Genomic DNA, 286,335 nt, shown 5'->3' on the forward strand with positions numbered 1-286,335 from the left:
AGTTATTACAAAGTACTGGCTATATTCCCCACGTTGTACAAAACATCCTTGAGCCTATCTTATACCCAATAATTTGTACTTTCCACTTTCCCCCCTCAATATTGCCTCTCCCATTCTCTCTCCTCTGGTAACCACTAATTTGTTCTATCTGTGAGCCTGTTTCCGTTTTGTTATATTCACTATTTGTTGCATTTTTTTAGATTACATATATAAATGATAATTTTTGTCTTTCTCTGTCCAACTTATTTCATGTAGCATAATGCCCTCCAAGTCTATTCATGTTCCTGAGAATGGCGAAATTTCATTCTTTTTATGGTTGAATAGTATTCTATTGTGTATAGTATTCTATTGTGTATATACCAGACCTCTTTTGCACATTTATCTATTGATGGTCACTTAGGCTGCTTCCACATCTTGGCAATTGTAAATAATGCTGCTATGAACACTGGGGCACATGTATCTTTTCAAATTGGTGTTTGGGGGTTTTTTCACATATATACCCAGGAGTGGAATTGTTGAATCATATAGTAGCTGTAGTTTTAATTTTCTGAGCAACCTCCATACTGTTTTCCACAGTGACTGCACAAATTTACACCCCCACCAATAGAGTACAAGGATTCCCTTTAATCTACATCCTCGCCAACATTTGTTCTATGTGTTCTTTTTGATGACAGCAGTTCAAACAGATGTGAAGTGATACTTCATTGTGGTTTTGATTTGCATCTCCCTGAAGATTAGTGATGTTGAGTATCTTTTCATATGCCTCCTGGCCGCTTGCATTTCCTCTTTGGAAAAATGTCTATACAGTTCTTCTGACCATTTTTAATCAGATTTTGGGGGGATTTTTGTGATGCTGATTGTATGAGCTATTTATATACATTGGATATTGATCTCTTATCAGTCATATCATTCCAAATATTTTCTCTCATTCAGCAAGATATCTTTTCATTTTGTTGATAGTTTCATTTGTTATACAAAAGGTTTTAAGATTAATTAGATCCCATTAATCTATTTTTTCTTTTATTTTCTTTACTTTAGGAGAGAGATCCAAAAATATATTGATGCAATGTTTGTCAAAGAATATTCTCCCTAAGTTTTCCTTTAGGAGTTTTATCGTAGTTGATCTTACATTTAGGTCTTTGATCCATCTTGAGTTTATTTTTGTATATGTTAGGGGTTGTTCTGATTTCATTCCTTTACTTGTAGCTGTCCAGTTTTCACAGCACCAGCACCACTTATTAGAAAAACTCCATTGTATATTCTTGCCTCTTTTAACATAGATTAATTGATCATAATTGTGTGTTTATTTCTGGGTTTTCTATCCTGCTGCATTTGTCTCTGTGTCTGTGCCAGTACCATACTATTTTAATTATCATAGCTTTGTAGTATAGTCTGAAGTCAAAGAGTATGTTTCCTCCAGTTCTGTTCTTTCTCAAGAATGTTTTTGCTATATGCAGTTTTGTGTTTCCATGCAAATTTTAAAATTATTTGTTCTACTTCTGTGAAAAGTACCATTATTGGTAACTTGATACAGATTACATTTAATATGTAGACTGCCTTGGGTAATATGGTCATTTTAGCAATATTGCTTCTTTCAATCCAAGAACACTGTATCTTTCCATCTGTTTGTGTCATCTTCAATTTCTTCAATGTTTTAAAGTTTTTAGAGTACAGGTCTTTGCTGCCTTAAGTAAGTTTATTCCTAGGTAGTTTAATATTTTTAATGCAATGGTAAATGGGATTGTTTCCTTAATTTTTCTTTCTGATGATTCATTGTTAGTGTATAGAAATGCAGGAAATTTATGTATGTTAATTTTGTATCCTGCAATTCTACCAAATTCAGTGATGAGCTTAATAGTTTTCTATTTATAGATTCATGTTGCCTACAAAACAGTAACAGTTTGACTTCTTTCTTTCCAATGTGAATCCCTTTTATTTCATTTTCTTCTCTGATTGTAGTGGCAAGGACTTCCAAACTGCGTTGAATAAAAATGGTAAGAATGGACATTTTTGTCTTGTTCCTGATCTAAGAGAAAATACTTTCATATTTTCACCATTGAGTATAATGTTAGCTGTAGTTCAGTCATATATGACCTTTATTATGTTGAGGTAGGTTTCTAGGTTTCCCTGGTGGTTCAGATGGTAAAGCATCTGCCTGCAGTGCAGGAGACCTGGATTCAATCCCTGGGTTGGGAACATCCCCTAGAGAAGGAAACGGCAACCCACTCCAGTACCCTTGCCAAAAAAATCCCATGGACAGAGGGACACTCAAAGAGTCAGACACAACTGAACGACTTCACTTTTTTTCTTTCTTAGGGTTCCTCTACACACAGTTTCTGGAGAGTTTTTTTCATAAATGGATGTTGAATTTTATCAAAAGCTTTTTCTGTATCTATTGAGATGATCATCTCTCTCTCTCTCTCTCTGTATATACATATATATGATTTTTTAAGTTGCTGATCTCATAACTACAAATGCATTTTTGAAATCCCGCATTTATACTCTTCTCTTATTATTGGTTTTAAGAACATATTTTATGTTTATTTGTATTTTGTATCTCTTAACTGCTTATTGTGGATATAGATGATTTTATTACTTTTGTCTTTTAACCACTATACTAAATTTGTGTGTAGATGATTTCCTACTCTTACTGGACGTTTGCCTTTACTTATGAGCTTTTTCATTTTGTAATACTCTTGTTTCTGTTTGTGACCTTTTCTTTTTAGCCTAGAGGAGTTCCTTTAACATTTGTTGCAAAGCTGGTTTGGTCATGCCAAACTCTTTTAGCTTTTTCTGGTACTTAAAATCTTTGATCTTACCTTCAAATTTAAATAAAAGTCTTTCAGGTAGGGCATTCTTACTTGTAGGTTTTTCGTTTTCTTCACTTTAAATATATGTGCCACTTCCTTCTGACCTACAAAGTTTCTGCTGAAAAGTTGGCTGATACCCCTCTAGGTGTTCCCTTGGATGTTATTTGTTGGTGTTCCTTCTCTGTTTTTAATGTTCTCTCGTTATAATTTTGTCATTTTAATTACAGTGTGTCTTGGTGTGTTCCTTTTGAGGTTCGTTCTGTATAGGAATCTCTACGTTTCCTGGACTTGGGTAACTGTTTCGGATGTTAGTGAATTTTTCAGCTATTATATCTTAAAATGTTTTCTCAGGCCCTTTCTCTGTCTCTTAACTTTATGGGACCCCTATAGTGAAGATCTTAGGGCATTTGATGTCTCAAGGGTCTCTTAAACTGCCTTTGTTTCTTTTTATTCTTTCTTTCTATTTCAGTTCAGTTCAGTTGCTCAGTCATGTCCGACTCTTTGCGACCCCATGAGTCACAGCACTCCAGGCCTCCTGGTTCATGACCAACTCCTAGAGTTTACCCAAACTCATGTCCATCGAGTTGGTGATGCCGTCCAGCCATCTCATCCTCTGTTGTCCTCTTCTCCTCCTGCCCCCAATCCCTCCCAGCATCAGAGTCTTTTCCAATGAGTCAGCTCTTCATATCAGGTGGCCAAAGTATTGGAGTTTCAGCTTCAACATCAGTCCTTCCAATGAACCCCCAGGACTGATCTCCTTTAGAATGGACTGGTTGGATTTCCTTGTAGTCCAGGGGACTCTCAAGAGTCTGGTCCAACACCACAGTTCAAAAGCATCAACTCTTCAATGCTCACCTTTCTTCACAGTCCAACTCTCACATCCATACATGACCACTGGAAAAACCATAGCCTTGACTAGGTGGACCTTTGTTGGCAAAGTAATGTCTCTGCTTTTTAATACACTATCTAGGTTGGTCATAACTTTCCTTCCAAGGAGTAAGCATCTTTTAATTTCATGGCTGCAATCACCATCTGCAGTGATTTTGGAGCCCAAAAAAATAAAGTCTGACACTGTTTCCACTGTTTCCCCATCTATTTGCCATGGAGTGATGGGACCAGATGGCATGATCTTCGTTTTCTGAATGTTGAGCTTTAAGCCAACTTTTTCACTCTCCTCTTTCAGTTTCATCAAGAGGCTTTTGAGTTCCTCTTCACTTTCTGCCATCTTTCTGTTCAGTGGTAGTGATTTTCACTACTCTACCGTCTAGCTCACTGATCCATTTTCCTGTATCATTTAGTCTACTATTGGTTCCATCTAGCATATTTTTATTTCTGATTTTGCTTTCTTCATCTCTGTTTAGTTGTTCTTATATTTTTTAACTCTTTGTTAAAAACCTCTAACTTCTCCCCCTGTGTATCTATTCTTCTTCCAAGTTCTTTGATCATCTTTACAATTATTACTCTGAATTGCTTCTTGAATAGATTGCCTATTTCTCTTTACTTAATTCTTCTTTGGGGGTTTAATTTTGTTCTTTCATCTGAAACATGTTCATCTGCTGCCTCATTTTGCCTACATTCCTGTTTATATTTTTATGTATGTGGTAAGTTAGTTACACTTCCCAACCCTGGAGAAGTGGCGTTCTGTAGGAGACATCCTATGCATCCCAGCAGTGCCCTCCCCGTTCATCAACCAAGCTATATGCTCTAGAGGTTTCCCCTAAGGAGGGTTGTGTGGGTCCTTCTGTTGTAGCTGGCAATATTGGCAATCTGGTAGACTTGGTTGGCTCCTAGCCTGATTGGTTAACAAGCTCTGCCTTGTGTGGATGCTGCTCTTTAATGGGGCCTGGTCACAAGGTGGCTGGCTGAAGAACCCTAGCAGGCCCTAGGGTTACTGTTAGCTCACTGCTGGGCAAAGTCAGGGTCCTGAAGACTTCAGAGCTGTTGTCTGCCCAATGGAGTTCAACGCCAGGTCATGAGGTTAGTCCTGGACTACTGGCAGATAGAGCTGTTTCCTGGAGTCTGGGTGGAGGCTCTAGGGATCCCAAAGATTGTTGATAGGGATTGGCCGATTTCTGATACAGTTGGATATATGGTCCAGGGTGTCCCAAAATTTGCCTTGACCTACTACTCAAGGACAAGGCCAGGGCTCAGCTTGTTCAAGGGTAGGTTGTGACCTGCTGTGAATGTGCTGAGTCTGCAAGCTGCAGGATTGTATTTTTGTTTTGTTTTGTAACTGGTGTCTTCCACCTGATGAGTGAGGTTGGTCTAGAAGCTAGTTCAGGCTTCCTGGAGGGAAGGGTCAGTGTTTGCCCACTGGAGGGTAGAACTGTGGTTTGGCCCTCTGGTGGGCAGGGCCATGTCTAGGGACATGTGTGGGCTCAGGAGGCCTGTTTGCTGGTGGGTGGGGCTGTGTCACTGCCCAATTAGCTGTTCAGCCTGAGACATCTCAGCACTGACACCTAGAGGTTGTTGGGTGGGGCCATGTCTTGGCACTAATGAACTAAGATGGCAGCCACCAGCACAAGTGCTCACATGTAAAATGTTGCCTAATATAACTGACATCAGCGTCTATGTCCCCAGAGTAAGATGCAGCTGCATCTCTGACTCTCCAAGAGTCTTTCTAAGAACAGCAAATAGGTCTGACCCAGGCTCCTATCAAATTGCTGCTCTTGTCATGGATACCAATGTGTATGAAATTTTAGGGGCACCCTTTAAGGTTGAAGTCTCTATTTCCCCCAATCCTGTGGGGTTCTCAAAATTAGTTCCATTGGCTTTCAAATCCAAATGCTCAGGGTCTTATTTTCCCAGTACAGGAGCCCAATGTGGGGCTCAGAACTCTCTTATAGGAGAACCTCTGCAAATAATTATCCTCCAGTTTGTGGGTTGCCTACCCAGGGATAGGGGATTTGATTATATCTCAAGTCCACTCCTCCTACCTGTCTCATTGTGGTTCCTTTTTTGTGTCTTTAGTTGTAGAAGATCTTTTCTAGTAGGTTCCAATCTTTTTCAAAGATGGTTGTCTGCAGATAGTAGTGATTTTGGTGTGCTCACAAAAGGAGCTAAGTTCAAGGTCTTTCTACTCTGTCATCTTAGCCACTCTTTCATATCTGTGTCTATTCCTCCTGCTAATTCAGCTCCACCTCCCAAGAAGTTCAGGAAGGCCTAATGGTCCACTTAGAGGCAGCTCCCAGTTAGCCCACTATGGACCATTCACACCAGGACTGAATTATCTGTTCAGTCTTCTTAGGGTTATCCCTCACTGATCAAATCATGGCCTGAAAGCCAGCAGCCTAGGCTTCCCCAGACACACCAAGTCATAATCTGCATTCTTTCAAGGTCTCCAGGCCAGTCTTACACACATTACAATTTGAGATGCATCAGTTTAGACTTCTCTTCACAATCTGTCTTAACCTTAAGTCTGATTGTTTATGTCCCTTTCAATTTCCAATTTAAATTTCTGAAAGAAAGGCAATTTTTCATTCACCTTGCCTACAGCATATTTGCCTCTGGATTATAGTACCAACCATATTTAGCTCAGGGTAGGCAATTCTTCAGTTCATTTTCAGGTTCATCTTCTGCTGTTACAACCCTTTCAACTCAAATTTCTTTATTCAAGCCATAGTCATGCAGCTCCACCCGAAAGCAAGCTGTGCTGTCATACTATCATGACTTTTATCATGTTATTCTTTTGATCCCTCCCTAATCCTTTTCCTTTTGTTGAACTACTAATTACCATAAAAGTTTATTGTCACCTATCCTATAAAGCCTTGTGTGCTCAATCACCCAGTCATGTTCAACTCTCTGCAGCCTACCAGGCTCCTCTGTCCATGGAATTTTTCAGGCAACAATATTGGAGCAGGTTGCCATTTACCTACTCTAGCAGATCTTCCCAACCCAGGGATCAAACCTGCGTCTCTTGCATCTTCTGCATTGGCAGGCAGATTCTTTACCACTGAGCCACAAGGGAAGCCCCCATACCACACTGGATCTTAGCCAAAAGGCCGAGAAGTGAAAGCAATATAACTGTGTCCAAAAACCTATCATGCAGGACTGCTCTTTTCTCTACCATTATTTCTCTTTGTTACACGTCTATTATGTCAGATATAAACACTATATTATATATTTCTTTATCTATTTCATGAGGGCAGAACTATATTTTATTCATCTTATATCTCTGGCACAATTTCTAGCACCTTGCCAACACCCAGTTATAATGAATATGTAGATAAACATATGACACGGACATAGATATCGACATAGTTTACTTTTACATTATATTTAGTTAATTTATATATATTAGAGTTTATATATACAATTTCATATATGTATATGTAGTTTTTTTTAGTTTATATGTTTAGTATATATATATTTAATTTGTATACAAAGGATGAGATGGTTGGATGACATCATTGACACAATGGCCATAAGATTGAGCAAACTCCAGGAGATAGTGAAGGACAGGGAAGACTGATACACTTCAGTCCATGGGGTTGCAAAGAGTTGGACATGACTTAGCAACTCTACAACAACAAATTTTATATATATGTGTAAAGTCTAGTTTATATACATATAATTAATAAATATATTTTGTCTATATTAGTCTGTTTGTGTATGTATGTCTTCAGGATATGTAAATTATTTGAGTTTCTCAGTAGAAAATGCCAAAAAATTATGAGACTTACTAAACATAAGGGAGTTGGGGGGAAAAAAACTTCGTTCTCACAGCCCCCAAAATAACTGACATAACCACGTAAATCCCATGAGTTTATGCAGTTTCCTTTCAGCCAAAGCCTGAGACACTTTTGTTGTTGTTTAGTCGCTCAGTTTTGTCAGACTCTTTGCGACTCCATGGACTGCATCATGCCAGGCTTGCCTGTCCATCACCATCTCCCAGAGCTTCCTCAAACTCATGTCCCTTGAGTCAGTGATGCCATCCAACTATTTCATACTCTGTCGTCCCCTTTTTCTTCTGCCTTCAATCTTCCCAAGCATCAGGGTCTTTTCCAATGAGTCAGTTCTTCTCATGAGGTGGCCAAAGTATTAGAGCTTTAGCATCAGTCCTTCCAAAGAGCATTCAGGGTTGATTTCTTTTAAGGTTGACTGGTTTGATCTCCTTGCAGTCCAAGGGTGTCTCAAGAGTCTTCTCCAAAACTATAGTTTAAAAGCATCAATTCTTCGGCTTTGAGCCTTCTTTATATTCCAATTCACATCCATACATGACTACTGGAAAAACCATAGCTTTGACTAGATGGACCTTTATTGGCAAAGAAATGTCTTAGCTTGTTAGTATGCTGTCTAGGTTGGTCATAGCTTTTCTTCCAAGGAGCAAGCGTCTTTTAATTTCATGGCCACAGTCACCATCTGCAGTGATTTTGGAGCCCAAGAAAATAAAGTCTGTCACTGTTTCCATTGCTTTCACATCTATTTGTTATGAAGTGATGGGACTTGATGCCAGAATCTTCGTTTTTTGAATGCTGCTTTTTAAACCAGCTTTTTCATTCTCCTCTTTCATCCTTATTGAGAGGTTCTTTAGTTCCTCTTAGCTTTCTGGCATAAGGGTGTTGTTATCTGCATATCTGAGGTTACTTATATTTCTCCTAGTAATCTTGATTCCAGCTTGTGCTTCATCATGCATGATGCATACATGTAAGTTAAATAAAAGGGTGACAACATACAGCCTTGACATAGTCCTTTCCCTATTTGGAACCAGTCCATTGTTCCATGTCCAGTTCTTTTTTTTTTTTTTTTTTCTTTTATCTTTATTTTCAAAATTTTCTAAAATGTACATGCAATATTTTTAAAATAAAATTATCTTTGAGAGGTTTCAATACATGATTATCAAAATCATTGACACTACTTTTTTCAGTAAGATGCAAAATTGACAAAATAGGTAGACAAACATGATTTATTACTTTGCTAGAAGAGGATTCCAAGCAGTGTGGTGCAGGCCACACCAGGCTCCCCCAGGTCAGGGCCCTGCCTGTCAGTCTTCGGCACGAGCCCAGGACCACAGCCCCAGACTGAGGCCCTTGTGGGTCTCAGCCATCTGCACAATTCACAACCCACTGCTGAGCATCCAGGAGACAGGCACATACTTCCCTGGATCCTTCTGTATCTGAGAAGACTCGTGCAGACACAACCAAAACTGTTAATATACATCTTAAGAAAAATAAATATTCTGTACAATGTCATTACAAGGATCCGTGATCTACCCTCACCCCAATCACTACAAAATCGGGAAACCATCATTTGAGTTAAGAGGCAGTCTTCTTGGCTGTTAGTGTCAGTTCAGCACAGGATGTGGTGCTGAAAACACACTCTTTTTGAACCATATTTACAAATACACAAAGTTCCAAATTTTAATGTGCTTAGAAGAATTTTTTAAAGAGAGAAGCAGAAATGATTTTGCTGGGGTTCCTTGACCCTATTTCAAAGGTGGATTTTGCTGGGGTTCCCTGACCCGGTTTCAGAGGTGGAAGCCACAGGCACCCTGCCCACAGGCCCTTTTCACGTTGCCTCCAACGCAGACTCCAGGTCATGGTGGGCCTGGCTAGGCCCTCAATACTTGAAAAGGTCGATGAAGTTTTTTGAAGCAGCTGTCCGGGTCGGCGGCAGTGCAGGGGTGGCCCGAGTCCTCGAGTAATAAAGCAAGGCGGCAGTCCTTCCAGAAGAGGATGCTGCAGTGCCGGCAGAAGTGCAGGGTGTCTCCATACTGCTCCTTGGTGGGGTAGTGCTTCTGAAGTGCAAAATACATCAGCTTTTAAAGGATCAAGTGTCTCAAAACTGCTTCTCCCCAAAGTGGTACTTGAGCTTCTTCCACAGCTCATCGCTTGTCGGGTCACCTGACCCAGGGTGACGATGTCCCACCCATCCGAGAACCTGTACAGGATGTTGCTGAGCATGTGCACAGGAAGGTCGCTGAGCGTCAGGCCACTGTCCACCTGCTTTCTGAAGATTCTGCAGCTGCTGCTGCCAGCGGAGAACGGTCTCTAATCGGCAAATCCAGATGTTGATGTTTCCCACCAGCACAGACTTCCCTACCCTCGGATCAGAATGCACAGGGTGGAGCTGAGGTCTTGAGAAGATCCTTGATCAGGCGAGGGTTTTGGTGGTCACCGAGAACCTTCTGAACGATCTTATCTTAGTTCTCAGCGAGGTCAGCTGGGACTTCGCAATCAGCTGCAACAGCCTGACCACATAATTGAACCTTCGGATGTCCTGGATCGCATCGAGAAGTCTAAGCGATTAAAAGCTTCTCCCAAAGTACAGTAGCCATGTCTTTCTCTTGTGCTTTCTTTATGGACATAGATCCAGTTTTGATAAAAACACTGAGTATTTGTGTCATTTCTAAAATGGTCCTTTTTCCTTTTTTTGGATGCAAATTTGCTCTTCATTACTGAATATTTCTTCATCTTCACTATTTAAGATAATGCCATGGCCTATGTCACACTGGCTGTTCTCCCCCTCAAGCTCCTGGCTCCATGCATCACATCTTTTCCAGCCGTCTTCTGTTTTCATCCAACTCCATCCAGGAGATCTCAGTCCTGGCCCAAAAATGGCATGGTTCACCGCAAGAGAAGGATGCAAAATGCAGAGGCGTCAGCTCAAGAAAAACAAGGAACAGTGAGGGGAGACGACTGACGCGGGAGGACAGCTCTGGCCTGGGGAGGGCGGAGCCGGGGCGGACTCACAAGACGCCAGGCCGAGGGACGGGATCCCGGAGACGGCGGGCGGGGGCGGTGGGTGAGGGGCCAACCTGGCGGGGCGGGAGGCGGTTAAGGACCCGGCGGGTCGTGAAGGAAGCTGGGCGGCGGTCGCGGAAGGTTGAAGGCTCCATGTCCAGTTCTAACTGTTGCTTCCAGATCTGCATACAGACTTCTCAGGAGACAGGTAAGGTGGTCTGGTATTCCCATTTCTTGAAGAATTTTCCACAGGTTGTTATGATCCACATAGTCAAAGACTTTAGTGTAGTCAATGAGGCAAAAGTAGATGTTTTTCTGGAAACCTCTTGCTTTTTCTATGATCCAATGGATGTTGGCAATTTGATATCTGGTTCCTCTGCCTTTTCCAAATCCAATTTGAATATCTGGAAGTTCTTGGTTCACATGCTGTTGAAGCCTAGCTTGGAGGATTTTGAACAATACCTTGATAGCATGAGAAATGAGTGCAATTGTGTGGGAGTTTGAACATTCTTTGGCATTGCCTTTCTTTGGGATTGGAATAAAAACTGACATTTTCCAGTCCTGTGGCCACTACTGAGTTTTCCAAATTTGCTAGCATATTGAGTGCAGCACTTTCACAGAATCATTTTTTCGTATTTGAAATAACTCAGCCAGAATTCCATCACCTCCACTAGCTTTGTTCAAGGTGATGCTTCCTAAGGCCCACTTGCGAAGGCATTCCAAGATGTCTGGCTCTAGGTGAGTGATCATACCATCATGATTATCTGGCTCATGAAGATCTTTTTTGAACAGTTCTTTTGTGTAATCTTGACACCTCTTAATATCTTCTGCTTCTGTTAGGCCCTTACTATTTCTGTCCTTTATTATGCCCATCTTTGTATGATATGTTCCCTTGGTATCTCTAATATTTTTGGAGAGATCTCTAGTCTCTCCTATTCTATTGTTTTCCTCTATTTCTTTGCATTGTTCACTTAGAAAGGCTTTCTTATCTCCCCTTGCTATTCTTTGGAACTCTGCATTCAGATGGGTATATATTTCCTTTTTTCCTTTACCTTTCACGTCCCTTCTTTTCTCAGCTATTTGTAAGGCCTCCTCAGATAACGATTTTGCCTTCTTGCATTCTTTTTCTTGGGGATTATTTTGATCACCACCTCCTGTAAAATGTTATGAACCTCCATCCATAATTCTTCAGGCACTCTGTCTATCAGATCTAATCCCTTGAATCTATTGTCTATCTGATCTAATCCCTTGAAACTAGATGTTTAATAGTTACCAAGTGTCTAGGTAAGTTACCCAAACTAGACCTGTGATCATTTTTCTCAGTCATGCGCTGCATGACTTCCAGCTCTTCCAATTCCTTTCTGAGCCACTTACAATGCAAAACTCCTTTTTAATAGCCACAACTGTCAGTAAATAAGCAAGAATTCATAGAAAGTCCAAAATGTACAAGAACAGAGTTGAAGAAGGAGTTCTTGTCCCTAGAAATGTGAGAAGGAAAGATTTTATTATATTTCAGGCATTATTCTGGACATTTCACCTGTATTTTCACTGCTATCTTCATGACAACTTAAAATGTAACCATATTATGATTATCCTCCAAGGATATTTTTAAGTTTTTATTCATAAATCATTGTTTAACAGAAAGGGTTGCACCTTGAAATCACTGAGAACAAAAATTCTCATTTTGACACTCATCTTTCAGAAGAAAAATCAATGCCCATCTTCTTTTTTAAACATTTGTGAGTTTTAATACATCCTATGAGGTGACTTCCCAAACTACCAATAAATATTGATTTTAAGAGCTAAATAAGGTGAAAAACTTATTGGGAAAATTTTTTCTGCTAATGTATATTGGTTTCTTTTCCCTTCACTCCTTGTCAGAAAAATCCTAATAGATAATTTCCGAAATCAATCCTAGAGTTTTATATAACTATTACAAGTTGTTGTTTGGATAGAATAATTAAAAGAATCAAGCTCTATCTGCATTGAAATATATAAAAATGAGCAGTTCTTCAGCAAACAAAGATTCTTCAGTAAACAGGAAATTTCTAATTTTACATCACCCAGTCAGTTCCAGTTTCAGTGTATCAAGATCTATTTTGAATATTGTCATTAATGTGCCTTCAGAAATATAATTTTCTCTTAAAATTCTTTTCAAATATGATTTTCTATTCTCTTAAGTATAATAATTTGTTCTTTTTGTCATGTAGATTTCAGTAGATTGTGTCAATCATTTCCCACAATGCAGATTGTGCTTAAAATGAAATTCAATGATGGCTACAAAAAAAGTGTTATTATATATACCTGCTGGTCTCCCTTTCTTCTAGTAATCATGGCTCCTCCTGCCCTCAGTTCACAAATGTAGCGAGAAGAAGGTCTGACCACACCCCAGAGAGCTGAAGGTGTGTGGGCATTTTGTCAGAACCGTCTTAAGACCTAGTGTTCAAGCAATAAGTCTTCACCCCTCCCTTGCCTCATTTAACTGGCTTTCCTTCTTCTACTGCTCAAAACCTATGCCTTCCCAAAGTTTCGTCTGCGGTCCTTAGGAAAGTTCTGATTAGGAAAATTGACTGATAAAAAGAGGTCCTTATTCTCACTGGATAGTTGATTTTTCCTGGGACCCTTTCACCTGATTCAAAAGTACAGCATAGCACCAACATATCTTATGCCACACATACCTTAGCAGTTTTGTCTTAACAATCGAGGGAGCTATATGCTACATAGCTCCCTGTAAATATTAGCAGCAACCTCATTTTTCCATGGAGACATTAACCTTGTTTCTTAACCCAACCAAAGATTCCTTGACAGATCAAACAATCATCCTATTGTCCTAACTGGATAAAGCTTCTAAGGAAATGCTAATGAGGTTAGCTTCCCTCAGGGTATTTTATGATTTTGCAAGTGAAAGCAATTGAATGAATGATGATGTCAAACCTTTTGCTCATAATAACCAGAAATCTGGTGGGGAGGGTACAGCTAACCACGCCCCCTCCCCTCCGCCCCCAGGAAAACAAGAACTAATGAGAAACATTCTTTGAGCTGTGCTCAGCTAAATGAGGAGTATAACATCAAAATGTTCCTAAGAAACACAACTTTTCAGCCCCAGTAATTTTAGATGTAACAATTTTCCTATTATCTTCCAGTGAGAAGTGGTTTATCTTACATATATTTTATTATCTTTGAAGCTTTGTTTGCCACAACTAATTCGAATACCTGGAGAGAGAGGTCTTTCTTACTAATAAATGTCAATTTTTCCAAAATTATCTTGACTAACAAAGACTCCTGGACACCTGAATATTGTCTTAAATCTGTGATTCTTCAACCAGTTTGCATCAGAATCCTATAGGGCTTGTTAAAACAGAGCTGGGGCCCTATACCCAAAGTTTCTGATTCAGTAGGAGTGGAATAGGGTCTGAGAATTTATATTCCTGACAAGTACCCAGGTGAGCCTGATGCTGCCGATCCCGTACCAAATTTTGAGAATTATAAGAGGTAATAAATAATAGGCTACTGTATTTATGACTGCTACTGCTAAGTCACTTCAGTCGTGTCCGACTCTGTGCGACCCTCCCCCCGTCCCTGGGATTCTCCAGGCAAGAACATTGGAGTGGGTTGCCATTTCCTTCTCCAACGCACGAAAGTGAAAAGTGAAAGTGAAGTCGCTCAGTCGTGTCTGACCCTCAGCGACCCCATGGACTGCAGCCCTCCAGGCTCCTCTGTCTGTGGGATTTTCCAGGCAAGAGTACTGAAGTGGGTTGCCATTGCCTTCTCCGGTATTTATGACAGCACTCTCTAAAACTGATAATTTTGTGTAAGAAGTTAGCAGTTAAATAGTGAAGAGAAATAGCTCCTATTACGTCCTGGAATGGTAATAAAGATTTATATTAATGGATTTTAAAAATTAGCTCTTTTAAAATACAAGGTGATGTCAGGATTCCCATAACTGATCAGCTGACGGGTCAGTGGTGAAATGGATGTTACTATCCCAAGGTACCAATGTCCCTGGCCTGTGACCTGAAGTAACTCATGAGCTTCACATTGGAAAGACCTTCCAGGGATTACTAGCCAAATGTCAATGGTGCCATTTATGGAGGAAAGACTATCTAAATAAGAGAGGCAAATTAAAGAAAAGTAGGGGAAAGAAGAATGAGGTTCTGAAAAGGCAAAGCAAAATCTCACCTATAGTCTATTATAATTTGCCTCGTCTGCTGCTGCTGGTAAGTCGCTTTAGTCGTGTCCAACTCTGTGCAACCCCATAGCTGGCAGCCCACTAGGCTCCTCTGTCCCTGGGATTCTCCAGGCAAGAATACTGGAGTGGGTTGCCATTTCCTTCTCCAATGCATGAAAGTGAAAAGTGAAAGTGAAGTCGCTCAGTCGTGCCCGACTCTTAGCGACCCAATGGACTGCAGCCTACCAGGCTCGCCGTCCATGGGATTTTCAAGGCAAGAATACTGGAGTGCGGTGCCATTGCCTTCTCCAGCTTCCTCTGCTAAGAAAGTCTATTCCAAACTTTAAGAGTAGGTCTGGACCTGATATTGAAAGAAATCTTTCCAATGTTTGCTCTATGACCATTGTCTTTTTCCTTCCCTTTTTTCCAACAGTGGAAACTTCTTGTTGGTGTTTTTAATTAAACAAGACCACCATCAGCGCCACATAAAAATGACATATTTCATATGGTTTTACTTAGAGATAATTCATGTTATAACATTTCTGGAGGGCAACTGGCTGTATAAACCAAAAAAAAATTTTTTAAGTAGGTATTTTTTGAACCAGCAAATCCCTTTCTTGGAATTTATGCTGATTGAAATCAGCATGAATATATCTTCAAATGTAGCAGTCTTTATTTTTAAAACAATAAAAAACCTAAATGAAAATAAAAATGACAAAACCTAATAACAATCTTTTAAAACTTGTTGTACGTTAATATAAGCCACTTAAATATTATAAGAGAATTTTTAATTGATACAGAAAGATATTCAAGATATAGTATTACATTTTTTAAAAGCCCAAAACATGTTCTAAATCACTATTTTGGAAAAATGAGTATGTGAATATGTGAAAGACAGTGAGTAAACACCAATATACTAACCTATAATCTCACTATCTAGAGACAAATGATCACTGAATTCTTTACTTGACCAGATTTTTTAAATGATAATTTGTTTCATGGTGAGAAAAACAAAATTTAAATAATTTAATATTTTAAATAATTATGAATATAATTTTTATTTCTTAAAAATAAAGAAGCTATTTGAGAATTGTATAAAAGTTAATTTTATTTTCACATATAAATAAATTGTTTGGACCAGATAAAAAATGTTGAGTCTACAAAATATAAGGAAAAATTATCTGAGTTCATCAGTGAAAATTTTTCACAATCAAATATTTGTTTTCCCAGTTTCTAGGGTAGATCAAAACTGATCAGTCTTTTTAAAGAGAATCACATTATTTCATTGAAAGAAACACTTCCACTACTAGGGCGCTACTAGATACAATGCTCTTTTTACTAAAAATATATGAACAAAAGACACGTGGGATTTTGTTTCTTTTTATTTGGTGTCCAGTAGCTAGTGCTTCTATTCATGAAAAAGTCAATATTCTAATACTCACTCATTAAAGGGAATAAATTTAATTTCCTTTAGTTCCTCTGTCCTAAAACGGTCAGCATCAAGGTATGGCTAGCACAGTTGTTTACAGTGTGGACACTACAACCTGCTCAGGAACACAGAGGGATTTCTAAACAGTGGATTTTTTTTCTTCACATTAAAGCATCAATGGCTAGCCTGCTACACTAAGTTGTACACATGCCAACTTCCAACGAAGCTCAAAATCCTCATGGTAGTTTCTTCTTCATTTACATACTGCTCAGATCTAGGTCCTACCACCTGAGTTATAACTCCATATTATACCTGCCATGTCCTTGTAATTTAATTACTTAAATAATCCTAGTTTCTTGAATACTTTGGCTATAACTGCTTGGAAAAGATACTTCAAAAAGAAATCTGAAAGAGATAATATCTAAACCGTAAGATTGTTTCTGGCTCCAACTTTTTAATCTTTGCACTTCTTGCTCAGTAGAGATTCTTCTCTTTACACAAGGCCCAAAGACATGAAGCAACTATACAAATAATTCACATTATTCTGGTGGGCCATTTTTTCCCTCTAAGGTGAATGTGTTTATTTTTTAAATGTTTAGTGAGCATAGTTGATTTACCACATTGCATTAGTTTCAGGTACACATCCAAGTGACTTACTTATACATATACAGATATCTACTTCTTTTTTAGATTCTTTTCCTATATAGGCCATTACAGAGTATGGAGTAGAGTTCCCAGTGCTACAGAATCGGTTCTTATTAGTTATCTATTTTATATATAGTAGCGTACGTATGTCAATTCCAATCTCACAATTTCTCTTTTGCCCCCTCTTACCCTTTGGTAGCCATGTTTGCTTTCTTGACTCTTGTTTTATAAATAAATTCACTTGTATCTCCTTTTCTTAGATTCCACGTGTAAGTGATATCATATGATACTTGTCTTTCTGTGTCTTATTTCACTCAGCATGACCATCTCTAGGTCCATCCATGTTGCTGTAAATGGTGTTCATTTTATCCTTTCCATGGCTGAGCAATATTCCATTGTATACATATATATACACCACATCTTCTTTATCCATTCCTCTGTTGATGGATATTCAAATTGCTTCCATTTCTTACCTATTGTAAATAATGCTGCAGTGAACGTTGGGGCGAATGTATCTTCTGGAGTTATGTTTTTTCTAGGAATATACCCAGGAGTAGGATAGCTGGGTCACATGGTAGTTCTAAGTTTAGTTTTTTAAAGAACCTCCATAGTGGCTGTACCAATGTACATTCCCACCAACAGTGTAGGAGGGTTCCCTTTTCCCCACACCCTCTCCAGCATTTATTGTTTGTAGATATTTTTTTGATGATGGTCATTCTGATTGGTGTGAGGTGATACTTCATTGTAGTCTTGATTTTCATTTCTCAAAATAATTAGTGATTTTGAGCATTTTTTCATGTATTTTTCAGCTATCTGTATGTCTTCTTTGGAGAAATGTCTATTTAACTCTTCCCCTTACTTTTTGATTGGATTATTTGTTCTTTTGGTATTGAGTTGCATGAGCTCTTTGTGTATTTTGGATATTAACACCTTGTTGGTTGCTTCATTTGCAAATATTTTCTCACAGTTTGAGGGTTGTCTTTTCATTTGATTTATAGTTTCCTTGGCTGTGCAGAAGCTTTTAAGTGTAATTAGGTCCCATTTGTTTATTTTTTTTTTCTTATTTTCACTACTCTAGTAAATGGATGGATCAGAAAAGATCTTGCTGCAATTTATGTCAAAAAAAGTATTCTGCCTATGTTTTTCTCTAAGAGTTTTATGGTATCTGGCCATGCATTTAGATCTTTAATCCATTTTGAGCTTATTTTTGTGTATGGTGTTAGGGAGTGTTCTAATTTTGCTCTTTTACATATAGCTGTCCAGTTTTCCCAGCACAACTTATTGAAGAGGTTTTCTTTTCTCCATTTATATTCTTGCTTGTATTGTCACAGGTTAGGTGACCACAAGTATGAAGGTTTTACTTTGGGCTGTCTATCCTTTTCCATTGGTCTATATTTCTATTTTTGTGCCAGTACCATTCTGTCTGATTTCTGTAGCTTTATACTATTGTCTGACGGCAAGGAACCTGATACCTCTAACTCCATTTTTCTTTCTCAAGATCGCTTTGGCTTTTTCAGGGTCTTTTGTGTTTCCATACAAATTGTAAAAATTTTCTTCTAATTCTGTGGGAAACGCCATTGATAATTTGAGAGAGACTGCGCTGAATCTATGGACTGCTTTGGATAGTATAATCATTTTCACAATATTAAATTCTTCCAATCCAGGAACATGGTATATCTATCTGTTTTGTTGTTGTTCAGTCATCCAGCCATGTCCAGCTCTCTTTGCAACCCCATGGGCTGCAGCATGCCAGGCATCGCTCTCCCTCACCATCTCCTGAAGTTTGACCAAGTTTATGTCCTTGGCATCAGTGATGCCATCCAACCATCTCATCCTCTGATGCCCTCTTCTCCTTCTGCCCACTTTCATTTCTTTCATCAGTGTCATATAGTTTTCTATGTACAGGTCTTTTGCCTCCTTAGGTTGCTTTATTCCTAGGTATTTTATTCTTTTTATTGCAATGGTAACTGGGATTTTTTCCTTAATTTCTATGTTTGATCTTTTGTTGTTGTTGTTGTTGTATAGGAATCCAAGAGATTTCCATGTGTTAAGTTACTATCCTACAACTTTACAAAACTCATTGATGAGGTTTAGTAGTTTTCACACAGCACCTTTAGGATTTTCTACGTATAGTATCACGTCAACTGCAAACTGACTGTTTTACTTCTTCTTTTCCAATTCGGATTGATTTTATTTCTTTTTCTTCTTTGATTATCATGGCTAGGACTTCCAAAACTATGTTGAATAACAGTGGTGAGAGTGGACATCCTTGTCCTGTTCTTGATCTTATGGGAAATTATTTCATATATTTCACCATTTGACAATGTCTGTTGTAGGTTTGTCGTATATGTCATATATAGCCTTTATTATGTTGAGGTAGGTTCCCTGGTAGTTCAGATGGTGTAGAATCTGCCTGCAATGCAGGAGACCCTGGTTTTATTCCTGAGTTGGGAAGATCCCCTGGAGGAGGCATGGCAACCCACTCCAGTGTTCTTGCATGGAGAATCCCCATGGACAGAGGAGCACAGTGGGTTGCAGTCCATGGGGTCACAAACAGTCAGACATGACTGAGTGACTAATTACAGCACAGCACAGGTTCCCTCTGTTCACTTTTTTGGAGAATTTTTATCATAAATAAGTATTAAATTTTGTCAAAAGCTTTTTCTGCATTGATTAACATGCTCATATGGTTTTAATTCTTCAGTTTGTTAATATGATATATTACATTGATTGATTTGTGTATGTTGAAGAATCCTTGCATCCCTGGGATAAATCCCACCTCTCTATGGTATATGATCCTTTTAATGTTTTGTTGGATTCTATTTGCTAGTGTTTTGTTGAGGATATTTGTGTCTATGTCCATCAGTGATATTGGCCTTTAATTTTCTTTTTTGCATATCTTTGTTTGGTCTTAGTATCAGGGTAATGATAGCCTCACAGAATGAGCTTTGGAGTGTTTCTTCTCTGAAATTTTTGGAAGAGTTTGAGAAAAATAGATGTTAACTCTTCTCTAAGTATTTGATAGAATTCACCTGTGAAGCCATCTGGTCCTGGACTTTTGTTTGTTGGAAGATTTTTGACCACAGTTTTGATTTCAGTACTTGTGATTGGTATGTTTATATTTTCTATTTCTTCCTGGTTCAGTCTCGGAAGGTTGTACCTTTCTAAGAATTTGTCTCTTTCTTCCAGGTTATCCATTTTATTAGCAAATATTAATAGTGGCTTGGAGTAGTCTTTTATGGTCTTTTGTGTTTCTGTGGTGTCAGTTGTAACTTTTCCTTTTTCATTTCTAATTTTGTTGATTTGAGTCCTCTCCCTTTTTTCTTGATGAGTCTAGCTAAAGGTTGATCAGTTTTGTTTATCTTCTCAAGAAAACCAGCATTTTGTTTCATTGATGTTTTGTATTGTTTCCTTTGTTTCTATTTCAGTTATTTCTGCTGCTATGATTTTTGTGATTTCTTTTCCCTCTGCTAACTTTGAGTTTTGTTTTTTCTTCTTCCTCTAATTACTTTAGGTTTAAGGTTAGGTTATATACTTGAGATACTTTTTGTTTCTTGAAGTAAGATTGTACTGCTATCAACATCCCTCTTAGAACTGCTTTAGCTGCATGCCATGCATTGTCCTGTATATATTGTCATCTGTTTCTAGGTTTTTTTAATTTCCTCTTTTATTTCTTCAGTGATTCATCAGTTGTTTAGTAACATTATTTAGCCTCCATGTGTTTGAGTTTTTAACAGATGTTTTTCTGTAATTGATTTCTAAACTCATAGTATTGTGGTTGAAAAAGATGCTTGATATTATTTCAATTTTCCTAAATTTACCAAGGCTTGATTTGTGACCCCAGATGTGGTCCATCCTGCAGAATGTTCTTTGTACACTTGAAGTTGTATTCTGCTGCTTTCAGATGGAATGTCCTATAAATAGCAATCAATTGTATTTGGTCTACTGTGTTATTTACAGCTTATGTTTCCTTACTGATTTTCTGTCTGGATGATCTTTCCCTTGGTGTAAGTGGGGTGTTAAAGTCTCCCAAAATTATTCTGTTACTGTTTCCCCTTTTACAACTTTTTGCAGTTGTCTTATATACTGAGGTGCTCCTCTGTTGGTGCATAAATATTTACAGTTGTTATATCTTATTCTTGGACTGATCCCTTGATCATTATGTAGTGTCCTTCTTTGTCTCTGTAACAGTCTTTATTTTAAAATATCTTGTGTGTGATAAGAGTATTGCTGATTCAGGTTTCTTTTGATTTCCAATTGCATGGAATATCTTTTCCCATCCCCTCACTTTCAGCCTGTGTGTGTCCTTAGGTGTGATATGGGTCTCTTGTCAACAGGTTATAAATAGGTCTTATTTTTGCATACATTCAGTCAGTCTATTTTTTGGTTGGAAAGCATTTCATTCATTGACATTTAAGGTAATTATTGATATATATATGCTTCTATTGCCATTTTCTTAATTGCTTTCAGTTTGTTTTTATAGGTCTCTTTTCTTCTCTTCCTCTTTCTTTCTCTTCTCTTGGGTTTCTTGCTTTTAGCAATTCTTGTAAAACTGGCATAGTGGTGCTGAATTCTCTTAGCTTTTTCTTGTCTGTAAAGCTTTTGATTTCTCTCAAATCTGAATGAAAGCCTTGCTGCATAGCATAGTCTTAGGTGTAGGTTTTTCCCCTTTCATCACTTATAATATGCCCCTCCCTTCTGGCCTGCAGAGTTTCAGCTGAAAAATCAGCTGATAACCTTTATGGGGATTACCTTGTATTGGGTTGGCCAAAAGATTCATTCAGGTTTTCTCATAGAGGATATTTGTTGCTTTTAATATTTCTTCTTCATATTTAATTTTTAATAGTTTGATTAATATGTATCTCAGCATATTCCTCCTTAGGTTTATCCTGTGTGGAACTCTCTGTGCTTCCTGGGCTTAAGTATCTATTTCCTTTCCCATGATAGGGAAATTTTTGACTATGGTTTATTCAAATATTTTTTCAGGCCCTTTTTCTTCTTCTTCTGGGACCTCTATAATTTGAATGTTTGTGCTTTTAATGTTGCCCCAGAGGTCACTGAGACTGTCCTTATTTCTTTTTTTCTTTTTTCTTTATTCTCTCCCAGAGCAGTGATTTCCATCATTTTGTATTCCAGCTCATTTATCTGTTCTTCTGTCTCAGTTAATCTACTATTGAGTCATTCTAGTGTATTATTCATTTCAGTTACTCTTTTGTTCATCTCTTTTTGTTTGTTCTTTAGTTCTTCTAGGTCTTTGTTAAGCTTTTCTTATATCTTCTTAATCTGTACTTCCTTTCTGTTTTTAAGATGATCTAAGGATCATCTTTTCTATTATTACCCTGAATTCTTTTCCAAGTAGATTGCTATCTCCTCTTCAGTCATTCTCCTAGATTTTTATCTTGCTCTTTCATCTGCAACATATTTTTTGTCATCTCATTTTGTCCAACTTACTGTGGTTGTGATCTCCTTTCCAAAGGCTGTGGGATCAGTTTCTCTTGCTTCTAGTGTCTACCCTCTGGTAGATGAAGTTTTTCAGAGGCTTATGCTGTTATTGCCTTGGTACATGCTAAGTTGCTTTAGTCATGTCTGACTCTGTGCAACCCTATGTACTGTAGCCTGCCAGGCTCTTCTGTCCATGGGATTCTCCAGGAAAGAATACTGGTTGCCATGCCCTCCTTCAGGGCATCTTCCCAATCCAGGGATCAAATCCATGTCTCTTATATCTCTGGCATTGCAGGCAGGTTCTTTACCACTAGTGCCACCTGGGAAGCCCCTTGATGGGAATCCCCTTGTTAGGGGATTTTAATTGATGGTGTGGTGATTAGAGCCTGCCCTAGATATTGAGCAGGGCTTCCCCTTTGCTCTGTGGTTTTCACTTCCATCAGGCATAAGTGTGCTCCCTAGTTGTTGGAGTAGAAGCCCCCGATCTATTTCTTAGCTGTGATTCCGGTCTGCATTCAAGGTAAGCAGGATTAGAGCACTCCCACTGGGAGAGAAGTCACTGAGTTTTCCTCCTTTGAAGCTGTTCACCTGTGAATGTGCTCTGCTGTGTCCCCTTTCTCCTGATGTACAGATTCACAAAGTATACAGTTTTGGCACTGCTCTCAGACCCACTTTAACTGTGGATGTGCCAGAAATTGGCCCTGGTGACTCTCAAGCATTGCTTTCACTGGGCCACCGGTGCAGGTACACTGAGGTTAGGTCCCAGTATGGCAGGAGGTATGCACCTACACCACTGCAGGAGCTATAGAGGCAACTCAAGCCCTGATCTGCCCTACTCCCATGTGCACGTGCCCACAGGACCCACAGCTAGCTGCTAATGCCAGACTTAGCTATAACAGCACTTGATGTCCTTTTGGATGTTTTGCAGGTGTTGAATTTAGGTATAAGCACAGGGGTAACTCCACAGTTTGTGCAGCCACAAGGAGAGATTTCAGCTCTTCTTCCTTGGCCACAAAGCCCCTGGGGCTCATCTATGGTTTCAGCTCTTCCTGTGGATAAATTTCCTAGTTGGGGGAGCTATCTGCACCCTCTTGGGACAGTGGCACATATTCTGGCACCCAATGGCAGATTTCCTAGTAGCAAGAGTTTTCTGTGTACTCCCAGGACAGCAAGGCAGATTCTGGCACCTGCTGATGGATTGTCAAGTAGCGAGAACAATCTACACCCTCCAGGAACAGCAGGTTTCCAGCACTCAGGGCCGGATTTCTCAGTCATGAAAGATTTCTAAAGCTTCCCAGGACAGCAGGACAGGTTTTGGCACTCACTGGTAAGTTTCCCAGCAGCAAGAGCAGGGCAGATCCCAGCCCCCACTGGAAGATTTCCCTGTAGGGAGTTATCTACGCCCTTCCGGAACAGAGGGACAGTTTCCAGCACCCACTGACAGCTTTCCCAGTCTTGGAAGCTTTCTTCACCTCCCAAGACAGCAGGGTGGGTTCCCGCACCCATCAACTGACCTCCTGGTCATGGAAGCTATTCATACCCTCCTGAGACAGCTTGGTCAGATACTGAGGACCGCTGGGGAATTCTCAGTGACAACTAGATCTGTCCTCACCCCTTTGGGTCTGCGGGGGCTGGTACTGCACCCCTGCTGTTATATGTTTTTAAATAGAAACTGGAAACAATTATAAAGCTATTCATAATGACACACTATTGGAAATGGAATTTTCTGCTTGATCTGAAGTAAGCAATGAAAGACAACTTCCTATTGAGAAATCAAAAACCCAGTGAACTGTTACAGAAATTCCTAAAAACATAAATGACAATTTTTCACCTATTTTTAAATTAAAGTTCATTTGTGATTTGTTTTAAATATTTGACTATAAATTGTATTTTATTTTGGTTTGCATGTAATCTTTACTTTTGAGCACTTAAATGAATCTGATTTGATTTTTAAAAAGAAAAAAAAAAAAGGACACTATCGAAAGTTTCTGGGTCCTTGTTTAGCTACTACCTTGAGTGTTTGGTATCAGTAATTAGTACCAAGCAAATATTTATGAAACTCTTAAGTTTTCACAATCCATTCACATAATTTATTATTTTGAACATCAAATCAGATGTGACACAGTCAAAATATAATTATCCTTGTTTTTTTAAGTAGAGAAATGGAGAAACTAACATTATAGTTTAGACCAATAATATCCAGTCACTGAACTTTAATTTTTTTTTTAATAAAAGCTCTTATTTAAACTTCACAATGAGTAGAATATATAATTATTCTCTAGATGAGAAAACAACAACTCAAGAATTTTTAAAGTTATTCCAGACAAAATGATGAATAATAGTGGCTTTGGGGAAGTAATCAGTTAAATATGTAAAACTACAGTTTATGACTCCATTAATTGAGGCAATCTTAAATTTCAAGTTAATACATATTATAACTTTACCCTTTAGAAATTTGAAAATTTCCACTTACTTTTCTAAAAAATAAGCCTTCCCTGGTGGTTCAGATGGTAAAGAATCTGCCTGTGATGCAAGAGACCCATATTCAATTCCTAGGTTGGGAAGGTCCCCTGGAGAAGGGAATGGCAACCAACTCCAGTATTCTTGCCTGGAGAATTCCGTGAACAGAGGAGCCTGGTGGGCTACAGTTCATGGGATCACAAAGAGTCAGACACAACTAGGCAACTAACACACACAAACCCTAAAAATAAACATTCTTATCTTTAAGGTAATTCAAGTATATCCTTGCACCTTACAAACTAAGGCATCTTAAATTATTTATTGAAATAATATTTTAGTCAATGTGAAAAATTATTGTATGTACAGCATGTTTGGATGAATATTAATAAAATAAGATTCTTTAAACATAAATTTTGCTAAGCAGAATTTTCCCCCTCACCCTTCATGTCCTTTACTCATTTGCTCATCTATCTATATATCCATCCATCCATTCATCTACCATCCCCTTCTTCCCTCTCCCCCTCCCTATTATAGGCAGTAACTATTTCAAGGGCTGAGATAACAAAGAACTCACTGCCTCCTGGAGGCTCACACTCCAGAGGAAGAGCCTCAGAGAAAAGTAACATAATTTAAAAAAAAAATGATATTATAGATGTGAACAAAGAGCTTAGGGCCTGAGAAGAAAAAAAAAACTACAAAATTTATTAATATTTCTGACATACATTTGCCAGTCATTTGTCACTTTTGAACTTGACATTTGAGGTGATGTCTAAAATTCCTCACAAAAGTACCAATATTCATTGTGAATTTTAGTAAGACAAAGCAGTGAGTTTTTGTGTTTTCCATAAGTGGACTTTACATAACACAAAAAAATGTTTTATGTGCAACCAGAAAAAGAAATATAATTGATATTTTTAAATAACATACACAAAATTTACCCAAAGAGGAAACCTCTAGAGGTACACTTTTTCACTGTGATAGGAGAAGGAAAGAAAAGGAAACTGTTTGCTGCAAAGAATTTGAAAATTGCACCGTCATTAATTTTTTGGATAAGGAACACCACACACACTCAAAAAGACATGCTGTGGCCATTGCTATTTCCAATCTTCTATTCTTGTAATGTTTTAGAGATGAAGAGAGCCTTATTGACACCATCTTCTTCCACTAGTTCTCTTAAAAATGTTGGGAACTACATGGAGCAGAAAGAGCACAGAGTTCCATCTGAGACATGTTAAGCTGCAGTGTTAGAGGGGGAAGAGTATCAGCCCATTGTTGGAAAGAAATTTTAGAGAGAGCACAGGTCTGGGTAATGTTCTATGATTAGAAGTAATATGATTTCTATGAGAGAAAACTGAATGCCAAGACTCTATATCTATTATTACACTGCCTACATTAATGTAAACAGTGTTAAGCTCCTTGTGAAATCTGTCCATGCTCTTCAAATTACCTGAAAGTCTACTTTCCCCACTAGATCTTCCTCTTTAATAGGCAGCTCAATTATCAGCACATGCAAAAAGCTTCTCCAGCCACCTCTGTTGACAATGACTTTGCCTTTAATAGTCAAGTTTGTGTTATAGTGAAGACACAGCTGTTTATATTCACAAACAGATCTGCCACCAAATAGTCACATGAACTTAGGCAAGTAGACTTCCTCTGCCTTTACAAGGGAACTCATATATGTATTGATACTAATCAGTACCTTCTGCATTGTTTTGTATGTTAGCTTTGTCTTTTTAGCTAAATGATAGACTTTGTGTCTGACAAAACTCTGGAAATGACGAAAATTATTAAATGCTATTAAAAAATCCATATGTAAAGGAAGATTTGAGGTTTGGAAGGTGTTCCTATGTATTAACATCTCTATTTTTAGGCACTTGAATTTGATTTCCAAATTTCTTCTGGCTCCACAAGTTTTTTAGTTTAGTGACAAGAAAGTAAAGTCCAGATGAGTTAAGTGATAACATCAAGAACAAATAGCTAGCTATTTACAGGATCGGTTGATTTTGACTTTTACTCTTTTATTCTTTGTTTTGTATTATATTAGTAAAGAAAGATAAGAATTATTTGAATGATTGAAGTAAAGGTCTGCCTGTATGTTAACCAACTGCTTCTTAAAAGTCTTTCGGGTGCTATTTTCCAAAGTCAAAACTGATCAGATGTTTTTATGAATAAAGTTTGGCTATCTTTAAGGTGGCTAAAACTTAACATATATGTACACTATAAATATGTGATTTTATATATATATATATATATGCATATATATCTAACAGAATATTGTGCAATATCTTGATCTACAGAGTGACCCACAATCTTAAAAAGAAGTAAGAACCGCTGGTATAAATGATGTATTAAGTCTCTTTCACTCTAAAATTCTATGACTACATCATTAGGTCTGCTAATTATAAATAGCTAGATTTTTGTGGTCAAATTCTTCATAATTAGCTGGATTGAAATGTCATACATACTATTTTAAACTTCAGAAAAATAACAATATTTACTTCTATTTTTAAGACAATGCTAAAATAAAAAATTTTTAATCATTTCTGGCTTTGGGTTACTGCATTTAGGAACTCCGAGAATGAATGAACTTTATATTACAACAGGGCAATGCAACATGAATCACAAAAGTGCTTGACTCAAGCAAGGCCACATCAACTCTTCATCAGAGAAATACACTGCTTTCCAACCATGGACATCTCAAGCTGTGCATAATTATTTATAGAAATGTTCTTCCTCTAGCTTATACTAGATCATTCTCATTTTAAAAATCAAAGACATAATCAATTAGAACCTAAATTGAATAAATTCAATATAGTAATAAGACATAAAATAAGAGATACCTCTGTCTTCTTTGGGCAAATTGCTTAACCTTGTCCAGGTCTCCATTTCCTCTGTTATAAAAATAAAGAAATGAGGAATCAAATCTCCTCCATTTTCTTCATCTACAAAACCTTACCCATCCCTTAGACATGGCTTACCTCAAATTGTTTGTACCTAGTTATTTGTATCCTCATTTATTTGTAAAGCCTCAGCTGTTTGTAAAGCCCCCTCAGCCAATTTAAGTTCAATTCAGTTGAGTCATTCAGTCGTGTTTGACTCTCTGCAACCCCATGGACTGCACCACACCAGGCTTCCCTGTTCTTCACTATCCCCCAGAGCTTGCTCAAACTCATGTTCACTGAGTCAGTGATGCCAACCTACCATCTTATCCTCTGTTGCCCTTTCTCTCCAGCCCCCAACCTTTCACAGCATCAGGCTCTTTTCCAGTGAGTCAGCCCTTCACATCAGGTGGCCAAAGTATTGAAGCTAAACCATCAGCCCTTCCAATGAATATTCAGGGTTGATTTCCTTTAGGATTGACTGGTCTGATCTCCTTGCTATCCAAGGGACTCTCAAGAGTCTTCTCCAGCACCATTTCAAAAGAATCAATTCTTTGGTGTTCAGCCTTCTTTATGGTCCAACTCTCACATCTATACATGACTACTGGAAAACCCATAGCTTTGACTATACAGATCTTTGTCTGCAAAGTGATGTCTCTGCTTTTTAATATGCACTCTAGGCTCATCATAGCTTTCCTTCCAAAGAGTAAGTGTGTTTTAATTTCATGGCTGCAGTCACAATCTCAGTGATTTTGGAGCCCAAGAAAAGAAAGTTTGTCACTGTTTCCATTTTTTTCCCCATCTCTCTGACATGAAGTGATAGGATTGAATGCCATGGTCTGAATTAAATCCACCCATTCTCATCCATTTTAATTCACTGATTCTTAAGATATCAGTGTTTAATCTTGCCATCTCCTGCTTGACCATGTAAATTTGCTTTGATTCACAGACCTAACCTTCCAGGTTCCAATGCACTATTGTTCTTTACAACATCAGACTTTACTTTCACCAGCAGACACACCCACAACTGAGTGTCATTACTGCTTTTGCCCAGCCACTTCATTCTTTCTCAAGCTATTAGTAATTGACCTTGCTCTTCTCCAGTAACATATTGGACACTTCCAACCTGGAGGATATGATTGTCTACTGTCTTTTTTTTTTTTTTTCCTTTTCATACTGTCCATGGGGTTCTCCAGGCAAGAATACTAAAGTCAGTCACCATTTCCTTTTCCAGTGGACCACGTTGCAACAGAACTCTTCACTATTATCCATCCATCATGGGTGGACCTACACAGCATGGCTCATAGCTTCATTGAGCTATGCAAGCCCCTTCACCACAACAAGGCTGTAATCCAAGAAGGGGATACACAGTGCTACAAATTCTCAAATCACAAAAATCTATCATGCCTGTGTTCAATAAAGGGAAGTTTAAAAATACCTTCCAAAAACAAAGGATTTCAAGATTCACAGCTATTTAGGGGGGAAAATAGCAAAAAGAGACTTTTAAGTAAAGATACAGTAAAATTGTTCTTTTGGAAGAATGGCCAAAAGATAAGCCTACCATATATAATAAGCCTGGCCATATATGATAAGTCTACAGCAAACATTATTCTCAGTAGTGAAAAACTGAAAGCATTCACCCTAAGATCAGGAATAAGACAAGGGTATCCACTTTCACCACTATTATTCAATATAGTTCTGGAAGTCCTAACTACAGCAATCAGAGAAGAAAAAGAAATCAAAGGAATACAGATTGGAAAAGGAGGAGTAAAACTCTCACTGTTTGCAGATGACATGAAACTGTACATAGAAAACCCTAAAATAGTAACAGAAAATTACTAGAGCTAATCAGTGAATTTAGCAGTTTCAGGATACAAAATCAATACACAGAAATCACTTGCATTTCTCTATGCTAAAAATGAAAAATCAAAAAGAGAAATTAAGAAATCAATCCCATTCACCATTGCAACAAAAACAATTAAATATCTAGGAATAAACTTACCTAAGGAGACAAACAGAGAAGGCAATGGCACCCCACTCCAGTACTCTTGCCTAGAAAATCCCATTGACGGAGGAGCCTGGTAGGCTGCAGTCCATGGGGTCACTAAGAGTCGGACACGACTGAGCGACTTCACTTTCACTTTCATGCATTGGAGAAGGAAATGGCAACCCACTCCAGTGTTCTTGCCTAGAGACTCCCAGGGACGGTGGGGCCTGGTGGGATGCTGTCTATGGGGTCGCACAGAGTCGGACACGACTGAATCGACTTAGCAGCAAGGAGACAAAAGAACTGTGCACAGAAAATTATGAGACACTAATGAAAGAAATCAAAGACAACATAAACAGATGGAGAGATACTCAATGTTTCTGGGTAGGAAGAATCAATATTGTGAAAATGACTATACTACCAAATGCAATCTACAGATTCAATGTGATCCATATCAAATTACCAGTGGCATTTTTCACAGAACTAGAACAAAAAAATTCATAATTCATATGGAAGCACAAAAGACCCCAAATAGCCAAAGCAGTCTTGAGAAAGAAGAATGGAGATGGAGGAAACAACCTTCCTGACTTCAGATTATACTATAAAGCTACAGTCATCAAGACAGTACAGTACTGGCACAAAGACAGAAATATAGACCAATAGGTCAAAATAGAAAGCCCAGAAATAAACCCATTCACCTATGGGTACCTTATTTTTGACAAAGGAGGCAAAAATGTACAATGGGGCAAAGACAGCCTCTTCAATAAATGGTGCTGGGAAAACTGGACAGCTGTGTGTAAAAGAATGAAATTAGAACACTTCCTAACACCATACACAAAGATAAACTAAAAATGGATTAAAGACCTAAATGTAAGACCAGAAACTGTAAAACTCTTAGAGGAAAACAGGCCAAATACTCGATGACATATATCAAAGCAAAATCCTCTATGACTCACCTCATAGAGTAACGGAAATGAAAACAAAAGTAAATAAGTGGGACCTAATTAAACTTAAAAGCTTCTGCACAGCAAAGGAAACTATAAGCAAGGTGAAAAGACAGCCCTCAGAATGGGAAAAAATAATAGGAAATGAAACAACTAAAAAATGGTTAATTTCCAAAATATACAAACTCATACAACTGAATACCAGAAAAACAAGCTAGTCAAAAAGTGGGGAAAAGACCTAAACAGAGATTTCTCCAACGAAGACATACAGATGGCTAATAAACACATGAAAACATGCTCAACATCACTCATTATTAGATAAGTGAAAATCAAAACTACAATGAGATATCACCTCATACCAGTCAGAATGGCCATCATTTAGAAGTCTACAAACAATAAATGCTGGAGAGGGTGTGGAGAAAAGATAATGCTCTTGCACTATTGGTGGGAGTGCAAATTAATACAGCCACTATGGAAGACAGTATGGAGATTCCTTAAAAATCTAGGAATGAAACAACCATATGACCCATCAATCCCATTCTTAGGCATATACCCTGAGGAAACCAAAATTGAAAGGCACATGTATCCCATTGTTCATTGCAGCACTATTTACAATAGCTAGAACATGGAAGCAACCTAGATATCCATCGACAAATGAATGGATAAAAAAGCTGTGGTGCACATACACAGTGGAATATTACTGAGCCATAGAAAGGAATGCATTTGAGTCAGTTCTAATGAGGTGGATGAAACTGGAGCCTATTATATAGAGTGAAGTGAATCAGAAAGAGAAAGATAAATATTGTATTCTAATGCATATATACAGAATCTGGAAAAATGGCACTGAAAATTTATTTACAGGGAAGCAATGGAGAAACAGACATAGAGAATAGACTTATGAACATGGGGAAAGGGGAGGAGAGAGTAAGATGTATGGAAAGAGTAACACAGAAACTTACATTACCATATGTAAAATAGATAGCCAACGGGAATTTGGTGTATGGCTCAGAAAACTCAAACAGGGGCTCTGTATCAACCTAGAGGGCTGGATGAAGAGGGAGGTTCAAAAGGGAGGGAATATATGTATACGTATGGCTAATTCATGTTGAGGTTTGACAGAAAGCAACAAAATTCTGTAAAGCAATCATCCTTCAACAAAAACAAAAATAATTTTAAAAAATCATTCTTTTGGATTCTATCACATCAGAATTTGGAGCAATTTTTATATTCAGTACAGGAGTAAACGGATGAAGTACACTGCTTCCCAGTGATCAAGTAAATGAAGAACTGAGAGGAAAGAAAACTTCCTGTATGTGAATGTTTACATATTTTTCTCTTTTGCGTATCATTTAAAACCTATGTTATCTATAGCAGGGATCAGCAAACTGTAGTTTATGGGCCAGCAACTGTTTTTGTAAATAAAATTTTTTGGAGAATATGGTGAGTGATATCAGCCACATGGCAACATAAGATGCCACTCCTATTTGTGCCCCCTCTTCAAAAGCTAAACTTTGGCATCCATCTATGAACAAAAGTACCTCTGTGGAAGTTGTGAGATCCAGCACCTTATGCCAAGGGACCAAGAAGAGTTCCACATATGAATTGGCAGATAGGTATCCCTACAGATTGTGAAACCAGCAAGATCTGGCAAATGGGCTCCAGTCCCTTTCAGCCCTGGTTGTAGAAAACCTAGACAGTGCTGCTTTAGGCATACAAAATGGATGAGAGGGCCTTTTTCAAAAAAAAAAAAATAAGTCAATCCTTCCCAAATACAGATTTTAGCACTCCATTGTAGCAAAAATAACAGCAACAACAACAACAACAAAAATGGGGTCGGGGTGGGGGGGGAGGGACCCAAGTTTGGATACACTGGAAAAGATAAGTGGAAATTTGAAAGTACCATCCCGCCCCCAAGGCAGCATGGGAAACTTCCTTGCAAAGGGGAGGGAAAGCAGTGAGTGAGTACCCAGCAGTGGAACACTGCTAGAAAAACACATTTCTCTCCTGCAGCACCCAGATTAGCAAGTTGACCTCCACTATAGGGAGGAAGGTGAGAAAAGAGGCAGATAATATCAAAGGGCAGTAAAATGACACTGTTCCTGCTGACTTTTTCAGGACTCCAGCAAGAAACCTACCCAAGGGCTACTGGGAGAACTTCACTTTAGGATTCCTTCACCTTGTACCCCAAGTATTGAGTGATATGAGAACATTTCCTCCAACTCTGGGGCTAGATCCTGTGCACACACCTGGGTTTGGTGGCCAAGATCTGCTAGAGTAACTTCAGAAACAGAAAGCTAAGCCAAGCTATCAGGTAGGGAGAAACCACAAACACAAACAATAGCACCAATTCTGAAACACAACAGAGCAATTTCCTGAAGCTGGTCTGGTGACTTCTAAGAACCAAGAAGACATAAGACATCTACCCAAGAATGAGCAAGAAGTGTGGAATAAGTGCATCCATTCATTGTTGGAGAAATTCCCAGATATAAGCAGGGCCAATAAAAAGAATCTACCACATTAAACTAGTAAACATTTGAGGAAGTGATTGATATAGCTAATACAAAAACAGGAATGCAAAGCTCCAGAGAATAAGACTAATGAAGAAAGCATGTTATCTTCAGAAGTAATAATAATCCTCTAGTTCAGTTCCATTCCATTCAGTTGCTCAGTCATGTCTGTCTCTTTGTGACCCCATGGACTGCAGCATGACAGGCTTCCCTGTCCAGTCCATCGCCAACTCCTGGAGCTAGCCCAAACTCATGTGATGCCATCCAACCATCTCATCCTCTGTCATCCCCTTCTCCTCCTGCCTTCAATCTTTTGCAGCATCAGGGTCTTTTCCAATGAGTCAGTTCTTCCCATCAGGTGGCCAAAATATTGGAGCTTCATACTTTCATAATCTTCTAGTAACTGAATTCAAAGGCAAAATTTTGCAGTGTAATCAATAAAAAGTCAAAATAGCTATTTAGAGGATGGCTTAGATAGTAAAGCGTCTGCCTACAATGTGGGAAACCCGGGTTCGATCCCTGTGTCAGGAAGTTCCCCTGGAAAAGGAAATGGCAACCCCCTCCAGTACTCTTGCCTGGAAAATCCCATGGGTGGAGGAGCTCAGTAGGCTACAGTCCATGGGGTCGAAGAGTCAGACACGACTGAGTGACTTCACTTTACTTCAACAAACTTCAAGAAAACAGAAAGGCATGCAACAAAACTAGGAAAACAGTAAGTGAGCAAAGTGAGTAATTAACAGAGATAAGAATCATAAAAAGGAACTAAATTGGAATTCTGGAGCTAAAGAATTCAATGAATGAAATGAAGACTGTAAAAGAAAATATCTACGGCAGAATAGACCAAACAGAAGATAGAATCAATGATACACAGGATGGAAACTTTGAAACTCAAAGTCAGAGGAAAACAAAAAAGAAAGATATTCCACACAAATAGAAACTAAAAGAAAGTAGGAGCAGTGATACTTACATTTGACAAAATAAACATTAAGCAAAAACAATAAAAGAGACAAAATTGGTCATTATATAATAATAAAGGGGATCAATTAAATAAGAACACATAACAATTGTAAATATACCCATATTCTACATCAGCCAAAGCAGAACAACATCCAGTTGGGGATGCATATGGTGGTGAAAGTAAAGTCCCATTCTGTAGAGAACAATATTTTATAGGAACCTGAAATGTAAGGTGCATAAATCAAGGTAAGCTGGAGGTAGTCAAGCAGGAGATGGCAAGACTGAGAATCAACATTTTAGGAATCAGTGAACTAAAATTAGAGAAACCAAAGGAAAATTAATGCAAAGATGGGCACAAAAAAGGACAGAAACTCTATGGACCTAACAGAAGCAGAAGAGATTAAGAACAGGTGGCAAGAATACACAGAAGAACTATACAAAAACGATCTTCATGACCCAGATAACCATGATGGTGTGATCACTTCCTAGAGCCAGATATACTGGGGTCCAAAGTCAGGTGGGCCTTAGAAGGCATCACTATGGACAAAGCTAATGGAGGTGATGGAATTCCACTTGAGCTATTTCAAATCCTAAAAGATGATGCTGTTAAAGTGTGGCACTTAATATACCAGCAAATTTGGAAAAATCAGCAGTAGCCACAGAATTGGAAAAGGTCAGTTTTCATTCCAGTCCCAAAGAAAGACAATGCCAAAGAATGCTCAAACCATTGCACAATTACACTCATCTAACATGAGAGCAAATTAATCCTCAGAATTCTCCAAGCTAGGCTTCAACAGAACATGAACCATGAACTTCCATATGTTCAAGCTAGATTTAGAAAAGGCAAAGGAACCAGAGATCAAATTTCCAACATCTGTTGGATCATTGAAAAAGCAAAAGAGTTCCAGAAAAACATCTACTTCTGCTTTATTGACTATGCCATGGCCTTTGACTGTGTGGGTCACAACAAACTGTGGAAAATTCTGAAATAGATGGGAATACCAGACCACCTTACCTGCTTCCTGAGAAATTTGTATACAGGTCAAGAAGCAACAGTTAGAACCAGACATGGAAAAACAGACTGATCCCAAATTGGGAAAGGAGTAAATCAAGGCTACATAGTCACCATGCCTATTTAACCTATATGCAGAGTACATCACATAAAATGCCAGGCTGGAGGAAGCACCAGCGGAATCAAGATTGCTAGGAGAAATATCAATAACCTCAGATATGTGACTGACTCCACCCTTATGGCAGAAAGCAAAGAAGAACTAAGGAACCTCTTGATGAAAGTGAAAGAGGAGAGTGAAAAAGTTGGCTTAAAACTCAGCATTCAGCAAATGAAGATCATGGCATCTGGTCCCAGCAGTTCATGGCAAATAGATGGAGAAACAATGGAAACAGTGAGAGACTTTATTTGGTGGGGGTGAGGAGGGGGGGGGTTCCAAAATCACAGCAGATAGTGACTGCAGCCATGAAACTAAAAGACACTTGCTCCTTAGAAGAAAAGCTATGACCAACCTAGACAGCATATTAAAAAACAGAGGCATTACTTTGCCAACAAAATTCCGTATAGTCAAAGCTATGGTTTTTCCAGTAGTCATGTATGGATGTGAGAGTTGGACCATAAAGAAAGCTAAGCACCGAAGAATTGATGCTTTTGAACTGTGGTGTTGGAGAAGACTCTTGAGAGTCCCTTGGATAGCAAGGAGAGCAAATGAGTCAATCCTGAGGGAAATCAGTCCTGAATATTCATTGGAAGGACTGATGTTGATGCTGAAACTCCAATACTTTGGCCATCTGATGCAAAGAACTGACTCATTTGAAAAGACCCTGATGCTGGGAAAGATTGAAAGCAGGAGGAGAAGAGGGTGTTAGAGGATCAGATGATTGGATGGCATCACTGACTCGATGGACATGAATTTGAGGAAGCTCCAGGAGTTGACAATGACAGAGAAGCCCGGTGTGCTGCTGGGGTCATAAAGAGTTGAGCGACTGAACTGAACTGAACTAGAATGGACCAGAATGAGCGAATTTAATTCAGATGACTATTATATTTACCATGTGGGCACGAATCTCTTAGAAGAAATGGAGTAGCCATTTCTGAGTCAACAGATGAGTCTGAAATGCAGTACTTGGATGTAATCTCAAAAACGACAGAATGATCTTTGTTCATTTCCAAGGCAAATCATTCTCGGAGTAATCCAACTTTATGACAGTCCACGAATGTTGAAGAAGCTGAAATTGAATAGTTCTATGATGACATCTGAGACCTTCTAGAACTAACACCAAAAAAAAAAAAAAAGATGTCCTTTTCATCATAGGGGACTGGAATGCAAAAGTGGGAATTCAAGAGATGCCTGGAGTGACAGGCAAGATTGGTTTTGAAGTACAAAATGAAGCACAGCAAAGGCTAACACAGTTTTGCCAAGAGAACACACTGGTCATAGCAAACACCCTCATCCAAAAACACAAGAGTCACTACACATGGACATCACCAGATGATCAATACCAAAATCAGATTGATTATATTCTTTGCAGTCGAAAATGGAGAAGCTCTATACAATCAGCAAAAACAAGCCCAGGAGTTGACTGTGGCTCAGATCATGAATTTGTTATTGCCAAATTCAGACTTAAATTGAGGAAAGTAGGGAAAAACCACTAGGCCTTTCAGGTATGACCTGAATCAAATCCCTTATGATTATACAGTGGAAGTGACAAACAGATTCAAAGGATTAGATCTAACAGAGTGCCAAGGAAGTACAGATGGAGGTTCATGACAACTGTACAGGAGGCAGCGGTAGAGACCATCCTCAAGAAAAAGAAATGCAAAAAGACAAAATGGTTGTCTGACAGGCTTACAAATATCTGAGAAAAGAAGTGAAAGGCAAAGGAGAAAAGGAAAGATATGCCCATATGAATGCAGTGTTCCAAAGACTAGCAAGGAGAGATAAGAACGTCATCCTAAGTGAACAATGCAAAGAAATAGAGGAAAACAATAGCATGGGAATGACTAGAGATCTCTTCAAGAAAATTAGAGATACCAAGGGAACATTTCATGCAAAGATGGGCACAAAAAAGGACAGAAACTCTATGGACCTAACAGAAGTAGAAGAGATTAAGAAGAGGTGGCAAGAATACACAGAACTATACAAAAAATATCTTCATGACCCAGATAACCACGATGGTGTGATCACTCACCTAGAGCCAGACATTCTGGAGTCCAACGTCAATTGGGTCTTAGGAAGCATCACTATGAACAAAACCAGTGGAGGTGATAGAATTCCAGCTGAGCTATTTCAATCCTAAAAAATGTTGCTGTAAAAGTGCTGCATTCAATATGCTAGCAAATTTGGACAATTCAGCAGTGGCCACAGGATTGGAAAAGGTCAGTTTTCATTCCAGTTCCAAAGAAAGACAATGCCAAAGAATGTTCAAACTACCACACATTGAACTAATTTCACACGCTTGCAAAGTAATGCTCAAAATCCTCCAAGCTAGGCTTCAACAGAACATGAACCATGAACATCCAGATGTTCAAGCTGGATTTAGAAACAGCAGAGGAACCAGAGATCAAATTGCCAACAGCCGCTAGATCATAGCAAAAGCAAGAGAGTTCTAGAAAAATATCTACTTATGCTTCTCCTGGAGAAGGAAATAGAAACCCACTCCAGTAGTCTTGCCTGGAAAATCCCATGGATGGAGGAGCCTGATAGGCTATAGTCCATGGGGTCGCAAACAGCCGGACACGACTGAGTGACTTCACTTCACTTCACTTATGCTTCATTGACTATGCTAAAACTCTTGACTGTGGATCACAGCAAACTGTGGAAAATTCTTAAAGAGATGGGAATACCAGACCACCTTACTTGCCTCTTGAGAAACCTGTATGCTGGTCAAGAAGCAACAGTCAGAACCAGACATGGAACAGCAGACTGCCAAATTGGGAAAAGAGTATGTCAAGGCTGAATATTGTCACCCTGCTTATTTAACTTATTTGAAGGGTACATCACGTGAAATCCTGGGCTGGATGAAGCACAAGCTATAATCAAAATTATGGGAAAAATATCAATAGCCTCAGATATGCAGGTAACACTGCCCTTATGACAGAAAGCAATGAGGAACTAAATAGCCTTTTGATGAAAGTTAAATAGGAGAGTGAAGAAGCTGGCTTACACCTCAACATTCAAAAAACAAAGATCATGGCATCTGGTCCTATCACTTTATTGCAAACAGATGGGGAAACAATGGAAACAGTGACCGACTTTCTTTTCTTATGCTCCAAAATCACTGCAAATAGTGACTGCAACCATGAAAATAAAAGATGCTTGTTCCTTGGAAGAAAAGCTATGACCAACCTAGACAGCATATTAAAAAGCAGAGACATTACTTTTCCAACAAAGGTTTTTATAGTCAAAAACTATGATTTTTCCAGTAGTCATGTATGGTTGTGAGAGTTGGACCATAAAGAAGGCTGAGCACCAAAGAATTGATGCTTTTGAACTGCGGTGTTGGAGAAGACTCTTGAGAGTCCCTTGGACTTCAAGGAGATCAAGCCAGTCTATCCTAAAGGAATACAATCTTGAATATTCCTTGGAAGGACTTATGCTGAAGCTGTAGCTCCAATACTTGGCCACTTGATGTGAAAAGCTGACTCATTAGTAAAGACCCTGATGCTGTGAAAGATTGAAGGCAGAATGAGAAGGAGACTACAGAGGAAGAGATGGATGGATGGCATCACCAGCACAATGGATTGAGTTTGAGCAAACTCTGGTGTAGTGAAGGACAGGGAAGCCTGGAGTGCTGTAGAACATGTGCATGTAGTACATGTAGAACACATCTCAATGTGTCAGACACGACTAAGTGACTGTACAACAATAACAGCATAACTACATCAGTGCTCCCAAATACAGACAATGATACATTAATACTGCATGGATACATGCTAAGTCACTTTAATTGTGTCCGACTCTTTGCAAACCTATGGACTGCAGCTTGCCAGGCTCCTCTATCCGTGGGATTCTACAGGCAAGAATACTGGAGTGGGTTGCCTTGCCCTCCTCCACAGGCATTTTCCCAAGCCAGGATTGAACCCACACCTCCTGCAGCTCCTGCATTGTAGGCATATCATTTGCTGCTGAGCCACTAGTGAAGCCCACGATAACAGTAGAGGACTTCAGTACCTCACATTTAACAATGGTTAGATCATCCAGAAAGTAAATCAAGGATAAATTGGACTTAAATCATGTATTTGACCAAGTCAAACAGGTAGACTTATATAGAAATTCCATCCAACAACAGGAGAATACACCATAGTCTTCTCAAGTACCCAAGGGACACTCTGCAGGATAGACCATATGATGGTCAAAAGCAAGTCTCAAGAGACCTTCTAAAGATTTAAAGTATACCAAATATCATAAACTTAGAAATTAACAAGAGGAGAGCTGGAAAGTTTGCAAACACATGGAAACAAAAGAGCACATTCCTGAACCAGTTGGTCAGGGAAGTAATCAAAAGGTAAATTTAAAAAAAAGAAAAAGAAAAACTCGAAATAAATGGGAAGTTTCAACATCAACACACCAAAACCTGTGGGAAGTTGCAAAAACAGTCTGTGAGGAAAGTTTATAGTGAAAAAAATGCATATATTAAAAAAACAGAAAGATCATAAATAAATAATTTTATAACTCAAGGAACTAAAAATATAATAAAAAACTAAGTAATAAGAAAGAGAGAAATGGTAAAGATCAAAGAAGAAATGAAATAAAGACCAGAAAAAAACAATAGAAAAGACTGACAAAATTAACAGCTATTTTTTTGAAAAGATAAAATTGACAAACCTTAGCTAGGCAAATGAAGTGGGAAAAAAGACTCAAGGAAATAAAAATTTTAAGTGCAGAAGAGTCATCACAATTGACACTACAGAAATACAGAGGATCGAGAGAAAACTACAATCAATTATATGCCAACAAATTTAATAACCTAGAAGAAATTTTAAATTTCCTAGAAACAACAACCTACCAAGGCTGAATCACAAAGAAATAGAAAATCTGAATTGACCAATTTTCAGTAAGGAGATTGAATCAGTAATAAAGAACATCCCAACAAACAAAAGTCCAGGACCAGATGATATTATGTTGAATTCCACCAAACATTTAAAGAAGAATTAATAACTGCTAAATTGCTTCAGTCGTGTTGGACTCTGTGCAACCCCATAGACGGCAGCCCAACAGGATGCCCCGTCCCTGGGATTCTCTAGGCAAGAACACTGGAGTGGGTTGCCATTTCCTTCTCCAATGCATGAAAGTGAAAAATGAAAGTGAAGTCGCTCAGTCGTGTCCGACCCTCAGCGACCCCATGGACTGCAGCCTTCCAGGCTCCTCCATCCATGGGATTTTCCAGGCAAGAGTACTGGAGTGGGGTGCCATTGCCTTCTCCGGAATTAATAACAAACCTTCTCAAACACTTCCAAAAATAGAAGAGGAGGAGTTTTTCCAGACTCATTATATGAGGCCTGCACTACCCTGATATGAGAACCAGAGAAGAACACTACAAAAAAAAAAAAAAATCAAAAATTACAGACTGATTCCCTGGTGGCTCAGATTCTTTACGAATCTGCCTGCAGTACAGGAGACCCATGTTCAAGCTCTAGGTCAAGAAGATCCCCTGGAGAAGGGAATGGCTACCCACTCCAGCATTCTTACCTAGAGAATTCCATGAAGAGAGGAGCCTGGTGGGCTACCGTTCATGGGTTCATAAAGAGTTGAACACAACTGAGTAACTAACACTTTCACATCTATGAATGTACATGAAAAATCTTCGAGTATTAGTTTTCATATTTGATGAATATTATAAACTCTCAGATCTAAAAAGTTCAACAAATCTCAAGAAAAGAAAATGAAGAAACCTAAACCAAGTCCCTAAGAGGGAAATCTATGTCTTTAATCACTTATATTAGACAGAAGAAAGTATAATATCAATGACAAAAGCTTCTACCTTACAAAGTTAAGACAGTCAAACCCAAAATGAAGAGGAGCAAAGGAATAAGGTAGAAATAAATAAAATACAAAACAGACATGCAACAAAGAAAAATAATAAAGATAAATGCTAGTCCTTGTAAAGGATAAATAAAATGATATACCTATTTAAGACTGAAAAAGGAAAAGAGAAAGAAAACAAAAATTTCCAATATTAGGAATAAAAGAAGTAAAACTATAGATTCTAAAGATACTAAAAAGAAAGTAATGAATAACTTTATGCTGATAATTTAATAATTTAGAGTTAAAAGCAAATTCTTGAAAAATAAATACTTAGCAAGACTATATGAACATTCTATCAATGAAAATTGAATTTGTTAATAAAACCTTATCACAAGGAAAACCCCAGTCACAGATGACTTCACTAATAAATTCTATCTGACATATAGGGAATAAATATATCAATCTTATACAAACTCTATGAAAATTGAAAAGGAAGGAACACTTTCCAACTGGTTTTCTGACATCAGCAGAATCCCAATACAGAAACCTCGAGGAAAAAATTTACCAGAAAGAATATTACAAAATAATACCTCTCATTAAGATAAAAGCAAAATTCCTTAACAAAATACTGCTAAGCAAGTTCAACAATACATATAAAGGATAATACATCAAGATAAAATTCACAAAGGTGAATATCAGAAATGCAAGGCTGATTTAATATTTAAAAACCAATAAATGTAATTTACCATATTAATAGAATGAAGGAGAAAAACATATTAAAAATGAGATCATTTCAAATGACTCAGACAAAAGCCTTTGTGATAAAAATTCAGACCTACCTGATAAATGGCCTCAATGAAAACCTGCAGCTAACATCATGCTTAAAGGTAATATTGGGTGTGGTTTCCCTAAAACCAGGAACAAAGCAATGATGTCTGCTATAACAATTTCTACTCAGTACTGTATAGTGTTCTGCTGGTATGGCAAGAGAAAGAAATAAAAGGAATAAAGACTGGAAAGAAAATTATTTACAAAAGATATTATTGCTTATATAGAAAATCCTAGACAATCAACAGAAAAGTGTCTAGAATTCATGGATGAATTTAACAGTGTTTTAGAATATAGGGTCAATAGGCAAAAATTCAATTGCATTTATATTTGGTAGCATCAAATATTTGGAAAATAAATGTAAAACAAAACAATTTGAAAAACATCAAAAAATAAAATATGTAGGAATAAACTTAATTTTTAAAAAATGCAAAATCTGTATTTTAAAAACTAGAAGACCTTGTAGAGAGAAATTTAGAAGAATGTTAATAAATGATAGATACACCATGTTCATGAATTGAAAACTCAGGAACTGATATTAATTCTCCCAAAATTGATCTGTAGATGCTCAAGCCAAATCAAATCCAAGCACAAATTTTTTCTGTAGAAATAAGAAGGTTGATTACAAAAATAATATAGAGAAATGCAAAGATCTGAGTAGCCAATATACTCTTTTAAAGGAACAAAACTGAAAGATACTACATGATTTTAGGACATGTTATAAAATTACAATAACCTAGATAGTGTGGTATTGGTTGCAAAATGGGCATATAAATCCATATGTATGATAGAGAATTTAGAAATATATCTAAGTATACTAAACCATATGTACACACATAATATATGCTGCTGCTGCTGCTGCTGCTAAGTTGCTTCAGTCGTGTCTGACTCTGTGCGACCCCATAGACAGAAACCCACCAGACTCCCCCATCCCTGGGATTCTCCAGGCAAGAACACTGGAGTGGGGTGCCATTGCCTTACTTACCCATATATAGTTAATTGGCTTTTGAACATTTTTTTAACAAATGGTGCTAAAGCAATTTGTTACTCACATGAAAAACAAATCAACCTCAATCACTATCTCACACCATGTAAAATTAATATGAGATAAATCATAAATCCGTATTAAAAAGATAGACTCATAAACTTTACAAAAGAACACAAAGGTGAATATCTTTGCAATTTTGAGAAGCAAGTATTTTATAGGACACAAAAATCACTAACTGTAAAAGAAAAAAATAGTGATTAATTAAGGTCTAACAGTTTTTTCAAACGCTTCTGCTTTTTAAAGAAATCATTAAGAAAATAAAAGCCAAATTATACATATGCATAAATGTATATATATATATGTGGCAAAGTACTTTTATCAACTTTTTATCCTACAAAACAATTTTTTCTTAATGGAAAACATGGGCATCAGACACTTTGAAAAAGAAGATGTGTGAATAATCAACAGATATATGAAAAGATGAAAGATAATTAACATCAATAAATACAAGTTTAAAACAACCAGTAAATGCAACTTCAAATTCATGGATAAAATTAAAAAGACTAATAGTGTTGGTAAGAATTTAAGCAACTGGAACTCTCATACATAGCTGGTGAAAGTGTAAACTGATACAATCACTTGAAAACAGTTTAGCAGTTTCTTTATGAGTTAAATTTGCATTTACCACATGATACGCTAATTCTGCTCTCAGATATTTACCCAAGAGAAACGAAAACATATGTCCACAGAACACTTACCCATTACAATATTATTGATAAGAGAAAAAAAAAAAAAGGATAAACAACGCACATATTCTACCACTTGTAGAATGGACAAATTTTGGCACATTCATTAAATGCAAAACTACTTGACAGAAAAAATGAACAAACTACTAAAACACAGAAGTGTATAAATCTCAAAAAATCTCATCCTATTGAGAGGGATGATCCCAAGATGGTGGAGGAACAGGATGAGGAGACCACTTTCTACCCCACAAATTCATCAAAAGATCATTTGAATGTTGAGCAACTTCCACAGAACAACTTCTGAAGGCTGGCAGAGGACACCAGGCACCCAGAAAGGGAGCCCATTCTCTTTGAAAGGAGGTAGAATAAAATAAAAAAAGACAAAAATAGAGACAAAAGAGTTAGAGACAGTGACCCAACCTGGGGAGGGAGTCTAGAAGGAGAAGTTTCCACACAGTAGGAAACCCTCTCACAGGCAGGTCTGTGGGGAGTTTTGCAATCTCAGATGGCAACATAACCAGGAGAAAAAAAAAAAAGCCCACGGAATGGTACCTAACAGAAATGGCCAGTAGAGAGTTAGCCCAGACACTCCCGTTCACCACCAGTGAGCTCCAAACTGTGAGCAGGCTCCCAGTTGCTAACCACGTCTTCCTGGGATCCTGGACAGTTGACATCTACCAGGAGTATTGCAACCTGATATCAGCTCCCCAGAGGAGACACACGGCACACCTGAGATGGTGCTCTCTGGCACACCTGGGAAGCCAAGCGGCCAGGACCAGGGAGCTGATTAAGACACACAACCCACCTTACAAAAAAAAAAAAAAAAGACCTTATTTTTAAAGCAAATTTCATATATGTATTTTTTTAATTTTCTGATTAATTTTATTTTTTATTTTTATACTGTATTTTGAGAATCCAACCTCTATTCTGGATTTTCAATCTTTGCTTTTTGGTATTTGTTTTCAATTTTGTACCTTTAAGAACCTAATTTTCAGTGTCCGTTTTCACTTAGGGATTTCATTATTGTCTTGATTGCTCTCTCCTCTTTTGACTCCAGCTTTTCTCCACCAGATCACCTCTATCTCCCTCCTCCCCCTTCTCTTTTCTATTAACTCTGTGAATCTCTCTGGGTGTTCCAGGCTATGGAGAGCACTTAGGGAATTGATTGCTGGCTAGACTGTTCTATCCCCTTTTGACTCCCCCTCTTCTCCTCCTGGTCACCTATATCTCCCTCTTCTCTTCTCCATGTAGTTCTGTGAATCTCTCTGGGTGTCCCTCACTGTGGAGAATTGTTTCACCATTAACCTAGATGTTTTATCATCTGTGATGTATCAATGGAGAAGTCTTGAGGATACTGTGAGAGGGACTGAAAGCCAGAGGCAGGAGGCTTAATTCCAAAATTTGAGAACATCAGAGAACTCCTGATTCCAGGGAACATTAATAGACAAGAGCTCACCCAAAGGTCTCCATATCAACACTGAAACCAAGCTCCATCCAAGAGCCAAAAAGTTTCAGTGCAAGACATACCATGCAAAGTAAGAACACAACACTGAGCATTAAAAGACAGGCTTCCCAAAGCCATGTCAAACCCATAGACACCCAAACTCACTACTGGACACTTCATTGCACTCCAGAGAGAAGAGATCCAGCTTCACCCACCAGAACACAGACATAAGGTACCCCAACCAGGAAACCTTGACAAGCCACTAGTCCAACACCACCCACAGGGAGCAGGCTCCACAGTAAAGAGGAACCACAAACTTCCAACGTATAGAAAGGGCACCCCAAACACAGCAATCTAAAAGAAATGAAAAGGCAAAGAAATATGCAGCAAGTAAAGGAATCTGATAAATACCCACCAAACGAAACAGAAGAGGTGGGGATAAGGAGTCTACCTGAAAAAGAATTCAGAATGATGATAGTACAGATGATCCACAACCTTGAAAACAAAATGAAGTTACTGATAAATAGATTAGAGACAAGGATTGAGAAGATGCAAGAAATATTTTAAAAGAACCTAGAAGAAATGAAGAAGAATCAATCAGTAATGAATAGTGCAATAATTGAGACCAAAAGCACTCAGAAGGGAACCAACAGGAGAATAACTTGAGCAGTGCAGAGGATAAGTGAGTTGGAAGATAGAATGGTGGAAATAAACGGAGCAGAGAGGAAAAAAGAACTAAAAGAAGTGAGGGCAACCTCAGAGAACTCTGGGACAATGTTAAATGCCCCAACATTCGAATCATAGGTGTCCCAGAAGAAGAAGACAAAAAGAAAATGGCATGAGAAAATACTTGAGGAAATAATAGTTGAAAACTTCCTTAAAATAGGCAAGGAAATAACCACCCAAGTCCAAGAAAATCAGACTCCCAAACAGGACAAACCAAAGGCACAACACCCCAAGACACATATTAATCAAACTAATGAAAATCAAATACAAAGAGCAAATATTCAAAGCAGCAAAGGAAAAGCAACAAGTAACACACAAGGGGATCTCCATAAGGATAATAGCTCATCTTTCAATAGAAGCTCTTCAGGCCAGTGGCTTTGTAACTGTGGCCATATGTGCATGGATTTATCTCTGGGCTTTCTATTTTGTTCCATTGATCAATATTTCTGTCTTTGGGAGAAAATAATAGCAAATGAAGCAACGGACAAACAACTAATCTCAAAAATATACAAGCAACTCCTACAGCTCAACTCCAGAAAAATAATGACCCAATCAAAAAATGGGCCAAAGAACTAAATAGACATTTCTCCAAAGAAGACATACAGATGGCTAACAAACACATGAAAAGATGCTCAACATCACTTATTATCAGAGAAATGCAAATCAAAACCACTATGAGGTACCATTTCACTCCAGTCAGAATGGCTGCGATCCATAAGTCTACAAGCAATAAATGCTGGAGAGGGTGTGGAGAAAAGGGAACCCTCTTACACTGTTGGTGGGAATGCAAACTAGTACAGCCACTATGGAGAACAGTGTGGAGATTCCTTACAAAACTGGAAATAGAACTGCCTTATGATCCAGCAATCCCACTGCTGGGCATACACACTGAGGAAACCAGAAGGGAAAGAGACACGTGTACCCCAATGTTCATCGCAGCACTGTTTATAATAGCCAGGACATGGAAGCAACCTAGATGCCCATCAGCAGATGAATGGATAAGAAAGCTGTGGTACATATACACAATGGAGTATTACTCAGCCATTAAAAAGAATACATTTGAATCAGTTCTAATGAGATGGATGAAACTGGAACCTATTATACAGAGTGAAGTAAGCCAGAAAGAAAAACACCAATACAGTATACTAACGCATATATATGGAATTTAGAAAGATGGTAACAATAACCCTGTGTACGAGACAACAAAAGAGACACTGATGTATAGATCAGTCTTATGGACTCTGTGGGAGAGGGAGAGGGTGGGGAGATTTGGGAGAATAGCAGTGAAACATGTATAATATCATGTATGAAACGAGTCGCCAGTCCAGGTTCGATGCACGATACTGGATGCTTGGGGCTGGTGCACTGGGACGACCCAGAGGGAGAGTATGGGGAGGGAGGAGGGAGGAGGGTTCAGAATGGGGGACACAGGTATACCTGTGGCGGATTCATTTCGATATTTGGCAAAACTAATACAATATTGTAAAATTTAAAAATAAAATAAAATTTAAAAAAAAAAGAAGAAGAAGCTCTTCAGGCCAGAAGGGAATGACAGGACATACCTAAAGTGAAGAAAGAGAAAAAACTACAACCAATATTACTATACCCAGCAAGGATCTCATTCAGATATGAAGGAGAAATCAAAAACTTTACAGAGAAACAAGACCTTAGAGAATTCAGCACCACCAAACCAGCTCTTCAACAAATGCTAAAGGATCTTCTCTAAACAGGAAACACAGAAAAGGTTTATAAACTCGAACCCAAAACAACAAAATAAACGGAAATGGCATCATACTTGTCAATAATTACCTTAAATGTAAATGCGTTGAATGCCCCAACCAAAAGACAAAGACTGGCTGAATGGATACAAAAACAAGACCCCTATATATGATATTTATAAGAGACCCACCTCAAACCAAGGGACACATACAGACTGAAAGTGAAGGACTGGAAAAGATATTTCATGCAAATGGAGGCCAAAAGAAAGCAGGAATAGCAATACTCATCAGATAAAATAGACTTTGAAATAAAGACCATGCAATGAGACAAAGAAGGACACTACATAATGATCAAAGGATCAATCCAAGAAGAAGATATATATAACAATTATAAATATATATGCACCCAACATAAGAGCCCCTCAATACACAAGGCAAATGCTAACAAGTATGAAAGGGGAAATTAACAGCAGCACAGTAATAGTGAGAGACTTTAATACCACACTCATACCTATGGATAGATCAACCAAATAGAAAATTAGCAAGAAAACACAAGGTTTTTTTAATGATGTAATGGACCAATGAAAGGTAATTGATATCTACAGGGCATTTCACCCCAAAACAATGAATTTCACCTTTTTCTCAGGTGCACACAGAACATTCTCCAGGACAGATCACATCCAGGGCCATAAATCTAGCCTTGGTAAATTCAAAAACATTGAAATCATTTCAAGCATCTTTTCTGATCATAATGTAAGATTACATGTTAACTATAGGGAAAAAAAAAAACTATTAAAAATACAAACATATGGAGGCTAAACTAAACTCTTCTGAATAACCAACAAATCACAGAAGAAATAAAAAAGGAAATCATAATATACATACAAACAAATGAAAATAAAACACGACAACCCAAAACATATGGAATTCAGTAAAAGCAGTGTTAAGAGGAAGGTTCATAGCAATACAAGCTTACCTAAAGAAACAAGAGAAACATCAAATAAATAATCTAACTTCCCACCTAAAGCAACTAGAAAAAGAAGAAATGAAGAACCTCAAAGTTAGCAGAAGGAAAGAAATCATAAAAATCAAGAGCAGAAATAATGAAAAAGAAAAGACACTAAAGCAAAAATCAACTAAACCAAAAGCTGGTTCTTTGAGAAGATAAATAAAATAGACAAACCATTAGCCAGACTCATCAAGAAAAAATGGGAGAAGAATCAAATCAATAAAATTAGAAATGAAAATGGAGAAATCACAACAGACAACACAGAAATACAAAGGATGTTAAGAAACTACTATCTGCAATTAAATACCAATAAAACGGACAACTTGGAAGAAATGGACGAATTCATAGAAAAGTAATACCTACCAAAACTGAACCAGGAAAAAGTGGAAAATCTTAACCGACCCATCACAAGCACTGTAATCGAAACTGTAATCAAAAATCTTTCAACAAACAAAAGCCCAGGACCAGATGACTTCAGTTGAAGTCTACCAAAAAGAAGAGATAACACCTACCTTACTCAAACTCTTCCAGAGAATTGCAGAGGAAGGTCAATTCCCAAGCTCATTCTATGAGAGCATCATCACCTTAACACCAAAACCAGACAAAGATACCACCAAAAAAAGAAAACTACAGGCCAATGTCACTGAGAACACAGATGCAAAAATCCTCAACAAAATTCTAGTAAACAGAATCCAACAATATGTTTAAAAGAGCATACATCATGACCAAGTGGGCTTTATCCCAGGGATGCAAGGATTCTTCAATATTCGCAAGTCAATCACCATATTAACACATCACATTAACAAATTGAAAGATAAAAACCACATGATCATCTCAATAGATAAAGAGAAAGCCTTTGACAGAATTCAACACCCATTTATGATTAAAAAAAAAAAAAACTCTCCAGAAAGCAGGCCTAGAAGGAATATACCTAAACATAATAGAAGCCATATATGACAAACCCACAGAAAACATTATTCTCAATGGCGAAAAATTGAAAGCGTTTCCTCTGAAGTCAGGAAGAAGACAAGGGTGCCCACTCTCACCACTACTATTTAAGATAGTTTCAGAAGTCTTAGCCATAGCAATCAGAAAAGAAAAAAATAAAAGAATCCAGATTGGAAAAGAAGAAGCAAAACTCTATTTTCAGATGACATGATCCTCTACATAAAAAACCCTAAAGACACCACCAGAAAATTACTAGAGCTAATCAATGAATATAGTAAAGTAGCAGGATATAAAATTAATACACAGAAATCCCTTGCATTCCCATACACTAACAATGAGAAAACAGAAAGATAAAGTAAGGAAACAATCCCATTTACCATTGCAATGAAAAGAATAAAATACTTAGGGATAAATTCACTTAAAGAAACAAAAGACCTATATACAGAAAACTATATAATGCTGATGTAAGAAATCAAAGATGATACAAATAGATGGAGAAATATACCATGTTCGTGGATTGGCAGAATCAGTATAGTGAAAATGAGTATACTATCCAAAGCAATCTATAAATTCATTGCAATCCCTATAAAGCTACCAACAGTATTTTTCACAGAACTAGAGTAAATAATTTCATAATTTTTATGGAAACATAAAAGCCTCAAATAGCCAAAGCAACCCTGAGAAAGAAGGATGGAAGTGGAAGAATCAACCTTCCTGACTTCAGACTATACTACAAAGCTACAGTCATAAAGACAGTATGCTGCTGGCACAAAGAAAGAAGTATAAATCAATGGAACAAAATAGAAAGCCCAGAGATAAATCCACACACTTATGGACACCCTATCTTTGACAAAGGAGGCAAGAATATACAATGGAGAAACGACAATCTCTTCAACAAGTGGTGCTGGGAAAACTGGTCAACCACCTGTAAAAGAATGAAACTAGAACACTTTCTAATACCATACACAAGAATAAATTCCAAATGGATTAAAGATCTAAATGTAAGACCAGAAACTATAAAACTCCTAGAGGAAAAAATAGGCAGAACACTCAACGACATAAATCAAAGCAAGATCCTCTATAACCCACGACCCAGAGTAATGGAAATAAAATCAAAAATTAACAAATGGGACCTAATTAAACTTAAAAGCTTTGGCACAGAGAAGAAATCTATAAGCAAGGTGAAAAGACAACCTTCAAAATGGGAGAAAATAATACCAAATGAAACAACTGACAAAGAATTAATCTCCAAAATATACAAGCAGCTCCTGCAGCTCAATACCAGAAAAATAAATGATTGAATCAAAAATGGGCCAAAGAACTACACAGACATTTCTCCAAAGAAGACATACAGATGGCTAACAAACACATGAAAAGATTCTAAACATCACTCATTATCAGAGAGATCCAAACCAAAACCACAACAAAGTACCATTTCATGCCAGTCAGAATGGCTGCTATCCAAACATCACAAACAATAAATGCTGGAGAGGGTGTGGAGAAAAGGGAAACCTCTTACACTGTTGGTGGGAATGCAAACTACTACAGCCACTATGGAGAACAGTGTAGCGATTACTTAAAATAGAACTGCCATATGACCCAGCAATCCCACTGGTGGGCATACACCCTGATGAAACCATTATGAAAGAGACACGAGTACCTCAGTGTCCATTGCAGCACAGTTTACAATAGCTAGGACTTGGAAGCAACTTAGATGTTCATCAGCAGATGAATGGATAAGAAAGCTGTGGTACATATACACAATGGAATATTACTCAGCTATTAAAAAGAATGCACTTGAATGAGGTGGATGAAACTGGAGCCTATTATACTGAGTGAAGTAAGTCAGAAAGAAAAACACCAATACAGTATATTAATGCATATATATGGAATTTAGAAAGATGGTAATGATGACCCTTTATGCAAGACAGCAAACGAGACACAGATGTAAAGAACAGACTTTTGAACTCTGTTAGAGAAGGCAAGGGTGGGTTGATTCAGGAGAATAGCACTGAAACATGTATATTACCATATATGAAACAGATCACCAGTCCAGGTTTGATGCATGAAACAGGGCACTCAAAACAGGTGCACTGGGACAACCAGAGAGATGAGATGGAGAGGGAGGTGGGAGGGTGGGAGAGGGTTTCAAGACGGGGGGACACATGTACACCTATGGCTGATTCGTGTCAATATATGGCAAAAACCACTATACTGTGTAAAGTAATTAGACTTCATTTAAAATAAATAAAAATTTTAAAAAACAATTTTTAAAAATCCTATTGAAATAAAAAATAATATATAAAAGAGAGGACTGACTAGGCATAAGAGAGAGGAAATTGTATAGTAGTGAAAAGTATTTGTTATGTTAACTGGGATAGTTTTGTTGCTTGGGTACTTACAATTATTAGAACATATTGAACTGTACACTTCAAATTTATTTGCCATCAAATGAACAAATTTTATCTCAAAAAAAAAAAAAACTGGCAGCTGTAAGACTACTGTTAGTAGCCTTATACACGTTTTGTACACAAAATGATAAGTCACACAGATTCCCTTCAAGAAAGAGCTTGTTACCCAGCTGTGGAGAGTACATCTCTCAGCCCTTGGCAACCAAGCCGATGTATGAAGGATGTGACTTGACCAACATCCTAGCCTTTCTGAGGCAGCCGGCATTCGCTGACTGAACGCAATGGAAGAATAAAGATCCAACCATTTTGGCCTGACCTAGGCCTCATCTCACTCCCTTATTTCCCCCTACAACACACACACTGCTACACCTCTTCCCCCAACGGTGTTGGCCACCACCCTGATAACTGTGATGCTTCCTCCACCCAATTCCTCCTCCTTCCTTTTGCAGGTGATGATCTCTGACACATATCTTTCACACTGAACTCCATCTCCTTATCTACTTCCAGAGAGATCAACTTGTGATAATTCACTTTGGCAACACTGTGAGTGGCACTTTGGCATCGCATACCTGTGGAGTTTCTCTAGGAAGTATCTTAGCCACATGCCTCAAAATCCTTGCCTTGGGTATGTTTCACCTAGCTTTACTCAGCAGAATGTGAACAGTCCTTCCAGAGGGTCTTCCTAAAAACTGAAGCATAACTTTTTATCTCTTCTGAATGTATGTTGGAATCTTTTCAAGCTGTTCTGCCTCTATTCAGTCAGGATAGCAGGAAACAGATGGCACACTCAAGTTGGTGAACTGGGAAAAAGAAACAGAAAAGATTATTTATATAGGTTGGGTAGGCCATATGGAAATCAGTGAAAGATAATTCAGTATCTAGAGTCTAACACCAACAGGATGTCCTAAGAAACTCCCACTGGGCCTGAAAGTGTGGAAAAGAGTCATGGTAATTGGAATCAGAGAGATTGTGTGCAAAGAGCTCCTAAGAGAATTTTCCTGCGAATTACCACATTTTGTTAATAATTTATAATTATTACATAGTTTCAGAAAAATGAGTAAAATATTTCTAATTCTACTTTAAAACTCCTAAATAATTATTTGGTCAGTATTGTATGCCAGTTATTTCATTCATTCATTCAACAAATATATATTGAATATATACTATGCCAGGAATACATTTAGCCATAAATTTATAATTATAAATTTATTTAGCCATAAATTTATAATCATATTCAAATTACATTTAGGTGGCAGTCTAAGGTTTCTGTAATTACTGAATACTTTTACCACTTGACACATCCATACTACCCATGTATATCCTTGAATGAAGGCACATTTACCCAGCAGGATTTTATATTATAATTAACTTCTGGTGGAATTATTTTGTGTGCTCAGTTGCTTCAGTAGTGTCTGACTCTGTGCGGCCCTATGGACTGTAGGCCTCCAGGCTCCTCTGTCCATGGGATTCTCCAGGCAAGAATATTGCAGTGGGTGCCATTCCCTTCTCCAGGGGATCTTCCTGACCCAGGGATCAAACATGTATCTCTTGTAGCTTCTGCACTGCTGGCAGATTTTTCACCCCAGAAGCCCACTGTGGAATTGTTATACTAAGTTATTATTGTTGACACACTCAAATATATCTTTATGAATGATTTGTGTGAGTAATTAAGTACATTTCTGGTTTAGGGTGAAAAAGTACTATATAATAAAATAGTCAATGCATAGAGGCAAACAACAGGGAACAGAATTATTCAAACATGTACTTTGAAAATTAAAGTCACATTCACTATTAAAATAGTGAAAACCTAAAAAGTCTGTGCATCTTTTGGGTCCTCCAGGAAACAGATGCCCAGGAGAAGGTAGACGAACAAGAGGCTTTCAGTTAACTCACTTCAATTGCGTCCAACTCTTTGTGACCCCGTGGACTGTAGCCACTAGGCTCCTCTGTCCATAGAATTCTCCAGGCCTAGAGAATACTGGAGTGAGTTGTCATTTCCTTCTCTAGGGGATCTTCCCAACCCAGGGATCAAACCAGCATCTCTTATGTCTCCTGAGGAGAGTTCTTTACTACTAGAACCACCTGGGAAGCCCTTACTGAAAGTTCAGTTCAGTTCAGTCACTTAGTCGTGTCCAACTCTTTGTGACCCCATAGACTGCAACATGCCAGGCTTCCCTGTCCATCACCAACTCACAGAACTTACTCAAACTCATGTCCATCGAGTCAGTGATGCCATCCAATAAACTCATATTCTGTCATCCCCTTCTCCTCCTGCTTTCAATCTTTCCCAGCATCAGGGTCTTCTACAGTGAGTCAGTTTTTCACATCAGGTGACCAAAGTATTGGAGTTTCAGCTTCAGCATCAGTCGTTCCAATGAATGCCCAGGACTGATTTCTTTTAGGATAGACTGGTTGGATCTCCCTGCAGTCCAAGGGACTCTCAAGAGTCTTCTCCAACACCACAGTTCAAAAGCATCAATTCTTTGGTGCTCAGCTTTCTCTATAGTCAAACTCTCACATTCATACATGACTACTGGAAATACCATGGCTTTGACTAGAAGGACCTTTGTTGGCAAAGTAATGTCCTTGCTTTTTAATATGCTGTCTAGGTTGGTCATAGCTTTTCTTTCAAGAAGCAAGCGTCTTTTAATTTCATGACTGCAGTCACTATCTGCAGTGATTTACTACAAGTAGTATCTATGAAAATTAAGGGGAAAGGAAATAGGAGTAGATAAGGAAATTCTTCAGACTGTAATACAGTTCTGAAATCTCTGCCATTAAAGCAATATTATCTGCTTAACTGAGGTTGTTGCTGTTTCTCCCAGCAATCTTGATTCCAGCTTGTGATTCATCCAGCCCAGCATTTCATATGATAGACTCTGCATGTAGAGCTTCCCTTGTGGCTCAGCTGGTAAAAAATCCACCTGCAATGTGGGAGACCTGGGTTTGATCCCTGGGTTGGGAAGATCCCCTGGAGAAGGTAAAGGCTATCCACTCCACTATTCTGGCCTGAAGAATTCAAGAGTTGGACACAACTGAGCAATTTTCACACATAATCATTAACATAGAGCCTAAGAAAAGCATACCAATGAGTAAGATGTATTATTGTGCTGTGTAATCATTAGCTCCAGACCTAAAGAAAGGCCAGGTCTTGAGTGAGATATATTGTTGCTATATCAACACAGGGAGTAAAAGAAACATGTCCTACCTGACTAAGGCAAACAAATGTCTAAAAGAATGTTTGCCTCTTCCTCCCTTAAGGGCCTTGGACTTCTGATCAACCTGCCTAAGCTTTAACTCTCTCAGTATCATGGGTCAGACAAATAATATGGCCTAGGCAGCAGAGCTAATCACACCAGAGCCTGGTCTTAATGTGGAAACAATTCCTGCCTGGGTCCTACTCAAATCTGGCAGCCTTCTGGGTCACTCAGCAAATGGTCTAGAATACAACTACTGAGTGTGGAATGTGCTGCCCTCAAAACCCAAAGAGAAATGGACCCTATGTTTCTTTGTAGTAGAGGATGCAAGATGCTGCAAATTATCTTTCATATTGGAGTAGGTGTTCCAGCATGACCCTGAGCACTGGATCTCTAAGATTTTCTTGAATGGCACATTATGGAATCTTTGAATATTTTGTTTCCCATTCAACGTAACTTTTTTACTGTGATCTCCAGCATGCTAGCCACATCTAGTTTATCTGGCTTAATCAACATGATGTCACCAATTTAATGGATTGATGTGATATTCTTAGGATGTTCAGAGGGCCCAGATCTCTTTTGACCATATTGTGACAGAAAGCCCTATGGCAAAACTCATGTAAATTTTTGCTCATTCCCAGTGAATGCAGTTTCTGATACTTTTTTTCTGACTGGGAGAGAAAAGAACATATTTACCAAATCAGTGTCTGCATACCATGTGCCCAAGACCTTATTAACATACTGTTGCTATGATTCCACAGGCAGCATAGCAGCCAGAGTGGGTACCAATACTTAGTTGAGCTTGTAGTAATCTATAATCTCTTCTGAGAATCCATCCAACTGCTGCAGGAAAGAAACAGGTAAATTAAAGAGATAGATGAAGGGCACCACCACCCTTGCATCTTTATGATCCTTAGCGGCGGAAATAATCTCTGCCATATTGCCTGAAATATGCAATGATTATTTTATCTTAGCAGAAGGTAGAGGTTGGAGAGGAATGCATACAGTTTTAAAGGTTCCCACTTTGGCTTCCCCGCTATAGGATAAGGCCTAGAGAATAGCAGTTACATCAGCTGCTATGTATATCAATGCCATTAATACATTCCTAAACCAAGGAAATGGTCATGAGACTCCCAGTCTTGGACTCAGTAGACCTGATGGAAACTGAAACTTGGCCACTACTCCATTTACTGCCCAGAATGGAGCCACAGTGATGCTCCTGGTCTCCAGATATCAACATCAACCCAAATTCTGTGTCCAAGATTCCTCAGAACATCTAGTGCACTGTCATCCAAGTAAATAGCCATACGTCCCTTCAGGAAAAGATCAGAAGAATCAACATAGTATATGTTTTGTTTTAGAATTTCTAGGGGTATGCTGGCCAGATTTAACAACAACAAAAAAAAGGATACAATTAAATTTGAATTTCAGATAAGAAATGAATAATATTTAGCCAAAATACTTTCCAAGTATTGTATAGAGCATGCTTATACTAAAACGCTGTTGTTTATCTGAAATTCAAATTTAACTAGGCATCCAGTATTTTAGTTAACAACTCTATCCTGACCACCTCTTCAGTCAACAGATTCCAGATCTGAGAAATGGATTGAGTCCAGGTCTTGAGCAAGATACTCTTTTGGAGCAGGGAGTAACTGACTTCAGTCTCCTGCTTATGTATTTTTGTCTTCTGCCTTTAGCATGTACGGTTAAACCTGTTTTTCCCTTGGTGACATCATGTACTTTAATCATCTTTGCAATTCCTTCAAGGTCAAGCCATTTTGATGACTCCCCTTCAACCTTACTGGGCTTCCCTAATGGTTTAGATGGTAAAGAATTTGCCTGCAATGTAGGAGACCTGCGTTTGATCCCTGGGTCAAGACGATTCCCTAGAGAAGAGAATGAAAACCACTTCAGTATTCTTGCCTGGAGAATTCCATGGACAGAGGAGTCTGGCAGGTTACAGTCCATGGGGTCACAAAGAATTGGACATGACTGAATGACTAACACACAAACACACTTCAACCTTACTGACTCATGATAATTGTGACTGCTCAGCTTCTGGAAGCTAACCAACAACAACCTCTTTTGCTTTGTGGCCCTGTCATTTCCACTGCAGTTAATAAGTCCAGCTCTATGACCAATTTTTCTACTGTCAACCTTGGCCTGCAGAGAAATCACCACAGCACTTTCACTTGATACTGATTTCTCTCGATACATTCCTGATTGTAAATGCATCCCTTGGGCCCTTCAGTGAAATAAAATAATTCCTTGTTGGATCTTTTGGTATCACAAAACATCCATTTCCACATGCCTCTTTTTCTGCATCTTTTAATATGTTCCTACAGAGTGTCAATTACAATATTGAATACTATTTACTCTATTACAAAATCAGGTGAAGGGGTGGATATATTTTCACTCCAAAGTTACTTAGAGTATGCTACCAGTGGTTGGCAATGAGATTATAGGAATTTTTTTTTCCTTCACGCCTTTATATATTTTATAAAATATTTTTTCAGAATTAGAAAAATAATTTTTAACACTTAAGTTTACCAGTTTATTATAAAGGATATTATAAAAGATACAAATGTTCAGCTAGATGAAAAGGCACAGAGGGTGAGGATTAGAGGATTAAAGGCATTTAGGGTGAACCAACATCAATAACCTCAGATATGCAGATGACACCACCCTTATGGCAGAAAGTAAAGAGGAACTAAAAAGCCTCTTGATGAAAGTGAAAGAGAAGAGTGAAAAAGTTGGCTTAAAGCTCAACATTCAGAAAACAAAGATCACGGCATCTGGTCCCATCACTTCATGGCAAATAGATGGGGAAACAGTGGAAACAGTGTCAGACTTTGTTTTTTTGGGCTCCAAAATCACTGCAGATGGTGATTGCAGCCATGAAATTAAAAGACGCTTACTCCTTGGAAGGAAAGTTACGACCAACCTAGATAGCATATTCAAAAGCAGAGACCTTGCTTTGCCAACAAAGGTCCGTATAGTCAAGGCTATGGTTTTTCCAGTGGTCATGTATGGAGGTGAGAGTTGGACTGTGAAGAAAGCTGAGTGCCAAAGAATTGATGCTTTTGAACTGTGGTGTTGGAGAAGACTTAAGAGTCCCTTGGACTACTAGGAGATCTAACCAGTCCATCCTAAAGGAGATCAGTCCTGGGTGTTCTTTGGAAGGAATGATGCTAAAGCTGAAACTCCAATACTTTGGCCACCTGATGCGAAGAGTTGACTCATTGGAAAAGACCCTGATGCTGGGAGGGATTGGGGGCAGGAGGAGAAGGGGACGACGGAGGATGAGATGGCTGAATGACATCACCAACTCGATGGACATGAGTTTGAGTGAACTCCAGGAGCTGGTGATGGACAGGGAGGCCTGGAGTGCTGCAATTCATGGGGTCGCAAAGAGTCAGACATGACTGAGCAACTGAACTGAACTGAACTGAACTGAACCTCCCTGATGGAGAAGGCAATGGCAACCCACTCCAGTACTCTTGCCTGGAAAATCCCATGGAAGGAGCAGCCTGGTAGGCTGTGGTCCATGCAGTCGCTCAAGAGTCGGACACAACTGAGCGACTTCACTTTCACTTTTCACTTTCATGCATTGGAGAAGGAAATGGCAACCCACTCCAGTGTTCTTGCCTGGAGAATCCCAGGGACGGGGGAGCCTGGTGGGCTGCCGTCTATGGGGTCGCACAGAGTCGAACACGACTGAAGCAACTTAGCAGTAGCAGCAACCCTCCCCCCCTAACACGGGTGTGTTCACCAACCCAGAAACTCTCTTAACTCTATAGCTTAAATATTTTTATGAAAGCTTTGTCACGTGTAAGCATGATAGTTTACTAGCTCATTCTCCAGCCCCTCTCCCTTCCCCTGAGGTCAAGCGTAATGCTGAAAGTTCACACCTTGTTCTTGCCAGTGACAAGATCTTGTGCTGACACTAACTAGGGAGCCCCAGTCACCAGTCATCTCATTAGCTTACAAAAAGCATTCTTTTGAAAATGGTGATAAGGAAAATAATTTTTAATATTTTATTTAAAAATTATTTTTAATTATTTTTTAAAAATTTTAAAAATTAAGAACATTGGAAAAGATACAGAACACCTTTGAGCAGCATTGACGCATTTTTTTACATTGTCAGTTACTATGATAATGCCGAGTTTCAGGTACTTTATAGACTGAAGCAGTTTGATGGGCATAAGTACAAGAGATGTGCAAAAAAAAAAAAAAACCCAAGAGATCATTTGTGACACTGCTGTATAGAAGCTAAAAACTTAAATGCCCACCAAACTGAAGTAGAATTTTTTAAATTAGAGCCAGACTACAATTCCCAGAAAATTGAATCAGTTTTATTCTTATCTGGAATTACATCACAACTTCTCCCATTTTAACAGGACTAAATTAATCTGGACTCTGAAAGTAAAAGATAGGCAGAGCTTTTTAAATTTTATGCCATATGAACAAATTCCCTATTGATGATTTTTTTTTCACATTATAGCTCTAAATTCATGATTTGAAAACATACTGTTTGGCACAGTATTGACTATATTTTTCCTTAAAATACTGTATTTAATAGGTTCAGAAAAATGGAAGATGCTCTCTGCCTTACCTCCTACACCAGATACCAGTAGAAACTCTTTTTTTCAGACACTCATCTTTATAATGTAATGTGTCCAAGTTACCATACAAATACACTAAGAGAATCAGAAAACAAACGAGGGGGCCTGTGCCAGAATCATGTAGCCACTGCCTTTCTCCTGGGCCATTCTTCTTAGGAGTCTGTAACAGCCAGACCCTATTGCCTCAGTCTCCAACACATAATGGCATTCATTACAGCCGATATCAAAGCACAAGCAATCACAGACATGCTGCACAATACCCCTCTCTTGCTTTTCATAAGCCTGAATCAGTCACCCCAGTGTGTTAGTTCTCCTCAAAATAAAAATGTCTCCAGGGACTTTCCTGGTGGCCCAGTGGCTGGGACTCCATACTCCCAGTGCAGGGGCCATGGGTTCAATCCCTGGTCAGGGAACTAGATCCCACATATTGAAACTAAAATGTTCACATGCAGCAGCTGAAAGATCAGCATGCTGCAATAAAGATGAAAGATTCCATGTGACCCAACCAAGACCAGGCGCAGCCAAATAAATTATTTTTTAAATTACCTGAGGACTGATATTTTTTTAAGAAAATGCCTCCAGAACCTGCCCTCTTTATTCCATCCCTATCATTACTGTTACTGCAGTGTAAGGTTTTGGAGTTAGACATTTTGGGGTTCCAGTTTTAGTTCTCACGTACGAGTCTTGAATAAGTTACTTAACCTCTTTGAGAAGTTACGTAGCCTGGATTTCATTATCTATAAAATGAGAATGTCTCTTATATGGCATATTTATAAAAATAAAAGATTATGTGCAGTAAGTACTTAGCATTATGCTGCTGCTGATAAGTTGCTTCAGTCATGTCCAACTCTGTGCGACCCCATAGATGGCAGCCCACCAGGCTCCGCCATCCCTGGGATTCTCCAGGCAAGAATACTGGAGTGGGTTGCCATTAAGTAGTATAAAGTAGCTGCTTGATAAAAGTGGTGGTTTACTTTGTTCCATCCCTTAATGTCTAATCTAACCTTTACTATATGATATCCTTCTAATGGGACTCTTTGCCTCCTTTTTCCTCTTCATTCTAATCCTCTCTATTTTTGCCAAAACTTCTATATTTAAAAAAAAATTAATCACACCATATCCCCATTGAAAAATTATGTCACATTATTTATAAGATCAACTCTCAAATTCCTAGCTCACCATAAAATGTCTTTATGGTTTGGCTCCCATTTTTCCACTCCTCTCATTATTTGAGCCAAAGACAACCTTTAAATATCCATTATATGTCAGGTATAGTGGATATGGTGGGTAGCAAGACTCACATGACCCATAGTCATAGAGCTTATTTAACAGTCTCCATTATGTTAACTCTTTCCTGAACAGAGTATTTATTCACCATACAGTTTAAAATGAGGAAAGGGATCAAATCTGATTGAAGGAGAACTCAGAGGAAAGGCAGGGAAAATTGAAATGTTAATTCAACCTCTGGTTTTAGTTTAACACTAGCAGGAGAGAAAAGTTGCCAATGGAGCCAATGAAGCCAATGGAACTATGCACAGCTGGAGGAGAGTTCAAGTCCCTTAGAAGTGATTATCAGACAGACCTTCTAGACCAACTGTCATTAGGGCAGGGTCTTAAAGGTAGGTAGAATTTCTACAACTAGAGGAGGTGGAATGTATTTCCAACTGAGAAGAGCATCCAGCCAGGCCAGTCATCTTGTCAGTCAAGTTTGAAGTTACTATCAAAGAAACAGAGTGTTCAAATGATAATGTCTAGGTTTATTTACCCATAGGAAATCTAGTTATCTTAAAACAATCATCCTCAAACTTTTTGTGAGTCAGCATCACTTGGGTTCATTGAAGTATACTAAGTTCTGAGCCTGTTTTTACCAGTTTTTCCAGGTAATTCTGATATGCACAAAATATTGAGAACCAGTGTCCTTAAAGAGCTAAGCCAATGCTTTCCAAAGCATGGTAAATGCAGCAGCATCACCTAGAAGCTGGTTACAAAAGCAGGAAATGAAAACCCACCATATCTACTGAATGTTTATGTATTAATAAGATCCTCAGGTGATTTATATGAACCTTTAAGTCTAACCTTTCAGTCTAAACCCTAGCTTCACCCTAGGAACTTAAAAATTACTGATACGTGGATCTCATCCTCAGATTCTTACTTAATTTGTATGGAAGTGACCTGGATGTGAGTTTTAAATGCTTCCTAGATAATTCTAAAAGGCAATAAAGTTTACAAATCATGGATCTAAGCAATTTTCAGGCTTTCCTGATTCTTTATAAGTATACTAAACTAATATGGGCTCCTTGATAGTTTTTAATAGTCCCATAAAGACAAAAGAAATCTGAAGAAATTTCAGTTAATTATAAAATATTAGAACAGATTAATCTTTCACTAACTTCATATTACAAACCCATACACATGCTTAGTTTATATGTTATAGAAGGAAGCAATAAGAATAAAACTATGTATCATATGTGTAAGCTCTTCTAGTTATCAAAGTGCTCAGATATTAAACTTAGCAGCTCACTGCAAAAGTTTCTGTTGCTTAATTCATAGGGAAATTGATTGGGAAAAAAATAGGAGGGTTCCCTTAACCAGTAGGGTTATGATATTTAAAAGAGGGTATTTTGAACCTTAGAAATCAATAATACTTGCATATAGACCATGTTCATATTGTCGAAATATATAATTTAGTTTGATTTTGCAATTAAAGACCCACTACTACAACAACAACAAAAAAAAAGCTTATTCTAATTGTTCTTTACCAGCTGAGCCACAAGGGAAGCCCAAGAATACTGGAGTGAGTAGCCTATCCCTTCTCCAATGGATTTTCCTGACGAGGAATTGAACCAGGGTCTCCTGCATTGCAGGCTGATTCTTTACCATCTGAGCTATCAGGAAAGCCCTATTCTAATGATACTATACATTTTAAAATTCATAAAATTCACCATCACAATATTGAGTCTATCGTTGATTAACATAGCTTCTCTGTAATAGTTTAGGGGTTTTTTCATGTTTTAAATAAAATTTTATAAATTTATCTTTAAAAATAAAATCAAGATCATAAAATCAATGACTTTTTATAGCTTTTAAATGGATATAAAAAGACCAAAAAAGTCTTGGTGCAAGAAAATTCTGTGGGGTGAAATTGAATTTTATTTCTTTGGAAACATGGAGATATGCTATTTCCATATTTTACAAACTATCTAATTGCCTATGATCAGTAGCATTTATGATTATATTGCCATCTGCTGGTGAATAATTTAAGACTCATATAATGATGTAATGCTTATTTTCTTTTAAAATAAACTTGATTTTTTGCTATTGTTTTCAGTGAATGTATATCTCACATTAAAATTTAAAACTTCATAAGAAAAAATCTTTGACTCATCATATAAACCAGAACATAGTTAAGGCCTATTACAAAATATGCTTTGAGAAAATACGCGAACTGAGGATTTGTGAGTATTGATTTATATGCAGGATTTGGTCCACTGTCATCCTCAGTTCTAAGACTGCAGGGTAGAGTGTGCCTGGGCCAGGGGCCCGGGGTCACCCTGAGCTGTTTCCTGAGCCCACTGCTGCCAGCTGGCCAGAAGCTGGGTTCCCTTCATGGCATGTGGGACCCCGGGACAGCATGGGGCTGGTGTGGTCACCAACTGGTGACTGACTCTGGCCAGGGTGTTCTACCTCAATCACAAGTGTAACAAGGATGAGTTAAATCAGTCTCCCTGAAGCCCTTCTGGTATCTGTTGGTGCTGCCTCTTTCCATCTGCCTCTGGAACAGCCCAAGCTCTCGGGCTGGACCTTGAGGAAACCTACAGCACGATTTAGACTTTATGTTTTTGAAAACAGCTTTGGTGTGTGAATGCACACAACATTAAACCTCGCTCTGAAACTTGAAAGGAAAAGTAGACTGAAGAATACTTCAGCATGTCCCTGGCCACGGTTAGGTTATCAACAACAGGGAGTAGAGATGGGTTCTCTGCTAAGGCATTAAAGACAAGTCCAGGATTCTAGGGAATTCTCAAAGTGCAGTACTCACATAATTACACCTGGTGCCAAAGCAGAAAGAAAGGCAGAGAGAAAAGGCATGTGATTACACAAACGATATATGTACATTATGAGGAAAGTTAGGACTCATATAGAAAAATATAGGTCATTCTACACCTCTGAATGTAGTTGGACTTTTGGTCCTAAAGAAATAGGTATGTGGAATCCCTTCCAGTCCATGGTGGCTCTGGTGAAGAGCGATATAATGCTTGAAAGAGGAACAGCTTTGGGAGTGTGCTGTGACTTTCCCCTCTGCAGAGACCTGGGGTGTTTTTCCCACTCCCTCCTTGACACGCAGGGAGAAGAACATTAGCCAAGATTTCAGGCTCAAAGTAAAGATGTGAGGCTCCAGCTGGGTGATGGCCTTTCTGCTCCAGAAGGAGGCTGCCTCCAGGAGGGACACTGCTGTCTCTCCCTCTCCATATTGCTTCGAGAAAGTCCTGTACCTCTATGCCTTCTCCTTTACCTGCCTCTTCCTCCCTGACCAAAAAAAAAAAAAAAAAAAAAACACTTTGTGGAACCCAAAGAAGGGGTGCACATGTGTTTTAGCTTTCTAAATGTAGGATCACTCTTTCAGACCCCCACTTAGCTCTTAGACAATGCACTTCCAGCCATTGCTAGAGGTACGGAGACACCTACACAGACTTTGCTGCGTTGTGCTTAGTCACTCATTCATGTTCAACTCTTTGCTACCCCATGGACTGTAGCTTGCCAGGCTCCTCTGTCCATGGAATTCTCCAGGCAAGAATACTAGAGTGGGTTGCCATGGCCTCCTCCAGGGGATCTTCCCAACCCAGGGATCGAACCCAGGTATCACAAATTGCAGGTGGATTCTTTACTGTCTGAGCCACCAGGGAAGCCTAACGCCACCAGTGTAATTTTATGAATAATTTATTATGATTAGAAATAAAGCATGGCAGCTGTAAGTGTTCAGAGCCAGTTTCTATACCAATATTTCGCAGTGTAGCCTGATGCAAGTCAGTTCACCTTTGTTTTCTCTCTATTAATTAAGCAGTTGACCAGACTAACAAAGACAACTAGGCCTTTCATGGTGTGATCCTTAATTTTATGTGTCAGTATGGCTAGGTCACCAGGAGGGCATGTCAGCCCACTCCACAACACGCGTGGCTCAGTCACAGTATCCAGATGATTGGTCAAATGTTATTCTAGGTATTTGTGTGAAGGTTATTTTTAGATGATATTGGCATTTAAATCATTAAAACATTTTTAGGAAGGCAGGTAAACCTCCATAATGTGGCTGGGCTTCATTCAATCACTTGAAGACTTTAATAGAAAGAGAAGGAGGTCTCCTAATGGCTCTCTTTCTCTGGAGACCCCATGACTAATACACATGGTAATGGATTTATGTCAGCGAAAGTTATAAAGAATGTTCATTTATAAGTTAAAATGAGACATATTATTCCATAATACTTTTTCCCCATCAAAGTAACTGAAAAAGCCAAATTTGTCATCAGAAAGGGAAATCGATGGCTTCAAAGAATAAGATATTCTTGGCACTTCATATGCTGAAGTTATTTTGCTATGGAATATGCATTTGCCCTTTGTTTTTGGTTAGCTGATCAGCAGCTGGGAGGTTGTAGCTAGTACACTTTGAGTCACCCTAAAAGTCATATCTTTGTAGCCCTGCTATAGTCTTCTTCCCCTGAATATAGGTGGGGTATATGACTCACTTTTATACCAATAGAAAATGGCAAAGGATTTAGCAAGTCACTGTCTTGTTAGCTGACATTATATAAGACTCACAGTCTTAGGGAACTGGAGAGATTCTCCAGTCAGCCTTAAAGAAGCAAACAACCATTTGGGGCCTACAGAGAAGGCTACATGAGGGCCTGAGGACTTCAGTCCTATAACAACGAGGACACGAATTCTGCCAACAACCAGAATGAGCTTGGACGAGGATTCTTTGCTTAACAAGCCTCCAAATGAGAACTCAGTGTGGCTGGCACCTCAATGGAAGCCTATAAGATTCTAAGCATAAGACCCACCTAAGCCATGCCCAGACTCCTGCCCACAGAAATCATGAGATAATAAATTTTTTCTGTTGTAATTTACTAAGCTGTAGTAATTTGTTAAACAACAATTATAAACTAACACAGAGATAGTCCTCATTGTTTTAATCTTTCTCAGAAGCAGTACCCAGCATATCACTGTTGATGGCAATGGGAGTCAGACATTTCTTCTGTTTCCCCAACATCAAATTTGGGATTGTGACATTACGCCCATTCAAATAGATGCTCTCAAGATTCAAAGTCTTGGATAAAAGACATGAATATTCACAGAAAACAGTAATAGTAATATTAAGAATTACACACAATCTTTTACTATTACCTGTCACTTTTGCCAGCTGCGTGAACCTGGAGCAGCAGCTGCGTGGTGCTGGAGCAACTTTGAGGAGATACCCCCATGTCCAAGGGCAGAGAAGCCCCAGCAAGATGGTAAGAGGGGCAAATTTGCTTTTAGAATCAAACCCCATTCCCACCAGAGACATTCAGAGTGCTCAAACAAACTTTATGCACACCAGGACTCAGAGACCTCATAGAGACTGAGACAGAACTGTCTCTGAGCATCTCCTGTGGAGGTGTGGGTCAGCAGTGGGCTGCTGCAGAGACAGGCACAGCAGACCTGGGCATGGCATAAGCCCTCTTGGAGGAGATCGCCATTAACCCCACCACAGAGCAGCCAGAAGTTACACAGGACTGGGAAATAGACTCTTGCAGGGCACAAACAGAACCGTGTGCACCAGTACCCAGGAGAAAGGAGCAGCGACCCCACAAGAGACTGACCCAGACTTGTCTGTGAGTGTCCAGGAGTCTCCAGCAGAGACATGAGTCGGCAGTGGCCTGCTGGAGGGTTGGGGGCACTGAGTATAGCAGTGCCTGCATGGGACCTTCTGAAGGAGGTTGCCATTATCTTCATTACCTGCACCATTGTTTGAAAGTGAAAGTGAAGTCGCTCAGTCGTGTCCAACTCTTTGCGACTCCATGGACTGTAGCCCACCAGACTTCTCCATCCATGGGGTTTTCCCATGGCAAGAATGGGAAAGAATGGCAAGAATACTGGAGGGGGTTGCCATTTCCTTCTTCAGGGGAATCTTCCCCATCCAGGGGTCAAACCCAGGTCTCCAGCATTGCAGGCAGATGCTTTACCCTCTGAGCCACCAGGGAAGCCACCGTTGTTTCAGTTCAGTTCAGTTCAGTCACTCAGTCGTGTCCGACTCTTTGCAATCCCATGAATCGCAGCACGCCAGGCCTCCCTGTCCATCACCATCTCCCGGAGTTCACTCAAACTCATGTCCATCGAGTTGGTGATGTCATTCAGCCATCTCATCCTCTGTCGTCCCCTTCTCCTCCTGCCCCCAATCCCCCCCAGCATCAGAGTCTTTTCCAATGAGTCAACTCTTCTCATGAGGTGGCCAAAGTACTGGAGTTTCAGCTTTAGCATCATTCCTTCCAAAGAACACCCAGGGCTGATCTCCTTCAGAATGGACTGGCTGGATCTCCTTGCAGTCCAAGGGATTCTTGGACTCTTGCACTCCAAGACTCTCAAGAGTCTTATCCAACACCACAGTTCAAAAGCATGAATTCTTCGGAGCTCAGCTTTCTTCACAGTCCAACTCTCACATCCATACATGACCACTGCCCCAGGTAAATAGTAGGGAGGGAACACAGCTCCACCAATCAAGAGAAAATTGGATTAAAGATTTACTGAGCATGGCCTTGCCCATCAGAACAAAATCCACTTTTCCCCTCAGTCAGTCTCTCCCATCAGGAAGCTTCCATAAGCCTCTTATCCTTCTCCATCAGAGGGCAGACAGACTGAAAATCACAATCACAGAAAACTAACCAATCTGATTACAGGGAACAAAACCTTGACTAACTCAATAAAACTATGAGCTAGGTAGGGCCACCCAAGATGGACAGGTCATGGTGGAGAGTTCTGACAAAACATTGTCCATTGGAGAGGAGAATGGCAAGCCACTTCAGTATTCTTGCCTTGAGAATCCCATGAACAGTATGAAAAGGCAAAAAGATAGGACATTGAAAGGTGAACTCCCCACGTCAGTAGGTGCCCAATATGCTACTGCAGATCAGTGGAGAAATAACTCCAGAAAGAATGAAGAGATAGAGCCAAAGCAAAAACAACACCCAGTTGTGGATATGACTGGTGATAGAAGCACGGTCGTATGCTGTAATGAGCAATATTGCATAGGAACCTGGAATGTCAGGTCCATGAATCAAAGCAAATTGGAAGTGGTCAAACATGAGATGGCAAGAGTAAACATTGACATTTTAGGAATCAGTGAACTAAAATGGACTGGAATGGGTGAATTTAACTCAGATGACCATTATATCTACTACTGTGGGCAGGAATCCCTTAGAAGAAATGGAGTAGCCATCATAGTCAACAAAAGAGTCCAAAATGCAGTACTTGGATACAATCTCAAAAACGACAGAATGATCTCTGTTCATTTCCAAGGCAAACCATTCATTATCACAGTAATCAAAGTTTATGCCCCAACCAGTAATGCTGAAGAAGCTGAAGTTGAACGATTCTATGAAGACCTATGAGAGCTTCTAGAACTAGCACCCAAAAAAGATGTCCTTTTCGTCATAGGGGATTGGAAAGCAAAAGTAGGAAGTCAAGAAACTCCTGGAGTAACAGGCAAATTTGGCCTTGGAGTACAGAATTAAGTAGGGCAAAGGCTAATAGAGTTTTGCCAATAAAATGCACTGGTCACAGCAAACACCTTCTACCAACAACACAAGAGAAGATTCTACACATGGACATCACCAGATGCTCAACACTGAAATCAGATTGATTACATTTTTTGCAGCCAAAGATGGAGAAACTCTATACGGTCAGCAAAAACAAGACTGGGAGCTGACTGTGGCTCAGATCACGAACTGCTTATTGCCACATTCAGACTTAAATTGAAGAAAGTAGGGAAAACCATTAGACCATTCAGGTATGACCTAAATCAAATCCTGTTACGATTATACAGTGAAACTGACAAATAGATTCAAAGGATTAGATCTGATAGACAGAACGCCTAAAGAACAATGGATGGAAGTTCGTGACATTGTACAGGATACAGGGATCAAGACCATCCCCAAGAAAAAGAAATGCAAAAAAAGCCAAATTGTTGCCTGAGGAGGCCTTACAAACAGCTGAGAAAAGAAGGGAAGCAAAAGGCAAAGGAGAAAAGGAAAGATATACCCATTTGAATGCAAAGTTTCAAAGATAGCAAGGAGAGATAAGAAAGCCTTCACAGTGATCAGTGCAAAGAAATAGAGGAAAATAATAGAATGGGAAAGACTAGAGATCTCTTCAAAAAATTAGAGATACAAAGGGAACATTTCATGCAAAGATGGGCACAATAAAAGACAGAAATTATGTGGACCTAACAGAAGCAGAAGATATTAAGAAGAGAAGGCAAGAATACACAGAAGAACTATACAAAAAAGATCTTCATAACCCATATAACCACGATGGTATGATTATTTATCTAGAGCCATACATCCTGAAATGTGAAGTCAAGTGGGCCTTAGGAAGCATCACTATGAACAAAGCTAGTAGAGGTGATGGAATCCAGTTGAGCTATTTCAAATCCTGAAAGATAATGCTGTGAAAGTTCTACACTCAATATGCCGGCAAATTTGGAAAACTCAGCAGTGGCCACAGGCCTGCAAAAGGTCACTTTTCATTCCAATCCCACATAAAGGCAATGCCAAAGAATGCTGAAACTACCATATGGTTTCAGTCATCTCACACACTAGCAAAGTAATGCTCAAAATTCTTCAAGCCAGGTTTCAATAGTTCATGAACCATGAACTTCCAGATGTTCAAATTGGATTTAGAAAAGGCAGAGGAACCAGTGATCAAATTGCCAACATTCATTGGATCATTGAAAAGGCAAGAGAGTTCCAGAAAATCACCTACTTCTGTTTTATTGACTATGCCAGAGCCTTTGACTGTGTGGATCACAACAAACTGTGGAAAATTCTTCAAGAGATGGGAATACCAGACCACCTGACCTGCCTCTTGAGAAATCTGTATGCAGGTCAGGAAGCAACAGTTAGAACTACACATGGAACAACAGACTGGTTCCAAATAGGGAAAGAAGTATATCAAGGTTGTATATTGTCACCATGCTTATTTAACTTCTATGCAGAGTACATCATGAGAAATGCTAGGCTGGATGAAGCACAAGCTGAAATCAAGGTTACCAGGAGAAATATCAATAACCTCAGATATACAGATGCCACCACTCTTATGGCAGAAAGCAAAGAACTAAAGAACCTCTGGATGAAGGTGAAAGAAGAGAGTGGAAAAGTTGGCTTAAAAATCAACATTCAGAAAACGAAGATTATGGCATTTGGTCCCATCACTTCATGGCAAATAGATAGGAAAACAGTGGAAACAGGGACAGACTTTATTTGTTTGGGCTCCAAAATCACTGCAGCCATGTAATTAAAAGACATTTATTCCTTGAAGAAAAGCTATGACCAACCTAGACAGCATATTAAAAAGCAGAGACATTATTTTGCCAACAAAAGGTCCATCTACTCAAGGCTATAGTTTTTCCAGTAGTCATATATGGATGTGAGAGTTGGACTATAAAGAAAGCTGAGCGCCGAAGAACTGATGCTTTTGAAATGTGGTGTTGGAGAAGACTCTTGAGAGTCCCTTGGACTGCAAGGAGATCCAACCAGTCCATCCTAAAGGAAATCAGTCCTGAATATTCATTGGAAGGACTGATGTTGAAGCTTAAACTCCAGTTCTTTGGCCACATGATGCAAAGAACTGACTTATTTCAAAAGACCCTGATGCTGGGCAAGATTGAAGGTGGGAGGAGAAGGGGATGACAGAGGATGAAATGGTTGGATGGCATCACCGACTCAATGGACATGAGTTTGAATAAACTCTGGGAGTTGGGAATGGACAGGGAGGCCTGGTGTGCTGCAGTCCATGGGGTTGCAAAGAGTTGGATACAACTGAGCAACTGAACTGAACTGAATCGATTACTTTTTCCGTATTCTATTTGTTAAAAATATGTCATTAAGTCAAACCAACTAATAGTGAGGGAATACACAAAGCATCATTATCAGGAAGCAGAATACCAGGATACATGGGGCCATCATAAACCATCATTTGTGGTTGCCTACCACAAATGGTGCCATAGCAGGAACTTTGCATTGGGTCTGTGGCTGGCAGGCTGGACATTCAGAGGCAACAGTAGGTAGATCATCCTTGGTAAATGAAGTCCACATTATTGGTGCATACATAGCTCATATAACGACCCTATGGGATTTCCTTGGTTGCTCAGACAGTAAAGAAACTGCCTGCAATGCAGGAGACCTAGGTTCAATCCCTGGGTCAGGAAGATCCCCTGAAAAAGGGAATGGCTACCCACTCCAGTATTCTTGCCTGGAGAATTGCATGGAGAGAAGAGCCTGGTGGGCTAATTGCCATTTCATTCATGTGCCCACCATCCGAACACAGGGCTGATCAGTACAGAGGCTGCCTACTGTCAGGTGACTGAGTCATTCTGTAGTTTGGGTTGTTCAGTCTTTCTTCCGTGGTGAACACTTCTTGGTGAACACTACCGCTGGACACAAAATTCTTCACGTGTTGTGCCCACTTTAGCATATTCATCCAAATGACTACACTAGAAATTCTTGTCTCTGATTTTCCAGTCTTTTTCCTTTCAGACACATAACCAATTGATGTGACTTCTTGCAAATTGCCCATACGTTTACATAGAACATAATCATCCTGAGTATTGCAGATGCAGCTAGTATATTAATTATACCATGCTTACTTCCCTGAATCTTCCAATTCAGCCCTCTAGTGTCTTCATAATAATCATAGCATTTTGACTTCATAGCCATTATGGTTTTATAATAGAATGGGAAAGACTAGAGATCTCTTCAAAAAATTAGAGATACCTAGGGAACATTTCATGCAAAGATGGGCTCTATAAAGGATAGAAATGGTAGGGACCTAACAGAAGCAGAAGAGATTAAGAAGAGGTAGCAAGAATACACAGAAGAACACTACAAAAAAGATGTTAATGATCCAGATGACCATGATGGTGTGATCACTCACCTAGAGCCAGACATCCAGGAATGTGAAGTCAAGTGGGCCTTAGGAAGCATCACTATGAACAAAGCTAGTGGAGGTGATGGAATTCCAGTTGAGCTATTGAAAATCCTGAAAGATGATGCTGTGAAAGTGCTGCACTCAATATGCCAGCAAATTTGGAAAACTCAGCAGTGGCCACAGGACTGGAAAAAGTCAATTTTCATTTCAATCCCAAAGAAAGGCAACATCAAAGAATGCTCAAACTACCGTACAATTGCACTCATCTCACATGCCAGTAAAGTAATGCTCAAAATTCTCCAAGCCAGGCTTCAGTAGTATGTGAACCGTGAACTTCCAGACGTTCAAGCTGTATTTAGAAAAGGCAGAGGAACAAGAGATCAAATTGCCAACATCCTCTGGATGATAGAAAAAGCAAGAGAGTTCCAGAAAAACATCCATTTCTGCTTTATTGACTATGCCAAACCCTTTGACTGTGTGGATCACAACAAACTGTGGAAAATTCTGAAAGAAATGGGAATACCAGACCACCTGACCTGCCTCTTGAGAAACCTGTATGCAGGTCAGGAAGCAACAGTAAAACCTGGACATGGAACAACAGACTGGTTCCAAATAGGAAAAGGAGTATGTCAAGGCTGTATGTTTTCACCTTGCTTATTGAACTTCTAGGCAGAGTACATCATGAGAAACATTGGGCTGGAGGAAGCACAAGTTGGAATCAAGATTGTTGGGAGAAATATCAGTAACCTCAGATATGCAGATGACACCACCCTTATGGCAGAAAGTGAAGAAGAACTAAAGAGCCTCTTGATGAAAGTGAAAGAGGAGAGTGAAAAAGTTGGCTTAAAGCTCAACATTCAGAAAACGAAGATCATGGCATCTGGTCCCATCACTTCATGGGAAATAGATGGAGAAACAGTGGAAACAGTGTCAGACTTTATTTTGGGGGGCTCCAAAATCACTGCAGATGGTGACTGCAGCCATGAAATTAAAAGACACTTACTCCTTGGAAGGAAAGTTATGACCAACCTAGACAGCATATTGAAAAGCAGAGACATTACTTTGTCCACAAAGGTCCGTCTAGTCAAGGCTATGGTTTTTCCAGTGGTCATGTATGGATGTGAGAGTTGGACTATAAAGAAAGCTAAGTGCCGAAGAATTGATGCGTTTGAACTGTGGTGTTGGAGATGACTCTAGAGAGTCCCTTGGACTGCAAGGAAATCCAACCAGTCCGTCCTAAAGGAGATCAGTCCTGGGTGTTCATTGGTAGGACTGATTTTGAAGCTGCAACTCCAGTACTTTGGCCCCCTGATACCAAGAGCTGACTCATTTGAAAAGACCCTGGTGCTGGGAAAGATTGAGGGCAGGAGGAGAAGGGGATGACAGAGGATGAGATGGCTGGATGGCATCACTGACTCAGTGGACATGGGTTTGGGTGGGCTCCAGGAGTGATGGACAGGGAGGCCTGGCATGCTGCGGTTCATGGGGTGGCAAAGAGTTGGACATGACTGAGTGACTGAACTGAACTGAACGGTAAGTTTGTGTCACATCCTGCTGTCTTTGCAAGGCTTAAATTTTTTACTGCAGGAGAGTACTACCAAGTCAATAAATTCTTTCATATTTTGTTATTGATATCAGTCCCAAAGTTAAGGACCCTCACAATCTAGTCTCAGGCTTACACCATAACTCCTACAAATTCTACAACTCCTTTGGGATATACTCCTGTCCCTTCCCAATCCAACCCTGCACTTCTCAAACTAGATTATTCTATAACTGAATCATGAATATACCTACTGGCCAAGACAAGGGTTGGGAAGATTTGTAGCAGAAATTTTTACGGACTGTCTTTCAACCCAAAAAGAGCAACTCTTAATTAAGAAGACATGAGCCATTTCTGCACTTTCAGAAATTTGGGGGGCATCAAAATTTATCTACCCAAATAGTGCCATCTCAGGTGTTAGAAGTCCAGAGTCTCTCAGCCAGTCCTAAACTTGCTCTAACACATCTGCTTAGATTGGGCTTTTTAACCATCTTTCACATTCTATCACTCAGACCACTGGGTCCTGAATTTGGTCATCTTTTTCTGCCTTCCTGATGCAGGAAATGGATATTTCTTTATATATAATCAAATAAGTCCTCTGGCTCTCACATCTATTTCAACTGCTTGTTCATTTTCTTTTTGAAAGAAAGCTTCTCATAGCTTCTATTTCCTCCATGTCTCAAATACCTGACACATCGCACCCACTAATGCAACCAACCCTGCCATGTGGTAGACCACCACCATATGCCACCAGTGAAAGTTTACATAACGTCCTCATTACCAGAGGGGCAGTGAATAACCCAGCTCCAAACCACAACTTATCACTTATTTTTCAGTCCATACCACTTCTAGTACCAACTGTTGCAGGTTGGATTTTCTAGAACCAATCTGAGATGGAATTTGGGAGGCAAGCCCAACAAATCTTCTAACCAAACAGGCGAGGAACTCAAGAGGCAATACTGCTTACCAGAGTTGTCCTGTTTCGGGCTGCAATGCCCAGCCTTTTTCACCCTCTCCTATTCAGTCACTGGATATGAAATTTCCCAGCAAGGGGTGATTGTGGGTGAGGAAAGTGACCACAGAGGCAGATCCTGAAGGATCTCACAGCTAGAAGCTGCTGTGTCCTGAACTCCCCACAATGAGGCTAGAAACCCTAACGGCAAGAGACCTGAGTGCCACATCTCTGTGTTTGCCACATGGTGGCAGTAGAGGAAGAATGGTCTGCAATTATAAATGGAAAATTTACCAGCCAAAATAACTGCAGAATATTGCTACCTGAATTTGCAAAATATGGGAACATGTATGAGATTAAGTAGAAAATGTGAAGCTGCTAGACCAAGCAAGTTCTAACCTTTACCTTAGGCTTTATTTAGCGATGTGGGTGGAATTACCAGATTATGGATTTGACTATAAAAGCTGAAGTAGCCAGTTTACCGCTGAACAAACTCAGAAATTTGAACTCAAAGGTGGTCCTAGCTAGGTTCTGGCTTGTATAAACAAAGAATTTCTGTCGATTCAGGACTTCACAATATAGAAATCCTGAGTGGATTTATAATATATGAATTAGGAAATCACTATCTAAATAATTGGGCTTTCCCAGTGGCTCAGGGGTAAAGAATCCGCCTGCAATGCAGGAGCTGCCGGAGACTCAGGTTCAATCCCTGGGTCAGGAAGATCCCTGGAGGAGGGCATGGAAACCCAGTCCAGTATTCTTGCCTGGAGAATCCCATGGACAGAAGAGCCTGGCGAGCTATAGTATATAGGGTTGCAAAGAATGGGACACCACGGAAGCGACTTAGCATGCACACACATCTATTCAATTACATCCTATTAAAGGATGCAGAAGGCATACTCTTTCCATCAAGACTTAAGAAAGGAGACATCTTTAAAGTCCTAGAGTGGTGGTTAAATATAATGAGCAATAATTCCCAGGATGGAATGCAGGGCTACTATGAATTGGCTGATCCTTGTGCCAAGCAAGACCAGGCTTTTAACTGTAGCTGATACTTCAGTTGTCCCCACTTTGCTGTTGTCTTTGCTGGTAACTGAGTGTGACTTTTAAATATATGCCATGGACCCTGGCATCTCACATTTCTCATTTTTCCTAATCATGAATTCTGAAGGTGTGGTCACTAGGATGGAAACACTCACTAGATAGTTGTTAGTGAGGTTTGGTGAATTTCCTCCCTTCCCAGGTTAACGGTTGCTACAGCCATAATTAGTTGTCAGAGTCCCTTTTGAAGATTCCCCAGCATAAGGTGATTTTCTGCCCATGCCCATGAGTTTCACTCAGTCTGGATCACCAGAGGCTCACCCACAGCTTCTCCCTGACTTCTAGAAGAAGGAGGTCATTTGAAAGCCCAAGATTTCTCTCCCCCAGTGATCTATGCTCCTAAAGCAGTAAAACTTGGATATTCAAAGGAGAATCTTCCATCAATGCACCAAGCAAATAAAGGATGTAGTAAAGTCTACAGCCCTTCTCCCACATTTGAGGCTCTTCCTTCATAAGAAATGAGAGTAGTTTCTTCTAGTTCAAATAGAAACATCTTTGCTACTCATATCAAATAATCATTTCTAAAGTTGGGCAGATAAAATCCCTGTTTAGGAGAAAACCTACCTCTAAGCCCTCCTTGAATAGGGGCCTGCACTGTTACTACATCCTGTAGATCCATTTGAACATCATCCACCCAAACCAGGAATCATAGTGACTGTGAGACCCTGCCCCATTTCCCACCATCCCTCCCTACCATGATGCCTTTTCTGGTACAATGAACCAGACAAGGAAAGAGTAAGACCACAGAGGCCCCACTGTGTAAGTCCCACTCAAGGCAGATCTCTACTTCCTCAGCTGGGAACTCTCTAGCTCAGGCAGAAACCTCAAGTCTCACAAAGTATTCGGCATAAAGGATGGATAAGGCCATGTGTAAAAGGGTTCTCCTGATCCCATGTTGGAGTAGGAGGAAACACACAGGCCTCTACCCCTGTCCACAGCTGGAGAAGCTGCTTCTCTCTGGAGCCTCAGGCCTGGAGATAGTAAGGATCTGGCAGCTCAGGAAAGCCACAGCTGACCACAGACCCATCACCCAGGATAATTCATTCCCTTAGAACTGCTGCTACTGCTGCTAAGTCACTTCAGTCGTGTCCGACTCTCTGAGACCCCATAGACAGCAGCCCACCAGGCTCCCCCATCCCTGGGATTCTCCAGGCAAGAACACTGGAGTGGGTTGCCATTTCCTTCTCCAATGCATGAAACTGAAAAGTGAAAGTGAAGTCACTCAGTCGTGTCCAACTCTTGCGACCCCATGGACTGCAGCCCACCAGGCTCTTCTGTCCATGGGATTTTCCAGACAAGAGTACTGGAGTGGGGTGCCATTGCCTTCTCCATCCCTTAGAACAAGAGGCAGATATAACATAAGGTCAGGCCTGAAGGTAGCTGAGGCCAGGGTATCTTGGGGATCCAGGAGAAGAGTGCTTCCATTGAAACATCATAATGAAAACTCAGAATAATAAAGAACAGAAAAGAAGAGGCCTAGCAGTAACTAGGGATCAGAGCTCTTTCCCTCACCCCGCATTGAGTAGCAGAAGATCGCTTCAATACAATGAGGCATGGGTTCCAGAGCTCATAACTAGCTGTTTGATGTCTTGTTCTCTAAGAAGATTTGATTGAGGAAATGAGACATGTGCCATTCATCAGGGCAGATCAGGGATTCTGTCTTCAAGTAAACAAGGGTTAGAAGTCCCAGGAATGATTTTGAAATCAAACATCAATGGCTCAGAATGACCATCATCAAAAAGTCTACAAACAATAAATGCTGATGAGGATGTAGAGAAAAAGGAACACTTTTACACTGTGAGAAAGTAAACTGGTACAGCCACTACTGAAAACAGTATGGAGGTTACTCAAGAAATTAAAAATAGAACTGCCATATATTCCAGCAATCCCACTTCTGGATATATATCAAAAAGAAATGAAATCACTATTTGAAAGAAATATCTGCACCCCATGTTCACCATCAGTTCAGTTCAGTTCAGTCACTCAGTCGTGTCCAACTCTTTGCGACCCCATGAATCACAGCACGCCAGGCCTCCCTGTCCATCACCAACTCCCAGAGTTCACTCAGACTCACATCCATCGAGTCAGTTTTGCCATTCAGCCATCTCATCCTCTGTCGTCCCCTTCTTCTCCTGCCCCCAATCCCTCCCAGCATCAGAGTCTTTTCCAATGAGTCAACTCTTCGCATGAGGTGGCCAAAGTACTGGAGTTTCAGCTTTAGCATCATTCCTTCCAAAGAAATCCCAGGGCTGATCTCCTTCAGAATGGACTGGTTGGATCTCCTTGCAGTCCAAGGGACTCTCAAGAGTCTTCTCCAACACCACAGTTCAAAAGCATCAATTCTTTGGTGCTCAGCCTTCTTCACAGTCCAACTCTCACATCCATACATGACCACAGGAAAAACCATAGCCTTGACTATAGCAACCTAAATATCCCTTGACAAATTAATGGATTATAAAAAGATGTGTGCATGCATATAATGGAACAACATTCAGCCATAAAAGAAGAGAAGCAAAAGCTGCCATTTGCAATAACATGGATGAATCTTGAGGGCATTTGCTCCCTTGCTTCAGTCATGTCTGACTCTTTGCAACCCTGTGGACTATAGCCCACCAGGATCCACTGTCCAGGGGATTCTCCAGGCAAGAATGCTGGAGTCAGTTGCCATTTCCTCCTCCAGAGGATCTTCCCAACCCAGGGATCGAACCCACCCCTCTTACATCTCCAGTGCTCCTGGGAAGCCCCTTGAGGGCATTATGCTAAGTGAAATAAGTCAAAGAAAGACAAATACTATATGATCTCACTGTGGAATTAAAAAAAAAACAAAACAAAACACCAAACTCATAGAAACAGAGAGTATAATGGTGGCTGCCAGGGGATGCGTGATGAGGGAAATGGGGACGTGTTGGTCAAAGGTACGAACTTTCAGTTACAATATGAGTAAGTTCTAGGAATCTAATGCATAGTATAATGACTATAGTTAGCAATAATGTATTGTATACTTGAAAGTTGCTAAAAGATTAGATCTTAAGTTTCTTATAACAACCAGGGAAAAAAAGACAATTTGTGAGGAGAAGAATGTGCTAACTTCATGGTTGTAGTCATTTTGCATTACATGCATGTATCAGTTGGCTCAGACAGTAAAGAGTCTGCTCTATCCTGGGAATGGATACCAGTATTCTTGCCTGGAGAATTCCATGGACAGAGGAGCCTGGCGGGCTCCATTACAGTCCATGGAGTTGCAAAGAATCATACACAATGGAGCAGCCAATGGAGCATGTTCACTTTCACTTTTCTCATGTATCAGATCATTATATTGCACACCTTAAATTTATACATTATATTTTAAATTTTTTCTCAAAAATTAGAGAAAAAAAGAACCAATGGCTAGAGTACATCAGCAAAGTGATGGAGTAATGAGCCAAAAAAATGAGATAAAACTGAATTATTAAAAAAAAGATTTAATTAATACAAAACTGGAGAGGTAGAGAAAACAAATACATGAGAAAAATACAAAGAGCAAGAAAACTTTAACTAATCATATCAATAAATACATTAAATACATATGGTTGAAAGTCCTCAATTTAAAGGCACAGATTTTAAGGTTGGATAAGAAAGCAAAACTGAACTACACACACTGTAAATATAAAGATAAAGCATGGTATATCTTTTTCCATCTGAACACTAATCAGACTAAAGCTGGAATGGCTACCTTAATAACCAACAAAGTATCCTTCAGAGAAAAGAGTATTTTCAGAAATAAAGAGGGTCCTTTTATTATAATAAAGCAATTAATTGATCAAAGGACATAAACCTAAAAGTTGGCTTAAAGCTCAGCATTCAGAAAACGAAGATCATGGCATCTGGTCCCATCACTTCATGGGAAATAGATGGAGAAACAGTGGAAACTGTGTCAGACTTTATTTTGGGGGGCTCCAAAATCACTGCAGATGGTGACAGCAGCCATGAAATTAAAAGACGCTTACTCCTTGGAAGGAAAGTTATGACCAACCTAGATAGCATATTGAAAAGCAGAGACATTACTTTGCCGACAAAGGTTCGTCTAGTCAAGGTTATGGTTTTTCCTGTGGTCACGTATGGATGTGAGAGTTGGTCTGTGAAGAAAGCTGAGGGCCGAAGAATTGATGCTTTTGAACTGTGGTGTTGGAGAAGACTCTTGAGAGTCCCTTGGACTGCAAGGAGATCCAACCAGTCCATTCTGAAGGAGATCAGCCCTGGGATTTCTTTGGAAGGAATGATGCTAAAGCTGAAACTCCAGTACTTTGGCCACCTCATGCGAAGAGTTGACTCATTGGAAAAGACTCTGATGCTGGGAAGGATTGGGGGCAAGAGGAGAAGGGGACGATGGAAGATGAGATGGCTGGATGGCATCACTGACTCGATGGACGTGAGTCTGAGTGAACTCTGGGAGTTGGTGATGGACAGGGAGGCCTGGCATGCTGCGATTCATGGGGTCACAAAGAGTCAGGCATGACTGAGCAACTGAACTGAACTGAACCTAGTAATATAATTCATAAATTATCTCAGCAAAATAGGACCAGAAGGGAATTTTTTCAACCTTATAAAGGGCATCTACAAAAACTTTATTCATAAACAATGTGATTATCAATGTAGAAAATCTAATCAAACATGTTTAAAAGTTACTAGAACTGATAAGCAAGTTTATCAAAGTTACAAGATATAAAATCAATACATAAAAATCAATTTTACAATAGTAAAAGAAACGGTGGTGGATCCAACCATGAAATGCCTCTCAGCAAGAACGAGTATGAAACTATTGATACACACAATTTACATGAAACTCAAGGAAATTGTGAGTGAAAAAACAAAGCTCAAAATCTCAAAAGAATACACTATATGACTTCATTTACACAACATTTTTTAGATAACGTAATTAAGATATGGAGAGCAGACATGGTTGAGGAGAGAAAGAGGGAAAGCCTTCTGCACAGAGCACAGTTAGGAAACCAACAGCCTCCACTGTCCATGCTTTCAGAATCTCTCAATCTTTGACTTGAGGCCACACTCTTCCTGAGCAGCTCCAGGAAGTGATTGATCATGGGGGGAATCATAAGGCCTGGCTATTTCTGCACAGTATTGGAAACTCTAAAGGAGAATATTTGCTCTTTAGCTCCCTGATAGCTAGCCAAGTCTTTCTCAAACCTGGGGAATCTGAGCCACAATCTGAGGTTCTTCTTATCCAATCTTTCTTCTTTTTCTTTTATGGGTGTCAGACCTATATCACATTCCTATTCCATTTCTATTCCAGCCCCCCTCCCATTTCCTTTATCTTTCACATATATTGCCTCCAGTTAATTTGTTACAAAAGATGCTTTCAGAGATGACAAGTGGGAACTATTGCTCCTCAAATGCCAAAGAAAAATTTTGTTCAGTAGCAGAGTCACAGATCACTGTGTAAGTATTAACTTATTTGCTGAATTATACAGAAAAGTGTCCAAATATGATGGTTTGGCTACACGCCCAACTCGTCACTGCATCATGTACCCTAATGCCTGTAGATCACGTTTTTGTAAATAAAGAGCAATCATCAAGGTAAAGAATGCTAGGCAAACAAACCAATGTCAGTTGACATGACTTGGTCGGCTTATATACATACTACTAATAGCCCATTGTCTGCTTAAAGCGTCTATGGGAAGCTCTTGGCATAATCAGACTATATTTTGACCCACCGCTACCCTTGTGGCATTATCCTGTAGAACTCAACATTTTGAAGTCCAAACGATATATTCAAAAATCCCCAAGTGCTCTATGTCAATGACACAGTAGGTGAATAATCCAACATTGGCCAAAATACTGTATAAGAGCCCTGGGTGAAAATGTCTAGGAGTCTTAGATCAAGCCAGATTTATCTTTAAAGAAGAGAAACATCCTGAGGGAAAACTTATCAGCCCATGTTTTAGGAGGAAGGGGAAGAGTGAAAGGAGACTGGACAGATAATATAACTTTTCAGACACTAGAGGAGACTTAATGAGCTAGTTAGATAGAACCCTAGGGATCACACTAACTCAAGATAGACCCATAAGCATATTCATTCAAATGGAAGAAAAAAATAGGGCCACTTGTTGAAAACAATTAGAGACAATTTTTTAACATGCAGTTGTCTAAAGCAACAGATAAGAATTGGGAAAAACAACAGATTAATCAAAAAGCTTAAAAGGAAAAACTGGCAAGTAAAAGTCCATAAAGTCTTTAAAAAGCTGTATATACTTTAGTATAAAACATGGAAATCTTCTTGGGATTTTTCTAGATTTCTGAGAATCTAGAAGGCCATTTGAATGTGTAGAGCTGTGTGTACTCACAAGGCTATGTGCATACTCAGGAAAGATATAAGAAGGCCCTAAATTCTTGCCTTTGACTGACCTTGAGTTTCTGCACAAGGAAAAGGTAAACATTAAGGTTTCATTGTCAAATGCCTGGCTGAGTGTTTAAGGCAGGCCCCCAACACATATACAGAGGCACTTAGTAGAGACTGGGATCCTTACTGATTCCAGACACTTAGGACAATTTGTGTCCAATCATTGTATGACCACCAAGCTAATCAAGTAGACACTTCAGTGACCACATATGAAAAAGAATAAGAACTTTACAAAACTGATTCTGAAAACTCACTAAACAAAATTACAAATAACAATAAAAGCTCAAAAAGAATCTGAATTCCAGAGTTAGCACACTATATTATTTTAAATGTCCAGTTTTCAACAAAATATTATAAGACATGAAACTGAAGAAAAATGTATGATCAAAACACAGGACAAAAACAAACAAAACCAACAAATGGAAAGCACCATTCAATAAAAACTGCTTTTGAGGAAGCCCAGATATTGGAATTAGTAGACAAAAACTTTAAATTCAGTGTTTAAATAAAGGGAAAAAACCATATGTAAAGATTCACAGGAAAGCATAAAAATGATACCTCATCAGAGATTGTAAGTTAAAAATAGAAATTATTTTTAAAAAATCACTAAAGTCTAGAGCCAAAGAATATAATAACTGGACTAAAAAACTCACATTAGGAGCCCAACAGAAGATTTGAACAGGCAGGAAAAAAGAACTAGAAAACTTGAATAGAAGTCAACTGAGGTTACCTAGTCTGAGGAGAGAAAGACAAAAGAATAAAGGAAAATGAATAGAGTGACTTCCCTGGTGGTCCAGTGGTTAAGAATCTGCTTCCAATGCAGAGAACATGGGTTCAATCCCTGGTTGAGGAACTAAGATCCCACATGCCACAGGGCAACTAAGCCACAGCTTGCCATGCCGCAGCTAGAGCGCCCATGCATGGCTACGAAGAGCGGCAAAAGTTTCGCATGCCACAGCTAAGACCTGACAATGCCAAATAAATAAATAATTTTTAAAAAGATGAATCGAGTCTCAGAATCCTGTACGACACTATCAACTGTACCAACATATAGCACACTGTGGAGAAGGCAATGGCACCCCACTCCAGGACTCTTGCCTGGAAAATCCCATGGACAGAGGAGCCTGGTGGGCTGCAGTCCATGGGGTCTCGAAGAGTTGGACACGACTGAGCAACTTCCTTTTCACTTTTCACTTTCATGCATTGGAGAAGGAAATGGCAACCCACTCCAGTGTTCTTGCCTGGAGAATCCCAGGGACGGGGAGCCTGGTGGGCTGCTGTCTATGGGGTCACACGACTGTAGTGACTTAGCAGCAGCAGCAGCAGCATAGCACACTGAGAATCTAAGAAGGAGACAAGAAAGAGAAAGAAGCATTAAAAAAATCCCAAATTTGATGAAAATCATTCATCTACATGTTCAAAAATCTTTGTTGCTGTTGTTTAGTCACTAAGTCATGACTGACTTTCTGTGACCCAATGGACTACAGCATTCCAGGCTCCCCTGTCCTTCACTGTCTCCTGGAGTTTGCCCAGATTCATGTCCATTGAGTCGGTGGTGCTATCTAACCATCTCATCTGCTGCCCACCCCCCAGCCACCCCTCTTTTTTTGTCTTCAGTCTTTCCCAAGATCAGGGTCTTTTCCAATGAATCGGCCCTTCTCATCAGATGGCCAAAGTATTGGAGCTTCAGCATCAGCATCAGTCCTTCCAATGAATATTCAGGACTGATTTCCTTTAGGATGGACTGGTTTGATCTCTGTTCAGTCCAAGGGACTCCCAAGAGTCTTCTCCAGCATCACAATTTGAAAGAAACTCTAAATAAGATACGCTCAAAGATCAGATAAAAATGTCCTAACATTGATTGTGCTGATGGTTGTACAACTCTGAACATACTGCTGCTGCTGCTGCTGCCAAGTCACTTCAGTCGTGTCCGACTCTGTGCGACCCCACAGACAGCAGCCCACGAGGCTCCCCTGTCCCTGGGATTCTCCAGGCAAGAACACTGGAGTGGGTTGCCATTTCCTTCTCCGATGAACATACTAAATGCCACTGAACTAACTTTCTAAATTGTGAATTTGAGTAGTATGTAAATTATAGTCTCAATAAAACTTTTTTTTTTAAGAAAATGAAGTACTGTTACTTTTTACAACATAGGTGAAACTTGAAAGCATTATGCTAAGTGAAAGAAGTCAGTTACAAAAAAATCATGCATTGTTACACTTATATGAAGTGTTCATAATAGGCAGTGTCCTATGCCCTAAAATGGGTATAGGATTTCTTTTGGGAATGATGAAAATTTTCAATTACATAGTAGAAATTCTTACACAATCTTGTGAATATACTAAAAATCACTGAACTGTATACTTTTAAAGGATGACCTTTATGGCTTGTAAATTATGTCTCAATTCTTAAAAAAACAACTCTGCCTTCCTCAAATTTTTTATTGATGGAAAGAGATAAAATTATTATTAAGTTTGTACATGATTATGCTAGAAATTTACTAAACTTGGTTTAAAAACATGTTTAAAACACCACCTATTTAAAACAATGCTTGCTGGGAAACAGGTATTATTTCGGAAAATGTCTTTTCTTAGTTTTCTGTTCCCTGCCCAAGTTTCAGGGAAAAGAATAATATGCAACATATAATTAAAAAACTATGACCATTAGTCAAAGCATAGATTATATAGGATAGTTATGTTACTGCTGGACCAGGACAGCTCTATGCTTATCTCTGGGAATGCCTGGGATTCTAACTCTGACTTTTAGCCAAGCTAAGGGCAGTAAGCTAATGATTTATGATGTGCTGTTTAGAGTTTGAACTATCCTGGTGTCAGCCAGGACCAGTGTTTTTTTTCATTGATTGTTTATACCAGTGTAACCAGTCAGACAGCCTGGCTTGGCTATGTGACCAGGAGAGTCATAAAAGATGAAGATGGAAATTCAAATTCCTATCTCAAAAATCTATCATCACACAATTCTTGGTAACTCAGTCTGGAGACAAAATACATCCTTGCGCAAATAAGAACGGGGAGCCGCATTGGGAAGTTTCTTGGGCTCCAGATACTTGCTTGCACTCTCTTTCTCCTGCTGTACTAAATAATGTGCCTCTGTAGGTCATGATCTGTGATGCCTTGCAAGTCTTTCAATTATCCAATCTAATGTACTTATTGTACTAGTAATGCATTCCTTACTGCACATCTTTTTTTTATAAAAGTAAAGGAGGACACGGAGAAGGCAATGGCAACCCACTCCAGTACTCTTGCCTGGAAAATCCCATGGACAGAGGAGCCTGGTAGGCTGCAGTCCATGGGGTCTCGAAGAGTCGGACACGACTGAGCGACTTCCCTTTCACTCTTCACTTTCATGCATTGGAGAAGGAAATGGCAACCCACTCCAGTGTTCTTGCCTGGAGAATCCCAGGGACGGGGGAGCCTCGTGGGCTGCCGTCTATGGGGTCGCACAGAGTCAGACACGACTGAAGTGACTTAGCAGCAGCAAAGGAGGACAAGCCTCAGAAATTCTATTCGATAGGCTGATTCATGTCGATGCATGGCAAAAACCATCACAATATTATAAAGTAATTTTCCTCCAATTAAAATAAATTAATTAATTTAATTAAGAAAAGAAAAAGAAATTCTATTCCAGTGAGGCTCTCACACTGTGAATACAAGCAGAGAGTAGTCCCATTCCTGGGGCAGTGCCAACATATCCAGGAGTTGTTCGTGAAAAGAGATTTCAAAGAGAATGCATCTCTTCCCAAACGTGGAAAGTCAAACCTGGGTACCCAATTCAAACCACCACAAGTGATGCATTTGATAGACATGGGTATAAGAGCTATATCTATGAAAGAGAAGCTTATGCTGCTGAAGAACTTTCTCAGTAAGTCCAAGAACTAAGGGTCAGACAACCAACCCCTGAAGCTAAGGATCTACTTTTAAAGTACCAACCCACCTCACATCATCTAGCATCTAGACCATAAAGTGAAAGTGTTAGTCACTCAGTTGTTTATGATTCTTTGTGACCCCATGGACTGTATCCTGCCCACCAGAATCCTTGCCATGGGATTCTCCAGGCAAGATTACTGCAATAGGTTGCCATTCTCTTCTCCAGGGGATCTTCCTGACTCAGGGATCTAACCTGGGTGTCCCACATGGAGGCAGATTCTTTACTGTCTGAGACACCAGGGAAGCCCATCTAGAACACAGGTCTCAGAGAAAGACTCTTCCAAGGCACTTCAGCAAACATCACAGTTATCTCTGGTCATGCCTGGGCTGGAAAAGGTTTACGGTTAAAATTTACCAGAATAATCCTGGAGCCCAAACATTCAATTCAGGAGGATAAGATCCCCCCATCCTCCACACAATTCACAATCAGGTCCTCTAGACCAGGGGTCCCCAACCTCTGGGATCTAATGCCTGGTGACCTGAGGTAGAGCTGATGTAATGATAATAGAAATAAGGTGTACAATAAATGTAATGCTCTTGAATCATTCTAAAACCATCCCCCCAACCTGGTCCATGGAAAAATTGTCTTCCACAAAACTGGTTCATGCTGCCAAAAATGTTGGGCGCTGCTGCACCCACCAGAGTCTTCCTCACATGTTATCTTAGCTCTCTGACACAGGTGTCCAAATTTCTCCAAATTCCGCCACTGAAAAAGTATCAGGGCACACGGTGCCATATCCTCACAGATTCGAAGTAAACTTTAGATGCTTCCCTCTGCTTTTCCTCAGTTCACCCTGTCAAGAAAGTATGCAGGGAAAGGCCTGACTCTAATTACCTTCCCACTGAATCTAACCACCAGACCCAGCCACTTCAGTTGCTATTTAACCACCCTCATTCGTTCTATCATGATGACCTGTTGTCTTTTTCACCCAAAATGTAACCAGCCAGACATCCTGGCTTGCTGCCACTCTAGAGAATTTCGACAATAGGCTGGTTCTCAAGACACTGGCTTGTATTTGTCATTTACTGTCACGGCTATAGGGCTTCCCAAGTGGGTCAGTGGTTAAAGAATCCACTGGCCAATGCAGGAGATGCAGGATAGATCCCTGGATCAGAAAGATCCCCTGGAGAAGGAAATGGTAACCCACTCTAGTAGTCTTGACTGAGAAATCCCACGGACAGAGGAGCCTTGAGGACTATAGTCTTTGGGGTCGCAAAAGAGTCGGACACGACTTAGCGACTAAATAACAACACAGGACTATATTCTAGATCTCACCATTTGGAACCATATGGCTCTAAGATCCCTGTATTCACACAGAACTCTGGTCTCAGCAACCTGTTCTTCCCACTTGCTTAGGTGACAGAAGGGATTCCCGTGGCCTGCAAGAGCCCTAACGCAGGGAATAATCAATCCCAATGTAAATCCCTCTGGAGCACGAATTCATTTTTACTCTTTGAGCTATTTTTGAATATTTCTTTAAAAGCTGACAACAGAGAGAAGGAAATATGTTGTTTTCATTGGTTAATTTTTGGATGTGAAATAATCCAGTTAACCTTTCCTTCAGTTCAGTTCAGTTCAGTCACTCAGTCACGTCCGACTCTTTGCAACCCGATGGACTGCAGCACAACACACTTCCCTGTCCATCACTGACTTCCAGAGTTTACTCAAACTCATGTCCATTGAGTTGGTGAAGCCATCCAACCATTTCATCCTCTGTTGTTCCCTTCTTCTCCTGCCTTCAATCTTTCACAACATTGGGTCTTTTCCAATGACACAGTTCTTCACATCAGGTGACCAAAGTATTAGAGCTTCAGCATCAGTCCTTCCAATGAATATTCAGGACTGATTTCCTTTAGGATGGACTGGTTAGATCTCCTTGCAGTCCAAGGGACTCTCAAGAGTCTTCTCCAACACCACAGTTCAAAAGCATCAATTCTTCAGGGCTCAGCTCTCTTTATAGTCCAACTCTCACATCCATACATGACTACTGGAAAACCATAGCTTGGAAGTGACAAATAGATTCAAGAGATTATATCTGATAGACAGAGTGCCTGAAGAACTATGAACGGAGGTTTGTGACATTGTACAGGAGGCAGGGACCAAGACCATCCCCAAGAAAAAGAAGTGCAAAAAGGCAAAATGGTTGTCTGAGGAGGCCTTACAAATAGTTGAGAAAAGAGAAGTGAAAGGCAAGGGAGAAAAGGAAAGACATACCCATCAGAATGCAGAGTTCCAAAGAATAGCAAGGAAAGATAAGAAAGCCTTTCTCAGTGATCAATGGAAAAAAATACAGGAAAACAATAGAATGGGAAAGACTAGAGAGCTCTTCAAGAAAACTTTCCTTGAGGACTACCTGTTTCCTAGGGGAGAGAGTGAACACTGAGGAAAAATTCTCCAAAGACTCTGCTAGGAGAAGGCCCTAATCTTAGTCCCAGTTCCAAGGAAAATGACTCTATCTATGAAGGCAAATAAGAAAAGAGTGGATCATCAGCTGAGCACCTAAGAGGAGCAATGTGTAGCCTAAGCCATGAGGTGTCATCTGGCTGCTCATGTAAGCATCTGCTCTCAGGGCTCAGAACACTTAAGAACACCGGTGGGATACAAACACCTAGCAGGGAACTGACTGAGTTGGAAGCATTTAACAAGACAAGACAGTGGTTGACATATACAACAGTTGCACTATAAAGAAATATATATCTGTTTATATTCAGACTTATTTAGAATTAATAGTTAAATTTAAGTACTGCTGCCCAGATGACAGAACTTGTCAGATAATTAGCTGTTTTGAAATTTTTTATTTATGATACTAAGTCTGTTTACTTCTTGCATATCTGGTAGGTTTTAGGTTTCTATTTGAGTTATTTATGGAGTTTCACCACCCCCAAAATGTATTTTTGTAACAAAACACTCGAAGTGAAAAATTATAGTATTGTTAAAATGTAAATTAATTGTGTTTTCATACGTGTTTCCAAGAAATCTGTATAACTTATACTTCAGTTCAGTTCAGTCACTCAGTCATGTCCGACTCTTTGCGACCCCATGAATCACAGCATGCCAGGCCTCCCTGTCCATCACCAACTCCCGGAGTTCACTCAGACTCACGTCCATCGAGTCAGTAACGCCATGAGCCATCTCATCCTCTCTCGTCCTCTTCTCCTCCTGCCCCCAATCCCTCCCAGCATCAGAGTCTTTTCCAATGAGTCAACTCTTCGCATGAGGTGGCCAAAGTACTGGAGTTTCAGCTTTAGCATCAGTCCTTCCAATGAACACCCAGGACTGATCTCCTTTAGGATGGACTGGTTGGATCTCCTTGTAGCCCAAGGGACTCTCAAGAGTCTTCTCATAGTTCAAAAGCATCAATTCTTTGGCTCTCAGCCTTCTTCACAGTCCAACTCTCATATCCATACATGACCACAGGAAAAACCATAGCCTTGACTAGACGGACGTTTGTTGGCAAAGTAATGTCTCTGCTTTTGAATATGCTATCTAGGTTGGTCATAACTTTCCTTCCAAGGAGTAAGTGTCTTTTAATTTCATGGCTGCAGTCACCATCTGCAGTGATTTTGGAGCCCCAAAAAATAAAGTCTGACACTGTTTCCCCATCTATTTCCCATGAAGTGATGGGACCGGATGCCATGATCTTCGTTTTCTGAATGTTGAGCTTTAAGCCAACTTTTTCACTCTCCACTTTCACTTTCATCAAGAGGCTTTTGAGTTCCTCTTCACTTTCTGCCATAAGGGTGGTGTCATCTGCATATCTGAGGTTATTGATATTTCTCCCAGCAATCTTGATTCCAGCTTGTGTTTCTTCCAGCCCAGCGTTTCTCATGATGAACTCTGCATAGAAGTTAAATAAGCAGGGTGTCAATATACAGCCTTCACATACTCCTTTTCCTATTTGGAACCAGTCTGTTGTTCCATGTCCAGTTCTATCTGTTGCTTCCTGACCTACGTACACATTTCTCAAGAGGCAGTCAGGTGGTCTGGTATTCCCATCTCTTTCAGAATTTTCCACAGTTTGTTGTGATCCACACAATCAAAGGCTTTGGCATAGTCAATAAAGCAGAAATAGATGTTTTTCTGGAACTCTTTTGATTTTTCCATGATCCAGTGGATGATGGCAATTTGATCTCTGGTTCCTCTGCCTTTTCTAAAACCAGCTTGAACATCAGGAAGTTCACCGTTCACATATTGCTGAAGCCTGGCTTGGAGAATTTTGAGCATTACTTTACTAGCGTGTGAGATGAGTGCAATTGTGCGGTAGTTTGAGCATTCTTTGGCATTGCCTTTCTTTGGGATTGGAATGAAAACTGACTTTTTCCAGTCCTGTGGCCACTGCTGAGTTTTCCAAATTTGCTGGCTTATTGAGTGCAGCACTTTGACAGCACCATCTTTCAGGATTTTCAATAGCTCAACTGGAATTCCATCACCTCCACTAGCTTTGTTCATAGTGATGCTTTCTAAGGCCCACTTGACTTCACATTCCAGGATGTCTGGCTCTAGGTCAGTGATCACATCATCGTGATTATCTTGGTCATGAAGATCTTTTTTGTACAGTTCTTCTGTGTATTCTTGCCACCTCTTCTTAATCTCTTCTGCTTCTGTTAGGTCCATACCATTTCTGTCCTTTATTGAGCCCATCTTTGCATGAAATATTCACTTGGTATCTCTAATTTTCTTGAAGCAACCTCTACTCTTTCCCATTCTGTTGTTTTCCTTTATTTCTTTGCATTGATCGCTGAGGAAGGCTTTCTTATCTCTTCTTGCTATTCTTTGGAACTCTGCATTCAGATGCTTATATCTTTCCTTTTCTCCTTTGCTTTTCACTTCTCTTCTTTCACAGCTATTTGTAAGGCCTCCTCAGACAGCCATTTTCTTTTTGCATTTCTTTTCCATGGGGATGGTCTTGATCCCTGTCTCCTGTATAATGTCACGACCCTCATTCCATAGTTCATCAGGTACTCTATCTATCAGATCTAGGCCCTTAAATCTATTTCTCACTTCTACTGTATAATCATAAGGGATTTGATTTAGGTCATACCTCAATGGTCTAGTGGTTTTCCCTACTTTCTTCATTTAAGTCTGAATTTGGCAATAAGGAGTTCATGATCTGAGCCACAGTCAGCTCTTGGTCTTGTTTTTGTTGACTGTATAGAGCTTCTCCATCTTTGGCTGCAAAGAACATAATCAGTCTGATTTCGGTGTTGACCATCTGGTGATGTCCATGTGTAGAGTCTTCTCTTGTGTTGTTGGAAGAGGGTGTTTGCTATGACCAGTGCATTTTCTTGGCAAAACTCTATTAGTCTTTGCCCTGCTTCATTCCGTATTCCAAGGCCAAATTTGCCTGTTACTCCAGGTGTTTCTTGACTTCCTACTTCTGCATTCCAATCCCCTATAATGAAAAGGACATCTTGTTTTGGGTGTTAGTTCTAAAAGGTCTTGTAGGTCTTCATAGAACCGTTCAACTTCAGCTTCTTCAGCGTTACTGGTTGGGGCATAGGCTTGGATTACTGTGATATTGAATGGTTTGCATTGGAAACGAACAGAGATCATTCTGTCATTTTTGAGATTGCATCCAAGTACTGCATTTTGGACTCTTTTGTTGACTATAAGAGGATCACAATTCTCCTTAAACCATTTGTTTCAGTTTCAAAAGACTAGCCTTACTGAAACACAAAATGCTTCAGGCATTAGTGGAAAATGAAATACCTCATCTTATTCCCAGCTGTTTAATGCATTAAATTTTTAAATGCCACATAACAAGTATTTGATTTCTTAAACTCTTTTATAGAAAACAAAAAGTATGACTACATTAAATGTATAATACTAGGAACCACGAAATGAAAATAGCCTTCTATAAGCTTCAGTATTGCCAATTTTTCTCATCTCTATTTCTCAACATTTGTAGTTATACTTGTTTATTTTAATTGAAAGCACAAGTCCTGTGACACTCTTACATAATTTCTTGGATTGTAAGCAACCACTGCAAGCCTGACGGCAAGCCTGGTTGGGGCAAATTTCAATAGAAAATATAGTTTTGCTTTTGCTTTTTTTTTTTATCTCCTGTGTCTTTCCTGTTAGCTCAGTTGGTAAAGAATCTGCCCGCAGTGCAGGAGACCTGGGTTCGATCCCTGGGTTGGGAAGATCCCCTGGAGAAGGGAAAGGCTACCCACTCCAGTATTCTGGCCTGGAGAATTCCATGGACTGTATAGTCCATGGGGTCAAAAAGAGTTGGACACAACTGAGTGACTTCACTTTCATATCTTCTATTACATCAACCAATGGCTTTCCAAGTCTTTCTATATAAAGCACTGAAAATCTGTTTCAGACTAGCATAAGGAAAATCCCATGGATAGGGGGCCTGGTGGGCTGCAGTCCATGGGGTCTCGAAGAGTCAGACACGACTGAACTACTTCACTTTCACTTTTCACTTTCATGCATTGGAGAAGGAAATGGCAACCCACTCCAGTGTTCTTGCCTGGAGAATCCCAGAGACGGGGGAGCCTCGTGGGCTGCTGCCTATGGGGTCGCACAGAGTCAGACGTGACTGAAGTGACTTAGCAGCAGCAGCATGAGAAATATTCACTGCACAGTAGTACAATGTAGACAACAGATATTTAGGGGCAGGGCCAGATTTATGTAAGCCTCCGTATGTCACTCCATCCAGCTGTTTGTCATGTGGAAGGGGTTCAGAAGACCTGTGCTCAGTGGGGAGTGGCCACGATGATGGAGTAGAAAGACCCCTAGCTCACCTCTTCCTACAGACACATCAAAATTACAACTATTTAAAAGTAAATATTGATGAGAAAGACTGGATGGCTAGAAGAAAAAAATCTATACACAAAGATATAAAGAAGGAAAAATCAGATGTGTAAGAGGGGTAAAGATACAGAATAGTCAAGCCTATACCTCTGGAAGGGCAACCTACAAGCTGGAAGATAATTACAGAGGTTGCCCTCAAAGAATGAAGGGTCTGAGCCCCGCATTGGGCTCCCTAACCTGAGGCTCTTGCACTGGGAAGACAAACCCTCTGAACATCTGGACTTGAAGGCCAGCAGGGCTTACTTTAGGGATACCCTGTGTGCTATGAGAAAAAGAGACTCCACTTTTAAAGAATGCACACAAAATCTCACATGCTCTGGGATTCAGAGCAGAAGCAGAAATTTGAAAGGAGTCGGTCAAACCCATCTGCTGATCTTGGAGTCTCATTGGGAAAGGTAAGAAAAAACTGGAACTCACTCTGGGGATATAAATCCTGGGGGCACCTATTTGGGGGAGCTTGTTCTACCACAAGGATGCTGGTACTGACAAGTGCCATTTTGGAATCCTCCCTTTAGTTTGTTAGCACCAAGACCTAGCCCCACCAATGAGCCTATCAGCATCAGTACTGGGACCCTCAGGCCAAGCCACTAACCACATGAGGACCCCATCCACCAGCAGACCAGCTGCCTTAAGATCCCCTTAGCCCACAGCAGCCTCAGGATCCAACCCTGCCTTCCAGGGGCCCAAGATCCAGCCCTGCATACCAGGGCACCAGTACTAGGCCCAGGGTCTCCAGGGCCCTACAGCCAGAGACTCTGGGGCCCAGACACACTCACTAGCCCTGAGACCAGCTATATTCATTAGGGGGCACGCACTAGCCTCAAGACACACCGGGCCCCAGCCCCACCCTTCAGAAGACTGACAGACCAACTGCAGGACCCCAGGATACCACAACCAGAGAACTTAGAATTTTGCAAAGAGTTAGAATATATAAAGAAAAAACAAACAGAGATAAAGAATACAATCACTGAAATAAAAAATACAGTAGAGATCAGATCAGATCAGTCACTCAGTCGTGTCCGACTCTTTGTGACCCCATGAATCACAGCACACCAGGCCTCCCTGTCTATCGCCAACTCCCTGAGTTCACTGAGACTCACGTCCATCGAGTCAGTGGTGCCATCCAGCCATCTCATCCTCTGTCGTCCCCTTCGCCTCTTGCCCCCAATCCCTCCCAGCATCAGAGTCTTTTCCAATGAAGTCAACTCTTTGCATGAGGTGGCCAAAGTACTGGAGTTTCAGCTTTAGCATTATTCCTTCCAAAGAAATCCCAGGGCTGATCTCCTTCAGAATGGACTGGTTGGATCTCCTTGCAGTCCAAGGGACTCTCAAGAGTCTTCTCCAACACCACAGTTCAAAAGCATCAATTCTTCAGCTCTCAGCCTTCTTCACAGTCCAACTCTCACATCCATACATGACCACTGGAAAAACCATAGCCTAGACTAGACGAACCTTTGTTGGCAAAGCAATGTCTCTGCTTTTGAATATGCTGTCTAGGTTGGTCATAACTTTCCTTCCAAGAAGTAAGCGTCTTTTAATTTCATGGCTGCAGTCACCATCTGCAGTGATTTTGGAGCCCAGAAAAATAAAGTCTGACACTGTTTCCACTGTTTCCCCATCTATTTCCCATGAAGTGATGGGACCGGATGCCATGATCTTCGTTTTCTGAATGTTGAGCTTTAAGCCAACTTTTTCACTCTCCACTTTCACTTTCATCAAGAGGCTTTTGAGTTCCTCTTCACTTTCTGCCATAAGGGTGGTGTCATCTGCCTATCTGAGGTTATTGATATTTCTCCTGGCATATCAACAGTAAATTAGATGATACAGAGGAACAGATCAACATGCTGGAAGACAGAAAGGTAGAAATCATTAAAGCTGAATAGAAAAAAAAAAAAGAATGAAAAGAAGTAAGGACAGTTAAAGAGACTTCTGGGACAACATCAACATTCAGATTTAAAGAAGACCTCAAAAGCATAATAATAACCACTTTGTAGAGGTCCAAGAAGGAGGAGAGAGAGAAAACTGGGAAGAGAACATATTTGAGGATATAATAGCTGAAAACTTCCTTAACCTGGAAAAAGAAACAAGCATCTAGGTTCAGGAAGCACAGAGAATACAAAACAGGATCAGTCCAAAGAAGATTACACCCAGATATGCTATAAACAAAATGGCAAAAAAAATTAAAGATAAAGAAGTGAAGTGAAAGTCATTCAGTCATGTCCGACTCTTTGTGACCCATGGTCTATACAGTCCATGGAATTCTGCTGGCCAGAATACTGGAGCGGATAGCCTTTCCTTTCTCCAGAGGATCTTCCCAACCCAGGGAAATAAAACAAAAAAAACTCCCAACCAACACAAGTTCAGGACCAAATGGCTTCAATCTGCATTCTACCAAACATTTAGAGAAGAGTTAACATTATCATTTTTAAACAATTCCAAAAAAATTGCAGTTGTAGGGACACTTACACATTCATTCTACCAAGCCAACATCACCCTGATACCAAAAAAAGAGAGAAAGATCACACACAAAAAGAAAATTACATGCCAATATATCTGATGAACATGAATACAAAAATCCATAACAAAATATTTGCAAATGAAATTCAACAACACAGTAAAAGAATTATACACCATGATCAAGTGAGATTCATCTCAGGGATGCAAGGATGGTTCAATATCCACATATCAAACAAACTAAGAAAATAATCCCATTTAAAATCACATCAAAAAGAATAAAATACCTAAAAATAAATCTTGCTGAAGAAAAAGACCTGTACTAGTAACTTTAAGACATTGATGAAATAAATTGAAGACACAAATGGATGGTAAAATACACTTTGTTCACTGACTAGAAGAATAAATACTGTTAAAATGATCATACTACCCAAAGCAATCTATAGATTCAATGCAATCCTTATCAAAATACCAAGTGCATTTTCATGGAACTGGAACAAATAATTCTAACATTTATGTAGAAATACAAAAGACTCCAAATAACCAAAGCAATATTGATAAAAAAAAGAATACAGCTGGAGGTATCATACTCCTTGATTTCAAGCTATACTACAAAGCTATAAGAATCAAAATGTATGGTACTGGTACAAAATTAGACACACAGATCAATAGAGCAGACTAGACAGCTAAGACATGAACCCACACTTATATAGGCAATTAATCTATGACAAAGGAGACAAGGTATACAATGGGGAAAACAGAGCCTCCTCAATAAATGGTGTTGAAAAACTGGATAACTGCATGCAAAAGAATCTAACTGGCCTACTGTCTCACACCATGCACAAAAACAAATTCAAAATGGTTTAAAGATTTAAATCCAAGACCTGAAAACATAGGCAATAACTTTTTGAAATTGTTCTTGGTAATACTTTTTGGATATTGCTCCAGAGGCAAGAGAAGCAAAAACAAAAATAAATGGGACTACATCAAACCTAAAAGCAATTGCACAGCAAGGGAAACTATCATCAAGAAAGGCCACCTAATGAATGGGAGAATATATTTGCAAATTATATGTCTGATGAGTTAGTATTCAAAAATTCACAAAGAACTCATACAACTTAACATCAAAACACAAGCAATCTAATTTTAAAATGGGCAGAGGATTTAAATAGACATACAGGATCTGAATAGGAGACATGCTGATGGCTAACAAGCACATGAAAACATGCTCAACATCACTAATCAACAGAGAAATGCAAATCAAAACCACAATAAGATATCACCTCACACCCACCAGAAAGCTATTAGCAAAAATACAGCAAATAAGAAGTATTGGCAAGGATATGGAGAAAAGGGAGCCCTCAGCACTGTTGGTGTGAATGAAAGCTGGTGCAGCTGCTATGGAAAATAGCATGAGGATTTCTCAAAAAATTAAAAATAAAACTATCATATGACCGAGTCACAGATGTGAAAGGTACAGTGTGGGGACTATAGTCAATAACCATGCAGTATCTTTGTATGGTGACTGATCATAACTAGACAATAACAATATGGAAATACTGAATCACTATGTTGTATAACAGGTGCTAAATAGTGTTGCAGGTCAATTACACTTCAAAAGCAAATGAAAATTATACTTCAGAAACAAACTAATAGAAAAAGAGATCAGATTTGTGGTCATCCGAGGAAGAGGTTGCAGTGAGGGGGAATTGAATGAAGGCAGTCAAAAGGTACAAACTCCCATTTACAGGACAAATAAGTAGTAATGATACAATATATTGGGTTGGCCAAAAAGTTCATTCAGTTTTTCCATATTATGGAAAATCCAAAGAAACTTTTTGGCCAACCTAATACATGATAAAGGTAATTAGTACTGCTATATATATATTATATATAAATGTTGATAAGAGTAAGTCCTATGAGTTCTTATCACAGTGATAATTTTTTCTCTGTTTTTTACAATTTTGCATCTATTAATATATGCGTGAGTATCTATGGTTTTTCCTGTGGTCTTGTATGGATGTGAGAGTTGGACTGTGAAGAAGGCTGAGCACCAAAGAATTGATGCTTTTGAACTGTGGTGTTGGAGAAGACTCTTGAGAGTCCCTTGGACTGCAAGGAGATCCAACCAGTTCATTCTGAAGGAGATCAGCCCTGGGATTTCTTTGGAAGGAATGATGCTAAAGCTGAAACTCCAGTACTTTGGCCACCTCATGCGAAGAGTTGACTCATTGGAAAAGACTCTGATGCTGGGAGGGATTGGGGGCAGGAGGAGAAGGGGACAACTGCTGAGGTCCAGCCCCGGTGGATCCAGGGAATTCCAAGCAGGGATGGCGTCGGCGAGGATCAGGAAACAATTACTTAATTAAACGTTAATTAAGGATAGAAAGAGTGGTTAAATAAGGATAGCTCAGTGAGAAAATTTAGTGGAGAAAAGAGGCTGAATAACTTGGTTTACATGGAAAGCTAATAAAATTCCAAAATAAGGAATTTGTGTCACCTACGTAGGCCACAGGCATCCTCCCATTCTCCCGAAGGAGAGGAGATACTAAGGCCTCCCCAGTCAGATCTTAGAAGCTCAGGCAAAATTAGTAGGCTTGACGAGCCTCCCCGCCCCAGATGGGAATTCAGCCAGAAGGTGAGAGAAAGAACGACATGGGGAGACCAAGTTGCAGTGAACAAGGCCCGCGTTTTATTTTTCAAAGCAGTTTTTATGCCTTAAGTTATGCATAGAGGATAATGGGGGAAGGGGTAGAGTCAGTAGTAAGCCAGGCTTTCTTCCTGCAAACCTATCATATGCAAAAGTTTAGGTGATTTACATCATCTTCTGGCCCGGAGACCTGTTAACATTTTAAGATCCTTTCTTCAGAAAACTTATTTTTCTCTAAAGGTGATTATTCTAAAGTCAGGCACCACCCTCTGAAAGCATTAGATAAATTTGCATTCCTACAGGGCAAAGGTGTGGTGGGCTATAACAAGAAAAAGAATTAACTCAAGGGTCCAAGGTTACAAACATTAAAGCTACTACTTACATTCCTATGCACCAATTATATTAATCAATACACTGCCAGGGATAAAGTAGGTAAGGGATATGGAAACTTAGCAGCAAACATTGGCCCAACAAGTGAAAAACCCTTCACCAATACAATTTCTAATCAGTCTTTTAACTGCTCAAAGGAATCTGTATTTAGACAGTTTAGAACATCTCATGCCTCTCACAGTTGGGAGGCTCTGAACAATCACATGTGGCTGGAAGAACCTATTCAGGCAGGCTAGAGGACTTCCAAAGGAGTTTGTAGTTTGAAACACCCTTGGCACGCCCAGGAACTTTATTAACTGGAGCTGTAAGTTAACTCTTTTTCAGAGAGAGGTGGTGGGGGGCAGCCCCCCGTGAAGTCAGAGGTGTAGGTGAGAGCACAAAGCAGTAAAGTAGGCAGATTCTGGTTTTGGGGGAAGATGCTTGAGAATTTCCAGGGGGACTCCTGAGGCTCGATCCCGCCTTTGCGTATGCCAAGCCTCCTTAGTCATGACCTTTGCCACAGGCAGAGTTCCTCACGCTGGCTCCCAGCAGATGACAGAGGATGAGATGGCTGGATGGCATCGTTGACTCGATGGACGTGAGTCTGAGTGAACTCCGGGAGTTGGTGATGGACAGGGAGGCCTGGCGTGCTGTGATTCATGGGGTCGCAAAGAGTCAGACACGACTGAGCAACTGAACTGAACTGAATTGATTGCTGCTGCTGCTAAGTCGATTCAGTCGTGTCCGACTCTGTGCAACCCCATAGACGGCAGCCCACCAGGCTCCCCCATCCCTGGGATTCTCCAGGCAAGAACACTGGAGTGGGTTGCCATTTCCTTCTCCAATACAGGAAAGTGAAAAGTGAAAGTGAAGTCGCTCAGTCCTGTCCCACTCTTCGCAACCCCATGGACTGCAGCCCACCAGGCTCCTCCGTCCATGGGATTTTCCAGGCTAGAGTACTGGAGTGGGGTGCCATTGCCTTCTCCGACTCAACTGATTAAGTTGCTTCAATTGAGTCCAACTCTGCTACTCCATGGACTGTAGTCCACCAAGCTTCTCTATCCATGGGATTCTCTAGGCAAGAATACTGGAATGGGTTGCCATGCCCTCCTTCAAGGGATCTTTCCCACCCAGAGATCGAACTTGCATCTCTTAAGTGAAAAGTGAAAGTGAAGTCGCTCAGTCATGTTCGACTCTTTGCGGCCCCATGGACTGTAGCCTACTAGGCTCCTCTGTCCATGGGGTTTTCCAGGCAATAGTACTGGAGTGGATTGCCATTTCCTTCTCCAGGGGATCTTCCCAACCCAGGGATCGAACCCATGTCTCCCGCATTGCAGGCTGATTCTTTACCAGCTGAGCCACAAAGGAAGCCCTTGTGGCATCTCTTAAGTCTCCTGTATTAGCAGGCAGGTTCTTTACCACTAGCACCACTTGGAAAGCCTGGAGCCATTTGCACCAAATCTCCTCTACAAAGAACATGACTATGCTGCCATTTAGAGTCATTTATGTTTCTCAGTTTTAAAATAGATTAGTAACCTACTTCTAAGCACTTTAGTTCTCAAAGCTATTATGAATGTTAACTTTTTTATTTATAACTAATCTATGCTGGGCTTCCCTGGTGGCTCAACTGGTAAAGAATTCACCTGCAGTGTGGGAGACCTGGATTCTATCTCTGGGTTGGGAAGATCCCCTGAAGAAGGGAATGGCTACCGACTCCAGTATTCTGGCCTGGAGAATTCCATGGACTGTATAGTCCATGGGGTTGCAAAGAGTTATGGACACAACTGAGTGACTTTCACATGCTGGTGTAGAGCAAAGTTTTTTGATCTGTATATTTTTCTTTTGATTTTTAAACTGGACACAGTTTTAATGTTTACTGATAATTAAGTTGACAAAATAACAAAGCATTTGTATTTTTAAGTGGAACCATTTATCCATGGACAGAAGGCCATGGGAAACCATACTTACCCACTTGCAACTATATCCTGTTCATGTTCTGTACATGATTTATTCACTGCTTGGAGAGGAGATCAAAGTGAAAGCACTCTTGAGAGGTGAACATGTCATTTTTGCTCATCCCTGAGCTTAAATCAGTGTTTGTGTTCTAATCAAGTTAAGCCTTTTGCTGGACTTAGATAATGCACTGTGATCTCTATACCTTCATGCATGGTAAAGAATTGAACTGCAAAGCAGGAGATGTGGGCTTGATCACTGGGCTGGGCTCAGATGGGAAGGAAGTGCAAAATCACTCCAGTATTCTTGCCTGGGAAACCCCATAGACAGAGCCTGGCAGGTTACAATACATGTGGTCTTAAAGAGTGGGACATGACTTAGCAGGTAAACAACAAAACAACATAGCTGATTTACAATATTGTGTTATTTTCTGCTGTACAGCAAAGTTAATCATTTACACATTACATGTATCCACTTTTTTAGATTCTTTTCTCATATAAGCTATTACAGAGTACTGAGTAGAGTTCCCTGCGCTATAAGGTAGTGTAGTGTTAGTCACTTAGTTGTGTCCAACTCTGCGACCCCATGGACTGTGGCCCACCAGGCTTCTCTGTCCATGGGATTCTCCAGGCCAGAATACTGGAAAGGGTTGCCATTCCCTTCTCCAGAGGATCTTCCCAACCCAGGGATCGAACCCAGGTCTCTTGCATTGCAGGCAGATTCTTCACCATCTAAGCTACAGGGAAGATCCTGTATATAGAATAGTGTTATACAGTAGTTCTCAATAGTTATCTATTTTATGTATAGTAGTATGTATAAGTCATTCCCAGTCTCCTAATGTATCCCCACTCTTTCCCCCATGGTAACCATAAGCTTGTTTCCTACATCTGTGTCTCTATTTCTGTTTTGGAAATAAGTTCATTTGTACCATTTTTTTTTAATATTCCCCATATAAGTGATATCACAAGATATTTGTCTTTGCCTGTAATTCAGACCTCCTCTCACTTCATTTTTTCAGATACTTCTACCCTCCTTTGTACATTGTATAATCCTAACTCTGGACAAAGTACTTTTCCGTTCAACCCTAATTTTCTTAATTAATTGAAATTTGGTCCAGCACATTCCTTGCTATGTTTTCCTATAGAAGCCTAACCATTCCAACTCCTTCAAACTTCATGAAAAGTAGAAGGGATAAGTTTGCTCCTAGAGCCACCTCTAACCCACTGATTCATTGCTCTTTCTTCTTCACTTAAAGTTCACACCATTCCTATTGGCTTAAAAAGAGTTAAGATACAAATATGTTTTAAAATGCAACTGGTAGTTTAGTTGTGTCCAACTCTTGTGACTCCATGGACTGTAGCCTGTCAGGCTTCTCTATCCTATGAGGAAGAAAGGATATATCCTATAGGATATGGGAAAATCTATGGGATTTTTCCAGGCAAGAATACTGAGTGGGTTGCCATTTCCTTCTCCAGGGAATCTTCCCAACCCAGGGATCAAACCCTGGTCTCCTGCATTGCAGTCAGATTCTTTATCTACTGAGCTACCAGAGAAGCCACCATCAGAATTCATCTGCTCAGGATACAAATGTATAGTCAGTTTATTACAAATAAAAGTAAATTTATTAGCCACAATAAAATAAGAAAACAAGGAAGACTTTATTTTTGCAGCAAACTCTTATTAATTGTAAAGTATTATGGAGTCACTCAGAAATAGGTTTTTAAACCATGTGAAGTTTATATATTAATCTGCACAAAATTATTCTATATAATTGTCTTCTATAGAAATTATCTGTGGATTATATGGGTAACTATTTCAAATAAATATAGCAATAAATAGAATGCCTTTTTAATTTTCCTAACACTCTACTATGGTTATATATGCTTTAAAGAAAAGGGAAAATCCTTTAAAAGGACAATAGATTTCAGGTAGACAAGTTGCAATTCACTCAAAACAGATTTTATTATATATTACTAATATAGGTAGTAGTAAAAGCATACATTGAGCCATGTTTTCCTTTATTAAAACCCTACAAAATTAAAGATTTCTAATTAGATTCATAATACCTAGATGTCATCTATGGTTAAATTTTGGCAAATGTGCTTAAAACAGTAAAAAGAGAACTATGTAGAATCTTTTATATATTATCAAAAATAGCATTAAATTTTTAAATGAGATTATTTAAAATATGGATTGTAAGTTCTTCTAATTTTCATCGAAGCAGATTTAATCTTGATGGGTGAGTTGTTTTTAGTCCACGTGTCCCATCGAATTCCAGTTGTAATCAACTTTCCAGAGAAGTGATGAATGCCATTCAGATTTGCGAGACCACACTGGCTGAACCACCAGCCGGTATTGTTACTGAGGTGGCTGCAGCTCTTCACAGACTGATCACTGATGAAGCATGCAGGACGACACCCATCATTATCAACATCTGGTGTGCTGAAAGGCATTGCATTTTGATTATCTTCTTTTCTGAAGCCCCGGAATGCATCACCTAGGTAAAATAGATTTTTTTGATGACTAAATTTAAAGGCACTTTTTGTAATTTTAATCAACCTTTACCAACCAATCATGAAAAAGCATTGCATCTAAAACTAAGGCTTAAATTACTTTTTACTAGATATCAGATTAAAATCTCTCCTCCAGGAGCAATAGGCCAAAATCTGGTAATGAATTCCTCAACATAACAAACATCTTCAAGTGGACATTGCATGCGTGCTAAGTTGCCTCAGTCGTGTCCAACTCGTGTCCAACTCTCTACAACACTATGGACTGTAGCCCACTGGTTTCCTCTGTCCATAGGATTCTCCAGGCAAGAGTCCTGGAGTGGGTTGCCATGCCCTTCTTCACAAGTGGACATTTAATGGCACAAATTACAGAGGTCTGTGATGGCCTAGGTAAAACTCTGCATATTATCAGTTAAATTGAAAAGTATTACATCTTTGCTAACTGTGTAAAAGGACCAAACAGTAGCAGTATGAACTGAATGATGGCTTCTTTTGTATTTTTTTTTAAAACAAATGAAACATGAAAATACATCTCATTTTAGGAAAGAAATGCCAAATAGAGTTCCCTAAATATGTCTTTATCAATTAGCCCATTTTGTGTTCTCTTTTCCTTTTTGTCCAAAAAAATCCTATATATAGCATGATATGGCACTTTTCAAACATTGGAATTTTTTCTGAATCTTTGAATCATGAAAGGGTAATGTAAACTTTGTTGTACATTCTCTTATCACAAGGGTCTGTGCTGCTCCTTTGCCACACACCATCCGGCCCCACCTCTGCCCTATCCCCTTTATCTGGCATTCACTAATGTGTTCTCCATTTCTGTGCCTTGTCTCAAACTGTTCTCTTTGCCAACATTCATTTGCCCAAATGCCATCCATTCCTCCAAGTACAAATCACTGATTCTCAACTATAAGGATGCTAAATATCCATCTAGTTGATACAAATACCTGGGCCCAAACTTACTGCATCAGATTCTGCATAAGTATGTACTTTCAAAAAGCATCCCAGGTTGAATCTAACATTAATTTTTTGTTGAAAATCACCCTTCCATGAAGATTTCCTGGATGCAATCAGTCGGAATCATTCTCTCCCTCTTAACCTCAGTCCCTTGGACTGCAAGGAGATCCAACCAGTCCATTCTAAAGGAGATCAGCCCTGGGTGTTCTTTGGAAGGAATGATCCTAAAGCTGAAACTCCAGTACTTTGGCCACCTCATGAGAAGAGTTGACTCATTGGAAAAGACTCTGATGCTGGGAGGGATTGGGGGCAGGAGGAGAAGGGGATGACAGAGGATGAGATGGCTGGATGGCATCACCTACTCGATGGAGATGGACGTGAGTTTGAGTGAACTCTGGGAGTTGGTGATGGACAGGGAGGCCTGGCGTGCTGCAATTCATGGGGTCGCAAAGAGTCGGACACGACTGAGCGACTGAACTGAACTGAACTAACCTCCAAAGATGTATCAGTATTCTGTTCTATTCTGTTTCCAGTTCTATTTACTCTTCCCCTCTATATTGTGATCAGTTAAAGAGCTGGAAGCGCAACTCATTCATTTTTGGATTTCTAACACTAATCATACCTACTGAACAAGAACCATCATGAGCAATCAACAGAAGAGCTAAATTTAATATTAACTCAAGTTTAAAATATCAACATCAAAATATAAATTTAACATCAAGTATTTTAAAGTGCTAACAAATATAATTTTGGGGGGCGGAAAGTAGATGCACTGAAATATAGACCCTTAAAAACCCATTAAACTAGTTGTTCTATCAGCCTGGGTCCTTGCCACGGCTCAGATGTCATGAGCTGGCATCCCGGGAAGTCACTTAATCTTTCTTCACCTGTGAAGCGAGAAGAGTGAAGATCAGCTCTAACATTCTAAGACTTTTAAATGCTGGACTTTCAGAACATGAAAATGGAAATAATGCCTTCCCAGCCTGTCCCACAGAATCGCTATCTAAAGAATCAATTGAGATTACATATGGCAAGTTGTTTTAAAGTGTATAAAGCAGCTCAAAACCATGAGATGATGCAACCATCATAGCAGAGTTTCAAAACTCAAGACTTAAACAGTTTTCTCATTCTTAATCTAATCTGTCAACAGTTATATAAATATATATATATGCCAAAATAAATATATTACTTTTTATCTTCATCTAATATTGAATCAGCTAGATTTAAATCTTTTGGATAATTTTAGGAATAAAAAACTTACCAGCATTTCCTGAATATCGTCCTAAGTGCACTTTAAAAAATTTTGTTTCATCCTCTATCCAAAAATCATCATATGATGCATAAGCTAATGTGTCATCTTCAGATTCCAGTGCCACATGCAGCATAAAACTGGTATTCTTCTGATTCACTATATAAAAAGTCTTTTTCAGTCCTAGCCAAAACTCACCTGTTAAAAAAAATGCTTTTTTAAATATGTTATAGCATATTTAAAATAACTCGTTTTATTAGCATAACCCTGTGTTATTAAGTGCTTGATGTTGTTTGGTGTTTCAATAACTCTGAGATGGTCCACATAAATTATTTGAGGGAATAGATGGCCCTAGCTCAAATTATCACTGTGTGCCTAATTTGCCAATATATATATATATGTGTGTGTGTATATCTTCCCATTTCTGCTTTACTAGACCAAGGATAACTAGATTGTTTCATTTTTTAACTGCCTAAATTAAATTCAAAAAGTCATTTAAAGATTAAGTAAAAAGTCAAGTTCTACCTTAAGGCATATCAACAAAAACTACCAGTTCAAATATTATGGCAAGTAACAAAATGTTTGGGAAGGAAATGGCAACCCACTCCAGTGTTCTTGCCTGGAGAATCCCAGGAGCCTGGTGGGCAGCCGTCTATGGAGTCGCACAGAGTCAGACACGACTGAAGCGACTTAGCAGCAACAACAAAATGATGTATACCAGTAAATGTAAGAGGTTTAACCTCCATATCAGCAACTCCTAAAGAAATATGTCCTGAAAGTGCTCAATAGAAATTATTCTTTCTCTGTCTTTGAGAATAATGTTTTGTGAACTAATATTTCTTTGTTATAATGCAGCTTGTCAGTTACCTCTGAATGAATGAAAATGTAAGGTAGAAACACCAGAGTAATCTCAGGTTAGGGTCAGTATTTCCAAGATGATTGTAGATCCAGGATGAATTCCTAAACTCCGTAATACAAACTGCGTATTTGCATGTTCTAGCCATTGGCATTCTACCTCCCTCTACTCACTGACACGGCCTAAATGTGAACACTCCTGCTCTGAAGCACATCCCTCTGCCTGAATCATGAAATTACCAAAGGAAGTAAGGTCTAGTAAAATTAACTTCAAAGAGTTGGGGATGATGTGACAGCATTCAGACTCTTAAAACCATAGCTAAGACATTAAGTCACTCTCAAGGGCTTGCAGGAACATTTTAGCGGCATACCCACCTAGAACTTAAGATATTCTGAAGAAGTACAGGAAGAAAGGAAGTAAGAAAGACGGACAAGTAAGACAGGACTGCTTGGTTTCTCCTAGTCTGACACCAATTAAATGTCCTTGCCACACTTCCCCTATACCCCAAATCCCAAGTGTAACTTAAGATACTTTCCTAAATACTGTTTATTTCTTTAATAGGCCAAATACAAAGCAGTCTGTTTACCAAAGTATATCTGCCTGAAGACATTTTTCATTAAAACTAAAATGATCTCCCTACAGAAATAAGGATTATGTAAGGAAAATAACAATTTAGAGTATGCAGATCTATGACTGCTTGATTCAGATGGCCGGGCTTGTTGGAAAATTGGAGGTAATGCTGAGAAAACACAAGTATATCAACTGCACTCCATAGTATGGCAGCTATTTGGCCTTCTTTGTGACATTTTATTAAATTTCACACATTTTCTAACCTCTCTGACATGCAGTAGGGTTTTTAGCAGTAGGACTAACACCACCACTTACTAAATCCTTGAATGACATTATTATGGGATGTTAAATATTTTAAGTTATAACAACAGCAACTTAAAATAATAGCATAAAAATGATCAAAGTCACCTGCAAATGTTCCAATTAATGTAAAATTCTGCAGTGTTCAGAAATACTAATGTTTCTGTTCAACAGCCAAAGTGATGTTGCCATGGAATATTGGGAACAGATTTTACAGTTCACCTGGGGTTTCCATTTGCCAAATTTTGAGCATAGTGATTTTTACTGATGCTTTTATAAAGCACTACTTTCAGTTCACATTATTTGAGCTCATACACAATGTACCCCAAATTTCCATTTCATTTGTTTATACAGACACAGCACAAATCTCAAGAATTTCAAGGTCCCTGTTCATTCAGTTTTTAATTCTACAAATAACTATTGACCATCTGCCAGAACGCTGCTGGGTGTATAATCAATACTTAATAAATACCCAACTTACAATTTTCAGTCAAATCACATTTCAACAGGCATCTAAAAATAAAGATATCTAGATCCCAACTGAAGACCTCCTTATTTTAAATAATTTGGCTAATGATCAGAGAGTAGCTTAAGTCATGTTTTTATACACACAGGATTTACTATTTTTACTAATAATTTGACCAATACAGACAGTCTATAGGCATAATACCAAAAAGAAGAAAAAAGAGGAGAAATGAATAAAATTTGACCTAAGAGGTCACCAAATCCATCCAGATAATCACACCACAACTTTTGGAAATCAATTATCCCATCGATCCTTTTCTGTATCACAGTCCATCCACCTCCTCTGTAATCCATGTCACACATAACCTAAAATAAACCCAGAAAAGACAAAAACAACATGCTATTATTTTCATTCTTTGATATAAAACTCATACTTCAAGCTTGTGCAAGTCACTCAGTCATGTCCGACTCTTTGCGACCCCGTGGACTTTATAGTCCTTGGAATTCTCTAGGCCAGATTACTGGAGTGAGTAGCCTTTCTCTTCTCCAGGGGATTTTCCCAACCCAGGGGTTGAACCCAGGTCTCCTGAATTGAAGGCAGATTCTTTACCAGCTGAACCACAAGGGAAGCCCAAGAATCCTGGACTGGGTAGCCTATCCCTTCTTCAGTGGATCTTCCTGACCGAGGAATCAAACTGGGGTCTCCTGCATTGCAGGTGGATTCTTTACCAACTGAGCTATTAGGGAATCCCATACTTCACCCTGAGCCTAGAGAAAGAGACGATACTGCCACTGAAAGTTTCAATGCAGCTGTATATCATTAAAATATTCAGATTTTTTTTTTAAATCTCAAGAAATAATACTGTTTGTTATAAAACAAACATAACTGCAGTCCCTGCTTCAGTCAATATATGTGTTTGTAGCATTTTAAGGCTCTTATTCCTCAACTTTATAAATATTTTTCAGTTGAGTAATAATAGTGACTGATTTTACAGTAATAAAAGTGACAGATTTTATTTTCTTGGGCTCCAAAATCACTGTGGACAGTGAGTGCAGCCATGAAATTAAAACATGCTTGCTCCTTGGGAGGAAAACTTTGATAAACCTAACCTAGACAGTGTATTAAAAAGCAGAGACATCACTTTGCCAACAAAAGTGCATATAGTCAATGTTATGGTTTTTCCAGTAGTCATGTACAGGTGAGAGTTAGACCATAAAGAAGGCTGAGTGCTGAAGAACTGATGCTTTTGAATTGTGGTACTGGAGAAGACTCTTGAGAGTCCTTGGACCACAAGGAGATGAAACCAGTCAGTTCTAAAGGAAATCAACCCTGAATATTCATTGGAAGGACTGATGCTGAAGCTAAAGCTAAAGCTTCACATCATGGCCACATGATGTGAAGAGCTGACTCACTGGAAAAGACCCTGATGCTGGGAAAGATTGAAGGCAAAGGAGACAGAGGCAGGAGCATCATCGATTCAGTGGATACGAATCTGAGCAAACTCTGGGAGACAGTGGAGAACAGAGGGGCCTGGCGTGCTGCAGTCCATAGGGTCTCAGAATCAGACATGATCAAACCTGCATCTGTTATGTCTCCTGCAATGGCAGGCGGGTTCTTTACCACTAGCGCCACCTGGGAAGCCCCATAGATGGGGTTTAGACCATGCTTTTCTGTCTGAAAATCTCAATCTGAACACGGGTCATCCAGGCTATGGAGAAAAAAAGCAATCAAAGACAGACACACAGGCATATTTGACATTGTTTTAAAAATCAGTGTTTTGATTAAAAGGAAAAGTTATTTATAAAGAAATGTATCACTCTGCCACATCAGATGGATGTCATTTGTTTTTGTTGTTGACTTAGCAACTGAAAAACAGCAAAAACAAATGACATCCATCTGATGTGGCAGAGTGATACATTTCTTTATAAATAACTTTTCCTTTTAATCAAAACACTGATTTTTAAAACAGTGTCAAATATGCCTGTGTGTCTGTCTTTGATTGCTTTTTTTCTCCATAGCCTGGATGACCCGTGTTCAGATTGAGATTTTCAGACAGAAAAGCATGGTCTAAGCCCCATCTATGGGGCTTCCCAGGTGGCGCTAGTGGTAAAGAACCCACCTGCCATTGCAGGAGACATAACAGATGCAGGTTCGATCCCTGGGTCAGGAAGATCCCCTGGAGGAGGGCAATGCAATGCACTTCACTATCCTTGCCTGCAGAATCTCATGGACAGAGAAGCCTGGTAGGCTACAGACCACGGGGTCGCAAAGAGTCAGACGTGACTGAAGCAACTTAGCACATGCCCCATCTCAACAGGACTCATAGATGCATCTGTGGTGCTCTGCTAAATGCCCTTAAGAGGATCACCATGGAGGACTCACTGAAGTGACAAAGCAAGAAAATCAGAGCAATCCTCCCCATCAGAAACTTCCCACACACAGACAGAAAAAGGCAGTGTGGAGGAAGGTAGGGAACCAACACTTTCCCACAAAAGAGGTAATTATGCGTCCCACTCTTCACAAAATTAGAAACCTTCCCTTTCCACATCTGTTCAGGCCCATTTCTGAATCTGTAGGTGAGATAATTTAGGTAATTTAAAATTATTTCCCACTTAATTCCCAATTTTTGACATTCTGTTAATAGATGTCAGAAAATGTTAGCAACTGAGATGAGAAACTGATAGTATCTACTTAGAAAAATTATTTTATTGTGTAATAAAGACCATTAATAAGGTATGATATTCATATTACAACCTTTCTAATGCACAAAAACGTAACCAGAAAATTATATATATAATATTAATATGCAATATACAATAACATATAGTTTTAATAATACATAGAGTTGAAATGGTAGAGGTAGAAAGGATAGATATGAGTAATTTATTTTATGCAGTTTAAGAAATGGATCAGCTTCTCAATCTTTCTCACAATTTAGTGAAAGGTTTTTTTAAATTATTAATTTTTTATACAATCACAAAAAGCCATTTACCATCCAAAGTATATCCATGTGTAGGAAGAGAAACTAAAGTATTTTTATCAAGCTCCAAGACAAAGTACACCATTATTTTTTAATATCCATAAGCTAATTAAAGCAAATAAGTATTTATTTTACATAATTCCATCTGCTGTAAGGATAAGATCTAGCACCAAAGGGACTCACTTTAAAGAATGTAACCAGAAACACTCAAATAGAAAAGTGAAAGACTCTCTAATTCTTTTACTGGTTTGTGGTTTGGGCAAAGAATCCCAGAAAATAAAACTTTTGAAACTGGAACCTATACTAATTTATCTGAAAATTTTTAAGAAGAAATAAAATAGTAAAACAATTAAAACTAATGTTATTTAAATAGATTAGATGCCTATCCTATTCCATATATAATAAGGGAAAACTTTACCTCAAACGGATGACTTGCGCCTTCTGGATGGATTATATACAAACCACTTGGTGTTTTGGTGACAGAACCAATGGTATCTTTAATATCTGTACAATCTAGACCTATAAAAGTAAAATTAGTTATTTAGGATATTTCCACATATACATTTAAGACTTCATCATTTTATTATAAAGAATTGACAGTGTTATGTGAAATTATTATTAAAATGTACATTAATGATATGCTCATTTAACTTGTATGCAGAGTACATCATGAGAAACACTGGGCTGGATAAAGCACAAGCTGGAAGCAAGATTGCTGAGGGAAATATCAATAACCTCAAATATGCAGGTGACACCATCCTTATGGCAGAAAGCGAAGAGGAACTAAAGAGCCTCTTAATGAAAGTGAAAGAGGAGAGTGAAAAAGTTGGCTTAAAACTCAACATTCAGAAAACTAAGATCATGGCATCCAGTCTCATCGCTTAATGTAATATAGATGGGGAACCAATGGAAATAGTGACAGGCTTTATTTTCTTGGGCTCCAAAATCACTGCAGATGGTGACTGAAGCCATGAAACTAAAAGACACTTGCTCCTTGGAAGAAAAGCTATGACAAACCTATACAGCATATTAAAAAGCAGAGACATTACTTTACCAACAAAGATCTGTAATAGTCAAGGCTATGGTTTTTCCAGTAGTCATGTAGGGATGTGAGAGTTGGACTATAAAGAAAGCTGAGTGTTGAAGAATTGATGCTTTTGAACTGTGGTGTTGGAAAAGACTCTTGAGAGTCCCTTGGACTCCAAGGAGATCAAACCAGTCAATCCTAAAGGAAATCAGCCCTGAATATTCATTGGAAGGACTGACACTGAAGCTGAAGCACCAATACTTTGTCCGCCTGATGCGAAGAGCTGACTCATTGGAATAGACCCTGATGCTGGGAAAGATAGAAGGCAGGAGGAGAAGGGGACGACAGAGGATGAAATGGTTGGATGGCATCACCAACTCAATGGAGATGAGTTTGAGCAAGCTCTGGGAGATGGCGATGGACAGGGAAGCCTGGAGTGCTGCAGTCCATGAGGTTCTTGAATCATGCAGTCCATGACTGAGCAACTAAACAACAGCAACAATGATATGATGATTTTAACTTCTTAAAAAGAAAAATCATCTCATCATTAAACATAAGAATCTAGATGAACAGAGGAACTGGGACTAAATAATTTACACTGCAATAAACCTTCACTGATAGCTCACTGTTATTGATTATTTGCCCAGTTGGTATCAACATTTATTTAACATGTTTTACAATTATGCACTCTCTTGTCCAATAAATAATGTATTTTCAGAAATCTAGACTTATCTTGGAAACATAATATGTGACAGAAATCTGTAATGATGACACAGAGAAAATCCAGAAGAATAAGTAGGCTAGCTACTATTGACACATCCTTTCTCCACTGTTTGAAACTTCAGATATTCTGGTGTATTGGGGCCCCCTTTAAAAACAAGCAAAGGGAGAGGAAGAAGGAATCATGTTCTTCACCAGAGGAATTGATGCTGAGGCTAAAGCCTGCTCTGTTGACAATAGCTAGAACTGTAGCAGTCTATAATCACCCCCTCTAAAGCATTCCACTTTCCAGGTTGTAAACATAACTATTATGCAGATATGATGCTACATTTTACTCTAGATGCTTTATTTTGCATTATCTCCTATAAACACAATAAAATAAATTTAATCTTACAATATCAATTACCCAGAGAACAAACACATCAAAGCCTGAGACTTCAGAGCCAGAAGCTTGGGTTAGAGTCTAGTTCTACTCTTTACTAGTCAGAACTATTAGCTAAGTTTCTTAACTACTTTTCTTCATGTGCAATATTGTTATAATAATAATACTATCTACTTCATAGTGTTATTCTGACAATATACATATAAGACATTATGTAAAGCACTTAGCATAGTGCCTGCTGCTGCTAAGTCACTTCAGTCGTGTCCGACTCTGTGCGACCCCATAGACGGCAGCCCACCAGACTCCATCGTCCCTGGGATTCTCCAGGCAAGAACACTGGAGTGGGTTGCTATCTCCTTCTCCAATGCATGAAAGTGAAAAGTGAAAGTGAAGTTGCTCAGTCGTGTCCGACCCTCAGAGACCCCATGGACTGCAGCCTTCCAGTCTCCTCCGTCCATAGGATTTTCCAGGCAAGAGTACTGGAGTGGCGCGCCATTGCCTTCTCCGAGCATAGTGCCTAGTACACAGTAAATATACAGAAAATATCATCTACAAAAAGTTAGCTGTAAAAAATTGTTTGCTTTCCCCTTTACTTCCAGAAGATATAGATTTGTTGCCTTTCTTCTGAGTTGCTAAGAGATATTTTTACGATAAGCTTATGCTTAGAGATATGATAGAAGCTTACTGCAAAGGACTAATCTGTGATAGAGTATCTGCTTTGCCATCACCATACAAATAAATGTGAACAGATTGTTTAGATTTTTCTGGACTCCATATTCCTTAGCTGATGATAATCATCATCATAGCAAACTCTTATACTGTCTTATTATGCTCAGGCAATACTTTAGGAGATTTTGATGTATTTACTCATATAAGTCTCACAAGAAACATACAAGGTAGGTACTATAAGTTTGGGCTTCCCTGGTGGCTCAGATGATAAAGAATCTGCCTGCAATGCAGGAGACCTGGGTTTAATCGCTGAGTTGGGAAGATTCCCCTTAGGAGGAAATGACAACCCAGTCCAGTATTCTTGACTGGTGAATTCCATGGACAGAGGAGACTATTATTTTCCTGATGAGGAAACTGATATCAGGAAACAGTGGATCAGGGATTTGAAGACAAATGATCTGACACCAAAGTCCATGCTCATGACCACCTTGTTACACTATTTTCACTACTCACAAATGAGGTAAAATAATATAATAAAAAATAACACAATAACATGTGAAAGTGCCTGTCATAGTCCCTGACACATAAGTGCTCTCAGTAACAGTTTATTTCCTTCTCTTTGCAAGGAAAAAAAGAAAGATCGCTTACTAGGCCGTCAATAAACATTTATTTGCTTTGAAACTTTGGTATTAATTCACAACTGTAAGATATATAGGGCATTTTTATTAGAAACCTATTCCTTTAGGAATTACTGTACTGTTATACTGTATTTTAGCATCAAAAGAGCTAAATTCTAGTTTCTTTCTGAATCAAGCTTCTTCTTCAAATTTTATATTCTAATTTGAAACATCTCAAGCATGTCAAAAGTACTTCTTACAGGTGGGAGGAATTCTGAGACTTTTTCTTCTAAGCAAAGACTGATTATTACTAAAATGTAAAAGGAGAGCCTACATTCGGTTACATATTAATAAAACTATGCTATTTTCAACAAATTCTGAGTATCTGTCTATAGCCATGGCTTTCAAATGGTCAGAAAAGTTTGCCAATTCAGAAAAGTATGCATTGTCTATGCCGAAATTTGCTTAATGGCAGGTGTTACTCCTCCAGCCTGTTAGATGATAACAAGCTATAATTTTTAAACAAAAGTTCTAGATGTACCAACCTGTCCATGAAATGTTTAAGTAACAAAAGACAAATATGAAAAGGCTGAAATACAAAAAGTTCTCACCATGTGACTGAACTGGTCTGTGAGGAAAAGTATCCAGCTGTTTTCTAAAAACTTCTGTTGTCAAAAGGAGAACTCGATTCATGAGCTCATTAACCTAAACACACAGGCATGCATTTAAGCAAATATGTATTGGAACAAAACTTTTTTAGCTGAATTCTGTAACTGATATCCCTAAGCCTCTTATAAATCCAGCTTTGAAACATATATAATGCTCATCTTTCTTTTGAATTTCTCACTGCTATAATAAAGCAGTAGATTGCTAAATAGCATTCATTAAATTCAGTACCATTTTCCCCTGAACACTGCCTTCATCTGCCCATTTCTATATTTGACTACTCTTGCAGATCTGTTCTTTGTATCTTGTCTGCTCCTTTGCTGTAGTTTGTTATCTGCTCTTCCTCTTGCCATCCTCCACACCAGCTGCCAATCTAGTCATTGCATTTCCCTGCTCAGACACTTCGATGACTTCTTGGTGTGGCATGATTTAGTTCCTATTTCTTTGAGTCAGTTTTCCTTATACACCCTCTACCTCACCAGTCAGTCCACCCCTGCACCACTTCAAGCAGTTCCCCAAGGATGGAACGTCCTGCTCTTAGTCTTCTTACCCAAACTTTGTGACCTCTGAAGTATTTATCCATCTTTCATGACTCATTTCATAATTTCTATAATCTGGGAAATTTTTCCACAGCTCAGATTTTGAATTGCTTTTGTGCAACTTTCTTCAAGTTTCTTTTGTGCAACTTTCTAACAGCATTCACAACATTTTCAATACATTTTTCTGCCCCACCCCCCAACCCCCCCTGCTCAGACTGAATAAGCTTTAAGTGAAGATCCTTTTTTTGGTTATTGCTTTCTGTTTGCCTGTACTTTACTATGGTGTCTCTGCCATAGTAGGCACTAAATAGATTTCTGGATATTAAAAAAATCAAACAATTATACTTCTAGCTAACTATATCAATGTATATATACAATAAGAGCACAGTTCTAAAAAAAAAAAAAGCCATACCTGATTAATTAAATAATCCAAGGAAGCTTGCTGCTCATCCATCATGTTTCTTAGTAGTTTTTTGGTACTTCGTGTATAAGAAACAATAGAATTTTGCAAATTCCCTTAAATCATAATAAAACGGGTTTGCTAAACATTATATTGTTATAGAAAATAACTACAGTAAAACATAAAGAATTTTTTAATGATTTTGGATAAATATGTAAATGCAATAACATCTCAATCTAACTAAATACATAGAGTTGCATATTCTGCTTAGGACTTTTTTGTTTAACTAAAGATTAACGAAGAAAACAATTGTTTCAGTACGTCCCAATGAAAATATGCTTCCTAATAATCTATTTTAACCCCCTAATTTAATCTGATATAAATGAGAGACAACATTCTGAATATCAATTCTCACTTTATGAGAGAGAAAGAAGCAGGAGGTCAAAAATTCATCAATTCTTATTAATAAGAAAGTAAAAGGCAATAATTCCATATCATGAAAGTTAATTTCTAAGTTAAATCTCTTTTAATTTTTTTCTATTAATGCTATATTTTTGTATAAAGAAAATGCAAACACACAAGCATATACACCCATAATAAACCTCAGTCAAAAGTTTTGACTGGTTGATTTCTGGTTAAACTTTTTTACCATGTATTTTTTCTTTTTAAAAATGTTTTTATTTTAAAACAATCTTACTCATAGAATAGTTGTAAGAACAGTGTGAAGAATTTTTTCTTCTTTTGAGAGCATGCCACCACGATGCCTCTGGATATTTCAGGGTATTTTACACCAAAGACATTCTCTCCAACACAACCATCAAAATCAAGAATTATGCAGTGATTCTCAGACTTAATCCAAGTTTATTCAATTATACTGATGATATCCTTTATAACAAAAGAAGTCCCCTATTGTTGCATAATTATTCTTTTAAAAATTCGTCATTTCTATTTTCCTAAATTTCACTCTAGCAGTAGAATCCCATTAATAACTCTTGATAGTTTAAAATCTGCCTCGTTCAGTTTCACCTGTCATTTTTACTTTCGGTCTCTCACTTTCTATTAGATATTTGCTGGATTTAGACATTTATCTTAATGGATCTAAACCTACACTCATTGGTTTGAGAAGCCTGAGATATTTGTGTTACACGCAGAATTAAACACAATAAAGTGAGCTTTTTATATTTCTGACCTAGGAGTTAAAGTCCTATAAGAACTGGCTCAGAACTCCCTCTCCTTCTGATCCCCCTTCTCAACCCATCCCCTAGGTACATATGAGAATTACTCATATGAGAGAATTACTCATGAGAATTACTGTGCTGCTACTAAATAGTTTTAAACAAAAGCGAAAATTTTTAAATTCTTTATTTTTCATGCTTTGCTACATAAATTGGCTATGAATTTGCATTATATCTATTGTAGCAGTTATTCAATATTAATTAATTCCCCCCTCAAAATTTAGGTGAAATTTTCTATTGATTCAGACGAAACTAAGAAAATAGTCCTAGGCAAATTGATAGTATCAGGGCCTTCTGTGGTCACTTGATGTTACTGGGCTATATAATATAGAAGAAGGAATTGTTCATTTACAAATTAGGTAAATTAGGTGTGAAGCACCTACTATGTGCCCAAGACATATACCTCTAACCTAGGATGATCGGGATATATGGTAAATGACTCAACAAATGTTAAAGTATATTTTTCCATCTCGACCATAGAAATAATAAATCATATACTTTTATAATTCTGGTTATTTTTAATACTTACTACACATGAAATATTTTTCTTCTCGTGTAATTTTAGTTTTAATATCACATGACTCCTCACAATCTTCTTTGTAAACAGTAGCATTAGTTTTACTTTCACCTTTTGTATTAGATTCATCTTCTACAATGTTAACTCCTGGAGAATCCTTTATATTAAAAAAAAATAAGAAGAAGAAAAAATATATGAAGTATGTTATATTACCTAATATATCATAAATAAGACTCTAGAAAAAAAATGAGATTTTAGGACATACACGAAGAAAGACTATATAGTTAATTGGTTAATTCAAACTTCCACAAACAAATCTTTTGCTCTCTTTTTTCCTCTCCAATTCCAAGAGGATTCATTTAGGGCCTACTTTCCATTACAGTGGTTTTATGGCCTTGACTGTTACACATTTCCCTGTGTGATACAGTGCTGAGCCATTCCTCTTTCAGGAATCATGCCATTTGAAATTCCTTCTATGGATACTAAGAAGGTTCCCTGAGAGGCCTACATTTCTATGCCAGCAGGACATTCTGCCACCAATTTGTAGGAATTGTGATGTGGGGCTGAGGGGAAAATGTGTAGGAGATTTGTTGCTTTTGTATAAGCTAAAGTATTTACAGATTTGAAAGGTAAAGTATTCATAGACTTAAAAGGCAACAATAATAATAACAGAAACAAAGAATGGAATTTTTCTTTGCAAAATCAACAACAGATGTCATTTTAAAAAGCCAGCAATGTTGTATCTAGAATGGATAAACAATGAGGTCTTACTCTGTAGCACAGGGAACTATATTCAATATCCTAGGATAAACCACAATGGAAAGGAATATTAAAAAGGATACATATTTTATATATGTATGATATAAATATATATAACTGAATCACTTTGCTGTATAGCAGAAATTAACACAACATTATAAATCAACTACACTTCAATAAAATACATTTTTAAAAATTAAATTGAAATCAAAAGCTAACAACCAACTATAAACTTTTGAATACCAGTGGGGAGAAGGAAGGAGAGAGGGACAAGGTAGGGGGTAGGAGAGTATAAAGTACAGACTACTATGTTCAAAAAAAAAGAAAAAATGCCGATTACAGCTGTCATTCCAAATGTATCAGTTCTTATTGGTACATTGTTGGGTTTTTTAATGTTAAAGCATACATTACCAGTTTTTTATTATTAAAACATTCTTTGGTAGAAGTTATAAGATTTAAATAACTATAATTAAAAGAAAATAATAACAAGATCTGTCATCTTTGACATGGATATTGAGAGAAAAGTGAAGAGCTAATCACATAATTTAAAAGATATTTGCCCAAAATACATTTTGCTACAAAGATCTACTTTTAACTTTTGCTCTTTCCCCATCCTCCTATAACAATTGACATATTAGCTGTTTTCAAAAACAGCTATAGTTTACAACTATAGTTTTTTAGATGTAAATAAGATTCTAAAATTTTTAGCACAGAGAATTCTTACTAATACTTCTGTAGCTTTCTTAGAATTTATTCTTGCTTCAACTTTGGAATTTGATATTGATACAGTGGTAAATACATTTTATAACATTTAAATATTATAAACCAATATTTAAATTATAGAGATTCAAATTACCATCTACTCATAGTATTGCATACAGTCTTAGCTACCACTCTGACATTGCTCAGAATACAATTTTTTAATATTAAATTTTAAAATTTCCTGAGTAACCAGGTACAAGATCATATTTGAAGTATGAAAGTTTATAGAACAGTTTTTGTTTTTTAGTAAAATTAACTTTTTATTTCCTATCAGATATTTCATTTTTAAAGTTAAGTGGAAAGTTGTTGTCTAGTTTTTAACCTAGGTCTGCAATTTCTTTAATGTTTTACAAGAAATGTGTTAAGAGTCAATCTTCAGTTTATAGTTTCCTACGTTTAAAAAGAATATTATTTAAGCATGTCTCAGCATTTCTAAATAAACACTTTAATTTTTCCATAAATTATATTGAGTGCTGTAATTAATCTTGTCAAACACCTAGTATATATCTTAAAAACTATATAATCATGCTTTCTTAGCTAAAATAACATTGCTGAAATTCTTACCGTAGAATGATGCTCACAGTTATCTTGTATAGCTTCTCCACAAGTAAAAATACATAGATTTAAGAACAAGAGTGAGGCTTGGAAAAGATAAATCATATTTTTCTTGGTTGGAGAAATGAAAATTTTCTTCAAATATCAGTTAGCTCTCTGTGGAAAGAGCTCCAGTACATTGAGTCTTCAGTCGAAAATTTCTGGAAGGTGTACAACAAAAACAGAAGCCAGTACTTACTGGTTTCCATGCCCTCGTTTGAAACAACACCCTTCATATAAGGAATAAGGTAGCCTCCAGAGATCCCATCATTCTATGTTATACAAACCCTTTTTATCACTATATGTCTGCATTGTAAATTCATGCTTTTGGAATATAAGCAATAGCTGGCCAACTAGCTAACTAAATCAAGAAAGCAACCAAGAATTTATAGTTATCCAAGTTTTATGAGCCAGGAATTTTTTTCCTCAGAAACAAATGCTTTTGATAATGTGTAACTCTCTTACTGTGAACCAGTTTGCATAAAAATAGTACGAAAGTAGAAATTAAGTTTCTACTTAAATGATGGAGTGGAAGACTAATACATTAAAACTATTTCTACAAAATACTAAATAGAAATTTAATCAGTGTGGACACCCAGAGCAGATAATTCAGACTTAAAACATTTTTACAACTGAATGTAGCTATCGATGATGGTCATATTCACCACCTAAACCAAATTCCTAGGACTGTAACTGATTTGTATGTTTACATCAATAGTGTTAAAATTTCAACAATTGTGAATATAAGGGCACTGTTGTTAATGAAAATCACTACTCTCTGAAAGCTGATTGATCTCTCTGACAGATCAATGTCTTTGATGGATTTTCAAATTCTCCATGATAGAGGCTCCTTCTTTTCCCTATAGAAACATGCCTAAGTCTTCATTACCCTAAAATTAAGACTTTCCTGAGTTTTATTTCCAATTCAAGGTATTATTGTCTCCATTTCCATTCCTAGCCCAAGAACCACAGGGTAGAGATGACAGTTTTGATGGCACTCCCATAGTGAGTGGTATGGTCTAGGTATTAAGATAGTAATTAAGGAAGTAATATCTTAGATTATTTTCTTACTTTACATCCTCACTACCCACTGCTTAAATGCAAGCACTGTCATCTCTTATTCTGCTGAAATTTTCTCAGTTTCTCCCAAGAGGCAATATGTGGTAGTTGAGAGTGCTGGCTCTCGTACCAGAATTCTTGGATGAATCTTGATTCACCACTCCATTGCTCTGGAAACTTGGGCATAGTTACCTAATATCATGATAGCTTACTTTCTCTGTAGAATGGGGATTGTCGTGTGGATTCAATTATTTGACGTATGTGAGCACTGGGCACAGTGCAAGAGAAATGACAAGTATTCAAGTGTTAGGTGGTATCATTATTATTTTTATTTTCATCATTATTTTCGAGTATTAATCTTTAATCTTAAATTTCTAGTTGAAGTCTTACAAAATTGAAAAGAAGATGGCAGATTTTTAGTAATTTTAAAGCAGCCAGACGTTAAAATACTTTGTTCTTTCACAGCTTGCCCACAGACAAATTCAGGAAATTCTTACTTGAGCAAGAAAATAATTCAGCAGAAAAAGTAATAGCCTCAGCAAGAAAATACTTTGGTAGAAGGAAAAAATAGCCTCAGCCAAGAAGAAACTGAAAGCTCAAGAAATTGTCCATCACACACTGCCTCACATAATTCTCAAGGTTATGACAGTATCCAAATTAGATTACTATGTGAAAATGTTTTATAACCATAAAGTGGTTACTATATTTTCTTCTGTAAACAGAACATCATTAACAATTTCTGAAACCATGTTAACGAAATCAGATGTCTAATAGGCACCTCACACTTAACATACTTGAAACTTAAATCTTATTCCTTCTCCCACACTCAACCTATTTTAGTAAATGGCAATATTCCTTATGTAGTTGGTTCCAGTCCCATATCTGAGAGTCACATTTGACTCTTCTTTTAAAAAAAAAAACTCCACTCACTTGCCACAACCATGCATCAACACATCTTAATGACTCAGGTTAAAATTTTGAAAACTTCTCGCTACCTCTTTGACTACCTAGTAAAAGCCTCCATAATCTCTCAACCAACCTACCATAACATCCAATCTGGTCTCATTGTTTCTAGTGTTATCAACTGTAGACTAGTTTCCCCATAGCCACTAGAGCGATCCTTTTGAAAGATTAAATTAGGTCTTACTCTCCTACTCAAAATTTTCCAATGGCTTTCCCTCCATTGGAAGTTTGATTTTATATTAATTCCTTATGTATTACGTAAGTCACCACCATATTGGAAGGACATCCCCCATACACTGCTTTAATTTCATGTCCTAGGACACTTCCCCTACCTCACTCTGTTCTGGATACAGTGGTCTCCTTGTTGTTCCTTGAATATATCAACTAAAATTCTGCCCTCAGAGCCTATTGTACTTAAAGCCCCCACTGCTTCTGAATAACAACCTTCATCCATATAGTTGAGTGGCAACGTTCTTTCTTCATTCAGACCTCTTCCCAAATTTCCCATTTTGGGAGGCTTTTCCTGAGCACACTATCTAAAATAGAGCTGACATCAGTTCTCTATCCCTCTACACTACTCCATTTTTCCTCATAGTACTTTTCATTACCTAACATATTCTAGTAAGAAAGAAAAATAAATACAAGCTTAAAGAGCACAGGGACTTTGAAGTTTCGCTCACTGCTGTATCCCACCACTAGAGAGTACTTGGCACATAGTAACTGGTCAATATTTATTTTCTTAATAAAAGAATGGATTACTTTATGGCTTTTAATGTGAAAAACTAATCATTATATTTAATTCATTTATCTCTTTTAACAAAATATAGAGATTTTTCCTTTCCATTCAGTTCAGTAGCTCAGTTGTGTCAGACTCTTTGCAACTTCATGGGCTGCAACACGCCAGGCCTCCCTGTCCATCACCAACTCCCAGAGTTTACTCAAACTCATGTCCATCGAGTCAGTTTTGCCGTTCAACCATTTCGTTCTCTGTCATACCCGTCTCCTCCCGCCTTCAATCTTTCCAGCATCAGGGTCGTTTCTGGTAAGTCAGTTCTTCGGATCAGGTGGCCAAAGGATTGGAGTTTCAGCTTCAACATCATTCCTTCCAATGAACATTCATGATTGATTTTCCTTAGGATGGACTAGTTGGATCTCCTTGCAGTCCAAGGGACTCTCAAGAGTCTTCTCCAACACCACAGTTCAAAGCCATCAATTCTTCCGTGCTCAGCTTCATATCTATAAAGGTCCAACATACACATGGACATCACCAGATGGTCAACACCGAAATCAGACTGATTATATTCTTTACAGCCAAAGATGGAGAGGCTCTATAAAATCAGCAAAAACAAGACCGGGAGCCGACTGTGGCTCATCATGAACTCCTTATTGCCAAATTCAGACTTAAATTGAAGAAAGTGGGGAAAACCACTAGGCCATTCAGGTATGACCTAAATCAAATCCCTTATGATTATACAGTGGAAGTAAGAAATAGATTTAAGGGACTAGATCTGATAGACAGAATGCCTGATGAACTATGGTCAGAGATTCGTGACATTGTACAGGAGACAGGGATCAAGACCATCCCCATGGAAAAGAAATGCAAAAAAGCAAAATGGCTGTCTGGGGAGGCCTTACAAATAGCTGTGAAAAGAAGAGAAGCGAAAAGCAAAGGAGAAGAGGAAAGATATAAGCATCTGAATGCAGAGTTCCAAAGAATAGCAAGGAGAGATAAGAAAGCCTTCCTCAGTGATCAATGCAAAGAAATAGAGGAAAACACAGAATGGGAAAGACTAGAGATCTCTTCAAGAAAATTAGAGATACCAAGGGAACATTTCATGCAAAGACTGGCTCCATAAAGGACAGAAATGGTAGGAACCTAACAGAAGCAGAAGATATTAAGAAGAGGTGGCAAGACTACAGAGAAGAACTGTACAAAAAAGAGCTTCATGACCCAAATAATCAGGATGGTCTGATCACCCAGAGCCAGACATCCTGGAGTGTGAAGTCAAGTGGGCCTTAGAAAGCATCACTACAAACAAAGCTAGTGGAGGTGATGGAATTCCAGTTGAGCTATTTCAAATCCTGAAAGATGATGCTATGAAAGTGCTGCATTCAATATGCCAGCAAATTTGGAAAACTCAGCAGTGGCCACAGAACTGGAAAAGGTCAGTTTTCATTCCAATCCCAAAGAAAGGCAATGCCAAAGAATGCTCAAACTACTGCACAATTGCACTCATCTCACACGCTAGTAAAGTAATGCTCAAAATTCTCCAAGCCAGGCTTCAACAGTACGTGAACCATAAACTTCCATTGTTCAAGCTGGTTTTAGAAAAGGCAGAGGAACCAGAGATCAAATTGCCAACATCTGCTGGATCATGGAAAAGCAAGAGAGTTCCAGAAAAACATCTACTTCTGCTTTATTGACTATGCCAAAGCCTTTGATTGTGTGGATCACAACAAACTGGAAAATTCTGAAAGAGATGGGAATACCAGACCACCTGACCTGCCTCGTGAGAAATCTATATGCAGGTCAGGAAGCAACAGTGAGAACTTGCCATGGAACAACAGACTGGTTCCAAATAGGAAAAGGAGTATGTGAAGGCTGTATATTGACACCCTGCTTATTTAACTTATATGCAGAGTACATCATGAGAAATGCTGGGCTGGGTGAAGCACAAGCTAGAATCAAGACTGCCGGGAGAAATATCAATAACCTCAGATATGCAGAAGACACCACCCTTATGGCAGAAAGTGAAGAAGAACTGAGAAGCCTCTTGTTGAAAGTGAAAGAGGAGAATGAAAAAGCTGGCTTAAAGCTCAACATTCAGAAAACTAAGATCATGGCATCTGGTCCCATCACTTCATGGGAAATAGATGGGGAAACAGTGGAAACAGTGTCAGACTTTATTTATTTGGGCTCCAAAATCACTGCAGACAGTGATTGCAGCCATAAAATTAAAAGACGCTTACTCCTGGAAAGGAAAGTTATGACCAACCTAGATAGCATATTCAAAAGCAGAGACATTACTTTGCCAACAGAGGTCCGTCTAGTCAAGGCTATGGTTTTCCCAGTGGTCATGTACAGATGTGAGAGTTGGACTGTGAAGAAAGCTGAGCGCCGAAGAATTGACGCTTTTGAACTGTGGTGTTGGAGAAGAGTCTTGGAAGTCCCTTGGACTGCAAGGAGATCCAACCAGTCCATCCTAAAGGAGATCAGTCCTGGGTGTTCATTGGAAGGACTGATGCTAAAGCTGAAACTCCAGTACTTTGGCCACCTCATGCGAAGAGTTGACTCATTGGAAAAGACTCTGATGCTGGGAGGGATTGGGGGCAGGAGGAGAAGGGGACGACAGAGGATGAGATGGCTGGATGGCATCACTGACTCGATGGACATGAGTTTGAGTGAACTCCGGGAGATGATGATGGACATGGAGGCCTGGCATGCTGTGATTCATGGGTCTCGCAAAGAGTCTGACACAACTGAGCAACTGAACTGAACTGAACTGAACTCACATCCATACATGACTACTGGAAAAACCATAGCCCTGACTAGATGGACCTTCATTAGCAAAGTAACATCTCTGCTTTTCAATATGCTGTCTAGGTTGGTCATAACTTTTCTTCCAAGGAGCAAGTGTCTTTTTATTTCTTGGCTGCAGTCACCATCTGCAGTGATTTTGGAGCCCAAAAAGATAAAGTCTGACACTATTTCCACTGTTTCTCCATCTATTTGCCATAAAGTGATGGGACCGGATGCAATGATCTAAGTTTTCTGAATGTTGAGTTTTAAGCCAGCTTTTTCATTCTCCTCTTTCACTTTTATCAAGAGGCTCTTTAGTTCTTCACTTTCTGCCATAAGGTATCATCTGCATATCTGAAGTTATTGATATTTCTCCCAGTAATCTTGATCCCAGCTTGTGCTTCACCCAGCCCAGCATTTCTCATGATGTACTCTGCATATAAGTTAAATAAGCAGGGTGTCAATATACAGCCTTCACATACTCCTTTTCCTATTTGGAACCAGTCTGTTGTTCCATGGCCAGTTCTCACTGTTGCTTTCTGACCTGCATACAGATTTCTCACGAGGCAGGTCAGGTGGTCTGGTATTCCCATCTCTTACAGAATTTTCCACAGTTTGTTGTGATCCACACAATCAAAGGCTTTGGCATAGTCAATAAAGCAGAAGTAGATTATTATTGCTTAAATCATACTTACCCTTCCTGCCAAAAGATAAAGCTTATAAATGCTTCAAATTATCTACTATCCAAATATTTAATCTTAAAGGTTTTTCTAGAATCTATGCAACTTAATAAAGGACTGTACTACTTAAAACATGAAAAGCCTGCTTAACATTTTGAAGAAGGGAATAATTTAAAGATCAAAAAATCCTGTAATTTTTTTAAAAATTGGTAACATTGTGTTTAAAATTTCTTTCCTTCTTTATCATTGTAAAGCAACATTTGAATGAAGAATGATTATATGGGCAAGCATTTGTAGGAAACTAAGAAACCAAATTATGCTTCTTAATGCTAATACACCATGTGACAAAACAATAAGGTGCCTAGAAGTCATGACATACAAAACTAATAATATAGCAAAAACTAGACTTTCAGGAAGGCTGCTGCTGCTACTGCTGCTAAGTCGCTTCAGTCGTGTCCGACTCTGTACAGCCTCATAGACGGCAGCCCACCAGGCTCCCCCGTCCTTGGGATTCTCCAAGCAAGAACACTGGAGTGGGTTGCCATTTCCTTCTCCAATGCGTGAAAGTGAAAAGTGAAAGTGAAGTTGCTCAGTCGTGTCTGACTCTTAGACGCCCCATGGACTGCAGCCTACTAGGCTCCTCTGTCCATGGGATTTTCCAGGCAAGAGTACTGGATCAGGAAGGCTAACCATGCCCAAATACTTCAAACAGCAAGCATTCACTTTTATTTGCACTTTACTGACCTACATTACTTGCATGCTAAGTCACTCCAGTTGTGTCTGACTCTTTGCAACCCTATGGGCTGTAGCTCACCAGGCTCCTCTGTCCATGAGATTTCCCAGGCAAGAATACTGGAGTGGGTTGCATGCCCTCCTCCAGGGGATCTTCCCTACCCAGGGATTGAACCCACATCTCCTAAGGCTCCCGCATTCCAGGTGGATTCTTTACCACTGAACCACAGGGGAAGACTCCCCTACATTGCTTACTCTCTCTCAAATTGGCTCTAGAGAACAGACTTGTGATGATAGCCAGTGGGAATAGAATCAATGTAAATTCCTGTGACTAAGTCAGTTAAAAATTTGCAAAGATAGCTAATCCTCCTAGTGTACACAGTTAGGCTTTCTTTGCCACGATTACATATTGTATCCTCTTGGCATGGTCCTGAAGGGGGCTTACGTGCTTTGTGTTTTAAGTCAAAACTCGATTTGTTGTGGCAGTTTTAATCAGAACACATTCCAGTTTGAATCATTGCATCCAACTTTGCAAAAACTCTGTTTCAAATAGCTTCAACTGGAAAAGTTTATTATTTTGAACTCTAAAAATGAACAAATTGATTCACAAAGACATAGGCATTTGAATGCTCGGTGAGTAATTTTCATTTGGTTTGTACATTCTGCTTCCAATATGGGAGGTTTTTCCACACACAAAAAAAAAAAAAAACACACTGAAATATACTCAGAACTCACATGTGTTTTTACAATGAACTCCAACAAAAAGTTTCAGCCTTTTTTCAAATGTTTTACTTGCAAAACTTCTGAACTGATGGCTCAAAAATCCATTCAATTTTCCATACCTCCTGAAACAGTTTCAATATGATGATCTCTTTTGGCATGTCTTCCCAGGAGATTACTAAATTAAATCTGCACTACTTTCCTGGCCGCCGATGCTTGATGGTCTATTTCCAGAATCTGGCAACAAGGCTGGCACCATTAAAAGTCTTTGAAATGCAGACCTTATAAGTAGGGAAATGGCAAGGAAGACGACTTGCAGACGGAATGGCAGAAGCATCAGGGAGGGAGTGATGGAATGCAGAGAGAGGAAATTTCCACTCCCAAAGCTTTTTAAAAGAGATGGTGATTGGGAACAGTGATGCTCCAGAAAGACAGAACTTCAATCACACAACAGCACTCGGTAGTTAAACAACAAATCCTACCCTGAATTACCTCCGAGGAAATCATTTCAAATCCCCACAGTGGCTTTTGCCAATATCTGGGGATTTTTGCATCTCACTGTCTTTCATCACTCTTAGTACCCCCACTAAAACAGCCTCATAAAAGCGAGGTGGAACGGAGTCAGGTTCCGAGGCACAAGTCAGCACGCCCTCCTGAGAGGACTCGAGTCCCCGAGGATGCAAGCTTCCTGACCGCCGCCCACGGGCAACTCGGGGGTTGGAGCGGGGGGCGGGAGGCGGGGCACGGGGAGGGGTCCGCGCCTCCTATTGGCTGTCTCCAGGGCCCCGCCCCCACACCCTGGTCGCCGTCGCGAAGGACGCGGCGTCGGTTGCTTGTCAACATGGCGGCGGCGTCGCCACCTCTGCCGTTTCCAGGCAAGGTCGCCGCTGCGGCAGCTGCCGTCGACACCAGAGCCCAGAGCGCCGCTGTGCGGGAACCGGAGCTGCGGCGGCCAACTTTCCCGCCTCAGTGACGCGAGGCTTGAGAGACGGAGTGCTGGGAGGGCCGGAGGAGGCAGCGGGTGCTGCCATGAGGGCGGCTCTGGGGGCTAGCCGGGAGGCGGCGCTGAGGTGAAGGATGCTGACCAGGAGGCCTGGAGCCCGGAGCGCGGTCGCAGGACTGGGCGCTGAATCCCCGGACACCCAAGTCAAAGCCCCCCTCAGCCCTCGCTTGAGCGGCGGGCGTCACCGACCTGGCGCCTACTTGTATCCTTCCAGTCGTGGTTGCCTGGGTGGCGGTGTTGGAAGTGGGGAGCCCCATCTTTTTTCTGTTCTGTTCCCATTATCACAGATGCTAGATGAGAGAAACCAGCCAGTCATCTTAATGCGGGTATTTGCTTCGGCAACTGTCGCTGCTCCCCTTAAACCTGAAATAACATCTTCTATTCTAGGACCACTTTCGCGGCCGCCTTGTTATCTCCCCCGTTTTCAACTTTGCGGTAATTTTTTTTTTTTTTTAATGAGTTTTGAAATAGGTAAACGTATTCTCTGGGGATTGTTTTCTTGTAGAGTTAGGCCATTATGTTCTTTACTTCATATTATCCATCTCCTGATAATTCATGCTGCTTGGAGAAAAGAATGCCGCAAGTAAATAAAATGTTTTGGTCTCCTGAAATAGTCCGTCTTAAGAGTTAACCTAACACTTCCTTTATTTTACAGAGCTGCTAAAGCCTAACATAGTTGGTTAATTTGTTTTGTTTTCCATCCTCTGTCCAGTCTGTTGTCAGAGAGACAACAGACAAAATGAGAAGCAAAGGACCTGGAGCCTTCACACTGGTTTATCACTGACTTGTCCCTACCTAAGAATTGGTCTAGCCCACCTTTGACATTATTATTGGTTGCATTGTAGAAAATTGAAAGTGTTCAACAGTTCTGTTTTCAGAATATGTAAACCATGTTTATTCCTTCAGAGAATGTTATGATAATTAGAGTGTAACCTTTGTATTCTCAAAGGACTTGGTTGGTAGTGATGATGCTATGTAATCATCTTCATTCTTGTCAGAGAGTCTCTGCTTTTCAAATTAATTCCCATTCTTATTGTCTCCAGGTTCTGGGAGTTGCACTTTTAAAAGCAAGTAAACAAGCAATTTTCATTTAGTGCTTCCTTTTTTGGCTAGGTGCTGAGGAAGACAGGTACATACAAAGCTATTTAAATAATGGTAAATATCCCTCTTCTGATCATGCTTCCTCAAGTTTTATCCCATCTTTTCTTGCTTTAGTCGACTTTTCAGAATGCTAACCTGCAATGACAGCTTCTGATTCTTTTCATCTATTCATTATTAACTCCATTCACTTTGGCTTTTGCCCTTGCTGCTCCTCAAAACTATCCTGACTCAAGGTGCAATCTGAAATAAACCGGATTGCTTTCAGTATGTATTTGATTCTGCCCCCTTGACACTGTGTTTCATTGAACCCTGAACTCCTATTACACTGACCCTGATTTATCTGTAAATCAGAAAATAGGGAAGCACTGTAAGTGGCTCATTGACAAGGTGTATCTTTCCATCATTTTCATTAGTGAAATGATCATAGACTTAATATTTTTAAATTTTTAAGGTATGAATGTTGATACAACAAAGGAAATAGTTGTAAAATAAATTTGGCAGTACCTCAAGTGAACAAAACCAAATAGATATAATTCCAGAATTATAATGTTGGTTTCCTATAAAGAAATGTATTACTAAAAATATACTTAAATACTAAATATATAGTTAAAATTAAGAAAGTTGTAAATAATCATTTCAATAGATACCCTGAGCCTTTGCTAAAATCCAACAACTTTTGCTAGTGTGTGTGTGTGTATATGCATCTATATGTATTATATATAATATACATTTTTTCCTAGTTTATACATATATATTTGCTAGTAAATCAAGAATATCATTGTTACTAGGTGGAGAAACACTTAAGCACTTGTGTCATATTGTACATTCTCAGTGTCTGTAATGTTTCATATTGGATACCTGGTACAGAGTAGGTGTGCAAATTTATTAATAACTAAATTTTAAAAAATGAACTGTAGACTTAAAATAAGAAGTGGCTTGGTAAAATTTCTACATGTGACTTCTAAATATGAATTCAGTACTCAGAGGCTATATTTCTCTACTTAAGTTGGAATTTCCTAACTCTAAAGGCTATGGAAGAACAAAACTTCATGAAGTTTATCTAATTAAAATTAGATGAAGTTCTATAATTTCAATTTCTTAAAACAATTCAAAAGGAAATAGAATAAAATTTGTTTTCAAAAAAAGGAGGGAAGGTCTCTCATGTCCCCTTCACACTATGCCTCTTTTTTCTCACAAGTATCTCCAGTCTTTTCCCCTTCCGTTTTATCCTAGCACCCACCTTGCCTCTCTTTATTCCCTACCCAGTTTAACCCTTTTTAATTATCTACACATATTCTCTCAACAACATCCTTGGTTCTTTGTACTCCTGTTCTTCTTTCTCAACCATCCAGTAACTATTACCACCCTATATTTCTGCTCCTTCACTCAATAATAAAAAATCTGTCAGAGAAAAGTCACAAGATGGCTGTGCTTTGATTGTTCTCAGCTTCACCAGAACAAGAACGGAATTCTGTCTTGTTCCTTTTAAATTAACTTCTGTGCCAGCTCTTGATCACCTTCCCTCATTCTTAATACCCTGTCTTACTATTTCATAAGAGAATGGATGCGTAAACTCCCTCAAGTCCCTCCCAACAAACAACACAAACCATCCTACTCCCATCACCAACCTCAGTCCCCTACCCTATCTTTTTATCCAGGCTCACTGATAGGATATATATCACTTTTACTGTAGAAGGTGAATCCATTCACTTATGTCCTTTTTTTCATCACCTCTCTTTTCAGTAACCCTGGATTGTAAATTATCCTAACTCTCTATTACAATTTACTTCCAACTCTTCTCTAATAGCCTTCTTTCCCTAAAGCCTATAAACACCCTCTAGTCTTGGCTATCCTTAAAACTAAAAATCAAACCTTTTGATCATAAGAACTGTTTTAGTATCTCCTGTCTCATTATTCAAACCACTAAAAAAGAGTAGTCTAAATTCACTGTCTCCACCTTGAGTTACACTTTATACTTCATTCCAAAATATACTTGAACTGATTTAAAAAAAAAAAAAAAAAAAGGCATGGACTGTAGTCTGTCAGGCTTCTCAGTCCATGGAATTCTCCAGGCAAGAATACTGGAGTGGGTTGCCATGCCTTTCTCCAGGGGATCTTGCCTACCCAGGGATCGAACCCAGGTCTCCTGCATTGCAGGAAGATTCTTTATCATCTGAGCTACTGGGAGGTTCATAAAAAATAAATACAAAATTGTAAAGAAAAACTGACAGAAAATAGATTTTCACATTTTTCATAACTTGAAGGTATAATAACTTTACCTTTTGAAAAGCAAGAACCAATTTCAAATGAAAAATATTTCAAAGATAACTTGTTAATTTAAAACTTTAGGGTAAGGGGAAATTGTATAATTAAATAAAATGAATTATCTGGAGGAAATACTTGTAATTATGATAGAAGGTTAATATTTATACTATTCTATATAGAATTTACTGAAATTGATTTTTTAAATGAAGTTCTCAATAGGTAAATGACCAGTGACTCTGAACTAACAATCCACCAAAGAGGAAAATAAAATTAGTATCAAATAAGACAATTTTTCTGTTTTGCTAATGCATACATACTATAACCTGACTTTCCACATGGTCTTTCTTTTTTTAAAAGTACTACCTTATACTCATGAGGTTTTAACTCATATTCATATATATCTAATGACATGTAAATTTATATAACCCTTTTGGAAATCAATTTGTCTGTGAGACACTGAAAGCTATAAAGATATGTATACCTTTTGTCTTAGTTTATCTGCTGAGAATTTTCTCCAAGGAAATCGTTCAGCAAGCTTTTATTATGCCATTACCATATTCTAAGCACCATGCCAGGCATATTATATTTTATAGAAATGTAGAGGAGATACACATGATGTACCCATGAGAGTGTCATATCATCCAGTGAGGGTTAGAAAAAGCTTCATAGGGTAAGAACTGTTTGAGGTGTCCCTGAAAGGATGGGTAGAGTTAGCCAGCATGTACCAAAATATAATGGCATACTATGTCATAGCTTGTTCTGTTAATAAGTATCTTGGTATGATAGTGTGACTGAGCTAGGAGTCATGTAGGGAAGTGTTGAAAAATGAAGATGAAAAAACAGACCAGATTATAGGATGCCTTATATTCTAATGTTATCATGAAAGTAACAGGGAGATTTTAGAGAACAGCAAAGAATGAGAGACATAGTGAGATTTGTGTTTAGCTGATTTTGTGGACGTTCAAATGGAGGATGACAAGTTTAGGAGTAGTATGATGAGTTAGAAGACTACTGAATTGGTCTGGGCAAGGGATTTAGAGCATCACAGTCAAGGCTGTAGAAGAAGGTACAGAAAAGAAAAAGAATCAGGATAGCTCTAATAATTTGACAAGAGTATTGGTTATATGATTCATAGTTATTAGTGGTGGTACAATATTTGAAAAAACCTAAATGAGCTACAATTAGAAAAAGACTATATTGGGAGAGGATGAGGTGGGGTATATTAGGCTATGCTTTTAAGTTACAATCATTATGTATTACTTAGCCAATACTACAACCTATAATTTTCTTGGTTTTGTTGTTGGGTTTTTTTTTTATATAAATATATAACCTTTCTTTGAACAAGTATTTAATTATGGTTTTTATGGAAGTATCTTACCTTTACAGTACAGCTTGTATGAAAATAAAAGTTTAACCAGCCATCTAATATTTTTTAAATTTGAATACCATACTTTGAAGAGATGCAAAGGCAAAGCATTTTTTATAACTCAGCAGGCAATATTATATATATATATTAGCCATATATATATATATAGAGAGAGATTTAATTAAATCTAACATATAGTTGTCAGAACATTATTACAAACATTACATTTGTGATTTTCTTTATGTTACTGTGCTGAGACTGCAAGCATGTTAAAACCTTGAACACAACTGTTTCCACGTGCATCACACTCCTTCATATTTCTCACCTGAACCGAAGCAACTTCTCCCTTTGCTCCCACCCAACAGTGTTGATCTTGGGTACCCTGAAAGGAAGTTGCACTTTCCTCCACTGAGATGTTGTGACTTAGCAGTTAGCCATCTTGTTGAAGTCTGACTCCTTCTAATAAATTACTCTATTGGAAGAAGAAGCTAAATCTTTAGCTTTTTCCATGCTAACAATGAACCAGATTCCTTCCTTTTTTTTTTTTGTTTCAATTTTATAAATCCTTCAAAAGAAACATTAAATAAAAATATCATGTATGCAAGTGCATGTATTTGTTTATGGTGAGGTACAAAATTTTATAATAAATTATTAATGGCCAATGGCATAAAAATAGATAAATAGCAACATAATTGAAAGTGCCCATTTGCAAAGTTTCAAATGACTAAAACATTCAAATAAATGTGATTGGTTTGAAATATATAGTATTGGATAGTTTTTTTTTTTTACTATGTTGATACTGAAACACTGTAGGATCCTAAAATTAAGACATTTTGAATTAACAAATTATGTACTGCTTAACTTATTATTTAATATGTTGTTTTATCACTAATATTTATATCTTATAAAAATTTTGATTAAATAGACCTCTTAAAGAGAATTTCAAATCTTTATTTGGGGGGAGGAGTGGTTTAAACATAGTTCATTCTAAAAAGACAACTAGGCATGCTCTCAATATATAACCTCAATACAATCTTATATACATCTGGAGGCCTGGCATGCTGCGATTCATGGGGTCGCAAAGAGTCGGACACAACTGAGCAACTGAACTAAACTGAATGATGAGGTACTGGAAATGGTAATTCAATGACCACTTCTTAAAACTTCAGAATCATTAAAAACAGAAAAATACTATGATAAACTTGATAAAGGCATTCAGTAATGCCAGTTGAAATGTAGCTGAGTAAATGCAGACATTAGTTAACCACAGCAATTCAACATTTAAAGAAATAAATTTCAAATGAATGGATGATTTAGATAACTAAAATACTCTTTATCTGGCAAACTTCTTGTAAACACTGCTATGTATGGTTTTCCTGATGGTTTGTTTTATAACCTATGAGTAAATCACCAAATTTTCCCAGTTATATTGCTAACTGATTTTTAATATTTTAATATGACTTTCATAATGTGAATTGGAGAAGGCAGTGGCACCTGGAAAATCCCATGAAAATGTTGACCAAAACGTTTAACTCATCTACTTTATATTAGTGAAATATAACCTCCTTTCATTTTTCTACATGCATTCCTAAGATGTACATGTGTGTTAAGTCACTTCAGTTGTGTCTGACTCTGTGCAGCCCTATGGACTGCAACCTGCCAGGCTCTGTCCATGGGATTCTCCAGGCAAGAATGTTGGAAGTGGGTTGCCATTTCCTTCTCCAGGGGATCTTCCTGACCCAGGGATCAAACCCAGGTCTCTTAACATCTACCTGTATTGGCAGGCAGATTCTTTACCACCAGCACCACATGGGAAGCCCAACATTCCTAAGATAGCAACTTGTTAATAAATCCCAGGGACGGAGGAGCCTGGTAGGCTGCCGTCTATGGGGTCGCACAGAGTCGGACATGACTGAAGTGACTTAGCAGCAATAAGTACCCAAATATCTGTATAATGAAAGAAAAGATAGACATTCTCCTTATCTAGGCTCATGATGTATAAAAGTAATTAATTTTTCCTCAAAGAAAATGAGATGTATCTTCAGATCTATTATCAAGTCAGGAAAAAATAAAACATCTGCCAGTCATACACTGACACTAATGTGTACACATACTAGTTATTCCACAAAAAATCATTACATCATTATATGAGGCCGTAATTATATTTATCAGGTAGCACTGACATTCATCCAACTAAAGACGTAAACCACTGTCCTTAACTTTATGCTGTTATTAGAGATATGAAAATTCATTTTGAGAAAAATTTAGAAGAAGAGCGCCAAATATTACTGCAGCAACAAAAAATATGTCGAAATCGAGCACGTAAATATTTTGTGGAGTCAAACCGGAGAAAAAAGTAAGTAACTGTATTTTATTCAAAAGCATAGAAACTCAGTCTTTATAAATTAATAATTTCTCTACTTTGTAGCATTTTATGAACCTAAGTCATGACAGTGATTTCTGTATAAAATTGATCAAAATTTTTGTGACTTTTAAATTTTATTGTTTTTCTGCCACACCACAGAATGATGTATCATCTAGTTTAGTAAATGTAACTGAGGCAGTCTTTTCTTGGTATAGAATTTATTAGTGTCATATCTACTTCTTAAAATGACTATAAAATATATTCTTCATTTTTGTGTCATTTTATGATAAAAGGTGACCAATTAGCATTTATGCTCTAATAGAATATATTTTATTTTAATTATTATTCACTTATATATAATTTTTATGTATGTACTTCCCTCATTCATCCAGTCAGAAAAATAGGGGAAATATGAATAATGGTGGAAATATTATAAAAAGAATTTTATAAATGATTGCCACTTTAAAAAAAGAGCTTTCTAGTATAAACTGGCAACTAAATAAAGTAAAAACACAAATGCAAACAAGCCTATCTCTGCTTGACATTTCTCAAAATTCATTTGAATTGCTGGTTTATTTTTTAATGCAGAGTGGTTATGCCATTTTTATTGTTGTTTCTTTCTCCCTTGTTTATATTTCTGCAATAGCTGAATAGCAGAAAATCCCTAGAGTTTATTAACTACATCATTGGGCATATGTTGCAAATCCCATTTGGGGAATATAAAATTGTTTACCTGTAATTTTTTTCTGGCACTGTATTTCTCTTTAGAGTAGCTCTGTACCGCCTGGTGTAGTTGATAATATTTAATGAAGCTTCATTTTGTTTCTGTTTTTTATTTGTGTATTTCTGTTTTTCCCCTACCTTTCAGCTCCTGAAGCTTATAAAAGGCACTGATAGATGTTCCATAAAGATGAATAATCTTATGTTGAAAGAGTCATTGGCTTTGGAGTCAGAGATCTAGGTTAAAATCCTAGCTCCATCAGTTAGAGCAAGTTATTTAAGCTCTTTGAGCTTTAGTTTCTCATTTATGATTGGAATTAATACTATGTATTTCAAGGAATTATTATGTAGAGCAAAAAAGTTTAATAATAGAAATGGTTGAGAACACATATACAAAATATTTGTCATGTAGTGCTTCAACATTAAAGCTTATTTTATTAACAAATTAGTATCTGTCAATTGTACATTTTTAATAGTCTTGCTGTATGAAATGGCAGGCTTTATATGTGGAATTTGATTCGTAAAGTTCCAACCTATCTTGTCTCATCAAATACCATAAGAATTCTGATGTAGAAAATATAGAAGAAAATTTGGGGTTTAAAATTCTAAGAGGCAGTACATTTTCCAGTATAATTTCATTATGTTTTCCTTTTCTGTTGCCCTACAGATGGGTAAAGAAAACCTGTTTTTATGTAAAACCACATAAAAGTGTTTTTTTAAACACTAATCATTTATTTCTATATTCACCTTTTATAAAGGGAACAAAATTCTAGATACACTTCTGAACTTCAGAATATATCTATCATTGTGACTTTTTTGGCCTTGCCATTATCTATCCATTTATGCTTTACATCATCTGAGTTTATGGTGTCTATTCATATTATGGTCAGAGTTTAGAAAAACTATTTTTCCTACAGGGTAGAGATGGTCTCCTAACACTTAGGTGTTTTCCTACAAAATAAGATAAATTTGTACTTTGACATTGTCAATACTGTCTCCCCAGTAGTACTCAAAAGATCTTCATAGCCCCAAGTGCTCTTTTTTACTTTTATTAATTGCCTAAAAATCACACACATTTTATTTTCTTGTTACCATTTTTTGCGTTTCTGTTGCCAGTATTTTTCTTGTATGTGTTTATCGCATTCTTAAGTTTTCTATTCTGTCACTCAGTATTCATACAGTGAAGTCCCCTTTGTTTCTCTCCAAGACCTTCCTCCACCAGTAGTTACTGCTGTAATAGATACACCCATAGACCTAATCACAATAGGCATCCTGAGACTTCCCTTAATTGCTCTTAGCAATTAGAGCCACAGTTTCTTGTCTTCCATAGCATCCCTTTTTTTGTTTTGTTTTATAATATTAATTTGTGGGAACACAACCTTAAATAACTTTCTAGTTAGGCTGCTTTGTGGACCAAGTAATTTTAATATATACACATACTTAAAGAATATTAACTTATTTCCTACATTGTTTTTAATTTTCAACTTAGAACTATCTTTTGATAAATTAGTGAAGAGGCATTTATTCATCAACAGCATAGCTAATTCAGTACCAATTATTAAATACTATATTAGGAGAAAAAATAATTTTGGTTAATCTGTTTCATCATTATAAGTTAGAAATGTCAATAATCAGATCCAATATGGCTTCATGAGGAAACTAAATAGAAATAAATTTTAAGAAGTAAAGAACTCGAAAGAAACATTCAAATAGTTTTAAAACAATATAATGTAAGTATGTAGGCTTAAAAGTTCAGATGATCAGACAAAACTCCTATGTAACTATATAACCAACTGGCATAATAAGAAAGAAAAGGATTGAATGGGGAAAACTGCCCAAATAAAGCAAAGAGGAAACACTAGCAAGTGGTGAGGGTCAGGCACTTTGGAAGAATCTTTAAAACCTGTAATAAAGAAGCTTCCTTAAATATCCTATAGGCAGAAAAAAAATTACCTAGAGAATCACAGGGTGAATTATTTGGTGAACATGAAGTATGAGGTAGCTACATTATCTATTTGTGAGAATGGTGGAGTATGGAGTTCCCCATGAAGCAGGAAAACTGTACCTTGGAATAAATAAGGACTTATACTTTAAGGAATTTAAGTCATATTAATCAAGCCTACATATATAGATGTATGGAATAAGCTAAAAAATATAAACAGATTCAAATAAATCCAATTATCAGTAGATTTAAATATCCCTGGATATATTATCCATGCATGCGTGCTCAGTGGCTTCAGTTGTGTCCAACTCTTTGGTACCCTATGGACTGTAGCCCATAGGCTCCTCTGTCCATGGGATTCTCCAGGCAAGAGTACTGGAGTGGGTTGCCATGCCCTCCTCCAGGGGATCTTCCCAACCCAGGGATCAGACCCACGTCTCCTGCATTGCAGGTGGGTTCTTTTCCACCGAGCCACCAGTGAAGCCCATGTTATCCATAATATGTTCATAATATATTAAAGAGAAATGAAAGGAATTCAGGATATTTAGAAGTTATTTTCAGCTATTGAACGTGTTATAAAGGATAACATTTATTCATTCAATTAACATTTGAAAGTGTAGTGAAAGTGTTAGTCTCTCAGTCTGAGTCATGTCCTACTGTTTGCAACCCCATGGACCATAGCCCACGAGGCTCCTCGGTGCATGGAATTCTCCAGGCAAGAATACTGGAGTGGGTTGCCATTTCCTTCTCCAGGGCATCTTCCCAACCCAGAGATCAAACGTGGGTCTCCCACAGTGAAGGCAGAGTCTTTACCATCTGAGCCACCTTTCATATACCAGAGGATAAAAAATAAAATGCATCATTCTTGCTTTCTATTTACTAATAATGAAGTAGTAAAAAAAAAAAAAAAAGGATGGTAGTGCTGTACAGTAAATACTACAATTGAGTCACCAACAAGGTGCTGTGGAAGTACATCTCACACAGTACATGACAAAGAATTCCTGGAAGGGTAAATTCTTATTAGATAATGAGGAGTTAGCTCACTTGAGCGGCAAAGGAGAACAATATGTGAAAAAACTTAAATGTTATGAAATAAAAGACATTAAAAAATAGTTTTATGTGATTTAGGCACTGGAAAATGTGGAAGGGTATCAGGAGAGGAAACTATAGAGCTGACAGGAGACATTACTAAAATAACTTTTGTGCCAGTCTAAAGAAATTAAACTCTATCCTGAGATGCTGTTGAAAGAGTAAAAGAGAGATGGATGCTCATGTTCATATTTTATCTCATTATAACAAAGGGTAGAGAATGAATTGAAAGCATAGGCTGGAGGCAAAGAGGAGGGGTAGAAAGCTGTTATGGGAATCTAAGCAAGAGAAGGTATGAAGCTGGCCTATGAAGGCAGAGTCGGGATTGAGTAGTAGGGTCAGTAGGAGTCAAGGGTCAGTTATGGGTGGCTCATGAAGAGCATTGTCAGAAGAGGAATACTCATCAATTATGCAAACCTTATTCTGACATTTTTAATACAAATCTAAATTACAATGCATATTTCTGTCATCTTTTATATAGATTATGATAAATGTGTTTGATCTTTTCTTCATGCCTTTGAATCATTATTATGGGCATCAAAATATTTTACTCTGTTATGTTACTGTGTTGCCCTTGAGCTATTAAGTTTAATTAGTTTACAATACTAGCCTCTACTGGTTAGCTTGGTGAATTCTTTGTTAAAAGATTTTTTCCCTTACTGCGTAGCTGTAATTTCTTTTTTAAAGTTAAATTTAACTTTGTTATTGTTACTGTTTAGTCGCTAAGTCATTTCTGACTCTTTGAGACCCCATAGACTGTACCCCACCAGGCTCCTCTATCCTTGGGACTTCCCAGGCAAGAATACTGGAGTGGGTTGCCAGTCCCTTCTCCAGGGGATCTTCTACACCCAGGGATTAAACCCAGGTCTCCTGCATTGTCAGGCAGATTCTTTACCACTGAGCCTCCATTTTGAGGTAATTGTAGATTCACTTGCAATTGTGAAAAAAAATACAGAAAGATCCCATGCATGCATGCTGACTTGCTTCAGTCATTTCTGACTCTTTGTGACCCTTTGGACTGTAGCCTGCCAGGCTCTTCTTGTCCATAGGATTCTCCAGGCAAGAATACTGGAGTGGGTTGCCATGCCCTTCTCTAGGGGATCATCCCAACCCAGAGATGAACCTGCGTCTCCTGCAGCTCCTGCCTTGCAGGTGTATTCTTTACCGGTGAGCCACTGGGGAAGCCCAAGATCACATTATACTCTCTATTCAGTTTTCCCCGGTGGTAACATCTAGAAAAACTATAGTGCAGTCTCACAACCAGGATAATGACATATATATAGTCAAGACACAGAGCATTTCTGTTATTTCACATTGCCCTTTTATACCCATACCCACTTCCCTCCCACACCCATCCCCTGGAAATCACTAATCTGTTCTCATTTTTGTAATTTTTTTCATTTCTAGAGTATTATATAAATACTATCATATATATGTATAGTGTATATATTATATATATGATGATTTATGTATGATTCAGAATTGCCTTTTTTCACTCAACCCATTTCTCTGGGATTCATCCAGATCGCTGGATTATTATCGATTAATATCGAATGGATTATTACCATTCACCCATTAAGGATATCTGGGTAGTTCCCAGTTTGGAGTTACTATGAATAAAGCTGCTATGAATATTCATGTATAGGTTTTTGTGTAAGCATTGAAGGCAGGAGGAGAAGGGGATGACAGAGGATGAGATGGTTGGATGGCATCACCGAATCAATGGACATGAGTTTGAGTAAACTCCGGGAGTTGGTGATGAACAGCGAGGTCTGGAGTGCTTTGGTCTATGGGGTCACAAAGAGTTGGACACAACTGAGTGAACTGAACTGAACTGAACATTTTTATTTCTCTGGAATAAATGAAGGAGTACAATTGCTGGATCATATGGTGGTTTAGTCTTTTAAAAAACTGCTAAATTGGTCTTCAGAGTGACTATCCACCAGCAGTGTAAGAGTGATCCAGTTTTCCACATCCTCATTAGCATTGATATTGTAACTATTTTGTATTTTAGCCATTCTTAAAGGTATAGTATCGAGAAGGAAATGGCAACCCACTCCAGTATTCTTTCCTGGGAAATTCCATGGACAGAAGGAGCCTAGTGGGCTACAGTTCCATTGGGTTGCAAAGAATTGGGCACAACTTAGCAACTAAACAGCAACAACAACAAAGGTGTAATATCTTGGTGTGGTTTTAACTGATATTTTCTTAATGCCTATTGATGCAGAATATCTTTTAATGTGCTTATTTGCCATCTGCCTATCTATGAAATTTCTCATAATGTCTTTTATCCATTTTCAATTTTTTTGAAGTATAGATAATTTACAATGTTATGTTAGTTTCAGGTGCACAGCCAAGTGATTCAGTTATACGTATATGCACGTTCTTAGATTCTTTTCTGTTACAGGTTATTACAGGATATCGAGTGCAGTTCCCTGTACTCAATATCCTGTAATATTGAGTATTACAAACTTGTTTGTTTTTTACCTAGTCTATGTATAGTAGTGAGTATATTTTAATCCCAAACCCCTAATTTATCTTCCTGCCCCTCCCACTATCCCCTTTTGTAACCATAAATTTGTTTTCTATGTCTGAGACTATTTCTGTTTTGTAAATATGTTAATTTGTATCATTTTTTAGAGTCCACATATAAGTGGTATCATATATTTATCTTTCTCTAACTTCACTTAATATGGTAATCTCTAAGTCCATAAGCAAATGGTTTTATTTCTTTCTTTTTATGGCCAAGTAATATTCCTTTGTATATGTATACTACTAATTTATCCATTCATCTGTTAGTGGACATTTTGGTTGCTTCTGTCAGGTTGGTTTATTTCTCTCCTTTCATTTTTGTCTCATCCATAACAAAGATTTGGAATGATGGACTAATTACAGCTAAAGCAGGCAGGATATCTTGACTGTTGTCTCATAATAGCAAGGATTCAAAACAACAGACTAGTTACAGATCAACTACAGCTCAAGCAGACAGAACTTTTATTAAACCAAAGAGTGGATAGTACACTCTGGAGACTTGGCAGCAGCTGTGGCTACGGTCCTCTTGGCTTCCATTTTTATACTTCCCATCTCCTCCTCTTGGTTCTGCCCTGTGTACCTACCACCAATCAGGAAAGGGAATGCAAATGGATGTATGCTCAAGGTCAATCAGGGAAGGGGGCATGTCTGGGCACATGCAAAAATAGCATTTTTACATATTCATCTAGGTGGGGGTGGGCTGGGAGCTTTGTTAATAGTTGCAAGTTACATAACAGGCTCTATTGGTCCTGCTTTCCCATATTTCAGTCTGTTATAATCATACATATGTATAGAATATTTATGAACCTTTAATGGGCTCCTGGCTGCCTAAGGATACTTGAGGACACAGCTGTGTACAAGAGAGAATGTGCCAGAGTTGGAGAAGCCCTGTGGCGAGTCTGTATCCACTGTGGGCCTAGGGCACATGGGCAAGAATTGGAAAAGTCTCTGTGGCTGTTTTTGTAGCATATCTGTGAGCTCTCCTGTGAGTGTCTGAGGTGGGGTTTAGAGATCAGCTTGCATCCCTTTCCCTTAAGCCACCCCTCATTGCTCATGCCTAACTTCCTACCTAACATTCCATGTCTTGACTATTGTAAATAGTGCTGCTGTGAACATTGGGGTGCATGTATCTTTTCAAATCAGAGTTTTCTCCAGATATATGCCCAGGAGTGTGATTACAGAATCATATGGTGACTATTTTTAGCTTTGTAAGGAACCTCCATGCTGTTCTCCACAGTGGGTGCACCAGTTTAAATTTCCATCAACAATTTAGGAGAGTTCCTTTTTCTCCAGACTCTCTCCAGTATTTATTATTTGTAGGCTTTTTAATAATGGCCATTCTGACTGGTATGAGATGATACCTAACTGTAGTTGTGATTTTCTAATAATTAGTGATATTAAGCATCTTTTCATGTGTCTATTGGCCATCTGTACGTTTTCTTTGGAGGAATGTCTCTTTAAGTCTTCTGCCCATTTTTTTTATTGGGTTGTTTGTTTTTCTGATATTGAAGCTATGTGAGCTGTTTTTATATTTTGGAAACTAATTCCTTGTCAATAGCATCATTTGCAAATATTTTATCCCAGACTATAGATTGTCTTTTCATTTTGTTTATGTGCAAAAGCTGTGTAAAAGCTTTTAAGTTTAATTAGGTCCTATTTGTTTTTGTTTTTATTTCCATTAGTCCAAGAGATGGCTCCAAAAATATTGCTATGATTTGTGTCAGTGTTCTGCCTATATTTTCCTCTAGGAATTTTACAGTATCTAGCCTTACATTTAGATATTTAATCTGTTTTAAGATTATTTTTATATGGTGTTAAAGAATATTATAATTTCATTGTTTTACAGATAGCCGTCTAATTTTCCCAGAACCACTTCTTGAAAAGACTGTCTTTTCTCCATGTATAGCCTTGCCTCCTTTGTCTTCAGTTCAGTTCAGTCACTCAGTTGTGTCCGACTCTTTGCGACCCCTTGGACTGCAGCACACCAGGCCTCCCTGTCCATCGCCAACTCCCAGAGCTTACTCAAACTCATGTCCATTGATTCAGTGATGTCATCCAGCCATCTCATCCTCTGTTGTCCCCTTCTCCTCCTTCCTTCAATCTTTCCCAGCATCAGAGTCTTTTCCTTTGTCTTGGATTGACTTTTCATCCATTTTCTAATTAGATTATTTTCTTTTTTACTGTCGAGTTTTGAGAGCCCTCTATATATTCTAGGTACAAATCCTATGTCAAATGTGTGGTTTGCAAATATTTTATTCTGCACTGGAGTTTATATTTTCACCTTCTTAATAATAGAGTCTTTCCTAGAGCAAGTTTCTCATTTTTATGAAGTCCAGTTTATAACTTTTTCTTCTTATAGATTGCATTTTTGGAGAAGTCTTTGCTTAGTTCTAGGTCCTGAATATTTTCTCCTAAAAGTTTATACACTTACAAACTGTAAAAAGTTTGTGTTTTTACAGTCTAGGTGTGTGATCTATTTTAAGTTAATTTTTTTATAGTGTGTGAGACATAGGTCATGGTTTTTTGGTTTTGTTTTGTTTAACCTATGGATATCCAATTAGTCCAGCATTCTTTGTTCAAAAACTATCTTTCCTCCATGAATTTTTTGCATCCTTGTCAGAAATCGTTTGTGCATATTTATGTGGGTCTATTTCTTGGTTCTTTAAATGGCAATCCACTCCAACACTCTTGCCTGGAAAATCCCATGGACGGAGGAGCCTGATAGGCTACAGTCCATGGGATCGCAAAGAGTCAGACATGACTGAGTGACTTCACTTTCACTTTCATTTTCATCCCTCCACCAAGGCTATTACCCAGTTTTGGTTACTGTGGCTTTAAGTCCTCAAATCACTTCCTTCCATTTTACTCTTTTTTTTTTTTCAAAATTCTTTTATTCTAATTATTTTGCCTTTACATATAAAATTAAAATAATCTAGTTTGTATCTGTAAAAAATTCCACTAGGATTTTTATAGGAATTGCTTTATACTTGTATATCTAAAGGGTATGGGAAGAATTGACATACTTTCTATGTTGAATCTCCTAATAAATCCACTGAGTATTTTTCTTTCAATAGTGTTTTTTAGTTCTAAAATTTCCATTTGGGTTTTCTTTGTATCTTCTGTTTAGTTTTTGAGACTTTATGTTTTCATTTGCAAACCTGTCAACTTGGTGTTGGCCTATGGACTATCTTTTTTCATTTAGTTTGTGATCTTCCTGGTTCTTAGAATGACAAGTGATTTTTCTACTGGAAATCAGACATTTTCATATCTTGTTATGAGACTCTGAAACTTACTTAAACCTTCAGCCTTAGCTGGCTTTCTCTGGCACTGTGCCAGCAGAGGAAAGGAGTAGGAGGGGGAGACACTGCTTCATTGCTGACTGTTGGAGGTGGAAGTCTAGGTTTACCCCTCTGTTGACAGGGTTGGGAAAGAGACTTCTTATCACTTCTGGGCAGTTGGAGTTACAGCTCCTCACGTGGTCCCCACTGGCACCACATTGGGAGTGGCCTCATTACTGTTAGTGAAAGTTGGTAAAAGTTTTGTCTTTCCACAGGCCTCTTGAACAGAATCCAACCAGGGGAAGTAGGGGATATCTCATCACTGCAAGGCAGGTGATAGTGCAGACTCGCCAGGTAATTACTGCTAATACTGGGACTAGGAAGGACCTCATTATCACTGGATGGGGATGAAAGCCTAGCACTCTACTGAGCTGCTCTGACAGCCAGTTCCGGCTACATTCTGGCGAGGATGGAAATGAAATCTAGGCTCCCTACTCAATCTTGGCTTAGATGGGAAAAGAACCACAGGTCTTTTTTTCTGTGATGTTTGGATGGAGTAATAAGATTATTGTCAAAAAGTTTTCTGTCTTGCTATACTGGCCTTTTCCTCCTCATGGAGCTACAGATAGCAGACTTTTTTTTTTTTTTTTTTGGTGGTGGTGGTGGTGAACTGAGAGATGGTGCTTTTTTGTCCTGTTGACATTTCTATGTTGCCTATTTCTCCCACTCCAGGTATGGGATATAAGAAGCCAAAAGAAAACTCAGGGAGCTTACGATCATGTTTTCCCTTGGATCCTGAGGTCCCTAGCCAGTTTACCTCCTTTTCTCCATCTTTCAGACTCTTCTAAATTTTTTTTATAAAAATGTAATGTCCAAGATTCTTATTTGTACTTAGTGAAAGACATAGCAGAAAGTCTGTTTACCTCCTCTTCTCAGAAGCAAAATTTCTTTTTTTTTTATCTTTTTTTTAAATTTTATTTTATTTTTAAACTTTACAAAATTGTATTAGTTTTGCCAAATATCAAAATGAATCCACCACAGGTATACATGTGTTCCCCATCCTGAACCCTCCTCCCTCCTCCCTCCCCATCCCATCCCTCTGGGTCGTCCCAGTGCACTAGCCCCAAGCATCCAGTATCGTGCATCGAACCTGGACTGGCAACTCGTTTCTTACATGATATTATACATGTTTCAATGCCCTTCTTCCAAATCTTCCCACCCTCTCCCTCTCCCACAGAGTCCATAAGACTGTTCTATACATCAGTGTCTCTTTTGCTGTCTCGTACACAGGGTTATTGTTACCATCTTTCTAAATTCCATATATATGCGTTAGTATACTGTATTGGTGTTTTTCTTTCTGGCTTACTTCACTCTGTATAATAGGCTCCAGTTTCATCCACCTCATTAGCACTGATTCAAATGTTTTCTTTTTAATGGCTGAGTAATACTCCATTGTGTATATGTACCACAGCTTTTTTATCCATTCATCTGCTGATGGGCATCTAGGTTGCTTCCATGTCCTGGCTATTATAAACAGTGCTGCGATGAACATTGGGGTACATGTGTCTCTTTCCCTTCTGGTTTCCTCAGTGTGTATGCCCAGCAGTGGGATTGCTGGATCATAAGGCAGTTCTATTTCCAGTTTTTTAAGGAATCTCCACACTGTTCTCCATAGTGGCTGTACTAGTTTGCATTCCCACCAACAGTGTAAGAGGGTTCCCTTTGCTCCACACCCTCTCTAGCATTTATTGCTTGTAGACTTTTGGATCACAGCCATTCTGACTGGTGTGAAGTGGTACCTCATAGTGGTTTTGATTTGCATTTCTCTGATAATGAGTGATGTTGAGCATCTTTTCATGTGTTTGTTAGCCATCTGTATGTCTTCTTTGGAGAAATGTCTATTTAGTTCTTTGGTCCATTTTTTGATTGGGTCATTTATTTTTCTGGAGTTGAGCTGTAGGAGTTGCTTGTATATTTTTGAAATTAGTTGTTTGTCAGTTGCTTCATTTGCTATTATTTTCTCCCATTCTGAAGGCTGTCTTTTCACCTTGCTAATAGTTTCCTTTGTTGTGCAGAAGCTTTTAAGGTTAATTAGGTCCCATTTGTTTATTTTTGCTTTTATTTCCAATATTCTGGGAGGTGGGTCATAGAGGATCCTGCTGTGATTTATGTTGGAGAGTGTTTTGCCTATGTTCTCCTCTAGGAGTTTTATAGTTTCTGGTCTTACATTTAGATCTTTAATCCATTTTGAGTTTATTTTTGTGTATGGTGTTAGGAAGTGTTCTAGTTTCATTCTTTTACAAGTGGTTGACCAGATTTCCCAGCACCACTTGTTAAAGAGATTGTCTTTAATCCATTGTATATTCTTGCCTCCTTTGTCAAAGATAAGGTGTCCATATGTGCGTGGATTTATCTCTGGGCTTTCTATTTTGTTCCATTGATCTATATTTCTGTCTTTGTGCCAGTACCATACTGTCTTGATGACTGTGGCTTTGTAGTAGAGCCTGAAGTCAGGTAGGCTAATTCCTCCAGTTCCATTCTTCTTTCTCAAGATAGCTTTGGCTATTCGAGGTTTTTTGTATTTCCATACAAATTGTGAAATTATTTGTTCTAGCTCTGTGAAGAATACCGTTGGTAGCTTGATAGGGATTGCATTGAATCTATAAATTGCTTTGGGTAGTATACTCATTTTCACTATATTGATTCTTCCAATCCATGAACATGGTATATTCCTCCATCTATTAGTGTCCTCTTTGATTTCTTTCACCAGTGTTTTATAGTTTTCTATATATAGGTCTTTAGTTTCTTTAGGTAGATATATTCCTAAGTATTTTATTCTTTCCATTGCAATGGTGAATGGAATTGTTTCCTTAATTTCTCTTTCTGTTTTCTCATTATTAGTGTATAGGAATGCAAGGGATTTCTGTGTGTTTATTTTATATCCTGCAACTTTACTATAGTCATTGATTAGTTCTAGTAATTTTCTGGTGGAGTCTTTAGGGTTTTCTACGTAGAGGATCATGTCATCTGCAAATAGTGAGAGTTTTACTTCTTCTTTTCCAATTTGGATTCCTTTTATTTCTTTTTCTGCTCTGATTGCTGTGGCCAAAACTTCCAAAACTATGTTGAATAGGAATGGTGAAAGTGGGCACCCTTGTCTTGTTCCTGACTTTAGAGGAAATGCTTTCAATTTTTCCCCATTGAGGATAATGTTTGCTGTGGGTTTGTCATATATAGCTTTTATTATGTTGAGGTATGTTCCTTCTATTCCTGCTTTCTGGAGAGTTTTTATCATAAATGGATGTTGAATTTTGTCAAAGGCTTTCTCTGCATCTATTGAGATAATCATATGGTTTTTATTTTTCAATTTGTTAATGTGGTGTATTACATTGATTGATTTGCGGATATTGAAGAATCCTGGCATCCCTGGGATAAAGCCCACTTGGTCATGGTGTATGATCTTTTTAATGTGTTGTTGGATTCTGATTGCTAGAATTTTGTTAAGGATATTTGCATCTATGTTCATCACTGATATTGGCCTGTAGTTTTCTTTTTTTGTGGCATCTTTGTCAGGTTTTGGTATTAGGGTGATGGTGGCCTCATAGAATGAGTTTGGAAGTTTACCTTCCTCTGCAATTTTCTGGAAGAGTTTGAGCAGGATAGGTGTTAGGTCTTCTCTAAATTTTTGGTAGAATTCAGCTGTGAAGCCGTCTGGACCTGGGCTTTTGTTTGCTGGAAGATTTTTGATTACAGTTTCAATTTCCGTGCTTGTGATGGGTCTGTTAAGATTTTCTATTTCTTCTTGGTCCAGTTTTGGAAAGTTGTACTTTTCTAAGAATTTGTCCATATCTTCCACATTGTCCATTTTATTGGCATATAATTGTTGTTAGTAGTCTCTTATGATCCTTTGTATTTCTGTGTTGTCTGTTGTGATCTCTCCATTTTCATTTCTAATTTTATTGATTTGATTTTTCTCCCTTTGTTTCTTGATGAGTCTGGCTAATGGTTTGTCAATTTTATTTATCCTTTCAAAGAACCAGCTTTTGGCTTTGTTGATTTTTGCTATGGTCTCTTTTGTTTCTTTTGCATTTATTTCTGCCCTAATTTTTAAGATTTCTTTCCTTCTACTAACCCTGGGATTCTTCATTTCTTCCTTTTCTAGTTGCTTTAGGTGTAGAGTTAGGTTATTTATTTGACTTTTTTCTTGTTTCTTGAGGTATGCCTGTATTGCTATGAACTTTCCCCTTAGGACTGCTTTTACAGTGTCCCACAGGTTTTGGGTTGTTGTGTTTTCATTTTCATTCTATGCAAATTTTGATTTCTTTTTTGATTTCTTCTGTGATTTGTTGGTTATTCAGCAGCGTGTTGTTCAGCCTCCATATGTTGGAATTTTTAATAGTTTTTCTCCTGTAATTGAGATCTTATCTTACTGCATTGTGGTCAGAAAAGATGCTTGGAATGATTTCTATTTTTTTGAATTTACCAAGGCTAGCTTTATGGCCCAGGATGTGATCTATCCTGGAGAAGGTTCCATGTGCGCTTAAGAAAAAGGTGAAATTCATTGTTTTGGGATGAAATATCCTATAGATATCAATTAGGTCTAACTGGTCTATTGTATCATTTAAAGTTTGTGTTTCCTTGTTAATTTTCTGTTTAGTTGATCTATCCATAGGTGTGAGTGGGGTATTAAAGTCTCCCACTATTATTGTGTTATTGTTAATTTCTCCTTTCATACTTGTTAGCATTTGTCTTACATACTGCAGTGCTCCCGTGTTGGGTGCATATATATTTATAATTGTTATATCTTCTTCTTGGATTGATCCTTTGATCATTATGTAGTGACCATCTTTGTCTCTTTTCACAGCCTTTGTTTTAAAGTCTATTTTATCTGATACGAGTATTGCTACTCCTGCTTTCTTTTGGTCCCTATTTGCATGGAAAATCTTTTTCCAGCCCTTCACTTTCAGTCTGTATGTGTCCCGTGTTTTGAGGTGGGTCTCTTTGTAGACACCATATGTAGGGGTCTTGTTTTTGTATCCATTCAGCCAGTCTTTGTCTTTTGGTTGGGGCATTCAACTCATTTACGTTTAAGGTAATTACTGATAAGTATGATCCCGTTGCCATTTACTTTATTGTTTTGGGTTCGAATTTATACACTGTTTTTGTGTTTCCTGTCTAGAGAATATCCTTTAGTATTTGTTGGAGAGCTGGTTTGGTGGTGCAGAATTCTCTCAGCTTTTGCTTGTCTGAAAAGCTTTTGGTTTCTCCTTCATACTTGAATGAGATCCTTGCTGGGCACAATAATCTGGGCTGTAGGTTATTTTCTTTCATCATTTTAAGTATGTCTTGCCATTCCCTCCTGGCTTGAAGAGTTTCTATTGAAAGATCAGCTGTTATCCTTATGGGAATTCCCTTGTGTGTTATTTGTTGTTTTTCCCTTGCTGCTTTTAATATTTGTTCTTTGTGTTTGATCTTTGTTAATTTGATTAATATGTGTCTTGGGGTGTTTTGCCTTGGGTTTATCCTGTTTGGGATTCTCTGGGTTTCTTGGACTTGGGTGATTATTTCCTTCCCCATTTTAGGGAAGTTTTCAACTATTATCTCAAGTATTTTCTCATGGTCTTTCTTTTTGTCTTCTTCTTCTGGGACCCCTATGATTCGAATGTTGTAGCGTTTAATATTGTCCTGGAGGTCTCTGAGATTGTCCTCATTTCTTTTAATTTGTTTTTCTTTTATCCTCTCTGATTCATTTATTTCTACCATTTTATCTTCTAATTCACTAATCCTATCTTCTGCCTCTGTTATTCTATTTGTTGCCTCCAAAGTGTTTTTAATTTCATTTATTGCATTATTCATTATATATTGACTCTTTTTTATTTCTTCTAGGTCCTTGTTAAACCTTTCTTGCATCTTCTCAATCTTTATCTCCAGGCTATTTATCTGTGATTCCATTTTGATTTCAGATCAATTTCACTATCATTATTCGGAATTCTTTATCAGGTAGATTCCCTATCTCTTCCTCTTTTATTTGGTTTGGTGGGCATTTATCCTGTTCCTTTATCTGCTGGGTATTCCTCTGTCTCTTCATCTTGTTTCAATTGCTGAGTTTGGGATGTCCTTTCTGTATTCTGACAGTTTGTGGAGTTCTCTTTATTGTGGCGTTTCCTCACTGTGTGTGGGTTTGTACAGGTGGCTTGTCAAGGTTTCCTGGTTAGGGAAGCTTGTGTCGGTGTTCTGTTGGGTGGAGCTGTATTTCTTCTCTCTGGAGTGCAATGAAGTGTCCAGTAATGAATTATGAAATGTCTATGGTTTTGGGGTGACTTTGGGCAGCCTATATCTTGAAGCTCAGGGCTGTGTTCCTTTGTTGCTGGAGAATTTGCTTGGTATGTCTTGCCCTGGAACTTGTTGGCCCTTGTGTGGTGCTTGGTTTCAGTGTCGGTATGGAGGTGTTTGATGAGCTCCTGTCAATTAATGTTCCTTGGAGTCAGGAGTTCCCTGGAGTCAGGGTTTGGACTTAAGCCTCCTGCTTCCAGTTATTGGTCTTATTTTTACAGTAGTTTCAAAACTTCTCCTTCTACACAGCACCATTGATAAAACATCTACGTTAAAGATGAAAAGTTTCTCTACCGTGAGGGTCACCCAGAGAGGTTCACAGCATTACATGGAGAAGAGAAGAGGGAGGAGGGAGTTAGAGGTGACCCAAATGAGATGAGGTGCAATCAATAGTGGAGAGGGTGGGCTAGCCAGTAATCACTTCCTTATGTGCGCTCCACAACTGGACCGCTCAGAGATGTTCACGGAGTTATACAGAGAAGAGAAGAAGGAGGAAGGAGACAGAGGTGGCCAGAAGGATAAAAGGGGGGAATGAAAAGGAGGGAGACAGATCCAGCCAGTAATCAGTTCCCTAAGTGTTCTCCACCGTCTGGAACACACAGAAATTCACAGAGTTGGGCAGAGTAGAGAGGGGTTAGGAGGAGACACATGTGACCTGGTGGAGAAAAAAGTGAGTCCAAAGGGAGAGAGAGCAGTCAAGCCAGTAATCTCGCTCCCTAGTGAAAAATGGGTACTTAAGATTGGGTTCTTAAAGATACAAAATTGGTAACAAATACATAAAAGCAAAAATTAAAAATCTAGAGTAGAGTTTGGAATTTCAAAAATACAATGTTAAAGAAAGAAGAAGGAAAAGAAAGAGAGAAAAAATGAACAAACAAAAACAAACAAGGTCACGAAAATTATAAAGAAAATATAGGTACAAAATTCATGACTAATACCAAAAAGCAAAAGTTAAAAATCTAGAGTAGAGTTTGGAATTTCAAAAATACAATGTTAAAAAAAAAGAAGAAGAAAAAAAGAGAGAAAAAAAACAAACAAACAAAAGCAAACAATGTCGCAAAAATTATAAAGAAAATACAGGTACAAAATTGATATCAAATACCAAAAAGCATAAATTAAAAATCTAGAGTAGAATTTGGAATTTCATATATACAATGTTATGTAAAAGAAGAAGAGAAAGAAACAGAGAAAAAAAAAGTCACAGAAATTATAAAAAAACTATAGGTACAAAATTGATAACAAATACCAAAAAGCTAAAATTAAAAATCTAGAGTAGAGTTTGGAATTTCAAAAATGCAATGTTAAAGAAAAAAGAAAAAAAAAAACAAGGTCAAAAAATTATTAAAAATATGTATATGGAGTTTGCTGAAGAAAAAAAATAGGGTCTTTTTTTTTGCAAAGTAATAGGTTATAAAAGTGAAAATTAAAGGAATAATAGAGGACTTAAATTTTTTTTTTAATTTAAAAAATGAAAGAAAGAATGATCGTAAAAATAGTAAAAATATATCTAGGACTTTCTCTGGTTTTGTTGTGAGTATTGTGGGTTCAGTTCATTTTTGGCTAGTTCCTTGGTCCGACTTATATTTCTCAAGATCTATAGGCCCCTTCCTATGTAGTCGGTAGTAACCACAGGGTTTTAATCTATTACCTGTAGCTTCCAAGGCAGTTCCCTCTGTTATAGCTTCTTCTGTTTGCTGGTCTCTTCAGTGTCTGGTTTCCGCCCTGACACAAAGGGGATGGTGGAGGACACTTTTTCTTTTTAGGCTCACTTGTTCAGTCGCGCTGTGGGGAGGGAGGGAGGGATCCTGCAGACAAATAACACTGGCATGTGCTCGCAGTGCCTCAGCCACACTGGGTCTGCCCCCGCTCACGGCGCGTGTAGCCTCCCTGCCCACACTGCTCAGGCTCTAGGTTGTTCCACCAGGAACCATCCGTGGCTGGCCCTGGGCTGCCTGCACCTCCCAGGTCCAAGCCGCTCAAGTTCAGGCACTCGGGTAGTCCTCAGAGGCGCAGACTTGGTTGGGCCTGCGTTTTGTGCCCTTCCCAGGTCTGAGCAGCTCAGGTGATGAGGTGTTTGGCGAGCGCGATTGCTGCAACTTATCGCCTCCCTGCCGCTCGGTTATCTAGGTGTACAACTGGCGCACCTTCTCAGGCAGATGTTGACCGTCCAGACCCCCAAGAAGTTTTAGTTAGCAAAGAAGCCTGCTTACAGTTTTATAGATAATGTCTCTCTGGGGCTGCGATTGCCCCCTTCCGGCTCTGGCTGCCTGTCACCGGAGGGGGAAGGTCTGGAACTGGCTATCTCTGTTCAGTCCTTTGTTCCATGCGCGGGCCTGGCGGTGTTTTAGGTTAGGGCTGGCTTTTCGCGTGGTAGATATCCCACAGTCTGGTTTGCTAGCCCAAATTTTTTCACTCAGATAGCGCTCAGGGTATTCAGGCCAGGTCCTTACTCTCAGCGATGCAGCCCGCGCCGCACCTCCCTGCCCAGCACCCGCTTGCTAATGGCATGTGCAGGCGTCTGCGCTGCTTCTCCGCTGGGGGAGTTACCGTAGGGCTCGCAATCTGTGAGTTTTAATTGTTTATTTTTTCTCCCTGTTATGTTGCCCTCTGTGCTTCCAAAGCTTGGCACAGATTCGGCAGTGAGAAGGTTTCCTGGTGTTTGGAAACCTCTTTTTAAGACTCCCTTCCCGGGACTGAACTCCGTCCCTTCCTTTTTTGTCCCTTTTTTGTCTTTTATATTTTTTCCTACCTCCTTTCGAAGACGTGGGTTGCTTTTCTGGGTGCCTGATGTCCTCTGCCGGCATTCAGAAGTTGTTTTGTGGAATTTTACTCGGCGTTTAAATGCTCTTTTGATGAATTTGTGGGGGAGAAAGTGTTCTCCCCGTCCTAGTCCTCCGCCATCTTCCAAAATTTCTTTTTGATGTTAGTATTTCTTCTTGTGGACTTCCCTATTGGCTCAGTGGTAAAGAATATCTCTGCTAATAGAGGAGCCACAGAAGTGGGTTCAGTCCCTGGGTTGGGAATATCCTCTGGAGGAGGCAATGGCAACCCACTCCAATATTCTTGCCTAGAGAATCCTATGGTCAGAGTATCCTGAAGAGCTACATCCATGGGGTCAAAAAGAGTCAGACACTGAACACTTACATAAACATACACATTTCTCCCTCTAGACTCTTGTTCACCTTTCTTCTTTTATTTCTAATGCAGTATTACCTAAGTAAACAAAGGATTTTGTCGGAACTGAATCTAATAAGAATTTATGTGAATAAGGACTTGAGACTCTTATGATTGAAATTTATGTGCTTTAGTTGATATTGATATTTATTTTAGCCAATACCTCAGCCTATAGAGAAATGAGGTGCTATTATATTTTCCCTTTGTAGTATGTACATTACTAATTCTATGTGTTAAGTTAGAATATGAATCTTTGTTGTTTGGGTATTTTCCCCTCCAATAAGGGTAATTTTTCATTTTTTGTTGTTTTCTTTTCCAGTTAAATGACAGATAATAAGTTGAAAATATGATATTCAACATAGATTTGGGGCATTCCAAATAAGTTTCACTCTTTTCAAGTACAAGATGTGTTTCTTTGCCATGCAGTGAAAATTGACAGTATGTTCTTGAGCTGTCTTATTTCTTATAGGATATTGGCATTGTTGTTTGTTTAAAATGTTATACTTTATTCTTAAAAACTATTTTTCCAATTGCATTAATTTAAAATATGTTTTATTCTATTTTTAAATATCTTTAATTATCTCAAAATATAGTTGAATTTTAAACTTATATGTGATCATATCTCTAAAAAGTTATAATTACCTAAATCTGAATTATAGTTCCAAATAGAAAAAACTGCATCACAGAAGGCCAGCTCTCCTGTGTTGCAGGAGAGCTGTGTTCTGCCTGTGTTATTCTGATTGAAGTTACTCTTAGTCACTATTGTTTTGGTTCTGTTGTTAAAGGAAGTTATTGTCATGGTGGTTATTTATATACTTTTTAAGGAAGTATATAAAGAAAAAAATTATATTCCATAATTGTAGATTCCCAAACTGTTTGTTTGTGGAAACCAAACAAACAGTTTAGGAAATAGCCATCATTTTATGAAGTGTATCGCTTTGAGTCAAGGTGGTCTGAATCTTTCATGGTCTACATCAAGGTGGTCTACATCTTTCATGGTCTACATCAAGATGGTCTACATCTTTCAGAATTATACATTTTAAATAGACTCTTCAAAAGTTGCTAAGGCACATTATTCATAATACCCGATCCAAAAGTCTATTAACAGATGAATGGATAAAGAAAAAGTAGAATATAAATACCATGGATCCATGTCTTGGCTATTGTAAACAGCAGTGAATATTGGGGTGCATGTATCCTTTCAAACCATGTTTTTTTCTGTATATATGCCCAGGAATGGGATTGCAGGGTCACTCTATGCAATGGTAGCTCTGTTTTTGGTTTTTTAAGGAATTTGTTCTCCATAGTAACTATACCAACTTACATTCCCACCCCTAGTATAGAAGGGTTCCTGTCTCTCCACATCCTCTCCAGCATTTATTGTTTGTGGGTTTTTTGGATTCTTTTTTTGATGATAGTCATTCTGACTGGTGTAAGATGGTATCTCATTGCATTATAGATTTGTATTTCTCTGATCATTAGTGATGTTGAGCATCTTTTCACATGCCTTTTGGCCATCTGTACATCTTCTTTGGAGAAATGTCTGTTGAGGTCTTCTGCCCATTTTTTTGATTGGGTTGTTTGTTTTGATGAAGTTAAACCTCATGAGCTATTTGTAGATTTTGGAGACTAATCCCTTGTCTGTCACATCACTTGCAAATATTTTCTCCTAATCTCTGGGTTGCCTTTTCATTTTGTTTATTGTTTCCTTTGCTGAACAGAAACCTTTGAATTTAAGTAGGTCCCACTTCTTTATTTTTGTTTTTACTTGTTGTATTTTGGGTGAGAAATTGAAAAAGATATTGCTGAGATTTATGTCAGAGAGTTGCAGCACTGTTTACAATAGCCAAGACATGGAAGCAACCTCAGTGTTCACCGACAGAAGAATGGATAAAGAAGATGTGGTATGGAATATTACTCAGCGATTAAAAAGAATGAAATAGTGCCATTTGCAGCAACATGGATGGACCTAGAGATTGTCATACTGAGTGAAGTCAAATAGAGGAGAAATATATAACATCCCTTATATGCATGATCTAAAAAGAAATGATAAAAATGAACTTATTTACAAAACAAACAGAATCATCAGTTCAGTTCAGTCATGCAGTTATGTCTGACTCTTTGCGACCCCTTGGATGGCAGCATGCCAGGCCTCCCTGTCCATCACCAACTCCCGTTTACGCAAACTCATGTCCATTGAGTCGGTGATGCCATCCAACCATCTCATCATCTGTCATCCCCTTCTCCTACCACCTTCAGTCTTTCCCAGCATCAGGGTCTTTTCCAATGAGTCAGTTCTTCGTATCAGGTGGCCAAAGTATTGGACTTTAAGCTTCAGCTTCAGTCCTACCAATGAATATTCAGGACTGATTTCCTTAGGATGGACTAGTTGGATCTCCTTTCAGTTCAGGGGAATCTCAAGGGTCTTCTCCAATACCACAATTCAAAAGCATCAATTCTTCAACACTCAGCTTTCTTTATACTCCAACTCTCACATCCATACATGACTACTGGAAAAAACTATAGCTTTGACTAAACGGACCTTTGTTGGCAAAGGAATGTCTCTGTTTTTTAATATGCTGTCTACGTTGGTCATAACTTTTCTTCCAAGGACCAAGCATCTTTTAATTCATGGCTGCTGTCACCATCTGCAGTGATTTTGGAGCCCCAAAAAATAAAGCCTGTCATTGTTTTCATTGTTTCCCCATCTATTTGCCGTGAAGTAATGGGACTAGATGCCATGATCTTAGTTTTCTGAATGTTGAGTTTTAAGCCAACTTTTTCACTCTACTCTTTCACTTTCATTAAGAGGCTCATTAATTCTTCTTCACTTTCTGCCATAAGCATGGTGTTATCTGCATATCTGAGGTTATTGATATTTCTCCTGGCAGTCTTCATTCCAGCTTGTACTTCATCCAGCCCAGTGTTTCTCATGATGTTCTCTGCATAGAAGTTAAATAAGCAGGGTGACAATATACAGCTTTGATGTACTACTTTCCCAATTTGGAACCAGTCTGTTCTTCCATGTCCAGTTCTAACTGTTGCTTCTTGACCTGCATACAGATTTATCAAGAGGCAGGTCAAGTGGTCTGGTATTCCCATCTCTTTCAGAATTTTCCACAGTTTGTTGTGATCCACATAGTCAAAGGCTTTGGCATAGTCAGTAAAGCAGAAGTAGATGTTTTTCTGGAACTCTCTTGCTTTTTTGATGATCCAGCAATGTTGGCAATTTGATCTCTGGTTCCTCTGCCTTTTCTAAATCCAGCTTGAACATCTGGAAGTTCATGGTTCACATACTGTTGAAGCCTGGCTTAGAGAATTTTGAGCATTGCTTTGCTAGCGTGTGAGATGAGTAATGCTAGTATTACTTTGTGCGGTAGTTTGAGCATTCTTTGGCATTTCCTTTCTTTGGGATTGGAATGAAAACTGACCTTTTCCAGCCCTGTGGCCACTGCTGAGTTTTCAAAATTTGCTGGCATATTGAGGGCAGCACTTTCACAGCATCATCTTTTAGGATTTGAAAGAGCTCAACTGGAATTCCATCACCTCCACTTACGTTGTTCATAGTGATGCTTCCTAAGGCCCACTTGACTTTGCATTCCAGGATGTCTGGAATAATCACCATTGTGATTATCTTGGTCTTGAAGATCTTTTCTGTATAGTTCCTCTGTGTATTCTTGCCACCTCATCTTAATATCTTCTGCTTCTGTTAGTCCGTACCATTTCTGTCCTTAATTGTGCCCATCTTTGCATGAAATGTACCCTTGGTGTCTGTGATTTTCTTGAAGAGATCTCTATAGTCTTTCCCATTATTTTGTTTTCCTCTATTTCTTTATATTGATCACTGAGGAAGCCTTTCTTATCTCTCCTTGCTATTCTTTGGAACTCTGCATTCAAATGGGTGTATCTTTATACACTTAGAGAATAAACTTATGGTTTCCAGGGAGAAGGATGGCAGGAAGGAATAGTTAGGGAGTTTGGTATCAACATGTACACAGTACTATATTTAAAATGGATAACCAACAAGGTCCTACTGTGTAGCACAAAGAACTCTGCTCATTGTCATGTGGCAGACTGGATGGAAGGGGAATTTGGGGGAGAATGAATACATGTATATGTATGGCTGAATCCCATTGCTGTCCACTTGAAAATATCACAGCGCTGTTAATCAGCTATACTCAAATACAAAATAAAAAAATTTTAAGTAAAAAATAAGTAAATAAATAAACACCATGGAATGCTGCTCAGCCTTAAAAAAAGAAGGAAATTCTATCATTTCTGACAACATGAATGAACCTGGAGGACATTACACTAAGTGAATAAGCTAGACACAGAAAGACAAATATTGCATGATCTTTCACTTAGACTTATATGTAGACTCTAAAAACAAAATTGAACTCATGGTAACAAAGTGGAATTATGGTTTCCAGAGGCTGGTAGGGAGGATTGGGGATAAAAGGAGAGAGATTGATCAAAGAATACAAACTTTGGATACAAGAATACAGCTTTCAGCTATAAGGTGAATAAGTTTGCAAACCAAATGTACAGCCTGGTGACTGTAGTTAATATTAATAATAATATATTATAAAAAATAATAATGTATTATATGCCAGAAATTTGCTAAGAGAATAGAGCCCAAGTTATCACACAAAGTAATCAGAGGTGATGGGTGTGTTATTAGTTTGATTGTTGTAATTATTTCAGTGTGTACATGTATATCAAAACATCATGTTATAAATCTTTAATACATACAGTTTTTATTTATCCAAAAATATTATTTTTACATTGCCAAAGAAGAACATGTTTCTTCTGTGAAAAAGTGTAATTCCATGGTAAATGGGAGGCAGCAACATACCCTTCCAGTGCTGAATTCTGCAATGGCAGAGAAGCTGTCTCTCGTTTGCATCCCCAGATCCTTTTATTCCCACAGTCCTTACCACAGTGCCTGACATATATTAACATAAAAGAAAATCAGTAACTACTCATTAAGTGAATAAGGACGGAACTACATTAATCATCACTTTTTTAATAAGCAAAGTTTTTTAGTAAGACTTTGTTTTATTGAGCCTGTCATTAAGTTTGGGAGTAGAAATGTCTGCTTTTTGATCACATTCCATCCCTTGTTTAATTTGATTCGGTCTATCACAGCCTATATTTCCTATGATACAAGAAAGTGCTGTGTGAAATTATTTTTTACTATCTTTATGCATTTTATCCCAGAGAACAGGGCCACTGTGGAACATTATAAAATTATAGTGATAGTAGTTTGCTATCAAAATGACCTTCTGATTATAGCGTGGAAAATAATCACTTCTTAGCTTTGGAAATCCATCATTCCTCATTGCCAAATTGTTGAACTGGTGTTATTTTCTCAATATTTTCTCAATCTGAAAAACTGCTAATTTTTTTCTTTTTCTCAGCTCAGAACTTTTGCATGCTATTTATTCAACCTAAAGCATATCCTTCCCCCTCATTCTTTTCATGACTGGCCTCCTTATTCTGAAAATTGTAGCTTAAATGTCATGTCTCCAGAGACATGTTCCCTGTTTACTTTATTTAAAGTGAGTTTCCTTGGTTCCCTATTATGGACTAAAGTTTATTTACTTCAGAGCACTATGACAATTAGGAATTCTTTGTTTACTTGAGTAGATTGCCTCAATAAATTATAAATAACTACATAGACCATATCTGTTTTACTTATCCCCAGCAGATAAATTATTAAGTTAAAATAATAAATAACTGCTTTTAAATGTGCGCTGATCTATTGATGTTAACATGTGGTCAGACATTTGTTCAACAACTATTTATTGAGCATCCACCAAGTGCAAGGCTTTGGTATTCCAGAAATACAAAATTCCAAGAATTCTAGAAATTAAGTTTTCAGTCCCTGTACCCAGAGAACTGAATATGATGGGGGAGAGGCTATGAGATTAATTCTTTGATTCAACAATGAATATTCCAAGCAGGATGCTGTGTGCTCACCCAACTGTCCTTCTTAAGATACTGAGAGTCTAACAAGTAATACAGAAAACTGAAGAGATGATTACAGGTTAGTGGACAAATACTATAAGAAAATCAAGCTTAGTGTTCTTTGGGAAGCCAGTTTTGTTACAAGTGATGTCAGAGACAGAAATGCTTTAGAAAAAGAAAAATTACCCCAAAAAGGCTGTTACATAGTATATCGTATAATGATTAAAAACCAGCCAAAACCAGACTGCCTAGTTTAGACTACCAGTTCTTCCACTTAGTAATTAATGTGACCTTAGAAAAAAGTACTTAACCTTTCAAAGACTGAGTTTTTTCATCTATAAAATACTTAACTCAGAGAACTGTTGTGAGATAAAACAAGATAATACACATAAAATACCTATCATATACAATGCCTTAGTATTACCTGGAATAATAGTAATAATAATAGTAATAATACTATTATAGTAGTAATAATAATAGTAGCACCTGGAATAAATTATTATTATTATTATTATGTCATTTTCACAGGTTGCCTTATGTGTAGTAATGAACTTTTCTTTCCCAGCAGTCTTCACCCAAACTTCCTTTTTAAATCAGTCCCTAGAATCCTGATTGTATCCCCTGTCCAGAATACAAAGGTCAGCTATATAAACTCTTACCCATGTGCAGAGTGCCTTTCAGAACACAATAAACGTGGAAAATGTTCATCCCCTCCAAAGCAAAATGAAGGCTTAAAACAGGTGAAGATGTGATTGTTTAGAAACTATTCCTAGAACCTCAAATTTAGATTAATATGGATAAAAGTAAATTTTTAGGTGTATAACAAATTCTCTGCTTAACAGCTTCAGTTTTTCTCTATGATAAAGTATGTGAGAGGAAAATAGAAGGTGATATTGTAGAAAGTAAAAAGAAACTAGTAGATATTTGATTGGAGAAGGCAATGGCACCCCACTCCAGTTCTCTTGCCTGGAAAATCCTATAGACTGAGGAGCCTAGTAAGCTGCAGTCCATGGGGTCGCTAGGAGTCGGACATGACTGAGCGACTTCACTTTCACTTTCCACTTTCACACGTTGGAGAAGGAAATGGCAACCCACTCCAGTGTTCTTGCCTGGAGAATCCTGGGGACAGGGAAGCCTGGTGGGCTGCCATCTATGGGGTCGCACAGAGTCGGACACGACTGAAGCGACTTAGCAGCAGCAAAGGATGGAGTACGAGGAATCATTGTTACCCCTCCTTATCACTCCTAACCTGTCTGTTTTCTTTAAAATCCTCCAGCTCTTTTGAAGCACATCCAGTCAAATTATGTTGCTTACCACTCTCTGATTGTGGTTATCTATAGATCCTCTATGTCATCCCTTGAAAATTTTAGCACCTGGCTCTTTTTGTCTCCCTACCACTATTCTAGTGATTGTACTTTGTAATTTCAGTATTTGCCTAAACCACCCATCCAACCTGATGGCCTGTTATTTTCTTGAACTTCACCCTGTCATTGACCTCAGCTATTACCAATTGCTTCTCTACCTCCTAAACCTAAATTTCAAGCATTTCAATCTCTATACCTCCTATCTTTCCATATCACTTCCTCCTAGTACTCTGAATTCAGCAACTAAGAACCCACCCCAGTCCACTTGTCTTATCACCGTTTTTCTGTTCATTGTGTGCTCAGTCATGTCCGACTCTTCGTGACCCCATAGACTATAGCCCACAGGCTCCTCTCTCCATGGAATTTCCCAGGCAATAAACCCGGAGTGGGTTTCCAGTTTCTTCTCCAGGGGATCTTCCCCACCCAGGGATCGAACCCACTTCTTTGTGTCTCCTGCATTCATGCGTGTTAAGTTGCTTCAGCCATGTCCAACTCTGTGACCCTATGGACTGTAGCCTGCCAGGCTGTTGTGTCCATGGGATTCTCCAGGCAAGAATACTGAAATGGGTTGCCTTGCCCTCCTCTAGGGGATCTTCCCATCCCAGGGATTGAACCTTGTCTCTCATATTTCCTGAATTGGCAGGCGGGTTCTTTACCACTAGCACTACCTGGGAAGCAGACAGTTTCTTTACCACTGAGCCGCGTGAGAAGCCCCTGTTCATTCCATCCCTTATATCCTCACTTTTATTCAAACTGAATAAAGTGATCTATCATTATCATTCCCTTGCATGTATTAATACCTCCAAATCCCTTGTAGTTAATTTCTACCCTTATAACAACCATTGTTCTGATTTCTATAATCAGAATTCATTTTGCCTGTTTTTGTACTTTTGTTTCTGGCTTCTTTTTCTTAATGTTGAAAGTCATCCTCATCATTATATATATATCTATATATATATATATCAGTAGGTCATTCTTTTTTATTGTTGAGTGGCATTACATTGTAAGAATATATCATAATTTGTGTATCCATTTTCCCATTGATGGACATGAAGTTGTTCTAATTTAGGACTATTAATAAAGCTACTGGCTGTGATAATTCAAGCTGAAGTGGTAAAACATGCAAGAATTGATAAGAAATTTTTTTTGTAGATGTGTGTTTCATTTCTCCCAAGTAAATACCTAAAAGTAGAATTGCTGCATCTTAGGGTATATGTGTGTTTATTGGTGTATGAAGCTGTCAAACAATTTTCCAAAAGGGCTAACCATTTTACATACCCATTAACAATGTACATGAGCCCCAGTAGCTTTTTAACCTTCTGACTCAACCTTTTCACATTTAGCCATATAATAGACTTTAAATAGTTTTATTTTGCAATTCCCTGATTAGTCATTCCTGTATAGTTTTTGTGAAGCCCCTGTCCTAATACTTTGTTCATTTTTTAATTGGATTTTCATCTTCTTGTCATTGTAAGATTTTTTTAATGTATTCTGGATACAGTTTCTTTGTCAGATATGTATTGTAAGTATTTTCTTCCAGTTGATGGCTTGCCTTTTCATTTACTTAATGAAATCTTTCAAAAAGCAGTTTTAATAAAGAACAGTTTATCAATTTTTTGTTCTATAGATAGTTCTTTTTGTGTCCTCTGTAAGACATTTTTGTCTACTCCAGGGTTATGAACATAGCCTTCTTGTTTTTTTCCAAAACAGTTATAGTTTTAGCTTTTTAGTTTAGGTTATCATTCATCTCAATTTGTGTGTGGTGTGATACAAAGGCTGAGGTAGTTTTTTCCTGTAAGTGTATCTAGTTGCTCTGGCACCATTTGTTGGAATTGTTTTCTTTTTTCATTTAGTGGCCCTGGCTTCTTTTTTCAAAAATCAATGAACCATGTATGGGAAGGTCTACTTCTGTGTTGCATATTCTGTTCTACTGGTCTATATATTCCATACCAATACCACACTGCCTTGATTATTGTAGCATTATAGGAGGAAAATATTTCATGTTTTGTTTTTCTTCTATAGCAGTTTTACTAACTTATTTCTTTTAAGAAGTTAGTCCATTTTATCTAAGTTGTCCAATTTACTAGCATAAAGTTGTTCATAATATTTTCCTATTTTTTAAATGCCTGGGGTATTTGTAATGATCTTTCATTCATGATATTGATCATTTTTGTTTGCTTTTTTTTTTTCTTCATCACTTTTGATAAGAGTTTATCAATTGTATTTAGATTTTCATAAGCAAATTTAGTCTCTGTGGTCTCTATTTTTTGTTTAGTATTTCATTGGTTTCTTTTCCAATTTTTGTTTATTCCTTTCTTTAGAATAAATTTGTTCTACTTCTAACACCTTAAAATAGAAATTAAATTATTGATTTTAAACCATTCTGTTTTTCTAATATATGCTTTTAAAGTTATTTCCCTCTTAACAATCTTATAACTACATTTAACAGGTTTGATATGCTGTATTTGCATTTTCAGTTAGTTAAAAAGTTTTCTTTACTTTTGATTTCTTCTTTGACCTGTGGCTTATCCAGGAGTATATTGCTGTGGTGGTTTTTAATTTCCAGTTATTTGGAGCTTTCTTAGATATCATAATTGATTTCTAATTTTTTGGTCAGAAAACATGTTCTGTAGGATTTGAATTTTATGAGATTCATTGGCATGTATGTTATGGCCCTACCTAAGATTTCTTATGGTGTACTTGAAAAGAATGTATATGTTGTTTCTAAAATAGTTGTTGGTTATAAATAAATAACAAGGTCAAAGTAGTTGATAGTGTTCTTCAAATCTTCTATATTCTTACTGATATTATTTATCTGGTTGTTCTATCAGTTATTAAGAGTGGGATGTTACAATATGCAACTATGATTGTGGATTTATCACTTCCTCTCTTTAGTTCTGTTTGTGTGATGTATCTTGATGATCAGTGCATACATATTTATGATTGTTATGTTTTCTTGATAAACTGACCCTTCTCTCGTTATGAAATGTTGTTTTTCATCTTGTAATACTCCTGTCTTAAGGCCTACTTCATCTGGTATTAATATATATATATATATATATATATATATTTTTTTTTTTCTGCTTTTTCATCCTTTGGCTTTCATCCTATCTGTATTTGCAGTGGTCCTCTTGGGTTTTGCTTTATAACCAATTGAGCAAGTATTTCAGTTATAAACTGTGAATAACTATGAAAGGTCTGAGATTTTTTAACTGGCTTGCAAGCTAATGATTTCGCTTACACAATTTCATATATGTTGTGGTAGGCTAAAAGAAAAACATAACCCCCCTAATTCAAAGATAGACTTTCCATAGGAAAAGCAATAGCCAAAGAATATCATGTGTCAATTCCCAAACTTCAGGCTCCAAAGGGCAATGCAGTGAAGGCCACAGCAGTTATATATGCAGTAGGGTTCATTACAGAGTAGGAAGCAGAGAATTGGGCAAGTCTAATCTTATACATTGCTGCTGCCCATCCTCCCCTCCAGAGAGAGAGACATCTATCTTATCTTTACTCTGGAATGTAAACAAGTAGAGATCTCTATCTTTACTACCCCAGATTGTCTCCAGGAAGAAAGACCTTTCTAAGTTTTACTAACCTGGAATGTCTCCTTATACAAACATTTTTAACTAGGCTGTAAATGCCTTCAAAGAGGACCTGAACTGTGTAGAAACATGAAATATTCATAGAGAATTATCTCCCAAAACCAAGACTCTGCTTTTTAAATGGAGTGTTTAGTTCATTTACATTTAATAATTATTGAAATGGTTTGATTTAGGTCTATAATTTAACTTTGTTTTCTATTAATTCTTTATTTTTTCTATTGTTTGTGTGTTCCTCCTTCCTGTCTTCCTTTGACTTAGTAAAAACAAAAAGTTTTTTTTTTAAGTTCTCCTTTTTTCAGTGGTTCCTATAGTTAATATTAGATCATTTCAACATTTTACTTATGTTTACCCACCTCCCTGGCATCCTTTGTGCTGTTTTGTCATTTCTTTTATACCTATAATGTTATAAACCCACAATACAATATTGTATTTTTTGTATTAAACCTCCAGTTGTCTTTTTAACAGTTGAGGAAGAGAGAATTAATATACCCTTTTCCATTTACCTGCATATTTATTGTTTTCAGTGTTCTTCATTCCTTTGTGTAGATCCATGTTTCCATCTGGTGTAATTTCCCTTTAGCCTGAAGAACTTCCTTTGGCATTTCTTGTAGTACAGGACATCTGGCAATACTCTCAGCTTTTGTTTATCTGAAGATAACTTTATTTTACTTTTGGTTTTAAAAGACAGTTGCACTGAATCCACAGTTCTGAGTTAACAGCTATTTTCTTTAGCACTATAAAAAGGTCACTCTCTTGTCTTCTGACCTCCATGTTCCTCATAGAGAAGTTAGCTGTCATTCTCATGAAACGTTAGCTGTCATTCCTGTTTTATTCCTGTATATGTAGTATACCTTTTTTTCTGTAACTACTTTTAATATTTTATGTTTGGTTTTCATTAGTTTGACTTAAATTACCTAGGTCTGTGGTTTGGTATTTATCTTTATAGGAGTTCACTGAGCTGCTCTTATCTGTAATTTAATGTTCTTCACCGAATTTGGAAAATTTCAGGCCATAGTTCTTCAGACATTTTCTGCCTTATTCTCTTTCCCTTCTATTTCTGGGACTCCTGTTATACATATATTGTACTACAGACACATAATAATGACCACTTATCATTTGGTGACCCACAGGTAACTAAAGTTGTTACTCATTCTTTTGCCCTCTCATCTGTGCTGTTGTCCAGACTAAATGATTTCTAATTAGTCCTCAAGTTTACTGACTCTTGTGCTATCAGTAATCTGCTACTAAGCCTACTAGTGGAAATTTTTATTTCAGATATTGTACTTTTTCAGCCCCCAAATTTCCACTTATTTCTTTTTAAAAATAACTTTCATTTCTCTCCTCAGTACATTTTTATTTCCCTTTAAGTATTCAAGCTATGAAAAGTTCTCATACATTTGCTAGTCTGTATCTCCTAATACAAGGGCTTCCTTGGTGACTCAGTAGTAAAGAACCCTCTTGCCAATGCAGGAGACATAGGTTCAATCCCTGGGTCAGGAAGATCCTCAGAAAAGGAAATGGCAACCCAGTCCGGTATTCTTGCTTTGGAAATCCCATGGACAGAGGAGCCTGGGTGGGAGTCAGACATAACTTAGTGACTAAACAATAACAATCTGCTAATATAAAGCCAATGTAAACATCAATTATATTTTCACGCTCTTACAAGAGTAATAATGGATCAGTTCAGTTCAGTCGCTCAGTCATGTCTGACTCTTTGTGACCCCATGGACTGCCCCACACCAGGCTTCCCTGTTCATCACCAACTCCCAGAGCTTGCTCAAACTCATGTCCATCAAGTTGGTGATGCCATCCAATCGTCTTATCCTCTGTCATCCTTTTCTCCTCCTGCCTTCAATCTTCCCCAGCATCAGGGTCTTTTCTAATGAGTCAGTTCTTCCCATCAGGTGGCCAGAGAATTGGAGTTTCAGCTTCAGCATCAGTCCTTCCAAGGAATATTCAGGACTGATTTCCTTTCAGAAGGACAGGTTTGATCTTCCTGCAGTCCAAGGGCCTCTCAAGAGTCTTCTCCAACACCAAAGTTCATAAGCATCAATTCTTCAGCGCTCAGCTTTCTTTATGGTCCAACTCTCACATCTGTACTTGACTACTAGAAAAATCATAGCTTTGACTAGGCAGACCTTTTTTAGTAAAGTAATGTCTCTGCTTTTTAGTGTGCTATCTAGGTTGGTCATAGCTTTTCTTCCAAGGAGCAAGTGTCTTAATTTCATGGCTGCAGTCACCATCTGCAGTGATTTTGAAGCCCAAGAAAATAAAGTCTGTCACTGTTTCCATTGTTTCCCCATTTATTTGCCATGAAATAGTATATAACAAATTTGCAATTATTATTTCTTGCTTACTAGAATCTTTTCAGAATCTTCTATCTTTTCAGTAACAGTAAAGTGGTTATAATTCATTTTTCCTGTTTTAAGATTCTAAACAACAAATAACTTGTTTCCCTATTTTTGTGTCTGCTATGCCAAGTAAATGTTTAGTGTCTTATCTGATGACTCAAATATAAGCTATTAATGAACCACTTTACACATTTGAATTACAGAAAAAAAAATTTTTATTTGACAAATTCCCTTAAGCATCTGGACAGCCATGGATTTCTCAAGCCACCTCTCAGATATATAGTTTTGTCTAGAGTAAGCTTCACAATGGCCAAATTAAAAAGGACAGATAGTGCATTCGCCCACCCTAATTTTTGTGACAATCAAAACTCCTTCACAAATTTGTAAGCACCCAGGGAAGGGGAAATATCCCAGGGTTGAGAACCACTGTATTAGAATAATTAAAGGAAACTCTGTTTTAAAACAAAATTTTTATAAAATTAAATGACAGCTATGTGTTTTCCTATGAATTAAAAGAAAATTATTTAAGAAGTTGTATTAATCCTTTTATAGGCCTTCTTAATTTCTAACCTAGCTTCCTTATTATTAAGTCTTTGTCTGCTGTGAAAGCTCTTCCTTCTTCTGAAAACCAAACCGCCTACCAGAAAAGTTTATTAAAATATCTGCTAGTCTGATATGTCCATTGAGCACTTAAGATGTAACTAGTCCAAATTTAAATATAAAGCAACACTTAGTACAAAAAAGGATATAAAATATTTCAATAATTTTTACATTGATGCATGTGTTGAAATGAAAATATTTGAGACATACTGAGTTAAATAAATACTGAAATTCTCCTGGTTTCCAATGTGGCTACTAGAAAATGTAAAATTATATATACAGCTTACATTTTATTTCTAATCGACAGTGCTGATAAATTATATCTCAGTATGGAGACGCTTAAGTGTTCATCTGATTGCACAGTTGCACAAAGGACCTTATAGCTACACTTGCTTTGTACATTACATAAGGTTGAGAAAACATCCTTCATATCAAATACCTGAGGGGATTCTTATTTTTTATTGTGATAAAATATGTATAACATAGAATTTACCAGTTTCACCATTTTTAAGTGTATAGTGAAAGTGAAAGTCGCTCAGTCATGTCTGACTCTTTGCAACCCCATGGACTATACAGTCCATGGAATTCTCCAGGCCAGACTCCTGTAGTGGGTAGCCTTTCCCTTCTCCAGGGATCTTCCCAACCCAGGTCTCCTGCATTGAAGGTGGTTCTTTACCAGCTGAGCCACAAGGGAAGCCCTTTAAGTGTATAGTTGTGACATTAGGTACATTCACAGTGTTGTGTAACCACCACCATCATCCATCTCCAGACCTTTTTCACCTTCTCAACTGAAACTCTGTGCCTATTAATTACTAACTTCTCATACCCTCACTCCCTCCAGCCCCTGGCCACCAGTATTGCACTTTCTGTCTCTATGAATTTGACTACTCTAGGTACCTCATATGTATGCATGCATGCTGTTGCTTCAGTTGTGTCCGACTCTGCAACCCCATGGACTGTAGCCCACTAGGCTCCTCTGTCCATGAGATTCTCCAGGCAAGAATACTCAAGTGGGTTACCATGCCCTCCTGCAGGGGATCTTCCTAACCCAGGAATCAAACCCACATCTCTTATATCTGCCTGCATTAGGCAGGCAGGTTCTTTAGCACTAGCACCACCTGGGAAGCCCAGGTACTTCATATAAGCGAAATTATATAAGATTTTTCCTTTTGTGATTGACTTATTTAACTTAGCAAAATATCTTCAAGGTTCATCCATGTTATAGTATGTGTCAGAATTCCTTATTTTTAATACTGCATAATATTCCATCGTACGTGAATGTTACATTTTGATTATCCCTTCATCTGTCAGTGGATGCTTGAGTTACTTCCACCTTTTGGCTATTGTGAATAATGCAACTATTAACATAAGTATATAAACATATATTTGAGTCGCTGATTTCACTTCTTTAGGGTATATTCCCAGAAGTGTAATCATATGGTAATTAAAAGTAATTTTCTGAGGGCTCACTATACCGTTTTCTACGGCAGCTGCTTGTTTTACAGTCCCACCAGCAATGCATAAAGGTTTCAATTTCTCCATATCCTTGATAACAGTTGTAATTTTCTGGGTCTTTTTATAAATATAATAGTCATTCAGATAGTTCCAGCCAATGGAGATCTTTGGAAGGTTGGTTAATAGTGACCTATGGCATTAAAAAATTTAAAGAGTTCTTGCCAACCACCTCCCAACCCCATGTACTCCCAAGAGATACTTGACAGTTTCTCTACCAGTGAGACATACCAGTGTGCCTTCACTTTTTTCATTACCTATGAGATATTATTGACACACTCAAACACACACATTTTTATGAACAAAATTAATTTTTTATATTAGTTCTTTGAATATAAAATCAAGTGCCTAGGGACAGTCAGAAATAAATGAAATAGGAAAGATAAAAATAGAGAATGGGAGGCTTCCAGTTCAAGATGGTAGAATAGAAAGACATTCATTCATTTCCTCCTTCAAGAGCACCAAACTCACAACTAGCTCTTGAACAACCTTTGACAGGAGGACACTGGAACCAAAAAAAAAAAAAAGATGTCCCATATCCAGAGACAAAGAAGAAGTGCCAGCAAGATGGTAGAAGGGGCACAAACATGATAAAATCAAATTCCATGTCTGTTGTGTGGGTGACCCACAATCTGGAGAATAATACCAAAGAAATTCTCTCACTACTGTGAAGGTTTGGAGCCTCATGTCAGGCTTCCCAGCCTGGGGATTCAGCAAAGGGACCGGGAATCCACAAGGAATCTAAAGACCAGTGGGATTTGATTATAGAACTTCCACACAATTGGGGAAAACAGAGACTCCACTCTTGGAGGGCAAAACAAAATCTTGCATGCATCAAGACCCACCAAGACTGCTTCCCCCCTCTGTGGGGAAATAAGAAGTGATCCCAAAGGAGACTGACCAGTCCTACCCGCTAGTGCTAGAGAGTCTTCTGTGGAGGCATGGGTCTGCAGTGGCTCACCACGGGGACAGGAGCAGTGGTAGCAGCAGTAGCAGTCCTGGAAGATGCTTCTCGGTGTAAGTCCTCTTGGAGGTTGCCAGTAGAGCCGATAGACCCCAGGACTGGATCACCTCAGGCCAAACAACTAATAGTGAGGGAGCATAACCCCACCCATCAGCAAATAATTGGGTTAAAGTTTTACTGAACATGGGCCTGTCCACTAGAGCAAGACCCAGTTTTCATGCACCCCAAGTCTCTCCCATCAGATGCTTACACAAGCTTCTTAGTCTCATCCACCAGGGGGCAGACAGAAGAAGCAAGAAGAACCACAATCCCACAGCAGCTAGAACAAAAGCCACATTACAGAAAGTTAATCAGAATGAAAAAGTAGAGGTTTATGTCCCGGATGAAGAGACAAGATAAAATCCCAGAAAAACAATCAAATAAAGTAGATACAGGCAACCTTCCAGAAAAAGACTTCAGAATAATGAATAGTAAAGATGATCTAGGATCTTGGGAAAACAATGGAGAAGATGCAAGAAATGTTTACCAAAGACCTAGAAAAACTAAAGAACAAATAGATACACTAGAAGAAATCAATAGCAGAAAAACGGATAAGTGACCTGGAGGACAGAATGGTGGAAATCACTACAGCACAACTGAATATAGAAAAAAGAATGAAGAAAAGTGAAGATAGCCCAAGAGACATCTGGGACAACATGAAACACAACATGAATAGGGGGTCCTATTTAAACAGCATTCACATTATAGGGGGTCCTAGAAGGAGAAGAGAGAGAGAAAAGACCTGAGAAAATATTTGAAGAGATAATAACTTAAAGCTTACCTGACATGGAAAGAGTCAGTCAGGTCCAGGAAGTACGGAGTCCCAGGTAGGATAAACCCAAGGAGGAACACACGAAGACATATAGTAATCAAAATGATGAAAATCAAAGACAAAGATAAAACATTAAAAGAAACAAAGGAAAGATGATAAAGGTTATCAGCTGGTTGCTCAATGGAAAATCTACAAGCCAGAAGGGAATGGCATGATGTATTTAAACCGATGAAAGGGAAGAACCTACAACCAAGAATACTCTACCCAGCAAAGACTTTCATTTAGATTTGACAGAGAAATCAAAAACTTTCCAGAAATCAAAAGCAAAAATTAGTAGAATTCAGCACCACCAAACAAGTTTTACAACAAATGCTAAAGGAACTTCTCGAGGCAGGAAACAAAAAAGTAGGAAAAGACCTATAAGAAATAAACCCAAAGCAATTAAGAAAATAGTAATAAGATTGATCATACATATCGATAATTACCTTAAATGTAATTGGATTAAATCCACCAACCAAAAGACATAAACTGGATGGGCAAATGAAAACATGTGCATGTATGAACTTTCACTTACCACATCAGTCTACTTAACCCACCAACTTATATGTAACTATTTATATTGTTAGGTTAATCATGTTTCCATTATGACTTGCCATTGTAGTTATCTTTTATTTTTTGTCTGGCTATTGATTGTGAAAACTGATAAACATCTTTTACTATTGTGATTATGTAAGTGTTATTCGCCTAATACCATTGGATCATGGTCAGTACCATTGGTCAGTAGAAAGTAATAGAATTCTATATCACTAAAACTACCATTTAATACAAAAACTTGGAATTACTTTTTAAAATCCAGATGCATATCAGAATTCTCTTGGAAATTTTGAAAAATAAAAATGTCCAGGTATTGCTTTTTTCTCCAAAGCTCCAATTGTGCTTCTAATGAGAAGGCATGTTTAAAAACAACTGGACTATATGATGACCTTTTACTTTTATCTAGTTTGTTTTACTTTTTCTGTTTCATATTTAGTGCGCCCATTTCATTTAGTTTTTGTTTTCCAATTTCTCCATCTCTTTTTTTGTTGTTGTTATTGTTCTTTCTCAAACCTTTATCAAAGGTAGTAGAAAAGCTTTTGTATACATATATATAGTGTATGATATATATGTTTTTAGAAAATTTATGAATTTTTGCTGAGCTAAAAGATTTATGATATTTTGATTCCACTTGTTTGACTTAGTATGAATAGAATACTAGATTTCTAATTTATATTCCCTCAAAACTTTGAATATAGTTCCATGTATTTTGGCATTTAGTATTACTGCTAATAGTCTAGAAAATTTATTATCTTAGTAATTTAAAAAAAAATTGAATGAGGCTTGAAACTTCTAATTCAGTTCTGAGGATATAAAGAATACTATGTTGTTAGTATTCTTACTACTTACAAAGTTACTATGTTGTTGTTAGTTCAACAACAACAAAAGAAAAAAAACAAGAAATTAACATGTGATACAGTATTATTAACTAAAGTACAGATTTTGTTCAGATTTCACAAAATTTTATGGAAGTGTCCATTATTTGTTTTCATTACTTATTCAAGACTCCACATTGTATTTAGTTGCATTGAGCAGCTTCAGCTGCATGCAACAAATTCTAGTAAATTCTCTTTTCATTTTTATTATATTACAAATATTTTCTAGTTTTCCTTGTTATGGCTTCTTAGATACACCCATCATTTAAAAGTGGACATTTAATTTCCAAACCCATGGGATTTTTAAAAAATGTGTTTGATATTAATTTTTCATTTTGATACAGGAAATGGCAACCCACCCCAGTATTCTTGCCTGGAAAATCCCATGAACTGAGGATCCTGGTAGGCTACATTCCATGGGGTCGCAAAGAGTCAGACATGACTGAGCGACTTCACTTTCACTTTGTAATTTCAATATGTCTTCTATGCAATCACCCTCTGTATTTTTTCAGTCTTCTAACTTTATTGAGGTTTTCAGTGGCTAAGTCAAAGATCTCTCTTGGTAAATGTCACATTGCACTTGAAAATATGTTGGTTATTTTCAAATACAATTTCTAATATAATTCTACAATGATAAGGGAACAAACTGTATGATTTCAATACCTTTAGACCATGAAATTTTTGCACCTTGTTTTATGTCTCTGTATATGTTCCAGTGTCTCCTAGTTTATAGTTTATGAGAACTTGAATAGAATTTGTATGAAAATTGTATAAATCTTGATTATACTGAATTGATTCATAGTGCTTTGCAGATCTATGTATCCTTCTACCTCTTTGTATAATCATTCTAGTAATTTTTGAGAGTTTGATATTGAAACTCCAACTAAAAATCTTAATTTATCTACTTAAGAATACAGTTGTGGTATATAGAGGAATTATATGTAACCTTGTTCTGTACTTCCTAACTCTCCTGTAAATCTGTTATACCTCCATTGTTTAAAAAATTAAAAAACTATTAAAAAAAAGAAAAATAGAGGATGGTAAGAATTATGGGAAGATGTTTCTAACCATAAGTGAATAAAGAGTCCAGGGTTGTCAAGTCTTTCTTGTTTTCAAAACAAGTTGAGAATCACTATTTTTATGTAAATTGTCTGAATTTTTAGCACAACTCAGACTTAACATGACTGCCAATTTTAAACTTTTGGCTAAAAGAGAAATACATATTATCTTCCTGGCTACTACATAATTTGCAAGGCTTATTATTTTACCAATCAGTTTTTTTCTTCACAGTACAGAAAATAATGTAGCTTTTTAGAAGAGATTTTTTCCACAGCAGGGTTTGGAAAATGAAAATGGGAAGTGTGTGCAGGCCTGTCCCAAGTTAGAAAGCAGTTCATTACATGCCTTCTTTTAGTTGCAAAAGACCCAGGTAAGATTCTGAAATTACTACTTGCAAAGATATTTAAACTGTTAACAAATGGCCTTTTTTTTTTACTTAAAAGTTGTTTTTTGTAAGTAATTAAACCTTTTTTTTATTTTCAATGTTTGAAACATGAAAGCACTATTATATAATAAATGCATTGTTTTAGAACTATTTCTGTGTTGAGATTTTTTTTTAATATACTACCTAATTCTGTTCTCTGCATTGTTTTAAATATAGAGCATTTGAAGAAAAACGAAAAGAACAAGAAGAAAGAGAACACCAAATCAGAGAACAGATACTTCAACAACGAAAACAGAAGGTTGAAGAAGTTACTGAAAAATTCCAGCGTGCCCATATTCCTTTTTCACAGCGGAGGAGAACAGGTGCCTTAATTTCTAGAGCAATATAAAAATAAAAACGAAAGTTGTAATCACATTCAACTTGAGTAGACAGTAAAATAAATTAAGAAACAAAGTGGAAATTCAGCCTATATGTTTTGAATAATAAGACTTTTTCCAAATGGAAAATTGCAATTTGATATAGGTTTAATTTGAAGAATTAATATTTTGTTGGATCTGTTGGTAAATTTGAAAAGCATACAAGTTTGATTATACTTCATACTGGCTTACAATGTGTTGTCTTTTTAAAACTGATTTAGTAAATAGCTTAACATTAAAATACAATTTAACATTTAGATTTAATAAGTTAATATCAGATTCATTTTGGCATTTTGTCCACATTTTTGTTCAAATTCACATTTGAGAGACCAGCAAAATAAAGAGATCCATAAAGAGGGTACATAATCCAACAATCTAAAACTGGAGCCAATTAAAAATTTTAAAATGATTATGTTTGATTCTTCAGTATCACATCTACATTTTTATGCCTTAAATAGTAACACAGAATTAGCAACAAAATGTCAAAGCTTCAGAAAGAAAAAGGACAAGCAGAACCTTTGAGTATTTAGCAAACACATGTTGTGCTGCTATATTGTACACCAGTCTGGGGTAAGCAAAGATGCCAAGATACAGAAAAATCTAATTGTACTCTGCTGTTAAAGACCTCACAGTTTATTTTGGAGATGAGAGTAATATAAACAAGTAATGTCAATAAATCTAATTGCTGTAGTAGCAGAATGTGTAAAGTACTATGGAGCACAAAGAACACTGGACATATATAGGAACTTGCAGGCTATCATCCCTGAAAAAATGACTTAATTTGAATCTTAAAGAATAAGCATTTTGCCAAGCAAAGAGGCAGTTTTTAAAATCCCAGACATAAGGAACAACTTTTGCAAGTAAATTATGAATTGCAAATCCAAAGTGTATCCAAAGCATAGGATGGGAAAAAAAAAAAAGAAAAGAAAAATGGATACAAGACTAGAAAAATGAATTGGGACAATTCTCTAAGAAATTTGGATGCCATGCTAGGAATTTCATCTCTATCCAATATGCAGTCCACTTAAAGTTTTTTAACTGGAAAGCAAGCCTTTACTATGTCAATAAGAGAGCTTACTGAACGAAAGAGCACCTGGTAACACTGCTAAAATTAATATAGCTTAAACGTGATAGAGGTTGCTTTTTCTCTTGTATAATGTGAAATACTCAGGTAGGCAGTCAGGAGCTGGTCTGAAGATCATGCAATGCCACAGGGAACCCAGACTCCTGTCTCAGTTCAGCTACCCTTAATATATGATTTATAGCTTCACCTTCATTGGTCACATGGTAACAGCTAGAGCTCCAGCATCATGTCACTGTTGTCAGCATTGTAGACAGGAAGGAAGAAATATATAAAGGAGAGAAGGGTGTACCTCTGAACTCCTGTTAAATTGTTTTCCTAAAAGCCCCCATCTATCTGCTTATATTAATATGTAATTGGCAACTCCATCTGCAAGGGAGACTGGAAAATATAGGGGTACTTAATTGAAGTATTGATTTACTTTTTTACAATATTCTAGAACTTTATTTTCAACAGTAAATAATTTCTTTAAACACATACATAACATACACAGAATATGAAAATTAAACTTAACGTTCAGAGTAGCAAAATCCTTGTTTACCATTTTAGTGTCTTTATTGTGGCTATATTGCCACCCCTAACAATATAGAGTGTGCTACCCAGGAATAAGGGCTTCCTAGGTAGCACAGTGGTAAAGAATCTATCTGCAAATGCAGAAGATACAGGAGACCTGAGTTCAATCCCTGGGTCAGGAAGATCCCCTTGAGTAGGAAATGCAACCCACTCAGGTATTCTTGCCTAGAAAATTCCATGGACAGAGGAGCCTAGCAGGCTATAGTCTGTGGGGTCACAAAAGAGTCAGACACAACTGAGCTTGCACGCACATCATCATTACGTACCAAAGAACAAAGGGAAAAATGGATATTAGGTAGGAAACGAGGGGTCTTTACTAAAAATTAGATTTGTTTGTTAGATAATTCTCAGTACAACATGGAAGCTGAATTGAAGTAGAGATATATTAAAGTAGACTAATAGTAGACTATTTCAGTATTTGTGGCAAGAAGTGTTAAGTTGCTAAATTAAAGCACTGCTCTTTATATAGAGATAGGAGGTAATATATTCAGGATATATAATCAATAGATTGAGTTACTGATTTATCAAGGGTGCTGGAACAAAGACTAGGAGAACAGTGCCCCTAGGACTTAGCAGAAAACCTCACAAATATTTAGCACTCGATAACTACTTTGTTAATGAATTAATTATTTTCCTGGATGATATTAATCAAGACTACAAATAAAGGAAAAGAATTAGGTTAGAGGTATGAAAGATCATTAAGTTTTAAATGCATTGACTTTGAGTCTTCCTTGATTCATGCAAATGAGGAAATCAAGTCAACAACTAGAAAAGTCTAACTGAAAATTAAGAAAAAAATATAGAACAGAAATTGTATTTGAGTCACCGATGAAAAGATACATAGTTGGTAAAGGAAGCTATGTGCAAAGATAAGGTGAATATTAGATATAGAGTACAGATTGAAGATAGAGCCTAAAAATAAGACCTAAATGCACACTAGCATTTATTATAGGTAGAAAAAAACTGAAAATGGATTTTGAGAAGTAGTTATCAGGAAAACAGGATGGGAAATAAAAGGAAATAAAGAAAATTGTATAAGAGGCAAAAGAAAAGGTAGTTTTTCTTAAGAAAGAGGATGTACTTAGTTGTGATAAATGCCTCAGAATACTCACCCCTCCTGGGTATCCTTTACCCAGAAAGAGTGCTGACTACCCAAGGGCATAGGTACAGAGTCAGAAGTGTTAGTAAAAACAAATGGCATGTACATTCACTCAGTGGAATATTATGCAGCTATTGAAAGAAGAGGAAACAGTTTGCAGACTGATATGGAATGATGTCCAACAGACATAGATTTACCGTGAAGTCAATAAGGTTCAAGTTTCAGGAACTCTCTCTGTCATGGTCCCTACATCTAATTTTGTATTAGTAATTTTGTATTATTTTTTTCTTAATTGGGCCCTCAAATTGTGTAAGCCTTATACTTTCATAAAACCCGGATCTACCCCTGATTTCCAGGATTTGTTGTTGTTCAGTCATTGTGTCCAACTCTTTGCAACCCCATGGACTGAGCATGCCATGCTTCCCTGTCCTCCACTATCTCCCTGAGTTTGCTCAAACTCAGGTCCGTTGAGTCAGTGATGCCATCCAACCATCTCATCCTCTGTTTCCCCCTTCTTCTCTTGCCCTCAATCTTTCCCAGCATCAGGGTCTTTTTCAATGAGTCGGCTCTTCACATCAGGTGGCCACACTATTGGGGCTTCAGCATCAGTCCTTCCAATGAATATTCAGGGTTGATTTCCTTTAGGATTGACTGGTTTGATCTCCTTGCAGTCCAAGGGACTCTCAAGAATCTTCTCCAACACCACAGTTCAAAAGCATCAGTTCTTATACCCAGCCTTCTTTATGGTCCAGCTCTCACATCTATACGTGACCATTGAAAAACCATGGCTTTGACTAGATGGACCTTTGTTGGCAAAATATGTCTCTGCTTTTTAATACAATTTCCGGGATATATTTTTTATTAAGTATAAAAATAAGGTTCAGATGAGTATACTTAGTATTCTGACTTCTTTGTAAGAAAAGGAAGAAATTAGAATGTATGTTAAGAGAGGAGATCAAGATGGTGGCATAGGAGGATATGGAACTCACCTCCCCCAACAAACACATCAAAAATATATCTACATATGGAAAAATTCTTGCTGAAAACTAACTGGAAACTGACAGAAAGACTCCTATACAACTAAGGCTGAAAAAAAAGATCCTCATAGAATAAGATAGGAAGGAAAGAGAAGCAGTCAGTTGGGGACCTGTGTCCGGAGGCATACCCAAAGGAAAAGGGAGATTACACAGGCAGAAATCCTCTTGAGGGAGTGAACGGTTCAAGCCACATATTAGACCCCCCATCCTGGTATCCAGCACAAGGGAGATGAGCCCCTAGGCTGATTGGAGGGCTGGTGGGACTAACAGGAGGACTGCAGGAAGCCTGGACTCCACTTGGGAGGAGTGCACAAGGAGTGCACTTATTCCCAAAAGAGGGCAGAAAAGACAGATTGAAACTGCGCAGTTGACTGGCTGGTCTCCTGAAACTGCTCTGGAGTATGCAGAGCTCCATACTGGAGTGAGGGTTGCCCTAGCCAAGGAAGAACTCAGCCAGGAGACACAGAGGTAGCTCAGAACCAAAGTGGCATCTTTTGGGCAAGGACAGCCATTATGGGCACTTGCACAGGCAGCACATCAGAAGCAGCCTAAACTTTATGTGGCCAAACTGTTGCCACCTGCACCTGGTCACACACTAGGAGCTCATACTGGCCCCTCTTGCTCCAGCACTGCTCACCTCCGGGGCCAGAGTGCTGATGTTGGGAGAGAGAAAAGCTCATACCTGACTAGCTCAGACCTGCTCCTTGGGGCTTCTATTCCAGGAATTTGGGACCCAACCCTGGACCTGATAGGGTGGTGATAGTCCCTGACAACAGAGGAAGCCCTAGCTCTGGCCCTAGCCCCTCCTCCCCAGCCTCAATCCTTCCAAAGTGATATGGAAGCATGCCCTGTGTAATATGGAAGCACAGTGTGAGAAAAGATGTGACCTGTGTTCATGTCAAATCCAGCTCTCCCACCAAAACCACTGGACACACAGGCGGTATAGGGTTGCTCCCACAAAAGAACACCCCTTCAAGACAGCAATTGGCAACTGTTTCACCTAATTTCATAGAGATGGAGACTGTTAAGCAAATTGAGAAAACAGAGGAATTGATCTTAATGGAAAGAGCAAGAGAAAAAAAAATGAAACAGAAAGTTTACCAGAGGATTCAAAGCAATAGTGATAAGAATACTAACTGAATTAAGGAAAATATATATAATGGAATATTCAGTTCAGTTCAGTCACTCAGTCCTGTCCAAATTCTTTGTGACCCCATGGACTGCAGCACGCCAGGCCTCCCTGTCCATCACCAAATCCCAGAGCTTACTCAAACTCTGTCCATTGAGTCGGTGATGCCATCCAACCATCTCATCCTCTGTTGTCCCCTTCTCCCGCCTTCAGTCTTTCCCAGGATCAGGGTCTTTTCAAATTAGTAATTTCTTCACATCAGGTAGCCAAAGTATTGGAGTTTCAGCTTCAACATCAGTCCTTCCAATGAACTCCTAGAACACCCAGGATCTCCTTTAGGATGGACTGGTTGGATCTCCTTACAGTCAAAGGGACTCTCAAGAGTCTTCCCCAACACCACAGTTCAAAAGCATCAGTTCTTCAGCGCTCAGCCTTCGTTGTGGTCCACTGTCACATCCATACCTGAATACTGGAAAAGCTATAGTTTGACTAGATGGACCTTTGTTGGCAAAGTAATGTCTCTGCTTTTTAATATGCTGTCTAGGTTGGTCATAACTTTTCTTCCAAGGACCAAGCGTCTTTTAATTTCACAGCTGCAGTCACCATCTGCAGTGATTTTGGAGTCAAAAATAAATAAAGTCTCTCACTGTTTCCATTGTTTCCCCATCTATTTGCCATGAAGTGATGGGATGAGATGCCATGATCTTAGTTTCCTTAATGTTGAGTTTTAAGCCAACTTTTTCACTCTCCTCTTTAACTCTCATCAAGAGGCTCTTTAGTTCTTTGCTTTCTGCCATAAGGGTGGTGTCATCTGCATATCTGAGGTTATTGATATTTCTCCCAACAATCTTGATTCCAGCTTGTGTTTCATTCAGCCCAGTGTTTCTCATGATGTACTCTGCATATAAAATAAATAAGCAGGGTGACAATATACAGCCTTGACGTACTCCTTTTCCTATTTGGAACCAGTCGTTGTTCCACGTCCAGTTCTAACTGTTGCTTCCTGACCTGCATACAGATTTCTCAAGAGGCAGATCAGGTGGTCTGGTATTCTGATCTCTTGAAAAATTTTCCACAGTTTGTTGTGATCCATACAGTCAAAGGCTTTGCCATAGTCAATAAGTCAGAAGTAGATGTTTTTCTGGAACTCTCTTGCTTTTTCCATGATCCAACAGATGTTGGCAATTTGATCTCTGGTTCCTCTGCCTTTTCTAGATCCAGCTTGAACATCTGGAAGTTCACGATTCACATACTGTTAAAGCCTGGCTTGGAGAATTTTGAGCATTACTTTAGTAGCGTGTGAGATGAATGCAATTGTGCAGTAGTTTGAACATTCTTTGGCATTGTCTTTCTTTGGGATTGGAATAAAAACTGACCTTTTCCAGTCCTGTGGCCACTGCTGAGTTTTCCAAATTTGCTGGGATATTGAGTGCAGCACTTTCACAGCGTCATCTTTTAGGATTTGAAATAGCTCAACTGGAATTCCATCACCTCCACTAGCTTTGTTCATAGCGATGCTTCCTAAGGCCTACTGGACTTTGCATTCCAGGATATCTGGCTCTAGATGAGTCATCACACCACCGTGATTATCTGGGTCGCGAAGATCTTATTTGAACAGTTCTGTGTATTTTTGCCACCTCTTCTTAGTATCTTCTGCTTCTGTAAGGTCCATACCATTTCTGTCCTTTATTGAGCCCATCTTTGCATGAAATGTTCCCTTGGTATCTCTAATTTTCTTGAAGAGATCTCTAGTCTTTCCCATTCTATTGTTTTCTTCTATTTCTTTGCACTGATCACCGAGGAAGGGTTTCTTATCTCTCCTTGCTATTCTTTGGGACTCTGCATTCAAATGCAGTATTCAAATGGGTATATCTTCCCTTTTCTCCTTTGCCTTTCACATTTCTTCTTTTCTTAGCTATTTGTAAGGCCTCCTCAGACAACCATTTTGCCTTTTTGCATTTCTTTTTCTTGGGGATGGTCTTGATCCCCTGCCTCCTCTACAATGTCATGAACCTCTGTCCATAGTTCTTCAGGAACTCTGTTTATCAGACCTAATCTCTTGAATCTATTTGTCACTTCCACTGTATAATTGTGTTTGCTATGACCAGTGCATTCTCTTGGCAAAACTGTGTTAGCCTTTGCCCTGTTTCATTGGGTACTCCAAGGCCAGATTTGCCTGTTCCTCCAGGTATTTCTTGACTTCCTACTTTTGCATTCCAGTCCCCTATAATAAAAAGGGCATCTTTTTTGGGTATTAGTTCTAGAAGGTCTTGTAGGTCTTCATAGACCCATTCAACTTCAGCTTCTTCACCATTACTGTTTGGGGCGTAGACTTGGATTACTGTAATATTGAAAGGCTTGCCTTGGAAATGAACAGAGATCATTTTGTCATTTTTGAGATTGCATTCAAGTACTGCATTTCGGACTCTTTTGTTGCCTATGATGGCTACTCTGTTTCTTCTAAGGAATTCCTGCCCACAGTAGTAGATATAATGGTCATCTGAGTTAAATTCACCCATTCCAGTCCATTTTAGTTTGCTGATTCCTAAAATGTCAGTGTTCACTGTTCCAATTTGCCTTGATTCATGGACCTAACATTCCAGGTTCCTATGCAATATTGCTTTTTACAGCATCAGACTTTTACTTCCATCACCAGTCACATCCACAACTGGGTGGTGTTTTTGCTTTGGCTCCATCTCTTCATTCTTTCTGTAATTATTTCTCCACTGATCTCTAGTAGCATGTTCGGCACCCTCCAACCTGGGAAGTTCATCTTTCAGTGTCCTATCTTTTTGCCTTTTCATACCATTCATGGGATATTGAACAGTAATGGAGTATTACTTGGCCGTAAAAAGAATGAAATTCCACTGTTTACAACAATGTGGATGGACTTAGTGTTATGCCTATTAAAATGTCATAGACAAACTTACATTTAAAAATAAATATGTTATCACTTTATGAAAATCTTTAAAAAATAAATGAATCTATGTTTAAAAAAGCAAACAAGACTTCCCTGGTGGTGCAGCATTTAGCAATCTGCCTGTCAGTGCAGGGGACATGGGTTCAGTCTCTAGTCCGGGAAAATTCCACATGCCGCATAGCAACTAGGCCCACATGCCACAACTACTGAGGCCGCCCTCTGGAGCCTGTGCTCTGCAACAGGAGAAGCCACTGCCGTAAGCCTGCACACTGCAGCCAAGAGTAGCTTCCGCTCACCACCACTAGAGAAAGCCTGCACAAAGCAACGAAGACCCAGCAGCAGCCCAAATAAATAAATAAAAGTTAAAAAAAAAACTTAGAGATATAGAGAACTAGTGATTACCAGTGGAGAGAGTGAAAAAGGAGGGACAAATAGGGATATGGGTTAAAAGACACAAGCTACTATTAATATGAATAAAATAGTTAAGCAACAGGGATATCTTATACCTCACAGAGAAACATAACCATTATTTTTAACAACTTTAAATATAATCTATAAAAATATAAAATATCTGATTGCATACCTGAAACTAAGATAGTATTATAAATTAACTATACTTCAACTTTTAAAAAATATATATTTATGTATGTTTATATCTGCATAAACAGTGAAAGAATACACAAATACCAGTTAGAGCAAAACTTCCAAATTTGTATTATATTTTTTAGTTTCTAAATATGTTACCTGTACAAAATATTAAATTAAAATTTTAAGAAAGTTTACAGTCATGAATGAAGAACAACAAAGCTGTGATAAACAACTGTTTACTTAATTGTCTATTCATTTAGTTTATTCTCAAATATTAGAGTTACACCAAAGGTTCACCCAAAATGCATGATAGCTAATGCTTCCCCTTGCTATGAAAAAGGGATGGATTGGGGGTTTTAATGAGGTCAGAAAATTGTCGGATTCAGAGAATTGTTGGAGTTAGACTATCAGGGCAAAAGAACTAGAAAGAGGAGCCTAGTAGTTTAAATGGAATAATAAAGCCCTGGTAAGTTGCTTCAGTCATGTCTGACTCTATGCGACCCCATAGACAGCAGCCCACTAAGCTCCTCTGTCCCTGGGATTCTCCAGGCAAGTATACTGGAGTGGGTTGCCATTTCCTTCTCCAAATAAAGCCCTAATACACAATAAATATTCAAAAAATGTAGACTTGAATATTCCTCAGTGAGTAGGAGGTACTGACTAGGAGATCATTAGATAATAGCAACAATAAATAGCAGTGAGTGTTTGTAAATGACCCAAGTTAGTTTTAAAAGTAGTTTTTAAATTCTCTTTGATAGTAAGTGGTGAGTGTTAATTAAAGCAAATCTCAAACTATAATCTAGCTCAACTAAACATTTTTTTTTTAACAAATCACACACAAAACAATCAGTGTAATTGTTCACTAAGTTCAATAAAGTCCCATCTCTATGTTATCTTAGGTGCTCTGACTACACTTTATGTGAAAGATCCATTTAGACTTACACAGTCACATTCTAGAGATAAAATTATGTGCCTTCTGGCACTGTACAATCAAGAATGTTCCTATTTAACAGCTGGAGCCAAGACTAATTAGAGGTCAAACCTCAATGCCATCTGTAAAGGTAAAGGGTATAGACTCCCTAGATTCTTATTCTCTGTTCATGCAAGGGTAGGGAGTGATTAAAATACTTTAGGGAAGTCCATCTGTAATTTCAACAAAGAAAGTTCATTTTTAATATCCATCAGGCTATGCACCTAGCCATTAATTTTACCAATAAACAATCATTTGGGATATTGCTTATGCTCATTAGAAAAACAATCAAAATCTAAAGCTTGATAGTTTCTGCCTCAAGAGGATTGGTCCTTAATGGTTAGAATATCCAGCAAACCATATCATAACTGGCAATTTTCACTAGTATTTTATGCAATCACCACTTGACTCTAGAGTTCAAGTTCAAACTAACCCATTCGTAATAATATACTGATTTTGCTTAAAAATTTTAAGGTGAATAACAAACATCAGAATCATGATGATATGGGTTTTTTTAAGGAAAAAGGAGAAAAAAATAATTTGGTAGCATCATTGAAGAGCTAGAAAGTCAGATATCCTATCTCCAGGCCTTCAGTTATTTGTAGTTACTTGTATCTCCACCTAAGAGGGCTGCAGGAAAGCAATACCCTTTAAATAGAAGGTACGTTTCAACTTGAACAAGAAGGTGTGTACCAAAGGGCACAGTGGGAATTCTTGGGAAAGTGGATACTTATGGGAGCTAGGGTTGGATTAGAGGTTGTGCAGAATGATATATGGATGAGTGCCCATATAATGTGTGACCCTGAACAAGTTACTTAGCTATGTTTCAGTTTCCTCAGTTGCAAATGGAGATTGGGGCTTCTCTGGTGGCTCAAACTATAAAGAATCTGCCTGAAGTACAGGAGACCCAGGTTCGATCTCTGAGTTGGGCAGATCTGTTAGAGAAGAGTATGTCAACCCACTCCAGTATTCTTTTTTTTTTTTTTATTTTATTTTTAAACTTTACATAATTGTATTAGTTTTGCCAAATATCAAAATGAATCCACCACAGGTATACATGTGTTCCCCATCCTAAACCCTCCTCCCTCCTCCCTCCCCATACCATCCCTCTGGGTCGTCCCAGTGCACTAGCCCCAAGCATCCAGTATCGTGCATCGAACCTGGACTGGCAACTCATTTATTACATGATATTTTACATATTTCAATGTCATTCTCCCAAATCTTCCCACCCTCTCCCTCTCCCACAGAGTCCATAAGACTGTTCTATACATCAGTGTCTCTTTTGCTGTCTCGTACACAGGGTTATTGTTACCATCTTTCTAAATTCCATATATATGCGTTAGTATACTGTATTTATGTTTTTCCTTCTGGCTTACTTCACTCTGTATAATAGGCTCCAGTTTCATCCACCTCATTAGAACTGATTCAAATGTATTCTTTTTAATGGCTGAGTAATACTCCATTGTGTATATGTACCACAGCTTTCTTATCCATTCATCTGCTGATGGACATCTAGGTTGCTTCCATGTCCTGGCTATTATAAACAGTGCTGCAATGAACATTGGGGTACACGTGTCTCTTTCCCTTCTGGTTTCCTCAGTGTGTATGCCCAGCAGTGGGGTTGCTGGATCATAAGGCAGTTCTATTTCCAGTTTTTTAAGGAATCTCCACACTGTTCTCCATAGTGGCTGTACTAGTTTGCATTCCCACCAACAGTGTAAGAGGGTTCCCTTTTCTCCACACCCTCTCCAGCATTTATTATTTGTAGACTTTTGGATCGCAGCCATTCTGACTGGTGTGAAGTGGTACCTCATAGTGGTTTTGATTTGCATTTCTCTGATAATGCCACTCCAGTATTCTTGCCTGGAGATTCCCATGGACAGAGGAGCGTGGCATGCTTCAGTCCATGGTGTTCCGAAGAGCTGAACACAACTTAGTGATTAACGCTTTTTTTTCTTTCAAAGGCCTTAGTGAGAATAAAGTAGTTAATACTTATACAGTGCTCAGAAATAATGTCTTTAACAATAAATGCTCAATAAATGTTAACTGCTATTTTTATATCTTCCCCTTTTCTTAATAAGGATATTTGTAAAATTTGTCAGAAATTTATGGAATTATGAGGCTAGATATAATGGGGTTTGCATACCAGATCAAAGAGCCTGGACATTTCTCAGATTTCATTTTTCCAAATAAGTATTCTTAAAATTGGTGATGAGAATTTTGAGATAACTATTTCTTATTGGGAAGTGTATGTTTAAATTTAAAATATACTGTTCAAAATAAATTTGTCACAAGAGTTTTAAGATAGTATTTTATCATTGACCAATTAAATTATGTATAAAGAGATTGTTGAAGTGATTCTGTACTATTTGATCTTTATTATTTCCTTAGTTCTTCAAAGACCAGTTCTTCCATTAGAAGATGCCCTCAAACAAATTCAGGAATCCAACTTAAAATCAGAAGTAAACCTTTCCTCTTCCCACAGACCAATAATAAACTGGAGGTAAGTAACTTATGATTATCATGTATAGTTACTAATATACAATAATTAAATAGCTCTCTAGTTGCTGAGTTTACAGGCCTTTTCATCAGTTACTCCTCACCTCTATTTTATAGTATACTGTTTTATTTTCACACATTGAATTGGAGTGTAATATTAATTTCTTCGAGAGTAAGTACAAATTTTAGTTTCTTGTCTTTAGTTTTAGTGTTGCCTATGTTGAGTAATTTTCTATGGGAGCTATAATAAAAACCATTTAAAAATAGTGATACTGGTTTTACTGAGAGGAAAAAAAGTTGAATAACAGTGATATAAATTTAGATAAAAAGAGTAACTTTATGATAGAAATAGGGTTTTCCTCACTGAAAATCTTTCCTGGATGGATATATTTTAAAAAGCTACTACAGTGCCCCCTGGTTCCTCTCTAGGTTAGTGTAAATGAATCATCTTGATTCAGTAGAATGGACCAACCAACTAGAGAGTACCCTCTGACATCCTGTATTTTCCATTTATTTACTATAAATGTTTCTTGAACCTACTATGTACACAGCAGTAGATCAGCCATTGTGAAGGGGATATGGAGAAATATGATATTCAAAAATATAATCCCAAGAGTATAATCTAGGAGAAAGTGAAATAATGCTTTAAAAATTATAGAACAGTACCAAATGGGTAATAATAATACTATTTAATGTTTACATATATAAAGATATATATACATAATTCATATGTAAAGTGTGTTAATATTTTAACTGTTTATAATGTATGTACTAAAGTATTTCCATTTTTAGAATACCTGTGGCAAACTGTTCCCTTAATCAGGTATAAGAACAATTAAATTCATTCTCTCAAGTCTTTATTATAGTTCAAGAAAGACCTCATGGAATAGAAGAATCTTCAGCAAAGCTTTGAAGAAAATAGGAGTTAATCGTGAAACAAGTGGGTAGATGGTATTCCAGACAGAGGGATGAGACTGTGGAAAGGCCAAGAGTAGTAGAAGGAATGATATGTTCCCGGAATAAGAGTATGGCTGAATAACAGAATGCAAAGTAGCAATAGCTTCACTAGATACGAGATTAGAAAAGTAAATACACCTGTATGCTAAGGAATAGAAGCTTTATCCTGAGAGTTTTCAGAGGAGTCAGTTAAGGATGGGTAATAAGATCAGCTTTTCCTGTTTAGACTTCCCTGGTGGCTCAGACGGTAAAGCGTCTGCCTACAATACAGGAGACCAGGTTCAATCCCTGGGTCAGGAAGATCCACTGGAGAAGGCAATGGCAACGCACTCCAGTACTCTTGCCTGGAAAATCCCATGGACGGAGGAGCCTGGTAGGCTACAGTCCATGGAGTCGCAAAGAGTCGGACACGACTGAGCGACTTCCCTTTCCCTTTTCTTTCCTGTTTGACATATCATTCTAATCTATTGTGAACAAGTGTGGATAACTGATTGAAAGAGGACAAAACAGACTATTTCAGTATCTGTAACTGAAAATACATAGGTCTGAAGCTCAAGAGAAAGATTTAGACTTAAGATATTAGAAGCCAAAACAATGGATGAAGTCAGCAGTGGAGAGTATGTACTATGACAGCAGAACTAGGATAGAGCACTATAGAAGAGCAATATATAAGGAAGTGAAAAAAGAGAAGCCTGCAGATAGGAACAGAATAGTTGGTAGAGACTGTATATAGGGAGAAGATGGAACTAAGCAAATATAGACTTTCACGGGGAATAAAAGCTTATGGAAATCAAATGGCTTCTAGGTAATCATTAATATAAAAAGTTTTACCAGTTGGGATACTGGCAGAAAACATGTAGCATTTAAAAGGGGTAACTGAAAAGAGGTTAGTAAAGAGACTGGGATGCCAACAAAGGATGATGAAGCAACCCCAAAACTGACAGCAAACTCAGTATTATCATAACAAACTTTAAACTGAAAAGAGCTGTAGCTGTACAAGAGGGCTACTAGGCAGAGGAGCATTGCCACTGCTAAACCAAGCCAAGCGGAGAGGAAGCCAGAGGAGCGGTTGTCAAAAACCACTTTGTTCTGTCACATTCCCATTTCTTGCTAGTACCTTTCATTGGTCAAAACAGCCATAAATCAAAAGGCAGGTATCATTCAGTCTCTGCCTAGCAGAGATAAGTGTGGAAAATGAATATGGAGTGGCAAAGAGAAAATATCCAGCTTAGAGGGAATATGTCCCATATATTTCAAAATAGAAAAGTCACTCTGGCAGTTTTTGTCAAATTTCAGTGGAGGGATGGAGACAGAAAAAAGATTGCAATGAGTTGAAAGGAAACTGCAGAGTGAGAAAGAAAAAATACCAACTGTAGCTTGGCTGTGAAAGGAAAAGAGTGGTAGAACAGTAGCCAAAGGGGATGTAGGGCCAAAATATGGCTTTTTCTCTTATGATGGAAGAAATATTATCCTGTTAAATATGGATGTTAAACTAATGAGTAACAGAAATGCAGTCTAGAAAGGTAGAGAATAAAAATGTGAAGTCTTAAGTACCTATTATATGCTGTACATTGATTAGCAAGAGTTATAATATGAATGAAATATGGTCCTCTGCCCAATAAGTGTTTGCAGTTACATTATAATACCATGTAATGGTAATTACACCGTAAGACTCGAACAAAACTGTGTAATGTGTACGGTTACAGAAATACTAGCAAAGTGATAAAGGTGGCTCAGTCAGTAAAGACTCCACCTTCAATGCAGGACCCGAGTTTGATTTTTGGGTCAAAAGATCCCCAGGAGAAGGGAATGGCAACCCACTCTAGTATTCTTTCCTGGAGGATCCCATGGACAGAGGAACCTGGCAGGCTACAGTCCATGGGATCACAAAGAGTTGGACACAACTGAGTGACTAAGCATACACACACACGTGATAAAGTACAAAATTTAAAGTTGGAGAGGAGACTTAAAGGATGAGTACATATTGTCTACTAATTAAGCACAGGTTGATTTCTGGCATGTTCAGGCCTACAGTGTTGTAAAAGGCAAAGACGCCTGAGGACATAGAATTTGTTCAGAGTAACAAGACTGTAGTATATGTTGCTGGTAGGACGAGAGATTATCTAGAAATGTAGATTGAGGTCAGATGTGAATGCTTGTATTTCTAGCTAGGAAGTTTTTATTTCGCCCTATAACTAGTAGAGAGCCAATGGAGGTTTTTAAACAGAGTGACATAGTCCTCTTTATATTGGAAGATAATTGGTATGAATGTTGGAGAATGAAAAGAATGGAAAGAAACTGGAAACAAGGAGACTAGAAAAACTTAATGGGCTAATCCAAGTGACAGATCATTACTACCTAAACTAAAATAGTACTATTTTGTATAGTGAGAAAAGGAGGGCCCTCCCTGGTCATCCATTGGTTAAGACTTTGCCTTCCAGAGGGTGCAGGTTTGATCCCTGGTTGGGGAGCTAAGATTCCACATGCCTCATGGCCAAAAAAAGCAAAACAGAGGCAATATTGTAACAAATTCAATAACACTTCTAAAAAAGGAAAAGACAGATCTAATAAAGAATAAAATTATTTTGAGAGATTAGAAGGAAAAGATGAGAGAATAAGAAAAAATGAAAATGCCCTTTATGGCAGAGAAGAGACATAAACGTTTAAGAATGTTGATCAATCAGAAGTATAAGAAGTAGAGTATAAAAAATGGGAGCTGAAGAGGACCTGAGCTTACCTCCCATAATAAACAATGCAAAAATACATCCACATGTGGAACAATTCATGGAAAGCTAACTGGAAACTTGCAGAAGGACCCTTATATAACCAAGGTTGTAAGATACATGTGTAATCAGGCAGGATAGGAAGAAAGCATCAGGTAAGGGGTCTATGCCTCTAGGAGAGGACTGAAAGGAAAAGGGAGATCATGCCGGCAGACACTCACCCTAAGAAGTGAGTGAATCCAACCATAGCCTGGGCATCCCCATCCTGGAGTCCTGCACATAGGAGACAAGCCCCTTTGGCTGCTTGGAGAACCACTGAGAAGGCTAGAGAAGCCTAGACTCCACTCGAGGAGAGTGCAAGTGTTAGCTTGCCACCAGACAGGGCAGAGAGAGGTGTACCCTAGTAGCTGCCGCCATGCCACACCCCCCAGTCTGAGCCAAGTGAAGGTTACCCTGCTTACTCCAAGCCACAGCTTGGCCCTGGATCTCAGGCATTCAGGACCTGGGAAAGAGTCAATCTAAAGATCCAAAGGTGTCCTGGGGGCCAGGGATGTATTCTAGATAGAGCAGTGTTCATTGCTGGTGCTTACTCAAATAGCACCCAAGAAATAGCCCAGACTTGAATTCCCACAACCACTAGGCCAAGTTCAAGCCTAGTGCTGCTGCTGCTAAGTCACATCAGTCGTGTCCAACTCTGTGTGACCCCATAGACAGCAGCCCAACAGGCTCCCCCGTCCCTGAGATTCTCCAGGCAAGAATACTGGAGTGGGTTGCCATTTCCTTCTCCAATGCATGAAAGTGAAAAGTGAAAGTGAAGTCACTTAGTCGTGTCCGACTCTTAGCGACCCCATGGACTGTAGCCTACCAGGCTCCTCCATCCATGGGATTCTCCAGGCAAGAGTACTGGAGTGGGGTGCCATTGCCTTCTCCATAGAAGGCATTTGAAAGTGAAAGTGAAGTCATGTCCGACTCTTTGCGACCCCATGAACTGTAGCCTATCAGGCTCCTCCGTCCATGGGATTTTCCAGGCAAGAGTGCTGGAGTGGATTGCCTAGTGCAGGGAGAAGGAAAAATACACACTTAAAGGAAGCAGAACCAGCTTGAACCCAAATTTGAGGGCTTTTGCTCCCACCACTTAGGAGCAGATCTCACCCCTGACAGGACAGTGATGGCCACTGAGCATAGACGTACTGTCCCACACCCTGCACAGACTCTGAACTCCTCCATTACCAGCCATACCCTCTTTCCAATGTGGTAGAGGCCAGCATACCGTGAGGAAAGACATGACTTGCATCCACATCTAATCCAGCCCTCCCCCCAAATACATTGGGCACACACAGTCTGCATAGGGACACACCCACATAAGAACACCCCTTCAAGACTGTAATAGGTAACTGTTTCACCTAAAGTCAGAGACACAGAAAGTTAAGTAAAATAAAAGGGCAGAGGAACCTGCAACCTAAGATAGTCTACCCAGTGAGATTATCATTTAGAATAGATGAGATAAAGAACTCCTCAGACAAGCAAAAACTAAAAGAATTCAGCAATAATAAACCTACCCTAAAAGAAATGTTGAAGGGTCTTCTCAAAATGAAAAAGAAGAATCTATAGGAAAGAGAAAACCCCAATAGGAAAGACATATATAGTGGGGATTGAAGACCACTTAAATAAGCTAGCTGCTGCTGCTGCTAAGTCGCTTCAGTCGTGTCCAACTCTGTGCTACCCCAGAGAAGGCAACCCATGAGGCTCCCCTGTCCCTGGGATTCTCCAGGCAAGAACACTGGAGTGGGTTGCCATTTCCTTCTCCAATGCAGGAAAGTGAAAAGTCAAAGTGAAGTCGCTCAGTCGTGTCCGACTCTTAGTGACCCCATGGACTGTAGCCCACCAGGCTCCTCCATCCATGGGATATTCCAGGCAAGAGTACTGGAGTGGGGTGCCATTGCCTTCTCCGAAATAAGCTAGCACATAGATTAAAAGACAAAAGTTGTAAAGCAACTGTAACTACAATAAATAAATAATTACATCAGAAATACAAAATGTGGGGTAGAGTAGTAAAAAATGTAGATCTCTTAGAATGTGTTTGAATTTAAATGACTATGAGTTTAAAGCAAGTAGACATAATTAAGGTTTAACGTATATGAACACCATGGTAACCACAAATAGATACACAACAATCAAAAAGCATGGAACTCAAGCATACTACAAAAGAAAATCATCAAGCCAGGAAAAGAGAGAGACAAAAAGAGAGAAAAATGACAAAACAACTGGAAAACAAGTAATAAATTGGTAATAAGTATATACCTATTAATAAATTACTTTACATATCACTGGATTAATGCTTCAATCAAAAGACACAGCTAGCTAATTGGATTTTAAAAAAGACCCTTCTATATGCTGCCTACAAGAGATTCATTTAAGGCAAAAGATACAAACTGAAAGTGAGGAGACAGAAAAGTATATTTTATGCAAATGGAGATGACAAAACAAAGGCTTAATGAAAGACAAAAAGAGTACTATGTAATGATAAAAAGAGATCAGTACAAGAAGAGGATATGTACTGTTTAACATATACATACCCAATACAGTAGCACCTAACTGTATAAACACTAACAAACATAAAAGGAGAAATTGACAGTAGTGCAGTAATTACAGGAGACTTTAACACCCCACAGATATCAATGAACAGATCATCCAGAAAGAAAATCAATAAGGCAGTTGTGGTAAAGTAATTCTTTGCCACCCCATGAACTGCAGCATGCCAGGCTTTCCTGTCCTTCACTATCTCCTGGAGTTTGCTCAAATTCATGTCTATTGAGACAGTGATACTATCTAACCATCTCATCCTTTGCCACCCTCTTCTTCTTTTGCCTTCTTCTTTCCCAGCATCAGGGTCTTTTCCAATGAGTCAGCTCTTTGCATCAGGTGGTCAAAGTATTGGAGCTTCAGCATCAGTCCTTCAAATGAATATTCCAGGTTGATTTCCTTTAGGATTGACTGGTTTGGTCTCTTTGCAGTCCAAGGGGCTTCTCTGATGGCTTAGACTGTACAGAATCCACCTGCAATGCAGGAGATCCGGGTTTGATCCCTGGGCAAGGAAGATCTCCTGGTTAAGGGAATGACTACCTACTCCACTATTCTTGCCTGGTGAATTCCATGGACAGGGTAGCCTGGTGGGTAACAGTCCATCCAGTCTCAAAGAGTCAGACATGACTGAACAACTAACATATATCACATACTAGGTCTCAAAACAAGACTCAACAAATTTAAGAGGATAGAAATTATATCAAGCTTTTTCTTTTATAACCTCAAGGGTATGAAACTAGAAATCAACTACAGAAAGAAAAACAGAAAAGAATAAACATGTGGAGACTATACAACATGCTACTGAAAAAAAAAAAAGAGAGGGTAACGAATAAATCAAAGAGTAAATCAGAAAATATCTCAAAACAAATGAAATGGGAAGCAAAACTTTCCAATTTATGTGATACAGAAAAAGCAGTTCTAAGAGGGAAGGTCATAGCAATACAATCCTTCCTCAAGAAATAAGAAAAAATCTCAAAACAACCTAACCTATCACCTAAAAGAATTAGAAAAAGAAAAAAGTCCAAAGTTAGCAGAAGAAAGGAAATAATGATATCACATACATGTGGAATCTGAAAAATAATAGGAATGAATCTATTGATGTATACAAAACAGAAACCAACTCACAGGCATTGAAAACAAACTTATGGTTGTCAAAGGGGAAAGGAGGGATAAATTATGGGATTAACAGATGCAAACCACTTATATATAAAATAAACAAGCAAAAAGGATTTATTGCATAGCATAAGGAACTATAGTTAATATCTGTAATAATCTATAATAAAAATAATCTGAAAAATATATATATATATAACTGAATCACTTTACTGTACACCTAATACCATACTTTAAATCAACTGTGCTTCAATTTTTTAAAAAGTCATTTCCTAGGAGAGAAAAAAACAGTAGAAAAAAATGAACGAAACCAAGAGCTAGTTTTTTGAAAAATAAACAGGCTCACCAAGAAGAAAAGAGAGAGGATCCAAGTAAAATAAGAAAATAAAGAGGATAAATTACAACCAATACCACAGAGATACAAAAAAAATCATAAGAGTACTATGAACAGTTTATATGCCAATAGATTGGACAGCCTACAAGAAGTGGACAAATTTCTTGAAACATACAGCTGCCAAGACAGTCAAGAAGAAATAGACAGTTTGAACAGAAGACCATTCACTAGACGTGAAGTTGAATTTTTTAAAAAAGAAAAATGCCCAGCAAACAAAATTCAGAACAGGACAGCTTTGCAGGGCAATTCTACTGAATGTATAAAGAAGAATTAATACCTGTCCTAATCAAACTATTTCATAAACTTGAAGAGTTTATTAGAATACTCCCAAATTCATCCTACAAGATGATCCTTACCCTGATACCAAAATGAGGCAAAGACACTACAAAAAAAGAAAAAATTATAGGCCAATATTTTTGATGAATATAGATGCAGAAATCTTCAACAAAATGTTAGCAAACTAAGTCCAACAATACGTAAAAATAATTATACATCATGATCAAGTTGAATTTATTCCAGGGTCACAAGGATGGTTTGAGATACATAAATCAATCGATTTGATAAACCATATTAACAAAAAGAAAGAAAAATTATGTGATTGTCTCAATAGATAACAGAGAAAAACAGAAAAAATTCAGTGTCTATTTATGATAAAAAGCCCTCATCAAAGTGTGTATAGAGGGAACATATCTCAGCATAATGAAGGCCATTTTATGACAAATCCAATAGCCCACATCATATTCAATTGTGAAAATTTTTTAAATTTTCCTTTAAAATCAAGGACAAGACAAGAATGTCCACTTTCACTGCTTCTATTTAACATAGTGTTGGAATTCCTAACCACAGAAACAGCAATAAAAGGAATCCAAATTTGAAGATGAAGAGGTAAAACTCGCTCTGCAGATGACATAACACTCTATATAGAGAACTTCTATAGTCTCCACCCAAGAACTATTAATATTAGAAACTAATGAATTTAGCAAGGTTGTGGGATATAAGAATAATATGCAGAAATCTATTGTCTTTTATACACTAATAATGAAATATCAGAAATATAAAGTAAACAATCCTGTTTAAAATCACATCAAAAAATAAAATACCTAGGAGTAAACTTAGCCAAGAGAATAAAAGGCCTGTACTCTGAAAACTGTAAAACCTGATGAAGGAAATTGAAGATGATTCAAAGAAATGTAAAGATATTCCATGCTATTGAATTGGAGGGAGTAATATCATTAAAACGGACATACTACCCAAAGCAATCTACAGAGTTAATGCAATCTCTATCAAAATACCTATAACATTTTTTCACAGATCTAAAACAAATAATACTACAATTTATATGGAATCACAAAACATCCAGAAATGACAAATCCTGAGAATAAAGAACAAAGCTGGAGATATAACCCTCTCAGACTTGTGACTATACTACAAAGCTCCAGTAATCAAAACAGTAGCGTTATTGGCACAACAGACACATTGACTAATGAAACTGAATAGAGAACCCAGTAATAAACCCACACACTTACAGTCAGTTAACCTATGACAAAGGTGACAAGAATACACAATAGAGAAAAGACAAGCTGTCCAGAAAACTGGACAGCTACATGTAACAGAACGAAGTTAGAACATTCTCTAACACAGTGTACAAAAGTAAAAACTCAAATGGATTAAAGACATAAATGTAGTATGAGAAACTATAAAACTCCTAGAAGAAAACATAAGCATAACACGCTTTGACATAAATCATAGCAATTTTTTTTGAATCTGTCTCTTAAGTCAGTGGAAATAAGAGCAAAAATAAACCAATATGATCTAATTAAATGCAAAAGCTTTTGCACAACAAAGGAAACCATCAACAAAATGATAACTTTTTAAAAATTGGAGAAAATATTTGTAAATGATATAACTGAAAAGGGGCTAATAGCCAAAATACATAAACAGTTCAGTTTAATACTTAGAATCGCATCCCAGTTTTCCAGATGATTGGATTAAGATGTGTTATGTATATGGTGGAATATTATTCAGCCATAAAGAAGAATAAAATTCTACCATTTGCAGCAGCAGGGATGGACCTAGAGAATACAGTGCTTAGTGAAATAAGTCAAACAAAAGCAGGTATTATATATCACTTACATGTGGAATCTAAAAATACATATAAAGGTACATGCAAAACAGACATACATATATAGAAACAAACTTGTGGTTGCCAGAGAGAGGGGGAAGGACAAATTAGAGATATGGGATTAACAGATACAAACTACTATATATAAAATAGATAAATGGGACTTCCCTGGTATTCAGTGGTTAAGACTCCCTTAAACTGCAGGGAGCCCAGGTTCCATCCCTGGTGAGGGAACTAAGAACCTGCATGCTGTGTAAATCAAAAAAATAATAACAAAATAAAATAGATAAGCAACAAGAATATACTGTATAGTATAGAAAACTATGCCCTTTATCTTACAGTAACCTATAATTGAGTATAACCTGCAAAAATACTGAATCAGGTGCTGTATACATGAATTTAACGTAATAATGTAAATCATCAAAGAATAAATTAAAGAATAAGAATAATGTGATAAGTTTCATATAGAATAAAGTATCTCTTGATATAAAAATAATTGGAGTATGGAGAGGATAGTGCAGGAAAATCAAGAGATATTCAAGCAATGAGTTTAAAAGGACTTATGTTAAAAGAGTGGTAGTGAAATACAAAAGAAAGACAGAAGAAAAATATTTCGTGGAAAGACTGTATTATAGCTTTGGTGTATAGTGGAATAAAGAAAATGAAAGAAGTAAAAAAATCAAAAGAGGGTGAAATTTTGAATCTTGATCATTGAGGGAATTTCCTGACTTTAAAAATTATAAAGAATGTAATAAAAGTGTATAGGTTTAACAAGATATTATTAAACTTCATTTGAGCTTTCTGAATTTAGAGAGTAAATATCCAAGTAGAAATGTATAAAAACAGTTGAACGTACGATGAAACAAGAGCTCAAGGCTATATCAATAAATTTTAAAATCATGATTGTATATGTCATTGCTCAATTTTTATGTGTAGTTATGCCTGCCCCACCAAACTGTAATATTGTAGAGAACAATAGCTTAATCTCGCTCATGCAGATATTCCCTGTGATGCTTAGTTCAGTGCTGTGCATGTTGGAAATATTCAACAAATACTTTAAACAGAGAAACATCACTGGCATTATGAAAACTCAGAGGATATAAACATGACCTGAAGCTTAATAAATGAGGAAGATATTTATCAGAGACATTGAGAGGGAACTCCGGAAAGATGGAACAAATAGTATGTGAAAAAGAACAAAGGTATAAAAGGATGTGCTGTATTAAGAGAGCTGAAAGAGGTGGTTCATTTTGTTCATTTTAATTTTTATTTTATATCGGAGCATAGTTGATTAACAGTGTTGTGTTAGTTTCAGGTATATTGCAAAGTGATTCAGTTATGTATATATACATGTATCTATTTTTCAAATTCTTTCCCCATTTAGGTTATTACAGAATATTGAGCAGTGTTCCCTGTGCTATACAGTAGATTTTTGTTGGTTATCTATTTTAAATATAGCAGTGTGTACATGTCAATCCCAAACTCCCAATCTATCTCTTCCCTTCTGGTAACTATAAGTCTGTGGTAATTTATTTTGACTAATGTGTACATTGAGAAATTGTAGACAGATAGGTTGTTTAGAAAGGAAGCCATGAATTAAGACATGAAGAGCTTTGTTAAGGAATTTGTCCTAAAAGCAGTTACTGAGAGATTTTAAGCAAGCATATAACATTTATATTTTAGGAATATTGTCAGGTTGAGGAAGAATATAGTAAGACTAAAGGTTGAAAAATCAGACAAAATGGTAGTTTAGTTAATGAAAACAAAGACTTATGAAGACCTACTTAGTAGGTAGAATCAACATGATTTGGTAACTTTTTAAGAACCAAAAGGTGAATGGGAGGAATCAAGAATGACTGTGGAGAATGGATTTGGTTAGTTAATGGATAATGATTTATCAAAATAAGGACTGTTCAGGACAAAGTGGTTTAAGGGAGAGAGTAACTGGAAGGATGATGACAAATTGTGAGTTTGAGACACTTATGAGCTATTCTGGAGTCAATTTCTCATTGGTAAGATGTCTGGGCCATGAATGTAGGTATGATAGTTGTCAATGAATGGATAAGTTAAAGCCATAGTTCAGTCCCTGGTGGCTCAGATGGTAAAGAATCTGCCTGCAGTGCAGGATACCCAGGTTTGATCCATGGGTTGGGAAGGTCCCCTAGAGAAGGGAATGGCAACCCACTCCAGTATTCTTGCCTGGAGAATTCCATGGACAGATGAGCCTGGTGGGCTATAGTGCATGGGGTCACAAAGAGTCAGACACAACTGAGTGACTAACACTTTAGTACCCACTAGTGGTGGTCTTGGTTCAGCTGAACACTCAAACTCATGACTGCAGTAGACCAGGTTTGACCTCAATTAGAAGACATAAAACACTGCATACCAACAGGCAACATTCTTAAGTAGGCGGAATCCTCATGGCATGCTGCGAAATAGTTAAAGGGCTCATCTTTGCTATCCCCCTCTTCCCACAATGCAAAGACAACCTGGGTTAGAAATCCTCTGTTCTAAACAGGAGCCAATATTTCTTGTAATGACTATATGAATAGCTTCCATGCAAGCGATATGTTCAGTTTTAAGAATTACCACACTTGGGGAAACCCAAAGCTATAGCTTCCTACCAGTCCTTCCTATAAGTCCTTCCTATGGCTTATTCACAGTCCTGTCAGTACAGACAGTTTATCCATGAAGGGTCATTTTTTATATCTGTGTGCCTGAAACACAGTCCTAGTTCTGCTAATAATCCAGGGGACAGAGATAAAGAGTTAACCCAGAGTTGAATTGGTCCACAGAGGATGGATTAACCCTTCACTTACATACAGATACAGATAAGATCACACAGACAATATGAATAAGATTACACAGAGAATATGGATAGACAAGCAGAGGCTTGCATAACTCTCAAAAAATCTAGCATATCCAAGCAAAGAAAGAGGAGCTCAAGAAAGAGCCTGAGGAGGAACAACAGAGAAGTTACAAAATATCCAGGAACATATGATAATATGAAAACCGAGGGAATTAAAGTCAAGAAAGATGGTGGTCAAGAAGTGTCTCTTTTTGCAGTTAGGTCAATTAGTTAATCACTAGCAAAAGCAGTACATTGGAATGGTAGAGACAGAAGCCAGACAGCAGTAGATTAAGAAACAAATGGAAGCTGAGGCAGTGAACACAGTGTGATTTTAGAGTACTCACTGGAAATTTTTGTCTCAAAAAGGAAGATGACAGACAATTAGAGGGGGTTTAGGGTCCAGGGGAATTTAGAGGAATAAAAAATTTCCAGTAATTTAGTATGGAAGTAATGTGCATTTTTATATACAGGTTTTCTGCTCTACTAGATTTATTTTTCTGTGTATTATTATCCTGATAACATCAACTATTTTCAATCAAAAAAACTTTTGCACAAGGAATAAAAGGATAGACATTTTTGTTCAACAGTATACACTTTCTAAAGTCTTAGAAGAGATAACACATCAGACAACTTTGATTTCACTGTAGCAAACAAACATGTAGTTATTGTTATACCAAATCTGTGCTAGGACCATTGTACCAGTTTTCTTTTACAAGAAATTATTTCCATTCTAAACTAGAATACATAGTTTTCAGTTATTGTTGTAATATACTATTATTACTATGACTTCATGATGTCTATATCTCTATATACACATACATAAATTTTATGTATTTGGAATACAACAAATGTATACAATTTATAGAGAGAACACCCTTGTTTACTTATTATAAAGTTAAGCTGCTCTCCACAGATAACTGACAGTATTAAAATAATGTATGTGAAAATGCTTTATAAACTATAAAGATGCTGTACTACAAATGTGAAAGCTTGGAATATTAAAGATCAGGTGTTAAGTTCATAGAAATATTTATATGTACTAGGATTAAAAATGTAATTAGGCTACAAATACTTATATGTGGTTATCACATTAAAAATACATTTTCTGTACAATATAAACCTAAAATGTGTTAAACAATAAGGTAATACCAAGAAACGGGCCTTCCAAATAAGGGGAGATATATCTGTACTCACAAATGATTGTTCTAATGTAGAAAATATTAGTGGTAGATAAAAATAATTTAAGATGCTGTAATGTGATAATCTAAAGGAGAGAAGAATTGTATTAAAAATGGAAGGCATTCAGTGCTTAAGCCTCAAGAAAAATAAGACTTATGTCCATATGAAAATAAAAACTATTTCAAGAAATAATGAGATATAAGAAATGACTAATAAAAATAAAAGCCTTCCATCACAACCAAATCCTTATCACAAAGATAATATACTTGACCCTTTTGGTAGACATAGAGCAAAAGAAACTACATTTTCCCCATATTTTTATACTTTAAGATAATGTTGTTAGATATCTATCTCCAATATCCATGTATTTGTGGTGAGACAGTTGATCCTGAACCACAGGCTACCTACCCTGAGAAATCTGACTAAAGCTGAGCAGTGATCTGTTTGACCTCTATTTGCCCTTTGTGTCATCACTTTCAACCAGATTTTCTAGCCCATATTCATTATCTGTATGACTGTCAGACTTCTGAGAGGTGAAAATACTGTTAAAGGGCAAGGAATGAGAAAAGGGGAACCTGAATAAGTAACCTATGTACATTTCTCAACTCATGAGAGGACACTGGTTGGTCAGAAGGACGTAATGCATGGACCCTCAGAACAAAGCATAGCATGAACATAGAGGGAGCCCAATACAGCGAAAAACCATCTTAATAAGGCTGTCTCTCTACTTCCTGTTCAAATGCTTTTCCACCTATGCAGATCCATTCCTGCCTGTCCAGCTACCTCCACACCTGATCCCCACTTACCTAATAAGCTATCTCCCTTCAGAGCCCCATTGCTATCCCACCATTCCCAAATTCTTCCTAGCTATCCAACCGTTTCTTCCACCTGCCAGCCTGTCCATCCATCTGTCCCCTCTGCTCTTCCAAAGAACTTCTTAGCAGCCCCGTTACCATCCTACCCGATCAAGTATCTTCCTCGCCCACCAGCTTCAGTTACTTCTAGCTTTCCTGGCAGGTTCCCTCATCTGCCAACCCCAATTCCTTCTGGCCCACCTGACCATTTACCCCACCCACCCCGAGGTTCACCAGTCATTTCTGATTCAGACTCACAGAGCAAGTTGTTTTATAAAACTTTCAGATCCGAACATTCTCTTCCAGCACAGCATTCAACCCCAACAACTCTAATGCCTGCCCTTGGCCGTCGTTCCCTTCCAGCTCGACTGACTGTTCCTCCAACCCCTTTGGAAGGTTTTCCTGTTTTGAAGCCTTCCTGTTTAGCCAGTCATCCCCCTCATCAAACAGTCCCCACTCTTTCTGCTGTCACTCCGTTGCCTGAACATCCTGCTCAGTTAGATCCTTTTCCATCAGTCCAGCAATCTGTCCCACCAACCATAGCATTGTCAAATCTTCCCCAGGCCTTTGTAGGTCATCCGTCTGTGTCAGTTCTGTCCAATCTGCCTCCCTGTAATTCTCCATCCTCCTCTTTGTCTTCACCTTCTAATTCCATATCCTCTTCTTCATCCTCTCTACAGCTTTCTTCCTCTTCGTCTGTTCTTTCCTCCTCTCCTTCACCTTCCCCTACTACCTCTCCATTCTTACCTCTTTTGTCTATCCCTCTTTTTTCCTCTCCTTTGTATTCATCTCCCTCTCCATATTTGCCTTCAGCAAATTTAGATTTCCCCTCTCCTATTCCTTCTGTTTCTTCTTCTTTTATGATTTCTTCTTCCTTTCCCCCTGTGCTTCACTCTTCCTGTCTTTCTGCCTCTCCATCTCCTTTTATTCCTATACATTCCTTCAATCCTCCTCACTGGGGGAAGAAAGTAGAGAAGAGAAGAGAAGCAAGAGAAGCAAGAAAGAAATAGAGAAGAAAAAGTTGAGAGACGACAACTTAAAAGGTAAATAAATTTAGTTTATTAGATATTTCTGTAGATTTAGCAATACTTCATTTGGGAAGGGTGCCTGAAAGGGAAGGAATATGTAAGAGAAACGTAATCTCAGTGTTCAGGAACTTAGATACCTTTTTGCTCTCCTTGATCTCTCTGTGGTTGCAAAACGATAGTCAGGAATCTAGTAATCATTGACTTTGACTATTCCAGTCTGTCCAAATAAAGATATATATGGGTATTGGAGATAGATATATGTCACATGTGGCCACAAGTCACTTTTCAAAGTATTTTAATCCTCATTGAATTGAGGATAATTCAAGTGAATTGGGGATAAATACCCTTGGGATTCATACCGCCAGCCCTAATGCAATAGCAGTCAGCTTTTGATATACTTTCATCTCTCACCCACCCCCAAAAAATTTTCCTTTTTTCTTTTTATTTTCACTTTGTTCATATACTGAAGTGTAACATGCTGTAAGTTTCTAGAAGATGCAAAATTCTGAAACAGGATGATATCATCCACTGATAATTTGGAGCTGGCACTTTAACACACTAAAAATAGACTCTGCTTTAAAGGTGCCCCCTCTGTGCCATGAAAACAATGCTTATATTTGTGGTACAACTGAGAAAAATATGTTAGTATCCTCCAAACCTAGTAAAGTTAGATGGAATCCAAGTTTCCAAACGTATTAAAGTTAGATGGAAATTCCAGTCTACCCTGACAAGAAATTTTCATATTTTCTAACTGCTTGAATCTTCAACCAACTCTATTAGGGTTATAGGGATAGCACCATCTATGATATCAACTCAGAACTAAGGGTAGTGCAGCATATTATTATCCAGATAGGGATGCTCTTAAAGAACTGAGGACTGACTCTGTACATCTATAGTAATTACTTCAATATCTATCCCAAATAGTAGAGGAATAGGATTTAATAAACAAAGCCATGAAAAATTGGGCATTCCTACATGAAGATGGAATGCTTTATTGACACTATAATCCCACATCCATTTTTATTCTATTATTGATTCCTTTAAATTCCCATTCTAATATATCTATGTATTTCTCCAATATCCTTATATATGATTATCTGGACACACACAAACACATATTACATGATATGTCATTTGTATGTTAACTTTATTTAAGTATACTAAACATTTTTTATGTGTGGTTCACAGAGCTATAGATAATGACTTGCCTTCATCATTGTCAAAAAATGATCATAAGCATCAGAAATATCTCATATCCAAAATCAATTGTGGTCAAGAAATGGAAAACAGCAAGGCAAACTTGACTACTAACAAAGATGCATTCCAGCTTAAACTGGAGGAAACGCAGAAACTCCTAGAAGATCAGCATCTAAGCAGTTTGCAAGTATGAAACTCTAAATACATTATTAATATTTTAATATCTAACAATAATTCTGTCCCATTTTTGCATTGTTATCCACTAAAGAAATATATAACACTAGCCAACGGTATGTTTGGATGAATCAGCACAGATTCATCACAGATACTAATGAGAGAAGGTTTTAATAGCTTTTTGCTCCAATTTTCTCTGTGCTGCTATTCTTCTTTTTCCACATCTCATACATAGAAAAATATGCTTTATGAATGTTATTTTTTGAAAAATATGAAAGTTATTTAAAAGTATAATGTATCTTAAGTATCATTATAGATTGGATTATAAAATACAAATTGAAAATTATAATACATGTGGCTATTAAGTTCTTGATAAATAAATGGCATAATTAGCTAGAAATGGTGTTTCTCTTCTCTCTAATATGGTGTTTACTTCAGTTTTTCCTACAAATGAGTATGGATTTCATACTAAACTTCCTGAAATGTTCATGCACTTTATTTTTTATGAGTAATTGCCCACATTTATAAGATTGTCAGTATGCTGATATCAAGGTTAAATTTGTAATCTTGGCCTAGTTTATCCAGTAACTGAGCAATTGTGGCAAGGCTAGAAAAGCAAAACAGGAGACTTCATCTGGCTATGAAGAAGTGCCGTCCTGCCACACACAACTATAATTCGGAATAAAATATATGAAACAGTTATTTTTAAACTGTGCAGAACAGGTAATATAAGAGATGGTCTTGAATAAAGGGAAACAAATGAGGTAAGCCCTATGATCATATAGGCTTTTTGCCTGGACATATCCTCCTGACAGGTCTCGGAAAAAATCCATAGGTATTTTAACTACCTGTCAAAAAAAGAAACACTCTTTTAAAGAAGACTGAAATTTAGACATACAGCATAATGTTCCTAATGTCCAACACTCAGAACTCACTAGGTATGAAAAAGCAGAAAGCTATATGACCCATAACCAGGAGAAAAAATAGTCAATATAATCATAAATGACAGAGATAATTATCAGGCAAGAGTTTAAAGTAACTTTTACAAATGTGTTCAGAGAATTAAAGAAAAGTGAACATAATGAGAATGAAATTTTTGGAGGAACCAAATAGAATTTCTAGATCTGAAAAACATATTACCTGAAATTAAAATTATACTAGTTGGACTTATCAATGAAGGCTCTATAGACAAAAGGATCAGTGGACAGAAATCATCCAGTCTGAAGCATTGGGAGAAAAAAGTCAGAAAAAATATATTTAACAAAACTTAGTGACATGAGGGACAATATCTAAATCTAACATTCATTTAATTAATCTCACAAAGAGGAGAGGGAACATTTAAAGAAACAGTGGCTGGGAATGTTTCAAGTTTGATGAAACTGCAAATCCATAAATTAAAGAAGCTCAACAAACTCCAGGATAAGTAAGTATACACTCATATGTATGTGCACACAGCCCATCACAAAAAAAACCTTATCAAAATTAAATTAAGCTAAAGTGAGTAAAAGATGTATTACATGCAAGTTAACAAAGGTAAGATGAACCACACTAATTTCAGGCCAGAAGACAGTGAAACATTTTCAAAGTTCTGACAAGTAAAAAAAAAAACTACCAACCTATAAGCTATATTTAACTAAAATGTCCTTCTGATATGAAAGCCAAATAGGCATTCATATTCAAATGAGCAACAGCTGAACACAACAGTATCTGCAATAAAAGATCCTCTGGAAAGTCTTTCAGGCAGAATGAAAATGATACCAAATGAAAACTCAGATCTATATAGTAACAAAAAACAGATTAGTAGTTGTCAGTGGTGGGTAGGTATTTACTACAAAGAAGCATGAGGGAACTTTCAACAGATGCTGCTGCTGCTAGGTCGCTTCAGTCGTGACCAACTCTGTGCGACCCCATAGACGGCAGCCCACCAGGCTCCCCCATCCCTGGGATTCTCCAGGCAAGAACACTGGAGTGGGTTGCCATTTCCTTCTCCAATTCATGAAAGTGAAAAGTCAAAGTGAAATCGCTCAGTCATGTCCGACTCTCAGCGACCGCATGGACTGCAGCCTACCAGGCTCCTCCATCCATGGGATTTTCCAGGCAAGAGTACTGGAGTAGGGTGCTGTTGCCTTCTCCATTCAACAGATGGAAAGTTCTTAAAGATTTCAGGATGACAGTTATGGGTAAATAATTTGTCAAAACCTATCAAACTATACATTTAAAATATGATAATTTAGGGACTCCCTGGTGGTCCAGTGGTAGAGACTTCACCTTCCTATGAAGGAGTGTAGGTTCAGTCCCTAATGAGGAAGCTAAGATACCACATGCCTCATGGCCAAAAAATCAAAATATAAAACAATATTGTAAAATTCAGTAAAGATTTTTTTTAAATAGTCCACATCAAAAAAATATGACACAAATATGTAAATATATTAGGTAACACTGTTATTTATTTCTCTTAACATAATTTAAGTTGTAGCTATACCATTGGAAATATTTTTGAAATAATGTATATTCACATTGCTTGTATTTTGTTTTTTAAAGTTTGTATACATCATGTGTGTATTTTTGGTTTGAAATAAGGTGCTATTGTAATTTTTCTTGGCATTTTGTACATAAATTTTTTGAAGAAATGGTAACTTCTCAAAGATGTGAATAAATACGTTTTATATTTAAAAATAATAAATTATTTGATTATTACTAGTTTCACTCCATTCAGTTCAGTTCAGTGGCTCAGTCGTGTCTGACTCTCTGCGACTCCATGGACCGCAGCACACCAGGCCTCCCTGTCCATCACCAACTCCCAAAGTTTACCCAAACTCATGTCCATTGAGTCAGTGATGCCATCCAGCCATCTCATCCTCTGTCGTCCCCTTCTCTTCCCACCCTCAATCTTTCCAAGCATCAGGGTCTTTTCAAATGAGTCAGCTCTTCGCATCAGGTGGCCAATGTATTGGAGTTTCAGCTTCAACATCAGTCCTTCCAGTAAACACTCAGGACTGATCTCCTTTAGGATGGACCAGTTGGATCTCCATGCAGTCCAAGGGACTCTCAAGAATCTTCTCCAACACCACAGTTCAAAAGCATCAATTCTTCAGTGCTCAGCTTTCTTTATAGTCCAACTCTCACATCCATACATGACTACTGGAAAAACCATAGCCTTGCCTAGATGGACTTTTGTTGGCAAAGTAATGTCTCTGCTTTTTAATATCCTGTCTAGGTTGGTCATAACTTTCCTTCCAAGGAGTAAGCATCTTTTAATTTCACAGCTGCAGTCACCATCTGCAGTGATTTTGGAGCCCCCCAAAATAAAGTCAGCTGCTGTTTCCACTGTTTCCCCATCTATTTGCCATAAAGTGATGGGACCAGATGCCACAATCTTAGTTTTCTGAATGTTAAGCTTTAAGCCAACTTCTATGTTATGAAATTTTACTCCATAAACATACAATAACAACCAAAAAATGAGTGCATTTTACTGTAGATAAGTATATCTCAATACAGTTGATTTAAAAATTAAAAGACAAAGCATGTTAAGTCTGCTGCTACTGCTACTGCTGCTAAGTCTCTTCAGTCGTGTCCGATTCTGTGCGACCCCATAGACAGCAGCCCACCAGGCTCCCCCATCCCTGGGATTCTCCAGGCAAGAACACTGGAGTAGGTTGCCATTTCCTTCTCCAAGGCATGAAAGTGAAAAGTGAAAGTGAAGTCACTCAGTCGTGTCCAACTCTTAGCGACCCCATGGACTGCAGCCTACCAGGCTCCTCTGTCCATGGGATATTCCAGATAAGAGTACTGGAGTGGGGTGCCATTGCCTTCTCCAATGTTAAGTCTAGTACAATTTATATCAGTAACTTACAAGCAAAGCTTGAAGCTGATCACAATGTTTCTTTTTTTTTTTTTAGTGATAAGAAAAATTCTGAGAAAAAAAGTTTGATTTAGTGAAAAATTCTGAGAAAAAAAAAGAGTTTGCTGAACTTCTTTTTAGGTGCTTTGGGAAATGAAGCAACCACAGACCTAGGCAAAGAGAAATGTTAAAGCCACAGACATCATACTTATGTCTAAAAGGACCTTCTAATCCAGATTTCTATATCTCATTAGATGCAGTCTCGATGAAATTCTTGTTAGAGTCATAGAGCTTTTAGGAGCCTCATTATCAATTAAAATAACTGTTCCAAAAGCAGACATTGAAGGAGCTGTGCTTTGCTTTGTTTGAGTTAGGTTGAAGGAAGTAACAGGTAATAAAGGCTAGTAATATCAAACTCTAATAAACCATTTGCAAAACATTTACAGTAGTATATCAATAAGTACTAACTATACAAACTAAAATATTTTTAATCTGTAACTGACTTCTTTGGTTTCTCAGTTTATTTTCAGGGCTAAAAAAATACTAAATTTTTGTTTAATATCAGAATATTTAAATTTTCTAAAATTTGTGTAAATTTATTTCTACATATGTTATGCTGATTAATGCTTTTTAAATATCTGTGTTATATGTGTGAAATTAGAAATAGTTATAAACATTGACTATACCATCACTGCAGATGGTGACTGCAACCACAAATTTCCAAGGAAGCCTGGCTTCAACAATACATGAACCAAGAACTTTTAGATGTTCAAGCTGGATTTAGAAAAGACAGGTAAACCAGGGATCAAATTGCCATCATCTGTTCGATCACAGAAAAAGCAAGAGAATTCCAGAAAAACATCTACTTCTGCTTCATTGACTATACTAAAGCCTTTGACTGTGTAGATCACAACAAACTGGAAAATTCTGGAAGAGATGGGAGTACCAGAGCACCTTACCTGCCTCCTGAGAAACCTGTTTGCAGGTCAAGAAGTAACAGTTAGAAACAGACATGGAACAAGGACTGGTTCCAAATTGGGAAAGGAGTATGTCAAGGCTGTATATTGTCACCCTACTTATTTAACTTCTGTGCAGAGTACATCATTGGAAATGCCGGGCTGGAGGAAGCTGGAATCAAGATTGCTGAGAGAAATATCAGATGACACTACCCTTATGGCAGAAAACAAAGAGGAACTAAAGAGCCTCTCAATGAAGGTGAAAGAGGAGAGTGAAAAAGCTGGCTTAAAATGCAACATTGAAAAAACGAAGATCATGGCATCCAGTCCCATCACTTCATGGCAAATAGATGGGGAAACAATGGAAACAGTGACAGACTTTATTTTCTTGGGCTCCAAAATCACTACAGATGGTGACTGCAGCCACGAAATTGAAAGATGCTTTCTCTTTGGAAGGAAACCTATGACAAACCTAGGCAGCATATTAAAAAGCAGAGACATTATTTTGGCAACTAAGGTTCATCTGGTCAAAGCTATGGTTTTGCCATTAGTCATGTATGCTTGTGAGAGTTGAACCATAAAGGAGGCTGAACGATGAAGAATTGATGCTTTTAAACTGTGGTGCTAAAGAAGACTCTTGAGAGTTCCTTGGACTGCAAGGAGATCAAACCAGGAAATCCTAAAGGAAATCAATTGTGAATGTTCATTAGAAGGACTGATACTAAAACTGAAGCTCCAATACTTTGGCCTCCTGATGGCAAAGAGCCGACTCATTAGAAAAGACCCTGATGCTGGGAAAGATTAAAAGTAGGAGGAGAAGGGGACAACAGAGGACAAGATGGTTGGATGGCATCACTGACTCAATGAACATGAGTTTGAGCAAGTGCCAGGAGATGGCAAAGGACAGAGCAGCCTGGCATGCTGCAGTCCATGGAGTTGCAGAGTTGGAACAACTGAGTGACTGAACAACAACAATCTTGGAATAGCTATGACAAAGCTACATAGTGTATTAAAAAGCAAAGGCATCACTTTGCTGACATAGGTCCATATAATCAAACCTATGGTTTCTCCAGTAGTCATGTATGATGTGAGATTTGGATTACAAAGAAGGCTGAGCCCCAAAGAAGTGATGCTTTTGAACTGTGGTGCTGGAGAAGATTCTTGAGAGTCCCTTGGACTGCAAGGAGATCAAACCAGTCAATCCTTAAGGAAATCAACCCTGTACGTTCTTTGGAAGGACTGGTGCTGAAGCTGAAGCTCCAATACTTTGGGCACCTGATGCGAAGAACTGACTCATTAGAAAAGAACCTGATGCTGGGAAAGATTAAAGGCAGAAGGAGAAGGGGACAACAGAGAACGAGATGGTTGGATGGCATCACTGACTCAATGGACATGAGTTTGAGCAAACTCCGGGAGTTGGTGATGGACAGGGAGGCCTGGCATGCTGCGGTTCATGGGGTGGCAAAAAATTGGACACGACTGAGCGACTGAACAACAAGAATACTTTGAAGTGATCATGAAATTTTATTAAAAACTGATAATTTCCATTAGATTACATTGAAGTAATGATGAGACTCTTACTGTAAAGAATTCATGGAAATTATTACTGTGCTAAATCTCCAAAAATGAGTCATTAAAATCAATAGTTCTCAGTCTTAAATCCACATTAGAATTCCCTGGGGAATTTAAAAATAATAATACCAGTGCATGCACTCCATCTAAGTATTAAATCAGCAGGATCCAGGCATGTTTTCATAGACATCTTATATTTTTATAGACCATGAGATTAACTTTTATAAGAATGTATAGCCTTACCAATAGGAAAGTCATATTAGAGTCATAGGGCTTTTAAGAGCCTCATTCAAGTCCAGTCCGAGTCTCAGGAAAAAAAAAAATACCCTTTGTAAATAACTATGTTTCAGAATTTCACATGCTGTTATGAAACCTTCAGGAAACTATTCTCTGAATGGAACAGCAATAGCAAAAATTATTTTCTAAGCTATAACTAATGGCTAGGATAATTGAGTAGTTACTTTAAGGTGAAGAAACTAAGGCAAATACATTTTATTGTCTTTGTTGGCTCCCTCTTTTTCACTGTGAGGACTGCTCCAGGGATATGGATTATTTATATACCTATACTGTCTGTAGTCATATTACTCTCTTTTATGTGCCAAGTAATGGTGGTATGTTGAATCATTTTTGTTGACACTTAAAATTTCTAAGCTATAAAACAATGTTCTTTTTTTTCTTTCAGAAATTTCGTGATGAAGTTAATCAGATAATAAATTCTGAAACCCTCTCAAGTATAGACAGTCTTGAGGCTGGGGAACGTGAAGAAATATATTTAACACTTAATAAGGAGCCTTCCACATCAGTCCAGCAGCAGAATTCTATTTCTCTCAAATTAGCAAATCTGCAATCAACTAATCTAAGCTGCTTTGATGAAGATAAACTGTCATTCTCTAAAACTCAACACATAAATAATTGGCTTATAAATATAGATGATCCAAATATTTTCTCAGATATTTTTAGTAAACCTAGTATTCTCCCTGATTCAAGTAAATGTTTTAATAGTAAAGAACAAAATCCATCTGCTCTGAGTAGAACTGAGGAAAGAGCCGTAAATACTGCTAATAATTCAGTAGCCGTTCTACATAGTCCATCCATATTTGTACAAGATAAAAAAAGCAAAAACACATCTGAAACTAGTGTTATAAGGACAACTGACTCCTCTTCTGGAGCATTCAAAAGGGAGAGACCATTAGTTACTGAGAGCCCAAAATTTAAATTCAGCAAAGCCTGGGCCACTCCAGATTCTCTAACCCAGGAAATCACAATAATTTCAGACCAAGAGAAATATTCTGAAATGACTCAAGAAAATAGAACTACTTCAGTTCCTACTTCATTTGTACCTTTGGCAACACCTTTAGTTTTGCCATCGAATACACAATCAGCTAGGCCTTTACCAAAGAGCAGTATACACATAAAAGAAATTGACCCAGTGCAGTGTTCTGATAAGTTAGGGGAAATGAAAGACATTAAAGATGAAAAGACAAAATATTCTAATTGTAATGAGGAAGAGTTGTCTTCGTTTTCAGATAATTTTCAAGTAGCCTGTATACTTCACAACTCTGATTCAGAAGATAAACAGAAAATACATGAAGCATCAAAATCATTATCTAATATAATTTCTAATTGTGACTTAGTCAGTCAGCACAAGAAAATGAAATACAATATTTGTGAGAAGAATAGTGTGAGATTTCTTAAAAGTATTTTAAAGAAAGAATCTAAATACGAGCATGATTATTTTAAGGCACTGGTTACAAACCAAGGCTTTAAGTTAGGAAATCAAAAAGCAGCAGATATCAGAGATAGTATTGAATTAACAAAAGAAAAAGGGAAAAGTGCAGAAACTCCAAAAACTATTAAAAAACTGAGATGGTTTGATGAAACTGGCAATACAAGGAAAAATGCTGAAGATAGTCATTTGCTGAAGAGTAGAAAAAGAGTATCTCAACAGTGGTCTCAACCATGCCACATTCGAGCTAAAAGTGGTGCTGCCAGCAACATGCCTAGTATTCCTGCTTCTGCTGTGGATTCTGCTAATAAAAAAGAGCCCAAGGACAATTTTATCTCTGAAAATGTCACTGCTTTAGGAGGATCTGGAACAGACCATGTGCCTTTGAACTGTTTTATACCTTCAGGTTATAACACTGCTAAACAAGCCTGGCCAGACTCCACAGAGGAGGAAAGTATATCCCCTGTAAAGAGCGGTGGTTCCAAAACTCAGAAAACTAATCCACAAAGGAGTGAAGCGAAAGTCATTAGAAGAACAAGATCTGCTAAAGTCCAGTCAGGCTTTGTATGTATGAACAGAAAAGGCACTGTTACTCGACCACAGTCTGCGAGCAAAGCCAACACATTTGTACAGGCTCAGGGTAAATTAATTGTACCTCATCCTCCTCCTACATCTCAATTAAATATTAGAAGTTGTAAAAATGTACAAGCATCTCAGTGTCAGTCTGTAATGCCTGAAAATTCTCAAAACATGAGTACATGTAACTACTTTAATTCAAAACATATGCTTCCAACAGAATACAAGTTGAATCAGTGGAATCAAGAAAGTAGTCTTCCACTCCCTCATGTCTGTTCTGACTTAGTCACTGTGATGCCAGCTCTACCATATTGTTCTTCGGAGTGCCAAACGTTAACGAAAATAAATCATTCACATGGCAGGCGAACTGTTGCCCTGCAAGATGGGACGTTATATTGCCCCCAAAGATGTCCAACATATGAAGAAAGTCATCCCTCTGTGACTCTTAAAACTACTAGAGAAGAACTGGTTCCCTTGTGGAAAAGACAGCATAATATTCTGGGTCAAAATGAAAAGGCTGCTGGTAAGAATAAATTTATATATTTTTATAGGTAAAATGTGAAGTTTTTCTTATTGTGGTTTGATAATGTACCTTACAATATATTAAAATTGAACAATAACAGCCTTATAGAAATAACATCACCCATAATATTGTACCTTTGTCTGTCTAGTAGCTAACACTTTTAAGCAAATGACCCAACCTTTGCTTAACTAAAATTAGAAACTTTTGCTAACTTCTGTTTTTCCCATGACTTGTTAGTTTAAAAGAGGGAAGACAAGAAATGTGGTTTGATTCTTATCCCATATCATTCTGTTATTACTGCAGTGTTATAGTCAAAATTTCTGTCAAAGTAAGCACAGTGGAAAATATTTGTTTAAATTATTCTAAACAGGTGAATAAATGTGATTATAATACTTTTCTTTATTCTTATTTAAAATATTTGTTAAATTTAATTGTTATTTGCTAACAATAGGTGTGCCTAACCCTCTAATTATCTTTCCAAAAGAGGGGCAGCTCTGTTTTAATTGGCTATGTATGGAAGGTTTCATATGAAGGAAAAAAATATAGAATTCCTTTAAACATTTTTGAAAATTAATTCTCTGTGTTATGCCATTGCCCTTAGTGGGCCTTGTTGACTCTTCATGAGCTACTTTCCTCTAAAGGAATGGACTACAGGCCCATACATTTTTCTACTAGTAGAAATCAGATGACTAGTCAGAAATACATAAGATTTGAGAAAAAAATCAGAAAAGCAACTCTTTCTTTTCCCAAAGGTATGAATAAATATTAAGATATAAAGTGAGAGTTAGTTTAGATTTAATATTTACACTCTTTCTTCAATTGGCCCATGAGATTTTAAGAACAAATATTTAAGAACAAATATCATTTTGATATTTGGCAAAACTAATACAATTATGTAAAGTTTAAAAATAAAATAAAATTAAATTAAAAAAAAAAAAAGAACAAGGGAATTTTTTTGACTTCTTTACCTTATCCCCAGATTTTAACAATGCCTGGCACTTAATAAGCACCCAAACTTTTCTTAAACTGAATGGACACAGGCCATGTTAGCAGATGGGAAGCTAAATGCAAAGACTCTAGTTTTAAACTAGATTTTTAAATAGTATTTCTCTTACTAAAGGTTTTGCTTTATTTTTATCCAGCCACTTCACAGTGTAACTTTAGTTTTCACACTACTTCCAAAAAATGAAAGCATCATGTAGATTTGATATTTTAAAGGAAATTATGATGGTTAACTGTTTTGAATTTCTACTCTTTGCCAATTATAGTAATAAGTGCTTTATACATATTATCTCATTTAAGCCTCACAGCAATCCTAACAAATATGTATTTTTTAAAACCTCATTTTGCAAAGAAGGAAATAGAATTGCCAAAAGTCAAGAGCTATTATCAATAAATAGCAAAAATAGTATTTTCATCTAAATATCTATGATTCCAAGTCCCATGCTTATTCTACTAAAACTATGTAATAAATATAATCATTAAGAAAACATATGTCTGAGATGATCAGGAAAAGCATTAGGAAATATAATTTCCCAATAGCATAAATATAAAAATATAACATATGAAAATTATATTCTCATTCTCTGATAAAAGAAAAAAATATATATTGTATATATAATCTGAGAAACAAATATTTTTCTAACTTATAATCAAAGTCGGGGCCTTTGTATAAGAAATACTGGAAAAGTTTAATATTTTTAGCCATGTTTTTAAAGAGAAATGTTGAAAGTGTTGTGTATATCCATACTTTTTGTTCATTGTTTTGTTTTTATGGAAGTATAGTTGATGTACAATATCATATTAGTTTCCAGTATACATCACAGTGCTTTAATATTTTTATAGATTATACTTCATTTAAAGTTATTAAAAGCCAATGGGTATATTTTCCTGTACTGTACAATATATCCTTGTTGCTTATCTATATTTTACATAGTAGTTTGTATCTCTTAATTCCATACCTCTATCTTGCCTGTTCCCCCTTTACACTTCTCACTGGTAACCACTGGCTTGTTTTCTTTTTTTTGGCTTGTTTTCTATACTGTGAGTCCATTTCTGTTTTGTTATATACTTTCATATGTCTTAGTTTTTAGATTCTGCAAGACAGTGATAACAATACTGTTTTTATTCTCTGTCTGCCTCATTCACTAAGCATAATACTAAGTTTGTCCATGTTATTGCAAATGGAAGAATCTCATTCTTCTTATGGCTGAGTAATATTCCTCTGTGTGTGTGTGTGTGTACCACATCTTCTTTATCCATTCATCTGTTGATGGGCACTTGCATTTCTTCCATAACCTGGCTATTGCACATAATGCTGCTATGAACATTGAGGTGCACATAGCTTTTTAAATTAGTGTTTTCATTTTCATCATATATATGTCAAGGAGTGGAATTGTTGGGTCATACAGTAGTCTTATTTTTAGTTCGTTGAGGAAGCTTCATGCCCTTTTCCATAGTGACTGCACCAATTTACATTCCTACAGTACAGGAGGGTTCCTTTTCTCCACACCCTCTCCAGAATTTATTATTTGTAGACTTTTTAATGATAACACTTTGACTGGTATGATACCTCACTGTAGTTTTGATTTGCATTTCTCTAAAACTTAGTGATATTGAGCATCTTTTTGTGTGCCTGTTAGCCATCTGTGTGTCTTCTTTTGAGAAATGTCTATTTAGGTCTTTTGCCTGTGTTTTTTTTTTTTAATAGGATTATTTATTTTATTTTACTTTTTTGCTATTGAGTTATCCGAGCTGTTTACATATTTTAGATATTAACCCCTTATCACAAAGAGTCAGACATGACTGTGCAATTGAACAACAACAACAATTGGTCATATAATTTACAAGTATTTTCTCCTATTCATGAGGTTGTCTTTTTGTTTAGTTGATGGTTTCCTTTGCTGTACAAAAGCTTTTAAGTTTAACTGGATTTTCTTTATTTTTTCTCTTATTTCCTTTGCTTTAGGAGACAAATCTTGAAAAATATATTGCTATGATTTCTGTCAGAGTGTTACACTTATATTTTCTTCTAGGAGTTTATGATTTCCAGTCATATTTAGATCTTTAATCCATTTTGAGTTTATTTTTGTACACTGTGTTAGAGAATATTCTGATTTCATTCTTTTACACTTAGCAGTCCAGTTGTCCCAGCACCACTTATTGAGGAGACTGTCTTTTCTCTATTGAAAAGCAGAAAAGGTTAATTGTCATAGGTTAATTGACCATAGTGGTGGGTTTATTTCTGGGCTCTCTCTTCTGTTCAGTTGATCTATGTGTCTGTTTCTGTGCCAGTACCATGCTGTTTTGTTGTTTATTTCTATACTTCTTTTTTTTTTATTTTATTTTTTAACTTTACAATATTGTATTGGTTTTGTATTTGTATTGTATCAACATGAATCTGCCACAGGTATACACGTGTTCCCCATCCTGATCCCACCTCCCTCCTCCCTCCCCGTACCATCCCTCTGGGTCGTCCCAGTGCACCAGCCCCAAGCATCCAGTATCGTGCATCGAACCTGGACTGGCGACTCGTTTCATATATGATATTATACTTCTTATTATTGTAGTTATACTTAGAAAATATAATACTAACAAAACTTTGTATGTTCAGTCATTCAAACATTGTTTAAAACTGTTTTAAATATTAAACATTTCAAGTGAACCCCTTGTTAATACTGAATTATAGTTCTCAGGGCTAAGTCATTTCGTATCTGAATCTGCAACCCCGTCGGCTCTAGCCTGCCAGCATCGTCTATCCACAGGATCTCTATCCACAGGTATTCTCCAGGCAAAAATACTGGAGTGGGTTGTCATTTCCTATTCCAGGGGATATTCCCAACCCAGGGATCAAACCCACATCTCTTATGTCTTCTGTGTTGGCAGGCTGGTTGTTTACCATTAGTGCCACCTGGAAAGCCCATGAATTATAGTTCAGTGAGCATCTATTCATTTTTTTCTACTCTACTATTTGCTATGGCATTTTTATTCTCATAGTCAGTGTACCCAGAGTTGACAGTTATGGATGGTGTCTTGCTCTCTGTTAGCATATCCAAAACTCTCCAGCAAAACTTTCAGTAAAAACTCTATTCCATGAAACCCAAGCCATTCAACTGTACCAACTTCTGACCTTTCAAGTCATTTTCCCCTGAAGATGACTTTGATATCTAGTTCACAGTCTTCCTTTATTGGAAAAGTCTTTGCCAATATACTGGTGACTCAGCATTCATGTGAGCGAACGATCCAACACCCTGATCTCTCTCAATCCTTTCTCACCTCTAGTGATTTTCTGTACTAGTGATTTTCTAGTGATTTTCTGCCTCAAGTACCCATTCCCTTTGTCATACTTTGGACTGGGTCAACATCAATAACTTCCTTACTTCTAAAATTAGTAATTTAATTTACATTTTTCTTTCTGATTGCAATATGCTTTTTGCACCAGGTGTTTTACATCAGTGGAATAAAATACAATCTAAAAACAGACTCATATTTGAATGCTTGATTTTTGGCAAAGATGGTACTGCATAGCAGGGAGAAAGTACTTGTCTTTTTATTAAATGGTACTGAGTCAATTGAATGATTTTATGAAATTAGTAAAATGACTCTTAGCTCACACCATACACAAAAATCAATTCCAAGTGAACTGTATATATGAATATGGATAAAATAAAATTAAAAAAAAATGAATATGGAAAGTGAAAAAGAAATGCTTCTAGAAGATAATACAGGGAATGTGCTTATGACTTTGGGATGGGCAGAGATTTTTTATACAGACATAAAAAACACTAACCATTAAGGATAAGACTGAAATTTTTTCATCCAAAACACCATTAAACTGTAGAGTGAAAGAAGATATTTATAATGCATAACACCAACAAAGAGTTCATGTCCAAAATATATAAAGAACTCCTACGATCAATAAGAAAAAGACAATGTAGTTATATGAGTCATGTTTGAACCAACAAAACAGAACCAGTAAGATATATTGTTTATTGCAACAGATTGGCTTACGTAAATATGGGGAATAGGGAATCTAAGCAAGTACAGAATTTTTAGGTCAGGCCAGGAAGAAGGGCAGAAACTCATAGCAATAGATGAAACTTGCCATTCACAGGCAGAATTTTGTATTCTCTCAAAAAAGACTTACCTTTGAGGCCTTTGACTTAATTGACTCAAGTTCACATGGGTTATCTAAGATAATCTCCATTACTTAAAGCAAACTGATAATAGACTTTAATAATATCTACAAAATACCTTCACAGGAATACATTAGTGCCTAATTGAACAACTGGGGACTGTAGACAGGTGACATATCAAAAAAACCATCACACCAATTTATTTTAAAGGCAGTATATTTGAATTAGCTTTTCATAAAGTAGGCTTATCAAATAGTAAATTAACATATGAAAGACTTCAACCTCAGTCTTCAGAAGAATTCATATTAAAATAATTAGATAAAATTACATCTGAAGGGCTAAAATTTTTAAGCTACAATGCTGTTAAGAAGGATGTGTGATGCCTGGGAGCTCACATCTACTAAGTTTGAATATATGCATATCCTATGACTCAGCAATTCCAGACCTGCAGATGTGTGTGTGTGTGTGTGTGTGTGTGAAATTCATTCATATGTAAAACAGAAGATATGTACCAGAACTTTCATAGCAGTTTTATAGCCATAATCTAGAATAATCTCAAATGTTCTTCAGTGCTATAATATGTCAAGTAAAAGTTATTCATTCAGTGTAATACCATAATAAAAAATGAATCAGCCACTACTAAGAAACAGTAACATGACTAAATCTCACATCAGGATATCGTGCAAAAGAAGCCAGTCATAAAAATGCATATTATATTCCATTTCTATCAGGTTGAAGAATAGGTAAAACCATGGATGGGGTTATATGGAAACAGGTAAGAAGGAAAGCTTTTTCAGTGCTGGTAATGTTCTATTTCTTGACTTGGGTGTCTGCCATCTGGGTGTGTCTACCTGAATACTTACAATTTGCACATGTTTCTATAGGCAGCTGTACTTCAGTTTTTTAAAAATCCAAATGATGTTGACATACTAAATACTTTGAAATCTGATTGCAAAAAGAATGCTTTGTTTTCTTCTCCAGGGAGTATTAAAAATACCTTCAAGGAATCAAAAATTTGATTACTAGAAAAGATCAAAGATACAATTGAGCTTAGCTCCCATACTTTATGGATGAGGAAACTGATACACATAAGGAGATTATATACCCCAAGATGACACAGGTAGTTCAAAGCAGAGCCAGAATTTTGTATTGCAGCTGAATTTATTCTTATGGTAGAATAAATCTAGTTTTCATGAGATCAGAAATGTAATTACAGATACTGAAGCAAATTATTCTAGATATAAATTAGGTAGCATTTACTATGTGCCAGTCAATATTGTAAGCACTTTACGTGTGGAAACAAGTTTAATTCTCTCAATAGTTTAGTGAGTAAATAATAATACTCCCATCTTATAAATGAGGAGAATGAAGCAGTGAGAGGGCTAATAACTTGTGTAAGCCACATGACTAGGACTAATGGCAGACCCAGGGTTAAAATTCAGGCATTCTGTCTCTGTTATCTCTACTGTTAATTACTTAGCTATTATGCTTATAATTAAAAACAAAAACAACAAAAATACCTCTCTCTGTAAGAAGATGGAGATAATCTTATTGTGATGATTATTTTGAAATATATATGTTACCTACTAATCACATTGTATACTTTAAACTTAAATATGTTACATTGTCAATATTTCACTAAAGCTGAAGAGTATAAATTAATTTTTAAAACTGAATAACCACAAATTTTTCAGTGATACACATTTTTAAAATAGTACATTCATCTAATACAGTTTGTCAAAAGTACAGAGTAACGAAGTCATTAATCAAATGAATAATGGCATGAAGATTTAAAATCATCTTTACCAGTTGAAGTGATAAACCAAAACTAAAAAACTATGTAGAGATAACTATAGTCATGTATATGCATTAATACAATTTTTAAAAATTTTTAATTGGAGCATGGTTGATTTACAATGTTTTAGTTTCGGGTATATAGCAAAATGAATCTGTTATACATATATTCACTCCTTTTAAAATTATTTTCCCATATAGGCCATTACAAAATATTGAGCAGAGTTCCCTGTGCTATACAATAGGTCCTTTTCAGTTATCTATTTTGTATATAGTTGTGTGTATTTATCATCCCAATCTTCCAATTTATTCCTCCCTGTCTGCATTCAATATACTTTTTTAAGTCTCTCAATTGTGAAGTGTATCTTACATACAAAATAATATACATAATATACAAGAACAAGTTAAAGACTAATAATAAAAGAACCCAATGCCCAATTTCAAAAACAGAAAATCACTGGCATTGTTGAAATCTCACATGCCTCTCCTTGATTACATCCCCTTTCTCTCTTACAAAATGACACTATATAGACTTGTGTAAATGATTCCATGCTTTGCTTTATAATTTTACCATATGTAAATATATCTCAAACAATATATTATTTAGTTTTGCTTTAGTTTTGTAACTCATATAAATAGAACCATTTCACCTATATACTTCTATGATTTTCTTTTTTTCAATTAATTTTGTGTTTTGGATTCATTATTATTGATTAGTTTAGCTGCACTTCATTTGTATTTGTTTTGTATTACATTTCATTAAAATTGCTGTATTACAGTCTACGGAAATTTTTCATTTTCCTACTCCTGGCCATTTGGCGTCTTTCAGTTTCTCACCTTTGTGAATAGTGCTTCTAGGAACAGTTTTGTACATCTGCTGATACACATGTTGCTGGGTATGTGTATTTCACCCAGGTTAAGTATACTGCCACAGGTAATGCCAAATTATTTTCTAAAGCAATGAGAGTGCCTTTACTACATGCTCACTAAACCTCCAGTAGTCAAACTTTTTAATATTTTCAAAAGTATGGGTGAGAAATGGTGTCTAATTATAACAGTTTGCATTGCCCTAGTTACTAATGAATTGAGCATTTTTCATATCTTTATGCACAATTTGCATTTCCTTTTTTGTGAAATGTCTGCTCTTGGGTTCTGAGTTTTTCTTCCTTCTTGATAGAAGTTCCTTATATCAATATATTCTAAGATTCTACATCAGTTATATGTATTGCATATATTTTCTGCCAATTTGTGATTTGTGTGGTCTTTTTTTTTTTGCATTTTGCTTCTATCTATTTAGTTTGGCTTTTTTTTTTTTTAACAGAAGCAAGATATCTATCTTGACAATTTTTCTTTAAGAAAAGAAAAAATCAAGACAAAACTAAACAAACAAAAAAGAAAACTTTACTATATCTGTTAGAAACTTAATATAATTTTAGGTGATAATAACCAGATCTTTGGAAGTACTGCAATAGTCTACATTATTTTAGGCTATGTATTTTAAGAGCTGTATATAAACAAACTGGAGTGAGCCAGAACTGTAGAAGGAGGGGTTGTGTATGAAGGCCAATTAAAGGAGCTTAAGCCAGAGAGACATGTACAGGCTCTGTACAAATGTTTGAAGGTTTATTATGTAAAAAAAGGAGGAAACAGAACTAAGTGAAGGGGTAAAATGTGCAAAAATGTTTTCAGCTCAGCTTAAGGAGGAATTTGAGCTAATACCACCAACAATTGAGGAAGGTACCCCATGGGGAAGTGGCTCCCCATCACTTAAGCATTCAAGCACAGGTTGACGGTCCACCTCTGAGTGATTTAGGTTTATGAGCAAGAGGTTGAACTAATTAACATCTAAGATCTCTTCCAAAGTTATAATTTCATGAATGTCTCCAGAATTTCCCCTTGTTTATAATTAACAATACTACAGATTTTAAAATATGTAATACTTTCCTAAAGATTAGTAGCTTTATTTTGTGTTTTGGTAGTAATTCTATCATATTTAGAATTTTCATATGAGACAAGAAGTTTGGCTAGAGATGCCAGTACAAACTATATTAGTTTTGCAAAAATACCTATATTCTCAGCTATTATATTAATTAGTAAATAGTATTTAAGTTCATGTATGTGAATTGAACAAAACATGAACAGTTTTAAGCAAATATTTTCATCTGTTCTTAGGATCAATCTATAATCCACAAAACTGAACATCTACACAAAGAACAATCAAAAGCAAATAATTACGCTACAAATCAAGAAAGTACAAAAGTATTAGTAGATCTTGCCTCCAGAAGATTTATTAACAGGCTGAATGAAGAGAAAAATTATTGATACAGCAGTCATGTAACCAAGTTAATTTTCATTTAAGATATTTTTAGAACTGTTCAAAAATAGAAAAATGGAGACTTTTTAAGATTTAGAAGACAATCCAAGCATAATAAACAGTATTAAAACTTTATTGGTACCCAAACTATCTCACTATAAGCTATTAACATTTAACATATCTAGCATTTAACATATCTAGCATTTAACATGGAGAAGGCAATGGCACCCCACTCCAGTACTCTTGCCTAGAAAATCCCATGGACAGAGGAGCCTGGTAGGCTGCAGTCCATGGGGTTGCTAAAAGTCCGACACGACTGAGCGACTTCACTTTCACTCTTCACTTTGATGCATGGGAGAAGGAAATGGCAACCCACTCCAGTGTTCTTGCCTGGAGAATCCCAGGGACAGGGGAGCCTGGTGGGCTGCCGTCTATGGGGTCGCACAGAGTCGGACACGACTGAAGTGACTTAGCAGCAGCAGCATTTAACATATTTAGCATCCCCATATTAGAATAAACATAATACAGTGTTTTTTAAACTATTGATCATGACTCATTAGCAGGTTATAAATCAGTTAATGAGTAGTAACCAGAAATTTTTAATGAAATATAATTGTAGAATGTTCTAGAATAGAAACTACCAGAGGGCACTGTATATTTTAAGAGTAAATATGGTTCACCAAACTATATGTGCATCACAGGTTACAATGGAAGATATCTTTCTATGAGACACAGTCAAATCAAAATGAAAATTACTAGCATAGAGAGTAAGAGCTAGAATTCTAGATTTTAGAGACTGTTTGAGCTGGATCTCATCTTCACCCTTTACTGGCTCTGTGACCTTGAGCAAGTTACTAACCCTTGCCTGTGCCTCAGTTTTTTTATCTATAAAAATAGTGATGATAATAGTGCCCATAGTATAGAACAAGGCCTTGGCAACTATAAATGTTCAACACAGTAGCTAAAATTATGTTAGTATTTCTTACTCTAAAAAGTCAGATGTTCAGTTACTAGCCAGCTTTCTTGAAATTTGAAAGCTTTTATGTCTTTGTTGTTATATAGATACAGATATTTACTTACTTATAGTGTATGTATATAATTATATATATGTTATATAGAGAAAATATACAGATAGTTAGCTATGGTAGCATAAATATCTGTGTTCTTTCAGTACATAATTTCAGCTAAAAATATTTGTATATTTTTTCCTACCTAAGCCTGTATGACAGAAGCACACATATACACTCCCAAGACATTTGTGTGCTTATACACACTCATTGCATTTTCCACCTTTCAGGCCAAGAATCTCATTAACTATGTATCATTGTTACTTTGTACTTTAGAACATAATGTTCCTTTTGACTCAAAGATCCTTATACTTGGAGGCCTACTACTCCTTTAAGACCAAGCTTAAACATAACCTCTATGAAAGCTTTCTTGATTCTCATAAAGGCTCTGTGTTTTCACTTAATTCTATTACAACTTCACTTACAGTTTATTCACTTTACTGTAATAATCCATTTAAATTTATATCCATTCTTCTGGAATACTTCGAGTTTTTATTGTACCACCATTAACAAAAATGTTGAGCAAATATCACATACGTATATACCATACATACATATTACTCTACTGATATATACATTAAGCACCTTAGCCAGAAATAGAAAAAATTTTTAACTGAGACAAGGATGAAATACAGACTTTTAAAATAATTTTTATATTTTGTATCTTATAAATCATACATTTTAAAATAATTATAAAAATAGTTTTATGTATTAACATGCAAAAATTCTCATATAGTATTAATAATTTTCTGAATGGTTTCAAATGTCTTATCAATTATGATGACTTCATTCTATATACCATCCTTAGATATCTCAAGGCATAATACACAGATTGAGGTTTATTGTTATTTTTTACAATTTTAGATTTATGATCCTTTGTTATAATGTAACTATACTGTCATTTTATTATGTGGCAAAGAGTTTGTAATGAGAATAAGATGTGTATCAGCTCTGTCTTTCTCATTCACCTGTGCTTGCACTATTAGTATCGTCTTTATGATTTTGCAAGACTATGTTTTTAATTAGTCATAGAGAAAATAATAAGTAAAATAATAATAATAAAACATTACACATACAATAAAAGCCCTACAAAAGTCATTGTAGCCTCTTTTCCACTTTGTAAGGATTCATTCAGATATTATGCTATGCTATGCTATGCTAAGTCACTTCAGTCATGTCCAACTCTGTGCGACCCCATAGACGGCAGCCCACCAGGCTCCCCCGTCCCTGGGATTCTCCAGGCAAGAACACTGGAGTGGGCCGCCATTTCCTTCTCCAATGCATGAAAGTGAAAAGTGAAAGTGAAGTTGCTCAGATACTATGAGATATCCATAAATCCAGGGCACACATAAAATTCAGTGCATTGAAGGACACAAAAGAACACTAATGAAAATAACACTGCCAACCTCACACACTTAGAACCTCTGCTCTTCCTCCAAAATAACTGTTTACTGTATGCAATGTGCATACTTTGTATGCATACTATATGCATCTACCTTGCAAACTCACAAGGGTGCCAGTATCAATCATGTTTTACCACAGTAAATTTTAAATTTCTAGTTTTTAGTTAATAGAAAATGAAATTTTAACATGTTCTTCTTGTGCAACAGTGATTTGTTTTGCATATCCTCCTGGTGTTCTGCCACAACACTTTAGAGGTCACTGCTCTAAAGTATAGACCCCTCAAAAGCAGAGATGTTTAAATCTTTATGGTACCTGTGTCATGTATAGTACATGTAAGAGAAGTTCAATAAAAGCTTGCCAACTGAATGAATGAAACTTAGGGTTTTCTGTGGTGTTTGAAGGTAACTTGGAATTTTACAGTGGATATATACTGTCTACTCATGTAAATTTTGACTTTGTCGTGGTATTTGTTTAAGATTCTAGTGTTACAAGAAGAAAACGAATTGTCGAAAATAAGCACAAAAGTCTTTTAGAGCAAAAAAGACAAAACCCTGGATCTGTAGGACAGAAGTACAGTGAGCAGATGAATGTAAGTACCACGTTAGTAGACATCTCTATTCAATAGTGAAAAATTCTTGGAAAACAGAATGTTCTTAAAGGTCTGTGCTCTGCCTGCAAACTGTTCCACAACATAAATGATATAGCCGAAGCCATTGTGAAGCACTGGAACTCTCTATGCTAGGAGCTTATTGTACTATCAGATCAGATCAGATCAGTTGCTCAGTCGTGTCCAACTCTTTGCGACCCCATGAACCGCAACACGCCAGGCCTCCCTGTCCATCACCAACTCCCGGAGTTCACTCAGACTCATGTCCATTGAGTCAGTGATGCCATCCAGCCATCTCATCCTCTGTCGTCCCCCTTCTCCTCCTGCCCCCAATCCCTCCCAGCATCAAAGTCTTTCCAATGAGTCAACTCTTCGCATGAGGTGGCCAAAGTACTGGAGTTTCAGCTTTAGCATCATTCCTTCCAAAGAAATCCCAGGGCTGATCTCCAAATGCTATATTCTAGTTTGCCTAAATGATCAGTTACTAATGAATATTTTAAACCAAGCTTAAGAAATCACATCATTTTATTTGTTATTATGTATAGTCAGCTCTGGGGAAAAGCTGAATTTATTCACAACAATATTAATATTTAGCTATACATTAAAAAGGGAAAAAAAGAAAAGTAAACCAGAGCCATTGAAAATAAAGCAATGTGCTTACAAAGACTAATATAGTTCCAGTGTGTTTAAATGCCCTCCTTGAACCTGAACTTCCTGGAAGACATGCCAAGAAGGAAAATAGAGTGTTGCATTGTTCTCAGGGGATATCGATAATGACTTTGTTTATATCATTGAGAATCTCCTATACAGGACCTTGAAGTTCATAATAGATATCTCCCTATTAACAGTCAGCAACAAATAAATAAGGAGTTTCCTGTGCTGTTTGAAATAGAGGCCTTCAGTAAAGGTCAGAAGCATAATAATGTGGATTTAAAAGTTAGTAGAGGCGATTCTGTGAGAGCTAAGTAAGTGTCACCTAAATATAACATTTTCTAGAGGTGTAATTTGATCCAAGGATTGTATTTAAAATATTTTTTAAAACCTAGATGGATGAGTGATACAATTTGTAAAGTTTAAAAATAAAAATAAAATTTAAAAAAATAATAATAATAAAAAAAAAAAAAAATTAATAAATAACACCTCTGATCTTTTATAGAATTGAAAATAGAATGTTTTATGAAAAATTTGTATTTCAAGTTAAAGGTAGAAGGTCCTATTGTTTGAATATTGTAGGAACTATTAATTTTTATATGGCTAGTTATTAATATGGAGAACAATCAATCATGATTTAGCAAAACAAATCATTAGTTTTTTTATTTATGTAAATAATGCTGTCACATTACCAGTACGTTTTTAGTGTTTAATAACAAACATAGTACTTAATTATAAATATAACTTCCTGATTACAAATGGAATAATACCTAGTAAGTCCTTCCTTTTTACCTTCCATGTTGTTCATATCAAACATCTCAAAATCTCTAAAGTCAACAATTTATCTTTATTTTCTCTTTATTTTTGTCAATATATATTAAATTTATAAGTAATGTATAGTTGTTATAACAAAAAGTGAACAAACTGAATTTTAAATGCCATTACTACTGTCCTCTCTAAATTCATCCCTGTCTTCCTGTGTCTTTTTCTGTTTTCCTGTGTGTTGCTCCTTTGCATTCTATCTTGCTGCCTTTAGAGTCCATTTCTATTCTTCCCAGAAGCTCCACTTCCACTTTCACATACTCACTCCACTTACACATCTACAAAAGTCTCATTAGCTTTAAAATAGGTCAGTGTTTCCTGACTCAAAACAAAGTTTTGAGGTTTCATTTTTTTTATCCCTATTGTTTTGTTTTGACTTTTGGTTTGGGGTTGAGTTTGGTTTTGTTTTCACTCAAGAGGGTAAACAAGAATTCAGTTTCTATAGCACTGGCTCTTGTCACCTTGTTATTAGGAAATGTATTTTATCACACTGGATTTTTCCCAACCACTACTTCTGTGTGGAGAGAATCGAAAAGAGGTCAGTTCAGCTCAGTCGCTCAGTCGTGTCTGATTCTTTGCCACCCCCTGAACCGCAGCTTGCCAGGCTTCCCTGTCCATCACCAGCTCCCGGAGTTTACTCAAACTCATGTCCATTGAGCCGGTGATGACATCCAACCATCTCATCCCCTGCCGTCCCCTTCTCCTCCTGCCCTCAATCTTTCCCAGCATCAGGGTCTTTTCAAATGAGTCAGCTCTTCACATCAGGTGGCCAAAGTATTGGAGTTTCAGCCTCAACATCAGTCCTTCCAATGAACACCCAGGACTGATCTCCTTTAGGATGGACTGGTTGGATCTCCGTACAGTCCAAGGGACTCTCAAGAGTCTTCTCCAACACAATGAAAGATAAAAAAACTCACAATTGCCACTTTGTGCCATGGTCTCAGTCCAGGTTGTCTCAAGTCTATAATGGAGATCAGGCAAGGCTATGAGAGCTATTGAAGCAGGGTTTTTGCAGAAACCTGCCTCAGTTACTCTTCCAATTAGACTGAACAAAGGCTAGGTATAGTCATAGCCAGGCAACTTTATCTAAGAATCATTTCTTAAAGTGGAACAGAACGAGAGTAAAGAATCAAAGTAGACCATATCCAGGGAAGGAGAGTTGGTATCACTCAAGAGTGTTGAATGGAAATGCTAGTTGCCAGTGCTCTGATATTTCTTATTGCCCAGTTCTGCGCAGCATTGAGGCAGCTGTTTCTTTTCTAAGTATTGTCATCTAAGATGCTTGCTTGTCCTTGGCATAAAGCCACAATCAGAGACTTTTCGGTTAGTAATTGTCACCTACCCTTACAATGATAAACCAGACTTAGGGTAATTTTTTACCTTTCCTTTAGTTAATACTTTTGATTAACACCCAACTTACTTCCCTCTTCCAAATGTCCAAGATGATATTGCAATCTGAAAATGTACCAAAATTGACATAAAACATTTTTCTAATCTTTAGTTACCATGAAAGTGGAAGTTACTCAGTCGTGTCTGACTCTTTGGGACCCCATGGACTATATAGTCCATGGAATTCTCCAGGCTAGAATACTAGAGTGGGTAGCCTTTCCCTTCTCCGGGGCATCTTCCCAACCCAGGGATCGAACCTAGGTCTCCCGCATTGCAGGCAGATTCTTTACCAGCTGAGTCTCAAGGGAAGCCCAAGAATACTAGAGTGGGTAGTGTATCCCTTCTCCAGGAAATCTTCCTGACCCAGGAATCAAACAGGGGTGTCCTGCACTGCAGGTGGATTCTTTACCTACTGAGCTATTCAAGGAAGCCACTTAGTTTCCATAGAAAGGGCTTATTCTAATAATTCCTAATTTCTGCTCCAAAAAAAGGAAATACATATTATATGAATAGTGATAATTGAAAATAAAAACAGCAAATAAAAGTTTTTAAGCCAATATATATATCACTAATTTTAAATATGGAATTATATTCTGATTTAATGTTCTATTTTTATAGAATTTTGGACAAAGTATCCAGCTAAGTTCAAGTGAGCCAAAACAAACTACAAGGGGTACTTCTAATATTGAAGAAGGTATGTTTTAGTTTAAACATTTTCTTCTCAGCTTTGTTCCCAATGATTTCTTTTTTGTTGTTCTTACATATTTTCCAAAGCTCTTACATATCACATGACTGTTATACCACCAATTAGGACCTGAATTCTCCTCACCCTGCACATTTAGACTATTGCCAGTTTTTATTTGTTCTAAATAATAATATATTGAACATCTTTCTACATCATATTTTTTCCTATTTGATTATTTAAAATTAGAATACCTGGCTTAATTGGCACCCAACTAATATTTATTGAATGAAACTCTGTGTATTAAATGAGTACTAGGTCAAAGGAAATAAATTTTGTTGTGGCTTTTTTTTATATATTCCTGTAGCATTTTCATGAAAAGTATTATCATTCAAAATTATTCTGGGGTGTATGTGAACTTAAGGTAAATATCACATCTCTTATTTGCATATATGACACAGAAATGGTGTGTTATTAGTTCTTATTTGAGTACCTTTTACTAATAATAAGCTTAATTGTTTCTGTATGTGTATTTATTTTGGTGAATTATTTCTTCATATTCTTTTTTCCTATAAATATTGGAGTTTTAGTATTTTCTCACTCATTTCTGCAAACTCTTTAAATATCAAGGATTCTGATCCTTATGCTAGTTATAAATGTTTTTACTACTTTATTATGTGCATTTTATTCCACTTATGTTTTATTTTCACATATAGAAGTCTTACTTTACATTTTTTCATTTAACAAATAATTATTGAGAGCTAATTTCCTGCCTGCAACTAAATATTTTGGATACATAATAATTAATCAAACATGTAAAAAGTCTTGGCCTTCAGAATTTAAAATCTATTTGGGAAGACCAACCTCAAAAAATTTTTTTTGGTTTTGTCTTAGTGATTTGTGCATTACCAAAGAAACTTTCCGATGAAGAAAGTTAGAAATGTTTCTTTTCCCTCTAGATTACTTTAATGATTTGATTCATTAAACTTAACTCTTTAATTCCTTTGAAATTTGTTTAAATAGATGATGTGAAGTGAAACTCCAAAGTGCTTATTTTATAAGCAACAAGCTAAGTTATTTGACTCATCTTCTTTGAAGTATTTGATCCTTCTATAGTCATATGGTCTTTTATTTGGTCAGTTTCTAAGCTTTCAATTCTGTCCAGCTGATCATCTAATTTTCTAAAATTTCTGTAAGTTCCTTTTCTCTTATCATCATAATTGCTATTATAAGACAATCTACTTCATCTCTTTATTCTACTAATGAATAATAAAAACAACACAGAAATAATCTACATATACGTAATGTATTTTTTCCTTAGTTAAACTAACACCTATGAACTTTTATTACCTCACTGCCATCATTTTGAGTATCTGTTTTTTACTTAGCGATAGGAAAATGCTAGATATAGAAGACCCTGATAAATAAAATGCAAAGTAACAAAAGATTTACTGGGTTTCTGTTTGTGAAATTAATACATACAGGCGTGTCAGTTATGTATAAGGACAGATCCCAAAGACAAAAAGGGATCAAAGAATAGTTAATATAAAGTTTCTGTAGTTTCAGGCAGTACTTCTGAATTTTTGATGGCTGAAAATCTAGTGAAAGCTTCAGTGCCTGAGGATGAGATTCTAACTGTCATGAATAGCAAGCAGCTACAGCAAACAAATCTGGCTTTAAATAAAATGCAGCAATTTAACATCTGTGCACTATCAGCTGAAGAACAAAAGATCCTACAGTCCCTTAATCATCTCAATGAAAGATTATACTGTAAGTATGGAAGAACACTTTTTGTGTGCAGGAAATTTTGTATTTTATTCTTAGACAATTTTTATTTAAAATTTAATTTAAAAATTGAAAATGAAAATGCAAAATGTGTCCAGATTATCACCTATTTGAACCAAGTATATAACAATTTAAAATTTATCTGAATGTATATACTATTTCAAGTATACTATATTCATATCATTTACAATGATACCAGTTTCACTGGCAGGCTTAATTGTCTTTTGGCAATGTGTGAATATACTTCTATTTCAGCAATGTGACAAGCTAGTTATCTGTACTTACCATCCATCTAAAACAACCATAGATCCAGGATTATTGTTGTCATTCAGTCACTAAGTCATGTCTAACTCTTTGTCAGCCCATGAACTGCAGCATGCCAGGCCTCCCCATTCTTCACTGTCTTCCTGAGTTTGCTCAAACTCATGTCCATTGAGTCAGTGATCCCATCCAATCATCTCATCCTCTGTATTTACCATCCATCAAAAACAACCATAAATTCAGGGTTATGTACTTTAAAATCTTAAATATAGCAATAAGATGGTGAGAATACAGAAATTCACAGGACCAGGAACTAAATATAAATAAGATCCTAGAGCGATAAGGAGAGTGCTGCTGCTAGCTTTTCTCTTGAGAACATTTAACCCACAGAGTGAAATTGAGCTTTGCTTTTCATGGCCTCATGGAAAAATGGGAACAGAAGACAAAATCCATGGCCTACTTAAAGATGAGTAGTCTCATGGAAGACCCTCCCCCCCTAAAGTTGGGCCTACCGAGGAGCTACATCCTATGCAGTCTCACACTCCCAGAGAGACAAAGAGAGAGGTTAAAAAAAAAAAGCTTGCCTAACAAGTCTCAGAATTAAACAGATGAGGGGCGAAGACATGCAAGCTTTTTCACCCCTCTGTATGTCTCTGTATGTCTATGTAACTCTTTAAGAGGTTTTTGTCAACAACAGTCTCTTACTAAAGGAAATTCTAAAAATTGTACTTTAGCAAACCGAAAGTGATCTCACATGGATAGTCTGAGAGGATAAATTTGAACAAACATTGTATAAAAAAAATAAATGTAATTAAAAAGTAGTACGTGATTCAAAGAGAAAACAGAGTTTAAATACCTATCAAAAATATTACATAAATTGGAGAACATAAATGGTGTTAAAGTGTACTAGAACTCTCGTATGGTTATGGAATTGAGTAAAGATAGAGATTAACTTTGTACATGCTTGCTAAGTTACTTCAGTCATGTCCTACTCTTAGCAATCCTATGGACTGCAGCCCACCAGGCTCCTCTGTCCATGAGAGACAGAAATTAACTTCAGATGTTGATGAATAAAGTATGTCTGTGCTCATTACTAAGGTCACAGGGGAAAACTAGTTTAGATGAATTATTATCAGATGAAATTGACTATAAAGCAGAAAACATTACTAGACATAAAAAAAGATGACTTCATGATGATCAAAGTTTTAATACAGGAAAAATCTATAAAATATTTTCATTGTATAAACATTTAAAAACATAGACTCAAAATGTATAAAGTATTTTTTAGCCATGATTAGGGGATATTTTAACATTAATTATAATTAATTACAATCAGTAATTGATAGAACAAATAGACCGAAAAAATTGATATATAATAATCAAACATGATTAACATTCTTGATCAAAGGGACACATTCTTTGTAAGCTCACACTTAGAACATTTATTAAAAGGAACCAATATTATCCTATAAAACACATTGACACATTTCAAAGGATTGGAGTAATGCACATCCTCTGACCACAAACATGAGTAACAAAAAATAACCATTAAGAAAAACATTTTTAAACAAACCAATGTTCTGGAAAATTAACTATAATAGAAATTACAAACTATTTAGATGTGAACAATAATAAAAATATTTTCTATGTATGTATTTATCAAGGTCTCTCAACCTTGTCACTACAGACATTTTTGGTTGATAATCATTTGTTGTGGGGGGCTTTCCTGTGCCTTGTACCATGCTTAGCAGTATCTCTGGCTTCGAAAATCATAGAATGTCCCCATCATGATAAGTGTCTTCAGACATAGCCAGATGTCCTCTGAATGGCAAAAAGAAAATTACCTATGGTTGAGAACTACTGAATATTTTTTTTTATGTCATATATATAAAAATATATATGTATTTACTGTGTGCATGTATATATTCCACATTTGCATAAAATGTAGAAAACTGGAATATATCAATCACACACTAAGAATGAGAAAAAACAGATAAACAACAAAAGTGTAGGTTTTCTTGAACCCATTAGAGAGCTGAGATCCCAGCACAACCAAGTAGCCTGACATCCAAGGAAAGACAGGAACTTCCAAGGAGAGACAACATGACCGTTGGCTCACTGTGGCAGAATATGGTGCAATGCCAGATTCCATACAAGCTGATGTTAGGAATTATGTTTAAATTGCTAACAGATAAATGTGGGCTATTACTGGAATATAAAACCCCTGGGAGTCACAGACACAAGAGTTCACACAGCTCACAGATTCTTATTTATAAACTTGTACTGTGTATTCATAAGAAAAAAAGCAGAATAGGAGACTAGAGAAATCCTTTCTCAGTGGCGTAGTCTTGGAGAAGGGGAGCAGCCATCACTGTAGGAAAGGTATCAAGCTCCATGCAGAACCTTCTTTCCTGCAGAATGAAGGTCTGGGCTTCCCAGGTGGCACTAGAGGTAAAGAATCCACCTGCCAAAGCAGGAGACAAAAGAGATGTGCGTTTGATGCCTGGGTCAGGAAGGGTCAGGAAGATCCCCTAGAGTGGGAAATGGCACCCACTCCAGTATTCTTGCCTGAAAAATTCCGTGGGCAGAGGAACCTGGTGGGCTACAGTCCATTGGTGTGCAAAGATTTGGACACGACTGAGCAACTCAGCACACACACACACAGGTATTGGGATAGAGGCAGCAAACTTTGCTGATTGCCCCCAGGGCACAAGTGAAGACTTACTGGGTGTAGCGGAAACGTAAGAGAAGTAGGCTTCTACTCTTGGAGAAGGGGCAAAAAGGAGGCAGAGACCCATATTATTAGAGGTATCATGCTATTGGAGAAGGGGCACAAAATTGTCTTGCACAAAACCTTCCAAAGATATAGTGCACAAAGTGGACTGCCCTGGAAAGGAGGAGCAGAATGACTGAGGAGGCATAGAGGACATGCCTAAGGCTTAAGCCTGGAGCAAGACAACAGAAAGACTCCACTACTCCCCCACTACAAGGCCAGCGAGTACCAAAGAACAAGCAATGGAAATCAGCTGGAGAAAAGCAAGAGCATAGAGAGTCTTGTGGTACTGTGCAGACACACAGGGAGGCAAAAACTGAAAGTAGAGGGGAAAATTTAAGGGAAAAACCTCTGATACCTGCAGAAGCACAAAATAACACTAGAGAATTTTGAAACCATTGATGTACTGAAGGTAACCATAGCAACAATAAAACTCAAACTGAGTTGATTAACAACACACACACACATACATACACACCAATTGTCTAACAGAAAAGACATGCCCATTTTCTGGCACAAACATATTTACCCCAAACAAGAAGTTCAGCATTCAGTCAAAACTTAAAAAGCAAGGAAAAAAACTCATAGTCAAGGGACAAAGCAATGAACAGAGTGAGACACAGATGGCCCAGATGTTGAAACTGTTGGATAGATAATTTTAAATAACTATGACTAATATGTTAAAGGTTATAGTGGAAAAGGTGGGCCACATGGGAGATTACAAGCCTGAACAGATAAGAATTTCAGCAGAGAGATGGAAACCATACAAAAGGGTCAAATAGAAATGTGAGAAATAGGAACACTGTAACAGAAATTAGTATTCTATGTACTTGTCAGCAGATTCAACAAAGCTGAGGAAAGAATTTATGAATTTGAAGATAGGTGAGAGAAAATTTCCAAACTGAAACACCAAAACGTTTGAAGGAAAACACCAGAACAGAGGATCTAAGAGCCATGGGACAATATAAACCAGTCTAACAAACATCTGATTGGGACCCCAGTGTGAGAAACTGCAGCCTTTTTCACTGGAATGAGCTACTGATTGGATTTAGGTAAAGCCCTTTCACATAGGATGAGAACCCATTCTTCGATCCCAAATAGCTATGAAGAACTTCTGGGGTCATTCTGAGACAAGTTGTTTGTCACTTCAAATTGCAACAATTGGGCACCAAATAGAAATTAAATTGAGCTCCTATTACATAAGTAAAAATCGGTTACAAGGTGATTAAAGATTAAATATGAAATATATATATAAAGCTTTTAGGAGGTAGTATAGAAAATATTTATAATCTCAGGATTTCAAGGAAAGATTTCTTAAGTAGAGCACAAGGATCATAATCCATAGAGGAAAAAGATAATAAATTTTACTGTATTAAAGTTACAAACTTTTCTTCATATCAGAACATTAAAAGAATGAAAAGGCAGGCCACAAAACAGAAGAAAATTTAATACATCGTTCAAATATATAAAGAACTTCTATATATCGATAAGAAAAGTCAATTTAGTAGAAAAATAGGTGTGGGAAGATGAACAGGAACGTCACAACAAAGAAAATGCAAATGACAATAAGCACTAATAGATTATTCAACATTTTTAGTAATACAAAATAAAACAATGAGGTACAGTTATATACTCATCAGAAAGACATGAGTTTAAAAGCATGGCAATGCTAAGTGTTGGCAAAGACATACAGCAATTAGAGCTCTCTGATAATGCTGATGGGAATGTAAACTGAGGCAATCTTTTAGGAAATGTTTTGCTACCCATGTAATAAATTGAACATGAACATACCCTACAACCTAGCAATTTTACTTCTAGGTGCATATCTAGAGAAAACTGCACATGTGTATCAGGAAACATGTATAAGTACGTGTAGTGTGTGTGTGTTAGTTGCTTAGTCGTGTCCGACTCTTTTCAACCCCATGGAGTGTAGCCTGTTAAGTTCCTCTGTCCATGGGATTCTCTAGGCAACAATACTGGAGCGGGTTGCCATTCCCTTCTCCAGCGGATAGAGATCATCATAACAACAAAAGCCAAAAATTTTAAAACATATATATATATATACACACACATATATATGTGGTATATTCAGGTTCTGGATTACTATTCAACAAGGAAAATGAACAGCTACACGCATGGAAAATTAGATCTACACACGTCATCATGGATGAATCCAAATAATATATAATTTTGAGCAAAATAAGGCAAATCTCGGAAATACCATTTATGTAAAGAAACATGCAAAACTAGACAATTATTTGGGGGATATGTATACATGTATTAAATCTATAAAGAAGCAAAGCCAGTTTAGTGCATTACCTCTGTGAGCAGGGAAGAGAATGCAATCCCCAGAGCATCTGAGGTATTCCAGGATTTCTCCAAAGTGATGATAATGTTCAAATATCTTAGTCTAGGTAGTTACACAAGACATTAGCTTTATTATTACTGAATAAATATGCACGTATGTTTTACATACTCTATGTTAATTTCAAAATTAAATGCTTAATACATTAATAAAAGACAGTGTGCTGAATCTACAAAAGCAATACATAACTAAAGCTGTAGGTTTAAGGTAAAATTATGCAGCTGTGCTGTGCTCAGTAGCATCCAACTCTTTGCAACCCCATGGACCATAGCTCACCAGGCTCCTCTGTCCATGGGATTTTCCAGGCAAGAATACTGAAGTGGGTTGCCATTTCCTTCTCCAAAAATTAAGCAGATATAGAATAAAAGCATCAAGTCAGTTTTTTTAGAGGGTTCTTTTTTTCCTTTAGATACTTCCACATATCTTAAATGCTTCATATAAAAGATTCTGTCTTAATTTTTTTCTTTTGTCCAGATCCTTGCAATTATATGGACAAAAGCAAAAACATTGAAAAGGCAAGAGCTGACCAAATTACTAAACTTTTTGCACCTCAGTAGCTAAACATCTCCTCCTTTTTCCTGAGATCCTCCAAGAATGAAATTTGTTTTTTGTTTAAAAAGATAGAAAAATTAAAAAAGAAAAAAACAAGAAGATAGAAAAATTTTAAAGAAAAAATAACCTAGCATTTGAATAAAGATTGGTATGGAACAGTCAAAGTACTAGGAATGTCTTTTTAGGAACATAAATTTTGTGTATAATAATAGTTTTTAATCAAATTAACTCGACTGTTTCTGAGTATAATAAGGAAAAAAGTTTCTTATTCAGTTTTCAATATTTTGACACATCAGAATTTAATATTTGATTCTTTAGCCAGTCCTTTCAATATATATAACTAAATTATTTATATATCATGGTATAATTATTTCAGATATACAAGAAACCATTTGCAAAAATCCATCCATCAAAAGTACTTTACAAATAATACCACTTCTGGTAAGTATTTTCAGAGTATTTTTTGTTTTCTTTTTTTAGGAAACATCATGTTTTTATATGTAAAAATCCTTTATTGGTAATAATTTTTCTTGAGATTGACTTTTAGGAAGCTTTTCTCCCCAATCAACTTTTTAATTATAAGATGTTTTCTTAGAATCAAGCAAATATCCTCTCATTTAAAAAATCATAATATAAAGATTTTTACATTGAGAGCATTTCATCAATTGACAGATGGTAACCATTAACTTTCTCTCTAAAAACGTTACTCTTCCTTATTTTAACATCAGTAACATCGGTCAGCAACCTTCCTTTCTCAGGGAAAATGGTATAAATTCACAGAGTTATGACATCAAAATTACTCCATTCCCCTCCTCCATCAATACGGTTTCATTTGCCATATTCTGCCTGGAGATTTGAACATTTTATTTTTGTTTGACCGTCTGTCTGCTGTTTTTATTTTATGTTATTTTACTCTTCATTTAGATTCACCAGCTGATGACATTTTGCCGTCTTTGGTTTATCTGATGTATGGATGGATGGGCAAATGAAAGAGCAAAGTAGAATAGGTGGGCTCAGATAGGACAGGGTAGATGGGACAGAAGATGCATAGTTACACACACACACAAACATATATTTTAATGAACTGCTTAAAAGTGTAGACATGGTGATACTTCCCCTCTAATACCCCAGCATACAGAAATTCACCTTCCATCAAAATTATCACACCCGAGAAATTTAATATCACATATTATTTGATATACATTCCACATTCAAAGTTCTTCAGTTGTCTAAAAAAAACTCTCTGTGGCTATTTTATTTCTCTGATCCAGGATCTAACCCAGGATTATAATGTTGCATTTGGTTGTTGTATCTTTTAACCTAGAAAAGTCTCCTGTTTTTCAGTCTTTCATCTACATTGACACTTGCGAAGCATCCAGACCGATTATATTGAATACCCTATAATCTGGATTTGTCTGATTGTTTTCTCATTATTAGATTCAGGTTATTTTTTTATTCAGGTTATTATGAATGCAGAGTTCTCAGTTTATGTTTTTGTAGCCTGTTTTTCTTTTAATCACTTGGGCTTATTTCTACCTGTATCTTGCCCAATTCTATTTAACTGCTTGTTATCTATAGTCCCAAAAACAGATGTCCACACTTTTAGATGTCCAAGCTTAGTTCCTCCCTTTGGAATAAAGTGCATGGGCTTTCGATGTACTTTGGTCTTTTAAAAGATTTCAAAATTTGTTCTTGGATCTTCACTGTATTTTATATATGTAAAATTATTTAATATGAAAGTTCTAAAAAGGCAATATATAACCATATTCTTACACTTTCTGTATGTTCAAGAGACCATTAAAATTGTATTTACCAGGACACCTGTAGTATAGCCTATTTCTAGTCAATAGAGATTTTTCCAAAAAATATTTCTATCTCTTTAAATGGCAAAAATGTCTGTTCAAAAGTATTTGTTATTTTGGAGATATTGCAGATAAGTTTTTTATCAGTGTTTTTTTGTTTTTCATTCATCTCCAATGTTTTCCTATCCATATGAACAAGAATTTTGTTTTTAAATTATAATACTATATCATAGCTTTACAATGTACAAGTATTATGTAGTTAATTCAGAAACTAAATTTCTCCACCTAGGAACACTAATTGTATAATATCTATCAGGTACCCCAGTACTAAAAACCCAAATGTCATTGGTTTAACATTGGAGAATTGATGTTTCATTCCCAGAAGCTGTATATCTCTCTGGAAGATTCACAACTTGAGTAAAGTTTATATATTAATCCACCACCCTCCACCCCACATATATGGTTTTATTGTTGTTGCTGTTTGCATATTTACCCCATTCAATTGCCCTTTGGGATGTTTCCCCCATACCAGTGCTTGATAGTGTTGATCTGGGTTTCTTTCTCATCTCAGGCATAGAAGTAAACTGATGTATTTTTTCTTCCTAATGTGTTTAATGGAGAAGGCAATGGCAACCCACTCCAGTACTCTTGCCTGGAAAATCCCATGGACGGAAGAGCCTGGTAGGCTGCAGTCCATGGGGTCGTGAAGAGTCAGACACGACTGAGCAACTTCACTTTCACTTTCCACTTTCATGCATTGGAGAAGGAAATGGCAACCCACTCCAGTGTTCTTGCCTGGAGAATCCCATGGACGGAGAAGCCTGGTAGGCTGCAGTCCATGGGGTCGCACAGAGTCGGACACGACTGAAGCGACGCAGCAACAGCAAGCAAGCAAGCAATGTGTTTAGTATGAATTTTAAAAGATACTTTATCATTTTAAAAAATCATTCTGAAAGGTATAAAACCATTTAAATCATTTGAAACCATTATCTAGAAAGAACAATAATGGATTTCTAATAGTGAGATTTCAGGCACTTTAATACTTGGGTTAGAGGAATAATTTTGAGCAGGAGAGCCACCTCAGTATCTTTCATAGCACAGTCAACTGCTATTGCTTAGAGCAAGTACTGTTCTGAGATTTTTCAGAAGAGAAGTATTCAACCCACTCTTTTCTGTATTCCTTCATTGAACACTCATAATCACTTTAATAGTATCCACCCCCATAGAGTACTGATTAGCATTATGTGAGATAATCACCCATGTAAAGCACTTAGAACAGAACCTATAACATAGCATGTGCTAAATACATGTTAAGTTGCACTATCATTATTATTGTCACCTCGGCTTCCCAGGTGGCTCAGATGGTAAAGAATCTGCCTGCAATGTGGGAGACCTGGGTTCGATCCCCTGGAGAAGGAAATGGCAACCCACTCCAGTATTCCTGCCTCAAGAATCCCATGGACAGAGGAGCCTGGTGGGCTACAGTCGATGGGATCACAAAGAGTCAGACACGACTGAGCAACTAATGCACATGGTCATCTTACTAGTTTAAATTATCTCCAAAAAAAGTGACATTCCAAAAAGTATTTACATGAAATTTACATGCAGAATATAACTTCTCTTCTAAAAAATATGAATTATTCTAACAACAATTTTTAATCCCACAATGTACAGTGTTGATCTATTCTAGTCAAACATGTTTAATATATTTAATGTGAATTAAGTTTGCAATGCTCTGCTCTGCTTTCATGTTTTTCTCATGCTTTACTTACATTCTTGCCCAATTCCTACCTGCACTATATTTTTGCTCTACTCTTCAGACACAACCCTCTAAGCTGTAGTTTAATGTTACTTCTCCCATGAAGCATGCTGTGACCAATCCATCTATGATATTCTAAGCCTCCTCTGAACTTATTACTGCAGTATATCTGGTTTTACACATGTGTACTCCATATGTGCTTTGTTAGTTGTCTTTCTAAGTGAATAATCTTTTTTGGATCTTAGAGGATTTTTTTCACTTATCTGCCCACTTCATAGAAATTTGCACATACTCAATCTTTGAAAATACTGGTGGAGATTATATGGCTTTTTTATACATGGTCTGTGAATATATAAATTATCCACATTTTTCAGACTTCAGTAAAATGCAGTGAACCTGAAACCTTTTTTAATATTCTAAGGATTTTATGCTCCATAAAAGTACCACTGTTTCTAGTGTTCTTCCAAAGGCCTCTACTGAGTGTTGTTTATCTGTTTGCTTGCTTTGGCTGCACAGGCTTTCTCCAGCTGTGGGCACACAGGCTCCTCTGGTTGCAGAGCGCAGGCTCCAGAGCACACTGGCTCAGCTGTCCTGTCAGTTGAGGTCTTGGTTTCCCGACCACGACCCCACCCACAGCCCTGTGGGCTCCCAGCCACCGGGCCACCTGGGAAGTCCCTGAGTGTTAATGTTGTTGTGTACTCACTCAGTCGTGTCCAACTCCAAACCCATGGACTGCAGCCTGCCAGGCTCCTCTGTCCGTGGAATTCTCCAGGCAAGAATACTGGAGTGGGTTGCCATTTCCTTCTCCAGGGGATCTTCCCAACCTAGGGGTCGAAGCTGTATCTTCTGCACTGGAAGGTGGATTCTTTACCAGTGCACCGCCTGGGAAGCCCCTGAGTGTTAACATTTAATCAATACAGTCTTTGCGGCAACTGAACATTTTTGAGATATAAGTAGAAGAAAGGAAACTGACACTTACTAGGCTCCTACCATTGAAAAGCACTGTACCAAATGGTCTCACAGATATTCTTCTGTTTAATCTTCTACGTTGGTGACATTAAGTGATTTTCTCAACTCTCAGAACTGTGATGAGTTCTGGTGATGCGTTCTCAGTGATGAGTCAGGATTTACACTTTCCCATCTAACCCCCAAAATCTGTTCTACCTTTTATAATCCTTATTTCAATGACACCATTATCCACCAAATTTCCCAGAGAGAAATTTATATCTTATCCAGGCTTCTCATTCTCCCTTAACCCCTAGTCAATAAATCCTCCCAATAATAAAGTGCATCTCAAATCCGCTGACTCCTCTCCATTTCTGCTATTATCTTAGTTTAAGAATTCACCATGTCTCATCTAGACCATTTCAACAGCCTCCCTTTTTGCTCTCACCACTGTGTCTTTCACACCATCACCATCAGAGTAATCTTTTTAAAGAGCCAGGTAGGAACATAACACTCTCTTTCTTAAAACCCAATCTCAGTAGTTACCCATCACCTGAAAGATAAAATTAAGACTTCCCTGGTGGTACCTTGAATAAGAATCCATCTGCCAGTGCAGGGCACAGGGTTCGATCCCCGGCCCAGGAAGATTCCACATGCCACAGAGCAACTAAGCCCATGCACCACACTACTGAGCCTGTGCTCTAGGGCCTGTGACCCACAACTGCAGAGCCCACGGGCCACAACTGCTGAAGCCCCTTCACTTAGAGCCTGTGTTCTGCAACAAGAGAAGTCACCCCAATGCAGCAAAGAGCTGCCGCTGTTTGCTGCAGCTAGAAAAAGCCGGTGCAGCAACGAAGACCTAGTGCACCCAAAAATAAATAAATAGACAATGAAAAGTAATTTTTAAAAACTCCAGAGAACTACACTCAAGAGCTTTTCACCCTCATCTCCAGTTGCTCTACAGGTCATAATTTACATACTCTTGAGTAAGAAGCAGGTCTCCCTGGAACTTCTTGCAGCATCCCGGGCCCACACTGCTCCCACTGCTTCACAGGAGTGCTCCTAAACTCCTTTCTCCTCTATTCTTTTAAGACTTGACTTCAGTGTCATCCCTGATAGGCCTACCCAGCTCAGACTTTGTTTTACCCAAAATTTAGAAGTTCTTCTTTTTGGAAACTGTAGCAGTCTGATTTTTTCTTTTTGTAAAAATTATTGTATTTGCCTATTTTTATTCACTGAACAAATAAAGGCTTAGTTCTTACCCTGTGTCAGGCTGGGACTCGAAAGCAGAAAACACTTTCCTTTCCTCAAGTAAGGAAGTAAGTCTGTGCATTATAACATGGACATACAGATAAAATGCAAACAATATAGGATAAAAGGGTTACTGCAGGGCAGCCTCCAGGCCCTCCCATGATTTTTCAATATAAAAACTAGGAATCTTAGAAGCAGAATTTTCAGTTTGGAATATTTTACCTGCTTTTTTAATGGGGAACACATGTATACCTGTGGTGGATTCATTTTGATATTTGGCAAAACTAATACAATTATGTAAAGTTTAAAAATAAAATAAAATTAATTTAAAAAAATTTTTAAAAATAAAATAAAATAAATTTAATGAATTTTTAACAATCACTTTCCCAAGAACTTCTTTAGCCTAACATTGTTAAACTACTCCTAGGGTATTGTATGGGCTCTAAGTGATTCCTATAGAAACTAAAATTATTAAATTTTGACCATTTACACAGCAGGTTATGATTTTTAAAAAGCACCTGTAAACATCTTGCCAATAGCAAAGAGTAAAGATTATGAACCATTATAATTAGTATGATGCCTTATATAAAGTGATAGTCATCATGTTGAGATTGATGTTTATGTAGCATTTGAGAAATTGAATTATGAGTTCAGTCTTATTAAAATCTGTAATCTGTAAGGAGATCCACCTAACAGGTTTTTCCTTAAAGTCTATGAATACTACAGTAAAAGAATATATTCTGAAATTATGTTACAGAACAGCCAGCCAAGGACCAGTCCATCTGATGTTGGATCCAGATCACAGAGAAAATACTGATGAGTATAACAGTAGTTATTAAATGGAATCATTATTTTTGAGAATCTCCTATAAATATATATTTATGTGTCTGTTAATTATTAAAATACTATAACCATCAAATAACATGAACAATGGAGATAAATTGATTTACATTTATGCTTATAATACTTTATGTATTTTATTGATAAATACATTTTTAATAAATGAAAATACTTCACTGTTTTTAATGAGAATGCTACTGGAAATAAATTCATTGTATTTAAAAGTAAGATATTTTATTATTCAAATTATGTGTTAGCTATAGTTCAGGACCTTGTTTTGCTGAAATTCCTAATAAATTCTAAATTTTTGTAGAATGGTGTAAAAAGTTTATGATTAATAATACCGCTCATAAATAGTAATTCTATTTGTTTAAGACTTTGAAGGATCTCTGTACTTTGGAGATGTTACTAAAGGGTCTTATTCTCAATTCTGCATGTTCAGAAATTAAAGTTATCATATTTGAAAGGGGTGGTTAGCCTCTAAAGAATTGGCTTTACTAGCAAAGCTCATGAGGCAGATGATAAATATCAAAAGTAAACTTCAATCCCAACTGGATTACTTAAATTGTCTGATCAATATGTTCTTTTCTCAATGAGAGTGTCTATTGGTGAAACTAGATTTATATTAGAAGGTTGTTTAAGTTATAGAAACAAAACCAAAAGTTGTATGATCATAAAAAAAATTGTTTTCATAAAATTATAATAGTCTCATACATCCTTTTGAAGAAGGAAATGGCCACCCACTCCAGTATTCTTGCCTGGAAAATTCCATGGACAGAGGAACCTGGCGGGCCACAGTCCATGGGATCACAGAGTCGGCCACGACTGAGTACATCAGCAGCATACATCCTTTTATCAAGTATTTCTCCTTCATGCTCTCATCACCTCTCATCTGGACTATTTCAAGATGAATCTCTGACCTCTGGCACCAGTAAGGCTGCTAGAGTGGCATTTCTGAAGTATGAGTGAAGTGACCAGAATGAAAATCATATCAATCCCAACTTAAATGTCTTTAGAGCTTCCTCTCTGGCTGCTAGAGAAAATTTACACACCTGCACATGGGATATAAGGTCTCTTCATATCCTGAGTCCTCCCTGTTTACCTACATCATCTTTACCAACTCTCTCACCACACCACTTATTTCAGCATACTGAACTTTCAGTTCAATAGCTCAGTCGTGTCCAACTCTTTGCAACCCCATGAATCACAGCAAGCCAGGCCTCCCTGTCCATCACCATCTCTTGGAGTTCACTCAAACTCACGTCCATCGAGTTGGTGATGTCATCCAGCCATCTCATCCTCTGTCGTCCCCTTCTCCTCCTGCCCCCAATCCCTCCCAGCATCAGGGTCTTTTCCATTGAGTCAACTCTTCTCATGATGTGGCCAAAGTACTGGAGTTTCAGCTTTAGCATAATTTCTTCCAAAGAACACCCAGGGCTGATCTCCTTTGGAATGGACTGGTTGGATCTCCTTGCAGTCCAAGAGACTCTCAAGAGTCTTCTCCAACACCACAGTTCAAAAGCATCAGTTCTTCGGTGCTCAGCTTTCTTCACAGTCCAACTCTCACATCCATAAATGACCACAGGAAAAACCATAGCCTTGACTAGACAGACCTTTGTTGGCAAAGTAACATCTCTGCTTTTGAATATGCTATCTAGGTTGGTCATAATTTTCCTTCCAAGGAGTAAGCGTCTTTTAATTTCATGGCTGCAGTCACCATCTGCAGTGATTTTGGAGCCCCCAAAAAATAAAGTCTGACACTGTTTCCACTGTTTGAAGTGATGGGACCAGATGCCATGATCTTCGTTTTCTGAATGTTGAGTTTTAAGCCAACTTTTTCACTCTCCTCTTTCACTTTCATCAAGAGGCTTTTTAGTTCCTCTTCACTTTCTGCCATAAGGGTGGTGTCATCTGCATGTCTGAGGTTATTGATATTTCTCCCGGCAATCTTGATTCTAGTTTGTGCTTCTTCCATCCCAGCGTTTCTCATGATGTACTCTACATATAAGTTAAATAAACAGGGTGACAATATACAGCCTTGACATACTCCTTTTCCTATTTGGAACCAGTCTGTTGTTCCATGTCCAGTTCTAACTGTTGCTTCCTGACCTGCATATAGGTTTCTCAAGAGGCAGGTCAGGTGGTCTGGTATTCCCATCTCTTTCAGAATTTTCCACAGTTTATTGTGATCCGCACAGTCAAAGGCTTTGGCATAGTCAATAAAGCAGAAATAGATGTTTTTCTGGAACTCTCTTGCTTACAGACCCCCAAATACAACCTGCTATTTCATGCCTCTCTGCCTGTACATATACCATTGATACTATCTTGGAATGCCTTCCCTTTCACTCTACTTACATCTGCTGATAAACTTTAATTCATTCTTTTAAATTCTGTTTAGGTTAAATTTCCTCCCAATTTTTTCTAGTAATCATCTCCACTACCTATAAATCTCCACTACATATAAATTTGTACCCTGCATTATAATTATTTGTGTGCATAAATGTCTGTTCTTCTAGATCAAGAGAATTCCAAAAGGTAGAAATTGTCCTTAATTTGTTCCCTTTGAAATTAAAATAAAGTACATAGTGGCAGATCAAAATAACAAGGAAAAAATATTCAATTGTTCAATTTGTTGAGCCCCTACTGTGTACTAGGTACTGCTTTGTGTGCTACGGATACAATAAAAAACAAAACTAACTGTCTGCCACTATGGAACTTAAATTTTAGTGAGAATTACAGATTTTAAAACATAAGACTATAATATTAGATAGTTATAACATACTATAATATCAGATAACACTGAATGAAAATCAGAGCATGGTAAGGGACAGAGAATGATGGGAGTATTATTTTAGACAGAGAGGTAAAGTGCTCAGAGAAGGGCTCTGAGAAACTGACATTTGGGTGCATATGTGAGTGAGGTACAGTGACCTCAGGATGGAAAAGGTCAGTTTTCATTCCAGTCCCAAAAAGCGCAATGTCAAAGAATGTTCAAACTACCACACAATTGCACTCATCTCACACACTAGCAAAGTAATGCTCAAAATTCTCCAAGCCAGGCTTCAACAGTATGAACTTCCAGATGTTCAAGCTGGATTTAGAAAAGGCAAAGGAACCAGAGATCAAATTGCCAACATCTGTTGGATCATCGAGAAAGCAAGAGAGTTCCAGAAAAACATCTATTTCTACTTTCTTGACTTTTCCAAAGCCTTTGACTGTATGGATCACAACAAACTGTGGAAAATTCTGAAAGAGATGGGAATACCAGACCACCTGACCCACCTGTTCATAAATTTGTATGCAGGTCAAGAAGCAACAGTTAGAACTGGACATGGAAGAACAGACTGGTTCCAAATAGGAAAAGGAGTACATCAAGGCTGTATATTGTCACCCTGCTTATTTGACTTATATGCAGAGTACATCATGAGAAATGCTTGGCTAGATGAAGCACAAGCTGGAATCAAGATTGCTGGGAGAAATATCAATAATCTCAGATATGCAGATGACACCACCCTTAAGGCAGAAACTGAAGAATTAAAGCGCTTCTTAATGAAAGTGAAAGAGGAGAGTGAAAACGTTGGCTTAAAACTCAACATTCAGAAAACAAAGATCGTGGCATCTGGTCCCATCACTTCATGGCAAATAGATGGAGAAACAATGGAAATAGTGGGAGACTTTATATTTTGGGGCTCCAAAATCACTGCAGATGGTAACTACAGCCATGAAATTAAAAGACACTTTCTGCTTGGAAGAAAAGCTGTGACCAACTTAGACAGCATATTAAACAGCAGAGATATTACTTTGCTAACAAAGGTCCATCTAGTCAATGCTGTGATTTTTCCAGTAGTCATGTATGGGTGTGAGAGGTGGGCTATAAAGAAAGCTGAGCACTGAAGAATTGATGCTTTTAAACTGTGGTGTTGGAGAAGACTCTTGAGAGTCCCTTGGACTGCAAGGAGATCCAACCAGTCCATCCTAAAGGAGATCAGTCCTGAATATTCATTGGAAGGAGTGATGCTGAAGCTAAAACTCCAATATTTTAGCCACCTGATGAAAAGAGCTGACTCATTGGAAAAGTCCCTGATGCTGGGAAAGATTGAAGGCAGGAGGAGAAGGGGACGGCAGGGGATGAGATGGTTGGATGGCATCACTGACTCAATGGACATCGGTTTGGGTGAACTCCGGGAGTTGGTGATGGACAGGGAGGCCTGGCATGCTGAGGGGTTGCAAAGAGTTGGACACGACTGAGCAACTAAACTGAACTGATTCAGTTACCATAGTCCAGAGACAGCTTAAACCCACCCAAGATCATGACCAACTGAAAGAAAAAGTATTTTGTACAGTCTTATTTGGAGTGTATAAGAGTAGAATTTAATAAGGTAACATAAAATTTAGAGCTCAGATTTAAAAAAATAGAAAGTTGCTTGCCTCTACCAGTAAACATTTTGGACATTTTTTTATGCCATCAATATACCTCTGTGAATCAGGATAGCATTAAACAACTTTCCTTTCAGTCCTGGTCATGTGCAGAGGTCCAGAAAGGGCTCTGGCCTTCTCTGTGTCCTGCCTTTGGTACCGGTGGCTTCCAGTCTGTGAGTACTAACCTCGAGCACCCGGACATCAGGCTCCAAGGAGCAGCCAGGTTCCCCAAGGTACTGATTCATTCTCCTTTGATATCAGGTCTGTGGAGCCGCCCTGGGAGCCTGAGCTGTGCTAGCCTCTCCTCTCCCACTTCACATTTCAAATGAAGGCTGTTCTACAGGAAAATAAATAAAACAAAATTATATTCCCATGGGGTAATCAGGCAAGATGGGTGTGCCATGATGTTTGTGAAGCATTTCAAACATTTAAATGAATACGTGGTGTGTTTTTTTTTTAAGACAAGGATTCATATTTATGTGTTGCTGTAAATGTATTCATCAGCCTCCTACATGCTAAAGCAACTCCACAGTTAATAATCCCTAACTTTAATCCCTTTCATTTATACATCAAAGAATATCTCTAAACAAGAGATAGTTAAAAATAATTAAAAATCCAAAGTCAGGCTAGACCAGAACAACCTCACTAGTAAACTGGTAAAGCAGGACAATATTCAATATGACCAGAATCCCCATGCAGTATTGGCCCTGTGTGTGTGTGTATGTGGCAGTCGCTCAATCATGTCCAACTCTTTGTGACCCCATGGACTATAGCCTGCCAGGCTCCTCTGCCCATGAATTCTCCAGGCAAGAATTGATAACCATTCTTGCCTGGAGGAATGGCTGGAGTGGGTAGCCATTCCTTCTCCAGAGGATCTTCCTGACCCAGGTATTGAACCTGGTCTCCAGCATTCCAGGCAGATTCTTTACTGTATGAGCCACCAGGAAGCCCATTATTGGCCCTAACTCCTCCAAAAAGAGATGTTATAATTTTAGACCAGAGTGGCTTCATTAAATAAGAAAAGTAGAAGGACAAAAATATACATTCCTTGCAAATTAAAGTGAATAGTGTTTTGCATGCGACCAAAGTGAACACTAAGTAAGAATGTGATAATATATACATTTCAAATAATGTAAGAAAAGTGCCTTACAACACTGAGTTTTAACTTTTAGGGAAAAAAAAGAATTCTCTTTCAAATTGAGAAGGTAAACTTAGAAGAAACCAAAGAAAATACCACTTTCCTCAGTGAATAAACTTATAAAATCACTACAAGGTACAATAATCTCTTAGGCAAAGAATATCAAAAAAATTTTTTTTTAATTAGACACATCTGTGATACACAGAGTTTCTAATAACTGATAAGAAATTTAGGTTTATCTTTAAAACTGGTGTCAGAGAGGATACTTGCTTTCAAGAGCATGAAAAATATTTGAATATTTGAACTAAGGATGAGTCTGGAAATTTTTTAAATAGATGTTTTAATTATAAAATTATAAAGGGGGGGCAAATTATAGATAGATAGATACGTCCTATGTCTTGATAAAATTTTATGAAGTGGACACACCTATGTAACCACCACCTACATGAAGATATAGAGCATTACTAGCACCCCAAAGTATTATACATTACCCCCGAAGACAATTGCCATTCTGATTTCTATCACCAGAGATTTAATTTGTCCATTTTGGGCCTTTACATAAATAAAATCATACTGGGAAATATATATATACATATATATAATATTAAAATAAAATTAGCATCAGAGATGATTACCAATGACTTTATTTTAAATCCATGTTGGCAAAGCACATGAAAAGATGCTCAACATCACTAAGTTCATTTCAGTTCAGTTCAGTCGCTCAGTCGTGTCCGACTCTTTGCGACCCCATGAATCGCAGCGCACCAGGCCTCCCTGTCCATCACCATCTCCTGGAGTTCACTCAGACTCACGTCCATCGAGTCAGTGATGCCATCCAGCCATCTCATCTTCTGTCGTCCCCTTTTCCTCCTGCCCCCAATCCATCCCAGCATCAGAGTCTTTTCCAATGAATCAACTCTTCACATGCTGCTGCTAAGTCACTTCAGTCATGTCCGACTCTGTGCGACCCCATAGATGGCAGCCCACCAGGCTCCCCTGTCTCTGGGATTCTCCAGGCAAGAACACTGGAGTGAATTGCTATTTCCTTCTCCAACTCTTCGCATGAGGTATCACTAAATTAGAGAAATACAAATCAAAACTACAATGAGCGATCACCTCACATCAGTCCAAATTCATCAAAAAGTATACAAACAATAAACGCTAGAGAGGGTATGGTGAAAGGGCAACCCTCCTACACTGTTGATGGAATGTAAATTGGTACAACCTCTATGAGGTTCAAAAAAAAACTGAAAATAAGTTGTCATATAATCCAGCAATCCCACTCCTGGCACATATGCAGAGAAAACCATAATTATAAAAAATGCATGCACTCCACTGTTAATTACAGTGCTGTTTACCATAGCCAGAGAAAACTCTTGAGAGTCCCTTGGACTGCAAGGAGATCCAACCAGTCCATTTTGAAGATCAGCCCTGGGATTTCTTTGGAGGGAATGATGCTAAAGCTGAAACTCCAGTACTTTGGCCACCTCATGCGAAGAGTTGACTCATTGGAAAAGAGTCTGATGCTGGGAGGGATTGGGGGCAGGAGGAAAAGGGGACGACAGAGGATAAGATGGCTGGATGGCATCACTGACTCAATGGACATGAGTCTGAGTGAACTCTGGGAGTTGGTGATGGACAGGGAGGCCTGGCGTGCTGTGATTCATGGGGTTGCAAAGAGTCGGACACAACTGATTTGATCAGATCTGACTTACCATAGCCAAGACATGGAAGCAGCCTAAATGTCCATCTACAGAGGAATGGATAAAGAATATATATATAGTGGGATGTATATTTATATATATAGTGGAATATTACTCAGCCTTTAAAAAGAATGAAATAATGTTATTTGCAGCAACATGGATGAACCTAGAGCTTGTCATACTGAGTGATGTAAGTCAGACAGATAAAGACAAATATCATATGATACTGCTTATATGTGGAATCTAAAAAAAATGACACAAATGAGTTTATTTATAAAACAGAAATAGAGTCACAGATGTAGGAAGCAATCTTGTGGTTACTAGGGAGGAAAGAGTGGGAGGGGTAAATTGGGAGATTGAGATTGACATATACATGCTATTATATATAAAATAGATAACTAATAAAGACCTGAAGGCAGGAGGAGGAAGGGACAACAGAGGATGAGATGGCTGGATGACACCACCAACTCAGAGGACATGAGTTTGAGCAAACTCTGGGAGATGGTGAAGGACAGGGAAGCCTGGAGTGCTGCAGTCCATGGAGTCCCAAAGAGTTGGACATGACTGAGCAATTGAACAACAGCAAATAAGGACCTACTGTGTATCACAGAGAACCTTACTCAATACTCTGTAATGACCTACATGGGAAAGGAATCTTTAAAAGAGTGGGTATATGCATACACATAACTGGCTCACTTTGCTGTACAGCAGAAATGAACATGACATTGTAGACCAACTATACTCCAATAAAAATTTTTAACTTAAATAAATCCATGTTGGAAGTAAAATGCACTAACACCAGTCAACACAAGAAATATATAGATTTGCATAAAGGATACTCTTGCTTTCCAAACCCTTCTCTGAATCTCATCTCCCTTCCCTTTATGTCACCTCAAGGTCAGTGTCCCTCTGTGAAGTCCTGCTGTCCAGTGCAGTTTCTGGATCAAGGCACTGACTACAGAACTGAGGTGCAATTGCACCTGAGGGCTTTCTTCTCACTCCTATCCAGAAATTCCTCAAAACTGAAACTCTTCCACAAAGATTCACAGCCTCATCACCTCAAGCAATAAGTCTACCTTTCATCTTCTCATGGACAGAAAGATCAAGCCCTGAGCCTTCGGGAATGGGAGCACTAACTCCAAGACCCTAGATTACCAGAGAACTAACCCTAGGGAGTATCAAATACTGAGAACCTACACAAAGGAAACCACTTGAATACAAGACCCGACATCACCCAACCACCAGTAGCACCCTGTGCAGGATGCCTCATCTAAACAACAAACAAAACAAAAATACAAACCCACTCATCAGCAGACAAGATACCACCTCACTCAGCCTTGTGCATCAGAAGAAAAACAAAAACTCAGCAAAAATCTCACCCTATACAAAGCTTACACAAACCACTGGACCAACCTTAGGAGAGCAGAAACCAAAAGGAAGAAAGAATCCAAACTTGAAGCCTGGGGAAAGGAGACCTCAAACACAATAAGTTAAAAAAAAAAAAAAGATAATGAAGGAGAAATACTACACAAATGAAGGAACAAACTGGAAACACAGAAGTCCAAATAAATGAAGAGGAAATAGGCAAACCCCCTGAAGAATTCAGAATAGTCATAGTAAAGATGATCAAAAACCTTGAAAATAAAATGGAGAAAATGCAAAAATCAATTAACAAAAACCTAGAAAAAGAATAAACATATAAACAACACAATTACTGAAATTAAAAAATACTCTAGAAGGAATTGATAGCAGAATATCTGAAGCAGAAGAATGAATCAGTGAACTAGAAGATAAAATGGTGGAAATAACTTCTTAAGAGCAGAATAAAGTAAAAAGAATGAAAAGAACTGAGGATAGTCTCAGAGATCTGTGGGGTAATATCAAATGCACCAACATTAGAATTATAGGGGTCTCAGAAGAAAAGCAAAAGAAAGGGTATGAGAAAATTTTTAAAGAGATTATAGTTGAAAATTTCCCCAACATGGAAAAGGAAATAATCAAGTTCAAGAGGCGCAAAGAATCCCATACAGGATAAACCCAAGGAGAAACATGCCAAGACACATACTAATCAAACTAACAAAGACTAGATACAAAGAAAGAATATTAAAAGCAGCAAAGGAAAAGCAACAAGTAACATACAAGGAAAACCCCATATGTTTAATAGCTGATCTTTCAGCAGAAACTCTGCAGGCCAGAAGGGAATGGCAGGATATATTTAAAGTACTGAAAGGGAAAAATCTACAGCCCAAAATTACTGTACCCAGTAAGGATCTCATTCAAAATTGATGGATAAATAAAAAGCTTTTCAAACAAGCAAAAGTTAAGAGTATTCAGTACCACCAAACCAGCTTTACAACAAATGTTAAAGGGACTTAGTCAAGAAATACAAGAGAAGAAAAAGATCTACAAAATCAACCCCAAACAATTAAGAAAATGGCAATAGGAACATATCTATCAATAATTAATTTAAACATAAATGGATTAAATGCTCCAACCAAAAAACACAGACTGGCTGAATGGATACAAAAACAAGACCCATATATGTGCTGTCTACAAGAGACCCACTTCAGATTTAAAGACACATATAGACTGAAAGTGAGAAGATGGAAAAATATATTCCATGCAAATGGGAAGCAAAAGAAAGCTGGAGCAGCAATCCTCATATCAGACAAAATAGACCTTAAAATAAAGAAGATTACAAGAGATAAGGAAGGACACTACATGATGATCAAGGGATCAATCCAAGAGGAAGACATAACAATTGTATACATCTATGCCCCCAACATAGGAACACTTCAATACATAAGGCAGACATGAACAGACATAAAAGGAGAAATTGACAGTAACACAATAATAGTAGACTTTAACACCCCACTCACACCAATGGACAGATCATCAAAACAGAAAATTAATAAGGAAACAAGTCTTAAATGATACATTAGATGAGGCGGATCTCATTGATATCTTCAGGACATTCCCTCCAAATGCAGAAGAGTACATCGTCTTCTCAAGTGCACATTCTCCAGGATAGACCACATCTTGGGTCACAAATCAAGCCTCAGTAAATTTAAGAAAACTGAAATTATATCAAGCATCTTCTCTGACCACAACGCTAAGAGACTAGATATCAATTACAAGAAAAAAACTAAGAAACACAAACACATGGAGATTAAACAATATGTTTCTAAATAACCAACAGGTACTGAAGAAATAAAAAGGGAAATCAAGAAATTTCTAGAAACAAATGACAATGAAAACACGACAACTCAAAACCTATGGGACGCAGCAAAAGCAGTTCTAAGAGGAAAGTTTATAGCAATACAATCCTACCTCAAGAAACAAGAGAAACACTGAATATACAACCTAACTTTACACCTGAAACAACTGGAAAAAGACGAACAGCAACAACAACAACAACAAAAATTATCAGAAGGAAAGAAATCATAAAGATCCGAGCAGAAATAAATGAAAAACAAACAATAGTAAAGATTAATAAAACTAAACGCTGGTTCTTTGAGAAAATAAAATGACAAACGTCTAGTCAGACTCATCAAGAAAAAAAAGAATCAAATCAACAAAATTAGAAATGAAAAAGGAGAGGTTAAAACAGACAGTGCAGAAATACAAAGGATTATAAGAGGATATTATGAACAACTATATGGCAATAAAATGGGTAACCTGGAAGAAATGGGCAGATTCTTAGAAAAGTTCAATCTTCCAAGAATGAACCAGGAAGAAATAGAAATTATGAACAACCCAAATACTGAAATTGAATCTGTGATCAAAAATCTCAAGCCCAGGAGCAGATGTCTTCACAGGAGAATTTCATCAAACATTTAGAGAAGAGCTAATGCCTATTCTTCTAAAACTCTTGCATAAAGTTACAGAGGAAGGAACACTTCCAAACTCATTCTGCAAGGCCACCATCACTCTGATACCAAAGCCAGACAAAGGCAACACAAAAAAGAAAGCTACAGGCCAATACCACTGATAAACATAGATGCAAAAATCCTCAACAAAATTTTAGCAAACAGAATTCAGCAACTCATCAAAAACTCATACACCATGATCAAGTTGGGTTTATTCCAGGGATGCAAAGATTCTTCAATATATGGAAATCAGTCAATGTGATTACACAATATTAACAAATTGAAATATAAAAACCATATGATAATCTCAATAGATGCAGAAAAAGCCTTTGACAAAATTCAGCACCCACTTATGATTAAAACTCTTCAACAAATGAGCATAGAAGGAACCTACCTCAACATAGTAAAGGCTGTACATGAAAAGTTTACAGCAAACATTATTCTCAATGGTGAAAAACTGAAAGCATTCCCCCTAAGATCAGAAACAAGACAAGGGTGTCCACTTTCACCACTATTATTCAAAATATTTCTGGAAGTCCTAGCTACAGCAATCAGAGAAGAAAAAGAAATAAAAGGAATCCAGATTGGAAAAGAAGTAAAGCTCTCACTGTTTGCAGATGACATGAAACTGTACATAGAAAACCCTAAAGATAGTATCAAAAAATTACTAGAGCTAATCAGTGAATTTAGCAAAGTTGCAAGATACAAAATCAATACACAGATATCACTTGCATTTCTATATACTAACGATGAAAAATCAGAAAGAGAAATTAAGGAATCAATCCCATTCACCATTGCAACAAAAACAATTAAAGATCTAGGAATAAACTTATCTAAGGAGATAAAAGAACTGTACACAGAAAGTTATAAGACACTAATGAAAGAAATCAAAGATGACAGAAACATATGGAGAGATATTCCATGTTCCTGGGTAGGAAGAATCAATATTGTGAAAATGACTATACTACCAAACACAATCTACAGATTCAATGCAAACCCTATCAAATTATCAATGGTATTTTTCACAGAACCAGGACAAAAAAAATTCACAATTCATATGGAAACACAAAAGATCCCAAATAGCCAAATTAGTCTTAAGAAAGAAGAATCAACCTTCCTAACTTCAGAGTATACTACAAAGCTACAGTCATCAAGACAGTATGGTACTGGCACAAAAACATACATCTAGACCAAAGGAATGAGATAGAAAGCCCAAAAATAAACCCATGCACCTATGGGTACCTTATTTTTTACAAAGGAGGCAAGAATATACAATGGGGCAAAGAGAGCCTCTTCAATAAATGGTGCTGAGAAAACTGGACAGCTCCATGTAAAAAAATGAAATTAGAACACTTCCTAACACCATACACAAAGACAAACTTAAAATGGATTAAAGACCTAAATGTAAGAAACTATAAAACTCTTAGAGAAAAACATAGGCAGAACACTGGATAACATAAATCAAAGCAGATCCTCTGTGACCCACCTCCTAGAGTAACAGAAATAAAAACAAAAGTAAACAAGTGGGACCTGATTAAACTTAAAAGCTTTTGCACAGCAAACTATAAGCAAGGTGAAAAACCCTCAGAATGGGATAAAATAATATCAAATGAAACAACTGACAAAGGATTAATTTCCAAAGTATACAAGCAGCTCATAAAACTCAATACCAGAAAAAAAAAAAACAATCAAAAAGTGAGAAAAAGACCTAAACAGACATTTCTCTGAAGAAGACATACAGATGGCTAACAAACACATGAAAAGATGCTCAACATCGCTCATTATTAGAGAATTGCAAATCAAAACTACAGTGAGATATCACCTCACACCAGTCAGAATGGCCATCATCAAAAAGTCTACAAACAATAAATGCTGGAGAGGGTGTGGAGAAAAGGGAAGACTTTTGCACTGTTGGTGGGAATGTAAACTGATACAGCCACTATGGAAGACGGTATGGAGATTCCTTAAAAAACTAGGAATAAAACCACCATATGACCCACCAATCCCACTCCTAGGCATATACCCTTAGGAAACCAAAATTGAAAAAGACACGTGTGCCGCATTGTTCATTGCAGCACTATTTACAATAACTAGAACATAGAAGCAACCTAGATGTCCACTGACAGATGAATGCATAAAGAAATGGTACATATACACAACAGAATATTACTCAGCCATAAAAAGGAACACATTTGAGCCAGTTCTGATGAGCTTATTATACAGAGTGAAGTAAGTCAGAAAGTAAAAGATAAATATTGTACTCTAATGCATATATTCAGAACCTAGAAAAAGGGCACTGAAGAATTTATTTACAGGGCAGCAGTGGAGAAGGCAATGGCAACCCACTCCAGTACTCTTGCCTGGAAAATCCCATGGACGGAGGAGCCTGGTGGGCTGCAGTCCATGGGGTCGTGAAGAGTCAGACACGACTGAGCGACTTCACTTTTACTTTTCACTTTCATGCATTGGAGAAGGAAAGGGCAACCCACTCCAGTGTTCTTGCCTGGAGAATCCCAGGGACGGGGGAGCCTGGTGGGCTGCCATCTATGGGGTCGCACAGAGTCGGACATGACTGAAGCAACTTAGCACCAGCAGCAGCAGCAGTGGAGAAACAGACAGAGAGAATAGACTAATGGACATGGAGAGAGAGGAGGAGAGGGTGAGATGTAAAGAAAGAATAACATGGAAACTTATATTACCATATGTAAAATAGATAGCCAACGGGAATTTGCTCTATGGCTCAGGAAACTCAAACAGGGGCTCTGTATCAACCTAGAGGGGTAGACTGGGGAGGGAGATGGGAGGAAGGTTCAAAAGGGAGGGGATATATGTGTACCTATGGCTGACTCATGTTGAGGTTTGAGAGAAAACAACAAAATTCTGTAAAGCAATTACCCTTCCATTAAAAATAATTTTTTAAAAGAAATATGTAGGTAACTTTTTGTTTCTAAGAACAAAACCTTGTTAGTTTAAGTCAGAATGGCAATGTCTGTGTTCCTACAAATGTCAATGCTTTTAGAGAAAACTACATTGTGTGTGTGTTTATAAGTATATAAAAATAGATAAATTTTTACATGTATCAGATTTTCTCAATTTCATGTATTTTTTCTTTTTCAATTGAAATCTTTCAGTGAATAACTAAATATGACTAGTAAGAGAGCATGGCAGTGTCATGTTGTACTGCCTTATCTAATGCACTGAGAAGGGTGTGTCATTTCTGTGGCACTCCTCCCAAAACTCTACAAACTCAATAATCTGGAGAAAAACATCACACAAACTCAGACAAATTAAGGACATTCTACAAAACGCTTGATCAGTACTTTCCAAAAGTGCCAAGATTGTGAAATGAAAGGAAAGGCTGACGAACTGTCCCAGATTAGAAGAGACTAAAGGACAGAACGAATGTAACATGAAGTCTTGGGTGGGACTCAGAAACAGAACAAGGACATTACTGGGGAGGGAAATGGTGAAATCCTAATGAAATCTGTAGTTCAGTCAATAGTAGTGTACAAATGTTTGTTGCTAAGTTTTGATAACTCCACCATGGTTATATGAGATGTTAACATTAGGGAAAGCTGAGTAATGGGTATTTAGGAACTCTCTGTACTGTCATGGCCACTCTTTTGTAAATCTAAAATTATCTCAAAATTAAAAGGCTAAAATGTTTTAAATTCTTAAAATGTTTTAACATTTTTGTTGTACCATATGAAAGTGAAAGTCGCTCAGTGGTGTCCAATTCTTTGCGACCCCATGGACTGCATAGGCCAAAATACTGGAGTGGGTAGCCTACCCCTTCTACAGCGAATCTTCCCAACCCAGGAATCAAACCTGGGTCTCCTGCATTGCAGGCGGATTCTTCACCAACTGAGCTATCAATTTTGGCTCAGAACAAATGGCACTATGGTCATATAAAACATTAAAACATATAATTTTAAGCTTAAAAATATATTAAGCTTAAACTATTAACAAATGGCACTATAGTTATATAAAACATTAAAACATATAATTTTAAGCTTAAAAATATATTAAGTACTTATGTATGTAACTTGCCTAGTGGCTCAGGGATAAAGAATCTGCCTGCAGTGCAGCAGACCCAGGGGATGCAGGGTCGATCCCTGGGTCGGGAAATGGCAACCACTCCAGTATTCTTGTCTGGGAAATCCCATAGAGAGAGGAGCCCAGTGGACTGCAATCCATAAAATGGCAAACAGTTGGACACAACTGAGCACACACACACACTCACATACTTATGTATTAATATATATGTCATTTTGATATGATTATACAGAGCAACGTTCCTACCCACAGGAGTTGATAATTTAGACAGTCTGTCTGAAAACCATATTCCAAGCCAACATCAGTGATGCTGAAGAAGAGAAAGCTCACTCTTGCCAAAGCAGTAGAGGAGCCTCAAGAATGCTTAATAGCAAGGCTGTATGCCTCACTGCATTCGCAGGGGCAGCAAAGGTAAGAGCTCTCTGGGTGGGAAAACACTGGAAGAGACTTTCTGAGGCCCACAAAGTCCGACTATAGCACCCACAGCAGGGCCTTCACTTCATCTCCGCCAAGGTTCTCGTGCTTGCAAGCCCCCATTAGCTTATGTTTTATCAGAATGGGGAAATAAACTTCTTACTGCCATAGCAGTGGAATGAGGGGTGGTGGGAATCCATTAAGCACTAGTTATTTGAAAAACAAGAAAGAAAAACTCGCAAAGAAAAAATGATTTTATCTTGCACTGAAGATCTTCATCTTATAATAAGAGCTAATGCTAAAGCTGAAACTCCAGTACTTTGGCCACCTCATGCGAAGATTTGACTCATTGGAAAAGACCCTGATGCTGGGAGGGACTAGGGGCAGGAGGAGAAGGGGACGACAGAGGATGAGATGGCTGGATGGCATCACTGACTCGATGGACGTGAGTCTGAGTAAACTCTGGGAGTTGGTGATGGACAGGAAGGTGTGGTGTGCTGCAATTCATGGGGTTGCAAAGAGTCGGACACAACTGAGCGACTGAACTGAACTGAATGTCTACTGAAAGCTCACAATATGCCAAATCTTGTGTAAAGCTCTTTACATGCAGACCTTTGTCTAATCCTCCTAGCAACCCCACTGAGGGAAGAACTGCTGTGTCCGTATTTCAAATGAAGGAACTGAGGTGAAGTGAGGTTGAGAAACATGCCCAAGTTCACAAAGCTAGAAAAAAAAGACATATCCAGGACTCACACAAAAGTCCATTTGACTTTAGACTTCATTTACCGCTTGTAATATACAACCAGGTCTCTCTACAGAGCAGAATTTCCCAGATGATATGAGTATGGGCAGAGGAACCTGGAGGGCTCCATGAGGTTGCAAAGAGTTGGACACGACTGAGCAACTAACACACACTAACATACATTAACACACTTGAGTATGGGCATACCTACAAAATTGTAAGCAAGCTAAAACTATGTTTTAATCTTTTTGCAAACTTCTAAAGTGAACATATAAGAAAAACTTTTATAAACAGGTACAAATACCACTTGGATGGAGAACTGTTTAATTTGCCATATGAGGACTTGGAACATGTTGAAACTTGACTCTGATTCCTTCAGCTTTTGTAGATCACAATGGAATGTACTAGGCACCCTGTCTTCTTAATACTGCTAGCCAAATGACAAACGTAACCACTTCGCCTACTTGGCTAGTCTAAGAAAGGGATGGAAGAACAAAGATTATTCAGTCTCAGCTGTGTGTTGCTAAAGTGAAGATCATCCCCCAGGGTGTCATGGGGAAATATTAGGGAAACCTAAATTTTCCTCCAAAATTCTTTTCCCTTCCCTTCCCTTGTTTGACAAAGCCTAACTCTCCCTCACCATCAGTAAGTCAAAAAAGCCTCTCTGGTTTGCTATGGAAATTGGATAGATGCTTTTTAGTGGCATGGTTAGAAGGAGAGGATGGAAGAACTAATGGAGAGATCATGAGGAAATTATCTCCTCACAGCATCTGTTCATAGCACTTTTCTTTGCTCGTTTATTAAATGTGCATTTTAAGCACTGACTATGTCACAGACACAACTAGAGAAATGAAAATGAACAACACATCTTTTGCCTTCCAGTAGTTCAGTTTCCTAGGGAAAAGAGGTCACCAGGTCTAAGAGGATTACAGTTGAGTGAGTGAAATGGAGAAAACACATGCTTGCACTTAACTTTGCCTGGGAAAGTCAAGATATTGGAGGTTGAGGTATAAGTTAGGGTTCAACAGGCAGAGAGAAGCACAGTATTTCAGGAAGAGGGAACAGCATGTGCAAGACGATTAGGAGGAGTTGAGCACGACCACAGGTCAGGCTGCAAGCTGTGGAGTGGCAGTGTATGAGGCTAGAAAGGCGGACAGGAGCCAAACCAAAGAGCGTAACTGTCTCGTCCTCTTACTAAATTATAGAACATGTCTTATTTACCAGTTTATCCCTATCTCAGTGTATGCCATGTGGTAGGTTCTCACATAACAGTAATAGTCCAACACAAAATTACGTGTAATTTTATGTCTCTCAATCAGTTGTAAAACTAGATCCACTGTATTGTCAGATTTTTTTTTAACTAATGTAGTATACTGCCCTCTAGTGGTTAGGAAACAATAGGCTTTCTATCACAATGAATGCCAGTAGTTTCACCCGGATTTGCTCTGCTGCTGCTGCTAAGTCGCTTCAGTTGTGTCCGACTCTGTGAGACCCCATAGACAGCAGCCCAGCAGGCTCCCCCGTCCCTGGGATTCTCCAGGCAAGAACACTGGAGTGGGTTGCCATTTCCTTCTCCAATGCATGAAAGTGAAAAGTGAAAGTGAAGTTGCTCAGTTGTGTCTGACTCCTAGCGACCCCATGGACTGCAGCCCACCAGGCTCCTCCGTCCATGGGATCCTCCTTTCATGCCTTAGCTATTGAAAACAATGCTGCAATGAACATGGGGGTTTGGACATCTTTTTGAGATAGTGATTTCATTTCCTTCAGATAAATACCCAGAAATAGAATCGCCTGATTATGTGGTAGTACTTTTTATTTTTTGAGGAATTTGAAAATTGCTTGGAAGTTAACTGAATTTATTGTGGTAATCACTTTGCAATGAATATATTATTTGGTACACATAAGAGTAATACAATGTAACACATCAATTGTTTTGTTGCTCATTTGTGGCCAACTCTATGCAACAGTATGGACTAGCCCGCCAGGCTCCTCTCTCCAAGGGATTTCCCAGGCAAGAATACTGGAGTGAGTTGCCATTTCCTTCTCCAGGGGATCTTCCCAATCCAGGGATCAAAGCCATGTCTCCTGCATTGCAAGCGGATTCTTTACCACTGAGCCACCAAGGGAAGACCCATCAATCATATCTCACTTCAAAAACAAAGCTATGCTAGTTACAACCAATAAGATACATTCACTCACTGATATCTTGCCACCCAGTTTGAAAATCAGTGCAAACGAAGCAACCGACAAAGGATTAATCTCCTAATTATATAAACAGCTCATACAGCTCAATATCAGAAAAACAGTCCAAAAATGGGCAGAAGACATAGACATATCTTCAAAGAAGACAGACAGATGGCAAATGAACACATGAAAAATGAAAATATATTCAACATTGCTCATTATTAGAGAAATGCAAATCAAAACTACAATGAGGTATCACCTCACCCCAGTCAGAATGGCCATCATCAAAATGTCTACAAATAATCAATGCCGAGCAGACGTGCAGGAAAGGAAACCCTCCTACACCGTTGGTGGGAATATAAATTGGTGCGGCCACTGTGGAGAACAGTACAGGGATTGTTTTAAAAGCTAGGAATAGAACTACCGTATAACCCAGCAACCCCACTACTGGGCATATACCCTGCTGCTGCTAAGTTGCTTCAGTCATGTCCGACTCTGTGCAGCCCACCAGGCTCCCTCGTCCCTGGGATTCTCCAGGCAAGAACACTGGAGTGGGTTGCCATTTCCTTCTCCAAAACCCTGAGTAAACCACAATTCAAAAAGATACATACCCCAATGTTCATTGCAGCACTATTTACAATAGCCAGGACAAGGAAGCAACCTAGATGTCCACTGACATATGAATGGATAAAGAAGATGTGGTATATATATACAATGGAATATTACCCAGCCATAAAAAATAATGAATTTGAGTCGGTTCTAGTGAGATAGTTAAACCTACAGCCTGTTTTACAGTGAAATAAATCAGAAATTACAGAAAAATATTGTATATTAATGCATATACATGGAGTCTAGAAAAATAGTACTAATGAACCTATTTCAGGGAAGGAATGGAGATGCAAATGTAAAGAATGGACTTGTGGACACAGGAGGGGAAAGAGAAGGTAGGAGAATTGACATCCACACACTACCACGTGTAAAATAGATGGCTAGTGGGAAGCTGCTGTATAACACAGGGAGCCCAGCCCTCACGTCTGTAATATCCTGGAAGGAAGGGATGAGGGGAAGGGAGACTCAAGAGGGAGGGGACATATAATCATTATTGCTGATTAGCGCTAGTATACAGGCAAAAACCAACACACCATTGTGAAGCAATTATCCTCCACCCAAATAAATTTTAAAAAAGAAAATCAGTGGTCTCTGACAATATTCATTTCATTTTAATATATTGTTTTATATATTTGGTGTTCCCTGGTGGCTCAGACAGCACAGTATCTACCCACAATGTGGGAGACCCAGGTTCAATCCCTGCATGGGGAAGATAAGATCCCCTGGAGAAGGGAATGGTTACCCACTCCAGTACCCTTGCCTGGAGAATCCCATGGACAGAGGAGCCTGGTGGGCTACAGTTGATGGGAACTCAAAAAGTCAGAAATGACTAAGCAACTAATGCTTTATTTTCACTTTACATATTTATATATATATATATCATAGACTATGATTAATGATATAATTCACTCTGAATGTAGATATGATCTACCTTCTTCTCCAAATAGTAAGTTGGTTAACTCAATAATACAAATAATATAAATAAAAGTCTCCAAGCATGCTAAATCACTTAAGTTGTGTCTGACTCTTTGTGATCCTATGGACTGTAGCCTTCCAGACTCTGTCCATGGGATTCTCCAGGCAAGAATACTGGAGTGGGTTGCCATTTCTTACTCCATACACTAATACTAATAGAAAGCTAAACCAGGTAAATATATTACGTTTTTTAATTTATATACATTTCACATGCATTATCTCAAAGTGTCTATGAAAAGCCTCTCCACTTTTACTCTTCAGAGTTAAAGACTAAATTTCCTCAAGAATAGCAATTCTAATATATGTAACAAAGTTTATTGTTACCAAAAAAATGTAATAAAACACCCTAGGTGACAATAGGAAAATTGTAAATTACATGCATTCTTCTGATGACCATTACACAACCATAAAGATCATGTTTGTAAAGAATACTTAATGAAACAGAGAAAAACAATGATTCATTGCTATGTGAGAAAAGAGGGAGCTATACTTAAACAGTGTCTTAACTGTGAGAGGAAACCCACGTGGAGAAATGAAAGCAGGAAATGTATGCAACAAAGCATTAGCAGTAGTGGTTTCTCAGCAGTATATTTTTCACACTATCTACCTTGTGCATTTATTGCTTTTTTTTAATCAGGTAAGTCAAAAAATTAACAGCAAATGAGAACGTCTTTGACAAAAATGTACACATGAAAAACTAAAGAATTCCCCTGAAGGCCTGCCTTTCCAAATTTCCTATGAAACTGAATTACAGCTCCTGTGACAGTTTTCCCATATTGGAGGTTGAGTTTGCTTGTCACAAAAGCACCTTCCAGGTTAAACAGGAAGTCTCCTGTACCTTCAGAATCAGAAGATGAGTAACCATAAATTTGCTTTTATTCTGCTTTATTGACTATGCAAAGCCTTTGACTGTGTGGATCACAATAAACTGTGGAAAATTCTGAAAGAGATGGGAATACCAGAACACCTGATCTGCCTCTTGAGAAATTTGTATGCAGGTCAGGAAGCAACAGTTAGAACTGGACGTGGAACAACAGACTGGTTTCAAATAGGAAAAGGAGTTCGTCAAGGCTGTATATTGTCATCCTGTTTATTTAACTTATATGCAGAGTACATCATGAGAAACGCTGGACTGGAAGAAACACAAGCTGGAATCAAGATTGCCGGGAGAAATATCAATAACCTCAGATATGCAGATGACACCACCCTTATGGCAGAAAGTGAAGAGGAACTAAAAAGCCTCTTAATGAAAGTGAAAGTGGAGAGTGAAAAAGTTGGCTTAAAGCTCAACATTCAGAAAATGAAGATCCAGTCCCACCACTTCATAGGAAATAGATGGGGAAACAGTGGAAACGGTGTCAGACTTTATTTTTCTGGGCTCCAAAATCACTACAGATGGTGACTGCAGCCATGAAATTAAAAGATGCTTACTCCTTGGAAGGAAAGTTATGACCAACCTAGATAGCTTATTCAAAAGCAGAGACATTACTTTGCCAACAAAGGTCTGTCTAGTCAAGGCTATGGTTTTTCCTGTGGTCATGTATGGATGTGAAAGTTGGACTGTGAAGAAGGCTGAGCGCTGAAGAATTGACACTTTTGAACTGTGGTGTTGGAGAAGACTCTTGAGAGTCCCTTGGATGGCAAGGAGATCCAACCAGTCCATTCTGAAGGAGATCAGCCCTGGGGTTTCTTTGGAAGGAATGGTGCTAAAGCTGAAACTCCAGTACTTTGGCCACCTCATGCGAAGAGTTGACTCATTGGAAAAGACTCTGATGCTGGGAGGGATTGGGGGCAGGAGGGGAAGGGGACGACAGAGGATGAGATGGCTGGATGGCATCACTGACTCGATGGATGTGAGTCTGAGTGAACTCTGGGAGTTGGTGATAGACAGGGAGGCCTGGCGTGCTGCGATTCATGGGGTCACAAAGAGTCAGACACGACTGAGCGACTGATCTGATCTGATCTGATCTGATATATGAATATCAATGAAAATACATTCTCCAAGAAATTCCTTGGAAAGGTTACATCAGAATGACATTTATTCTGTGGTTTGCACTTTTGAAAACAAAGTATGTAAAAAGTGAAAGTGTTAGTCATTCAGTCGTGTTCAACTCTATGCAGCCCGCCAGGTTCCTCTGTCCATGAAATTCTCCAGGCAAGAATACTGGATAGTCATTCCCTTTTCCAGGGGGTCTTCCTGACCCAGAAATTGAATATGGATCTCCTGCACTGCAGGCAGATTCTTTACCTCCAGGGAAGCCTCAAACAAAGTATAGTAAAACACTATTAGTATTGCACTACAGAATGCACACTAGGTAGGCAAAAATACAATATTACCATTCATATTTGGAGGAAACAGAGTAAGTTTACACTGCAACACAGAGAAGCAGTATATAACCCAGACTTGGGCTGTGAAGGTACGTGTCCTGGAGAAGGTGACTGAGACCTGAAGGGTGGGTTAGACAAGCAAAGACTGAGAAGAAAAAAGGGGTAATTTCAAACTTAAGAAACAGCCTATGTCAAACTCTGCCCACTTTTTTTTTTTTTTTTGGTTGCCACAGCCATGTGGGATCTTAGTTCTCTAACCAGGGATCAAATCCACACCCCCTGCACTGGAAGTGTGGAGTCTTAACCACTGGACCACCAGGGAAGTCTCTTCCCAATTTACCTTTGTTTCATAATTCTCTGAATCAGAACACTGAGAGAGCTTCTCAGCAAGAACAGTTGAACCCTATGCTCCTTCTTGAACCCAACTTAAATGACAATTAAGGAATAAAAAAGAGAGACCAGAGGAGACAGCATCAGACTTTTGAAGGTCAGAAAGCAGAGGTCAAATGGGAACTGACTTGGATGACGGGGGAAAGCTAAACCCTGTGCTGCAGTCAGAGAAGCCTGAGAGCCAGCCGTCTCTCCTGCAAACCACAGAAGAGGCTTGGGCTAGCCGAGGCAAGGGGAGGCTGACAGAGGAGGAGTGGAAAGCCTGTTTAAAAAACAGCTGGACCCCACATCCAGTTCTGCACACCATACAGGTAGGCATGGCCTCTTCTTTTACCAACCCAGGAAAACATAACAAACCTAAGAATAAAAGAAAATTCTTCAGTCTTCTAAAGGGCCTTGAGCATCTCTGTGACTCTTAAATGCTGAGAAACCCCCTTCAGGCCAGGGTGGTATTTGCCCAGCTGGTGGGAATGTCTGCAGCTCAATTGAGTCATTCTGCAGGCACTGACCTCAGGCCAAGAGGCTCCCCACACAGGGTCACACCCAGTCCCTGAGGGCAGTCTTCAGCCAGTAATTGGTAGATAAGGGGTATAAACGCCAGGCCCCCTTGCCTGAAGGTAGGACAACTCTGAAAGGCATGACTACACACCATCAAGAAACAGAAAATATAACGTTTTTTGAAGAAAAGATACCATTTACATCAGGGACAAAAATTTAAATTATCAATGTTGAATCTTTAAAAAGATATGCAAGACTTTTCTGGGAAAATTTATACATATAATATCGAAAGACATTTTAAAAGAAATAAATGAAAGTATATACCATATCATTGGATTTGAAGATGCACTGTCACACAGAGTTCTTCCCATTGATCTTAACTATTGAATGCAATTCCAGCTAAAACATGAAAACTTAACAAACTAATATAAAAATGTATGTGAGTGAGGAAATGAATGAGAATAGCCCAGATACTATAAGGAGAAAAACACGGATGTATTTGCTTTACAAATAACAAGACTTAATAGAAAGTCCTTACAAAATAAAATCATGTGGTAGTAGCACAGATATACTTATAAAATCAATCAATGGAACAGATTAGAGAATCACAAAATAAACACATACAAACAAAGAAACTTGATTTATGACAGAGCAGTGGGGGAGGATGGAAGTGACCCTCAGGGGCGTGCACTGCTCAGATCTCCCTTTGTGAATAAAAGCAACGAAGCCTGTTATCCATGATCATACAAATGGGTTAAGATGAAACACAGCAACAGTGCACCCGAAGGGGAATTCAGGATTGGAAAGGCAAGATGAAAGTGCTGTGTTTTTGGATATTTGGGCCCCTAGATAGTTAAGATGCATACCTAAGGGAGAATTTCAATGACCCCAGAATCTTGAATCTTCTTACAATAGAAAAGCACTAGTCATTAAATTGAGACATCTGTTATTTTTTGGAGCTTCCCAAGTGGCTCAGTGGTAAAGAATTCTCCTGTCAATGCAGGAGACGCAGGAAACATGGATTCAACCCCTGGGTTGGGAAGATCCTTTGAAGAAGGGAATGGCAGCCCACTCCAGTATTCTTGCCTGGGAAATCACATGGCAAGAATTTGATTGCCCACCAGGCTCCTCCTGGTGGGAGGAGCCTGGTGGGCTACAGTCCCTAGGGTCAGAAAGAGTCAAACACGCTTAGCAACTGAACGCACGTGGGCGTGCGTGCGCGCCCGCGCACACACACACACACACACGTGACTACAATATTTCCCAGCCAGAAAGTTCATATATATACTAACTAGCTCCTCCCCTGCCTCTTAGAGCAGTCTGTCCTGAGAAGGCTATTTTCCAAGCTATAGTCCTCAGTAAGGTTCCTGAATAAAACTTGACTCACAGCTTTCACGTCATTTGTTTTTCTTTAGATAGACACCTTTGACCCCAGGAGGATATTGGCTGACAGCCTCCATGTGTTGTACCTGCAGGATCCAGCACCACATTCACAGCCTAGGCCTCTCACCATGACTGATAGTGAGTGGACTTGAGGAGGACCATTCTGGCCAGCGGGGACTCCTCACAGCTGACTCACCAGCCTGGTCAATACTCTCTGAGCTGCTGCTTCCTTCCTGCTCTCCTTTTTCAGTTGTCAGACCCATGTCATAATGTCAAAAGTTTCCTAGCTAACACCTGCTCTTGTTCACTTTATCCTTCACAGGTGTTTCCTCCTAATAAAACCTTGTACATCTCCACTCCATCACGGTATCTGCTTTTCAGAGGAACTGAACTGAACAGTTGGTACTAGCAAATGGTCTGAGAAGGCAGCCTCTAGGGCAGAGAGTGGATTGCTCACTGGCCGGCAAGGAAAACCCCAACCTCAGTGGGATGTGGGCCACAAATCGTCCCTGGCACAAGGCGGTGTCTCAGCTGCTGAGTATTTCACAGATGATGGCCTGAGGAAACATACCCAGTGCAGAAAATCAAGCTTACCCATGCAATGAATGAGGCCTTTAAAGACACAAGAGAGCCAGCACCTGCAAAGACAGGGGCTAGTCTTTACAAGTGAATGGAAGCCCTTCAGAGGGATAACTAGAAACTGAAGGCAGTTAATGAGAAGTTCAAGGCTAAGTATGAGAGCCAGCATGTGCTTGTGGTGGTACTTCTTACAAAGCCATCCTTATCTCCCTGCAGTGGCAGAGAACACAGCTCAGGAGCAATCACGGGACTTTGCAGATTTACAACTGGGAGCCACAGAGATGATTAAACACTCTGTTACACTAAGGTCCGAGCCCTGAAACGTGGGATGGGGACATCTAGGTGGATGTCCCCCAGTATTGAGGCTCAACACACCCACAATTCTGTGCTCACTGTCCTACCACCAGCCCCAAACTACAGAGAGGAGCCAGCACTGAAGTTCTTGGTGATGCTGGTACCTCTCTCACCAGATGCTGCTTTGCAGACCCTCAGGTCCAGCACTTCCCAGCTGTATTGTGTTGGGATGTAATAACAGTTATCTGCCTAGCAGCCAGGAGAGGAAACGGGGACAACTCTGAGGGCTATTCATTGGGCTGTGGTAGAAAAGCCTCAGTAGGGGCTTACTGTCATAGGAGAAATGAGGCAAAAAAGGATGATCGTGTCCCAAGTCTTAGGTGAGCCCCTCCATCAGGCCACCAAGTCAGGGTCCTTGGCTTTGAACAGGAAAGAACTCAAGAGCGAGCCTTAAGGAAGTAAAAGCAGTTTTATTCAGGGAGATACGCATTCAAAGACAGAGCATGGGCCATCTCAAAAGCCAGACTTGCACTCTGGGCACGCAGTCAGGGTCTTGGAAAGTGAGAGTGGCCCTGAGGTGTGGGAGTGATTGGTTTTTGTGGTTTGTTTTGTTTTTATGTTATGTTATGGTGGTGAAAGTCATCTAATATAAAACATTATTTTAACCATATTTATCTATACCTTTCAGTGGCACTAAAGTACATTCTGAGAATGGTTAGTTTTTATGGGCTGAATAATTTCATAGACTAATGAGTGGGAGGATTATTCTCAATCCAACTATTTTGGGGAAGGGGTGGAGATTTCCAGGAATCGGGCCATCACCCACTTTTTGGCCTTTTATGGTTGACCTCAGAACTGTCATGGTGCCTGTGGGTGAGTCAGTTAGCATGCTGATGTATTACAATGAGCATGTAATGAGGCTCCAGGTCTCCTGAAGTCCAGTCTCCTGCCATCTTGGGCCTGCATGCTAAGTCATTTCAGTCATGTCCAACTCTGTGTGACTCTGGGCTGTAGCCCACCAGGCTCCTCTGTCCATGGGATTCTCCCGGTAGGAATACTGGAATGGATTGCCGTGCCCTCCTCCAGGGGATCTTCCCCAACCAGGGATGGAACCTGTGACTCTTACATCTCCTACCTGGGAAGCCCATCTTGGGCCTAGTAGATTCTAACTGGTTTTTGTTGTATCCTGATCTTCTCAATAGTTGTGGTATCCTTTTAATGCTTGTGCCCTGCCGCCTTTCTTCCTGTCTCATTACAAGGGGTAAGTGCTGCTTCTTACAGAAAACAGTGCTGTCACTAAGAACTTTAGTACCAGTTATCTGTAATCCATGCCTAAATGTAGGAAAAGATGGCTCAGAGCCAGGCTCACTAATGGTGACAGACATGATGAGTCCCAGGAATAAGAGAAACCAGGTGGCAGCACTTATCTGCAGAAGTCAAGGGACCACAGTTACCATAACCACCAGCAAGGTCAAAGTAGCAGCTGAGAGAACTTAGCTGGCAGAGAAATAATTAATAGAAATTTAGGTTTCTAGGGACAAAATGCCCAGGCACCCTTCAAAGGTACGACTTAACATCTGCAATCAGAGGTAGAAATGGAGGAGCAGCTGTCTGAGGACAGTGATCCCAGCAAAGAGTCACAGTGCCTTGCTCAGTCCCCAGACCTGAGCCCATTTTCAGATATGGAACCACCAAATGAAGAGATAGCTAGGTTCCCAGGAAGAAGGACCCTGCAATACATCCAGCAAATATATACTGTAAAGATTCCCTCAGGCCTTGCCTAGAGGGACAGTTTTAGTGGATAAACACTGAGAAAAGGGGGATAAACACTGAGAAAAGGGGAATAAACCAAATATTAAGGAATATTGCACAGGATATTAGTGCACTGTGATCTTAAGCAACTAGAGGATATGATCTACCAAAACAAGGGAATAAACTAAGGGGAAAAAATATATGAAAACTAAGAAACAAGGTGGCCTTAGTGGCAATGAGAATGCATCTGGCAACCCTCCAAACTATAGGAGAATATTGACCAAGCGTCCTAACTGCTGTGCTCAGAAACCCAGCCCAGCCTGCACTTTCCACACACTGGTCCCAGCAAATTATTCCATTACTAAGAAAGGCTTATTCCTGGGAGACCCAGGACTCTTCTCATGGGCCACATGAAAGCTTGTTTAACCTTCGTTCCATCAAACCCTCCATCCCTGAGGGTCAGACTTGTCTTCTGATCTGATGGATTCCCTCAGCCTGTCCAATATCCTTGTTTCTATTCACAGGCATTTCATTAATAAATTATTTGCTCATTTATCCACATCTTGGCATTTAGTTCTTAGAAGACCCAAAGCCAACACAGGAAAAGGATTTTTTTCTTAAATCCCAGGATAATGATAAAGGAAGATTCCAGCTGAGCACCAAGCCTAGAAAGCAATAGTTTAGACAGATGCAGAAGAGATGACTGTAAGAACATAAAAAGGAGGGAATTCCCTGAAGGTCCAATGGTTAGGACTCCACGTTTTCATAGCCAGTGAACTAAGACCCCACAAGCAGTGCAGCTGGGAAAAAATCAACAACAAAAAACATTAAAAGAGTAGAAAGTCTACTCTGATGTTATTTATTACTCTGCAATGTGGAAGAGCATGAAATGCAATTAAAAGCTAAACAGAAAATTGTGATTTCTTAATAAAAACCAAAACAAAAGGTTGAATAAGAAATAAATATGTTCATAGGACACTATATGACAAGAGCAAAAAATTATTTATGTGAAAGTGAAAGTCGCTCAGTCATGTCCGACTCTTTGTGACCCCATGGACTATACAGTCCGTGGAATTCTCCAGGCCAGAATACAGGTGTGGGTTGTCTTTTCCTTCTCCAGGGGATCTTCCCAACCCAGGGATCAAACCCGGTCTCCCACATTGCAGGTGGATTCTTTACCAGCTGAGCCACAACGGAAGCCCATTATTTATATAAGGGAAGCCCATTACTTATATAGTCAATTATTAAATATTAATTTAATATATTAGTAAATATTTTACAGGTTGAAAGGAAATGTGGTATGGGGAAAAGGGTAGAGAATGCTATAAGAACTACAATGAAGTGAAAATTTTAAAGTGTTAGTCACTCAGTTGTATCCAACTCTGTGACACCATGGAATATAACCCATGAGCCTCCTCTGTCCACAGAAATCTCCAGGCAAGAATACTGGAGTGGGTAGCCTTTCCCTTCTCTAGGGGATCTTCCCAACCCAGGGATCAAACTCACATCTCCCACATTGCAGGCAGATTCTTTACTGTCTGAGGGACAAGGAAGGCCAAAAACTACAGTAGGAGGTGAATGTATCACATACACAACTGAACTATCAAGAATGACAGCATAAGCTCATTGCTTAGAAATATGGAGGTAAATACTAATATTAATAGGAAAAAAAAAAACTAAAAGAATTAAAAGTGATCATCACCAGGAAGAAAGAATGGAGATACAGCTGGTGATTATTTCATGATAACGCTTGTAATGTTTTAAGACTTTTTCATCATTTATTTTTGACTGTGCTGAGTCTTCATTGGTATACATAGGCTCTCTCGTTGCAGCGAGTAAGGGCTACTCTTTGTTGCAGTGTGTGGGCTTCTCATTGCAGTGGCTTCTTTTGTCATAGAGCATGGGCTCTAGGGTATGCTGGCTTCAGTAGTCGCAGGATGTGAGCTCAGTAGTTGCAGTGTGGCTCTAGGTGTGTGGGCTTCAGTAGTTGCTGCATATAGGCCCAGTAGTTATGGCTCATGGGCTAACTTGCCCTACAGCACGTGGAACCTTCCTGGACCAGGGATTGAACCCATACATGTCCTCTGTATTGGCAAGTGAGTTCTTAACCACTAGACCACCTGGGAAGCCCCAACACTTGTATATTTTTAAGCTATATGTACATTTGGTAAAGTTTAAAATAAAAATAATTATTAAAAATCAGCAATTTGCATATGTAGAATATATAGTTATTAGAAATCAATAAAAAATAATGTGAATAAACAAATCATTAAAAACTGAAAATATGAATTAAATGTAAAAACATTTTATTTCTAATTAAATTAAACTCAAAATGGATTAAAGATCTAAATGTAAGACCAGAAACTATAAAACTCCTAGAGGAGAACATAGGCAAAACACTCTCTGACATACATCACAGCAGGATCCTCTATGACCCACCTCCCAGAATATTGGAAATAAAAGCAAAAATAAACAAATGGGACCTAATTAAACTTAAAAGCTTCTGCACAACAAAGGAAACTATAAGCAAGGTGAAAAGACAGCCTTCAGAATGGGAGAAAATAATAGCAAATGAAGCAACAGACAAACAACTAATCTCAAAAATATACAAGCAACTCCTAAAGCTCAATTCCATAAAAATAAATGACCCAATCAATAAATGGGCCAAAGAACTAAATAGACATTTCTCCAAAGAAGACATACAGATGGCTAACAAACACATGAAAAGATGCTCAACATCACTCATTATCAGAGAAATGCAAATCAAAACCACTATGAGGTACCATTTCACGCCAGTCAGAATGGCTGCTATCCAAAAGTCTACAAGCAATAAATGCTGGAGAGGGTGTGGAGAAAAGGGAACCCTCTTACACTGTTGGTGGGAATGCAAACTAGTACAGCCACTATGGAGAATAGTGTGGAGATTCCTTAAAAAACTGGAAATAGAACTGCCTTATGATCCAGCAATCCCACTGCTGGTCATACATACTGAGGAAACCAGAATTGAAAGAGACACGTGTATCCCAATGTTCATCGCAGCACTGTTTATAATAGCCAGGACATGGAAGCAACCTAGATGCCCATCAGCAGATGAATGGATAAGAAAGCTGTGGTACATATACACAATGGAGTATTACTCAGCCATTAAAAAAAATACATTTGAATCAGTTCTAATGAGGTGGATGAAACTGGAGCCTATTATACAGAGTGAAGTAAGCCAGAAAGAAAAACACCAATACAGTATACTAACACATATATATGGAATTTAGAACGATGGTAACAATAACCCTGTATACGAGACAGCAAAAGAGACACAGATGTATAGAACAGTCTTTTGGACTCTGTGGGAGAGGGAGAGGGTAGGATGATTTGTGAGAATGGCATTGAAACATGTATAATAGCATATATGAAACGAGTCGCCAGTCCAGGTTCGATGCATGATACTGGATGCTTGGGGCTGGTGCACTGGGACGACCCAGAGGGGTGGTATGGGAAGGGAGGAGGGAGGAGGGTTCAGGATGGGGAACACGTGTATACCTATGGCGGATTCATGTTGATATATGGCAAAACCAAAACAATATTGTAAAGTTAAAAAATAAATAAGTAAGGAAATCCTAAAAAAAAAAAAAAATTTAAAACAGTAATGAAATTATGTCTAGATCTATACCCAAAAGAATTGAAAGCATATTTCCACATTAAAAACTTGTACATGAATATTCATATCAACTTATTCATAATAGCTAAAAAAAGTTGATGGACCCAAATGTCTAGCAACTGATGAATGGATCAATAAAATGCAATATATCCATGTAGTAGAATATTATTCAGTGATTAAAAAGGAAGTACTGACACATGCTACAACATGAATGAATCTTGAAAACATGCTAAATGAAAAAAATCAGTCGAAAAATGTCACATATTTGTATGATTCATTTATATGAAATGTCCAGAACAGGCAAATCCACAGAAGCAGAAAATAGTTTAGTGGTTGCCAGAGACTTGTGGAGGAGGAAATAGGGAGTTTTTGCTCATGGGTATAGAGTTTTTTATGGAATTGTGAAAATATTATGAAATTAGATAGTGGTGATGATTGCACAACTCTATGAAGGTATTAAAAAACCACTGAACTGTATACTTTATAAGGGCAAGTATTATGGTATGAGAATATATTTCAATAAAGCTGTTGTAAAAATCACCAAAAAAAAAATCCAAAAAAAAGAGACGAGAAAAGAAATCTGCAGCAGAAAATAGTAAAACTGAAAGAAAAATAAACAGAAGAAAAGCAGGAAGCCACAATTCCAGCAAATGTGTTTCATGGTTAAATAAATGAATGTTAAATTATAAAGTCCTCACTCATGGTATCACATATGGAAACTTATTACTCAAATAAGTAGTATGCATTTGGATATGTCATTTTTGTGTGTGAAATATTTTATTTTACATACTGATTATCACAAATTTTGGCCACCTCATGCAAAGAGTTGACTCATTGGAAAAGACTCTGATGCTGGGAGGGATTGGGAGCAGGAGGAGAAGGGGACAACAGAGGATGAGATGGCTGGATGGCATCACTGACTCGATGGACGTGAGTCTCAGTGAACTCCGGGAGTTGGTGATGGACAGGGAGGCCTGGCGTCCTGCGATTCATGGGGTCACAAAGAGTCAGACACAACTGAGTGACTGAACTGAACTGAACTGAATGTTCAAATAGTTCAAGATTTTTAAAAATATTTTTATGGGCTAGGAATTAGAATAAAAACCTATGACAAAATCTATTTCATCAACAAAGAGAAGACTATTTTCTCCCTGACCTGAGAAGAAAAACAAAGAACAAATGGATTGAAAAAAAAAAAAAACTGTTAAAGTCACACATTTAGCAAGTAGATACCACATTTCTAGGAGAATCTAGCTGAACTACCCCAATGCAAAAACTGAGGTTGCTTCTCAAGTGTGCATATTGCCTGAAGTGAGTACAGTTTTCAGTTGGTTTTTTGCCAAATGATTTGGGAAGGCAAAAATACCATCAAAGACCCAGAGATGTTATCTCAAGCATTAGAAGAAAAGACCTGGAAAGAGTGCTTGGACAGGGAGCCAAGAATTCATGCATCCAAATGAATCATGAGCCAAAAGCATCATTTTCATGAAAGAGAATGAAATCAGCCTCTTCAGTATGATCGTATCCTCACTTTCCAGTTTATTTCCATGACAAACAAGCTAAAATTCATGGGGTTTAATTGGCAAGATTAGTTTTTTTTAAGCTTTTGAGGCATATTTGTAAGTTTGATATAAACTGAAGATAATCTCCTGACAGAAACATCTGCTACAGTATTTCTCATATGTGGAGTTTCACTGACACATATTCTATTTCAGTCAGATCCTTCTTAAATAATTCATGGAATCTCACCTTTCATTTTGGGTACGTAAATAAACGTTAAATAAAACACAAACACTTTGAAAAAATTTTAAGAGAAAAACATAACAAAAAACAGAATCATTTTAAGGAATAAGGTACAAACACAGCATTTCCTGTCTTTGGAAGGCAAGAGTGTGGTAAGACTTCTGAATAAGCCTAAATAATACATCTGTCAAGACCATGAGTCTATTTTTTATTCTTATGACTGAAATATGCTATAGCAATATTAAAGTCTATGTATTATGACCACACTCCTATTAAAATCTTAAAATAATCTGAAATATTTATATTCAGGTATGCTATTTTAAGACTTTCTCATTATGAAAAATACTGATTACTTTTTTGTCCCACAATTTCCAGAATAAATTATATTTTAAGGTAAAATTCAAACTTTCTGTTATTGAAATATTTTGATATGCCCTCTTTTAAGATTAAAGGAATAAAATAAAAATAATTCAAATGAGAGTTGATTTAACATATATGATCTGAAAAGAGAGTCACATATCCCATAAATAGAAAGGCAAGAAAGCTCTCAGAAATGGAATATTCCCTGCCCTATTAGTAAATAAGGATGTCGCAGTCATCAGCAATTACAGCCCTTCAACCTGAGCCTGTGAGACTCAAAGGAACACAAGAAGGCAAATACCTGCCATCTAGCAGCCATCAGACTACAGCCACTGCCCACAGTGAGCCCTGAGGAAAGGAAGTTCCAGACCGAAAACAGGAGACTGGCCCCGACAGCTGAGATGCATATGAAAGGAACGATGTCAGTGAGTCCAGACTCTTGCATTTTCCCATACACAGAAAAGTGCTACATTCCTTAACTTGGGATATCTGATTTTCTTTCATTAACAATAGTCTTTTGATGTTCAGACTACCTGCCCTTTGTTGCAAAACTTCTCCATTACCTGGTTCCTCCCCTCACTGCCTCAGAGCAGTTTCCTCAGGGTTGCTTGAGATGCTACCTCCCTGACGTACAGGCCTGATGTCTAAAAGTTTCCACTGAATAATAGATAATGCTCAACTTTAAGGCTGTGACCCTTTTTTAAGTCGACAGTTTTGGAGACCATGAAGGGACCCAGAAGGACTTCTGTGCTCCGCCTGCACTCTACAAGGGTCCGGAGCCTTGGTGCAGCAGAGGCCTCCTGCACCTATCCACCTCCTTCAGGAGTCCACGTGAATCTGAGTGAGTCTCCTGAACTGACTGATGATCCTGAGTTTTATCTGGTGGGGTATGGCAGGTACATGGCCCCTCTCAAGGACAGTGGGGGCGGGCAGTTGGAAGATACCAGAGAATACTCACCTAGTGGAGAAAATACTGGGTGGGGCTTGGTTGTAAGATAACAGGAAAATACCCACACAGTTGAAAGACATTGAGGGAAGGGGCTGGTTGAAAGGCACCAAGGTTTGCTCAGTTATAGGAGACTGAGTGGTCTTGGCTGAGTGGTTAGGTAAAAGCCTGATCTGACACTTTTCCTTAATTCGGCTTCCTTAATAGAATTGTCAGGACAAAAGTGAAGATATTCTATGAGAGCTAGGCTCTGACGAAAAGGGCCAAGACTAATCCCAGCCAGTTACGGATTTCTCAGTTGACTGAGAAATTTACAGGAGTGATGGAAGTTGGCGCTTCGAACTTCACGGTGGTCCCATAGGGAAATCCACTCGTTAATTAAAACACTTGCGCACCCAGAGGTCGCAAATGAGAATTGGTCATCCCATAGGGAAATCCACTCGTTAATTAAAACACTTGCGCACCCAGAGGTCGCAAATGAGAGTTGGTCATCCCATAGGGAAATCCACTCGTTAATCAAAACACTTGCTCACCCAGAGGTCGCAAATGAGAATTGGTCATTCATTTATCCAAGCACCCATGGTGGTCTTAAACTGCCAAACGGAGCAACCAAGACACGTAAGGTGAGCTGAAATGACTCTGGAGGAGTTAAGTTCACAAGCAGCACACAGACCCACCACACAATTTCACTAGTATGGATAAATGTCATTAATATAATTATGGGCTTCCCTGGTGGCTTAGAGGATAAAGCATCTGCCCACAATGCAGGAGACCTGGGTTTGATCCCTGGGTAGGGAAGATCCCCTGGAGAAGGAAAATTTATATGGAATCCCCAACATCTGATATGTCCTGATACAATGTTATCAGTCATAATTTGTCATTATCCTAAAATGTTATATGTTACACAAATATCCAAGTTTCCTGCTAATTGCATTGTACTCAAATCTTTAACCATGCTATTTTGTTTTGTCCTTTATAGACTATAATAACTTTACACTGCCATTACAAAATTTTCAAGAAGTCTCATAAAAAGAACTTTTTAAACAAATATAAGTTTCTGATAGCCTTTATATAATACCACTGAACTGGGTAACATGACAAATGCTAATGGAAAACCTGATTACTTCATGCAGACCAACGGGAATCAATTACTGAATAAACTGCTGAATATTATTTATAACTTTGATTTCTGAAAATATACTAGTTTGAATCTGTTTTCCAGTAAACCTTTTTCTCTTATGCTGTGACCTACAAGCTGACAAAGTATACCTTTGTAAACAAAGATAAAACATTTATCTTTTTCTCTCTACCTGATCCTGCCAGAATTTGGCTTCCCAGCCAGCTCTCCTTTGAATTGATGGTTTATTGCAACTGGATTACAACTAATTACACTGATCATTGTTTTAATTTGTTGTTTTCAAATTGTTTATGCTTTGTGTGTCTGCTACACTATAACTTTGTCGATGTTACTAGCAACATTACTTATATCTATTTTATACGATTGTTGTGTGTAACACACACAATGTGTAAGCAGGCCTCCAACAAATGTAGCAATGATTCAGTGACTCGAAACAGTTGATCATATGTATAGTTCTGTGTGTGATCAGTAACTGTATTTGTGTGATTCTAGGCACTGGAAGAAGCAACAAGGGAAATATCTTGTGGATCATAGTAGGTTAGAATAAAGAGGATCCAGAGAATCTTTTATTATTTATCAATGGGCCTAATCCAGGAATTAACACCTGGAGTTATCAATGAGAATTATTGCCTGATCGGGGATGAGCCTCCCAGTGCATTGGGACAAAAATGACATGTCTCCAAACATTGGTCGAATTCCTGACCAAGAGGAGGAAACAGAAATGGAATATTTTCCGCCATGTCAATAAACAAGGATGTCTTCAGCAATTACAGCCCTCCAACCTGGCCCTGTGAGCCCCAAAGGAACACAAGAAGTCAAATACCTGCGATCTAGCAGCCATCAGACTACACCCACTGCCCACAGTGAGCCCTGAGGAAAGGAAGCTCCAGACTGAAACACAAAGAATAATGGCCCAGACAGCTGAGATGCATATGAAAGGAATGATTTCAGTGAGTCTGGACTCTTGCATTTTCCCATACACAGAAAAGCGCTACATTCCTTAACTTGGGATATCTGATTTCCTTTAATTAACAATAATCTTTTGATGACCAGATTACCTATCCTTTGTTGCAAAATTTCTACATAACCCGGTTCCTCACTTCATTTCCTTAGAGCAGTTTTCTCAGGGTTACTTGAGTTTCTGCCTGCCCGGCTTAAAGTCCTAAAAATTTCCACTGAATAATACATAACTCTCAACTTTAAGGTTGTGACTATTTCTTAAGTCAACAGCTCCAAATTTTCGGTCAGCTTTTATTGAAGACCCACTTTATGTCAAGCCCTCATAAAATTAAGATGCTCTAGATAATTTTTCAGACATAAACAGTGGTATGCCATAAAGGGCAACTTTTGGATGAGTTACTATATTGATACTATAATTTCTTGACACTTATGATTGACATCAATTAAAATTGACTATATAATTTAAGGACAATTTATTGCACACTTACAATCTGTCAGGCATTTTGCTAGAAACAGTACATGATAATTTCATTTAATACTCTCAAAACCTTATGATAAAGTTGGGACAATTTTATCCCTTTTAACAAATGAAACAGTGAAGCATAGAGAAGTTAAGAAACTTGCCCAAAGCCACACAGAATGTGTGGATTCTACAACAGCTTATCTGATCTCAGAACCTACACTCTTAGCTACTATGCCTGAGTGCATGCTCAGTCACTCAGTTGTGTCCAGCTCTTTGCCACCCCTTGGACTGTAGCCCATCAGGCTCCTCTGTCCGTGGGGTTCTTCAGGCAAGAATACTGGAGTGGGTTGCCACTTCCTATTCCAGGGTATTTTCGTGACATGGAGATCAAACCCACATCCCCAGTGTCCCCTGCACTGCAAGTGGATTCTTTACTACTGAGAAACATGGGAAGCCACTTAGCCACTACTTCTTGTTGTTATTCAGTCACTAAGTCATGTCCAACTCTTTGCAACTCCATGAACTGCATCACACCAGGCTTCCCTGTCCTTCACTATCTCCTAGAGATTGCTCAAACTCATATCCATAGAGTCTATGATGCTATCCAAACATCTCATCCTCTGTCATCCCCTTCTCCTCCTGCTGTCAATCTTTTCCAGCATCATGGTCTTTTCCAGGGAGTGGACTCTTCACATCAGGTGGCCAAAATATTGTAGTTTCAGCTTAAGCAACAGTCATACCAGTGAATACTCAGAGTTGACTGGATTGATCTCCTTTCAGTCCAAGGGACTCTCAAGAGTATTCTCCAGCACCACAATTTGAAAGCATCAGTTCTTCAGTGCTCAGCTTTCTTTATGGACCAGTTCTCACATTTGTACTTGACTACTGGAAAAACCATAGCTTTGACTATGTGGACCATTGTCAGCAAAGTGATGTCTCTGCTTTTGAAAATGCTGTCTGGGTTTGTCGTAGCTTTCCTTCCAAGGAGCAAGCATCAATGACTGCAGTAAACATGTAGGAAGTCAAGAAATACCTGGAGTAACAGGCAAATTTAGCCTTGGAGTACAGAATGAAGCAGGGCAAAGGCTAATAGAGTTTTGCCAAAACAACACACTGGTCACAGCAAACACCCTTTTCCAACAACACAAGAGAAGACTCTACACATGAACATCACGAGATGGTGAATACCGAAATAAGACTGATTATAATCTTTGCAGCCAAATATGGAGAATCTCTATATGGTCAGCAAAAACAAGACTGGGAGCTGACTGTGGCTCAGATCATGAACTCCTTATTGCCAAATTCAGACTTAAATTGAAGAAAGTAGGGAAAACCACAAGACCATTCAGGTATGACCTAAATCAAATCCCTTACAGTGGAAGTGAGAAACAGCTTCAAGGGATTAGATCTGATAGACAGAGTGTCTGAAGAACTATGGATGGAGATTCATGACATTGTACAGGAGGCAGGGATCAAGACCATCCCCAAGAAAAATGCAAAAAGGCAAAATGGTTGTCTGAGGAGGCCTTACAAATATCTGAGAAAAGAGGAGAAGTGAAAGTCAAAGGAGAAAGGGGAAGATATATCCATTTGAATAGAGTTGCAAAGAATAGCAAGGAGAGATAAGAAAACCTTCCTCAGTATGACTGCAAAGAAATAGAGGACAATAACAGAATGGGAAAGACTACAGATCTCTTCAAGAAAATTAGAGCTGCCAAGGGAATATTTCATGCAAAGATGGGCACAATAAAGGACAGAAGTGGTATCCATCTAACACAGGAAGAAGATATTAAGAAGAGGTGGCAAGAATGCACAGAAGAACTGTACAAAAAAGATCTTCATGATCCAGATGATCACGAAGGTATGATCACTGACCTAGAGCCAGACATCCTGAAATGCAAAGTCAAGTGGGCCTTAGGAAGCATCACTATGAACAAACCTAGTGGAAGTGATGGAATTCCAGCTGAGTGATTGAAAATCCTAAAAGATGATGCTGTGAAAGTGCTACACTCAATCTGTCAGCAAATTGGGAAAACTTAGCAGTGGCCACAGGACCGGAAAAGGTCAGTTTTCATTCCAGTCCCAAAGAAGGGCAATGACAAAGAATGCTCAAACTACCACACAATTACACTCATCTCACACACTAGCAAAGTAATGTTCAAAACTCTCCAAGCGAGGCTTCAAAGGTACATGAACTGTGAAATTCCAGATGTTCAAGCTGGATTTAGAAAAGGCAGAGGAACCAGAGATCAAATTGCCAACATCCATTGGATCATTGAAAAAGCACAAGAGTTCCAGGAAAACATCTACTTCTGCTTTATTGACTATGCCAAAGACTGTGTGGATCACAACAAACTGTGGAAAATTCTTCAAGAGATGGGAATACCAGACCACCTGATCTGCCTCTTGGGAATCTGTATACAGGTCAGAAAGCAACAGTTAGAACCGAACATGTTCTGGTTCCAAATCAGGAAAGGAGTACTTCAAGGCTGTATATTGTCACCCTGCTTATTGAACTTCTATGCAGAGTACATCATGTGAAATGCCGGGCTGAATGAAGCACAAGCTGAAATCAAGAATGCCAGGAGAAATATCAATAACCTCAGATATGCAGATGACACTACACTTATGGCAGAAAGCAAAGAAGAACTAAAGAGCTTCTTGATTAAAGTGAAAGAGAGTAAAAAAGTTGGCTTAAAACTCAACATTCAGAAAACTAAGATCATGGCATCTGGTCCCATCACTTCATGGCAAATAGATGGGGAAACAATGGAAACAGTGAGAGACTTTATTTTTGCAGACTCCAAAATCACTGCAGATGGTGACTGCAGCCATGAAATTAAAAGACGCTTGCTCCTTGGAAGAAAGTTATGACCAACCTAGACAGCATATTAAAAAGCATAGACATTACCTTGCCAACAAAGGTCCATCCAATCAAAGCTTTGGTTTTTCCAGTAGTCATGTATGGTTGTGAGAGTTGGACCATAAAGAAGGCTGAGTGATGAAGAATTGATGCTTTCAAACTGTGGTGTTGGAGAAGACTCTTGAGAGTCCCTTGGACTGCAAGGAGATCAAACCAGACAATCCTAATGGAAATCAAACCTGAATATTCATTGAAAGGACTGATGCTGAAGCTGAAGCTCCAATACTTTGGCCACCAGATGAGAAGAGCTGACTCATTAGAAAAGACTAATGCTGGGAAAGACTGAAGGCAGGACAAGAACAGGGCAACAGAAGACAAGATTAGATGGTGTCACTGAATTAACAGACATGAGTTTGAGTAAGCTCTGGGAGTTGGTGATGGACAGGGAGGCCTGGCGTGCTGCAGTCCATGGGGTCTCAAAAAGTTGGACACACTGAGTGACTGAACAATGTTTGTGTTTTGTAAATAAAGGAATCATTGTTAACGACTTCTCTTTGCCGCCTGTTTTTTACCTAAATATGTAATCAGTTCAGTTCACTCATTCAATTGTGTCCATCTCTTTGGAGTTTCAGCTTCAGCATCAGTCTTTCCAACGAATATTCAGAACCGATTTCCTTTAGGATGGACCGTTGGACCTCCCTGCTGTCCAAAGGCTTTCAAGAGTCTTCTCCAACACCACAGTTCAAAAGCATCAATTCTTCAGTGCTCAGCTTTCTTTATAGTCCAACTCTCACATCCATACATGACTATTGGAAAAACCATAGCTTTGACTAGATGGATCTTTATTGGCAAAGTAATGTCTCTGCTGTTAATATGCTGTCTAGGTTGGTCATAACTTTCTTCCAAGGAGCAAGCATCCTTTAATTTCATGGCTGCAGTCACCATCTGCAGTGATTTCAGAGTGCGCCAAAATAAAGTCTATCACTGTTTCCATTGTTTCCCCATCTATTTGCCATGAAGCAATGGGACCAGATGCCATGATCTTAGTTTTCTGAATGTTGAATTTTAAGCCAACTTTTTCACTCTCCTCTTTCACTTTAATCAAGAAGCTCTTTAGTTCGTTTTTGCTTTCTGCCATAAGTGTGGTGTCATCTGCATATCTGAGGTTAATGATATTTCTCCTGGCATTCTTGATTTCAGCTTGTGCTTCATTCAGCCCAACATTTCACATGATGTGCTCTGCATAGAAGTTCAATCAGCTGGGTGGCAACATACAACCTTGATTATACTTCTTTCCCAATTTTGAACCACTCTGTTTTTCCATGTCCTGTTCTCACTGTTGCTTCTTGACCTACATACGGATTTCTCAAGGGGCAGGTCAGGTGGTCTGGTATTCCCATCTCTTGAAGAATTTTCCACAGTTTGTTGTGATCCACACAGTCTTTGGCATAGTCAATAAAGCAGAAGTAGATGTTTTCCTGGAACTCTGGTGCTTTTTCAATGATCCAGTGGATGTTGGCAATTTGATCTCTGGTTCCTCTGCCTTTTCTAAATCCAGCTTGAACATCTGGAAGTTCACAGTTCACATACCTTTGAAGTCTGGCTTGGAGAATTTTGAGCACTACTTTGCTAGCATGTGAGATGAGTGCAACTGTGTGGTAGTTTGAATATTCTTTAGCATTGCCTTTCCTGGGATTGGAATGAAAACTGACCTTTTCCGGTCCTGTGGCCACTGCTAAGTTTTCCCAATTTGCTGACAGATTGAGTGTAGCACTTTCACAGCATCATCTTTTAGGATTTTCAATAGCTCAGCTGGAATTCCATCACCTCCATTAGGTTTGTTCATAGTGATGCTTCCTAAGGCCCACTTGACTTCGCATTCCAGGATGTCTGGCTCTAAGTGCATGATCACACCATCATGGTTATCTGTGTCATGAAGATCTTTTTTGCCTCTTTTTTTGGGTCTCAAGGTCCCTCCCTGTAGTTGACTGGCTTACTTTAATTTGCAGAGAGTAACAACTTTAAATGACATGGGGAAACAGACTCTTGGAGGCCACAAACAAAACCTTGTGTGCACAAGGACCCAGGAGAAAGGAGCAGTGACCCGACAAGAGACTGACCCAGACTTGCCCATGAGTATCCAGGAGTCTCTGGCAGAAACATAGGTCAGCGGTGGCCTGCTGGAGGGTTGGGGGCACTGAGTATGGCAGTGCATGCGTGTGACCTTTTGAAGGAAGTCGCCATTATCTTCATTACCTCCACCATAGTTTGGTCTCAGGTCAAACAACAGGGAAGGAACACAGCCCTGCCCATCAACAGAAAATTGGATTACAGATTTACAGAGCATTGTCCCGCCCATCAGAACAAGACCCAGTTTCCCCCTCAGTCAGTTTGTCCCATCAGGAAGCTTCCATAAGCCTCTTTTCCTTTTCCCTCAGAGGGTAGACAGAATGAAAACCACAATCACAGAAAACTAACCAAACTGATCACATGGCCCACAGCCTTGTCTAACTCAATGAAACTATGAGCCATGCCAGGTAGGGTCTCTCAAGATGCACAGGTCATGATGGAGAGTTCTGACAAAAGGTGGTCCACTGGAGAAGGCAATGGCAAACCACTTCAGTATTCTTGTCCATGACCAGTATGAAAATATGTAATAAGAAGCCCTTAAGCCCTTTTCATATCATTAAATTATCATGTTTTATCAACTCTCTCATTCAGCAAATGTTTCTGAGCACACACTACGTGTCAGGTGCTGTCCTAGACACCAAGGATAGAGTGGTGGCTGTGACAGATTATGTTTCCAGCCTTCTTAATGGGTTTCTCTGGTAGCTCAGTCAAGAAAGAATCTGCCTGCAATGAAGGAGACCTGGGTTCAGTCCCTGGGCTGGGAAGATCCCCTGGAGAAGGAAAGAGCAAACCACTCCAGTATTCTTGCCTGGAAAACCCCATGGACAGAGGAGCCTGGTGGGCTACAGTCCATGGGATCTCAAGAGTGGGACAGAACTAAACCACCAGAGAAGATAAATAAATGATAAGCTGGGAATGTCAGGGCTTGATAGAAGCTAGGCAAAGAATTCAATGAGGTGATGTGACTGAGTCACTGAGGCTACTATCTATTGGATGGTTAGAGGAGACCTCACTGAAGAAGACTTACACTGAGAGCAAACGACAAGAGCCAGTCATGCAAAGATGAGGGTAAGGAATCACAGTCACAGGGAAAGCTAGTGCAGAGGCCTAAGGTAGAAAGAAGCTCAGTCTGTGTAAGAAATGGTGAGAAGGCCAAGTGACTGAGTGTAGTAGGGAAGGGAGGTGAGGTCACAGAGGTTAGGAAGACCTGATCTCCCAGCAGAAGTGAAGAGTTCAGAGTTCTGTTCCAAATGTGAAGGGAAGCCATCAGAGTTCACTTTATAGAAAATGTGTGTGTGATCTTTACTGATTGTACTGTTGTTGTTTAGTTATTGTAAATAAATATAATTCATAAACAATGAAAACTCCCAGCTTTAAATTTCAATTTGACTGATTTTAATAAATACATAGAATTGTGTAATGAACACCACAATCTATGATATAAGACATTTTCATCACTCCAGAAAGCTTCTCTCTGCCTCTTTGCCATCAATACCCTCTCTTCTAACCACTGACTTGTTGTTACCAGAATTTTAGCTTCCCTAAAATCTCATACTAATGGAATCACATAGTGAAAACAATTACATAGTTTGCAGGGCCCAGAAAAAATTTAAATGTGGGACCCCTTGTTACAAAATTAATAAGAATTTCAAGGCAGCAAACACATAACATTAAACCAAACACAAGGTCCTTCTGAGCATGGAGCCCATGTGGCTACAAACATCACACACCTCTGAAGCCAGCCCTGCATTCAGTATGCAGTTTTTAGCCTCTGGCTTCTTTTATTTAGCGTGATGATTCATTCATGTTGTTGCCTGGATCTGTCATTTTTCCCTTTCTGTTGCTGAGTAGTATTCCATTGCGTGAGCATGCCATAAGTTATTTACCTACCAGTGAAAGGACATATGTGCTATTTCCAGTTTGGAGCTATTATGAATAAAACTACTATAAGCATTGACATACAAGTCTTTGTGTAAGGTCTTTTAAAGGGAAGCTTTTAATTTTAATGAAATCCAAATTATCAACCTTTTTCTTTCATGATTCATACTTTTTATCTCCAATCTAACAAATATTTACCTAACCCAAGATAACAAAGATGACTTCTCAACTTTTTTCGGAAGTTTCACCATTTTAAATTTAAATCTATGCTCTATTTAAAGCACAGTTTTATGTGGTACAATGTATGGTTCAAAATTCTTTATTTATTCTCTGGCTATAGGAGAGGAACTTTATTATCGTTGTTCAGTTGCTAAGTCATAGCCAACTCTTTGTGAC

The 286,335-nt window shown here is 38.0% G+C and overlaps 2 protein-coding genes, 1 non-coding gene and 1 pseudogene across 7 annotated transcripts; 2 read left to right on the plus strand and 2 right to left on the minus strand.

Moving 5' to 3' along the window:
- Nucleotides 1-8,697: 8,697 nt before the first annotated feature.
- LOC138990964 (F-box only protein 25 pseudogene) lies at nt 8,698-10,372 on the minus strand (annotated as a pseudogene).
- Nucleotides 10,373-101,746: 91,374 nt separating this feature from the next.
- On the minus strand, nt 101,747-118,905 carry ANGPTL5 (angiopoietin like 5). Its single transcript, XM_005891123.2, has 8 exons — nt 118,630-118,905; nt 116,557-116,701; nt 114,805-114,908; nt 113,799-113,892; nt 110,191-110,291; nt 107,037-107,157; nt 104,613-104,798; nt 101,747-102,378 (listed from the first exon to the last, which is right to left on the minus strand). The coding sequence occupies exons 1-8, from the start codon at nt 118,723-118,725 to the stop codon at nt 102,059-102,061; spliced, it is 1,167 nt and encodes a 388-aa protein (XP_005891185.1). The 5' UTR covers nt 118,726-118,905; the 3' UTR covers nt 101,747-102,058.
- An 8,258-nt stretch (nt 118,906-127,163) lies between these two features.
- On the plus strand, nt 127,164-243,187 carry CEP126 (centrosomal protein 126). 5 transcript variants are annotated; one of them, XM_014476793.2, is made up of 11 exons: nt 127,164-127,538; nt 134,305-134,424; nt 173,808-173,953; nt 185,796-185,907; nt 202,896-203,091; nt 210,130-212,272; nt 224,463-224,575; nt 228,074-228,149; nt 229,698-229,907; nt 236,250-236,314; nt 242,388-243,186. In XM_014476793.2, the coding sequence occupies exons 1-11, from the start codon at nt 127,411-127,413 to the stop codon at nt 242,445-242,447; spliced, it is 3,369 nt and encodes a 1,122-aa protein (XP_014332279.1). In that variant the 5' UTR covers nt 127,164-127,410; the 3' UTR covers nt 242,448-243,186. The 5 variants fall into 5 exon arrangements, with proteins under 5 accessions (XP_014332279.1, XP_070240418.1, XP_070240419.1 ...); XM_070384317.1 differs by lacking the exon at nt 236,250-236,314 and having other exon boundaries at nt 242,388-243,187; XM_070384320.1 differs by lacking the exons at nt 127,164-127,538; nt 134,305-134,424 and adding an exon at nt 201,043-201,722 and having other exon boundaries at nt 173,939-173,953.
- A 3,756-nt stretch (nt 243,188-246,943) lies between these two features.
- On the plus strand, nt 246,944-247,093 carry LOC138991065 (small nucleolar RNA SNORA57). The gene has a single exon (XR_011467110.1). It is a non-coding gene; the product is annotated as a small nucleolar RNA SNORA57 (small nucleolar RNA).
- Nucleotides 247,094-286,335: the final 39,242 nt, after the last annotated feature.

The sequence above is a fragment of the Bos mutus genome, chromosome 15 (assembly GCF_027580195.1).
Source record: "Bos mutus isolate GX-2022 chromosome 15, NWIPB_WYAK_1.1, whole genome shotgun sequence".
Classification (NCBI taxonomy): domain Eukaryota; kingdom Metazoa; phylum Chordata; class Mammalia; order Artiodactyla; family Bovidae; genus Bos; species Bos mutus.

Excerpts from the sequence above, each read along its gene's own strand:
- ANGPTL5 (XM_005891123.2), bottom strand. The coding sequence starts at position 118,725 with ATGATTTATCTTTTCCAAGCCTCACTCTTGTTCTTAAATCTATGTATT. Across the intron at positions 116,702-118,629 it reads ACTGTGAGCATCATTCTACG|GATTCTCCAGGAGTTAACAT; the intron begins GTAAGAATTTCA and ends TTTAATATAAAG. Across the intron at positions 110,292-113,798 it reads CAGACCAGTTCAGTCACATG|GTCTAGATTGTACAGATATT; the intron begins GTGAGAACTTTT and ends TTACTTTTATAG.
- CEP126 (XM_014476793.2), top strand. The coding sequence starts at position 127,411 with ATGCTGACCAGGAGGCCTGGAGCCCGGAGCGCGGTCGCAGGACTGGGC. Across the intron at positions 185,908-202,895 it reads AGACCAATAATAAACTGGAG|AGCTATAGATAATGACTTGC; the intron begins GTAAGTAACTTA and ends TGTGGTTCACAG. Across the intron at positions 224,576-228,073 it reads AGTACAGTGAGCAGATGAAT|AATTTTGGACAAAGTATCCA; the intron begins GTAAGTACCACG and ends CTATTTTTATAG.